Source organism: Python bivittatus, unplaced genomic scaffold, assembly GCF_059951505.1.
Source record: "Python bivittatus isolate LINGU-HERP-01145 unplaced genomic scaffold, Pbiv_v1 ctg000560_np1212, whole genome shotgun sequence".
NCBI classification, from domain to species: Eukaryota; Metazoa; Chordata; class Lepidosauria; order Squamata; family Pythonidae; genus Python; species Python bivittatus.
In genome coordinates this window covers 8,490,009-8,710,994 of record NW_028277083.1, presented here as the reverse complement: position 1 = coordinate 8,710,994, position 220,986 = coordinate 8,490,009, and the positions used below count along the sequence as shown (strand labels likewise).

The following is a 220,986-nucleotide window of genomic DNA, read 5'->3' as shown; positions in this document are numbered from 1 at the left end:
ATCTCAGCTGGTCTGGAAGAAAGACTTCACAGATCATTACTGATTGTAAAGTCTCATAAGACCTTTTGTCATCAGTGCAATGAGAATCAGCTAGAAGGACTTTTAAGTTGATAAGTTCTGGTCATAGAAACACAAAATGATCTAAATGTATTGGCCAGTGGTCTTAGATATTGGAGTCAAGATATTAATATGGAGTTGGCTACTTATCTGACAAGCATAGTAGAGAAAAGTGTAGCTCAGAGTTGAATTGTTGGATTCTTGGTGTGCTCTGAGCTTCTCTTCTTGCAGACCTTTCATTACCAGGCTAGGTAACATCATCATCGCATGGGGGAGTGGAGTCTGCTGACTGGTTATGGGTGGCAGCTTGTCAACTACCACATATAAACAGTCTGCAAACTCCATTATCTAGCTTGGTAATGAAATGCCTGTAGGACAAGAAGCTCAGAGGACACTAAGGACTCAACATTTTGACTACCTTGCAATTACCTAGATTGCTCAGAGTTGTCTTTTGAACCTGCTTTGATGTATTTCTGTCTGGTTTGAGGATGGCTGGTTTACTAAGCTTCTTTGCAAGGAAGAAACATGTCTTATGGGGCAGCTTCAGTCAAAACAACTAGCATATCTTTCTTTAATGCAAGCTTATAGATAGATATGGAGTCAGTTTATGCCACATTTTAATCAAAACTTCCAGGTCATCCAGATGACTTTTATGTCTCCTTTCTATTATTAGACAGGAACTCAAGTATTACATTCAAGGTAGCCAAATTTTGGGCCATAGGAGAGGAAGCCCAATATGGCATAATAGCAGATCTTGATAAAAGTGCTGAATTTGGTTAGATGCAATGCTGATGTAGTTCTTGTATTGCTGTGTTTGGGTTGAGTTCAGTTTTGGATGGCTTAATGTTGCTGAACTGGGGCCATAATAAAAATGTTCAGGCTCTGGAGCCTTCCTTAAAAAAAAAAAAGAAAGAAAGAAAGAAAGAAAGAGAGAAGGTCGGCCACTGACATCCTTCGGCAGAAGTTTTTTTCAAGCTGCAGAGTTTGCTTCAGGCCCTGCTGGCACATGGTCCATTTCTTCATCTATGAAATGGTCATCCTTAATAACAAGCAAGCAAGGAATACAAATCATATTTGAGCAGTAAAGAAGACCATTTCAGGATTCCTAGCTTTCTTCACTCCTTTAAATTTTTACAGTGGAGCAATGAAATCTATATTGCCTAAGATTCACTTGTAACAAATGTTGTTCCTTATTCTGAGAAGATGCTGTAGCAACTGGTGAATTGTGGAAATTATTGCATGGCAAAAAACTGAGCTGAGACCCCTGGGTTGTCTAGCTAAGCCCAGGTCTGATTTACTACGCTGAAATCCATAATTTAGTTATGGATCTGTAGCTTCCACCAAATTCTCCCTGGATGGTGGACTTTTAACAGCATCCTAAAATCATTGCTCCAGACATACATTCTACTGATTTTTGATGAGGATGACTCCCTTGTGTCTTTGCAACTGTAGCCTTACAGTGCCATGGAGAAATAGGAGGTTATTCAATGACTTCCCAAAGACTTCAGGTCTTAATGAGTGGCGCAGAATAAAAATAAGGGGATCACAGTTTATTGCAATATGGTATTGGTGGTACCACCTTTGAAATGTGTCTGGAAGTTGCAATTGATGTAAAATGCTGCAGCTGGGCTGTGAACGATTGTGTGGGCATACCACTATCACTTAAAGATCTCATTTGGTAAGAGAACTGGCTGAGGCTGGCTTCCAGAGCAGTAGTTAGTTTCAGTATATGCAAATGATTTTTCTTAGATTTAGTTAAATCAACAGCAGTTAAAAAAAAAAAAGTTTTATTAGCCTCGGGCTTTAATCCATACAAAAACAGGACACGATACTACAAGTGAGGTGCAAAAAAACCCACAACAAACACAACAGATTCCTAAAGAGCTGCAATTTTCAGGGAACGCTTCTGAAAATGTGATCTTCTGGATAAAATTTAAGCAGAGTTTTGATATTTATCTGCTGGCTGCAGGTTATGCAGGCATAGAAGATGAGTAGAAAGCAGCAATTTTCTCAGAAAGCAGAAAGTAGCTGAGGTTTTAATGATATGCAAGAAGAGAAAAAGAATGATGGGGCTGTCTTGCAAAAAATTGCAGAACGTTGCATGCCAGAAGCAAATGAGACATTTGAGAGATGGAAGTTTTGTGGAAGAGGGCAAAATGAGGGCAAATCTTCTAAAGAAGTCCTCATTGACTTGAAGCTGCTGACCTCAGATTGTGATTTTGGCCAAGTCACCACATCCCTTATGAAAGACCAGGTTATGCTAGGCACAGCAGACTCCAACCTCAAGAAAAGATATCTGCAAACAGTTGAAACATTTTGCTGGAGTCCGCACCCACAAGCGCCTTGCCTTTTAAGGAAGAGCAAGTCAACAAAACAAAGGCAATTTATCAAGATGATACAGATGTTGATCGTGCAGAGGATGTCTGCTTGGGGACTGGGTATCCTGATCTGGAGAAGAACTGAATTATTACTTATGATGCTTATAATTGCTTATCTATGGTTGCTTGTAACAAGGACACCGAAGTGTAATGTATATGTATCAGTCCTTCAAGGTAGACCTGACTAGGATACCAGAGTTATGAATGCTAATATAGGGAGTCCCCAGGTTAAGAACACCTGGGTTACAGACAACCCATAGTTAAGAATGGAGCCTTTTGTAGCAAAATTTGAGTTAAATACACAGTGCTATTTATACTATTATATAATAATACTGTTCTGACTTACAAATTTGACTTAACGACAGACCTTGGGAACGGAACTCGTTCTTATACCGGGGACTACCTGTATTACTTATATTTTACCTATGTATGTATGTATTAAATCTATATGCCACCTGTCTCTCCCAGAGGGTGACTCTGGGTGGCTCACAATTAAAATCAAACATCAAAAATAGTAAAAAATATAAATATCCCCATTAAGTTAGCTAAAAAAAAAATCATATTATATAAAAAGACTATATACATAAAAAGACTATAAAATTATAGGCTTACAGTAACAGAATCTTGCCAGTGTGAATGTGCTTCCCCCCTCCTTCCTTCATGAGAAGGAGGGAGGGTCATGTCTGAGACGCTTTCTCAAATTACGCTTCTGCCCCGGACTCAGATTTCTTTTACCTGACCATTGTCTTGGTTGCGGCTTTGGCTCCTGTTCCTCAAGGTTATTCCTCCTGTCCATTACAATATGCTTTTAGAATGCATGGTTGAGCAATCCTCTCAGTTCTGTACCGGCTTGGTGGTAAACATGCTAGATTGCCAGCTAGTAATGGTGTATTCTCACTAAAAAGGTTTACCGGATAAAAGTAACTGTTAGAAAGCAGGCAGGGATGCTTGCTCTCATGCTCTTGAGAGCTGATTACACCCAAAAGCAAGACTCTCACAAAGATGTTTAGAACCAGGTTTTTTATTTTTTTTTTGAGAAGGAAAAGAGTTGCTGGAGTTGGGAAAAATAGGAGCACATGTTGCGAACGCTGCCTTTGAACGCCTTGAGTTCCTGAAGAAAAGGTGGGCTATAAAAGAAATAAAATTCAGTGTCTAAATGCACTGCCTGGTCTAGGAATAAAAAGAAGCCTGTCTGAATTGATGGCTCATACTAGAAGCTTGGTATTCTGGAAGACAAAGACTACTTTAGAATGGTAAATTGTTTTTCTTATTACCTGGCTTTGTTAGAAAGCAATCCACTGTGCCAGTTACTTGCCTTATAAACATCTGTTCTCTTTCACCTTCTCTGTATAGTTTTTTTTTAATTAATCTTTTATTCATCGCAGAAAAGGGAAAAGACTTAAAATGCTTTAACATAAAAGTGAATATAACAACACAGTAAATATATCCTTATCACAGTACACAATTACAATTCTGTCTGTGCTTATCTAATACAAATATGATTCAAGTACGTATATATTTCTAATAGAATTATATGACTATCCTGTTTTTTTTTTTTTAACCACCTGTATTTTGCAGAAATGAGTCCCAGATTTCATTCTACTTGTCCATGCAAAGTCTACGTCTACAGACAATCTGCTCATAGGTGGCAAGTGCAATCGGGTCTTCAATCCACTGAGGGAATGGGGCCATGCAGTTATCTTTCTAATGCTGCAATATCAGTTATGGGCACAGAGAATCCATTTACGTTGTCTGGTTGTTAAATTCCATGTACGAAGTATGTAATTCAAAAGATCTTCTCGGTATTGTTGTGTTTGATGACGGTCCCCTCTTCTCTCGCTTGGGACTTCTGTCTCCTTGCTAAGCAATATGGCTGCTTCCATATAAATTCTAATCTAATCGTTTTGTAGAAAAAGGGTTAATGCATGTTAATACTCGTGGCAATAAAACTGAGCCCAGGGCATATGGGATGGCTTGAGCATTTGAACAGAGTAGTCTTTTTTTAATCATTTCAAATTTCTCCCTACCAGCATATAACTTCTGGTGGGTAACTTTCATACTGGAATTCAATTATTGAAAGGGTGCCCTTCCTTGAAAGGAAAAAAAAAAATGCAATTAAAAGACTGAAAATACCACTGTATCTTTTTTTTCTTTTCCTTACAGCGGTTTAAAAAGCTTTTAAGTGAGTTGAAACCAAATGTGCCTGCCATCATTTGGGGGGGGGGGGGAACACAAGAAGAAGAAAAGCTTGATGGAATGCCAAAAAGCAGCAGCAACCCGGAGGGAGGGGGGAATGAAATTGCATTCTTGCTTTTTAAAGACATCAACCTCTTTTAAAACGAAAAACGGCACAACAGAGGGGGAGTTATTTATTTATTAATAAATGGGATAGAATCTTTCACGTGGAAGCTGACTGGCAGTTGACAGGTAGGCTGAAGGCCTGAAGTGAAGGACAACTGGTGAGTTTCTCATTGACAGAAAACGCAGTTAAGGAATACTTAATGTATAAAGCAGTGTTTCTCAACCTTGGCAACGTTAAGATGTGTGGACTTCAACTCCCAGAATTCCCCAGCCAGCATGGCTGGCTGGGGAATTCTGGGAGTTGAAGTCCACACATCTTAACGTTGCCAAGGTTGAGAAACACTGATACAAAGCTTAATGTAGAACGTCAGTTCTGATGACCTTGCAAAGGGACGTATGCGTGTCTCATAATGGTTGAGATAATGGTGGGGGGAAAACTATTGCTAATACAGTAGGTTGACCACGCAGGCATTTCTGTTTTGCTCTTGGCTCTGCCATCTGGCGAGCGAGGAAGCTGTAATCCCCAGATATCTGAAAGGCGTTCGATTGGATGTGAAAAACAAATCATCTTAATGCAACAACAGCCAAAGTCATCCAAGCTGATCGTTGCTTGCCTTGTTACAAGGATATATCCGATTACAAGCAATTAGGTGCTTGATCATAAATTGTTTGTCAGCTTGCAGATGCATAGTGAAAGTGAGTGCCCCTCCAGGTATTAATCAACTCGTGCAATTGTCCGCAATATAAATCTGCTCTAAGCTGATGGGATTTTTTTTTTTTCCAGAAGAAGCGGGGAAGCAAAACTCATTTCACGCACGTAGATGCACACCAAGCGTAGGGAGAAAAGGATTCCATGAGATCTGCCCATTAAAAGAAAGGTCTAGTTTCTAAACTCTGTCCCTTAACTTAAGAACAGCCTCAGGAACTAAAACATGTCCTTTGTCTCTGGAGTTCCCTAGCAATCTAACATGTTCTTTGGCTGTGACTCCCCGCCAAGTTCAGACACAAAGAGACGAGAAGGTATCACTCTTTGTCTCCCACTGTGGAATCTTCTGAGCCAGAAGACTGTCTTTCTAGATTCCTTGGACTTAGAAGATCTAATGCTGATGCTTCCTCTTTACCCAATGTTAAAAGTAAATTAACTGTAATGGGCAGAAGGAATGACCCTGAGGGATGGGAGGAAGAGCCACTACCAAGACAATGGTCAGAGAAAAGAAATCTGAGTCTGGGGCAGAACTGCAGCCTGAGAAAGCATCTCAGACAGGACCCTCCCTAGTTCTCATGAAGGTAAAGGAAAGGAGGGAGGAAGGAAGCACATTCAGATTTGCAAGGTTCTGTTACAGTAGCTCTATAATAAAAGTAGTATTACCCTGCATATCTTTGGTTTCCGAGTTGGGTCTACCTTGGTGGGCTGACAGAAACAGATATCCCTCCAGATATGCTGAGAACAGAACTGTCGGGCCTAGCTCTAAAAGACCTCTGCATCTTGCTGAAATCCCAACTCTTGTTAGACTAAGAACATTGCATTCACCGGCACTCCTGTCTTGGTTCTGATGTGCTTGGGCCTCAGAGAATGCCTCAGTGTATTTGCTTCCACTGAGTTACGTTTGTTGAAAATAAACAATAGACTAGTTAATATACAGTGAAGGAGTGGAAGCACCATCAATGTTCATGGCCTCTATGTCATCTTTTTACTCTTCCCTTCCTCGTCTGTTGCTGTTATTGTTGGTCACACAGTCAGCCAGATGTTTAGATTGGATTTGGCATTTTTATCCACCTATTGAGTCCTTTCCAAGGACCTGGGATAGGCAGATGTTGTTGTTTGATGGTATGAAAGGTATCGTCACTGGGTGTAAGCTGTTCCAAGTAAAGCTGCCTTTTGCAATTGACTGATGGTCTTCAAGTGGTACTCCAGTTGCTATGGGATTCCACCCAAGGCACCTATTACTCTTGATACTACCTTTGCTTTCTTTTGCCCCAATCGTTCTATTTCTATTTGCAGGTCTTTGTATCTTGTGTTTTTCTCCAGGTCTTTATTTTCTATTCTGCTGTCTCCAGGTATTGGAATGTCCACTATCCAGACTTTTTTGTCGTTCTTATCAACAATGGTTAAGTCTGGAGTGTTGTGTGGCAGGTGCTTCCCTGTTTGAATTCTACAGTCCCACAGTACTTTAGCTTCTTCATTTTCTATTACTTTGTTGTTGTTGCTGTTATTGAAAGCTGTCCTTATGTGCTGATAGAAGCAAAAGAGTTATATTCCCCCCTCGTTGTACTTAAGATTTTATTTGAACTGGATTATTTGTACTGGATTGATCTACTAAATCAACCTTCAGATGAAAGTTTCAGCACTAAGAAACCTTGTTACTAATGTCTGCAGCCCTAGAGGGAATCCTTAAGTTGTAGATGAGACTTGGTAGACCACAGGACATCAATGGAATGGACCAGCAGTTCCACATAGCTTCCCAGAAAATGATATGAGGTCACTAGAAATCAACATCAATTTAAGGGAGACTTTGTGTTTTCATTTTTTTTTTTTTTGCAAAGTGTAAGTCAGGAAGGTACGAACGCTTTCTAACAATCCGTCCGATGGCTTAGCCAAAAGAGATTTTGACATACACAAAGTGTACACACATGCTGTCAATATATCGTTACAACATTTAATCTTCTGTCCTAGTCTATCTTCAGCCATGAAAGCTCACTGAGTGGCTTTGGACCAGTTGTGATTGCTCAGCCTGAACTATCTCAAAAAGTTATTGTGGAGGAAAAATGTGCTATGTCTGTTACTATGAGCTCCTGGAAGAAAGGAGAGATTGACTGATTGATTGATTGATTGATTGACCAATTGATTCTAATGATTTGCAGGATTCCCTGACAGCCTTGACTCAATGTTCAGACAGGGTGTAAAAATAGCAATGGTGGCTCCTTAAAGCTTGGTGAAGGTCAACCCGTAATGAACCTTCCAAACCTAGAGAAACCATCTATAGTATCTCTTGTGTGATCTACTAATCCTATATCGGGTTTAACTTTACCAATCATGTAACAGAGTTTGGGGAAATATGAAGAGGCTGAAATTTACGCATTAAGGTAGGCTGTACACTTGAAACTACTTATCTAAACCTCATTCAAACTCTTTCATTATAGTCTCATGCTAGATTACACTTTCTGCTCTGAAATAATTGAAGTGATTCTGAACTGGGTCCAAGATAACAGATTCTCATTCATTCTCTGTCTCTTTCTCTCTTTCTCTCTCATATTTTACAAAATGAAGAGCTTTGGCAGTAATTCAGCTTGGTGGATACCTTCCATCCTGATAGGTTACCTTTAATTAAAAACTAAAAGGCTGGTGGAGCAACCTTCAAAATATTAAAGAAAAGGAAAACTGCTGCATAGAAAAAAAAATAATCCTGCCTCTTGGCTAGGGTTTTTCTTCCCCTTCCCCTCACCATAATTATGTCTATCTGAATTGGCCCAGAAAGAAGCAATTATGCATATGAGCAGGTTAATTTACTTAAAAGGTATGCAAATTCAAAATTATTTACTCTAGGGCTCTGCTGGATGTTCCTCAGTTCAGTTTCTAATTCAGAAACAGTTATTTGATAAGGGCATTTTTTCCCCGGACACTGTAACTGGAAATATTACTTTCTTTAAAAAAGAAGTCATACTCAGAATTTTTTCTTCTACTGCTTTAGTGATCCCAACCTACAGCTTGAATGCTGTCAGATTTTCTTTTCTGAATTTGTCAGATGGATAGGTCCAGGCAATCAGGGAACACATAATATATAGTTTCTAATTCTGGCACAATGCAACCAGTGAGATAGTTATCTATCATGATGTCACTGAAGGCTACCTGGGCATGGGAATAATACTGACCAATCAGTGCAAATGCATGCAATGAATACCAGCATTTTTTTTTTTAAATTGCTCATTTGGAGTGGTATTCTTTAATAAAATAAAATGGCACGATAAATTGAAATTACGTTTGAAGGAGAGCAGCACAGTGCTTAATATAGATCTATTAGGTTTTCTAGAAGAAACAGCTGAGCTTTTTCGATGATAGACCCATTCCTATGGAATTTCCTGCCATATGATTTATGGTTATTGTCCATATTTCATTCCATTTCATTTCATTTCATTTCATTTCATTTCATTTCATTTCATTTCATTTCATTTCATAGCATGATTTTCCTCTAAGGAGGAAAAGGCAGCGTATCCAAGACATCATCCTTCATTTTATTCTTGCAAATGAGGTTGGAGAGAAAGTGACCACTCTAAAATCATCCAATTGAAAGTAAGTCTCCCAGTCTCAATTTAACACGCTAACCATGATGCTATCCTAGTTTGTCAAACGCTCCATTTTAAACAGACCCTGGCAATCCACACCCTGCTTTGGATTCATTTGTTGACTTGAACACTTTAACTGTTATTGTTGCCATGTTTCTTTTGTTTCACACCTTTCAAACTCCAGGTCTTATGTGTGTTGATCCATATCCTGAGATTCTTGAGCTTTGCCGGGTTTGAAAACCCTGTACTGTAAATCCTGTCATAATGAATCTTGTTGTATTCAAGCTACTAAAAAGTCTGTATAACCAAAAGTAATAACCTAAACTTTACTAGGGTAGGACAAAGCCTATATAATAACTAAACTATATACTTTATGCTATATACTGTACAGTATTGCTGATCTTTATGTAGCCAAGATGGCACCATGTTCATGTAAGAGATGGTTTCATGGCAGATATAGCAGTGGGTGAAGATGTTGGGCTAGGAGTGGGGAGACTTTCATCCACAGAAGCTCCCTGGGGGATTTTGTGCTCTCAACCCAAGAGCCAGTCTAGTGATGTAGAGAGTGAAGAGGATGACCTTGACAGACAGATCAGTTAACAAAGCCAAGAGGAGTCCAAATCAAGAAGGAATGTGTAAACATCTCAGACACACCTGAATTTGGCATGAGTATAAGGGAACAGGTAAATATTTTCCTGGAGTCTGTTTCTTGGTCTGGTTTATGTCGTGGAGCTGACAGGGTTGGTGGTGAAGGTGTTAGACTAAGAGCAGGGAAATTCAGGTTCTTGTCCTCCTTCAGCCATGGAATTTCCTGAGGAAGTTTGGGCCAGTCCTGCCCTCTCTTCCCAAGGGCCAGGGTGAGGTCATGGTGAAGGGGCTGGAGTAGGAGTGGGGGAACCCAGGTTCTACTCCACCCTCAGTCATGGAAACTCACAGGATGACTTTGGGCCAGTCACTTTCTCTCAGCCCAACCAACTTCATTGGTTATTGTGGGGAAAAATAGTGTGTGTATTATGTACCCCTCCTTTAGTGCCTGAAGGAAAGATGGGATATAAATCTAATAAATAAAGAAAAAAAAAGCCATAATGGGTTAGTAGGTTTTTGTCTTTGGATGGATGTAGCCATTGTGGTTTTCAATTCTGTTTTGTGGTTTAGGATTATATTCCAGAGGGCAGTTGAGGAACCCTAAGAAAGTTCCAGAGGGCCTTGAAGACCTGACTCTTCTCCCAGGCCTTGGGCCAGGGTGGCTGGAGCGCCTTATGGGTGTTGTTGTTGGCCAGATACACCATCTTGTTTGTGGGGGGGTTGTATATGGGGTAGTCCGCTTTCTTATCTTTTTGCTGGTTTGTTTCTGAATTGCATTGTATTGTGTTCTTTTGTTACACTGTGGGCTGCCCAGAATCGTTTGGAGTCAGGTAGCATCTCCATTGAATAAATTAAATTAAATTAAATTAACTCAGGAATATAAATAACTAAGACTAGAAAATAAATATCAAGGGAAGAAAAGCACCCTTAAAAGGGGTGAAGAGAAACCAAGTAACACTACAACATGCACAATGACTGTAGAATATTAGGGAAAAAAATACATAGTAGATTGCAACAGTTCTTTGCAGAGCATGGTTGACTTTTTTCAATGATGATGATGACGACGACGATGCTTTTATTCATCCCAAAATAACATGGTGCAAAAAACAAACAAAAAGAACCACATCCTTGGCTGATATTCTTTGGAAAATCAAGTTTCAGCCAGAAATCTAGATATTGCCCAAGTGATATTGTAACAAATAATGTGGACTCAGCAATATTTTTTTTTGGGGGGGGAGAATCCACTGGGCCCATGTTATATCTTACCATATTACTTGGATTGATTGATTGATTGACTGATTATGTGCCATCAAATCAGTGTCAATTCTTAATGACCACATACTCTACATAAACAGATCTTCTCTAGGCTGATCTCTCCCCATCCTGGTCCTTCAGGTCTTCCAATGGTGCACTCATTGCTGCTGTAACAGAGTCTATCCACTTTGCTATTTGGATTATTATTATTATTATTATTAGTAGTAGTAGTATTATTATTATTAGTATTATTATTATTATTTTAAACAATGATATTAATAGAAATCATCATCCACTTGGGTGAGGTCAAGAGAGAGAGAGAGTGGGAGCATACATGCTTTCTGAACACTGTAGTGCAGAAAGTCAGTAGGCATCTCTGGCGCTTTGAAGTTCTTGGACAACGTACGCTCTCAAATAATTCTATCCTCTTGTGTTTTTGTTTAATTTCCTGCACCCTCTTCTTTACACATCCAACTATTTCAGACTGTTAGTGCTACTCAAGATACGATCTGAATAGTCCTTTCATTATGGGATATTTCAGAAATGTCCTTAGATAATGGATAACAAGGAAAGCAATTAAGGCCCCACCTGTCGTAATAATAAAGGGCTCAGAATAACAGTATGAGATATATAAATGCATATGTTTTATCTAGTAAGTCAGTCTAAATTAATTCGCAGGCAGTGGCTCGAGTTGATTTGGGTAGAGAGGCTCACAGCATTTAGAGCATGCAAGAAATGCTCTTTTGTAGCTGCCTCAGTCTTGCCTTTTCTAGGACCATGTTAAAGACTTTGAGTGCATAAAAGCATCATAAACATGTATTGAGAGATCAGCTGGGTCTCTGTTCTGCACAAAACATTAATGTGATTTGGTTTTGGCTCAGTGGAAGGTGTTTATCCAGCCGGAAAGCTTTGTTAACCAGGCTTTGTAGCTTAGCATTATGTATAGACCAGGCCACTAGATCTTGGGCAAACCACAATGAAAGCAAAGCTCAGTTTAGGACAATGTCAGGCCCAGCCCAAGAACAACAGGGAAACAGTCCAGCCAAGTTGAGTTCTTTTATTGCTTACACCATATAGACAGAATCTTGCCAGACTAAATCTATTCTGCTCTAACCTAGTGGATATACCCTGGGAGATTCTAGGGAGTGGCTATCCTGAATCTCTTCCCACGCTCCTGCTCCGGACTGTGTTGCCTCTTGTCTCCCCTGCTTTCCTCCTGGAATGTGCTCCCTCCTTCCTGAGAACCTGCTGCTCTATTGCAGTCCCTCACATCACCTCCCCCTTCATAGATGCATTCCATCACGGTCAGTGTGTAAACTGAGTCATTGTCCTGGTGGATACCACATACCAAATCCTAGGGCGATCTGCTTGGTTTTGACTGAGCATGTTGTAAGAAACCAGGCTGCTATGTAAAATGCTTGTAAAGCATGAGCTATAGCTTAGGGTTGTGAGTGATCCCCAAGAAGCCACAGAGGGCTTATTTAATAAAGAATGCTTAAAATAAATCATAGGTTAGCATGACTGGTGAATTTAACCACTGATTCTGAGGAGGTTGTGTATTGGCCATCTAGTCCAACTTTTGCTATTAGAAGCAAATTCAAACTAATCCAGCCTTTGCCTGAAGATGTAAGAGTTTGTTCTCACACAGTCAGTGAGAAACAACATGGTAGAAAATCTGATGGAGGTAAAAATGAAGAACAGAGGGAGTCAGGTCAAGATCAAAGGAGACTGTAAGGTAGGATGGGAGGGAGAAATAGATACAAGAGTGTTTGAATGCTGTGTCTAATAGATAGGGCTTATTTTTTCAGCAGTCGCTGGAATTCCTTTCAAGGCTTCCTACGTTTTCTTCTTCTTATCAGAAGTTCTTGGATTCCTTGCGAGCTCGCTTAACTGATTCCAGTTCTGCCTGTAGAGTGAATCTGGATGGGAGACCTACCCCTCCTGAGATCAATTTTTCATTGCCTGTTGCTCTTAGGATTAAGGCATTTCTTGATGTTCAACCAGAATCAACTTCCCTGAAACTTAAGTCTGCTGAATTTGGGCCTGCTCTTTGGGGCATCAGAGAAGAAGCATTTATTAGGAGTGTGTGAATACCAAAAATCCAATTTGGACTTTCAGATCAATTTGGAGAAAAAATGAATTCATTAGATTCAGGCTTTCAAACCAATTCAGAATGATTAAGGCTGGCATTTCTATGTTGTTTGAGTTTAAACGAAATCCTTTTGGAAAAAGAAAAAAACGAATGAACTCTAAATGGGAAGAACTCAACACCTTTGGTCTCGAAATCCACAAATCTACACCCTGCAGAACACTGGAAGAACAGCCACTAATCTTGTTCTCCATTCACTTGCAAAGGGAATAACAAATCATTTTTAAGCTAGATATTTGCTTTTGGCTACTTAAAGAAGAAGCAGATACAATGGTGCTGCTGGTCCCAACCCGTTTCTCTCTTGGTTCTTCCTCTTTGCCATGGAATCTTGCACTTAAGAGTGACATCTTTTCATGAAAAAAGTCAGCCTAAACCCAGATCATAAAACCACAGGTGCACTTCTGCAAAAGAACTTGCAGAGCGTTGTCAGTTTAAATTAAGAGAGCAACCAACGCTGGAGAGAACATGTGGCTGAATGTCCCTTCTTGGGGACATTCAGCGGCCATTAAAAAATGGTGATTCTGCTCATTAAATCCTAACCTCCTTTTATGGAAGAAGGAAAAGGACATTTTACATGAAACACAGGCAGACAAGGTTCAATCTGCCCCAGTTTTTGTGCATCAAGATTCAGAAATAATCTCAGCATTTAAAAAAGGACATAACAGATTTCTTCTCCATTTCTTTGCAACCATGGCAAACCCATTATACTGTATATTGATTCCACCCCCCCTTTTTTTTAAAAAAAAAAAGATGCTTTTATTCGAAAGCAAAATATATGCGTTAGGTTTCCATTAGGCTTAGTACATTTATTTTATGGAAAAAATTGGATTCAGAATTAAAAATACAGGCCAGAAAATTTCAGCAATGCCCCCATGGGGCTATTACTAGGGATGTTGGTGGCTGAAATACCTCTTGTGTTACCAGTAGAGCTTCAAAGTTAAATAAAAGGTGTATGTGTGGAAATCATGACCTTCATGCGATTTTGAGCCATTAACTGGCTGGAGAAGAGGTGAAATTATGCAGTGGAGTGCACTTAAAATGTTTCCAAAATAATGCATTACAATATACTCCTGGCTTAAATTAGTGTTTTTGTCGTGGATCTCCCATGTGTTTTGGAAGTTCTTACATGTTGGTAAGGAACAGAGTTATTTGCGGGGGGGTGGGGGGGTCAAAAAAGTGGTCACAACTGCAGGAGTCATTGAGACTCTGGTGGCATACAAGGTTAATATATCAGTATTAGCGAAAGCCAATTTGGTGTAACGGTTAAGGCACCAGGCTAAAAACCGTGAGTTCTAGTCCCACCTTAGGCACAAAGCCAGGTAGGTGACTTTGGGCCAGTCATTCTCTCTCAGCCCTAGGAAGGAGGCAAGGGCAAACCGATTCCAAAAAACCTTGCCAGTAAAAATGCAGGGACTTGTCCAGGCAGTTGCCAGGAGTCAACACTGACTTGAAGGCAGCAAAAAAAAAAAAAAAAGGATTAGTATTAGTATTATTGAAGACCCACTCCTTTCTCACATGCGAGTTTGGATTTGGTTTTGCCCCCCTCCCCCCACTTTAAAACTGGCAGTTGGCAAGGCCTACAATAACGATGGGAAGAGGAAATAAAAGGGGCTCGTATAAATCTATTAATAGCCAGCATGGATTGATGTAGCTCTATTGATTTACTCAACCTCAGCCTAAAGCTATTATGAAGTGATCACTGAGAGGTGAAGAACGGCAAATGACATTATAGGATTTCCCTCCGCTGAAGAATCTTACCGGGTTTACCAACTGAGATACAATTATAGAACACTGGAGACTTCTTATTCCTGAGGTTGGAAGGGAGCTGTACAGCCCACTGCCACCAGCTTCAAAAGATGGCTGGGCCTGCAGAAGATAATGCTGCTTTTGTCACTTTGAGCAATGATACACAAGCTGAGAGAGAGACATGGTATAATGCCCTCAAAGAGAAGCCATCTAGAGTGACTTCCAATCTGAGTAGCATCAGAGGATTATATGTGAAAGAAGGGGTGTGAACTTTGAAAACTAACTCATTCCCATCCTTTCTAGTGTGGTACCCATGGCTGTTAAAATAAATGCTGAACCCCCTCTCTCCCATTCCAGCCTTCGGGTCAAAATGATAAAGCATCGTCGCTCTGTTGCCATGTAAGCTCTACCACTTTCGTCTTTGCATTCAGGATGACGCTGCTTTCATCATCCCCTTCCCACCTGGTGCAGGTATAAAAGATAATAGGAATAGGCAACTAGAAATCAAGACTGCCTCCTAGGCAAGCTTCCTTAAAAGTTCATCCCATAAAAGTCAACTCCAAGTAAGGAGAATAGGTCTCCCATTGGGAAGTTACAGAAAAATACAGGCTTATTTCTCCTTCTGAAAATGAAGTATGTAATCTTTTGTAGAGGGAGAAAAGATGGAGTTTTATGCTCAAAGGATGTGAGGCTGGGACAACCTAGTTTTGGCTACTTCAGGTGGTGTCAGGAACTTAATGAGATGTGATAGTCAGCAGATGCTCTACAATGCTCATCTCTGACGCCCGATCTGCCCGGGGTTGAAGTGAGGCTAAGCTTGAGTTCCAGAGGGTTTCAGACTGAGAAAATGGAACATCTGTGCCCAGCCTAAGAACAAAAAAGAAAATCTCCCATGAGTTGTGCAGCAAGGAGGGGAAATATTCCCTAGACAGCAATGTAACAACTAAATAAGCTTTTAGCATGCAAAACAACCTTATCTTTATCCCATTGTTTTCCACATCATTCTTGATTTTACAGAAGGGAAAAATTAGCTAGCTGCTGGACCGTATTGTGTCATCTGTGGGTAATTCAGAGCTTTGAGCTCATTGTTAAGGTGCTCGTGATTAAAATGGGGAAATAAAAGGAAACAAAATAAAGGCTTTGGAGAACGCTGGTCCATTCCACCCAGAGGATCTTGTCATCTGCAACCAACTAGGGAAGGACGCATTGTAGATGTACCAGCAGAAAGGGGATTAGGAATTTTGAAGATTGTTTGGGCAGGTTTTGGCTTCTTCAGGGAAATTCTTGCTAAAGTGCTTTTCTTTTTTTAAACAGGGCATAGAAGCTAAAAAGGGTGTATTTAGGAAAAAGAACCTGATTGGCAACAACTGCATAATTGTGCAGATGGAAAGGTCATCATGGTGGCCACCTCTTCTGTTTAAGTGGTGACATGATTCTTCTGCTGACCTTGGGCAGATCAATGGAGGCATGGGTGGGGGGTGGTGTCACAAGCAGGTAGACCTTGCTTTGTAGATGGGGGTGGTGGTGGTGATGGCTAAAATGATGGCTTCAGCCATAGGGAAACCATTCCTGACCAGATTTCACTGTAGGTTCCTGGTACAAACAACAGTAACAGAACATGTGTCATGATGTCTTTACACAAAATGCATAATTTATGATGTCATGAAGCACTTGATGTTACTTGTCATCCTTGTTTCCCCGGGAACACAAATGGTATGTAAGCTAGCAGTTCTGCTTGTAATAGTTCTTTAGAGCAAAGATAAGCAAGTTGGTGCCCACCAAACACCCTGTTGGACTTTTTAGATTCCTTTCACGAAAAGGAAAAAGCAAGGGTTATCCTCCAGCATCACCTTCGTTTCTAATAAAATCACCATTCAGACAAACACTTCATAGACATTCCCTGGAAAAATAACATCCTGGATTGTGGCAGCCCTGAGTGTTGTTTGAAAACATGCCCCATCTGTTCAGAAAAAGAAAATCAACTCAAGCAGTTGGGTTAATTTAGAGCACCAGGAAGGGTTAAGGCAGAGACGGTGAAGATAGCCCCACTAGTTGGCCTCCCTGTAAGTAGGTGTTCTCTGATCGGCCAGGCCCATCTTGGCCACCATTTTGAGTATCCTTGCTGTAGCGTTGCACGTTATCTGCTGTTAATTCTTTTAAGAATGAGGACTGGACAATGAACCTAGGATTGAACATTAGTACATCAAACTCCCATTACTCAGCTATAGCTTTTCCTGTCTCATACTTCCCAATCTTAAGAAGAGTCTATCCAACTAGTTTGAGGCATGTTTCTGAATGGAAGCATACATTATTCCAATATTCGCTCCAAAGCAACTAGTGCCCTTAATCTATTCTTTCTTTTCATGAACAATAAGTTCACACATCACACTTAAAACTCATCTACATTTCTACATGACTGATACAGATATATGAATGAAGGACTAAACGTACCATGAGCCTCATGTTTCACTTGACTCTGCCTTTGCTCTGTTGTCTTTTAGTAGTAGCGGAGAAGTCCTAAAACCAACATGGGACAGGGCATGGTATGCTTAGAAGAGAAGATACTATTTCCATTTTCCCAACATTGGAAAATAGATCTCTCTCATCAAGCTGTCTGCAGTTGCTCCAGTATGTCAGCACCAGTGTGATGAGAAGACAGCCCTCTTAAGGGGTGCAAATCAATGGTAACTTGTTTTGGTTGGAATTTCATCTTTCAAAGGGTTCTGTCTAAATGAAGAATGAACGCTACACGGTGTGCACTGGCAGAAATGTTTTCAAGTGAAGATACAAAGCTCGCAAGCTGTTATGAGCCTGAGAGTCTTGAAGGACAGGGTGTTAAAAACATTGCATTAGTGAAAAGCACTTTTCTGGCCTTTCTCTCTTTTGAAGGAGGAATATGTACGTATATATGTATGTATGTATTACAATGGAAGGTAAAATTCATACAACTTAAAAAAAAAAAGCTTATGTTGTGTCTGCATCTCAAAATACATGAAAAAGCGTTGCGAATTATCAGAATAAAACTGAGTTGTTCCCCCCTCTCCCCAAATGAGTTGTTAGTTTTCACACAACATGCATACCTATGGTTGATTAAGTGGCGGCTTACTCAATTAACCTAGGTTTCTGGGTTTGCACAACTCACTGAACCATAAACTAACCACACAGAAAAGCTTTTCCTAATCCAGTAGGTTAAAATGTGGTTGCCTGCCTTGCGTTCGGTGTGTTGTATGAACATAGTTTGGATATCAGCAGGAGGTTTTGCAAACTATGGCTGGGTATCACATTATACTACCTCAGATTGATATTCTGAACACCAATCTGGAAAATATTTAAAAATATGAGCAGAAACTGTGCCAGTCACAGCATTTTGTCCTTTTAACAAATGTTACAATAAATACAAATGCCACTTGACCACCTTGTGAATTACCTGCCCCCGTCCCCAATGCTGCCAACATCCTCCTGAACATTGTTGGGCTCAGCCTTAGCTAGGATTAGAGGCATATTCCCTGGTTCTTGGATCAGTTCAGGTCACTACAGGCCAGACACTCACAAACAGCCCAATTTGCAAACCTGCAAAAGTGATTTATTTTTGTTGACTTTCTCTAAGACAAAGAAGGAAATTTACCAGTTCTCCGTTCCCACTCAGATGTCACAAGACAAAGAAGGAACTTGTAACATCTGAGTGGGAATGGAGAACTGGTAAATAATTATGTCCCAGGACTATTTTTCTAAGAAGAAATACTCTAGGACTAGGCAATAATCAGAGATGAGGATTTTTTTGCCTCTCTCTAGCATCGGAGAAATCAATCGCTTTCCTGAAACAATCACCTAGAGCAAGATTCTTAATTTTTTGTGCCCTGGACCCCATGGAGAGTCTGATGAAACCTATGGGCCCTTTCAGAGGAATGGATTTAAAAGGAGCAAAATAAAATTCATAGATGCGGATGGTATTATCAAGTATTTTAAAAATAGCAGACATGTAACACGGTAATATATGTGCTTTATTAACTCATTAAATCAATAACAAGACAATTTTTTTTAAAGATAGGCAAGTTCATTTTTTTCCCCATCCAAGTTCACAGACCCCCTAAAACACCCTAGACCCCTGATCCAGAAGAATGCCTCATCCCAGCTTCAGAAGAATCCAAATGTTTCTGCTGGCCCTATTCTCTCCCTCCTCCCCGCCAACCAGACTCAGAAAGATCACCTCCAAAGTGCCAGGAAGTGGCATGCAACCGGAGACAGAATGACAAGGTCTGTACACTGTCCCCAAGTCCTACTTGCAAGCAAGAAAGCAAGTTCTGGATCATGGCCATAATCGGAAGCCAAGAAAGGAAAGGAGCGGGGAGCATGTCTACGAACCCTCTTAGTTAGAGCTTAGCTGTTGTGGAAGCATCCTTGCCTTGCTGCACTTTGAACAGGATAACTCCTCTACAGACTTGAATAAGTAGTTCTACTCTACAAACAAACTCTGCGTAAAGTTTGGGTTGACCCAGCAAGACTGAAGGGAAGAGGACCGAAACCACAGGCAACATGAGCATTTATGACCCGTTTCTTGCTTTTAAGCACATGCTTTCCTGATGCTTCAAATGGTTAGAGCTTTTTCAGGCAGAGGCTAATATGGCGTCACATTTAAAGCATGATTAAGATGTTTGCAGACCTCCCTGGAATGGGTAGGAAGAAGGAAAGGATTTATAATAGCCCTTCGCATTGCCTTCTGAAGGAACGACCTGTTCCGTGACATCCTTTATTTCGCGGGTTAATTTTCCTTAACTGGGGTTTCTCCGAGGATATAGATAATGAATTTCTCCTCAGAGCTGCTGAGTCAAATAGTCAATTATCTGGAATCATATTATTCTGCACCTCCATGTGATTGCCTATTTGTAGATTTTCAGTTCTCCCCATTCGCAGGACATGGTTAAAATTAGAACAGCTTGTGGTACATACGGCCAGGGCTACCTCCTCCTGACATTGTGAAGAAATGCTCTTTGGGTCAACCTACATGTTACATTAACTATGCAGTATGCAGCTGAACCTGACAATTCTAATTAGTACAGAAGTAACAAACATAGGGAAAGCCAGTATGGTGTAGTGGTGAAGGTGTCAGACTAGAAACCAGGAGACTGTGAGTTCTAGTCCTGCCTTAGGCACAAAGCCAGCTGGATGATCTTGGGCTGGTCCCTTCTCCCAGATTTAGGAAGAAAAAGGCAAGGGTCAACAATTTCCAACCCCCCCCCCAAAAAAGGCACTAAGAAAACTACAGGGGGCAGTCACCAGGAGTCAAAATGGACTTGAAGGTACTTTTTTTTTGAACATACATAGGATGACCATATCTGGACTACAAACATCTGGATGAGCCCTTGGCTGCAGCAAAGGAACCTTTGCTGTTATCTAGTGGTTTCCTGGATTTTTGCAGCCCTAACCACACAGAGTCCAGATCTGAGGCGAGACCATAATGTCGGGATCGTTAAACAATTTGTTCTGTTTCCAAGTTCTCTCTCCTTTTGTTGCTAAGACCACATTTTAGATCTACATTTTTTTTTATTAAGGGGGATAATAACATCCTAGCAGTGGGATAGGTTGAAATCTTGGGCATTTTATCCTTTCTTCATGATTTTCTAATATAAGGCTTTAATTTAAGGCTTCCAGAGACTTAATGCACCTATTTCATTTCCTCCTAAAGTCAGATGAGAAAATATACTGGTATTACTCAACATTTTGCCATTGAATTTGGTGAGGTGCTAGAAGCCACAAAAACAGGGGTTTTTTTGCCCATCCCTGCTCTAGAAAATATCCCAGGAAAAATAAAAACTGAGATCATAGTCAACCTTAGCAGCTGTCAAGAATCCAGCAAGGCTGTGATGAGGTGATAACCTCAAGGATGTTCTCTAAATTAGGCAACAAGTTGTCCCAACAATAATTCAAGGGAGGAAGCCCATAGAGAATCAGACCATTCCAGTTTTTATTTTCATTTGGGCGGGGAGATTAACTGAGAAGACCTGTGTCAAGGTGTCCAGGGGTAGGGTAGGAGGGTTGAGAGGATGGTGGTGGGGGATTCTCCTCCTCCTCCAAACACAATGCATCTCTCCATAGCTGGCTTCCCTGAAGTCTGCAGCTGGACAGGGAGTGGAGGTTGCTCATGTGTGTATCTCCGAAAGGCTGAGAATGATGTTTTGCAAGAAAGCCCCCTGGTCACTATAAGACAGTCCAGAGGCCTTAGAAAGAAGCGCTAGACGTTATTTAACCTGGCACTAAATGGTATTACACTTTTCCTCCAAATAACTCCAAAGAGAAAACGTAAAGCAATTCAATGCTGGCTTAAATATTAAGGTTGTGGAAATCTTCAAAAGGGTGCTTTGCTTTGATGGCTTATATGAAGCCTTCTTTTGAAGTTGTTTTATAAAGTAATAGGCCCACCCTGTTCTAAAAGCAAACTATGTTGCTTTCCTTCTGAGGCCTCTTGCAATTGTTCCAACAGTTTTAAGCTGCTTCCTGACATCTGTATCATCTCTTGGATAGCTTCTAGTCACTACTTGAAGATTTTTCTGGCTCCTAAAACTGCCAGCAGAGGCTTTGAAGCAAAAAACCTTGGTAAGAGGCATTGTATTGTCACTTTGTCTTGATGAGGACAATTACATTGCCTCTGTAAGGTGAAATGCCTTCCCCAGGCCTTCTAAAAACAGAAATGGGAGATGGGGAGGAAGGGAAAATCAAAGGGAAAGTCAAGATAAAGATAAAACTCAGTAGCATGAATGGGTGACATCAGTTAATGAGATGAACTAAGTTGAAGAAGAGGGTTTGGGAGAAAGCCCACTTTTATGGGTTTGTGAAGCAGTGAGTGGAACAGGCAGGCCTTGCTTCATTAAAATATCTTTCTATCTCAAGGTTGACAGGTAAGAATATGTGTTTGTTTTTATGGTGGCTTGGTGAATAGTTGTGTTCATTCTAAGCCAGTATTTTTCATCCTCGGCAACTTGAGGATGTGTGGACTTCAACTCCCAGAATTCCCCAGCCAGCCTGCCTGGCTGGGGAATTCTGGGAGTTGAAGTCCACACATCTTCAAGTTGTCAAGGTTGAGAAACATTGTTCTAAGCTATAGAACATGCCTTGCAGATAGTTTCCAGGTCTACCCAACATACTGAGAAGGTGTGGCTGAACCCCCTCTCTGTTCTTGTTATCTGGATCTTGTCACTCAGTCAGATGACCCCTCTTGGATTTGAGTAAAAGGAATGAAATAGGTTCTACCCCATGAAAGTTCTATCCCCAAATATATTGGCTGGGCTTGATTTTGCACACAACACGCAGTTCAGGATCCGGCAGGTGCTAAGACTGGTTAATGTCAGTCCTGGTCAAGGTATTTTTAAGCATTTTAGCATGTTCCGTGATCTGCACAGTATTTGGTTAGCTCATGGTTCAGAGTACTCCAGAAAATGGGTTAGTTTTGTAAATGAAGTTAAATGTATTATCAAAAGCCGCTCTCATGTCACATTATGATCTGGCTGGGTTTCCTTTGGAAGGATTGGAGATATCTCAATGAAAGAGCAGATGCTTTATCTTCACCAGCTCACTGTTGCACTGGGAAAGGCTCATAATTAATCTACCAGAAAGTCAGTATTAGTCAGACAACACTAGACCGGATGAGAAGCATTACTATTTTCAAAAAGGAGGTGCTCCGTATTTTTTCAGAAAAAAATTCGCTGTAGCTAGGAGAATGCAGTGAGCTCAGCCAAGGCAAATCCTAAATCAGAAGGCAACTTTTTGTGGGATTCTCTGGGGGTGCGCAATACGGCTGCATGTGGTCCTGTGGCCTTGAGTTACGACCAGTGGCATCCATAACCAGCCACAATGTTGTCCAAATGATGACAGACGGATCATGATGTCATCATGCCAACAGCGCAATTGTGTAATGACAGCCTGACATGTGACCCAAGAATGTAACTCAACTTATTTGCACGCTGATGCCAAATGTTCATGTTATCCTTTGCCCTCAGTGGCCTCTTGGGCAAAGATTTGCAGTCCTCTGTTGCAAAGAACAGAAAAGCAATCCATTCTTTCAATAAATCCAGCATCCTGGACTTGGAATCTGTCTCCCCCTTCTTGCTCCTATCTTAGAATACATACAATTTCTACGAAAAAGAACGTGTTTCCCCCAAAAGGATGTGTGTGAGTGTGAGTGCAGAATTCAAACAGCTCCAGCAAATAAAACTGAGATTTGGGCTTTTCATGAATGCTTTCAAATATGCCACTTGAATGTGGCATTGAATGCCTGTTATTGGAACAGATTAGATGTCATGGCGATAGGAGCTTTTAAAGTACCTTTAAATGGTATACAGATTAAAGAAACAATTGTGCCCAGTATAAAACAGTTTTTAGCTTTCTTTCCCATAAAACTAGGCTCTATTATAATGAATTGCTCCAGATTTTTATTTTTTTTTCCCTATTTCAGGATGGCTATTGAAAGGCACTTTGAAAGCCTGAGCCGGTCCTAAGGAAAAAAAGGGAAAAAACCCCATAAAAGTATTCCAGTCAATCCTCAATAAAATGGGAATAATAAAATGAGCGAACAAATGCTTTGGCATCTTTCAGAGAAAGGAATGCAACCTTCCAGTCCTTATGTCCTTTATTGTTCCAAGCAAGGCTGTCCTAAATTTTGTTTCCTGGGGTATTTATTTTGCTATCTTCGTCTATTGCTAGTTTGCAAAATAAAGAAAGAATCCCATTTCTACTATTAGAAAGTTTGCTATGCTGCATCTGGAATACTGCTTGAATGATAGGGAGGGGGAATTTCCTGAATAAAACCCTCTAATCGCTCCAAGGTGCATGGGAGAACGTAGATGTTCCTCTCTCCTCTGTAGCTGCCATGAAACATCAAAGTGAACTCTTCTCCCTGTTCCTTTCCTGGAAGAAGAAAGGTGCATGTACTGGAGGTGTGGGACACAATTACAAACAATTTCTGATGTTGCAGTACATGCTGGTTGTGGCACGGGCGCTTGTTAAGTGAGTCGCTTTTTTTCAAGCACCCGAGACGTGAATTAAAATTGCATAGGAAACACGCAGTTCTGTGTACTGAAGCAAGACTCAAGAGGCTTCAGACTGAGAGTTGGAGTTTGCTTGGCAAGTAAGTTCCCCGAGACTTTGCGATGTTCTGATTTAACGATTGGGAAAACCTGAGCAACGTCTCCCTGAATTCTAACACCACATTAGGGCAGCTGTGGTTTCACTCCCTGTGTTGACACATGTTTAACCTGGTTATGGGATTAGCCCATTTTGGGGGGTTGGTAGAATACGCTGAATCATACAGTAAGCAAATAATCATGATTTACACAACACATTAAGCCATGAAAGACCTCATCAAGGTTGAAGCTATGCAAGCAGGTTGTGTGAATTCAGCTGCTGGAGTTCTCTGTCTGGTTAAGTGTGGCATGTGATATGGGCTTTGTGATCTTGTATTTGCTCAGTTATGGGGTAAAGTTGTTGATTCACCCATTCTTGTAAGGGTCTGTAGAGGTCTCTTTCTAGTGGGTGAATAGCCAGCTGTTTCAAGTACAACTAATGGATTACCGGCTTGTGTCTTCTAACACAAGTGGGGCAGATGTTGAGTCAGGCAGGGCAGAATCCATGAAGCTGAAAAAAGAGAAATATTCAGAAGGAAATACTTTTGGAGGCAATGCATGGAATTTTCTGCCATCCGGCAGAACCCAGCTACAGCTTGAGGCTACTCCATCTGTCAGGACCTAGCAGTGTGCAAGGTATCCAAATATTCACTTTGTCCAGCTAATGCACCTTCATTCTTAAAATGGTCCTCATTGCTCCCCTGTCTTCAGTGGCTTGAGCTGAGCAGAAAGAAAAGGCAACAATTCAGTGGAAGGTGGTCCTCTACTGTCAAGGATGGCTTCAGAAAAGATCTTTCATATCCCTCCTGCTTGGTTGTTAACATAACGGTAAATGTTCTCCTCCAATGGTGTCCATGAACCTAAATCCTAACCCGTTTTTGGGTGCTTGAAAATCCCTGTTTGTATATAATAGGAGTGACTCTCATCTGAATTCTGGAGAATGATTAATTCCATAGCACCTTGGGAACTGCCATGTGTCTGTCTCCAGAAGCTGTAATCCTCTTTGGCTGGGTTTTCAGAGCTGTTACTTCACACTTCTTGCAATGCTCTGCTCTAGTATTATCCTATAGCTTTATGGGAAATTTATGTGGCAATTCTGCACCAGGCTGAATTCTTGCAAGGCCCTGGAGCAAAGACTCATTATGGGCACGGCGGGTCATTTAAAATGACAGCTCATAGATGCTTGCTGCTTGGGCCAGCTGAGCCTAGGAAAAAGGCCCAAAACTGTCAAAGAGAACCACCAGATGGTGTTACATTAAAGGCCCTTCAGATCCTTAATGAAGGCTGCACTGAAATCTGTTCGGCAGTTTCTCATGTTTTCTCCCCATGTGAAAATGGTGTCTCTTCTTCTTCTTCATTACTTGCAGGACCCTCAATGTTTTCTTGAGAATTTCTCTGGCTTTGGAGCTCCCTTGATGATTGGAATGTGTAGAAAGTTGTCTGCAGTTGTTTTCTGTTCCACGGTTTCCCATTGTTCTAAACTTCCTTGGCTACCTATACTTCCCCCTGTGAAAAAAAGGTCCAACTTGCTTTTTCCCTTGGGATTTAATGAAACTGTGGGAAACCTGAGGGACTGGAGACTGCTGGAGAGAGGATGGGACAATGAAAAATGGAACACTCAAATACATACTGTGGTCACCTTGCCAGTCAACTTGTGCAAAACCACAGTGTCCCCCTTTTTGGTAGAAATGTGGAAAGTAAATTCTCTTTCATTAAACTGAAGAGTACAGGTAGAATTTCCCTTCCCAGAACTTTCAAAACTTATCCTAATTCATATCTCCGGGTGACCAAAGTGATCTCTGTGTAGTTTTCGGAAATTCTCTTGTTTTTAGAAGATTCCCTTGTTTTCTTTTTTCTTTTCTGCACCTTCTACTATTTCTTTTTATTCTTTTATTTTTCAGTGTGTATTTGTTTTTACTGCTGTAATGAAAATTTTTAATAAAATTACTATAAAGGTAGTAATTTTACATACTAGAAAAATAAATGTAGTTGATGATCTTTCTCTAATCAGACAAGTTAATTTTGCCATCTCTGCTAGTTCTGTCATCTTCACCAACAATTCCTCTGTTGTGGTATTTCAGAGTCTTTCCATTTTTGCACTTATAATAGTCTTCTGGGAGTAATCATGTATAAAAATGATCTTCCATGGCTCTTTTCTATTGACTGTCCATTAATCCCAGCAAGAAAGGTTCTGGTTTCAGTTGAATGTTGATCTTTAAAATTCTTTGTATCATTATACATATTTGAACCCAGAAGTTTCTGCCTTTTTTACAAGTCCACCAGGCGTGATAAAATGACCTTCATGTTGTCCACATTTCCAACATAAATGTGAAGAACAACCTTTATACGTTCTAGACAATTTTTCTGGAGTCATATATGAATGGTACATTTTAAGTTGTGATGTTATGTAAATTTCAGTCCTTTTAACCACATATTTTCCCACTGTATATCAGCATATTGTGTCCAAAGTTCTTAGCCCATTTTTTCACTTAGCCCTGTCTTTCACTTGTTTTTCTGTTTCAAATTTCAGTAAAGGTGTATACATTTTAGCAGTTACATGTTCATCATTACATAGTTCAGCTTCACATTCTGTCTTCTGCTGCTCAATTCCAAATGACTTATTATCTACCTTAAATCTTTCTCTTAGGTGTGCATACAAAAACCATTGAAAACTAAATCCCTCTGCAGTCAATTGCTCTTTTGATTTCATCTTATATTCTCCATGTTCTTGTTCTAACAACTCTTGATAAGTTAACCATTTTTCTTTACCTTCTGTTTCCTTCCTGTAAAATGCTTCTTGTGCTGAGACCCATCAAGGCATTTTCAGGCACAGTCTGAGTTTATATCTGTTCTATATTCTCAATATGGCACTTCTAACATAATGATTCTTAAAATCTACATTAACCGTATCTTTATCGTACTATAGAAACCCATGCCAACCAAACCTCAGATCGTGCCCTTCTAATTTTTTGTTGTTGTTCAGTCGTTAAGTCATGTCCGACTCTTCGTGACCCCATGAACCATATTGCGCCAGGCCTTCCTGTCCTTCACTGCCTCCCTGAGTTTGCTCAGTTTCATGCTCATTGCTTCAGCGATGCTATCTAACCATCTCATCCTCTGCCGTCCTCTTCTCCTTTTGCCTTCAATCTTTCCCAGCATCAGGGTCTTTTCCAAAGACTCCTCTCTTCACATTAGGTGACCAAAGTATCTGAGCTTGAGCTTCATTATCAGTCCTTCCAATGAGCAATCAGGGTTGATTTCCTTTAAGATTGACTGGTTTGACCTCCTAGCAGTCCAGGGGACTCTTAAGAGTCTTCTCCAGCACCACAGTTCAAATCTAATTTTAAATAATGCCAAAATTCTTAAGAGTAAGAACAGTTTGATGGTAGAATCAGTTACCCAGAGAAGTGGTGGTCTCCACTTCACTGAATGTGTTTCAGTGAATTAAGTATTGATGATATTTTGATCTGGATTCCTTCACGGAGCAATGGGTAGGTCTCAGTGGTCTTCGTAGTTCCTCTCTACTCAATGATTCTAAGAAGAATAAATGAAAAGTTATGATTATTTTGAGCAAACACATACACAAATAATGTAGCTCACATCTAGCGACTTATATAAAGCAGATTCATAAGTCATCTGAATAATAGTTATAAATAAAGGAAGAATCTTACCAATTGCATCCAAAGGATTATATGAATAATTATATTTTGTGAAAGTAATGTTGGATTGTCCATCATCTGAGGTCAAATAATTGTTTGGAGTATTTTCGTTATCTGTTAAGTGTCAAGAACAACGTTTGTGATAAGGAGGGTGTAAATACAATAATTATATGTAGGTATCCTCAATCTACTTTAAGGTTAAGAGTTACATAATAATGATATTGCATTAATATCGATTGGGAATCTTTTTTCCTGATCACTGTACTTTTAGAGATAGTCTATTCTGGGGATTGTCAACTCTGAACATGAATTAAAATTTATGTTCATTTAGAATTCTGTAAATAAAGTAACTTTTTTCACTTTTATTTAAACTCCTGAGAATATTTAATAAACCTACATTTAAAAAGTGAGTCTAAGATATAAGAAATTAATATGAGATATGTATGGTGCTAAAGAAAATAGGTATGTTTCGGTATCTGGAAATAGCTCTATTAGAACAGAAATATTTATGTCTCAAAGTACTCTTGGTCTCCAGCTAAATTGTTAATGAAACAATAAGATTTCATAAGCTGAAACATTTCTTGCTGCTAATAAACAGAGATTCATTTTCACTGAAACGGGAAGATACATTTTGTGGAATATAGCTTATAAATAATAGAAAACAATAGATTTCATTTTTCCTCCTAATTTTTGCTAGGACATTACCCAACGCCAGAGATACTGGTATGATAATGCTGAACAATGCCAAATTAATACTGCCTTATTTCAATCTGTATTTGATTGAATTTTAACCAACTGTACTGAGGCTTTCTCTGCAGAACTTTCTTACCTGTTATTTTCATTATTTACAGATTGAACATTGACTGTTACAATCCTCAGATTAGTTTCAGCCTCGACTTGTTCTAAACTTGGTAAGGTTTCTTTCTGCCACTTAGCAAGTTGTGCAAAGATTCCTTGGGCTCTGATGTTCGAGTGCCTTGTACACCTCCAGAAATGGGTTAATTCCGTAACAAGGTTAAACATACTGTGTGAAAGCAGCCATTCTCTCACTTTATCCAAGGTTTCTCTGCTTCTCCACCTCCTCAACATATGACTGCAAAAAAAAAAAAAAAGAAAGCATGCTTGAGGTGATCTTCCGTATAATTACATCAAGATTTATCAGGGCAACATTTAGCAAGGGTACAGAAGAGCTCGCTGTGCATTGGCGGAAGAGAGAATTTCTGATGCAATTATATGGAAGAATGCATCAAGATTGAATGAAAAAGATGCGTGTGTTTCTCAGTGTGCCTGTATACATGGGGGGATACACAGTGCACAGTGGGGGATAAAGGGCAGAAAGTATCAGAAGCTGAGCTGAACAATGTGCTCCAATTGTGGTTGGAACTCCAAAAATAAGAGTGAGTCCAACTTTTCAGGAGCTCCAGGTGCAGAGTGAAGAGCAACAGCAAATCAGGATGGGAAACAAATATTCTTCCCTAAGTCTCAGTATCATATCTAGTAGTGGCAAGATGTGACAACTTGAAGGAGGACTGTCTGCATCACCAACTCTCCACAATTTAGAACTAAGCTGATTTTTCTATGATTCAGCCTTTTGCTAAATCAGTATCATAGGCTGTGAATTCAGGTAGGTTTGGGGCCTAGCAGGTGGCTGGTACGAGCCATGATGATGTCAAAACAATAATTTGTGTGATGAAGTCAACTGTTGTCCCTTGACTCCTCCTGTGGAGAACTGTGTCTGAGTCGGTTTATAGGAATGGTCTAGCCAGCAGGAAATGGCTCATCTAACATATTGCTCTGTTTTGAACTGTAGATGACAATGCCTTTTTCATTTTTGGGTGATTCCCCCAGCACTCTATTGCCCCTTGTCTTCTTGTCAAGAATAACAAATGCCTCTTCAGCAACGCGATTAGAATTAAGCAATGAAAGGAGCATAATAATGCTCAAATATGTTCAGTATTATCCTGTGATGCACCATCTTACCTGCCCTCCTGGGAAATTTTAATGGTTCACCATTCACTTTGCAGTTCTAGCACGTGCCACATATTGATAACATTGTTTCTCATGATATGTTGTTCCAGATCCAGTAGGACTGATCAACCTGCCCATTTTGGTTTATCTTAAGCCATTCTCAGATATTGGACACACTGCTGGTCTCCTCAGGCTGATCTGGGAAGTTTGAAAAGCCACAAGCTTCTTCTCTACTCTGTCCTAAGGACACCAGTGTGGTGGATGATCAAAAGTAGGTTTAACCAAATATGGTTACAACTCTCTTCAGCCTTTCTACATTGACATGACCTTAGCCATCAATACACATTTTCCAGAAGGACCTCAAATGAAAACTCCACCGCACCGTGACGGAAATTCTGCTCAGTCTTTCAGGGCAATAGTCTGCAGATCCCTTTTGTAGTTTATCTTTTCCTGAGATGAGGATTTATTACAATGTGGGATTTTCAATACAGTTCCAGCATTTGATCCACTACGTGGCGAAGCTTGTCAACATGGAGAGTTTGATTTCTTGCTCTCTCTTCACAGTGTTTTGACACTGAATACATTGAGCAGGATTACATCCTGGACTCTGAAAAAAACCCCAAAACCTAAAGTCAGTGCATGTCTACCAGAATGCGAGTAGGAAATCCTTTGTTATGTGAAGTAGAGGAATTGTGAATAGGAGGTGAGCAAACATACATCAAGATGTATTCTCTTCACCCATCTGTTAGTATCCTGAGAAATTTAGCAAACACTGAGGGGGGGAAGAAATAGTATTTTTTTTTTAATGGATGGGTCCTTCTTTTTTTAATCCATGTTAAAAAAAAAGAGAGAGAACTATAATTAGCTAAAGACATCCATATGGTGACTTTTACAATCCCAGATGGGTTTCTGTCATCTTGCGCGTGATCTTTGCTTCTCTTATGAAAGAGAAATGAGTAATCTTGGAAATATTAACCTGACTTTGTCTATATTTATCCTTGGAACAACAGCAAAGATGACACATATTTGGATTATTTTATGGCACGGGTTGACGGAAGACCTCAGTTTGACTTCATTTACAGCGGGTAGAAGAAACATTGCTAGGAGAAGCTTCACCCTTATTTAAACCCAAGTCATCCAGCATAATGGATGACTTGGGAGGACACTCAAGAGTTGAATTGCACACACATGTGTCATCACTTTATTTCTTTCTGCTCAATTGCTTTTACACTGGAGGACAACCCTCTAAAATAGTAGTCTTTAGTAGTTGATGGAAAGGCAACAATGGAGGGGGGTGATTAAAGTTTGAGGAGGAAGCTATTCCAAATTCCAGGAGCACCAGTGGAAAAACAGTGTCTGTGAGTCTCCACCCTTCTCACTTCATGGAAGTGGAGGACCATTACTAGGGTTTTTGGGGGGATGCGCAAGTCAGATATGAAAACAAGGCTCTGCAATGGCAAGCCATGCAGGGTTTTAAAAATTAAAACCAGCACTTTGTACTTGGAAGCCTAATAGAAGCCAGCATGGAGCCCAGAGTTCTAGTGGCATGTATACATGTCAGCCTACATAAGCCAACAATTGGGATGCTGTGTTCTGGACCGATTGAAGCTTCTGAGTGGTCTACAAAGGTAGCTTCAGGTACAGTGCATTGCAGGAGTCCAGATAAGTGGTGTTGAGAGCATGAGTTTCTGTTGTGAAGTCTTCTGATTCCAGATAAGGATATAATTGGTGTATTAGCAGGAGGTGGGTGAAGACTTCTGGCCATGGCCTCCACTTGTATTCCAGAAGTAGCCACAGCTCCAAAGGACCCCCAAGGGGCAGCCTGCTCTTCCAGGGACAGTGCCATCGCATTGAGAGACATCAGAGAGCCCTGATAAACCAACAGCAACTTCATCTTGGTTTGGTTCCACTTTAGCCTGTTTCATCCCATCTAGACTCTCATAAGTTATTAGAGAATATATTTCAACTGACAGAGTTTCTCTCAAACTGATTGACGGTAATCAGTCTCCCCTCCTCTTTTGCTGTCTCCAACTCCTCTTTTGAATTGTGAGATTTTTTATATCCATTCTCTAAGCAGAGATATCTTTTCTTGAGATGGACAAAAAAAAAAAATGATGCCTTGTGTTCAAGTCAAGTGCAACCCGCTATTCAGAGGCAGTTGCATTACAAAGAACCCTCCCCACTTGTGAGGGTTCTTTGCTTTCCAAGGACTGGACTCACCACAGCATAGCTGAGCTATACACAATGCTTTATTACGACACACACCTTCCCCAACAACAGGCTATTGCTCTGGGTTAACTCTACCCTTCTAGGACTTGCAAGTTGCTGTTGCACATAAATACATCTTTAATACTCAGTCCTTTAAACTCAGTCCTTCAATACTCAGTCCAAACAAAAGTCTCAAAGTCTATAAAGTAGCATACCACTTTTGCCTTCTCCCAAAAGTTCTGGTACTCGTTGAGATGAGGTGCTGTCTCAGTGTGGCTGTTCCTTTTCTAGTTGCTGCCGAGCTTCTGGCAAAGCTCCAAGCTCCAGGCAGGAATCCCACCAGGATATACTGCTCACTGTGGCTTGTGGTCCTGGCAGTTGAATAATAGTCCTCTTGCCTGCTTGTAATAGCGGTCAATCTTCAGATGTCACTTCTACTTCCTTGTCTGTAGGCCGTTTGCTGATCACCTTTCCTCCTACACACACCTCCCTACTCTGTCTTAGCATTTGCTTTTGTAAACGAAGAGCCCAGGTAGGATGAGGCTGCCTCTGAATGTTGGCACATCCTTGAAAATGCCAGGGTGTGGCTCAGTTGTCACAGGTAGCCAAAATGCTTGGATGCTTGTGAGTAAAGTGGTGAGTGAATGAATGAATGTATAGGATTTCCAAAAGAGACTTGTTAAAGCTTTGAAGAATTTGGTGAGAAGGGACAAAGAAAAAAAATGAAAAGAAATCAAGTTCTAGGATATTCTTTGAAGGGACTGAAGAGCAAGATGGTTAAAAGTGAAAGGAAGGGATATAAACTTAGTTTATCTGATCAAGGTTAAAATAGATATGTTGTTATCTCTAGTAACCTTTAATGGACTTTTGCTGATCAGGACTGAACGACGAGGCTTTAAGAATTTATAGATAAATAAATTATTATTTATTTTAAATCTATATTATTATTATTAAATCTATAAATTATAGCTTTATAGATAAGAGATGGGATATGGGAAGAGGAGATCATTTGTTGTATTTTAAGAGAAGGTGATAAGTTACTAAAATTGTTTATATTGTGATGGGGACGTCATTTCTTTATATATTTCTTTTCTTTGACTTTACTACATTCTTATTTTTTCTTTCTTTCTCTTTTTCCCTTTTCTGCACTTTCTCTTTTTTTCTTTTTATTCTTTTATTTCTTGTAGTTTGCATTCGTTTTTATCTCTTTCACGGTAATTTCTAATAAAATTACTATATATAAAAAAGAAATAATATGCAAATATATAAATCTTAAAATAGTCAAGATAGAGGCATGTGTTTTGAAGTAATAGAGCTGCTTGTGGTGAGGGTTCAAAGACCTGAAAACCCTACAGGGGTTACCATTTTTCCTTTTCACAAGGGCCGAGACAGGCTAGGAGATGTTTGACTGAGAATTGCAACTCAAAGATTTGAAAGGCAAGGTGCAATTAATGTCAGCAAGTAGCAAATTAATTATACAAAGCCTAATGCTCAATAATTTTATTGTGTCTAATTTGCTCCCATCACATTTGTGTCAGCCAAATGCATTCTGAATTAGCAGTGAAGGTGAATTTATTTTTATGGCCTCCCTGTATTCCTCTCTGTCCCTTCGTCAAGCCTGTTTTTAAAAAGGGGCAGTTTTGCACCAGAAGATCTTAAAACAACTGGAACAACCAGAAAATTGGGACTGGAATTCCCCATGGTGCTCAAGTGTGGCAAGCCTTGCTGTAGGATACTCCCTGTTGGCTCAGGGACTATGCAATTACAAGATTAGGTTTTATTCTCTTTCCTACACAATTTTCTCAGTCAAAATGAATGGTCTGGTGAAATCTACCTTGCCATTTCTCATGGTTTTCCCTGCAAAAGAAGCATCTCTTTTAATACCTTCCTGACTGCATCAGAATTTATTTTCAAGTTCTCCTGGTCTTTTTAAGATAACTTCATGGTTGGAAGTGGTGGGAGATGTTAGTGCTGAAGTTAACTGTCTGTTGGACATCTTTCCAGAACTCCCTGGCTGCTCACATTTCTTAAAATGTGAACAAGCCCTTTAGAGGGAATTCCCTTACCATGTCCTTTTTGAGGATTTATGGGTAGTGTGGGAAGCCAAATGGTCTGTAGACCATTAGAGAGTCAATTGTAGCCTGAAAAACATTCATGCATATCCCTTGACACCTCATTACTCAGTAAGTGCCAGACTCTCTCAATCCACCCAGGAGAAGTTCGCTGAAGGTTTCTTCTCTGAAAGCAAGATTGAAAGCCAATTCTTTCATCGAAACAGAAGAAACAAGAGTCAGGAGAAATTCAGAAGAATGTTTCTATCTTCAATGTGTATCTTTGATCTCAAAAATCACAGTGTCCATTTGATCCTGCGTTTTGTCCTCTAGGCTCCATAGGGCTCCTGTCTAGAACATCAAGACATCTGGATTTATCTTCTAAGAGTTCTCAGCATTTGACCTACTCTCTGGAGAAATCTGAGAGAAGAACCCCCCCCCCAAAATCTAGATCACCATCTAGGATAGGGAAGTGAGAAGCTATGAAAAATAGCGGTAGTGAATGCAACTCTGGTTTAAATCCAACATCAGGGAAAGAGATTTGAAACTTCTTACACTTCATCCTTTTCAGTGCTATTGTCAGAAAGAGGATGACAGTTGAAAATCAGTTCTTAAAGGTAACATCTGTGACTCAGTGCATTTCAATAGCTACAGCCAAATTACAGCATGCCACATGACTGACAAGTGTTGTCTCTTTCTTATCCCTCCCCCATCTTTTTTTTTTTTAAAAACCCTCTAGGTCTTAGATTTGGAGTTCGTCTTCTAGCCCAGGTCAGCCTCATTCAGCAGGTCTCTCCAATCGTTGAACCTTCAAGATGTGGAATAGAGAAGATGGCACCTGTGGTAGATCAATTGCTATGTCAAACTTCTTCAGCATTCCCTCGCTCTCCCCCAACCCCCCCATTATTCTCATTCATTAATGCTAAGGAAATTGCACTTGATTTTTTTCTTTTCTTTTTTAAGGAAAAAGAACATTTTGATGGCATTCTCTTGAGGGAAAGTTAAACTAATTTACACCCATCACTTTTCCATGATCTGTGAGCTAGTACGATGTGGGGTTAAGGTGGTAGACTAGGAGTGGAAGAACACAAGTTCTAGTCCTGCCTTAGGCATAGAAACCAGCTGGGTGACCCTGGGCCAGTTACTCCCTCTCAGTCATAATTCATCATCAAACTCTGCCATAACTAGCCAGCTTAAACAAAAACAACTCCTATTGAATTATGCATTCATAGCTTCACTATCAGAACTGCAATGAGTGCAGTGCAAAACAAGTGGACCCGACTGCTAAGTGGGACAAACAGTAGGAACAGCAATGTATCCATGATCTACTATCACAGTAATAAGAAGCAGCATTCTCCAAACTGCTTTCTAATGTGTGAGGTTTAAATCCCAGAATTGCCCAGCCATCATGGCAACTGTTAACCATGGAGGAGGCCAGGATGGGATAGGGTTTTCTGTCCTGTTTTTGTCCTGCCTCATGAGCACAAGGCTTATGCTATAGGGATTTATTAAGAGATAAGATGCCAGATTTGGGTTTTTTGGGGCGGGGTGGGGGGAGTTGAGTGCTAGTTTCTGCCCATGGGCATATGGGAAAAGTGCAGAGGAATTTCTCTTTCTTACTAGCTTGGTTCACACATGCTAAGGTGTGGCTTGTAAATCAGTGCTTTTGGCTCCATATATTCTCTGAGCCTCTTCCAGAAATGTATATATTTTTAATATGCTAGTGTGGTATAGTAGTTAAGTTGCTGGATTAGATCAGGGAGACTGAGGTTCAAGTCCAACCTAAAGAACCTATGGAAGCTCCCCGGTTGACTGGGAACCAATTGCTGTCTCTCAGCCCAACATAATTCACAGGATTGTGGTTGTGGGGATAAAATGAAGACCCCCCACAACATCTTGAAGGGCACAGACCCCCACAACATCTTGAAGGGCACAGACCCCCACAACGTCTTGAAGGGCACGGTGGGATATAAATCTAATAAAAATAATAAACTGTGTTGAAACATAGCATTGCTTTTGGTGATGTATGAATGTAACTTGCTGGTTGGGTTCACACATGTACATACGTACACATACACATAGCTATTTCTTCCCTCACTGAAAACTTGGGGAAGAGGACCTTCCAAAAATAAAAATGGCAGTTTCCAATTTTTTTCCTACCCAGTACTTCCCATCAACTGAGACATCATCTGATGGTTCTGGACAATATTATCAGTCTTCTTCTACCAACAAGGAATGGTCAGCCAGCAGAGCATGACAGTGCCAATCAATGCCTAAAATAACAGCCTTAGGAGAAAACTCCCACTCCCCATGACATCACTGTTTTCCTCAAGCATTGAAGAACATCAAGCTAAGCTCCATTCGTGGTGGAACATACACCAGCTGGCTCTCACAAAAGCCTACTTCCTGGCATGTGGGCTCCAGACTCAAGGTTGTCAAGTGCTCCCTTGTTTGCCTGCCATATGTGCTGTGGGTACATGTTCAGTGCCCACAGTCCTCCCCCTGTTTTCGGCTCATGCTCTGTTTTCATCACTTTGGAAATGTCAGAGTCTGTCATACTGCTTCTAGTTCCACGGTGGCCGAAACTCTTGTGGTCTTCCAGGGGTTCAGCAATTTTATTCAAGTAGGGGGAATGGGAGGGCTGAAGCTCTTGGGTTGTGTTCTGCACTTGATCCTGTTGTTGTTATGGGTATCTTTACTGATTTCTTGTAGACTCACAGACCCGTGCCAATGTGCTCCAGTCTACTGGCCAAGCCATTGTTTGTAATGGTGTCACCAGAGTAGGACTTGGGGCAGAAGACAAACAGTCTACTCAGCAGAGTGTGCAGAATGGCCCCTGAATACAGGAGGGCTGAAATAAATATGCATATGTCTTGAGTGTGTCCAAGGCCAGCATTCCTAGGGGTTCTTAGCCTTATTCATCCCCCTTCTTGATCTGTCGCATGACTCTGCCACAGAAGGAAGCATTCACTTTCATTTTTGGCTAACTATAACTAATCCTTATGTCTTTTCAGCATGGTGTATGAAATAAGCCAACTTCTAATTATAGTTTATGAACCTATCTTGCTTCCACTAAGGACTGCTAAGAGCAGTTTGGATTTTGTTCATTAATCTTAATTCAAACCAGGAGGCAGAATAGTTAGGTGAAAGGAGAAGAGGAGAGGGGGGAATACAAGAGTGCAAAAGCCTTTGTTGTAATGATAAGCTACTGTTAAGCATGCAGACAAATACGGTTTCTGCTGCATTTTTCAACTCTGTATGAAAATATGCATGAACATTTGTATCCATTTCCCCTAATATGATTTTTTTTTTTTACTCCATTGATGAATATAGTGTCAGTCACCTTTTCCTACTTGGAGGTCAACATTTTTTGCATTTACCCTTGGTTAATATAGACACTTCTTTAAAATAACTTTTTTTTTAAAGTGTTTAAACAGGTTCACATACTTCTACAAAGTACCTGTATCCTATCTTTTTTGGGGGTGGGGGGAGTTTGTAGTCAATCTTGGCTCCTGGCATTGGACAAGTCCCTGCAGTTTTATTCTTCCCAGAATAAACTGAAAGAGAAGGCCTCAAGTCCCCCAGCTGGCTTTGTGCCCAAGGCAGGACTAGAACTCAAATTTCTCTGTTCCTAGTCCAGCATCTTAACCTCTGCACCAAATTGGCCCTCAATAATAATAAGAATAATCCCCTGCAGATTTCTTGGGCAACATTTTTGGAAGTGGTTTGCTCTGGCTTCCTGCATCCCAGCATTGAGAGAGAGGGACTAGCTCAAGGTCATCCAGCTGGTTTCTGTGCCTAAGGCAGAACTAGAAGTCAAGGTCTAGTGTGGTACCTTTAAATGTTATACCAAACTGGCTCTCAATACTAGCTTATCCCAACACTAAATGGATTCCCAGTCCTGTCTTCTTGACAGGAAGAGGTCTTCCCAGGCTTAAACTCTGAGCCTTCTTCAGACCTGCTCCTCCCGAACTCCTGTAATTCCTTCCACCTGCCAGAATATAAACTGGGAGGAGGTACCTTGTATTGTCATCCTTTGATTGACAGTTCTCCCCCACAATTATCCCAAGGTTACACTTCAAATTTGGGCCTTAATTGGGGGAAGATCACTGGTGATGTCTCTGTAATGGAGAAGGCAGAATTTGGAGGCCTGTTTTTACTTCTGAAGGAATCAGAATGTGTGCCTTAAGGCCTTTCCCAGTTTATTTCTTCCCTTATGTTCTCTCCCACAAAAAGTGAATAAAATACATCAACTTGGAGGAAAAAAAAAAAGGATTTGCAGCAAGATGCCTCTTCTTTAGGGCTCATCAATTTCAGTGCCATAATGATAGAAAAAACAATAGATCTTCGTTCATAGCAAGTTTACCGCTCAAGGTGATGGGAAACAGGAAGATCCGGCTCATTTCATCCAAATCAGTTCATCGGAGAAATCTATCCAATGGATTTCTGAACATGATGAAATCAGCATGCTTATCTAATTGCATTAACTTCTTATTCCAGCCCAAGCAGAAAATGGTCATTAACCATTGAACTCTACTACTGATAGGTGAGAAAAGAAGGAAAGAAATATATATGGGGTCTGGGTATGGCGGAATCCTTTTGTGAGTTTCCTGAAATGCACAATTTTCAGCTGAAAAGGAAATTGCAGAATAGGAACAAGCATCCTGTGGCCTTCTGGTTGTTGTTAAACCAACTCCCAGCTTCCCCAGGAAGTTTCCCCAGGTTGAAGAATTCTGGGAATTGTAGTTCAGCACAGCTGGAAGGTTAGAGACTGCCCATCCCTAAACAGCTGAGTGGGTCGCCCCATTCAGCTTTCCACAACTTGCTCAGTTCAGCATTTTATCTGATTGGCTGGTGTGGGTCTTCCAGGCTGTGTGGCCGTGGTCTTGAAGTCTTGTTTCCTAACATTTCGCCAGCACCTGTGACCGGCATCTTCAGACGGCAGGAGCACAGACAGGAGCAGTTCTCTCTGTGCCCAGGGTGAAGTGACCCTTCTGTGGGTATTTATAGAGATCTGGGGGGTGGGGTGGGGTGGGGTTGGGTTACTGAGTGGCTGCTTGTTTTGGAGTCAGCATCTGTGTGTATTTTCCTGGGGATTAGGCAGGGTTTTTCTTCTACTGAATTGTTAACGAGGGGCTGCTGGGGGTGATTAGCAAGTTCATTGTGTGAACTGTTCACATGTCCTGGTGGTTGAGCTGAGTTCGTTGACCTTTTGCAGGCTGTATTTTTCAGGATTGGTAGCCAGGTTTTGTTGATTTTTAGACTGTCCTCTTTTTTATTGAAACTGTGCTGGTGTTTGTGAATCTCAATGGCTTCCCGGTATAGCCTGGTATAGTGGCTGTTGGTGTTGTCCAGTATCTCTGTGTTTTCAAATAGGATTTTGTGTCCAGTGTGCTTGAGAGCATGTTCAGCTACTGCAGATTTTTCTGGTTGCTGTAGTCTGCAGTGTCTTTCGTGTTCTTTTATCCTGGTATGGACGCTGCGTTTTGTGGTCCCGATGTATACTTGTCCGCAACTGCATGGTATGCGGTATACTCCTGCAGCGGTGAGGGGATCCCTTTTGTCTTTTGCTGATTTTAGCACTTCTTGTACTTTTCTGGTGGGTGGGAAGATTGTTTGGAAATTGTGTTTTTCCATCAGTTTTCCCATGCGGTCTGTGACCCCTTTGATATAGGGCAGAAATACTTTATTGGTGGGTGGCTGTTTTTCTTCTTCAGTCGCATGTTGCTTTCTTGGTTTGATGGCTCTTTTTATTTCATTCTTGCGAATTTATTCATTCATTCATTCATTCATTCATTCATTCATTCATTCATTCATTCACTCATTCATTCATCCTGGGCACAGAGAGAACTGCTCCTGTCTATGCTCCTGCACTCTGAAGATGCCGGTCACAGGTGCTGGTGAAACGTTAGGAAACAAGACTTCAAGACCACGGCCACACAGCCCGGAAGACCCACACCAGCCATCGTATGCCGGCCGTGAAAGCCTTCGACAATACATTTTATCTGATTCCTGAACTTTTTTCTTCTTCATTGGACTGTAGCTGGGATGATCCTTTCTCCTCTACGGGTCCCCTCACTAAAGATTTGTTATACTTTATCCTCCTCATGCCTACTGTTTTAATGTATGAGCAATGCCATTTCAGCTATCGGCACACTCTGATATCAGAAAGAGGAAGGATGGATCTGATCACCAAATAGGAAATGAATCATGGTGGCTCCCAGGTGCTAAAGTCTCTGAAATGAACAGCAGTTGAGTCTGTCGACTCTCTCCTTCTTTTCCCCTTCAGCTGTATTTCAAGATCTGGACAGCATTTCAAGATGATCATAACTACCAAATAAATAAGTCCAACTAGTAAAAATTGGTGAACAGTCTAATAGCTAAGGGAGCTGAATAATGCCACTCTTATTCTGAATAAACATGGCCAGATTGATTCTTTTCCTTTTGACTTTGGGAGTAAGAAAAGATGATCATTCTTCTTGTGCCCAAGCCCACCAAAAGAAGCTGGAGGGGAAAAAAATGCTGGGGCTTTGTCATCGAAGATGCAGCTATCTTACCCTGTCATTCTCCCACTTGAATTCTTCCTCCAAGTAGTATGGTGGCTCTCTACAAGTTATTTCTCTGTGCACAGCTCTTACGATGGATTAGATAAGGTCCATCCTTCTAAGCTACTCCTATGCATCCTGCTTCATCATCCCTTTGAGCCTCAGTTTTACACTTTGGTGGACCTCAGAGGAAAGGCGTTCCATCCCGTGTCTGAAGATCTACAGTACTGAATATGAATACTTAAATATTCATGCCTGCTATTTTAAGTAGAAGACTTTATTGCTTGACCCCATTTTATTACTATCATGATCCTTTCATTTCACAGAGACAGCAACATTGTATTGTTTTTAATTAGGAAGATGAATTTTAAAAAAAGAAAGAAAGAAAACAAAGAGGAAGAGGGAAAAAAACTTCCTTCCTTCAAAAAAGAAAACTCCATGGGGATTCAGATTTTATCTACAGTACTGACTAATGCGTTTTCTTGAGTTTCTCTTGTTTGGTATCTCCAATGTTATTACAAAGATAGCTATGGGAAATACCAGAAGTAGAGTGTTGGATCTAGACAGATTTGATAAATGACTGCAAAAATAAACTTTATGGCCCAACATCTATTGAAGTCAATTCTAATCAGTTAAACCTAATACATTTGCTAATCTTTAGAGTCTCAGTGATTATTGTGGCTGCAATAAATATGACTATCCCTTCAGGTTTTCTTGGAAAGCTACAAACCGGAGTAAACTTTTCATGTTGAAAAGCATCAGAGCTGGGTGCCATTTCTGACATGGAGAGATAGCCGTGTTCTGCCACCTTCTCATCCGTGATTGCTTTAGCAAATGGTAAAATAAACTCAATAGCCTGGGTGACATAACATTTGGGATTGTTATGGGTTATGTCCTTCAGGAAAAAAAGGGGTGGTGTCATCAACCCTGTTTAGCACAGGGATATGCAACATGTGGCTCTCCAAGTATTGTATCTCAACTCCTCATTGGTCTGTCCCCATGGCCAATGTCAAGGGATTATGGAAGTAAGGGCAGAGTAGAAAACCATTTACTTTGCATTTATTGATTGATTAAGTGCCATCTAGTTGGTGTCAACTCTTGGCAGCCATATAAATAGATTTTCTCCTAGAGGATCTGTTCCCAACCTGGTCCTTCAGGTCTTCCAACAGTACCTCCATCATTGCTCTGAGTCCATCACCTTGTTGCTGGTCTTCCTCTTCTTCCCTTTCCTTCCACCTTCCCCAGCATTATGGGTCTCTCAAGGGAGCTGGGTCTTTACATAATGTGTCTGAAGTAGGATAATTTCAGCCTGGTCATTTGTCCTTTGAGTGAGAACTCTGGGTTGGATTGTTCAACAATCCATTTGTTCATTTGCTTTGCTATGTATGGTATTGTCAGGAGTCTTCTCCAATGCCAAATTTCAAAAGCATCAATTTAAGGGAAACTTATATAATTTCTCACTTTTGAACCAGAACATCCCTGGAAACTTAGCCATCTTTCAAAACTCAACTTTTCTGAAAGGTGCAGCACAGAAATATATTCAGTAATGCCGGTTTTAAAAGAATACATATATTACGGAAACAACTGTAGAACAAATTATCTTGTAGAAGCTGACATCAGATAACATTCCATCCCAGTGGATGGAAGAAATTGCTTTGAAAACTGTCCAGTTGCAAAGAAATGTCTGTGGGAGAAGAAATGTACGTAAAATACAGATCAATTTGTGTGTGTGTGTGTGTTTGTGTTTTCTTAAATACAGAAAAAAAAACAAATTACAAAATAAATTTCAGAAATTGGAAAACTGAACTCAGAAAACGGAGAATGGAGGGGACATAGCGACTCGCTAGATGGGAAGCGGAATCTGATAACATCTGGGAGGGGACACAAAGTTGCATTGCCCTCCTTTAACCAGAACACAATGCAAAGGCAAACTTGATTTGATTTGGAGGAAAGAGTGGGAGGGTAAGGAAAGAGGTGGTTAATCAACAGATCCAGGCTGACATCAAAGTGGTATCTTGTCTTCACACTGTCTAATTACGGGTGCATTTATCTTGCTGGCCGGGCCGTGTAATGAGTTCAGATGAATCACTCGGGAAGTTTCAGACTCAGATAAATGGTAGCTGACATAGCTGGGCTGGAGGTGGCCAACAGGATCCAGCAATCAGGAAGGGAGAGAGGAACCCCCCACTGCTTCTCTGCCTTTCTGGTTACAGCCCTGCAGTGAAAGGAAGACGAGGGGAAGGAAGAAAATATCCGCCAAACAATCTTTGTGCTGGCAGCCAAGAATGATCCGATGCCCCTTTCATGCAAAGAATTGAGAATGGAATTAAGATCACACATTGCATCCATTCCCAATCCCTTTTATTTTATTCCAGCAGCCAATGAAGAAAAGGAAAAATGTAGGCAACTAAATTAAACATGAGAACTGCAGCTGTGCCTGCTGTCTCGTCACTCTGAGGAGGTGTCAAAATGGCTCGGCTTTTCTTTCCCTTTTTTTTTTATCCCAGGTGAGGGATCTTTCATCTGCTGGGTGCTGCCTGCCTTGTTACCAACCACTAGGAAGTCACATGCTGGTGGGTGAGGCTGGAGCTAAAGGAGAAGATGCCACCTCAACTCTCTTGCTGATGCCACCTTCTCTTCCTCCCCATTGCTCAAGAGCATGACACAAACGTCTTGTTACAGATCTGAACAGATCATTTGCCAAGAGCTTTTCCAATTAGACCAAGGGCTATGTGACCGTGCTGGCTATTTCTGTTGGGGAAGGTCTAGAGGCTTGGGGAACAGTACCTGCTTTCTGTGCAGAAAGTCCTTCATTCAGTCCTTTGTTTCTCCAACTGAAGGACTGGGTAGCAGATGGACTCCATGTGCAAATTCCTACTAGCTACTTATCGTCTACTTTTTCATTCAAATATTGAGATCCATCCTCTTTAGTTGAAAACTCTCAAGGTGGCTTTCCACGGAATACACCACTATTGAGCTGAAACAGCCACATGGATCTCACTAATGACACTGCATTTGGGATCAGACATATCTGGATTTTATATCCAACTGGGCCCACCTTGACTGTGTTTAAAAGAGTCTGGAAAATGTGGCTCTTCCACCAGGTGTAGGATTAGATTGAGTCGGGTGGTGGTGGTGGTCCTATGTTTGTATTATTATTAGACTGGATAATTTTCATTTTCCGGGTATTTGTGATTTGTTACTTGTATTGTTTTTAGTTCTTTTTTTTTTAATCATTGCATGCTACCCAGAGTTGTTATGGAGCTGGGCAGTCTTATTAATTAATTAATTAATTAATTAATTGCTAATCACAGACTCAAAGCACTGAGAACCAGGAGCATCCCAATTTATTATGGCAGCTGCAGATAGTTGGAGGAAGCCCATACAAATAGAGTGTTTTTGAACTGGTGACCGAAAGATGGATGATGGAAACAGCATCTGAGACAGGTATGGAGAAGATATTTCAACAATGCTTCCCTCCTGCCCTGTTTCTGTTAAGCATCTTGAACTGCTTAAATGTAACAATGTTCGAGAAAGGCTACCGAGCATGTCTCTACAATATTCCATTTGGAGAGTAAATGGTGACTTGATCACCTCTCTGCGTTGACTTTCAATTCAAACAGTTTGATGCCTCCAAATCAATTTGAATGCTTCTGTACGTGCCAAGATGATTTTTTTTTTCTGAATCAAATCCAAAATCCAACCTGATTTGAATTTCTGAATCAAATTAGACTGTTTTCCAAATCAGTTAAAATCCTCCCCCAAATCAAACCAGATTTGATTTGCCATATCAAGTCAATGATTCAAGTTAGTTTTTGCCTGGTTGGCATAGGCCTGTCACCTGGTTTATGTACTTATAAACCTGGAGGGCAACTTCCTTCTCTTTCAATCTTTTGAAACATGTTTGAATGTGTACCATTAAAGTCTAACCTGCGAACATGATTGAGTTTTGGGATCAGACAACCAATTGTGATGGATTGCCATATGGCTTCAGACCTATACTTTTAAATGTGTTGGTTCCGCCTGAATGTGTAAGTTGAGAGCAAAAATTATTCTGTATCTGACTCCTTGAAGGCAAACCCTGCTGCATTTCCCTGGAGAATTAAGGATCTCGGCAAGCAACACTGAACAAAGACAGTGTGATAAGTCTGCAAAGTCATGCCACGTGCATGGATTGAAAAGCAGAATTAGCACACAATAAATCGTTTTAATGGCAAAAAAGTACAGGAATGTTAGCTTAAGATCATTTGGCGTATAGGATTTACAGTGGTCAGCAGTGGAGATTCTCAACTCTGGCAAAATAATAATCACATTCAGCAAGCTCTTTGATCCGTAATGGTGGGACCCAAGCTTTGGGTTATGACCTTCAGGAAAAATAGGTCACAGACTACCAAGTAAATTGCTAGTTACAGCCACTTACTCCTGGGAGTGAATTGACTGAGATGTTTGCCTGACTCACAAAGACTCATCCTCCTGTGATATAATGTACCCATTATCCTTTGCTTCAAGCTTTGCCACAAGGCACAATTTAACAGGCAGCTTTATTCAAGCAGTTAGACTGGAATCTCTCCTCTCCCCATTGTTAAGAGAAGCTATGAACTAGAAGGAGGTTATGGAAAGGAGGTTATGGAAGGAGGTTATGGAATCATGGACTGGTAATGTTTCTAGCTGTTAAATATTCCAGGCTGACCACCTTGCCTTGTTTCCTAAGCCCTTCCCTTAGTTTTATTTCTCTCCCCCTACATAATCAGTCGTTGTTCTAGAACCAGTAAATACAAACAATCTGGACCAGCCCTATCACTAACAAAAATAAAGCAAGAAGCAGATTTTAGGAAGTAGCAGCACCGAGCTGAAGACCTGCTTGGCATATCTAAATTACCTTGTCAGCATTGAAGAAAGTGAACCTGCTTGTCTGGGTTATCGAACATAGAGTGAAAAGGGACAGACACCATTTTCTTTCTCATCTCAGGCAGCAAACTATCCTGAGCTGGCCTCATATGCAGTCCATATTTTGCATATTTTTCTCTACCTTTAGAAGTCTCCATCCCATTAGATCTGTCCCATTAGATCCATCAGGGAAGGTACGCTACGTGTTCCATCAGCCAGGGACTTGCATTTGGTGGGTCCCAGGAGGTGGGCCTTCTCTGCCGTGGCTCCCTCCTTGCAGAACATTCTCCTCCCTGAAGTGAGTCTCACCCCTTCCCTGCTGTCATTTAGGAAGTCCCTCAAGACCTGGTTGAGGTCTTGGGGTCTTTGGGAACTGGAGACATTGTTAGATGGCTCCACTGTGATAGATATTCTGCTCTCTCCATGGGCTTTGTATATTTTAAAATCTAATTTTTTAAACATTTTCAAGAATGAATCACTTTTTATCTTTTTATAATGCTTGTTTTTATCCACTTGTTATTTTATTTCATTGTTGTACGCCACCCAGAGTCACTTTGTGTGAGATGGGTGGCTATATCAATGTGCCACATAAATAAATAAAAATTCCAAATATTCTTTTGCTTACCCATGGATACTGGAGATCTGGCAATATGAACAATGCCCGTGCTATTAGTCCATCATTTTTCATCTGAATTTGAAAGAGCAACATCATGGAGAAGACTTCTTCAATTGGGGCCCTTCTAGGACAGGGGGCAATGTTTGCTTTTCAAAAGAATGTTGACCTACAACCCCCACTATCCACTGATGATGTCAGCCAGGAGTTAGAATTCAGAAAGATCTGGACATCCACATGTCAGTCATCCCTGGTCTAGATGTTTTGGAAAGTGACCAGAATTTCCTTCATATACTATTTTTAAGGGTCAAGCATTATCTAGTAGGCCCTAGGATGGAGAAAGGCCAATTTAAAGAAAGAGATGCTTTTTAAAAATACAGAGTATTCCTTAGTCCTGTGTCCATGCATTCCAGAACTGAAGCCCAGCTGAAATCATGGCCATGTGCAAATCCAGATACACGTGTCCTTAGCTCTTTTTTGACTGAGGGCTACCACTGATGAAAGCCCCTAGAGCTTACTTCAGTGAAGTTACATCTAGCATGTTCACTGCCAAAAAATCATAGAGAAAAAGCAAAATGCATATAAATATCTACTCAATTTTGTACAGTGACTGATTGCTATTAATCAAGATTTTGGTTAACTAAAATAACACAAAGGCAATCAGTACTTCCTACTGCAATTTGGGGCCACCTATGGAGGAACCCAATTTTGCTATTCCATCATTTCATCACTGGCTTTTGTGAGGTGCAAATTTGTCCTAGACAATCTGCAGATTCCATAAATTCTCTAGGTGGGGAAGAGAACCTGCTGTCTTCTATTTGCTTTGGACTTCCGTTCCTTAATTCTCAAACAGCCTTGCTAATGGCCTGGGACTGTGGAAGGTGAATACTTGCTTCCTTAATCAACTGTAACCATCAGGAAGCTACCTATGCACTTACTCTTGCACTAGCCTGTGGTGTAATTTCAGAGTTGTAGACACTGCAGAGTGATAGCCAGAATGGGAACTCTATCAACACCTGCATAAATATTTCCCCTTCCAGAAATCTGGAGGAGTGCTATTTGAATGCCCCACAGTGTGTTTGTGATCCTACACATTCAGCATTGGGCATAGTTGAAATGGCAGCTCCAAGATGCTGCTTGCTGACAGTGATGATGGTTCCCAAGACACATCAGCATACTATTGGGTCCACCAGTGAGAGTTTTTCTGAAGTTTTCAGAGTTCTCTTGTGTCCACAGATAGAAGCCTCCACAATTATGGGGTGACATCTGCTGGCATTCCTGTAAACAGAAATGCAACCTATATCTTAAGCCTTTTAGCTGAACCTGAAAGAACCACGGTTCCTCTTCATGCTTGTATGAACAGACTGAAACGATGAAGAGAGGATTTAAGTCAAGGTTTGAGCAATGCCATCAGCAAACTCGTGTGACTTATCTCTGGCTGGACCATACCATATAGTGGAAGGTGGGACGGGCATGGAATTGTTCCTTGTTTATATATGTTATATAAAAAATTCCCTAGGTGCACAGATTTCAGGAAGAAGCTTAGCATCACAACCAACTTTAATCTGCAGATGAATTATATCCCATTGTGGGGAGGGAAAATAGTTGAACCTGTAGCCTGATGCAGTTCAGCAACACTTGGTGTCAGGGGTCTACCAGTAATACCTCTGCAACTCAGGTAGTAAAAGCTGCTATTCTCCAACAAACCAATTAAGTTCTTTACTTTTTCTCATATCATAGCTGATCATGATCTCCTAGGGGTCATAAAGGTTTGCCTCCTCCCCTCCCATTTTGCAAGCACTCTAAGTTTATTGACCCACTGATTATACTTTAGTTTTGCTTCAGAAGGTGTCTTTTTAAAAAAAAATACACACACACACACGCACACACACACACACACACACACACACCAGTTTCAAACAGAGAGCTAGCTGTTAGGTTTTTTTGGTTTTTTTTAAAGAATAACATGACTGTTTTATGGAGAAGGGAATGTCAATCATGAGGTTTCTTATTCAAGCCATTCTGACAAAGCTCGCCAGAAATGAAATAACTGGAAATGTTCTAATTGGAAATACTGGGAATGGCTATGGTGACTGGGCATGACCTCCATAGCAACCATTTTGTGAATAGGCTTAGAATATACTTTCAAGTTTGTGGAAGTGCTTATCCTTCCCTGCAAAGTTCTCAGTTCTAGTCCAGAATCGGAGAGTCTGAAGGCACAGTAGCATGTTACATGTTTGACCATGTTAAAGACCTAACAGACACCAGCACCCAACATACTTCATGTAGTTACTGTTAACCTTGGATAGATGTTGTGGTTTAGGAGATTGTGTGAGCCCAGCCATTAAGTCTCCACATTCTCCCATTTTCCTGGATAGCCCTGTGGTGTCCTAGTTAAGGTGTTGGCTTAAGATTGGGTTGAAGCCCATCCTCACTGTGTCACTTCAGTCCACTTACTATTCTTCTGACCAACCTACTTTATAGATTGTTATGGGGAGAAGGCAGTGCTACCTAGACTTTCTTGAGCTCCTGGAGGGAAGGTGATGGTACTCTAATAAACAAATGAATGATACATAAATAAATGGAACCAAGTGACCTGTAGAAATCTCTTCAGATGACTTCTGCTCTGATTTATGATAGGATCCCCCATAGACAAGACAGTCTAATTAAACTCCTGGGAGACAGCAAGATCTGGCCAATATACTTCTCTTCACTTCTGCATAGATTTCTGAAAAACTGGGCTGAGTTTCTGGATAATGTTACCTTCAACTTCATCAGCAAATTATGGGTTCTTTTCAGACCATTCTTCTTTCTGTTGGGAGAAGAATCTGGGCCTTCTTCTTTTGTGTTGTAGAAATGATTATCATTTTAGCAGCTGCAATGTCTTTTTCACTGAATATTTTCTTTCATATTTCATTTGTTATCTTGAGTTCCTTAGTACTGGGAAAACAGGAGGGGTGGGGATTGAAAAGAGAAATAATCTTAAATTCATGATGGATCATAGCTCCTGATTTCAATCCTAAATCTCAGTGTATTTCTCCTTGCCTGAGATGTATCATTGCCATTTTTATGACCACGAGGTTGCCAAGTACTGTATTTGTGCTCTTTTTCCTCTCACTATAATTGTTGCTAAACGATAATTAACAGAATGTGGAAAGTGATCTTGGCTCTAAATATTTGCTGGTGGTTCAACTTGCAGGTGAGGGAGGGAGCATTTTTCCATTTGATTGGGTGGTTTTGCAAATAAGAATTGCACATCATAATGCTTAGACATAGATGGTTGAATAGATGAGCCAATTATGCCTCCATCTTTCTATTGTAGCTAGAGATTCCAGCAATTGGAGATGGGACCTTTGGGTCTTGAAATACTATCCTATTGGCTAAAAAAATAATTCAGTGAATCTTATTGGTTCATTAACCCCAGATTAGCCTCATCTTAACTAAGGCTGGATCTTTCCATTATCTCATTTTAATCCCTAAAATTTGCCAGAACCTGGAAAACAGCAGCCCTTTTTGGAAGTTTAGGGTTTAGAAGTAAAATGGTTGCCTTCCATCTCTTGAAAACCTAAAGCACCCATTTCATCTTTCAATTTCTGTTCCACCCGAAATAAGACAATTGACTCCACCCACTCTGGAGGCACTCTAATTGCTCCAAGGGTACTCCAGGGAATATAAAAGGATTGCTGGAAAGCCTGTCCATCTTTGTCCTAAGCCATGATTAGTGTTGTTTGCTTTTGGTGTAATATCTTATGTGAGTCCAGTCATGACTGAGTTATAAACCAGGGTTTATGGATTTGGTCTCTGAATGAGATCTTTAGTACTCACCTTTCCATCACTTGCTGTGTACTTCAAAGTTTCTCTACTTTTTTTTTTTTTTTTGGTTCCACACTTTGCAGCTGTAGGTCATCAAATCTGAAGCACACTTGAAGGAAACGCATTACATCTTGACATTTATTCAGCTAATTATTCACCTTCAGAAAAACCAAAGCTGGGGGGAAAGAGAGAAAGAAGCATGTCATAAATAAACAGTATAACTGGTAGAATAATTATGCCATGTCAAAGTAAAGTTTGGAGCCACCATGTTCTTTTCAAACTTTGCAGTGAAGAGTGGCCAATAGAAATCCTAAATCAAACTTTTTAACAGGCAAGACACAACGAAGGCAAAGATATAGTCTTCTTCAAGTTAAGCTCAACTCCTGGCATCTTCATGGACATGTCCATATTGTCTTCTTGGCAACAGTGTGAAAGTGGTCACCCAAAGCTTTCTTCTGGATTTTTTAAAAAAAATTTCTAGCCCAGTCCCTCCTGCCTTTTGTCAGAATAACCCTCTTCTTCCTTACATAAGAACATATGCTGTGCCCTGCTGGATCAGAGCCCTGGCCATCTAGTCCAGCAGTCTGTTCTCATAGCAGCCAGCCAACTGCCCAAGGAAGCCCACTAGCCTCCCAGCAGATGGCCTTCAGAGGCAGTCCCCCTACCCTTAAGGTATCACATCTCATGGCAGCGAATTCCAAAGTTGAATTATGTGTTGTGTAATGATTAAGCCCACTCTGTAGGAACACTGAGAGAGAGCTTGCTCAAGATCCCATCATTGTGAAACATGATGAAAGGATGGGGACCAGAAGGAAATTTTACCATGTAATATGATAATGAGAGCCACTCTGGTATACAGATAGTCCCCAGTTTAAGAACAAGTTCCGTTCCCAAGGTCTGTCCTTAAGTTGAATTTGCATGTAAGCTGGAACAGTATTATTGTATAATATTGTATAAGTAGTACTGTGTAATTAACTCAAGCCATTGTGTATTTAACTTGAATCATTGTGTATTTAACTCGAATTTTGCTACAATAGGCTCTGTTCTTAACTATGGGTCATCTGTAAACCAGGCATTCTTAACCTGGGGACCACCTGTAGTGGTTAAAGACACTGGGCTAGAAACCAGGAGACTGTGAGTTCTAGTCTTGTCTTAGGTATGACGCCAGCCAGGTGACCTTGGGCCAGTCCCTCTTTCTCTCTCAGCCCTCAGAAGAAGAAGGCAAGGGCCAACCACTTCTGCAAATCTTGCCAAGAAAACTGCAGGGACTAGTCCAGGCAGTCGCCAGGAGTCAAGGCTGACTTGAAGGCACACCCACCCACACAAACCCATAACTAGGCCTACAAGCAACTCATTCATATGACGCAAGTAACAGCAGGTCTTCAATCCTCTGAGTTGGATGTATCTTTCCGGCCTGTCTCCAAAATTACAGATAATCTCACCTCATGACCCCCCAAAAATAAATAAATAAATAAATAAATAAATAAATAAATAAATAGCTGATGTGGGTCTTCCGGGCTGCGTGGCTGTGTTCTGGAAGTTTTGGTTCCTAACGTTTCGCCAGCATCTGTGACCGGCATCTTCAGAGGACAGGAGCATGGACAGGAGCAGTTCTCTCTGTGCCCAGGATGAATGAATGAGTGAATGAATGAATGAATGAATGAATGAATGAATAAATAAATAAATAAATAAATAAATCAAACCCAATTTGGGGGTGGGGGTAGGGTTGGCCTCTTCTTTGCCTCAACGTTCAAGGCCAGCTCTTTATCTGAGAACTTTGGCACATAAAACAGGAAGATAGAATTAAACAGCAATACTTGAGCTGTGAATTGTTATTCCCCATCCAGACATCTTGCTTCTGAAAACAGAGCAGGCTGAAGCAGGAAATAGTATTCACCATTCTGCCACCAGTAATCATCCACCAGCCCATAGGAAATCTTGGCTGAATAAAAAGCAACTCTGAAATGGCACACGGCATTTTAAAGAGGCCTTTTTAAATGAACAAGAGCGATAAAGGGGGAACTAGCAAGATGAACACTGCAGATTTCTCATGCGTGATTTTTTTTTAAATGTCTATGCATTCACTTTGTTATGAAGAGTTTTGAATCCCTGTGAAGTTCTTCTGTGAAGGCAATATTTCCACTGCAGCTTTTTATTCTTTCCAACCCAGTGGGATGTTGGAAACAAGGATGTCTGTGATGGGGGTGTCAAAAGAAATCAAGATGGTGGCTGCCACCACACAGCCGAAGCTCACCCCTTCTTGCCACACCTGTAAAAAGGAGCAGGGCTTGGATGGCACAGCTGCCAACTTGACTTTGTTTACCCCTCACCCCCACAGACATCCCTGGTTGGAAAGCAGCTGTGCAAAGAAGGTTGAGACTCTTTCTGTCTGTCGCTGAGCAGGACAACCCTCCAAACAACTGAACAGGATCAAATGAGGCCGGGGGACTGGGGAGAAGCCGGTGAAAGAAACACTTGAGTTTAGAAATGGGCCAGATTGGACCACAGGTTGCAGAGAAAAACATACTTAGAGAAAACCAAATGCACCATAAGAATAGAGAGAGAAACACATGCCCACAGAGATGCAACATGTTACTGTATTTGGTTGCACAGAAGAACATGGAGACACCTCCTATGGCCCCTGCTGGAAAAGGAGTTGGAAAGAACTCCAGCAACAAAGTTCTGCATGCTTTCTGCATCTTGTTCAAATGTAAGTTTTGCAACTATTGCAAGCAACTTCCCACTGTAGTTATTGACAGCTCAGCAGCTGTCATCGTTACCTAGAATAGCTCAATTGAAATGACAGGAGAAAAGCACATCGCATCCTTCCAAAATCATTATTGAAAAAATGCACTGGTGATCCATGATGTAGCCTGTGATCATCCTTCTAGCCTGTTATCACCCTGTCCAGACCCTCCAGTAATGACCAATAGTCCTTGAATGATACTGTGGAGCATTTTAGAGCTGTGGAGCACTTTAGAGCTGTGGAGCATTTTAGAAATAATTCCCGCAAAAGGTGCTGTCTTTTCGGAACTAGCCCTTGATATGGTAAATCCTAAAGCAACAAAGTGTTCTGGATTCACACATGTAGCCCATAAAACACCCACTTGGAAGATTAACACAAAGTTTAGTATGTTTTGTGAATACTGTTTGTAACTGACCCAGGTTCACCCCAAGAACAACAGCGAGACAGTCCAGAATCAGTTCAGCTCCTTTATTAGCTAACACCTAATAAACAGAATCTCACCAGACTAATTCTAATCCCCAACAACAGCAGCTATAGCCATGATGCCCTTAGGGAGGGTCCAGTCTCCTTCTCTTGACTTTCCCACACTCCAGCTGGGGGCTGAGGAGGTGCTTTCCTGGGAATCTCTCTTCCCCCTCCCAGCAACCTTGAAGCTCCATCCCAGAATCTCCCCACTCATGCCTTCCATCACAGAACCCAGCCATTCGTGAATCCAACAGAAGAGACGACTTGTAGCTCAGGGTTGAGCTATGGAGTCCTTGGTGCTCTCTGAGCTTGGTGGTTGGCTTGCAAATGTTTCATTACCCAACTAGGTAACATCATATGAAATGTCTACTGTATGTGTTTGACCACTGAAGGAGAAAAAAATAGCTAGTTTCCCTTAGCTAATGAGATCTTGACTGTTTAAAGTGGAGGACTGAAAACTGATCTTGCTGTAAGTAGAATTTTAGGTCTTCTGAAAGAGTCCAAACAAATGAAGCACTTGCTGCAGAATGCAAAATTCCACATCCTGAGACATCTCCACTTCATCTTGTTTTCAAAGCAGGTTCCTACATCTGGCGAGGATGAGCAATGACATTAGATGCATTTTCATTTTAATAAGAACTACTTTTTTCCCCTTCCCCTATTCACAAGCTTGGAATGGATATGCATTTCCATAGTTTTCTTTGGAAAAGAAGAGAGAGATTTATGTCTAAGAGGAGGATATCGATCCATTTAATTTATGGGCAAATTGAACTGATAACCTGCAGATTGTTTAGACCAAAGCTGTATTTGTTAAGAAGTTAATTACTTCTTAGGAGCGATTCCTGCTAAGACTATTAAGTTGAGTTTGCAGGCAATCAATGCAATAGTGGCTCTCTTGTGACTCCCCCTCAGCTTTTTGTGTGTATCGGCAAGGACTCCATGCTGGGCTTTTCAGATCAGAGGTCATCTGTATTTGATTAATGGACTCCTATGTTATTTTCCCCAAGGGTTTCTATATGTTGCTCTTGCTAGGTTTTGAAGACAAGAATCTAATATCCCTTGAACTGTGTGTACTTTGGGTAAGCGTGTTAGATAGGATATGAAACGAGGAATGAAATGTTCTTCAAAAGATCCCTAAAATACTTTTTCATACTAAAATATTTAGTACGGCAACTGTTTTGCTCCGTTTGTTTTTAAGAAAAGGAGACATTTTTTTTCTTTTTTATATATATCATTTTTATTAAAGATTTTCACATCAGTAAAAGAGAAATATGAAATTATATAGAGTAAAATTAAGAAAGAAAGATAAAAGATAAAGGAAGAAGGAGAAAAGACAGTGCAGGTAGAAAAGGAAAAGAAAAGAGAGAAGAGAAGAGAGAAAAAAGAAAAAAGAAAAGAAAAGAAAAGAAAAGAAAAGAAAAGGCAAGGCATATAAAGAATTGACTTCTGATCTTCTTTATAGCAGTTACAAAACATTCATTATCTCTCCTCCCTCTTTAAAGTTACAACATGGTTCTCCTTCCTATATTCAACCATTTTAATCAGCAAATCCATAAATCACCAATTCATTGTTTTTCCCATTTTCAACAAAAAGTCCATAAGAGGTTTCCAGACTTTCATGAAAGTACCTGGTGTCTTATCCCTGATCAAACAGGTCAATTTTGACATTTCTGCAAGTTCCGCCATTTTCACAATCTACTCCTCTGTTGTGGGTATTTCAGTATTTTTCCATCTTTGTGCATATAATAGTCTTGCTGCAGTTACCATATACAAAATCAGTTTCCTATAAGTCTTATTGAATTGGCTATCCATAAGTCCCAATAAGAGAAGTTCTGGTTTCAAGAAAAGGGGATGATTTTTTTCATGCGAGTTTTATGAGCCAGCCAATCAGGGATCATGTCATAGCAGCCTCCAGCTCATTGGCTTTAGCAAAATGATGTCACAATGGCAAATCAAAGCGGAAAGACTATTTTCTGTACTCACTTTTAATCAGCAAACATTTTCTTCATTTCGTAAGTCCTCCAAGCTTTCATTGTAAAACAAAACAGGGGGTTGGTTAACAGAAATTACACTTTTCTGAAAACATTCTGGCTTTGTCATGCAAAACAGTCAACCTGACAGGTTTGATTGATTCTGGTCAAGGGTGAGGGAACACCATGTGGTGCAAACAGGAGAACAGTGTTAATTGGCCCACCCAATTAACTTTCTGGAATTAGACTGAATCACCAATATTTTAGCTCAGTCTTGTTTGGAGTTATTGTAACATCCTCTAGTGATCTGTATCATGGGAATGAATTGCTGTCCAAGGGATTAACTAGCCAGCAGGAGGGAGTGTAAAAGTCATCAGCACATGAATAATTCAGTCACTCCAAGTTGTGCAATGCTGGTGAATGAAGGTGAGTCTTCATGACTGAGCATTGCTGGCTTGTTCATGTCTGCAAGGAGAGCCGGTATTCAGCGTAGGCCAAGGGAGGGAGCAGGAACAGGCCTCTGAGTTGCAAGAGGCTAAATATTGAGAATTGGCTATAAGTGAAGAAATCACTCTTGTTGGTGTAGAGCGATTCTAGGCATCTGCAGAGGGGAGGGGGGAAGGGATGTCAAAATGATGGAACATGCATTGCAACGTCGCAATGCAAACCATGCAGCTTGTGTACTCGCATCTGATGTAGGAGGCAAGTCCAAAAAGTCAGGTTTTACGCTGTGACTTTGTTACATACATTTCATCATTTTTTCATCAAGGCCATTTGTATCAGACATCTACATCATCAATAAAAAAAGCATATTGATTCAAAACTTCCATGGTAACATAAGGTAAATAAATTAGAATAATTAAAAATCAACTTTGCAGCAGTACAATACAACAGTGAGCTACAGGTGACATCACAATATCTCAAAGCCTTCCAGAATAACTTTGATTGATTGATAGTTGAGATTTAGGGCCATCTGACTCCAAAATGACTCTGGGTGGCTTATATCAAGTAAAAAACAATTTAAAAAACAAACAAAAAAATCCCATGTGTCCAGACAAACTCACTCTTTCTAACAAAAAACCCACCACAGGGCTTCACAAATACCCCACCTCAAGGCCTGGGAGAATGGTCAGGTTTTAAGACCTTCTGGAACATCAACAGGGTGGGGGCAACATGGATCTCCAGGGAGTGAGTGGGGTGTGTGATGATATCATTCCAAAAGGCAGGTGCCACGAGAGTTTTAATTAATTTCCAGAAGGCCAGAAGAGAGCTAATCTCCATCTGTCTGTCATCCATCTGTCAGTCCATCCATTCGTCCATCTCTCCATCCGTCTGTCCATCTGTCCAGGTAGAGATTGTTCCATCCTTTCCAAAAACCTCCAGAGTGAAGCCAACTAAAGAAGAGCGCTCGTGATGGTTTCTCCATTAAGAATGTCAGTTCTGCTTTTGAAATGATGCTAAGACTGGTCCTGCAGATATTTCGTATTCTAGGTCAATGAGGTTGACATCTTCCACAGTTGCCTGAAGCCAATGCATTGTATCTCAGCACTTTGTTAGGAGAGAGATGTAAATAGAAACTAGAGATAGCAAAACGTCTTAAAACTCGTTTTGCTTCAGTTTTTCTTTCATTTGAGAAACCCATTTTGAAACACCCAGAATATTTTGGACTGCAAGATATATCTTTTGAGATACCACTTCTGCAAGCAGAAAAGCAGTGTGGGTGTGTGCTCTCTCTCGCTAACAAACTGGTGACCATCAAGTTCCAAATTGGCATCCAGAGGTCCTGTGGCTTTAAAGACTGCCCTCCTTTGGAAATAGAGCTTCCATTCTTAAATAGGGCCATCTATGCTGTGATGTTGAGATTGGGAGTTAGAACTATTTTGTAGTAAATTTTATTAACAATTTAAGGTGGCAGAGGTATCAGGCTTATAAATTTAGGATTTTACAGCTGTATAAGTGTTATTTTCATTGTGCTGGTCAATATGTCATGGTGTATATTAGTTATATTAGCTTCCTGCAGTTTTAGCTGATGTTTTATTTTGGTTAATTTTGATTGTGGTCGGACCCTGCTCCAGGACATGATTAGTAAAACTGTTTCTTTTATTAGTAGCAATGTGTTAATGGCAATAAGCGCGGGGGTGTGAGTAAGTCAACAGTTGGAAAATTGTTGGAGAATTTCTCCTCCTCTGGAGCAGTTCAGAGAAATTGCCCATCCAGGTTGACTACTGGCAATTTTGGTGGAGAGATGCTTGTGGTCAGTTATACAGGGGCACCATTTCTATTTTGGGCATCATAGTTTCGGGCAACGTAGAGTCTACATTGTGATGGTTTACAGAATAAGATGCTCCCACCATCTTTCTTCCCTGCAAATACAAGTGAACTTTCCTTTCCTGCTGAGTCGTTCAGGGATACAGTTTGAAAATGTACTCCTGAGTGATGGGGCTAAGCAAAGCAATTCAGGGACGATCAACACCGGGCTAGTTGCTAACAAAGGAGATCCATCTTTCACGATACACAAACTTGGTAGAAAAAATGAATCCCCCCCCCCAGTTGATTGGATGCTTTCAGATCTTCCGGATAATGATTATCCAATCAATGCCTTAAATAAATTCATGCCATGAGCTGCGCAGAAGGACCAAGAAGAGCCCATTGTAATGTGTTTTTTCAGGAATGCACAGAAGCGATGCTAGGGAAGAAGGACAGAAGGGCAAGAGAGATTCTGCGGCCATGGCCTCCCCATTCCAAATCTAGAATCTCTTGAAAGTCCATGAGCCAATCAGGAGGACAGATTAAGGACCAATCAGAATCCAAGGATGCTCTGTTGCCATCGGATGGCGCATTTGAAGCCCATACCCATGGCAACTGTGGAAGGCAGAAACATAGGTTCTTCTAAGCCATTTCTGGTTTTTAAAAAGCTCCTTATTTTGAAAGCCCTGTTGATGTTTCAGTAAGGATATGGTTCCCTGATACTATTTATGAATATTGCTGTACAGATTTTCAAATTTGTTGAATATATATATCCTGGCTTACTCTTTTCAATTTTTTTTTTTTTTTTTTGGCACTGATTTACACCCACTGCTGTTCAGTCTGCTATTCAAGTAACATCATTTTCTTATATAGAATATTCTTTTAGGCCATTATCCTGGCTCATCTGTAAACCCTACCCCCCCCCCTTTTTTTTGCTCTTTTCAAGTCACCCCTCAAGAAACAGACATGGAAAGTCATGAAAATGTTTGCAACGTTTGCTCACGTGATTTCAGACTAGCCCTGTTTCAATCCAACAGACCTCAGTTGGGAGCGACTCCCTTTATTCTGCAGAAATTCATTAGAAGCATGTATATATTACATGATGGTTTAATATTAATTTCATAGACATTCTGGATGTAGCCAAACCATTGTCTGGAACAACAGCAACCCAGTCACTTTTAAAATAAAAGGGAAAACACCCTGAAAATTTCTAAATAGTCTCCTCAAATACATCTATAATTTTTTTTAAATGAAAACTTCTTTTAATACACCAGCCATCCTCTACACCAGTGTTTCTCAACCTTGGCAACTTTAAGATATGTGGACTTCAACTCCCAGAATTCCCCAGCCAGCCATGCTGGCTGGGGAATTCTGGGAGTTGAAGTCCACATATCTTAAAGATGCTAAGATTGAGAAACACTGCTCTACACTCTAAGCACTATTTTTGAGTGTGGGTGTGTGTGTGCTTTGAATAATGCTTAGCTACCCAATTGTCAGCTTTTAGGATGACCAAAGATATATCCATAGCTACAGCTGTTCTACTGGTTTTTAAAAATGAGTCTGAGTCCATTTTAAAAAGAGAAAAGAAAATTAAAACGCAGCACTGAAAATGGACAGCGAGAAAAGGGCAAAAATCAGGGAGGGCATAATTCAGAAGAGGCAAGGGAACAAATGCTACAAAAGCAGTTTTGAAAAGTGCAAAGTGTAAGACAACAATGGAAGAAAGGGGCGGGGGGGGGGAGCAGGGAGCACTTCACCAGGAATGGAAGGAGAAAGTTCAAATGGAAGTAATTAATCAACTTGGCAGAAGTTAATAAAACCACATTAGAGAGATTACCCAGAGTCCTCATTTTGTCAGAAAGCCTCAGAAGCAACTCACCTTTTATGAACCTTTTTTCTAGGACACAAAAGCATTCCCATTTGCACCGGATGGGAAACCCCACTTTGCCATGAATTCAGGCGGTTATCTGATGGGTTTTTTGTCTTTAACTTTCTGCGCACTGGCTTGAAAAACCTTGACCTCCACTCAAAAAGGCACTGCGACTACAGCGACGGGGGGGGGATGGCGACGGGAGTTGTTGTTGGGAATCCGTTCATGAGCTCCAAGGAGCTGCACCTCAAAAGGAGAGAGTAGAGCTAGAGAAGGTTCGAAGGAGGGCAACTAAGAAGATCCAAGAGCAGCTTCCCTAGGGGGACACGTGGTGACATTTGGGGCTTTTTAGTGTAGAAAGGAGGCAAAGGAGAGGGGAGAGGATGGAGGTGTACAAAATTATGCATGGTGGAAATAAAATAGACAAGAAGCTATTTTCCCCTTCCCAAAATATTAGAGCCAGAGGTCACCCAATGAAATTGAATCCTGAAAGAATAGAGACAGACAGAAGGGTGGGTGGATGGATACGTGTGTGTGTGTGTGTGTGTATGTGTGTGTATGTATGTGTGTGTATATATATATATATATATATATATACTTACAGCACACAAAATCCAACTTTGGAATTCACTACCATGAGATGTAGTTCTGGCCACCAGCTTGGCTAGCTTCAAAAAAGGGTTGGATAAGTTCATGGAAGTCATGGGGATCAGAGGCTATTAGCCTTGAGGGTAGTGGGATAGCCTCTGAAGGCCATCTGCTGGGAGAAGAATGGGATTTCTTGGGCAGTTGGTTGGCCACTATGAGAACAGACTGCTGGACTAGATAGCCAGGGGTCCAATCCAGCAGGACACGGCTTATGTTTTTATGTAAGGAGGAAGAGTGTTGTTTCGACGAAAGCCAGGAGGGGACTGGATACTTCCAGACCAATGGGGGCTCTTGCATGATGTATCTTCTCATTGCTTGAATTAGAGACCAGTCCAGTGGCAAGAGGAGCTCTAGATCAAGCATTAGGTATATTTGTGTGTGTAAATATCCTGGGGCAGAAGAGATGTTGCTTTACTAGAAGAGAATATATGTAGCCCAGGGTTGAACTGTGGAGTCCTTTAATAAAGCTGTTGATAAAGCTGCTTGATAAAGATGTTGCTCTGGATATGACATAGCTGTGAAGAGAAGTCATAGAAAAATGCTGTGGCCACACAGGAGTCACTAGTGGCTAATGGCTGGAGTTTACAAATGGAGCACACCATTCTCACTCACATAGAATCAGTTTTTATTGCCCAGTAAGAAATTCATATTAATATAGTGAATACATATGTTTACAAATAAACAAATTTAAAAAACAAACATTTTTTAAGTGTAGGAAGTGATCTCAAACTCTGTTATCATTAACAAGTATTAACACATGTACTTACAGAACATACATTTACTAAAGTTGCTTCCACATAAAAATATGCTCAAGTTTACACAAAGAAAACCCTTTGAGTGCAGTTGCAGTGTGTTCCTTAAGCACATGAAGTAAACAGCGACATTCCACTTAAGGGTCAAATGTAGAGCCTTGTTTCACATCACAAGGAAGTGGTCATTGAGGATGCACAAGTGAGTTGTGCACTTCTGCCAAGGGCTATGTGCAAATGGCCTCTCAAACTTCTCCGTTCTCTTTGCAGCTGGAGAAGATGGAAGACAGTCATTGCACTGACAATTTCTCCAAGAATTTCACAGGAGGAAGATCAAGGGTTTAAACTGAACTCTCTGGGTCCCGAGACAAAGTTCTCAGGTGGAACCCCCATCCAAAACATTTGGATGACCACTGGATGGCAGGGAAAAGAGGAGGTGGGTCTGCCATCTGGTGGTCACTCTAGAAAGTATGAACTTCTCCTCTGTGCCCCATTGGTTTGCCCTTGATAAATGCCTAGATTCCTTTTTGGCCACACACCAGCCATGCAGCAGAACACAACCTGGTTTGTTTTTGTTTTTTTCTAAAAACTGAAGGTCTGGCTGGGGTCTTCTGTGTTGACAAGCCCCAAAGCAGCTCCTAACTCTTCCTTGACTGTATTTATGTTGGAGAAGATAATTCAACAGTTTTCCCAGCTGTTTTTCTAGGAGTAAAAGCAATTCTCTAAGAATTTTTCCTCACAAATGTTCCAAGGGATTCAATATTATTTAACAGTTTCTCCAGAGAACTGCTGGGATGAGAGGCAATTCAGAAATGATCTCTCAAGGCAGAGAGGAGATCTTGGAGAAATTCTCCAAGACTATCTCTATGGGAAGAATTTATCCATTTATTTTTTAAATGAGGAGAAATTCCCGAGAATTTCTTCAGGTAAAGTGAAAGGGTGGACAAATTCTCCAAAAGTTTTAGAGTAATAATGACCAAAGAACAATTATTTTGGGGGAAAGATGTTACAAGTAGAAGAGGCAGAAGCATCAATGGCTACCATTTTGCATAATGACCCTTTGCCCTGAATTTAGCATTATTCTGGGTCTTTGTTCCCCATGCTGGCTGGGGAATTCTGGGAGTTGAAGTCCACACATCTTAAAGTGGCCAAGTTTGAAAAACACTGATGTAAAGTGTCCTTGGAACGTGGGGAAGGAAGAAAGAAGAACATCTGAAAATGCACTCTGAGAAACTTTGGTTCAGATCTATGTTTCCAGATGTTGAGGTCCCCAGTTTCCTTTTGAAGAGCAACCAAGAAGTAGAGGTGGGGGGAAGGGACAATTGAGAATGGGATCATTTTCCTTTGATCATGGCTTTCCCACAATGTTGCTTTTTTAGCATTACATTGGAACTAACACCGAGGCAGCCCCTAACATTGTAAGAAGCGGCTGAGTTGGAAATGGTTTAAAAGGAGAGAGGTGAAAGAATCAGCAGGAGCACCAATACGTGGAGCCATGTCATTCCTCATGGCAGGATGACCTAATCTGAGCTTTCAGGGTTGTCCTTTCAAACCTTAGATGTCCTGGGATGCCTCAGGCTCCCCTTGAGGCGTTTCCACCCATTTTCACGTGACTGAAGTGGCACATTATGAAATACGCACAAATGAATTCAGATTGGATTTTATTCAGGTTCTTCCTGTTTCTTTGTTCACTTTTGGGCTAAGGCTCCTGGTGTGTTGTTCAAAATGGCCAAAGAATTATTACCATGAACTTCTGGATTTCATAGGTCACCATACAGCCAAATCAGTAACCCCACCACCTTTTGAGGAAACATTCCCTATTAGCTTTGAAGTAAACAAAATGCCATATTTATTTTCCAAAGATGTGTTTGCAAATCACATGAAAGAGCAAATGAAAGAGCATTTCTCTCATCTATATCAGCCCACTTCAACTTTTATTTCTCTCATTAATAAATTTCAGGTAGTAAGACCAACATGCGTTTTCTCTCTCTCATTGACTCTCCTGCAAATATAGGCGTGCAGTAGAAGCCATGATACTATCTTATCTGCCATGATGTACATCTGTGGCAAAATTGCCTATGACATCATAACATTCAGTACACCATTCTCATATTCGCTTTATGATATCATAATGGAGGTGATATTACTTGCCCTACTGTGGACACCCATGCTTGGAAATCTGGGGTTATTTTTAATCAGACAGTATAATTGATGCTCGGCCAACGAACTGACTGTAATAAAAGCATGACATGTTCATAAATTGCTTAAAGTGACCACCAATTGTTCAGAGATGCAGATTAAAAAGGGGGAAATCTATCTTAATCATTGAGAGATGCCCGATACCTAATTTAAGCTGAGTTCAGACTACATGCTTTACCCAGTCAACCCCGTGGTTAAATAAATTAGGTCTTCTTAATTTTGAACTGAAAAGTACACAATCATCTTAAAACTAAGCCACTCACTCCAGTCCTGTCTGTTTCTCCTTGACTCTTCATCCCATTGTGCCAAGAGATTATAGGAAACTCTTCCTCATCTGACTGGTTTTTCCAGCTTGGCCACTACCCCACCATTGATTTGAGGACTTATAAATCAAAGTGGAGTAGGCATGAATATTTTGACTCACAACTGGTTCTGTAACCCACTCAGAGTTCTTTGAGAATGGCTGAATTTAAAACTGCTATCTGGGTTTAAAGGGGCATCTATAGCTGTGGCAGTAGCATCTGATTAAATAACAAGAGTTTGGTCATCTCTTCGTTTGGGTAGCAGAAAGTATGACATTCTTTTCATTCCTTTTCACCATCCATGTAACAGGCTACTCTGTGTTAGCTGCAAACTGTTCCCATCTTTTTCTCTTCAGGTTGCTTCCTTGTGATGTGTAATTCCAAAGTGGCTTTTTGGAGAAAAACAGTGATCATGTTACTAGAATTTCAAAAGCAAGTTACTGTGAAATTAATTGCAAAAGCATCTGGAGATTATCCCACTCCCAAATTGCTTTCCCAAGCAGTTTTCCAAAATTTATTGAAAATGTGCTGCGTGTGGCCCAAACTGACTTTAGCCAGCTGAAATTGGTGTTAAGTGAGATATGCTCTACAGGCATGATTGCTTGTGATGTGAAAAGAAATTCCAAACCAAACAGATTTTCTTGACATCACTTGAGAAATGATGTTTGTTTTCTTTACAGAAGGTAAGGTTATATAATCCAATCTTACAAAAAAGGAGAACAAGGTATCTCACATTTATGAGCTAGGAGGGTGTAGTGGATAGAGTTGTAACTGTGCCATTTCGCTGGGGCAGTGAGCACCAGTGAGATCAGTGGGGCTTACTTCTGAGCAGATATGTATAAAATCACACTGTTAAGACATTGAGAAATGAGTTAGAAAGTCCCTGATTTCTGTTTGGTCTTCACCTGAAAAGAGGGACTATAGCTCAGCAGGAGAAAACATGTGCAGAAGATCCCAAATTCAGGTCCTGAGCATCTACTTCCAAAATAAGCAGGAAGCAAGTGACGAGAAATACAATTCTCTGATATAGAAAGCCACTAACAACAAAAAGACCCAATGTAAGATGCTCTTTAGATGCTTTGGATCTTGGTTTCCATCAGTTTAGCCTTGATGACTAGAGCTAACAGATGTTGTAGTCCAAAACTTCAGATAGGCACCAGGTTGGGAAAGGTTGAAGCAGCCTGTTATGAATGAGACTCATGTACAGACTGATCTGGTGCAAGGCAAATTTCTATATTCTGTCTTTGAACTCCCCACTTGCTTTTAGGGCCCATCAGTTTATCTCTGCCTCGTTCCATTCTTTTCCGCCGTCCAGAGTATAACCCCACTGACCTACCAGGTGGAGCTTTTTACAAGAGCAATGAGATAATGGGAGTGAAGCACTCAAAAAGCACTATATCAAGCAAAATGTTAGCCATTATATTTGGAAGAGATGTAGATGCCTTTGATATGCTGGTGATTTGAAAAACCAATAGAAACCCTACATTTGTCAACTCCACCTATGTCCAAAACAGGGCAGAAACAGCATAGGAAAAGCCTACTTCACAGATCTAGGAGAGGATTGCCACTGAGTGCCTTGTCCTGAAGGAGTTCCCTCCAACCAGGATCCTTTGATGGATTGCATTTTTATGATAGGTTGACCAATGCCTCTTTCACACAGACTTTACTGTTTAAGATGCAAGCTTAAAAGTTGGGATCTTGTTACTTACTCTCATGAATAAGGCTCAGAAATGAACTCCACAGGCTTCAGATCAGAATTAAGCTTAAAAAGCTCCAAAATTCTTCTCTGGCTAGGATTAAGCTCAGGGTTGGTCAACTATCAAACAAGATTAATCTTTATTATAGACATAGACCAGCATATTGTCAACCGTTTTCATCTCCCCCTCAATCTTCCCTGGTCCCTTGATTCACGTTCTCCACCAGCCCTCTACTGCCATAAACACCCTTCTGTCCTTCCACTTCTCTCATGGTTTTCTCAAGGTACCTATGTGCTGAGAACTGGTGGAATGAGAATAAAATTGTCTTTAACTCTCTCCCTGTATCCCATCTTGATAAGGATGTAAAACAGTGGATAGAGATAACTAGCAAGGATCGCTTTAATTTCAGCAAATAAAACTCTTTGGCAACCAACCAATGAAGACCTCTACTTCTCCTGGCCATCTACTGGGGAGGGGCAGGAAGAGGAATTAAGAGTCAGAAAGAAGATGGCAGAAAGAATGACTAGCCCTACTTAGGAAGGCTTAGGAGTTGTCCATCGGTGGCATTAGCTCCACTCCTGCTAGCAAGCACTATCTAGTAGGGAAGATGCCCTTCAGTTGGGGGGGGAAAGTTCCTCATTCTTAGGCATACCAGATCTGGGCTGGAGACATCGAGATGACCATTATTTGGCAAGAAGGAGGAGGAGAAGGAGAAGGAGAAGGAGAAGGAGAAGGAGAAGGAGAAGGAGAAGGAGAAGGAGAAGGAGAAGGAGAAGGAGAAGGAGAAGGAGAAGGAGAAGGAGAAAGGTCCCACCTAGTGATCACAAGGATTTTTGCAGCTCAGATCTGGTACAACTTCTAGAGAGAGAAAGGAAACAGGGCTTGAAATAAGAGGCACATGCACCATGTTCTGTCCATGTTCCAGTGTGACTGTGTTATGTTCTTTCTGAAGGAGACCAGAGAGAAGTTTGGTGGTCAAGACATCGTAAATGCACAGTGATTGTAGAAATATGAGACCACTGAAATCGGGGGTCTAAAGACACCCTAAAGACCCCCTTGCCATTTTCATTGGTTTGTTCAACTTTGGTGTCACCCATCCAAGCATTTCCTTAACATCCCCAGCTGTTTCTGTGGGTTTATTTACATGAACAAACACATTGAAATAACTATATTTTTAAACAAAGGTTTTTTTGTTTTTGTTTTTTACATACAGCCTTCTTTTATGGGAAGTGGTCACAGGTCATATTCTCCAACCTGCGTGTCCCTTTCTTCCCATAGAGACCTGCAAATAACAATCAGCAAAGAGAGAGAGGAAGGAAGGAAGAAAAAGAGAAATATCAAAACCAGACTTAAACAAGTTTTAAGGGAACATAAACAGCAACAACAGAATACTCTGGAAATCTGAGACAGGGAAAGCCAGTTTTCAACAGGAGAAAAGACAGGGAAGGAGTGACAACTCCAGGCTTTGCAAACCATATAGTAAAATGTGACGTTGGTTTGTTCTCAGCAGGAAAAAAAAGGGGGGGGGAGTAAAGAATGAAGGGCATCTGAGAACAGGAGCCTTGGAGATGAGGAAAGAATCTGAAATCGATACAGATTTCACTTAAAAACAAGATGGTCGTCAAACATTAATAATACAGTAAAGGCACCACCCACGCTTAGTTATTGTCAGTCCCAAAGTAATTGAAAACCAGAAATAATGAACTAGGTTAAGAAAAAACACCAAGCAGGCTGCAGAGCAACTAACTTGAGTGCACGGCTGTGAGATGGAGGGTTCAGGCAGGATAGAGGGATTCCTGACCAAGCCACTTTCTTCCCTCCTTCTGTACGAATCTGAAAAACATATAAGACTGAAAAAAACGCCAAGCTTTTCCATCGATGAGAAAGTCTTTGTAACTCATTTCACGATAACAGTCTTGTCGACGTCGCACAAGAGTCTTTGCTCTTTCTTAGGTTAAATGTGTTATTTTTATATATTTTTTGCTTGCTTGCTTGTTTTGCTAGCGATGGGACCAAAAAAAAAGGGACACGCATCATGATGCCGACCTTCGGTCTTTGTTCTTTATTTCAGCCTTTTGTTGTTCACGGATTGAGTGAAGAGAGAACATTCTTAAAAGTGGTAGCAAAAAATAATCATCGTAATAAGATTAATAATCCTGATTGTATCAAAGTCTCCCCCTCCCATCCTTGAAGATGGAAAGAGTTCTCAAGCCAATGGATGGTGTCTCTAAATTGTGCTACTTCTCATCATGGATTTCTTGGAGAAGGAAGGAAATTCAGTTTTAAGGGGTCAGTTTCCCATGTGAAATACAAAAGTTTGAGCAAACTTCGGAATATTGCTATATAGCGTTGACCCAATCTTTGACAGGTGCTTTTCTTGATCCGATACCCCACCTCTCTTCAATCAGGGACATTTCACTTTCCTTGCTTCAAGTTAAACCTGGGTTTTTCATGGTTCTTCTCCAACAGATCTCTGTGTTTGTTTTATTTTTTTATTAAAAAAAAAAAAAGGAACCAAAGGAAATTGCTCTCAAACAGTCACTTCTGTCTTGCTGTTAGTGATGAAGTATGGCTGTGTGGGTAAATAATGCTGACTCCGCGTGGTCAATGGGTCTCTCACAGCAGGATCTCCAACAAGGTTCCTCCCTTTGGTTGCGTAGGCCTGCCGCCGAAGGGACTGATCACTAGGATCCCAGGTTTTGTAAGCCAAGGGGTGCATATGTGGTTTGGTGGCTTTGGACTTCTGTCCATTTTGTTTCATGGTCCCCCCTTCAAGGATGTATGGCCGATCTTCCTCCACGTGCACCGGGTGCAAAGGCAAACTTCCTTTCGCAGCCAGCTCTGCCAGATGACGCCGTTTTGAGTAGAAATCATCATTGCCCTTGTCTGCTAGTTTTGAAAGGAGAAAAAAAGGTAGTATTAGCTCAGAGGTAGGAAAAAAAAATGTTTTAAAATAAAACATACCATTGCCAGACCGCAACATATAAATAGATCGTGGTGTGGGCTAAAATTAAGATCTCCTTCCAGATGGAGATAACAGTCGGATCATAAATAGGATTTGTAAGAAATTACAAGCCTTCTTCCCTATAGAGAAACCAGCGGAATCTTAGCAGTAGAGAGTATTGTAAACTCCTGGCAGCTAGTCAAGAATTCATATAGCTATTGGAGACATACCATCCCCCAGATTGTTCTCAGTGGCTCTGCTCTCTCATTTATCTGTGCAAATGAGCACCTGGGTAGCCCAGCCACAGCACTTCTTATAGGTGGCCCTATACCTCTGGAGCTTCCCTTTTGGAGAAGTCCAATAAATAGCCTCCTTCATTAGGCTAGCTCTAGACAGTCTTAACATTTCCCAAAATGTCCCAGGAGCAATGCTACTTCACCATATGGTAGGGAATTAAAAATAAAAGCAAGACCCAGTTGCCTTGCGCATCACTGCAGGCAACATCTGCAGCAAAGAAGTCATAGACGAACAAAGTAGGCCATCAGAGGATTCGACGCCCAGGGCCTGTATCCTCTGTCCAGGATCAAACCTGGAAGCAACCTGACTGTTTTTCATATGCTATATTCCTGCCCATCAGTGTCTACTGAAGGGTCTTGCAGTTAACTGGGAACCCACTTTCTAATGATTGTATTTAAGAGGAGAGGAGATGAGATGAGATGAGATGAGATGAGATGAGACGAGATGAGATGAGATGAGATGAGATGTTACTTGGGCTTTTGTGAAGCATGGAATACACTAGAACTTTTCAATGCTTCCAGTTATCTGGACAGGGGCTGTAAATCCTCTGTATAATAGTTTTAATGCTGAAAATGACCTTTGGGTGCTCAAAGGCTCCTCATATGGATAACTGGAAGGAGTTAACAAGTTCCAGGTCTAACAGCCAGGCCTTGGGCCCGGTGCAAATTTCATCTGAAGCTCCGGCATGTTAGTCTTTACTAGGCAGGGAATAAGGGCATGTAGTTGTTTAACAGCCTCCTACTTGGGGATTCTTTTTGGAGCCATAATCCATTTCTTCTTCAGAGAGATGCTTCCCCCCCCCCCTCCAGGTGAATTTAAATTGCTTCTGAAAGAGCCCATGTTGTCAAATTACACTCTACATGCTTTACCTGCCTCCATCTGTCTCCCTGTTAATTGGCATCTTAGTGCTTTTATATAACACGCAGGTGCAGTTAAAAAGATGTCTTCCTTTTTAATTAAAACATGGAATGCAGCTAATGGCTTGTTCCCATTTCAAAATAGGATCTGAGATCAGAAGAAAGCACCCTTCAATGCCTCCTCTCTTTATAGATCAGGAACTGATTAACCAGACACATTGTGTGGGCTAATCTCATTTCACTTCACCATGTTTGCCGGTAGGACGCAGCGGTGGTGTGCTCCTTATTTACAGTCATTCCACATGCAGATGGAAAACCTTGTGATCATACTGTAGAAACTACCATGGCCAGCCTGAATCTCCCCCATTGTGATGGAATGGTGTTATGAAGGCCAGGTTCAGGGAGATAAGCGTTTCCTTAGCCTCCAGCAGGAGCGTGGGAAGTTCAAGAAGATGAGGCTGGCACCTCCCTAAGGAATTCATGGTGTTGTGGCTGGCTGGCTGGCTTGGGAACTTGGGAACTTGGGTTCAGTCTGGAGAGATTTCTGTCTTGAGGTGGAAGCTAATAAACGCAACAGAACTGTGTTTGCATTGTCTCTTGGAGTTCTTTGGGCTGAACCTGACAGCCATCAAAACAATGCCACGTCCAGTCAAAATGCTGCCATAGATCCAATATTTTGCTGAAAAAACAGTTGTCAGTAGTAGCTCCCAGGCATGTGTTATATCATTTTACAACACAGTCTACTTCTGTGTGAGAAATCACAAATGGCCTGGCAGATGAGCATTCTAGAAAAGCTGATAAACCAGACACCAGTTCCAAACTGAGTTGAAGACAACCTATCCTGCCATCAGGCTTGGTACTGGAGCCAGAAAAACTAAGTTAGATTTCCAAGAATGGGTATCTCAGCAAGTGAAAGAAGTTGTTTGATCTGAGCTGAGCCCATATCTTAGCCTAAAACTTCTGATTCCATTTCCAAATCAGACAGCCCTTCAAGATAGCCCAGACAAGAAAACAAGAGCAGGAGTGCTAACACTGTATTTATTGCAAGGTTTCAGTAACAGAATCTTGCAAGTCTGAAAGCACTTCCCTTCTCCTTTGCCTTTGTGTGTGTGTGCCCCTTTGAGTCTGTCTTGACTCCTAGTGACTGCCTGGAGAAGTCCCTGCAGTTTTCTTGGCAAGATTTTGGAAGTGGTTTGCCACTGCCTTCTTCCTAGGGCTGAGAGAGAGGGACTGGCCCAAGGTCACCCAGCTGGCTTTGTGCCTAAGGCGGGACTAGAACTCAAGGTCTTCTGGTTTCTAGCCCAGTGCCTTGACCACTACACCAAACTGGCTCTATCCCTTGCCTTTACTTTCCAGAGAATTAGGGAGGGGTCCTTTCTGAGATGCTTTCCGTGTCCCCATTCCTTGTGTGGACTGAGATACCTCTTATCAGACCATAGTCTAGGCTGTGGCTCTTCCTCCTCCTGTCTCCCAAGGTTATTCTCACCACCCATTACAAAATCTTAGTGTCCAGTAACTTATGCGTAACTGTATCAAAGGGGTAGGTGTTTTGTGTGAACAACACAACCCATTTGGCAGTGAGAGTAAAAGGATTACTTTGACCTCCAAACCACCACAACATTGTTTGGTGATAAACCACTCGCCATGTCATGCACATACGAATGAAACACAAACAGAAGGTAGACCCTTTCTTCCTACTGTTGACACTGTAGAATGCTTTGGATATACTCAGAGTGTGGTTTAGGAACTTTCTCTTGCTATTTGTTTCAATTTTCACTTTCTCAGCCGTATGGGGGAGAGATTGAAGAGGGGCAGAAAGGGGTAGGAAGTGGGTAAGCTGCCATGATAGTGCCAACTCTGATTAATCCACCATAGGTCCCCCACTTTATTTTTTGTAATAATAATAATAATTTTTAAAGGAGCAAAACATCAAAGCTTCCAAGCCATCTTTAGGGTAGTCAGAAATCCATCAAAGATGGATTTGACCAAGATATCTTTGTGCATTTCTGGTGGGCAAGGATAAGTATCTTCCCTAGACTGGCAGCTAGTTATGGAATCAGTTGTGTCACATAAACATACAGTAACCAGGGTGTCAACATCGTTGGAGAAAGGATGCAAAATTAGCCCAATGCAAATTTTTATTAGAGTAGACTTGCAAGGTCCCAAAAACAGACTCTTCCACAGCATTGATGGAAACCTTGAATAAAATCTATTATTGTCCATCTTTTTCTGATCAACCCCCTCCCCTCTTTAGCTCTTTGTGATAAATGTATCATTGAAGACTGTCTGGGTGGCATACAAGTTTAACAAATAATTAGGTGGCATGCAAGTTTAATAAATAACAACAACTTTATTTTTGATCCTCTGCAGCTCCATAGGAACTGGGTAAGGCCCCTAACACCAACCCTGATTGAATGACACTGGATGGATGTTTTGGGTAACTTCAGAAACAAAACAAAGCAAAAATCAAACCACAACCCCACAAACAATCTTCATTTTCCCAGGGTCTTGATGATTATGTACTATTCTTATTCAGGGGCACCTGTTTTCCCTACATCGGCTGTGGCGCAAATACAGTCTTTGTGATTCAGAATAATGAGAAAAAAACAATATATGCCTCTCTCTCTCTAACTTTCTTGGCAAAGAAACAGGAGCAGAAGCCAAGATGGAATAATGGTCAATCCCAACGGAACATTTCATTAACAAACTTAGAGCGTGCTACAGTATAATGGTTATAACCATGTCTACAGTGTGCATTTGAAGGAAAGGCCACTTAGAAAGGACAGAGATACAGCTCCCATCATTCCCACTGAATATTTATCTGGGGTCTGTGTGTGTGTGTGTGTAATCTAACACATCTGAACAGACTGAATTGGTTGCCCCATAAACATGATTCGGAACACCCAGTTTGCCTTTCTCTCCCTCTCAAGATGGCAAAAATGGGAAGTGTCGAGATTGGTGGCTTAAGAGAAGACTTAATTACAATGAATTCAGGGGTTCTTAAATTCTTTTAAAGGCATTTCATGCCTTCATGCATTACTGTAACAATATTAGCTTGATCCTATGTTAATCCTGGTGATTTCCTCTTTGTTTGTTCATTTGCCTGAATACTTTGGGAGACACCACTTTATGATCCCTTTTCTTATCATGAATTGATATCCTTGCAGTATTCTGGGAGCATGAATTAATTAGCGTGTGCACCCATCAGTAGCTGACCTATAGCTGCGAATGAAACATTGACTGACTTCATTTAGCTTTATTTGGATTAGGAGCAGGGGGAAATAAGCATATTGTTCAATTAATCCTGAGGGGTTTTAGTCCCAAACAGAGATGAGCTTGTTTGGAGGTGAATTAACACCTCCCTCTGTCAACTCACACCTCCATTTCATGTAAACATTGATTTAAAGGTTAGCTGTCTCTTTTGGCATCTATCATAAAGTCAAAAGTCCTAGAGGGCCCCCATAAAGTAGACCTCTCTGAACATGCAGTCTCTGTAGCTTTTTTTGGGTTTCATACTTTACACCATATGCATGTGAAGAAGAGGCAGAAATGGGTGATAGCCTCCTATTGTCCCAAACCATTTTTTTTTTAATCATTGAGAAGGAAAGATGAATTACAAGGACTGGATGTGGATAGGGAAACAACAGCTTCCTTTGTGGGGGCTATCAGACTTGAAGATGTGGCCATGGCTGATCAATCTACTTATCCAAGATTGTATGGTAAACCTTTCTTATGGTCTTTGACCAAGATGGAGATTGCATGGAGTAAACTGATTAGGGAATGACATTTCATGCCCCTCTTTTTCTCAGTTAAATTAGAAAGATCTCTCTTTGTCCCTCCAAGTCAGTTCCATTCATTCATCCTGTGTAGTGCTGAGATAGTTTTTCTTAGGCTGTGGTTTGGAAGAACGTCCCAATCATCATAGAATTTCTTACATTTCCCCCTCCAAAAAGAGGGCATCAACTCAGGGGAGCACTGTGAGAGTAACAATCCTTTTCCATCAACCTTGATGGCTGACTTTTTCCACTATTAGGAAACTGCTCAGAAAGGCTCAGAGGTGTCACGGGATGGGCTGCTAGAACTGATTTATCTCTGAAACCTTGTCACTATTTCTCACCCACCAGAATCTATTACTTGCTTCACTCAGCATCCCCACCTTCTAGACTTTGGGCTGGAAAACAAGTCACCAACTAGGGCCTATATCTTTTTTTAACAAAACAAGCTAGGTTCTACTGGTGGATCAGTGGAGAAAGGTAAGGTCTTCCAAAGGCTGGGATCATTTCTCAGTTTGTCTAAAGTAGTTCTGCTGTGACAAAATGTTGAGAACTACACCCATTTCTCCCCCTGCTGAAGATTTCTGGGTATTTCAGACATGTCCAACAGCCCTTGGATAAAACATAGGAAGGAGAAAACCCCAGAGTTTAAAGTAATTCAAAGAATTTCCATTCAAGACGTACTAAACATTACTAACATTTATGCCAGCATAATGTTCTCCATATTGTGCCAAGCAATTTCTTTTCATTACTAAATGTTCTTTCTGTTTCTATCAAAGTGGTAAAAAGTGGAATATGCAACTCACTGGGATTGAAAAGCCTGTTGTCTCTCTGACAGCCAAAATGTCTTCTTAATGGATCTTAGTAGCAGAAAGACAACCTTTTAATGTGCAGTTTTGTCATATCAGCACGAACATCTCACTAAGTGCTTGGTGTGACTTCAGGCTTCCTTTCTGGAGACAATGGCCTATGAAACTATTGTGCCTATTGGATTCTCCCCCCCCCCGCCCCCCACCTTAACCAGTTAGTAACTCCAAAACTAGCTGGTGAAAAATGCGATTAGCTTTCTACAAGCAAAAGAATGGAGGCCAAGTTCACCACAAACCTAGGATTCATTCAGAATGAAATGGTAGACATGCATCTTGCCCAGATCCTTTCTGATTCTTGATGGGAGCTCTTATGCTCCTCCAGATGAACACGCAAAATACCAATGGATGAAATGAATGCTGAACCTCAGGACCAGGCCAACAGGCCTAGACCTTTGAAAATAACATGCAACGACACTGTAAATAAGACGCACTGCTTGCACATATGTGCGCGCGCGTGCATGTGTCTGTGAGCATGGCGAAATTGGGTAGAGTTGTGTATGTTAGGAGAAACACCCAAATATATACACATTTATGGACAGATGAAACATATAAACACACAGTCACACAGAGGCTGGACAAACCAAGAAACTTTGTTCTTTTCTAATATTTGTATTGTTTTTATCTCGTTAAAATATTCTTCAATAAAAATTATATTAAAAAAAGAAACTTAAATGGACTGCCATGTATTTCCTTGAGATACTGAGTGTTCATTTGTTTCCAGATCATTTACGTTTTCCTCCTTTTCTAGGGGTGTATATTTGTTTTCAGACAAATGAACCATTGGATTGAATGAGACTCAGTGGGTTCAGTTTCCATTTGTTTTGAAATGAACAAATCTGGCTGAGAAAAAAATAACATGGAATTCCTATTTATACCCATTCATTATATTCTGGCTGGTAATGATTGCGCAGATTTCCAGGGGCGCTCTTGGCATTCTTTTCCACTAACTGTGGGGTCTGATGACACAATGGACACATTCATACAACCTGCTTAAGCAAGTCAGGTCAGGACTAGGAGATATGAGCTTGGTTACCACTGATCTTGATTTTCTTCTTCTTTTTTATGGCCTAGTGTGGTGTCGTTTTGTATAGCTTTGGTTAGTCTAGGCTTCTGTATTATTATTATTAGAAAACATGAAAATTCGGTAACCAGGTTATTATGGATGTTTCTTACAATGTTTACAACCATCCATCAACAACCCCCCCCCCCAACCATCAAGCATTCATGTTCAATTCCAGCAATATGGTTTCTGGGGTTTTATGGATGGTTGTTAACTGCTAGGAGTCCCTACGGGGATGGTGTTTTATAAACATTTTAAGTGACAACCATAATAAATAAACCTGAGAAATGTGGCTTTCTTTCCCTTGACCTCCTCCCTGAATTTCACATTCCAGTTTGGGATGGATGTCTTTGATAGATTGGTCAAGCACGTTGGGGAGATGGACCTTATCAATATGCAAGGAATTACAGATAAGCAATAGGGTTGCTCCGGGAACAAGTTTTGAAAACAGCTCTGCCTTTGAGTTATTAGAAGCAGCAACAGTGTCATGAAGAGCAAATACTAATGAGGCAAATATTGTTGACCTTGTGGCCTTCCGGAAGACCTTGAAGACATGGCTTTGCCATCTGGCCTGGGGATCTGGTAACGTGGGGATGGAGTCTATAAGGTGGTTGTATTGTTAGCAGAGCGGGTTTTTTTTTTAAATGGTTTTATTGTTTTTCATGTTTTGAAAGCATTTTTGCTGCTGTGTTTTTTGTTATTCATCGTACTGTTTTTGTGTGTGTGTTTTTAACTCTGTACGTTGCCCAGAGTGACATATGTGAGATGGGCGGCTATATACATTGATTAAATAAATAAATGTCGAAAGCTCTAGAAACCAATGAATTTCAATCAAAACAGAAAAAAGAGAGCAGAAATAGAAGAAGCTGCCCACCTTTCTCAGATTTTCTTTTTTTACGCTTCCTTCTTCTCCTCACAACAAAAGGAAGCATAAAGTCCTTTTCATAATCTAATTGGCAGGTCCTGATCTATCAGTTGAAGATTTTCTCTCCTGGTGACTCATCTGGTACCCCAATAAGATGATGACAACAATTTCTGGGCAAACATATGGGCTAGTCCACATCCTTGAGACAGATTTGCCACCCTTTCTGCTGTTTGATGTCACTGAAAAGCCTTGCGTGAAATGGCTGCTCCCTTGAGGCTTTTGGTTTGATTGTCCTTGTGCCTTGAAATGAGTTCTTAAAGTCTACTCAGAATGGTTTCCTTTGATCTGATGGCTCCCAGAGGTATTTTCACACCACATTTCAGGCAAGGATGCTCTGAAGTGTAAATGTCCAGTGTGAAACTGTTGAATTTCTCACCCCCATTCCCAATCCTCCCCAAATGACTCATGCTGTAAAATCAGTTAACCATACTTTATTCTGAACAGAAAGCATAAATTTACTTGCTGTCAAATTGAGGTCTTCCTTTCGCCACTCCCTTGGCATAGGGGACTCCATATGTTATTTTAAATCAGAGCTAGGCAAAACAATGCTGCTTGACATTAATGTGTCCCCTGAAATTCTCTAGGTATCCACCAATCTTCTTGCCCCATTTGCTTTTTAAAGATTCTTTTAATTAAAAAATAAGTGAATCAGAAGCCAAGGAGGACTTGTAGCTTTGTACTTCACAGCAAGAATAATTTGGGGCCTACAATGGACCCCAAATTCCTGTTTACCAGGAAAGGCTTTCAGGGCATATATGGGTCTCCCCGTTCAAGAGGTGGTGGATCTCTTCTGGTAAACAAGGGTTTCACAGCTGGCCATGTCCCTCAAAACTACAACTCTGCCCACCACATATTTTGAAATTCCACACATACTCCAGATCGAAACATTTGGCTATCCTTATTAATATTCATCTCAGATGCTCATAATCAAAGCAGATTTATCCTGCTATTTCCTTTTTCATAAAAGGAAAGGGTAGGGACATAGAGAAATTTGTTGATGGATTAAGAAGTAAAAGGTGTAGATGCAACCCGAAAGATGGACTGATGCTTCAAAAATTGAGGTTATCATTCTGACCAAGACTTTTCAATAAAATTACCTTCCGTAAAAGGTGAAATTATTTCTCCTCATGCTGGAAATGATCCCCTCGTTTCTGCTCTGTATCTGTACATTTGAATCCCAGAAGGTACCTAAACTTGCTTTATTCATTTTTTTAAGTGCAAAAGTCCACATTTCTTTCTGTATGACATATTCTCTAGTATACATCTGTGGCGTGATTTTTTTTTCGCCCTTAATTACTTAATTTTATAGACAACTTGCCCTAATGCACATATTTTGATATGCAACGTTTCCTGATGTATTTATTTGTATAGGCAAGTTTTGAGTTGGGAGCTGCGTTGGAAAAAACAGACAGTGTAAAAAATATATATATATACAACAGTAAATGGGTTTTCCTGTATGTATTAGGCCAAAGGAAAAAATATTTTAAAAAAACAACTGCTTCATTTAAAAAATGCAGACCTCAACAAGCCAAGCCAGATACATATTCCCTATTTGTGGTTTGAGCCAAAAAACCCAAAAACCTCAAGAGCAGAGACAATCCTCTTGAGAACTATGTCAATTCTACTAAAATATTTCCATCATGTAAGTAAAGATAGCTGTCAGATTTGTGGGCTATATATCTGACAAGCAGATTACCTTTAACCTTTACATCTTCTTCTAGTTTAAAACTGTCAGTTAACCTTTGGTTTATCTTGGCACATGATTTAACCAGATTTACATCCTTGTTCAGTCCTTTTAAGATCTGTTCGTATTATTTCTTTGCTCATCTAAGTAGCTTGAACTTTCATTATCCAGCGGGTGCATCTCTGATTATTCTCGGTCCTTTTTAAAACTCTGCCTCTCAGTTTATACCCAACACTTTATTATTAGCTGTCACACAGACACTATAAAATTCGTTATTGAGTTTTCATCATGGGACGGCTATGGTTGAATCAGCAGGGCTGAATCTGGACACCCGAGGAGAAGAAATCTACATAAGGACAGGACAATCTAAGATAGTGTTTTTCAAACTTGGCAACTTTAAGATGTGTGAACTTCAACTCCCAGAATTCCTCAGCCAGCCTGCTGGATGAGGAATTCTGGGAGTTGAAGTGCACACATCTTAAAGTTGCCAAGGTTGAAAAAACACTGGGCTAAGAGAATGCTGTGCAAATACATTTCTCTTGTGCCTAGGTTTGCCCATTAAAGATCCTGAAAACAAGCTACTGTACATATTGGCTGTGTCTGGATGTGATGGCTAACCCTGTTAGCTGTTCTCCAGGTTAATGGCTTCACCTCTGTACCAGCATTATAAAATTTCGGAGATCCAATCACCTGGGGAGATGGCATTTTCTGAGTTCTTCCAGCCATTAATGGGAGGTGAGGAATCAGTCAGACTGTCAAATTCTGCTCCCTCCTTGTCAAATTAAAATAATAATAATAATGTATTTTAATGGATCAATTGGGGTTGGTGCAGTTACAGTCAAAATCCTCCACTTTTTTCAAACAGACACGGGGAATTCTTTTACATGTATTTAGAATCTTAATTTGGCCAAGAGAATCTGACTCTGGGGTCAGCTCATTGGGGTCAAATACTCTCAGGAGTTAGATAGACAACCAGCAATCTTGGGGAGAAACCACTGGGTTTTACTGTCTATGACCATCAACACAGTAAATATAGTAGTTGAGATAGAATCCTTTAAATTTGCAGTACCTATTAACTTTTCCCCTCTCCTGATGAACATTCAGCTGTATTAAAACAGCCTGAATAAATGAAACAGCAGACACTCAGCCCTTGCTATTTATAAGACAGAAGGAAGGGTTGAAACGATTATTTGCTTAATTACTCCATGCCAGTTATAAAGCACACATATCTGACGTCTACATTTCTCAACGTATGTCAAGATCTGGGGAGCTATTAAAAGAAGCCTCTGGATTTGGATTGTTTTCTATCATGTGAAGAACAAAAGAACAGAGATCTGCACAACTTCCAGGGCTTTCAACTACATTGTAGACAAGCAATTCTCGTTACATGCTGATGAGATCATGAAAATAGCTTAGGACCTTTTTTTTTATTTAAGTTTTACCCATCCCAAATATATCTCTTCTTAGAAGAGGAGCCTGTGGCTGCATTCATGCAAAAGTATCAAGCTGGCTACTGAATTAAACCATGTTCTGGCTTCACACAACACACTAAACCATAAACTACCCAATGTACCTATTTCATAACACTCTCAGCTAGAAGATACCACTTTAGGTGGTGTAATTTGCTGCGAAGCCTGCTTTAGTGAGGGCAAAAACTCTAAGTGAAGATGCTTACTAATATCACCTTTGCATTACATCTGGTAAAACCAATCTTGTACAGTAATTTTGAAAATTGTTCTAATTTGTTATTGTAAGATTGATTTTTGCAAAGCACAAGTATTGTAATTCTCTAGTTAGGAGTTGTGTTTTGGACAATTTATGCAAAAGAGAAGATCTAATGCTGGAGAAGGATCTAATGCTGGGAAAGATGGAAGGAAAGAGAAAAAGATGATCACCAGCAGCAAGGGGAATGGACTGTTAGAGTGGTGATGGGCACACTGTTGGAAGACCTGAAGGACCAGGTTGGAGAAAATGTGTCTACGTGATTGCTAAGAGTCAACAATGGATTGATGGAACATAATGAATTGCTCAGTCAGTCAAACAGTGGAAAGGCCCAGCTCCCTTGAGAGGTCCATAATGTTGGGAAAGGTGGAAGGTAAGAGAAGAGAATGACCAGCAGCAAGGTGGATGGACTTAATTACAGCAGCATGGGTGCACTGTTGGAAGACCTGAAGGAACACATTGGAGACAGATCATCATGGAGAAAATCATTCAGTGTGTTTGCTGTCAACACCAACTTGATGGCACATAATCAATCAATCAATCAATCAATCAATCAATCAATCAATTAAGTTAGGAATGTGGACGTGTTTTTAATGTCCAATGATAGCTAGGTCTGGATGATGAAAGTGCCGGGGCACCCTTTTTCCCTCTTGTGGACATACTTATGTGCCTTTTTCCTACTTTCTATTTTCCTCTTCCACCTTTCTTTATTTCTTCTTCCCCAGACTGTAGGAAGGAGAGTGGAAACTTCTTGTGAAAGATCTAAACTGATAGCTTGCAAGCTTTTGAAATCAGGCTGAAGACAGTGAGGGCCCCCGAGAACCACCAATTGCCTATATCTTTCTGCGCTGAGCTACCAAAGATTTTGATGTCCCTCTGGTCTTCTATTCCAACAATTCACTCAGAACAGCAGAGAAAAAAATAAAATCAGAAAAAGGGCTCTCTAATTTTTTCCTCTGGGGAAGGTACTTTCATTGATAATCCTCATTTTTGAGCTTGGTCTTTTTAACACATGTCTCCATGCTCGGAAGGCTGTCAGGTTGTCTGAACTCTCTGAACTGAAAGATCAAGTCAAACCCAGCTTGGGTTGACACTACTGTGTTTGTGTCTTCCTGCTTCAAATGGTGAGAAGGACCTGAAATTCACTAGTGCTGTTGGAGGTTGCTCCAGGGACACAGAATAGAAACATAAGAGTTGAATGTGACCCCGAAGCTATGGTTTGCTCTTTTCTGCTCTAAGGTTCATTCTCACTTGATTAAATTTCCTTTTATTTCCTACAGGCACTTCTAGAAGCTGCAAGTTCAAGAATTTACTGCTGGCTGAAATAAAGGAGGAGAGGGAATTGATGCTCTGCTATTTAGTCTGCAGCCCCTGCTGGAGGTCACCTTTTTACAAGTCCAGCATCATCGATGATAACACAGTGGGAATATGTTAGCCTGCAATACCTCAATTCCCCCATGTCCCCAACCTTCAGGTCTTCCAACGGTGCACCCATCACTGCTGTAACGGTCCATTCCCCTTGCTGCTGGTGATCATCTTTTTCTCTTTCCTTTCAACTTTCCCAGCATTAGATCATCTCTCATGCATAAATTGTCTAAATCACAACTCCTAACTAGGGAATTACAATACTCGTGCTTTGCAAAAATCAATCTGATGACAACAGATTAGAAAGCCGTGCAGTTTCTCAGAGGGGAAATGTCTTCTGTTCCTCTATTGCTAAGGCTGGTTTTGTGAGCGCATGCAACTCAGCAAAGGATGGGAAGGGAGGCATTCTTACTCTGTATTCTAGAAGTGTTGCCAAAGAAAAAAATTGCAGCACAGTTTCAATGCATTTCATGGGGCAATACGCATAAAAGGAAAGCCTGCACCAAAATCCTGTCCCAAACATTTACATTTCATCTTCAGGGTGAGTGGCCTCTGCTAAATCAGCACATTCCAAACAAACAAACCAATTTAGAATTGGGACCATAATTGAGGCACTAGATCTGGAAACAGATTCACTTTCTGTGGGCTTGTTAATGAAGGACAACCCTGAACTCTTACTGACCAGGGACCATCCATACCTCCATCTTTTAACGCTGTGGAAAATTTTAAGGAAGGCCCATGTCTTAAGAGAAACAAGATCCATCATTTAGTAGACATCAAGCATATACATAAAGATAGGTTCTTAATATTGATTCTTGGCATCTTACAGCCTGGAGCCCCAAGTGTGTGAAGGCTAACTTACTTGTGGCTATGCTTTTTCTTGGCTGCTGTGTATTTAATTTTTTTTCCTGTTTTTACTTTGCTGTTTATATCGTTAGCCACTCCGAGTCCTTAGGTGAGATGGGCAAACATAAAAATTGACTGAGTAAAATAAATAAATAAAGGGGAAATTCTGTGTTAGAAGAACTGCTGCCAGTCAAAAGATTACGGGGATCAATAGTTTGACTTCAAGTGAGTTCTTTTACACACCCGTCCTATTTTTTTCACCCATGGGAGAATGATGATCTCAGGGTCCTTCAGATATTCCAATTTCCCAACGAGAAGAATAATTAAAGCAAGCAATGGTTTGATTTTTGAACTTACTCTCCTTTGCTTATAGTCAATCTCTGCTGTACTGCAAGCATTTAGATATCAGTCATTTGAAGTAGACCAAGTCAATAAACAGCCGTGGTAGGAATTCCAGGAATGCCCCTTTATTGTTGTAGGGTATATTAAGAGAATCTTGGAAGCCCATCTTTGACTACTCCTTTTTAGGAACAACAAGGACAAAGCAGGGCTGATCTGAGTCTCTTTCTCATGCTTTCTGTTTTCCTAGGGCTGAGTAGCTGCTTTTCCTCTCCCACCCCCTTCTCAAGGACAGAGCTAAATCTCTCTGGAAAGAGGGGAAGGGGAGAACAGAAATGATGACTTCCTGTTTGGTGGTGGTGATGGTGGTGGTTTTCACACTGCTTCATTCCTCTACTCGTAATTTGATTGGTGCATTTATTTTGTAAAACAGTGATTTGGGGATATAGCCAATCAGGGATCCTCTTGCCAGCCCAGTATTGCTATGCCATAATAGCTTATCAGATTTATTTATCTGAAGGCGTTACAACATTTCATCCCTAAAAGCAATGTTTCCTGCCCTTATGAATGGGGAAAATATTCATCCCCTTCTTGCAGCAACTCAGATTAGAAAGAATATCTTTGCAAGGGGTAAACATTTTTGTGAAAGCAGCCCCCCCCTCCACCCAGATCAGAGTTATTTGAATGGGTCATGGCAAGTCAGGCTGGAGTTGTTTATGCACTCTGGAGATCAGAATTATGAGCGCTGAACCTCTTTCTCTAGCCAGCTGTGATGAACAAGTTCAGGTTTGTTCTGTACACATCATGGGCACATGAATGAGCAGTGACCGTTTAAATATGAGAGTGAAAAACCAGCCTCCCTAAGTTTGATTAATCAGAGAAAAAGGAGAATAGGCCACATTCAGCACTTTTTCTACCTGAATAGTAAAGTGCTGCAGAAATCCCCAAGAGGCCACTATGAAGACAAGTCTGAAAGCAGAGTTTTGACTTCTTATTTTCTTCTAACAACCTCACTGGGAGAACTGTAGTGGAGTTAGTTATTAGTCTTCCATCTGTGCTGGAGAAGTCAGGGGTTGCAAGACCTGCTGTTTGCTTGTGGTAAGAGAAAAAAGCACCCTCTATTTCAATAGGCTGCTTTTTGAGAGCACACAGATTTTCCCTAATTAACGATCCATCATCACAGGTAGCATCTTCGCAACAGCCACAAACATTATACAGTAATACCTCGGTTCACGAATGCTTCTGTTCACAAACAATTCGGTTTGCGAACAGCCGCGTTCGCAAATTTTGCTTCCGTTTGCGAACGCCGCATCGGGTGACGAACACGACCCGTGGTCTTTTTCCCTGCTCTGACACGTGGTCGTGGCTTCCTCTAGGTGAGATCGTGGTCACAGACAGACACTTGCTGTGAAGCTTTTTGGTGTCGCCTCAAGCAAGGTTAGTGTTCTCTCCCTTCATACTGTACTGTACTGTACTTTGTTTCATATTTTTGTAGTTACAAAAAAATACATATGGTTCAGAATGGATTAACCTTTACATTGAACCTTATGGGGAAATTTGATTTGGTTCGCGACCAATTCAGTTCGTGACCAGAATCGTGGAACGAATTGAGTTCGTGAACTGAGGTACCACTGTATTGTTCATAAGAGTATTCACTTATCCAGCTTCAGTCATATTTACAACCACCAGAAAGTAGCATAATCTTTGGATGGTATTTGTGGAACACATTCTGAAGTGGGAGAATATGGAGTTGTTGGCATCTTTGGCAAGTGAGAAATTTAGGATACACACAGCAGGACTACTGGGTTGGTCTGCCACTCCCCTGGATGATGGATCCACTAAATTAAAGGTCAGCAACTTCAAAGAGAAAAATCTTCTCTTAGTGCTAAGGAATATTGTCCCCAGATGGTGCTCCTTGACACTGATTCTTCACTTCTCAGCTGAACAGAACTAGGAAGCATGGAAAATAAGGTTCTCCCCAGGCTTTCCCGTAGAAAAGACCTGTCTACGTGCTTCCAGGTCTTCAAGGCAAGGTCTCTGTCTTCACATTCACCCACCCCTTGCTGTTTCACCAAATGAAAAGTTGTGAAGCTGAGGTTTTGTTAGACAGAGCAAAAGTGAATGTGTCCTGTGGAGAAGGTTACTTAGCCTTTCTGGAAGACCTTGAGTTTTTCGCATGAATTCTCAGAGACAGCTAATTACAAGGTGAAGTTACAGGCACAGGGAGCGAAAGAGGTCTGTTTTTGCTCTTTGGAATGCATCCATATAAAAATCTCATGGTATTTAAATCTGAGACACATAATAGCCTTTTCAGTTCAGCTACTGGCCTCCCTCTGTGAGCTGAAACAGGTGCTCTATGTGCTTTTAGCATCATCATTAATTAACAACAATCTCTCCCTTTTTGGTAGCTCCTCTACCTCTGAGATTCTCTCTAGCACAATACTTTCTATTGGCATACTCCTGGATTCCAGGCTATGCCAGCCCTGAGGAATGGAGTTGGTTAATTTGTTTAAAGGTGAAGGATCCTCCCCTTTCCAAATTAAGTGGACAAGCACTGTGAAAGTCAAGGGTGGAGATGCTTGATCCTCCAGATGTGGTTGGACTACAACTTGCCTCCCAATTTTCATTCTTTTCTCTTCTCTTGCTTTTTATCCTCCAATGGCTCATTTAAATATATGCGCATGTCAGTATCAAACTGGAGGTGGGCCTAAAACAAAATGCAGGGCATCCTCACTGGTTTGAGCCCCATATTCTACTCAGTTCAGCACCTTCATGGCCTGAAGGTATAGTCCAGTCTTCAATTCTGGAATCACTCTCAAGATAATTTTATCATAGCTTGTTTTGTTGCTCATCTTTGCCGAAGTCTCAAATTATAGAAATTAGAAGAATTCTTTGAGAACCAAAGCCAACATTCAGAAAGGGTGGAGTTACATGAATAGCAAACCCTGTCAGCTTTCTTAATTATTATTTAGATTTTTATCCTGCTCTCTCTCTCTCTCTCTCTTTCTTTCTCTCTCTCTCTCTTCATCTATCTATCTATCTCAAGAGAGAGGGACTGGCCCAAAGTCACCCAGCTGGCTTTCATGCCTAAGGGAGGTCTAGAATTCATGGTCTCCTGGTTTCTAGGCCAGTGCCTTAACCACTACACCAAACTGTCTCTCTTAATGCCTTAGTAGTTTTAAAATCTTTGCTGGAATAATGGCTCTACTTGTATATCGTGGACAATGATATCCTGGGCAACGTCCATATGCAGAAGGGGTAGATTTATTAGAATATTAAATCCTTCCAGTTTTCTTAGGCTCTCTTTGCATTACACAGCCAGCTCCAGCCTCCCCTAGTCAAGACACCTTCATATACTGGCAAGACATAATCCAGGATAACTGGGGGTTTTGGCCAACAACTGTATTTTTAGTACTCATAGCTACTGGTATTGTGGGGAATATAGGGCTTCACTCCCCACTTTTAAAACATGTTTTCCTTCCAAAAGGGGAAAAATAGTTTAAAAATGCTACTTCAATTAGTGTTGGAGCCACTATGGAGGATAGGATAAGGGCACCTACCCACCAATGTCCATTTTTGTCACTTTTTCACCTTCATGGGGCACAACACAGGAAGAATTATTCATTGGAGACAGACTGGCACAGTTAGTTGGGTTTGGGGCTTCACAAAACGTATTGATATCTCTTGATGTTCAAGTCAAACATGTTGCGCAAATAAAATCTTAAATCTCTCATTTCCAGACCTTTGTTGGAATAACATCTCTGCTAGGGAGCACAAACCCTAGCCAATCAACCCCTATCAGCACTGTCCAAGGTCCTGAAGTTCCTTAACTGGTCAACTGCACAATGCTTGACACTGGTAGTCCTCATCTAGTGACTACCTCGTTTAGCAACCATTTGCAGGTCTGTAAAGCAAAGGAAAGCTGAAGTAAATCATAAGCACTGTCAGGGTTTCACCTAGTGACCGCTTTGCTTAACAACCACGTTGCCAGTTCCAGTTGTGGTCGCTAAATGAGGACTACCTGTCATGCATCACTCCTATAAATATTTGAACCACAAAGTTGCTCCATCTGAGATTCCTTTTAGGAAAGAATGAATATTAAAAATCACTGAGATGTTGAAACTGCCAATGGGATGCACAAAGTCAAGAGGAAAGTGCACTTTTTTTGGCTTACCTACTGCCTTCAGAGACGCATACTTATTAAGCTCCTTTCCTGGAGGCTGCTGTTCATATGGATTTGTAATCTGCCCCATGCTTGGGAAGGAATGTGGATGAGCCAGTTGTGGGAGGAGAGGTGATGTCGGCACCACATTATTCATCTGGGTTGCATCTGCATAAAAGAAATAGGAGGGGAGTCATCGTATTGAACGCAAATAGGATGCTGGAGTTCAGCCAGAGTCCAACCACGATTAACATTGCAGGCCAGTTTATTAACTTGGCCATGCCAAATTGTCATTCGTATTTCCATGCTTAATTGTTTAATCAGGGAGAGATAAACACCAAACAATCCAATCCTTGAATTTACTTCAACCTGTTCGTTACTATTATTATAAGCCAGAATGTGTCCCTGGGTTTCAAACTCAACATGAAGGGTACTTGACCGTTCCTTTTACCGCCACCCTCTAGCCACTATGCCATTCTCCTTTTCTTCGGATCCCTCTGCATTCCACCCTCTCGCTAGAAGCCCGCGAAGAAAGGAGCAAAGATGAAATGACTGCTGGGGGCGTGCCTGAGTTGGGCTGTGTTTTTCTCTGTCTCAATGGAGTCTCAAGAGCTTCTACCACCAAAAGGGGAATTGTCAACAAGACAAGGAGAGAGCCTTGTGTGCAGAGCAAGGCGAGACAGAGAAAAGGAGCAGGAGACAGAATCTATTACTAAATAAGCAGTTGCAAAGAAAGAAGAAAATGAAAGGAGACAAGGAACGGAAGAAAACAAGTCGGGGTGTTAAGAGAGGGTGGAGAAGGAAAGTTAAATATTTTTTCCCTTTTCCATCCAGAAAACCAGCTCTACAATTTCACCCCTGTAATATTTAAATTGATGGCGGAAGAGAAGAGGGAATAGTTCAACGGTTTGTGTCTGTGTCAGAACGGTACTACAAAGTAGAACCTGTCTACATAAGGGGGGAAAAAACTTGAATGTATAGGTACACATTCTTAAAGATATAATTAAAACTTATAAGAATCGTTTTAAAAATGGCTGAAGTCTCATTCAAATGTCAAACCTTGCCGAATCTTGAATTTAATTTGAGGCGCTTGTAAATGCTACAGCATATCAGATGCCACACTGTCAACCCTTGATACGAGAGGACGCTGGCGTCCGCAGGAGTTTGCTACTTTCATCAGAATGAAGCAACACGTCTACAAAAAGGCCAGGGCTTGCATTGTGATGCTGCTGCACTGTTTTCATCATCCTTTCCCCACCCTTGACCATCCCCAGACGCTGCTGAAAAGTGGTGCATTATAATGCCTGGGTATGCTGTAGTTCTGCCCACTTATTGACAACAGTCTCTGGGTTCTAGCTCCCCATCAATCAAGGCATCTCATTTTGCTTTGCCATCTTGCTAATGACAGTTGCTGCAACTAGTCTGGGAAATCAATGAAAACATCCCAGAAGATGACAATAGCAAACCATTTTCATATTCCTGCCAAGAAATTACATGGACATGTCTATGAAATCATCTAGAGTTGAGCTACTATAAAGGAGACTTGACATTTACACCATAAAATAGGCTAAAGATTTTTTTTTAAGGCTCCCTCCCCAAATTCTGAAAATCCAAAAGGCTTTAATTCCATCTAGGTGTGGGATATGGTCCTGCCCGCTTTGCAGCACCATCTCACCCATGGTGATCCTCAGCCCCTGTCCCTCAAGACTGTATACAATCTATATCATAGACTGTATATCTTAAATACCAACTACTAGAGGACCATAGTGGGAAAAGATGACCTCTTTCTTGCCCATGCTTGTGAGGTTCGTGGATCCATTTGGTTGGCCACTATGGGGCCTAGAAGACTGAACGAGATGGGATCTTAATAGGTTCTTCTTGTGCTCTTTGGCTCATTCTGGGCAAGATGCATAAGTGCTTTAAGAGTCAGCATCTGAACTTTTTCTTGCAGAAGGCCCAGGTTTTAAGAATGGCAAATATTTACAAGTATTGTCAACAGAAGAGAAGGTCTACACAGTCTTGTCTTGCTGTGCCTATTCTCTATTAGGAAAGGAATCCCCTTGTTCATCGTCAACAGCTGGGATTGTGTTAGAATTCAGGATGTGAAAAAGGCGCTCGCTCGTACAGCCTCTAATTATTTGTCATGTTCCAATGCCGCTCAGGTCATTGTACACCAAGGAAAAAAAAGAAGCAGCTACACAAGATATTTGAGATCATCTTTTTCTTCCTTTCTAAATCCCAGAGGTTTAAAATAAGCTGTAACACACCAAAGAGGGAGAAGGCAAGAAAGAGAACACGTATATAGGCAGAAGAAAAACATGTTGTATTCAACAACAATAGATTTCATAAATCCAGGTTTGCATTTACTTTGTAGCCCAGCCTAACATAAAGGACTGGAACAGCAGAGATGAAGAATTGTGGGCAATTGATCTACCGTCTTCTGAAATCCACTGTTCAGTGGCCTTCTTCTGGATACATTTAATCAGGCAGTGGTGATTAATGGAGGGTTGGGATGTCCAATAGGAGTCTAAGGGGGTTAGATGGAGTCCAAAGCAGACTGAATCTTCCATAGTGTTAAACTGCTCCACCCAGTCAGCTCTTTCCCCCTTCCCTTGTTATGTGAAAAAAGAACCTGAGAATGTTGTGGTGAGAATAAGGCCACACACAGAAGGAAACACTGGCTGATTAAATCCCCCAAAATTGTGTGCTACTGTATGCAAAGGAGATAGTTGATTACCATCTATTAAGCCTTTCATGGCATGGGACTAGGTTATCTGTGGGGCTGTCTTTCTCCAATTGTTCTGCCCATCCCACCAGATCCATCCAGGTTGGCATGCTCTGGGTCCCACTTATTAAGCAGTGCCATCTGGCAGGAACTGGGTTTTTCTACCTGGCCCCAGCCAACATTACTGCCATTTGCTGCCCAGACTTGCATACATTAACATCCTTCTTTAATATGACTTTATTGTGCTGAACTAATTAGCAAAGGAAAGTATATGTGCATACAGCTGTGTTAATGAATAATATAACTTCGATAACTGTAATAATGATAGAAAAGGGAGAAGAAAAGGGGAAGAAAAAAATAAAAACAATGGTTATAAACAGAACAAAACTTAACTAAATTGCTTGGCAATCTTCTCGATGCCTTTGTCAAAGGGAAAACAAAAACTAATTCAAATGTTGACAGTCAACACACATCAACAATCCACTGTTGCAAATTAGATGTTGGTTCTCCTTCCCATGTGGTATGATCATTCCTTAACCAACCCTCATGCTTTCCAAATCCACAATTCTTGAGACTCTGATAGATTCCAGACACTGAGGCTGAAGCCAAGAAATATACACTACCATCTGGGGGGGGGGGGGGCACAAGCTTCACCCTTGTTGTACATAAGGACCATCCAAAAGACTCACATATGCCTATGTTGAATCCTCTCTCTCTCTCTCTCTCTCTCACTCTGTAAGAGCAGCAGAAAAGACTATTTGGGATTTTAAGAGTTTGCATGGCGGCAAGAAATAGATTATTTTGTGGACTTCTGAACTGAGAGGTATTCATTCATCAATTTCTTAATCATCCCAATTTTTGACAGGCCGTTCTTGAATAACCCCTTCAATTATACTACCATAACTTCTTTGGGTAGCCTGAACTTCCAAATTATGAGGAATTGACCTTTGAGGATGTTTCATCCTTAAATAAGAAGGACATGGACTTCATCAAAGTCCTTTTCCTCATCAGCCAAATGCCATCATTCCAACACATTTCTCTTTGGGGTGTACATTCAGGAAAGGGAAAGTAAGGGACCAACTTTCTTTTGTAGAAAAACATTACTCAGAGCAAAAATGGAGGAAACGACGGTATCCATGAGCCTATGTCCCAGAATTCTTGCAAAATTAATAATACAGGTTTGATGAACAGATCTAAATAATAATAAATAATAATTTCCCCAACTGCTAAGTATCCTATATTTGGAAAGATACAAATTTGAGACGAGAATGCAATGAAGAAGAAAACCTTAGTCCCACTTCTTCCACACTACCACAGGTTGCAGCCTGCTTTTAAGGGGTTGAAAGATCACTCAAAGAAATCAGTTTCTGTTCGATTGACTGTAATTCCTGAAGACAGGAATCTGAACAATAAAGAAAGAAGGACACCTCTAATTTAAATCTAGTGTCATTTTAATTAACAAGTAAAATGAGGTGTATTTGCCATATATATAACAATAAGTCTGTCTGTTTCTGCATTAGGAAACCCCACCTTACCCAAATATTAGGATTTTAAAATATTGAAACACTCCAAACACAAAATTAGCCACGTTTGTCATTCTTGCGTTGACTGTTTCTACAGCCTTCAGTACCATTGTAATTCAAGCTGAGACTGACTGCGCATCCCTTTATATTTTTTGATCGTGCACATTATCACTAAGTATTGAAATTCCATCTTCTTGCTCATGGACAGGTATTGATTGCTAAAAGCAAGGGCTGTGCAAAAATAGCCAAAGATCCATAAAATCATGTTCTGCAGGGAGAACACCATGCTATACACTTTCCTAAAATCAGTCTGGATAGAAGCAGTTAATCTACTGGATAAATTGCCTAGAGTTCTGATTAGTAATATTTATTAGCGGGAAGGATACAACACCAGAATTCCAGCAAGTAGCTAAGATCCTTATATATAAATAATGTATGGAAGCAAATCTGTAATCCATTTTCTTGCACTCTTACGATGAAGGGGGCTGGAAACTTGTCTTTTTTGCGACAGTGGTTTTTGTAACTGCTAGTTTGTCTGTCTATCTATTGCATTTTATCAGTGTGAAAAGTAGCACTCACACAAAACACATTCCCATTGAAGAATTTGGCTGATGCTCCTCTGCAGCTTCTTGAAAAAAAAAAAATATTTCTGACCTGGTTAATTACCAGGTTTTTTTTTTAATCTAACAAATAATATTTGAGGAACAAACTGGAATGTATGAGTCCCTAATTTAAAGCTGTCTCTTTAAATGCATTTGCTTTCCATTCTACCTGAGTTTTCTCTTAAAACATTTCTTTTTAATTGTATTTTAATAGAGCTGAAACCTGCTGGCATGTTCAGAATGGACAATCATGGATCATTTCATTCCAGTCAGGCTATTAGGCTAGGTCAGCACATACCGGAATACACAAATATCAAATACCAACTTATGCCTTATTTTAATATTCCTCCCTGCTTCTTTCTCAACTCCCTTGCAGCGATCATTTAGTGGAAAAAGTGCTCAGTTGGCAAGGTGAGGGAGCTGCTCCTAGTTTTTAAAAAGTCATTTCTGAAGCATTAAACTTCATTAGTCCTTGTGTTTTCGTTTCTGTGTTACTGCACAGAGCTTTCAACTGCAGGCCCTCAATAATGATATTCAAGAATATTTGCTGGTAGAATAGCAAATGATCCAACAAGAGATTAGGAGATGCATTATTAAGCTTCAGAGAAGTAATTATATCACAAATGGGGGGCGGGGGGTAGACTTACCAAACAATTCCAACTATTCTGAATATCTGAAGATTAAGTTGTTGTGATTTTAAGTCAGAGACCAAGGATTTATTTCTTTTAATTTTTTTATTTACAAGGCTTATGGCATGCTCCAATGAACTGACTCTGAGAAGCATACAACTTCCCAACATTGTAATTTGAGTTAAAATAAATGCCTAACAGCCAAAAATTAAAAATTGAAAACATCCAGTAGAAACAGTTATGTTCCGGGGAGGACATGGTGAGCTAGACATCCCTGAAGGAGTGGGGACAGCATTACAGTGGAGATCGGTGGCCAGAGGGTAGATCCTGCCTAGTGAAATTTCTCAGGAGCAAGGAGAAATCATGAGATCGTCCACATGTACTTTGGACAGCTGCTCCTTGAGAGTAGACTGCAGGAACCAAGGTGTTTACAGGTGGCTGGTGAGCTGAGTGGCTGGGAGTTGAGGGATTCCAACTAAGCTCACAGTCGTAATGTAGCCTATGTGGACATAAAGCTCAGCCATGCCTCATTTCTTAATCACTTTTGGAATTACTTTTTTTTTAACTGCTTTTTAAATATTAAGAACCTTTGGAATGGCAAGTTTTATGGCATTCACTGGGTGAGTTTCCTTCAATCCTTCGTGAAAGAAGTTTTAAGTATGAGTTTAAGGACTTAGAAAAAATTTGGGGAGGGGGTGAATAAACAGCAAAAGAGTGTTGTTTTTGGAAAGTTATAAATGGACTAAGGGTCCAGATGGATTTGAAATAAGATTTTGAAATTAGTTATTAGAATCCTTCCTGTGGGAAACAGCTGTTATTTTGAATTCTGGAAAAAAAACACATGATAGGTTAGGACTTTGAAAGTTGGATACTAGAGGGAACTAGAAGGAACTAAAGATTACAATTAAAGGAGAAATACACTTAAATTCGACTTTCTATCATAGAATGCAGCAAAATACTTTAACATTGGACGTATTGAAGGATATTTGTGAACAGTGGACCCAGAAGTTAATTTTAAGAATGCCTGTGTGTAGATGATGTTATGGAAAAGGAACAAGTTCTGTTGGACAAGACTAAAATTGATTTGAACATGGATTTAAAAATGACAAGCTACAAGAATTATTTGGAAGGAGATGATATACTGGATATACAAATGAAACTTATCTATCTATCTATCTATCTATCTATCTATCTATCTATCTATCAAAAGTGTAAAAAAAAAAACCCTGTGTATATAATTAAAAGGGAGATACAAATAACAAACCAGAAGAGTGACTTGGATAACTTTCCTATATTGGTTTTACGAAAGAGACCTGTTAACGTTTTGAAAGATTTTGTGAGAAGAAGCAAAGAAAAAAGGAAAAGAAATCAAGTTCTAGGACATTATTTGAAGGGATTTAAGACCCCTTATTAAAAGTAAAGGGAAAGAATATAAAGTTGGTTTATTTGATCAAGGTTAACATAGATATGTTGCTATTTCTGATAACTCTTAATGGACTTTAGCTGACTAGGACTGAATGACAAGGCTTTAAAGTGTTGTTTATAGATAAGAGATGGGATATGGGAAGAAGAGATCATTTGTTGTATTTTAGAAGGTGATAAGTTACTAAAATTGTTTATACTTGTGATAATGGGGGAAGCCACAATAAGTATATATGTTTCTTTTCTTTTTCTTATTTTTTTTTCTCTTTTCTTCTCTGCACTTTCCATTTTTTCTTTCTACCCTTTTTTTTTTTTAGCTTGTATTAGCTTTTATCTTTTTAATTGTAACGATTACTAAAATTATTGGAAAAAATAGAAACAGTTATGTGTCCTGGGAATCAAACATTTCACTCCCTTCAAAACACTCTTAAAATGTTGCCCATCCAAAGCGGAAGTCATAACAGCTCTGCCCCAAGGCTTGGTGAAATAATTCACTGATTTTCTGAAGATCAGGAGGGAAGGGCAACTGACATGTCTTTATCCAAGTTGACATTATGGAGATAGCAATGACAGCATCCTAGGTTCTTTCAGCTTTGCTCTGAAGTTTTTATAGGGCCTTGAATGACTTGCACTTCATTTCATGTAATCGTCTTGTAGTGGGTTATCAATGTTTCAGATTCTACTTCTAAAGCGATGGTTTCTGAAATGGCAGGTTGGGTGCTGCAGGACACGTTAGTGCACATGTATTTACATGCATGAACATTAAAGCCAAGATGTATTCAGCCTCTAAGCAAACATTTAACTTTCGGAGGGGGGGGCGGAATAAAACTTGGAGAATAAGAAGGCTAAAAATAATAACTGCCACTAATGGTGCTTCAGGACGATTTCCCAAAACTAAGGACAACTTTTCCTAAAGTAGGTGCCCTCAAAATATGGTTTCCCCATGCAAATCAAGTTATTTGAAGTATACTATGATCACAAATAGGATCACCCTGAGACAGGTGACCAATTCCCATCCTCCCGGGTCCCTCCCCCAATTTTAGGAAAACATGGGAGTTAAGATAGATCTCAGATCCCAAGTAGGTATGATGAGAACAATGCTACAATTAAGTCTGCACTTTGCAGTTTCAAGAGGAGAACATGGACACTGACTGAAATCTGCTCTTTTTAGAATTCTGTGATACAGCTCACAACTCAGAAGGAAACAAAAGAAGCTATTTAAAAAATGCCCCTAAAGATCAAGTATTGGGGGGAAAGTAAACCCAAAATGCTTTAGGAAAAAAATCACTTGCAAACAGTACTCTTATGGGAGCACGGTATACAGTGGAACCTCGGGTTACGAACGCTTCTGTTAACGAACTTTTTTTAACGAGCAGCTCCGACCGCAAAATTTTGCTTTGGTTTGCGAACTCCACCTCGGGGTACGAACAGGATATGCGGCCATTTTCCCTCCTGTGACATGGTCCGTGGCCATTTTTCTGCCCCTGACACGTGGTCTGCGGCCATTTTCTGGCCCTGACACGTGGTCCGTGGCCATTTTTCTGCCCGACGTGGTCCGCGGTCATTTTCCGCCCCTGACACGTGGTCATAGGGAGGGGGACTATCCCTCCAAGCAATAGCCGCCTCCCTGTCCTCCACGCCAGAACGGATTAACGGTAATTACATTGAATCTTATGGGGAAATTTGCTTCGGGTTGCGACCAATTCGGGTTGCGGCCAGAGTCACGGAACAAATTAAGTTCGTAAACGAGGTTCCACTGTACTTTCTTCACAAAAAAGGATTCAGTAGAAATGTTCAATCATATTCTTAAAATAGTGTGAAACAGAATTGATTGAAAAGATGGTTTAGTGTAGTAGTTAAGTATTGCTTCTAAAATACTCTTCCAGATCTTCCCTGGGTGAGTGAAGACCATCCCTCTACTTCAGACCAACACAGCATTTTTTGAGGGGGGGGGGAATTAGGCAAGTCTCCACATGGACCACTGTTGGATACGAATACACTAAATAAATAAAATAACTAAGATGAGAAATGTGGCAAACTCGGAACTGATAGAATTGCCCATTCTTAATTTAAAGGAAGTGATCTAAAGATCTCTATGTGGGTACAACAAAACCTTTGTTTAACAGACCATTCCAGAAAGGGCATACCCAGAATGTCCGTAAAATCCAAAAGTACATCCTTTGCTTCATTGTACATCGCTTTTACACCAATGATGTAGATGGCCCAAATAAAACCTAATTTCACATAAATTATTCTGACTACTTCAGGGCAGTGGATTTGCCCACTCTTTCAGGGAGATGTCTGGATGGAAACTTCACCCATTGCATTCAAAGTGTGCTAAATGGGAGTTCATTAAACGTAGGTTTTACTGTGTGGTGATTGACGAAAAGATCACAAGATCCTGGGATAACCAAACCAGTGTTGCTTGATCTAATATAGGACAACTTCCTGCATTCATGTCTATAATTTTTGCGATTAAACAGTGGCCTTGTTGGGACACTACAGTGTCGAGACCAAAATGGTTGATTTACTTTTCACTGTTCATCTCCTTTCTTCTCCCACCAGGCCTTTAACATTCTTGTTCTTCGCAATCCAAACAGCAAACATCCCAAATTATTTATGAAAATGACCCCTTCGTCAGGAAAACATAAAAGCTTTATGATCGTAAAGCAAAACTTCCCTAATTAATACCACTGGGATCTTTCCCACACACACCCTCCTTCCACCAAAAGTAATGGTTTCTTCATGCTAAACTGTTTTTAATATTATGGTAAAATATGTTAACTACTGCAAGGGCCTGACCTGATAGATGAAAAGATGAGAAAAGTCATCTTTCACCTGCCGCTCTCATTGCCACCTAGAATGATGCTGTTTTCTGTATTTACATAATGTGAGGACATTTAGCTTGGTTACTAATTGCACTGACATCGGAAAGTTATTCATCTTCACCTAGCTTATTAGCACTGAGTTCACTGTAGGAGAAGAAACCACCACTAGAATTGAGAAGGATAGGATTATACTGAGAAGGGATGGTGGAGAACATCCAGTCAAGCTCCTTCCATAATGTAGAAGCAGAACTGCAGTGGTGCAAAGCTAATCTAAAGACTTTGATCTAATCTAAAGACCATTAAAATGGATGACTCAGATTGCCTGGGTGAATGAAAAGGGGATGCTTCGCAGACAATCAGATCAACCTCATTCAAGCATTGGCCACAAAGGGGCAAAGCAAAACAGCTTCATTTTCCAAAAGTGGACAAGTTTGGGACAAGGAGTTTGGGAATAATATCCCAAAAAGTGCCAGTGGCCAACTGTGACCATATTGTTGCCAAGAATAATACATGGAAATATTCCTGAAATCACCAGGAATAGGCCTCAACTCAAAGAAATTTTGAGCCCCACAAGAAGGTGGATGTACTTAGCAAAACTTGGAATGATCCCCTAAGACTAAACAAGGTCTAACCTAGTTAATCCTTGGATGGGAAATCACAAGAAAATCTCAGGGCTGTAAGGCTTGGGAGGGGGAGTCAACACAACTTCCCCCCAAGCAAAAGCAAACTAGTTCTCCACTGTTGTCTGCAGCCTCCCATGTCTCCCCAGATTCAGTTGCCCACCAGAAGCAAACCTTCATCCCCTTGCCTTCTCAGTATATGAGTCTCAATTTGGGAAAAAGCCCGTACTGCTTCTTGAAGCCTTTAACATAGGTGCCCAATTTCATGCCACATGCTATGAGTTCCCAAAGTGGCAGTAGGACCAATTTGGGGGTGAGGGGGGAGAGCTTTCAAGGAGCCAAATGCATGGCTGAAGCCTACTCAAGTGCCATTTGGACTCTGAAAAATTTCCCCCCATTTTCAAAATGCCCCCTTCCAAACCCTCTTGGGGAAAATGTGGGCCTTCTCATTCTTGGGGAGCCCTGCGGGGGGAGCAGAAAAGAGGTGTTGCTTTCTGCTTTAAGTTTTTAAAGTTCGTTTTTCTACCCCTGCTTTAAGACTTCACTTCATGGAGACAACATTGTATTTCTTTTTCAAATTAACTGCAAAGGTTTTATTTCTTTATTTTTTTAAATTCAAGCCTGAGTATGAAATTAGTTATGGCTAGGCATGAGGTATTAAATATTAAATCCAACCTTTGGAAAGCAAGGGTCCCTCCAAGCAGAATTTGATGAGAACTTTGTATTTTCCTTTTCCTTTGAAGGAACTGAAGCTGTGCAGTGACAGGATGGTTGAGAAGTGATATTAAAGTTTCAAAGAGGAACGTAAAAAAAGAACCTGAAGGCACAGAGATCCTGGCTGCACCTTAGTCTGGTGGGTACACTTGTCTCTCCAAAAGGGGAACCTCCCGATGCATGTTTGAAGAGATGAAAATGAAGACTGACAACTTAGTACGCAAATTTGTCCACAGGGTTGATTTGCGGGCGTGCTCTCCTTCTACCTCAGTGCCTGATGAGAAATAATTCATTCCCAGAAATCACCTCCCCAAACCCTATACTGTCAGGGGCGAGGTGGGGGTTGAAAATAAAAAACCAAAATAGAACACTCACCATTCTTATTTATCATATGGGTAAAAGAACGTTCTGATAGAAAAAGCTCATTTTCAGCCATTTTAGCTAAATGCTGCGGTCAAATGAAGGAGGTTAAGCTCCAAAGATAGGAAGAGAAGGAGGAAGCCAATAGTGGTGCAGCTTCTCAACTATGAACACATGTTCTGTGAGTTGGGGCTATTTAAAGGCCTTAGAAGATCATCTATGTTCTTCTGACAAATTGATCTAGGTATTCAAAATCAAGAGACAGATCTCACTTGGGTCCTTAAATCTGAGAGTTTATGTAAGGATAGAGCAAATTATAATCCAGGCCCACTTTGGTGCAGCTCTTAGAGCTGTAGGCTAGATTGGGAAACTGGAATAACATCCCAGAAGGTACCAGTGGCCAACTATGACCATATTGTTGCCAAGAATAATACATGGAAATATTCCTGAAATCACCAGGAATTGGCCTCAACTCAGAGGAATGTTGAGCCCACAATGAGATGGATGTACTTAGCAAAACTTGGAATGATCCCCCAAGACTAAACAGGGACTAACCTGGTTAATCATTGGATGGGAGATCACAAGAAAATCTCAGGGCTGTAAGGCTTGGGAGGGGGAGTCAACACAACTTCCCCGCCAAGCAAAAGCAAACTAGTTCTCCACTGTTGCCAAGAAAACAATATCTACATCTCCATGAAGTCACCAAGGGTCCAGCTGGGAAGTATAGTCCCTACACTGGAATTCATAGCTGAAAAAAATAAAAATCCCCCCCCCCCCCATCTCTTGCCAGCAACTGGGGGAAAATAGAAAATTGTAGTCCCACCATTAACCAGACATAGCCCCACCCATGCCTTCACTGCCTTATCCACCGCAACTGTCCAAAAGTAATGTGGGTGAGATGTCTCCCTGATGGTTTCTCCTTCTCCATCTGACTCGTTTTTGAAAAAAATTAAATAAATAAAAACCTTTTAATGCAGAAACATCCTGTAAGATAAAGCTCAGCCTCCAGTTCTATCTTGATTTCCAGGAAGAATTCTATGTCCAAAGGCATTCCGGGAAATTGAAAATGAGGGATGGATCCCAGCGGGACAAAAAGACAAAGGTGGGCTAGGAGGGTTGAGAGGCCACTGGGTTTCTGGGTTGCTTCTCTGATAAATAGGCATTTTGTGACTTGCCACCATGAATAAAAAAAGATGGCTGACAATGCTTCCACTGAAAACCCCAGAGATCTGTTGGTAGTCAGGTGGGACAAAAGTGAGGACCAATTAGTGGAAACTCATTTGATTGGACATAAGGTAACTTCCTATGTCCAACATATGCTTCATCTACCTTTTGCGCCTGTAGAGAGATGATACCCAAGTTAAACAGGTGATATAAGGAGCATCAGTGGAGAGAAATGTTTTTTCTAGATCTATGCTGTACTGTATCTAATTTCCTTTGCTAGGGAATTGTTATGGGATGGCTGAATTATGTCTGAAGCTGAAGAGACTTTGCTATTCCAGCACAACCATAGTTACAAGTTGTTCTCCAAAGGCTTCTGGTGGCTGATATGTACTTCCTTAGAGGTAAGCTATGGTGAATTTAGTGGGGCTTAGTTTTTAGTAAGCGTACCTAAGATCACATTACATGGCTTTCGTTTCTGAGAGATCCAGAGGGAAGTGGGATCTCTCACTATATCCACAGGCGTCCAGTACAAGCCATGATGAAGTCCCCTACATCATGTCATCATGGTGAAAATGATGTCATTCATGCCAGAGTCACTTGGATTGAGATGGGCAACTATAGAAATTGCATAAATAAATAAATGATGTCACATGGCCCCTTCGCCTACTGTGGGGAAACCCCTGATTATCTCCTTGAAGCCAAAACTCTTCTAAAAAAGAGTAAAATAGGGCTCTTTTTACAAGGCTATAGTTTCCCATATTCATCTCTCTCTCTCTCTCTCTCTCTCTCTCTCTCTCTCTCTATATATATATATATATATATATATATATATCCTAATTATACAATTAAGAATTTAGTAACCAAGAATAAATTAGGAAAATGATTCTCTTAATAGGATAAGCATCTCTCTGGGGGTAGAGGGTGATGATGTTTAGACCTGCAAAGGCTGGTGGTGGTGAACTTGGCTGATCCATCAAGGGACAGGTTGTTAGTTGCTAAGGAAGGATCCTGATGATCAGGTGCTAAGGTCTTGTCAAGAGGCACATCAGAAGCCATTAATTCTAGGGCACAAATTACACTCTCCGGTCTGAGCAGTGTGTGACAAAGCACTCATGGAATGTGCCACAATTATCCTCTAAATTTAGTTATCTAATTATAGGAATAGCATCAAGAGGAAGAATCTTAAGCATGACTTACTGGAGATCAGCACTTCTTTTATTGCATCCGGAAAGAGGAAGACGCCTTGCCACATTTCTCAAGCTGCCCAGATGCAGTGGAGGGGGTGTGTGTCAGAACACCCTCCCTCAATTATTATGATGACACCCTTTCCCAACCCATATACAAGGACAGTGAGACTGGCAGATGAATCATCTTTCAACATGGCCAGTGTTCTCCACTGCATTTGAGATGGAGCAACTTGGAGAGCGGTGGGAAATTTCAGTTCAGAAATTATATTAGCAGGTGATTCAGTCGGATCTCTGAACTGAACTGTCGTTCTAAAAAAATTCCTCCAAATCCATACAGGATGGTGATTCAGAAGGTCTTCTGCCTATGCGCAAGGACCCTTTCAATGCATTAAATCAAGCTGACATGATTTTCCAAATCTATTCCTATTTTTAAATCAAACTGAATCAAGAGTCTAAACTGAATTAATGATCCATGCACCCCTACAGACTTGCTTAATGGGAGTAGAGCAGACTGTGTCGCTTTCTCTTCCAAGACAGTCAGACAAAAGAAATTTGAGTCTGGGGCAGAAATGTAACTTGAGAATGCATCTCGGGCTTGACCCTTCCTAGTTCTCTCGAAGATAAAGGGAGGGAGGAGGGAGAAGCACATTCAGATTTGCAAGATTCTGTTACTGTAACCTTATAATAAAAGTAGTTTTAGTATTCATAACTTTGGTTTCCTAATCTGGTTTACTTCAAAGTGCTGACACCAGAGGACCCAATTTTAATTCATTTTAATTCATTTAAAAACAAATGACAGTTCCTATCCACAGAAGAGGATATCCCTAAGTTATACCTGATCCAGACCATATGCCATTAATTCAGTTTAATGGAGAAATGCATAGAAAATTAAGAGATCTTGACTACTGTCATCTTAAAATGTTTTCCTGCATTTCCCCCCTATCTTTTATGACAGTGAATTCACTTTCAATGCTTTCAACAAAGGAGAAGAGAACTTCACTAACAGGTGTAATGATGTACTTTTGAGGTGGCCAAAGGGTGTGAGCGAACATCCTGCCTTTCATTGTACAATCCTCTCTCCAGTGGATTTGCAGTCTGCCTGGCATTCCAAACTTCCATAAAATCCCAAAGAAAGATATCAGGAAGGAACTCCTTCCATTGGGCTTTTTTTCAAATTAGAAATGTGGGCTACCAAGGAGCTTCAGAAAGATAAAAACATGTGTAATGGAAGATAACCCCATCAACAATGGAGCAGACTCCATTATCTCCTACAGTAAATTCAGCTTCCAAAAACCACAAAGAGAATCAGAGTCATAAAATCATAGAATCATAGGGTTGGAAGGGACCTTGGAGGTCTTCTAGTCCAACCCCTTGCCCAAGGCAGGAGTCCTCATACCATCTCGGACAAATGATTATCCAATCTTTTCTTGAAAACCTCCAGCGATGGAGCACCCACAACTCTGGGAGGCAAGTTGTTCTACTGCTTAATAGTTCTCACTGTCAGGAAACTGCATTTCCAGGTTGGATCTCCCTCTGACAAGCTTCCACCCATTGCTTTTTGTCCTACCCTCAGGTGCTATGGAGAATGAATCAACGCCCTCTTCCCTGTGGCAGCCCTTCAAATATTGGTAGACTGCTATCCCCTCAGTCTTCTCTTCGTTAAGCTAAACATACCTAATTCCTTTAGCCGTTCTTCATAGGATTTAGCCTCCAGACCCCTTATCATCTTTGTTGCTCTCCTCTGAAATTTGAAAGAAATCCTCAAGCGCTCTGAGAACATGGTAGAAAAACCAAGGCTGCTTTTTCAGGAGGAGGATAACCCCGGAGAACACGCAAAGCCAATCTTGGCACACTTCGGGAGCAGACCTCTTTGATTTCTCTGTGAAAGTGATACAGTGGCATCAGAATGCTGAAGATGCTATTTTGAAGGTGCCTTGGGCTATGATATCAGATGCCAAAGTGATGGCTTTTGAAATGTCATAACATTGATACAGATAACACTGCCAGCGAAACACTGCCATGGGAAGATTATTCATCCCCAAGCACTGTGTAGTTATCACAAACTGCAGCGGCAACACATTTCTAGAATCAGGCTGAGCGATCAAGCTGTTTCATTAGTTCTTGTGATTGCATAACCCAACAACGGTTGGCAAAAAGCCAAAACCATGGCTGTAGGATACATAATGTATCCGCCGTGAAGCCCAAGAGAGTCCACTATGGGTCGGAGAGGAGATGGTAATATGCAAACTAAGGATGCAAATGAGCTTGATTGGATCACCAGTTGATTGTCCATCTTTCAGATGGGGGAACTTAGCAAGACTCGCTTTTGAAAAAGCAAGCTCAGACTCTAATCCAGCTAGGTCAAGAAGTACAAGTCAGATGCCTTAAGAAGCGTAGAAAATTGCTCACAAAAATTCCAATCCACTGTCAGCCCATGAAGAACATATTGGATTTTTGCTTGTTTGTTCTGGAGTTGCCTCAAAAATCTGGCAGTTTAAGTGGACTATCAATCATATTTATATATGTAGACACACACATAAATGCACGAACGAAATGAATTTGCACCTCAGTCCAAACTCCTTTCCTAGCAGGAATCAGAGAGATGGAGAAAAATAAATATTTAGCACCCTCTTGGTTAGATTACCTGCCTTCTAAAGCAACATCATTTTAAAAGTGAGTTCGGCTGGGTAATGTATGTTCTTCCCATTGCTGCTTCCACAAAGGAGCTGATCTAATGCTTCTGGGGAGTGAAAAACAAAGAAGTCCACTAATTCTTGCCATTTGAGCTTGTTCTGGCCTCTGAGGCTTGGCATTTGGAGGTTTATAAAGAACAAATCATAAGACTGTAATCCATTGGCAAGCAATCTGTTCAGGCTGGGGACACAATTAGATTGCTGAGAATGGGTGGGGAGGGGCCATTCACTGGTCAAGACCCATCACTGCCCTGGAAGACGGGGGAGGGGGGGCAGTGATGGGTCTTGACCAGTCACCCGTTTATCAGAAGGTGAGTTAGACCTCTCTCATGGGTGTTTCTACCATCCTGGGGCACCAATGTGAGGGTGACAAGACTTTTTTGTTTTTCGTTGTGGTGCCTTCGAGTCAGTGTTGACTCCTGGCATTGGCCTGGACAAGTCCCTGCAGTTTTCTTGGCAAGGTTTCGGAAGGGGTTTGCCATTGCCTGCTTCCTAGGGCTGAGAGAGAGGGACTGGCCCAAGGTCCCCCAGCTGGTTTTCGTGCCTCAGGTGGGACTAGAGCTCTCGGTCTCCTGGTTTCTAGCCTAGTGCCTTAATCAATACACTAAAATGGCTCTCCTATTCCTGCCAATACATATTTGAATCTGGGATTTTACTTTGTAGTAGATCAGCTTTCTCTATTCTTCTTCTTCTTTTTTAATTAAAAGAATGAATGAATTGGTATGCAAATTTGTCCATGGGGCTGTTGAATGAATGAATGAATGAATGAATGAATGAATGAATGAATGAATGAATGAATGAAGAGAGAGAGAGAGAGAGAAAGAGAGATAGGCAGACAGACAGACAGAGATAAAACTCAGGTAGGCAGAATCAAATGATGCAATGCAGCAGATGGTGGACAGCAAGAGAAGTCTTGAGGAACATTTTTCATTGTGATACATTTGTCTGGTCATTTCCATCATTTGTGATTAAGGAAGAATTTTTTTTTTTTTTGGTGGTATTGCTGCCCTCCAGGCAATTTCCCTATTATGTTTCAGAAGTGAGCTTTATCTACCTAGGCTTTTGATCCATAGCAGTGCTGATTTATCCCTTCTTTGAAAGTTTTACTGTTGACTTTTATTGTCTACCCTTTGATGTGGTGCTCAGCAATTCCATGTTATGTATTTTTTATTGGATTTTATGTGCATCTTGGGGAGGAACCACCCTGTAAATTTCTTTGATGCCCAAGAAGAGCCATCAACATGCTAAATGAATGTTTGTAAAAAGACCCACTTTCCAAGGACAGTTCTATTCATCCTTTAATCTGTTCCCCAATATTTCTATGAACAATCTGAATTCCCATAAGACCAGAAACAGTTCCTTGGTCATTTATTTTCATGAAAACCTATGTATTTAACATCTGAAAACTTTCTGTATTGGAATTAGATGAGAAACAGCCCTAAATATTTGTGATGGGAAAAGTCTCACCTGATCAGCCTCAAGAACTGGGATGAAGTGGAAACATGACCTGTCTCCCAAGAAATTTAACAAGTGAGGGTTGTGATAAAATGTTGTAGTGTGAAATAGTTAGGGTCAAGACTTCAGCCAGCCAATGAATTTCTACTGGATGTTCAGTTGTCAGATGATGTCCAATGGGCTACCTAAAGATCCATCTGGAGGAAGAGTCTGCTATTCCTTCCTAGACTTCTGAACTGAGTTCAGGTTTATGAAAGCAAAGGCTAACACAGATGCACGCAGACTGAGAGTACACAACTGCAATGGAGGCTGTTTGGATCAGAGGGAAGATGAGATCTGTTACTATTGATGGTTAATAGTTAATAGTTTATCCTTGGGTGCTGTGGGTGAGTCAGATAGGTTTGGGAATGTGTTTATTTTTCATTTTTAAGCTGCCCAGCGTCACGTGTGGGAGACGGGGTGTTATATAAATAATGCAAATAAAAAATAAAGTTTGGCATGCTTTGCAAATTTAATATGTTCAATAGCTTTGCTAGATTTTTGACTAGGGACAAACAGAGCCGAGGAAACACGGTCTGGGTTAATCCTACACGGACTCACAAAGTCCTGCATCTCATCTACTTTTCCACCAAAAAATTCCCACACCACCTCACCAAATACCCAGAAAGCCATTGTTGTTATACACGTGTTCTATTTTCCTGCAATTGACATATTTTAGGCAACATATATGTCCACCCCATCACACACTTTCTTTGATACAGTTACCCCATGATGTATGTTTTTTCCCAAACACATTCTTTTTTTTCCAACGTTGACTTTTTTCTCCACGCTTTCCCTTCTCTATACTACTGTACAGTCAAACGATGTAAGGACACATGGATTTTTTCATGCAACCTTTCCCAGCCTACGCTGATTTTTGCACACGTTTCTAACCACAAACAAGGTTGGCAGATTTCTCCAGATTTATTGTTGCCACGCTGGGCTGCAGTTGAGTCTACTTCAGTAGATACAGCATTAGGTACTATAAATCCACAATACATTTCTTTTACTGTACATCCTTAGCTGTAGCTTCTGTAGTTCACGTTTCCACTTTGGTTTTGAAGTTATTGTGTCTGCTTTGAATTACTACATCACTTCAAGAGCCCCTTTCTTGAGCAACAGCTGATGAATTAATTTATGGACTTAATAAACCAGCAAAATAAATAAATACAGATAGCCCTCAATGCTGGAATTGCCACTGATATAGATGCATGAAATCAGCAATATAACTTGCCGTGGTTTAAACACAGAAATGTGATTTAGCCTAATGAGAAATTAGCTGTATTTTAATAGTTAGATCTTCTGCTGTATTTTTTTTTCTTAATCAAATGTATTTGCATACACTTTCTCCTAACAAACACGCTTTTGAAAAACTCTGCGGAAGGAATTCCCTTGTGAAGGGAGCGTGGGAAGTCAGGGAGGGTGCAGACCTCGAGAGAGAGATTGTACAAGAAAAGATAGGATAATCATACCTACTTCACTTATGTTATTATTAAATCAGTGCAAGGAGATCACATTCCCCTAGGAGAATTTCACCCACATTTTCTTTTCCTTGGAGAGCAATTTCAAAAGCAACTTCCCTTTCACCCAAATTGAAGGAGAACTTTGGGGAGGGAAAAGGGTGAATTTCTCTGCTGAGCATTACCCCTGCCTCCTGCGATGAGTTCTCTCTACAGGCACCCTCTATGACTCCTCCCACCACAAAAGTGGTTTCAGGTTCTAACTGGTGGCCCATGCAGATTGCTACACATGGTGAAGGACATAGCAACTTTTTCAGTATTGGGAGATGGTCCCTACCATCTTAGTTGGGGAGATGGTACCAACCTTTAGATGTCCCAACTGTTTTCTTTTCACTTGAAGGTGAAGGTGGTTAAGAAGAACAGCCCTGCTGAGTTTGGCTAAGACCCATCTTAATTTCTCACAATGCCTAATCTGGGGTGCTGCTATAACTAATGGATCTAGTTGTAATAAAGTCTTTAAAAAATGAGGATCAGAAAATAGAAATTGAATCTTTGGACAAACCCAACAAGGTTCAGCAGGTAAGGCAAAGAAGATTACAGGCTATGTGAGATGGTCATGCGAAGCCTTAGGAACAATGGTGTTTTCTTACAGCCTAAAAAAAGAAGAAATTCATACTGGTGCTTTCCTTCCAAATTTTACTAAAATTATCTTCATGTGCAACCCATCCCATAATGCAGATTATATATTTTTTTAAAAATCTGCTGTAGAAAAAGGATGTGCAGATCTCTCAGATATGATTAAAAGACATAACATAGCTGACCTGTCTCCCAGTCAAGTTTTTTTTTCCTCCAGCGCTGGGGGAAATGAAGATCTGACCTTGCATACAGAGTTAGACCTTTTTGTCCCCCAACTTCCCAAGGCGGAAGGGAGGGTGAGAACCAAAATGGCCACGGAGCTGGAATGCACAGACAGACCATCTTTTTGAAGGGCTACCCTTGAGAACTCAGTCTTGATCAATGATCTTGGGAGGGACTGTTGACTCTTAGGAAACCAGTCTGCAGAGACCTAGTATGGTGTGATGGTTAAAGGTCTTAGACTAGGAGCCGGGAGACTGGGAGTGCAGCTGACTGACCCTGGGCCAGTCCCTCTCTCTCATCTCCAGGAAGAAGAAGCTGACAAACCACTTCTGAAATGTTGCTAAGAAAACTGCACGGACCTGTCCACGTAGTCACAGGAATCAAAATTGACTCAAAGGATCAAAATTGACAAGAAGAAATAGTTTGCATTTCACAAATGAGAATGACTGAAGGCAGTTAATTTAGGCTAGGATGAGACCAGGTCTGTTTCAGGTTCCATCCAGCCCAGTGATTCCCAATGTGGACAATTGGAAGGACTATGCTGGCCAGGAATTCTGGGATTTGTAGCCCACACATCTGCAGGTTGCTCAGGTTGGAAAGCATTGAGGTAACCCCTTCTGGATGAACTGGCTGGATTAATCTGCTGAGTTTTGGAGTTCACATGGCACACTCACCAATACAACATGACCCAGTTAAGCATGTCATGCCAACAGGGCTCAGATGCATTAAGCCACAGCAGGCACGCCAATCAATTTCATGCATCTGTACCCAGCCTACAAACAATTTTTCAGTTGCCACTGTATGATTTCTAAGTGTTCCTAATGTCATTAAAAAGAGGGAGATTTTTTTCCCCCAGAGTTCATTTTCATTCCAATCAAAGTGTCTCATTTAATTTATAAACACAGGAAATCTGAGCACTATTCTTAGCATCTATTTTGAAGACACCCTTGTGTGCACTTGGGAATGACTACAATACACACTTCCCAGAGGCTCATTTCAATATGATGGCAGAGTGGGTTTTAAAATGCTGTCTTTTTTGGAGGGGGTATTTCTTTTAAGTGCCTGATGCATTTTCTTATTCTCCGGTGGATGTATGTGGTCTTCAACAATGGATGCATCCAGCCCCATCTGCAAGGGGCAATGAGGGCAGAAAGATTGCCCTCATGCCATTGTGCCATCATTGTATGAAGCTGCACATGCTGTATGTCTAAAGTGATATGTGGTGCACCAGTGTGGCATTGCTCTGATCATTTGGGTAAAAACAGGAAAATCCCATGGAGATCAGAAGATACATTACTAACCTGACAGACAATGCCCAAATAGCCTTCTGATGTACCTAGTTAGTCATTTTAACAACATCTGCCTTCTCAGATTTTTTTTTTTTTTTATGCTTCAGAAGAGGCATCTGATTTTCTGCTGGATTCTTAGCTTGTTGGAGAATTTCTTTCCAATTCCTCTTGGTCATCTTTCTGAAGGTGTTTCCCTTGGGACTGAGGGCAAGGCGGGCAGCAAGAGAGGCTTCTCCATGCTAGAGGGAAGAATTTAGAGTAAAAGATGACCTTACATATCACATGGACACCTCATTACTCTAAGTGACTTCCTTGCAGGTTTACAAAAGTAGCAGATGATGAGATCCCTTAAACAGAAGGAAAGACTGTCTCCAGCTGAACTCATCTGCTGGTGACTCTGTAGACCAGTGTTTCTCAACCTTGGCAACTTTAAGACTTGTGGACTTTAACTCCCAGAATTCCCCAGCCAGCAAGGGAATTCTGGGAGATGAAATCCACCAGTCCTAAAGTTGCCAAGGTTGAGAAACACTGCCATAGACACAACCATTTCTTGGCAGTTATGCAGAAGTGGGTTGGCATTGTCATCCAGGATGGGATATTTTCTCCCCAACGTGAGATTTCTTGGTAAGTCTCCATCCACCATCCAAGCATTAAACATCCTGCATAATGATTTCCAAAACTATGCATAGCTAGGAAGTTCAACCTCAGCTGTTTCCTACTGGGTCAAGGAAAATTGACGGGAACGCATTCATGGCATGGATATTCCCTAGTTTGGTCTGCTCCTCCACCTCTGTGAAAGATCTTTCCTCCTTCAGCTTTCAGTATATTTGCCTTCTAAGCTCACCTCATGATGGCTTCTTCCTTCATCAAAGCAATATTGCATTAAACAAAAAAGGAGGGGGAGTCACAATCTTAACACTGTCAACTTGTTTATTCTTCAGTGACTCTCCACATGATCCAGTTTCCCTTAATATCCTTGCTTTGCCAACTTATCTCTGGAAATATGGTTCAGTTTTCCAATCTAACCACTGATTGTAGTTGAAGAGAGAAGATGCTAAGAAACCATGGATAGTGTTGTTGTTCCAGATGAGGACTAAGATTATTTCCATTCCAGAATGTAGGCTGAAAGTTGAAGAGTTATTACTACAGATTTTTGTTGGAATATAGAGCGATGTTTCTATTCACAGATAAGACAGAAGAGCAAACAATGATTCCATTTGAGGGAAGATTTTCTGAGAATAGTGAGGGGAGGGACTTTTTGAATTAATTTTTTAAAAAGAATATAACAATCTGAATCAATTGTAGTGCTGTGGTTTGATATTATTATTTAAAGGGACGCAATATCTCACCTTTCTCATTTCTGCCTTGCTATTTGCAAAGACACACACCACTTAACAATCAAGCTTTCCTAGAACATGGAAGTATAAGATGTGGACTTCCAGATGTTTTGAACCATAACTCTCAGCATCCTTCACTGATTTCTCTGCTGACTGAAGCTGCTGGGAGTTGTGACTCAGTACCATCTGGAGAAATCCATGTTGTCTTCCTACACTGTAGAGCAGAAGGGGGCAATATTTGGGGGCTAATGGATTGCAACTCAGCCTCTTAATGTTCTGTCAGAGTCCATTAGATGATCTAATGTCACTAAATTCCAAGTCCCAGGTATTGAAATGCGTATAAGGGTGAAGAGAAATATGAATGTCAATGCCATCAGCAATGCCTCAGTGGTATCAGCAAGGGGGGCAAAAGAGTCAAGCTGGCAGTCATAGTAGCCCAATCAAAGCCTGCCTCTTTGTATAGGTGTGCAATTCTGACACATGTACAAAAGGGGTGGGGCTTCAATCCACACTGCTCCAACTGCCAGCTTGACTTTTTTTGACCTCCCCGTGGAAGCTGCTGATGAACAACCATGAGAAGAAGACAGCCATCAGCCCAGCTTGATTTAAAGGGGTCTTTATGTTAGGGTTATGACAGAGAGTTCCTCTGTTTTGCACAAGGAATAAAAATATTGTGCTACCAACATTTGGCCATTGAGGAGAAGATGTGTGCAGCTCATGGGCTGTCATCATAAAGAGGCATACCTTGGGACAGCCAGGAAATTAGAAGATAGGTCTAGTTCTGGAGAACTTTCAAAGCAAGGATGATCAATTTGTGCTTGAATGTTTGTGATCAGTCTATTTTGGGACTGAAAAATGCTAGAGATAGGGGTATGGTGTGTGTTTAACAAAACAAATCAGACATTTTGGTGAGGCTTCATTTTCCTCACACTTACAATTCAGATGGTTCCCATTTCATGTTAAGCTGAAATGTAAATTGTTTGGCTTTAGCTTCATATCGGATGTGAACGCAAGCCATTATCATTTGCAAACAGTGGTTTTAGGAGTTGGATCAGCCTCGCTGATTTATAGAAAATCTGGCTTTGTGGGATGGGTTAACCCCACCACGGCGTGCTAAAAGGATATTACAAGGAGTTTTAATGAATGTGGCATTCCTTTGGCCCAGAATGAAGTCAGCAGCTTTTCTTTAAGAACCCAAAATAAAGTAGAGGGAGCGGAAGAGATCTCTCAGGTCCGAAAACGTTTCCCCAAGAAACAGAGTGCTGTGAAGCACGCTGCAAATCGTTTCTCTTTGAAAAAAGGGTTTGCATCATTTTTACATCTGTTTGGTGCATGTGTGTGAGAGGAGACAGAGAGGATACATACACACACACACACAAAATAACACCCCTCATAAGTAGGGCAAGGAGAACTTTCACTGTTACTATGGTGATGCTGCACAACTCTTGAGATAGACGGATCTGCAGAACAAAAGCCTTTCACGAAGACATCAGAGATTTCAAGGGGTTACCTAGGCAGATACCGAGGAGGAAAGTACTGAGAAATGCACACTGTAGAAAATAATGTTCTAACTCATCGTACGGCTTGCATGATGGCATTCCCTCTGCATGGGAAATGTTCAGATCATTGGGCGGGCGGGGGAAGCGTTGCAGGGGGATAGAAAAGCCTGCTCAGATGCTCCAGGGAGATAACATCTTGTTCCAACAGTGTATTAACATATATACGGGCTTTTTGTGTATATGTGTGTGTGTGTGTGTGCGCGCCTGATGCTTTACACAACAGTTTCCGTAAAGGATGACTGTATTTCACTGTACATCATCTACATCTGTAAGCAACGTCAATTGCATGTAACATCAGGTTTTCCATCGACTCAGTAGCTGGAGCCACACATTTATTTTCCAAGGTGGAAAGACCAAGCTCTTTAAAATAAGGGCATGGAGAATCCATTTCTGCTGTCCACTTTTCAGATACGAGGCATATAGTTAAAAAAAATATGGAAATCCCCCCCAAATTAAACCTTCTCTCAAAGTCAAATCACTATATAGAATTACTTCTTCCCAGAAATACATTATGAATCAAGTGTTATTCTCTGGGCATCTACAACTACATAGTTTAGGTATTCCTTTCCGATATAACACAACAGGGTCCAAGAAGTCTGATGTATTATTTTTTGGTTCAATAATGCTTGAATGAACCCAGGGAAGTGCATTGCCTGAACACTGTCATGGTTGTGTAGGACATTAACATGTCATAGACTGTATTTGATTTGATGACCAGGGCGTGATGTCTATTTGATAATGTTAGTTATTTATTAGATTTATATTATGCCTTGCAACTCAAAGCAGCATATACATAGTTCCCTTCTCCTATGTTTCTCCATAACAATGCCCTTGTGAGGTGGATTGGGCTGAGACAAACTGGGCCAAAGTAACCCAAGGAGTCTTCCTAGCTCAGGATGAACTAGAACTTGGACCTCCCTGCTCCCAGTCCAGTACCTTCCACACTATACCACCCTGGCCCTTGGCCTAAGAGGGAGGGAGTGACCCAAAGTCCCCCAGGGATCTTCTGTAACTGTGGGGGACTAGAACCTGGGTGTCTCCACTCTTAATTCAGCACCTTCAAGGCTACTGTCAGCCTTACCAGGTAGACCAGACAAGAAACACGACCAGATAAGCTAATTCTACTGTATTGTAAAGCTACATTGATAGGATCTGGCAAGTCTCTAAGTACAATTCTCCTTCTTGTCTCCTCTACAGCCTGAGAAACTAGGGAGGGCCTCTTCACTATCCAACTGCGGGCTATGCTGTCTCTTCTCTGACTGTTCCCCTGGCAGCATCTCTTGGCCCAGTCTCCCAAGGCCTTTCTCACATACCGTTACAGCGACACATCATTGCTTCTGGGCTGAGAGAGAACAATCGGCCCCAAGTCCCTCAGGGACTTTTTGTGACTGAAAACGAACTAGAACCTGGGTCTCCTCACTCCTAGTCCCATAACACAACCTGTATGTCACACTGGCTTAGAGGCAAAGTATAGTCCACGTAAACAAATAAAGAAAATCCATTATTGAATGCAAAATCTTGCATTCTTTTTTTTTTTTTAATTATAACAATTTGTTAGATACTAGTCTCTTGGAATGATCTTCCCTGTTTCTTTGCCTTTGGAACCTCAAGAACCACTTTGTTTCTAAGAAACTCCCAGATCTCTTTAAAAAAGAAGTTTGTGATGATGCAGCAAAGCAGCTGTTTGCTCATGGGGGATGTTTTGTAGTAGTTTGTCATCCTTTGTGCCCCATCTGTGGCTGTTCCCCGAGCTCCAATTGCTTAGTCTTCCTAACAGCGCATCTTCCTTGACAAGGGTTGCTTCGGCTGCGGCTCGGGCTGATACGCTTCACCAGCTCTCTACCATTCAAGTTCTTCCTTTTTTTTTTTTATTAAAACATAATCTTTCTCCTTTGGAAGACCAGAAAAAAAGAGCTTTGTGACTTTTCAGTGGTGAAATCAGCTCTGGTGGCAAATGCAGACAGGTTAATGGGCAAGCCCTTGAAATTATGGTTTGTTTTTGATATCCGGAAGGAAGTCATGGCCAGATCAGATTCATAAAAGATAAACAGAGTTTCCTTTGCATAAGTTTTTCTTGGACACAGGTACTGACAACGTTCCCTTCAATTCCACCCATCAATGTCTCAGAGCATTCTCATAGAAATGTCTCAAAATTTCTTCCGGCAATCCTGTACTTCATTCCCAAACATTTCATTATTTTTCTTCTTAATTCCATTCTCTCTGCTGAGACACCTGGTTTAGTCCTTTTCACCTACTTTAAAAACATCTTTATTTCTAATACAATTTCTAATCCCATTGCTCTGCATTTTCTCTTCCTTTTTAAATCTTAACTATTCCTGGGTCTGTTGGACAACATTCTTTGCAACTAACTTTTTTTTTCTATATACACTGTAGAATACCACTTTCTAATCCTCATTCTTTTGCAGCCATCTTTCTCTTATGCACATTTTTTCCATCCATAGCTGCTTCCACTTCATCATTCCACTTTTCTGTTCTGCTCTGGAACAGAATTCTTTTCTTCCATGCTGTTTTTATTTAGATCCACTTTCCATTCATTTTATTTGGAGAATAATACATTTTTAATTCTTTTTCCTACAGGACTCACATTTTCTCTTCTTGCGGTCACGTAACTTTTATTCTTTTTCTTTTTTTTAACCTCTTTGCTGAGTCATGTTCTGGGAAAAAGAAATTCTTTCAATCCAAATATCTTTCAGATGCTAATACTTCAGTCAGAATTAGATATTATTGCTCTTTAGGTCATTAATTCTGGCTCATGGAAGCATTAAGGGGCAGCTACCCTGAAAAAGTGAAAGTCTTGAAAAATGCTTCCATAATTTATACACTGGAAACTGTTTCAGCCCAGCACTGATCTCTTCAGGGCTATTTTACAATAGTGTAAATCAGTGCTTTTCAAACTTGGAACTTTAAGATGTGTGGACTTCAACTCCCAGAATTCCCCAGCCAGCCATCACACACACACACACACACACACACACACACACACACATCTTCAGTCTCTAATCCTTAGCTCAATAACAGATAAATAAGTTTGATCTTGGCTTAAGATCAAGATTCATCATGGTTCTTAAGCAGTAGAGAAACTCCAAAAAGGAAAAATGGGAAAATTCTGATTCTTCCTTCATAAGATTACCAGCATCAAAGCCTATAGTCCATCTCAAAGATCCTGAGGAATCTACCACCAGATTCTAATAAGTGGATTCCAGATTCCAGAAAAGGTTGGGAATTGTTCTAAAGCAGCTGTTCTAAAGAAGTCCTTACCCACCTCAAACCTCGTTGCCTAGGAGATGCCAGAAACAGCAGTTAAAGTAGAGATGTAAACAACATCTGTCAAAAGTTTTTAGTCATTTTGGTTCACAACTTTCCTTAACGTATAGAGCTGTGGTGTGAAATTCCCTGGTGTCCATAGATGTTAACATAAATTGCACAGTCCTTGATGTCATTCTTTGTTATCCACACTTCCCAGACACCAACTTTTTAAACTCTAATTTCCACTAGCAAAACCATGTTTTAGAAATTATACTTCTTCCTTCTTCTGTGCTCCATCCGGAAAGGTATACATTTGATGCATCTCTCACAAGCACAATTTTTTTCCCGTTTGGAATTTGTGACCAGGAAAAAAGAGAGAGGGATTCTGTTCGATGATGCCATTCACACCACAGTGGGCTCTCTGATTATAGGAATCTGATGTCAGGTTCAGCCCAAAGAACTCCACAAGACAATGCAAATACAGTTCTGTTGCGTTTATTAGCTTCCACCTGAAGACAGAATCTCACCACACTGAACCCTAATTCCCAAGCCAACCAGCCACAACACCATGAATTCCTTAGGGAGGTGCCAGCCTCATCTTCTTGAACTTCCCACGCTCCTGCTGTGGGCTAAGAACATGCTTATCTCCCTGAACCTGGCCTTCATAAGTCCATTCCATCACATCTGATACTGTAGATGTAGGCTGACTATAGAAATCCACAGAAGACTCTACTGCTGAATAAAGAAAATGGCACTTGGGCAGATTTATCTGGGGGGTAAAACTGTGATGACATAACTTGGGTTTACAACTACAGTGTGATTATGAGAAGGGAGGGCTCGCCTTTATTGGATACCCAGATGCTGCCAAAATGAGGAGGAGCTTTCAGCTCCTGCTACCTTTTGAAAATCTTTTTGAACAAAGAAATGACAATTAAAATTAAATTCTAACTCATCCCAGACAATTATCTTTTGGTTTTAAGGCATTGCATAGGAGGAAAAAATGGCAATTCTTAATGGCCTTTCAAACCATACAATGACCTTTCTTCAAACTTCAGAGGACCTTGCCAGTTCAGTATGTCCAGATTCAACCCAACAAACACCAAAGACAATCTGCATTTCCTGGTCCCCTTCTTACTTAATCATATTTGACCCATTTACAAAGCACATTTATAGCACAATTCTAGAAGGCCCACTCAGAAAACAAATAAATCTCATTGAGCTCAACAAGACTTCAAGTTTACCTGCTTGGGAGCAATACTTCAAGATAATCAATCCCACCAGGTCGAGTGTGCTGACATGAACAGAGTCAAATGAGGCCACTGAGGATAAGGGGAGAAATCAGTGTGCGGCTTTGCAAAAATGCACACTAAGTCTTTAAAAAGGAAAACTTGATGGGCCTCTTCCTCCACCATTGTCCATCTGCAGCATGCTAAGCAGCCTAAGCATGCACAGTTGCTATGTCACCTTGGCATTTTTTTGGAAAGTGGAAGAGAAAATGGGGGGCTTTGCTTGAAAACCTAACCAAGAGCACAGTGGTTAGGAAGAACAGACAGAAGGCAACCATATGTGGTTTGGTTTTGACATGGCCTATTGGCCTGAAGACCTAACTAAAAGTTCTGCATCACCACCTCTCTCCTGAAATACAGGGAGAGAGTTTTGGCACTGCATTTACAGTATGTTGGAAGAATTTGCTTGCACCTTATGACATGCATCTCAACCTCAGGATGAGGATTCAAGTCAGTGGGAGCAGAGCAGTTTTGTGGTCTCTGCTGAGAGGTCAACTAACTCCAGCACTCCACCAACTTTCTTCTAGCTCCCATTCTTCCCATCGTGCAACTTGAAGTGTTTTGACCCTAGCTGGTCTCAATGAGAACTGGCATTCTGGAGGACAGGTGCCACTTCTGAATTCTTTCTTTTTCCTTTTCATTATGGGAAGACCCAGCTCTCTGGAGAAGGCTCTAATGCTGGGAAAGGTGGAAGGCAAGAGAAGAAGAGGATGTCCAGCAGTGAGGAAGATGGATTCAGTTACAGGGGCGATGAGTGCACCATTGGAAGACCTGAAATACTCAGGTTAGGGACTGTTATGGAGAAAATCTATCTATGTGGTCACTAAGAGTCAACAACGATTTGATGGCACATAATCAGTCAAATGCAGGAACAATCTTTAATTCTCCCCCACCAATGTTTTCTTTCACTCGAGTTGGATTCCTCCACTTTGTTTAGGCCAGGGCTGCACGTTGCCATGAAAGTTTAGGTTCAATTCCAGAACCCTTCTCCCATTTGTCTTTGTATCAGAGTTTTTAATATGATTGAAAGAGAAACTGCTTAAATATATGGTCGGTGTATGTATGAATTGCATTTCATAGTCTAATTAAACATTCCCAGGTCTGGGGGTAATGTGCCTGTGGAACCCCTGTTGTGCTTTTATTGGTAGAGTTGTTTTTAGTCTGGGTGGCCATGTCTGGTTTTCATGTTTTTTAACTGTTTTCATTTGTATATTTGGATTCTGTAAGCTGCCCAGAATCTTCTGCAGTTGGTAGCTGTAATAAATTTAATATAATAAATAAACCATTTTGATTGTCCAGCCCAACCTATCTCTCTGCCTTGATCCCAATTATGTTTGAAAGGTAGCCTCTGGCATTCCCCCAAAAGACCAAGGGTGGCTCTTACTTGAAAAAAAAACACTACCCCGTCTACTGCCAAATCGTAGACAAATCTATGGTTACATTTTCCAGCACAATCCTGCTTTGTAGAAATCCAGAATATGAAAACATGCAGACTTAGTTAAGAGAAACATGGGGACTGTATTCAACAACACCTGAATGAATGAATGAATGAATGAATGCATGCATGAATGAACACTAAAACAGCATAGAAATGGGGAAGGAATGAAACTAATGAAGCCTGTCCAGTTTTCAGTTAGCCAAAAGCCTACCAGCTTGAAACCAATTACTTTGATAACAACGCAAACTTTGTATGACTGTGGCTGACTTAGGACAGGTGAACCATCTCCCGTTTTCGGTCTTTTCAAAATGGCAAGATATCACTTTAAAGATCTTCAAATGGCAAGAAACCAGATGAACAAGCGCTTCCGTGAAATTCAATCCAGGTGCACTAACTGCTTTACAACAGAGAGAAACAGCAGGTGGCATGATGGCTCTATTTCGTCCCCCAGAGTTCTCTGGACCCCCTGGAGTTGGCAGAGTCAACATTTTCACTCTGACTGGAGGGCTAGGTGGGTTTTCAACTCATTTCTTCCCTTGCAAATCAAAACCCTCTATCACCAGGTGAATCTTTTGGCCTGGTCTGCCCTAAGGATATCATAACTTCCACGGTGACGTTAACTGTAGTCCTTGGAGACCAAAAACACAGTTTAAAAAAAAAAGGACTCCAAACTAAGAAAGCTGCTTCACCCCTTCCTTAGGAGGATGCAGATGCAAAAGGGTCTCCAGTATTGTGTTCTGAGGGATTCTTTCAGTCCTGAAGTGAGGATAGGGATTCATATCCATGGACAAGCATCCTCCACGTGAATTCCAAAAACCTTTTGCAGTTGGTCCAATCAGACCTCTGGGAAAGGTGGCCTGTTGGTCCACTAGAAAATGGACAAGGAGAGAAAACAAGAATAACCCTATCCACTTTTGGCTTTGACCCTGCCTTACCATGTACTTTATCCCAACTGTCATGGCTTCTGACAGGTACCCTCAAAGGAATCCAACCTTCGTGGCTCCTATCATAGGACATTAAGTTGATGTTGAAGGTTTTAATTGCTTTAAATCTAAGGCATGCAAGCTTACTCTGCTGAGCACTCCATTCAATCTTGGGTTATCTGTTGGGGGCTGCATAAAGGGTGGAGCAGAAGCAAGCACCTCTTCTTTCCTTGATGAACCCTTTTCTTTCTTTCTGACCACCTTCTTTTCCTTCTTCTGAGGGGGAAGGGACGAGTCTTAAGCCAACGTGTCTTCACACAGGACTAGGAAGCAGAAGGTGATGCCAGGAGAAACAGAGGTAATGTATGATTCTGAATATGCTGTGGAGAAAGACTACGGTTCAAATATCCACAGCTTGGTTTCCCATTATTCCTCCACTATTGCCAAAGATTATTGGGGAATCAGGTATGTTTTGAAAAGAGTTTTTAAAAAATGAAATGAAAGCTTGGAGCAATTGAATTGCATATGCAAACTTCCTGCTGTGTAACTTTTCAAGGCTGCATTCTTTCCCTTCTTCTCTCTTTCCCTGGATGATTTCCAAAAGACCAAAAGCTATGAATATATATCGATATTTAGGTGGCTGCAAATAATCTTTGGGAACATAGCAGAATTGTAATTCCAAGAACCTTTGAACTTAAGTGCTCAAGAGACTTATTCAGCTGTAGCCTACTGAGACTTTCCAGAGTTTTTTTTTTTTTGCTCATTGTTTATTTATTTACCATCCACAGGAGCAAAAGAAGTCAAGATGGTGGCCACCACCCTGTGGGTGAAGCCTTGCCCCTTTGTACATACAACACACATTAAAAAGGGGCAGAATTTCACGGTCACCATCTTGACTTTTGTGTTCCCCTTCTCCCATGGACCTCCATGGTTCCCATCAGATTTGCACCATTGCAAAACAAGTTTAATTCACCGAATGTGGAAAACATTTGTGGGGACACATTGGCTGTCAGACTTACTCTGTTAATCAGCATTTCTCTCACATCTCTTGCCTTTATAAAATACATGGGAAGAAGCATAGATCTGGTTTTAGGACTAAGGAAGGCGTGTGAACCATGAAAGGGTTGGGGGACTGGCAAAAGTGATTGCATGGTTCTGAGAAAGAAGAAAGGGTGAGAAAGAAACTCAGAGTAACACCAGCTTGATTCTTTTGGCATAAGATGGGGCAGAGAGAAACCTGAACGGCCTTTCAAGATTCTGTTATTCTACCCTACAACAATAGAGCATTTCTGGAATCCCTACAATGCCTGTTTCTTGGCCTGGCCTAACTTAAAGGGCTGCCAATATGTAATTGTCCCACATGTGACTTGTTTTTAACACTAGGCATATAAGAAACCATTTGCATTCTTCATTACTCTACTCTAGGTCTCCCAGATTTGGAAACGTCTAGATGAGAGGACTTGAACTCCCAGAATTCCCCTATCTGCATACCATTGCTGAGAATTCTGGCCACACATCTAGAAGTTGCTACAGGTGGGAAACATGGCTGTTCATTATCCAAAGTTTAGTTGGTGAGCAAAGGGCACATTGCCTCAAATAAAGGTGGCATTTGGGATATGAAAATCTCTCCCTTGAGGCAACTTATTTAATCCCTTCCCCAGAAGACTATTATGTCTAGACATACTTCTCCTGCTGTCCGATTACTGTCTGATTCCCACAGCACCTTTTATGCCGTTGCTATTTTTAACATGGTAATGACTAATTTTGACTAATAGAACTGCCAAAGAAGGACTTGGAGGCTTGGAGTGGTCCTAAGCCTTTTGGTCCTAAGCCTTTTGACACAAAAACAGCTCTGTTTTCTTTACAGAAAGCACTCATTGGGTTGAAATATAGTCATAAGATTACTGCTGAGGACTGCTTGCAACCCTGGATCCTCAAACTTTGCTCTTTGACTGAATATATTGCCCAGATCCAGTCAACAGTGGTTTGTTCAAGAACCCATCATTGATCATAATTATATCTCAACTCGTTTTCTTCCTATTTTGCAGATATGATTTCTAGGTATGATTCTCCCATATCTGGTAATAGAATTGGAAAATATTCCTGCAGGAAACCCTGAAGATATGCTGCTAGTTGAGAATTATATATACCAACTAGCATTTCTTCATTGAATTGATTTAACTGGATTCCTTTCTAAATAATATTTATATGACATATTTTTGTGATCACAGCCAGTTGTTTCTTCACAGTTGCCTAATCCATACCGCAAATGAAGTAGGGCAAGAAATCATACATGGTCTCCTGAGCCTAATAAACAGCTTTAATTAGAAGTAAATTAGCTTCAACCCAAAGTCTCGGATTCAACCCAGCTTATGAGAGAAAGGGCACATTCGTTCTTTTTTTGAGAACTATAAGCCAGGATCAATTTAGATGGATCCTGGATTGTCCTCATAAAACTGCTAACATGACCTCCCATGTGGAGGTCCTTGCTATAATCAAAGCAGAGGGGGAAAATCAATGCTTGGTTTAAAAAAAAAATCCCACACCCTGTTTTTATCTTCAGTTTTGTAAATCTTTGGCTCAAGGAGCAAAACATGGCAGAGATATAGCAAAACAAAATCCTTCTGCCAAGATGTCAGGCCAAACTATGTCTTTAAGTTCACATGAATCCGGAGAAGGTTGGTTCAGTGGGATTTGGCCAACATCTGTCTTTTAAAAGCAAATTGCTCAGAATAATCTACCTTGACTGACTTCATGAATGGTCAGAGACTTTAATTCATTGAATTAAGAGCTCACACACATGTAGGGCATGCCTAATTTAAGTACATAATAGCTATAATCACAGGCATTTTAAAGGTCACTGGACGCAGCATTATGCCTAATCCATTTCCCCTCATTTTCGTTTCTTTCCAATGGCTAGGTCGCCACTTCTAAAGTTTGCACATGCTTCTTTGGAAACTGTTTCCTTTCCACCTGTATTTTTTATGGCACCAAGGGAAACAGGGCTCATCCTTCTTAAGCCTGTTCTCCTAAGCAGATGCCTTTCAATCCTGTATTGGCAGACACACAGAGGGGGTTTATTTGCTGACAGCACAGATGTAATCCAGAGCAAATAACAGCAAGCTGTGTTCTATTTCAATTACCCATACTGCCCTGCCAAGCAATGGTTTGATAGCCATGGTTTATTAAAGAAACTATAATCAATGGTCCATAAACCATGCCAAATTTTGCATCCCGTTCCCCCACACCATTCAAGGAGCCAGGTTCATCACGAAAGATGGAAGTGAACACCATCACCTTTTCCAAAAATACAGTTAAAATGGTATCTCTCCATCTGCATCTCTCCCAGTTGCTCAGAAAGACATGGTGGGTCTTTTTTCTCATACAACCTGACGGGCCAGCCCTGAGGCTGCTTAGCCCTAGACATAGAACCATACTGGGCATCTTTGGACCTTTCTCTGGCATTATAAATTAGAACCATTCTGGCAGCAATGGGCTTTTTGTCTGAAAATCCCCACAGCGGATTGACCCAGCAGGCAATTAGGCAAAGGTGTCGAGCCATTTCATCAGAGGCCCAAAGGAGACGCTGCACGTTGCAGCCCAGCGGGCAAATTCTGTGAATGCAAGTTTGTAAGCTCAAGAGAAAAAGGCAGCTCGTGGAGAAATCGATGATACAACCAACCTTGCTTGTTGATTTCTTTCACAGAAGAAGGCCACGCCATTCCCTTGATTGACACTGACAAGTAGGAGTGCCACTGAATTTTGCCCCAAGCAAAACTTCAAAATGTATTTGAAAATCCCAACTCAGATGGAACATTGGAAGAGTGTTTGGGAGGAAGTACTAAAAGGAACAGAGCAGAAGATCTTCATATCTTGGCCCAGGATCCACAGAAAGAAGGTCCATCCTTCTAAAAGGAAGGGGGGGGACTTGTTAATGTGCATTCTTGTCTTTCACTGGCATTAACAAGCAATAATTGCAGTATTTAGTACACCATTTCTTTTTTAAAAGCAGATAGATACTTTTTTTCAGAACCCTTAAGGGACTTCCCACCACCATTTATAGTAGGAAAAACATGTAACTGGCTGACAAGAATTCTAGAAAAATTCTCATGACTGAGAGGTGGATTCTTGCATTTATTTAGTGATGAAGTAGCCAAGACAGCAGGTGTGAATGTCCTGTCTTCATTGTAACGCCCTCTCTTCATTGGTCAGCAGCCTCTCTGGCTTCCTACACTTCTAGCCAATCTCAGAAGACAATTGGAGAAAACTAACCCACCAATGGATCTTCTCCATCAGTACTGCTGCTGTCCTAAGGTCAGATAACCCCAGCTTTGCAAATTTGCCTTTTTGGCAACTATCAGAGCTTACTAAGTAGTAAGTACAAGTAGTATGGAATGAATGGATGGGTAGATAGATGAGTGCATAGATAGACAGATGAATCAATAGATAGATTTGTTATGGTTATAGACCAGCACAAAAACAGTATATAATAAAATTTACAATCAGTCCAATAAAGACAGTCTTAACCATGACTCAACAAAAGTTGCGTGGAGTACAATAACAATTCAATAGTACAGAACGCTTTCAACTGGGAAACCGTTGACATTCTAGACCAAGCCAAATCCAGGGAAGTCCTGGAAGCTTGGCGTTCAGACAAACCAGCCATCAACAGGCCCATAGAGATAAACCCCCTCTACAAACCATGTTTAAAAAAGAAACAACCAAAAGCAAGGAAGGAAACAAACAGTCCAGAGCACATCTCTTCCAGCGGCCAACATTCACATAAGCAGCTAAACAATCAAGGAAAAAATGATATCCTAGTCAAGGAACTATCAAGGAAGGAACCACACCCCAACCAGAGCAATTTATATATAAGCAGCCAGAAAACTGCACTCCCCATGTACTGATGATGTTACCTAGTCTGGTAATCAAACATTGCATGAAAACAAGCTCAGAAAACACAAGAACCCAAAAGAATAGCAATTTGTTAAAATGTTTTGTCATCATTGAATATTTTCCTTGATATAATCGATTAATGATACCTATTTATCAGGGAAATGGTGAGATTCCTGGGTTTAAAAAGATGAAAAAAACTTATATGCATCTATTTCAATGTATTATCTTGGCTATTCTTGTCACTGAAGCAGGATATCAAAGTGCTGCAAATAAAAATACATATCTTGACATCCAAAGTGAGCAAGTTTAATTTTTTTTTTTCTTGGCAGTTCCGTGAAATTTAACTGCTCCTAGAAACCAAACAAGTTAAAGATGTTATGATTAAATGGATGCAAAATTTACAACAGAACATGCAAGAATGGGAATTTCAATGGAAGAGAAAGATTAAATTTGCAATGAATACCACGCCTAAAGAAAACTGATAATTAGATGTTTTGCCAAAAGTATATCATTCCAGTACTGATTGCTAAAATTGATGACTCATTTTTTAAAACTTGATGGAAATATAACAACTTCAGGACAGATCATTCTTCCATATTTTTATAAATTGTTTTAAAGCCCACCACTTTTTATAATAGAATGAAACAAACCCTAGAAGTTGAATTCCCTTTCCAACCTGTCATTGTGCTATTAAATATTACTAAATCTCATATTTCTACATAGTATACTGAACTAGCTTTAGACATGCTAACAGCTGCTTGAACACTCTACACTTCTCATTGGAAAATATATACAATTCCTTCAGCAGAAGCATCACAAATTAAGTTGTGGGAATATGCTTCAATGTCTCAAATAACCTTGAAAAATAAGTTTTGAAAAATAAATTTGATACAGAATTTAATTTAATGTGAAAACTACTTTTGGACTGTAGTTCTATCGATGCATTTGACATATAGGTTTCTCTTAATATAGAGTTCTAACATTTAAGTCATTTAACATTTCTTTAAAAAGGATAAATTTCCTATTGAATAGACAAGACTGTAATTTTTCACTTTAACCTATATTTCTACTGATTACTATCACTGCTACTCTTATTAACTTGATTTTAATAATGATCTATAGTTAAATGACATAATGTATTCAAATATGTAAAACTTAAATTAATGTTATTCTGAAAATGTGTAATTTACTTATCTTACGATGCTTGTAAATCTCTTGTCTAATCTGTGCTTTTTTTCATTTTTTTCTTTTTTTGATTCTGCTTCTTTTTTTATGTTCAATAAAAAATAAATTTGTTTAAAGGCACTAGGCTAGAAACCAAGAGGCTGTGAGTTCTAGTCCTGCCTTAGGCATGAAGCCAGCTGGGTGGCCTTGTGCCAGTCACTCTCTCTCAGCTCTCAGAAGGAGGCAATGGCACACGACATCTGAAAATGTTGCCAAGAAAACTGCAGGGCTCATCCAGGCAGTTGCTAGGAATCATGACTGACCCAAAGGCCTTCACACAAACAAAGTTTCTGTCTACACTTTTCTCCAAAGAGACAATTTTGTACATTTTTAAGAACGATCACAGTCTCTCTATGACCATCTAAAGTTCTGAGAAACAGATGCTTTTAAAATTATTGACACCAACATTACCCCTAATTTTAAAGTTCTAAAGAACTTCATTTCAGGAGTAATTGAGGCTTGTGATAGAATGGATTCAGATGTTTCCTCATCTTTTCCCTTCGTTTAGGATTTTTTATGAATGGATCAAAGAGAGGAAGTTCTTTCCTGGCTCAAATGCAATAGGACATATTCCATAAAGTCAGAACACACAACTTTTTCTCAACTCCCAGACAACTTGATCTTCAAGTTGTATGCTGTGACCTGTACTCCTAAAAGAAGGGTCTGCCTAAGAGAACAACTAAATCTGGTTTTGCTTCTTTTATCTTTCAGCAAACATGAAGTATCACTGACATGGCTGCTCTCCAGGCTTTTATTAAATCATTTCTCCTTAAAAAATGACAGCTTGGTAACAATGTTTGGAAAACTCTGCGGGGGCAGGTTGTCTCCAAATCTTACACCAACTGCATAACTGCTTTAGAACCTCAAGAGACATAACACTGATTTATCCTAACATTAGCTATTTTTATTTGGCAAACAATTAACACATGTCTCTTGGGTTGACTTTTTATTAAAGAAAGCTATAAAACATCTCCTTCTCCAGAGTCATTTTAGCATAGATACTAAACCCCCTGGTCTCTGCACCTCCTTTGCATCTCAATATTTTATCGTTTTGGAGGGGGGGGGGAGTAGTGAAGCAAGGACTTCAGAAGGGAGAATTCCTAGGTGTGCTTGGGTCAGCTCCGATCCACCTCAAATTGTAGATTGGATTTGGTTCTCCTAGTGCAGTGTTGTCCAAACTTGGCCACTTTAAGATGAGTGGACTTCAACTCCCAGAATTCCCCAGCCTGGCTGGCTGGGGAATTCTGGGAGTTGAAGTCCACTCATCTTAAAGTGGCCAAGTTTGGACAACACTGTCCTAGTCTGTTTAGAAAAAGACATTGGATCCATTAAGAAGGGGCATCTGATTCAGCTTGACTAAGTGATCCAAATTGCTGACTCGATCCAGAGATTCAAATCAGTGGCATTCTAAATTAATCTTCAAACTGAATCCTTGGATCACCTTAATCTGTCCCTCCAGTGCTTTTTCCTAAAAATGTGCTTTTCCAAACCACGGTCCTGGGTGGGCTTCTTAGATTGACCTCTGCCCTAACTTCCTCTGCGCACCTGTGTCCTGTCGACCAGGATGCCATTGTGCAAATTTGCCTGTCTCCTCTTGAAATTGTTGCTGGCAACTAATCTGCCAGCTGAACTCCCATTAGTTGATGCCAAGTTGTTAGCTGGTACATCTGCCGCAGCTGTTGCCTAGGGTGGCACTGTGTTCTTGTAAATAAATGCCTTTCTTGGAAACCTTTTTTCATCAGAGTGTAAGGCTTAGCACTTTGCATTCCCCTGAAATAGGCCCTTTCAAAGTCAGCTGGCAAGAAAAGGGGGGGGAACGAGGGGGGATGAAGAAGAGAAGCAAGCAATGTCCCATCCCAAACAGTCCCAGGCCTGCAAAAATGATGAAATGGCTGGAGCTTCCATGGTTATAGATCTCTTTCCAGTCGTTCCATCATCAGCCATGAATCTCTCAAAAAGTGTGATGGTTTTGTCTGGGCAGAAATCAGAAATATTTTTAAATGTGGATGAAAAGATCATTTTGGTTTTGGAAGAAGAGCGGTTAGCTCTTTCCAAATTCTAGGTTGGATAACTGTTAATTTGTGTGTGTATCCCTTTGAGTCAAGTGTTGATTGTGGGCTACTGCATGGACTTCAGTTATTTTTGCAAGATTTTGGAACTGATTTGCTTGTGCCTCTTTCCTAGGACAAAGAGAGAGGGACTGGCTCAAAGTCACCCAGTTGGGTTCTAAGTCCTGTCTAAGGCAGGACAAGAACTCATTAGGTTTATAGGACTAGGTCTCCTGGTTTATAGCCTGGTGCCTTAACCACTACACCAAGCTGGCTCTCTAACCATTAACCAAGGATGCCCTACCTCATAATCTGGCTCCTAATGGGCAAACAATCCTTACGTTCAAGCAGTAAAAAGGGGGATATGCAAAACACATGGGAAGCAATAATGCTAACTGTATTTAATTTTAAGTTAATTGAAATCAAATGCAATTTATTGTCCAGGATCTGACCCTGTTTTTCTCTGACTTTTTGGAGTGTGGCCCCCAGCTGAGCAGTCCCAAAATTGCAGTGCGGTACTCAGTTGAGAAAGACCCGTACCTGTTTGCTCTTGGGCTACACCTTCTGCATACGTCAAGCTAATTGGAATGGATAAGGTGATCACCAAGCCCCACTCAGACATTAGGGTTCTGCAGGCAAGTTCACAGCAAGAGGCAGGACCAAACTAGTGTTGCCTGAATAGACAAACATTTAACATCTTTTATTTATGAAATGATGCACCGTTTTTGTTTTTCACCAACCTGACACAGTGTCTTTTTAAGATAGGTAGGTAGGTAGGTAGGTAATGGATGGATGGATGGATGGATGGATGGATAGATGATAGATAGATAGATAGATAGATAGATAGATAGATAGATAGATAGATAATGAGGGAGGAAGGAAGGAAGGAAGGAAGGAAGGAAGGAAGGAAGGAAGGAAGGAAATGGATAGATAGATAATGAGGAAGGAAGGAAGGAAGGAAGGAAGGAAGGAAGGAAGGAAGGAAGGAAGGAAGGAAATGGATAGATAGATAATGAGGAAGGAAGGAAGGAAGGAAGGAAGGAAGGAAGGAAGGAAGGAAGGAAGGAAGGAAGGAAGGAAGGAAGGAAATGGATAGATAGATAATGAGGAAGGAAGGAAGGAAGGAAGGAAATGGATAGATAGATAGATAGATAGATAGATAGATAGATGATGGAAAGAAAGAAAGAAAGAAAGAAAGAAAGAAAGAAAGAAAGAAAGAAAGAAAGAAAGAAAGAAAGAAAGAAAGAGATGATTGATAGATAGAGTTCATTCTGGGTCAGGGATCTGGCAGCTGTACAAATCTGCAAAAACAGATTCATGAACATTTGGAGGGCAGCAATTTCCTGCAGCATTCCTCTTCCTCCCATGCAAGGTAACACTTTGCAAATTATTGACAACAATTGGGCACTGACTGGAAAACTGCACAGTTGATTTTTCCCCCTGATTCATGTCCACTAGAAGATATGGAACTAGTTCTGCTGAAGTCAATTCTGTAAGTACCTGGCCACAAAAAATAAACGTTGAATCTCTTGGAAAGGTACATGTCTGTGTGTGAATACAAGCTTGGGACTACTTAATACATTTCACTTTTTCTTTCTAAAAGGGGGGACATACACAATAGCCTCCAAACCCGGGTTCATCTCAGCAGGTGGCCTCCCTGCTCTGAGCACCATCGGAGACATTTTCACTTTCTTTGTAAGGAATCCTGCCAAGCTGCTTTTCAATTTGGGGGATGTAAATTCTGGCCAGATCCAATTTGGAATGTGGTGCTGTGAGGCTGGCTGAGATAGCTTCAAGACAGTAGAACTCCCTTGCGTTCTGATCAAAGAAAACTCCAAGGAGAGAAATATCCTTGAGTGCTTCCAGACAAAATCCAGACAGAGCAAAAGCTGTTTTCATGGCAGCTGGGGAATTTGAAGCAGTGGGATGAATCGGTTAGAGCAGGATGCTTTAACTTAGCGTCTCACGGTCCAGCCAAAATCTACCACCGTGACCACTTTATGTGTCAACTGTCATTCCCCCAGAATTCCCCAGAAGGTTGCAACAGATGGGCTGTTGTGAAGGAACAGTCTGTTAAAAATGGATTCACCACCTTCATGGAGCTGCAGCTGAAAAACCAGGCACTACACACACACACAAATATATATATATGGAGAGAGAGAGAGAGAGATCAAATCAAATCTTTATTACGGTCATAGACTGGCATAAGAGAGCATGAATACTGCCACTGTTGCTGCTACCATAATCAAACTTAGTCCCCAGAAACTGAAATAATTTCAGGTGTGCTGAAGAGAGCAAAATTTCTTGCAGTGATGAAATGGGGTTGCCCGTTTCTGCTTAACTTTAATAAAAAGACGGCGATGATGATGATGATGATGATGATGTAAATTTATATCCCTATCTTGTAACAAAGACACCTAGTGACATACTGTGCACTCTCTGCCTCTCACGCAGACCTAATACCAAGAAAATTCCAAGGACCGGGGGCAATCAATCAATATGTAAGTTCTATTCCCTAATAACACCACGAAGCCTAATTTGGTGGAGAAGGCATCTTCCTGGGCCAGCTACCTAACAAGGCTATTATAAGAATGTCACTGGAAATAACTATGCACATAAAGGGTGCTACAGCAGTGGAAAATCCCAGCTAATAAGTGCAGCAGAGACAGGTGATGAATTTCATATTTTTTCATTTTGAATGAATTGGTTTATCCCATTAAGAAGTCAACTGCTAAATATGGGAAGGGAGGGGGAAGGGGAGAAAAGCTGAATGGTAGATGGTAGAAGACACCCCTTTCTTCATTCTTCTCTGCTAGGTCTCTTAATTGCCATAACTTGGTTGCTACGTTATTAAGAAAAAGAGGAAGGGGAGGAACGTTCTGCTGTACAGAGTTTTATAATTATAATCTATCCTGGTTTATGCATGTGAAAAGTTGTAGTCATGTCACAATAAGGAGCTGTGGATTTGGGGGCAGGGGACTCACTGAAGCATCAATACTTCAATAAGGCATGATGTGAGAGTGTGTGTGTGCACACTTGAGTGTGTGCACGTTCTGAAATAGGTCTGCCTCAGAGCATAAATCCTTTTTCAAATGGCTTACACCTGAAGAGACTTTGGAACTATCCTTTGAAGTTTTGGAAAGCCCTTTTGATGTGGTTAAATATGCAAATATTTTACTCAATTAAGCTCTTTTGTAAGAGAGAGGACTACAGTGCTTGACTGTATTTCAACAAGGATTGGGTACCTCTTAGGATCACAAAGTCATCTGAAAAGATGCCCCTAAAGAACATGATGTGGGTACAGCTGAATACTCAATCCTCTCTCCCCAAACCTTTGCCAAAGCATTAAGATGAAATTAGAGTTCTCCCCATGGCATAAGCATGATGGAATGGATTGGGGCCACAGAGAATCCAGTAGATCCCATAGCTGACCACAACATCTCTAAGAAACATGATCAAATGATTCCAGGAGAAGGTACCAGAGCAATGAAGGATCCTGAAAACTGAGCCCTGCAAAGAACTGTTTAGCCTAAAAATGAGAAGATTAAGAGGAGATACAAGGGCTATCTTCTGAATGGCTGTCAGAGAGGATCTGGAGGGTTCTCTGTTGCTCTGAGAAAAGGATGGCAGGGGGAGCATTGCAGATTACAACTAAACACGAGGAGATGTGGCTCATTGGAAGAACTTCAGCTTTGCATGGAGGATGTTTGACCCCTGGGATGGACATCTGCAAGGAATGGGCAAGGGTGGGAAGTGATACCATGTACATCATGATGTCATTGAACAAATGCTACAAATTACATCATTTGCATGATGTCATCACACACATGATATCATTGTGCCTTGTGCTGGATTCCTAGGATTCTTGGCATCTCCAAACAGACTTGGGAGAAAGGCTACCTGAAACCCCAAGTCATGCCAATTTCTATGACCAGTGGATAAGATTACAAAGGGACACTGTATGCTGTCCAGTCTAAAAAGTAGACACTGAGGTTTGGCTTAGTGCAGTGTGTGAACCCAGTCTTGTGGTTCATGGTTTACAGTTCATTGAGCGTGAGCCAGGACACCCTGGCTTGTACAACAAACCATGCTAAAAATCAACCATTGTTTAGGGTGATACCCAAAGGCAACCAATGTATCTATCTAACTCAGTATTGAATTGCCTAATATGTGAAACCAGGCATTGCCATTTCTAAATAATCATTTATGCCTCAGTGTCTTTTATGAATCTAACATTTTTTATCTAAATGGCAAATCAGGGTTAAAATAAGCCATGACTTTACAAGAAGTGTGACCCAACCACTCACTGATGCTGATTTTCAGACAGACCATCTTGACGATGAAGCTAATTAACCTATATGCCAGATCCATGAGGAATACCTCTGCTACTTGCTTTCTAACCTAGCAAAAAAGTGAAATTAATGCCCCTCTTTTTCTGCAAGAAATAATAAAAGATTTTTGTGTCCCATAAATGGCTGTTATGTCATGTCAAGCCATCTTCACTTTATCTTCCTGATGGCATGAGGCTTCCAAATTTTTGGCTGAGAATTAAAAAAAACAACAACATTGATCCAAAATTTAAGAGCAGAACCAGGACCAGTTTCAATCCACTCCAGATTCAATCAGCTTATTATAAGAAGGATCTCTCCTTACCTCTTGTTTCCATCACTGCCTCAAACCTGTCTTCTGTATATATATATATATTTAAAACAAATACTTAAGATGTTCTCTGGTCAAACTGAGGCTATTATTCACCCACAGTCAGAGTGACTTTCTCTCCTCCAAGAAGCAGTCTCATAAATAATTTCTCTCGAAGAACTATAAATCATTCCAGGACCTACCAAGCAACAATGTCATTAACTAGATTTCAGTTTCCTGTTCCTTATGGGGGGAAAAACAAGATTGATGCATGTAGTAATGATAAACAACCAGTTCTGTCACCTGTAATTAAGCGCTGAAAAACACTGTCAGTATGCACACTGGAGAAGGGTGAAGGAACCCATGAAATATTATATCAGGGTCTTGCTGAATGTTATAAGTTTATCATGGGTTTAAGAACTTGTACATGTAACCCAGAGCTGCGTCTTCTTCTGAAAACCTTGCCGAATTGCAGAGACAAGACCATTCCTGTGGCTGGCTGTTTAGGTCAGAATCCACAAGTCTTCTGATAAGCAACTGCAGGAGATGAATGATCTACTAGGAGACTAGTTGTAAAGATGTTCCAAGTGGAAATTACAAAGGTAGACTTGGATTATCATCTTAGATCAGTGTTTCACAACCTTGGCCGCTTTCAGATGTGTGGACCTCAAGGCTGGCTGGGGAATTCTGGGAGTTGAAGTCCACACATCTGAAACCGGCCAAGGTTGAGAAACCCTGTCCTAGATATTTCCAACAGTGGTGACATTTTTAACATCCCTGTATTGTCTTTTTTTAAATAAGAACTTTATTAAGTTATAAAAAACATAAGGATAAAAGCAAACAAAAACTAATAATCAAAGAGAGAAGTAGAGAACAAGAGAGTTAGAAATAAAGAGAGAATACAAAAGTGATGGAAAATAGAGAAAAGGAAAGAAAGGAAAAATTACAACTTCTGATTTCTTATACGGCAGATATAGATAAATCATATAGTAACCTCTTACTCTAAAACTACAACTTAACATACTTATTTTGTATAACCTATTATTTTAACTAATCATCAAATCCATATATCATAATTTCATTTTTTTCTGTCTTCTGCAAAAAGTCCAAAAGGGACTTCCAATTGGCATTAAAGTTAGTCCATGTTTTTTCTCTAAGCAAAGCTGTCAATCTTGCCATCTCAGCGAACTCCATCATCTTTACCATCCATTCTTCCATTGTGGGAAATGTCAAGTCTTTCCAAACATCCCTGTATTGTCAATAAGGCTGGGTAGCTCTTAACTAAATCTGCTCACCAGTTACTGTGGTGAGGCCGGTGGCATGTTGCTAGTGAGGTTGAAGGGAACTCGTAAGCTTGGGTAAATGGTCCAAAATCAGAATACAACTGCCAGATTTGATGATCCAATGTGGACTTCTGAATCAGTTCCAAAAACGCCTTTTCTGTGCAAACGCCAAAGCATTTGAGGTTGTTTAAATCAAGACTGAGGTATCTGACCATTCAACCTGACCACTTTAAGATGAGTGGACTTCAACTCCCAGAATTCCCCAGCCAGCATGGCTGGCTGGGGAATTCTGGGAGTTGAAGTCCACTCATCTTAAAGTGGCCAAGTTTGGACAACATTGCTCTAAATGGAATGTTTGTAAGGATGGCAAGGAAGCTAGTAATCAGGAATGATCACTTCAGCACTGTGGAGCGAAGGAATACTCTCGGTGTGGTTCTGTATTCTCTGCACCCACTGAGGACATTATAGCACTCCTCAATAGTGGACATTTATTAGTTTGGTCTGATCTAAGGGTCCATCATCTGGGAGGGCCAGAGACACATTTAGACTGTATGAGGTTGTACAATTCCTGTTTCAAACCCCACAAACCATGGGTCAGAAACACATGACCGTCTGACCCCCAGGTATTTTTAGCATTCTCAATGGATTCATTTGCTTTTTGAAGTAGGGCAGCAGTGATACAGCCTCTCCAGAGAGGCTGTTGGCAGTTGACTGTTTTTTACACCTGGGTTGGGCGATTAGAGAAGTACCACTTCATGGCAATAAGCATAGAAGAGCAATACATGCAATGAACAGACGTTTGTTGTCCATGCATGGCATTTCCAAAGCAGCCACTTTCTTTTATCCCATGGTAGGATCGGATTTACATTACCATCAGATGCAGTTGCAGCAGCAGTTGTATGTTTTGTTGTTATGCTTTTAACTTTTAATTGTATATTTTGATATGTAAGCCAACCGGAGTCTTGAGGAGGGGGGGAGAGGAAGAGGAAGAGGAAGGTGGAGGAGAAGGAGAAGGAGAAGGAGAAGGAGAAGGAGAAGGAGAAGGAGAAGGAGAAGGAGAAGGAGAAGGAGAAGGAGAAGGAGAAGGAGAAGGAGAAGGAGAAGGAGAAACAGTAACTCAAATGCCATCTTGCTTGCTCTAACTCAATCTTGTGGCAATGAGTTCTATTTCTTAATTTCTATCCTGGTGAATCTTTCACTAGTTCCATCTTGAAAGTCTCTGTTGTGTATTTACTTTCTTTCTTCTTTTTTTTTCTTTCCCTCCCTCTGCCCTCTGATCATATTTAGCATTTCCAAACATGCTAAACCATCTCACACCTAAAAAGATGGTCCAGATAAAAGAACAAATCTTTACAGAACGAATCCTTCTGAGGCTGTGAAAATAATTGCTTGCAGCATCAAGGGATACCAAATTAAAAAAAAAAAAAGGAACAAGGGCAGAATTTCCCTTTGACATTAACAAAAGGTCTTGTCTTTGTTAAAGGTTAGGGCAAATTCCCTTTCCTAGCTGGACCTCCTTGAAGAGATTAGAAATTGCAGTTGTTTTCAGCTTTAGAGATGTTAATTCAAGAACCAACTACATGAACCAGAAGTTTCTTTTAAAAAAAAAAACAGAACAAAAACAGAACTGGCATAACCCAAAATTCTACATTTTTAAAACGATCCTATGCCCAATGTCTAACCGTATTCACTTATCTTCAGTTTGGTGGACAGGGTTTTATTTTCTTTTAAGCATCCTTCATAGTTGTTCAGGATAAAGGTGAAACAATGTGAACTTCGCTAAACAAACTCCCTCCCCCTAACCCCAACATCAGTTTGCATTCAATGTGATGAAAGAGATTTTTTTCCCTGAAATCTCTTCCAAAGGAGAAGAGAATTTTGGAGAGATGCTAAACATTTGGAGATGGTCTTTCCCAATTCATCACTCAACCGGTCCAGAGAAACGTGGTGATGATGGGAGGTGGAATCAGTTCACCCCAATCTTCCATGAATTTCTCGGGGTTGCTCATTGTACCATTCATTCACTCATGCATGCATAAATGCTATGGAATACAGATCAATAACAGTAGCAGTTAAATGAGTTGGCAGCTTGGCCAACATTTTGCATCCTTCATGATGTTCTAAAGATGATGTCATTCTAAGACCTTATGACACAAAACAGCAGCCTACCCACCCACAGACAGAATCTGGATCAATCTATAATGCATACATGGTGGAATTGGTGTGTTATGTCACGTGAACCCACCCACTTGTGCCTTACCAACCACACATTATTCAACAAACCATAGTTTGCCTCAAGGAGTGAACCCAGCAACACACAGTCATAGAGAATATTTTGAGAAAATTCTGCTCCAGGTCCTTTTTTGTAGGTTTACTAATAGTATTAGAAAAGAAGAAAAATCTCAGAAATTCTCTCAGAGAAAAATGAATGTCTTTGGAGGAACACTGTCTCTGCCCTAGCCCTGACTTTGGCTTTAGGGAGGGATTAAAACAATGATTTCAACCAGCCACAGCTAATCAGTTCACCAGTATGTATATCAGTGATAAACAAGAACTGATTGCAGTTCAAACCCATCATAACACACTAGATTTATAGGGTCACCTGGACTACCAGAAATATCACAGGGCTACCAGGAACTGTCTACCACCCAGGAAGACGGTTTAATACAACTTGCCAATTCATGCTGGGCCTATTTATTTCCGTATTCAAGCTGATAAGTAGGTTTACTTTTACCACCTGGCTAGAAGCAGTTGTAAAAGACTTAAATAATGATGTGTAAGCTCTTTTTCTTTGCAAGAACATTAACACAGTTTGAAAAAAAAGCACACACACATACAGTATGCACACAGATTCTGCTTTGACTCAGGGGAACTTTTCCAGGTCCATTTCCAACAAGAATTTCTTCCCAGCTCTTTTCTGTTCCCTATTGTTCTGATTGAATATTTTGAGTTAAGTCAACAGGCAGTGAGTAACTCCAAGCTGCTGCTAATAGTGATAATGGTAGAGGAGGAGGAGGAAGAGAGAAAAAGCCTGTCAGTCTTTATGTGTGTTTAATTTGTCCTGCAAAGACCTCTTATACTTCAGCTCATATTTCAGATGCAATAACTAACAACTAATTTAAGTAGTGTGCATCAGGGACCAATTGGGTTTAGTATGGTTCTTCTTCTCCCCTCCGACGTTGTATGTTGAATATGCAAGATCCACATTCTTCCCCCCTCACTAATCACTATCAGACTTCAGAAGGACAGCACCAGCATTGTTCTGAAGCTGTAGATAGTTTAGCTGTACAGGTAGTCCTTGACTTATGATCATTCATTTAGTGATCATTTGAAGTTATGACAGTGCTGGAGAAAGTGATTCATGACCAGTCCTCGCACTTACAACCATTACAGTGTCCCCACGGTCATGCGATCAAAATTCAGGCGTTTGGCAACTGGCATGTATTTACAATGGTTGCAGTGTCCCAGGGTCATGTGATTGTCAAGCAAAGTCAGTGGGGAAGCCAGATTTGCTTAATGACCACCTGATTTGCTTAATGACTGCAGCAAATCGCTTAACAACCAGGGCAAAAAAGGTTGTAAAATCAGATGTGACTCACTTAATGACCACATTGCTTAGCAATGGAAGTCCCAGTCCCAGTTGTGGTCGTAAGTTGAGGACTACCCATATTCCCTTTTTGATGGTTCTGGCGATCTTCTAGGAGATTAAATCTAATTTCTTTGCATTGCTTTGATTTTTCTAGAGCAGATTTCCTCAAGTTAGTGCCTCCTCCCAGTTATAATGGCACTCCTATTCTCTGACTTCTCAACTAAATGTACAGCACATAGAAGCAAAGAAAAACATCATTTGCCAACCCCAGTTCCCTTCCTTCCCTCTATTCCTATCCCACTGCGATCAAAAAGACTCTTGGTGGCTTACACAGAATACACACTTGCACACACACACACACACACACACAATTAAAGCATCCACAGTACAAGCTTCACAATAAAAACAACACTAACCAAACCAAAATAATGAAAACAACAAAAACAGAAGTTAAAGATGACATGATGGAACCAGGAGAAGTCTCTCTGAGACAACTCCATCTTTAGTAGTGTCTGAAACACTAACAAGGAAAGGAAGGAAATACTGACCTTGTTCACCTAAGTCGTGGTTTGAATAAATCATATTTGGCTGGGTTCCACACTCCCCCCACTTTCATTTGGGACTTAGTAGTCACTGCCTGACAATGCTGTAGGTCCCTTCAATCTCTTTCTACATCTATCACTTTGAATTTAAAATGGCTTGATTTGTTGTTAGTCTTCTATCTTTCTTTACTTGGGTTGTAACCTACCATGTGATCTTCTAACAGCATGCTTGCTATACCCCTTTTCAATAAAAAGGTAAAATATTACCTTATTAGCATATTATGTGAAAGCATCTGCTATCTCTGGGCTGGGTAAGGTATGACCCATCATCAAAACCGAACACCCCACCCCCCAGCACCCTATCTGCCACTTCCAGCACTCTAAGTGCCACATCACTGAAATTCAATGACATAACTGTGTTGTTTTTCATTTATTATATTTTTATCCCACTTTTTCTCCAAGATACCACACTGCATCTTGGGCTGAGAAAGAGAGACTGGGCCATAGTCCTCCAGGGAGTATCTATGGCTGAACGTAGGTCTCCCCACTCCTGGTCTAGCACTTCCACTACTACACCACACTGCCATTTGGGCAGAGAGAAAATGACTGGCCTAGAGCCCCCAGGGAGCTTTCAAAGCTAAAGATGGATGTGAACCTGAACCTCCTTGGTCTCCATTCAATACCTTCACCACTGCACCATACAACCACCCCTGGGGGTGGGTGGCTCCTTGAAGACACTTCCTGAGTTTATTAACACCTAATTAACATCAGTCTCTTGGAAGTACTACATAGGAATCTTGTTGCAGTGTATTTTAATTAATTAATTAATATTTATTTTATTTTAATTAATATTTAGTCTCTTTTTACTGTAAACTGCCCAGAGTCACTCTGCAGTGAAATGGGTGGTGACCACTTTGAAATATAAATAAATAAAATACCCGCTCTGTTCTAAATTAAGAGTGGGAATGGGAAAGGGAAGCCCCAGGGAGACAAACCACTTCATCCACACCCTTAATATGCGGAGAAACAGAAACAAGGATAAAAACAACTGGGCCTCATCTCTCTAAGTGATGAGCCAGTCTTCCAGTAACAGCATCTACAGCTGAAATGTAACTCCTGACTTCTCCAAGGACGTCTGGAGATCGGAGGAAGGCTCCTGTGGTTCTAATACGGGCCCAAATGTCCATTTTGAAGACCTTAAAGGATATTTAAAAGGGGGAGGGAGCGCCTCGTGGCTATAAATAGTCATGGAAATGGATAACGCAACAGTCGGGATGCACAATGTCAGCTGGAATGAAGGAAGGAGAAGAAGCCCTTTCCTTTTTGAAATTTCAAAATATCACATTAGAGTAATTGAACATGTGCTGCTAACATATTGTGATTATGCTCAATTAAGGTTTTCCATACTCTGCAGGCCATCATATGGTAAAACGTCTATTTTTGTTGCCATTACAGCCTAAATTATAGAATACAGATTGTCTATGTCTATATATAGAATATATATATATATATATATATATTCTAATACACACACACACACACACATGAATACATACATGCACACACACATATATGCATGCACGCATGCATGCACACTTGTGGCTGAGCATATCAATTCTGCCTAGTCATCCATAATGCCATGTAATACAAATGATGAGAAAATATGTTCTGTTTTGTAATCTCATCTAACGCTTGAGACACTCAAAAGGAGATGGCACCTCGGATTAAATGGCTTTCCTGGCATCTTTGTGTAGCTATCATGGGTGTCGCTCTTTTTTGCAATTAGGCAAAAAACAGAGATGAAGACAAACATCCAGCCTGCAAGTCATGTAAATCTGACTTCACAAGTGAAAATCCAGCAATGGTTTCCTCCTTCTGGTGCCCGCGTGGAGATATCCTGGACCCTTTGGAGGTCTAAAGGATTGGATCTCAGTTCTGAAGAATCAGAGTGGATCACCTAGTTTCAATAGAAGAGAACCAGTAGAAGAGAATAGCAAGCACCAAGGACTCCACATTCTAGTTTATACATGGCTAAACCTCTCTGCTGGATGCAAAAGCTGGACTTTGAAGAAGCAGGCTAGAAAGTGTATTGACATTTTTGAACTTTGGGTTGGAGAAGACTTTTGAGAATACCATGGATAGCTAAGAAAGCAGACAAATTATCTATCTATCTATCTATCTATCTATCTATCTATCTATCTATCTATCTATCTATCATCTCTCAACTCTAGCTTTCTTGCACAAAATCCCATCAGTGTAATACTTACTGAGTGTGTGTATGTGTGAAATTGCTTTTTTTTTTTTTTGCTGCAATGTTTAAGTAGAGCCAGAAACCAAGCGCCTATGTCTTTAAAGCCCTGGGAAGCCAAGATTAATAATTGGAGGGAGTCTTTGAAGATTGCAGCATCTGCCCTCTGGAATGATCTCATCCCCTCCCACCCCAATGTACAATTGGTCCTGACCCTGGTGGCCTTTAGAAAGGCACTAAAAACCTCCTTCTTTCTTTGGGTGTTGGGCCAAGTTGATCAGAGTTCCCACCTGGAAGAATGTAATATAAATTTGGGCTCTGATTGCCCATTAATCTTTGCTGTTGGCTTTGACTATACTGGTTTGTTCCTGTTGACTGGTTTGTCAGCTGTACAATGACCGGAGCTGAGTGATCATATAAATTAGAAGAAAAAGGAGGAGGAAGGGAGGGAGATTTAAAAAAAAAATCAGAGATCATTCTGTTTCTGGATGCAAACAAGCCCACGTGTCCGCTGAGATGTAGTGTCAATGGAGTGACAATTTCATCCATTTAACACTCAATGGAAAACACTCCACTCCCCCATCCCTCAAAAGTCTAACTTTGTGAGATGGCATTAATGCTATACAATGTAACTCATGCACAAATATTTTCAGAAAAACAATGCTTTCATTCCAACCCATTGGAATATTCAAATGGTAACCATTGAGTGAAGACCATTTGTCCACTACCAAGGTGTTCCAGATACTACATTTGATCTTAGCCAAAAGATCATACATTTAAATAAGTAAAATAAGTAAATCCAAAGTTTTCCATTGACTCTTCTCTGCTTTAATTGTCCCAGTATGAGAAGCTAAGATCTGGCTAAACCAGATCTGCCTAATCCAAGATTTCAGGGCTCATACAAACTTTGAAACTTTTGTTCCACAAGGGGGAGGTATGGAATACTTAACTGGAGAATAATCACATCAAAGACATTTCATTATTATTAGATGTAAATGTTAGGGGAATGAAATCCATTTTCATTTTTGTTCTAGAAGAGAAACCCTGAAGCACAGTTTTTCACATAGGCAAGATGCTAGTGGAGTGAGATGACTAATTCAAGACTCCTGATTAACATATTTAATCAATTACAGACCTAGTAGCTGCGATTACCCAACATGTGATGCTTCCTTGAGTGTTAACCTCAATTCAGCCTTTTTGTAACTTCGTCTGTTGTGCAAATCCAACTCATTATGCTGTACATACCCAGAAATAAAGTTCATTCAGTAACCAGATGAAGCATGTTACAGACCTGCTTTACCCAATGCAGCCAGTTATCCATTTCTAAACTGGGGCTGAATTTAAGTTGCGTCCAGATTGATAAGTGTCTGAAAGTGGTGCCCAAAGACCTCAATCCCAGTGACAATGTGTATTTCTTCTTCAGTAGCAAAGCCATACATTTTAAAATGCACTGGGTGAACATGATGCATATATGCATTCTCTAGATATGGCATATCCTGATTGTCTATTATTTATATTCCAAAAAGTTATCACACTGTATACATTTTTTCTTCTACAGATATTCCAAGCCACTCAACCAAATCATCATCTCATCATCATCACTACCTTGATGTGGTTATGGGGCTTGCGTGCTCCGAGGAAGATGAGGGCTATGCCAGAGGTTCAACCATACTGGACAGGTCTCATCAGAGGGGCCAGATGAAGAGTGCCTCTCCTATAAACAGTATGGCAAGATGTAATTTATGGAAACCTGTACCAGTTCAGTCGTTGCCCAGGTCAACAAGGCCCACACTAGGTTAAGTCTGTGGAGCTCAACAGAGTATCCTACACATATTAATCAGGGAGTAAGGTCCATGAGACTCAATGGTCTATATTTTTGAATCCCTGAGTTCAACTAAAACATAATGAGCTTTATCAAACTAAGATACTGTGAGATTCAGCTGTAATTAAACTTGGATGACATCTTGCAAAGGTTTTCATTTTCCCTTCCTATCCATTTTCTTTTCTGTGTCATTACTTTTTCAATCGTAAGCTTACTGACAGGAAATCTCTTGGGGTTTTTTTATTAATCTTGAGACCAGTTTTTGAGAGCTTCTCTGGTTGGAGAACAGGATCTAAATTCTTGCAAGCAAGCAATCTTGATTTTCAGCAGGTAGTGCAAAATAAAATCTAGGTTAGCTAGCTATTGTAATTTGTAAATGATGGTTTATCCCATAACATTATAAGGGAACCAAGATATCATGACCAATGAACTACATTTAGAACAACGTGTGAGTCCAGACAAGAAGAACATCTGCCAGTCCAATTGAGACCTGAGTCTCTTTAACAATAGCCTTCACTTCACTTCGCTTCACTCCATGTTCACTGCCAGTTCTTGAGTCTCCAGAGGATCATCTGTGGACAACTGAAAATAGTAACATTCTAAACTTGGCTGGTCAGACTTCCAAAAGTCCACTTTTTCCTCCCAACTCATAAAAGATTGATTTATTCCTGAGACCAACTGACATGCCACCCCCAAATATGAAGGAAGAAGCAACATTTTTTCTTTGGCTAAGTTTAATATCTCAGCTCTCAGTGCTATGGTGCTTGGCTCATACCTAAGTCACTGGGATGTGAGGTTTTGAGTAAAGCATCTCTGAACGGAACCAGGAAAATGGAACAAGCCTGCAGGAAGGTTGTCCAGGAACTACTGGTGGGGATCAGAAGGATCTCTCAGGACAAAAAGAAATCATGCTTGTTGGTTATTTCTCCTCTGTCCCCATTGCAGCATCAGTAGATAGAGATCACACTTGACACTTGTCCTAATTTCAAGCCATTCTAAAGAGTGGCACACAAAAGACTGCTTGTGTGGGTGGTGGTGTGGGGTGGAGGAAGAAAAGAATCCAGCTCTCTGAAGCTGAAGCTTGCTGATTTGTTTGCTGTTACAGCCCAGCCACAAAAGAGAGCCTGCTAGACTCAACACATAGACGATTCCACTTAATTTCTCATGAAAGTTCCATTAAACCTAATTGCTATTCCCTGCCCTGCAAAAGACAACTCTACTGCTTGCATCACCTGAGCACATCTGTCTCTGGGATCAACGAATGCTGGTCCTCCTTTTCCAGTTTGAAAAGGCAGCCAGTCCCATCCTCTTTGATGGCTGTTTCCTAGGTAACCAGTACATACTGTATCTATGAGAACTTAACTGCAATGCATTGAGTTTGAAAAATATGGAGGAAATGTTTGCAGGTTACACATACAGGCAGACACACACACACACATAACCACACTACACACACATCACATTCTCTGGAAAGAACTTGATAGTGGTGAAACCCTAGGCAGGGTTAGCTTTGCTTGAAGGACTCTGCATTATAGAGGACAATCTGCTTGGTGTCAGTTTGAAGCCTCATCCAGCAGTCTCTATAGCGGGTGGAAAGTTTGCAGCTGAAGCTTTTCGGGACCTGTAGATGCCTCTTCCATCTATTGGAAGTACTGGAGAAGGTCTTCTGCAAGGCCACATGGCTTGGCAAGGGGGGGGGGGGTCCCTCCAACCTTGGCTGAGCCAAGCAATCTTTAACAACTTTGCATAGCCCTGTGCAACAGGTAGTTAATAGGTCACCTATAATGTCCCTAAGTCAGTGTTTCTCAACTTTGGCAACTTTAAGATGAGTGGACTTCAACTTCCAGAATTCCTCAGCCAGCCATGCTGGCTGGGGAATTCTGGGAGTTGAAGTCCACTCATCTTAAAGTTGTCAAGGTTGAGAAATATTGCCCTATGTTTTGCCACTTAGCTTCAAGAATCTGACAGAAAACCCTTCCTACAGATCACATTCCACCCATATAAACCTTGCTTCTTTTTGTATTTCTCTGTATGTTTGTCTGTTTTCCTGGCTTCTGGCCATAATAATGTTTTACTCATCTAGCTAAACCAGCATGTTCTTCAGATGTCTTATCCTAAAATTCCCAGAGTCCTCTGCTTTTTTCCCACAATGTAAACTATCCGCAATGCACTTTGGGGCCCTACCTAGCACCAGGGTGGCACCCGTTCCAGGTGGTATCTAGAACAAGAACAAGAGGAAAGTAGAACTGGTTCCTGCATGGAAAAGCAAGGATTTGACATTTTCAGTCTGACAGCAAAGGGTTGTAGGTCAACTGAACCAACTGATGAACTGGCAAATGAAAGATTACTTCAGGGGGTTACATAGCTACAACTGAAACCTGTTACATAATATGAAGAGAGATCTTAAAATGTCTAAATACATAACCTTGAGAGCATCTGAGGACAAGCGAGTAGGAGATCCATAGTCTGAGCAGAGAAGGGAAGGGAAGCACATCAAATTCCAAAGCAGCTATAAACCACAAGAATTTGTCTTAAAAAAAAAAGCCATTATTTTTCAGTTTGGCTAGACATGTGCTTAGCGTTCACATCGTAACAAACGGGTACTCTTGCAGAATAAAAAGCAAAAGAGGCTGATGGGAGAAAGTATATTGGCTAGGTTCATGCAGCATACAAAACCTGAAACCAGATAAACCAGTTCCTAGGTTCATGTAACACTGGTGCCCAAACTAAACAGATTATGGTTTCACACAATGGTATGATCATCTCCTAAGACAACAGCTGAGTTCTTAACTTTGTTGAACCTGAATTGCATTTCAGCTTAGTTCAGTTTGTTGTGTGAGCTCTACAAGATAGTTGGATGAGCGATTAAGACCATCATCTCCTACTCAGTGAAGGACTCCAAATCCAGGTTCTTAAAAGGTTGTCCAATTCCGACTGAACACTTCCAGCAAAGGGAAGTTCACTACCTCCTCTCTATTCCACTGCTGAATTGGATAATTTTTCATAAGGGTTGTCCACCATTGCCTTACTGTTACCCAATATTTGTAACACAAAATTTTCCATGGCATCAACCTTATTTTAAGATCAAAGGAGACCAATTCCACACTACAACCTTCTACTGATTTACAAGAAGAGGACGTTCCAAAGGCACCATCAATAATTCATATCAAATGCATCCAATTTCTTCAATTTCTCATAAAAATAAATTATCAGCTTTGGAACTTTGTGTGATTCCTGCAAAATTTCTAACACTGAAACTTTTGCTCAGCTAAGGATGCAGAGTAATGGTATGTAAATGCTTGCTGAAGGAACTCAAGTTATTAGAACCGGGGTGGACAATCCAAGATCTTAGACTCTTTGTAGTCCTCAGTATTATTTTACAAAGCCCCCTCCAGGATTGCCTTTGGTGACAGTTGCCAAAAGTTGGTGGCATATTCTCCTCCTGTTCTGAAATGAAAATGGAAAATTAAACTAACAATAAAGTTCAAATCGTTTTCAACAAAACAAAGGAAGGTCCTTCTCACCAAAAACATGGGCAAAAAAAAAAAACCACAGGAAATTCTGACCACATCCATTGAGTGAACAAATGTCGTATTAAGAAGGGAAATAACACTATTCAACTTGAAATGCTCCTTCTTTTACATTTCTGCACTTTGCAGTGTTGCTTCAAATTGGCATGAGACTTGTAATGATGTGATGGATGGATGGATGGATGAATTGATTGATTGATTGATTAAAAATACACTTATGCAAACAGTGGGAATCTTGCCCATCCTGCTGACATCTCCCTTTAGTGGGCAGAGGAGAGTAAGAACAGAGGGAGAGATGCTGCCCAGAGTCACAGGCAAGTGAGGTGGGAAGCCATATAAACTTAATAAATAAATAAATATAAATACATGAACTCCCACAGTCCAAGAAAGACAGGTTCAGCTACTTTTACTATGTCGTTAAGTTCCATTCTGAATGAGCCCTGTCAGAAAGCTTGTTTAAAGTTATCTAGGATATATATAAGGAGATTACAGTCATAACGCAGATCCTGGGCACACAGCAATAAACAAATTGTACAAGGAAGCTAGGCTAATCAGATAAAAACCTCAACACGCCGACCAAACTCATAACCTTTTATTTTCTATGTGGTTTGGTTTTGATTACCTTTCCCCTCTGATACTGATGTGGCTTTTTTGAAAATATATTGTGGCAATTCAAAGCACACAGACACACACAGACACACACACTGTTCAGATTAATGGCTGGGGAGGGGATAATTACAGAGTGATGGGCCGGTGGAAGAACACACAGAGTCCAGCATCTAGGCTGTAAGTAGGGAAGAGGCTGTTCAGAGAACCTATTCACTCAGGTGCTCAATAAATGCACAACCAAATTAGAAAGCAGTTGAGACAATCTCAGATCAAGCCCTGAGTAGAACCATTATAACAAACAAGGGCAGGCTCAGAAATTAAATATAACCCTTGTAAAATTGAGGTCATGCACATCCCATTGTATACAACTGGAGCCCACTTCTCTCGCTATCTTCATCTATATATTCTAACCAGGCCATAATTAGCATAGTTTAGTCTGTCCACTTTTGGGACAAAAGCTATGGATTATTGTCTCACAATGTTCATTTAGAATGTTGCAACTGTTGGGTTCTTTGGAGAAGACGTACCTAGCTCCTTGTTCCCAATGAGTCTGGTAGCACCTTTCCCAACTAATACATTTTATTAAAAAGCATAAGCTTTTGTGAACTACTGCTTGCTTCTTCAGAGAATGGAGCAGCTAGATCTGTGGAATACCTCTGATGAAGGGAGCTGTAGCTTATGAAAGCTAATGCCTTTGAATAACATGTGTTAATTGGAAAAGGTGCAACCCAACTCCTTCTGATTTTTGGCTACCATAGACCGGTATGGCTCTCCTCCTACAATTACTCTCATGAGTCCTGCCTCCTCTTCTTGAAATTTCCAATGTTCTGGAGAAGGTCTTCCCTTCAGAGATTTTCTCTGACCATTCCATGATTGTTCAGCCAAAGGAGAAATCCAGATAGAATGAGAGAGAGAGTGTATCCACAAGTATCCAAAGCATGTGCAAACATGCATATAAACTAAGATATGTGGATATATGTGGACATTTGTTCACATACTGGTTGCAACTAGTTCCGTGGGGATGTCAAACTCATAACTGATATCCAATCCCACACTTGTGGTATCCATTTATTTTATTTTTATTTATTTTATTTACCAGACTTATCCCCACCCATCTGGGCGGTTTACTACAAATTAAAACAAATAAATACATAATTAAAATTTATAAAAAAGAAAAACACATTTACACAAAATGGAAGGAAGAGAAAAAATCCAAGAGGCCGATGGAGGCCACACCAGGCCACTAAGGGGCTAGCCAACCCCATTTCTGACAACCTCCCTCCCCGCCCCAGGCCAGATGGCAGAGCCAGGTCTTCAAGTCCCTCCGAAAGGCCAGGAGTGAGAGGGCCTGTCTCACCTCCGGGGGCAAGATGTTCCAAAGGGCGGGGGCTACAGCAGAGAAGGCCCGCCTTCTGGACCCCACTAGTCGGAATTCTTTTGCTGAGGGGGTCCAGAGCATGCCCTCTCAGTGAGATCAGGTGGGACGGGTTGAAATCGTGGGGGCAAGGCGGAACATTTGCAAGTTCCAAGGATTATACCATGGAAGTTTATATTTTACACTTGATCAGAGAGATCAATTTCCAGGGTTATGATTTCTGCAGGAAATTCTTCCTTGTCCCTTAAACTAGAGCATCTTAAATTTCTCTCAGTTTGCCTACAAACAAGCATGAAGATTTGCTTTTAAACATGTTATTTTTTGGAGGACTTTGAAATAAACTGTCTAATCTGAAGAGACTTGAAGTATCATCTAGTTAAATATTTTTGGGATTTTTTTTTCTGCCTCGCTTAATATTAATTTAATAACATCAAGACACAACAAGGGCAAAGGATGCCTTCTGGAATTCAGCCTTTGAGAAGTTCAAAGAAAAAGGGGGAAAGGAAAAAGGAAAAAGGAAAAGAGAAAATCCAGCAATGAATGTGATCAGTGTTATTTTCAGTTCTTACTTTCCTCTTCTAGCCTATTCCATCACTACCTCCACTATCCTTGAAATTCACCATTTAAATGAAGATGGTGTGTTGCTACATAACTGTAATCAGTACCTTTAAGAACATTATCAAATCTCACCATGGCAACATTGTGCAGCTAATCTTATTTATAGTAAGAGAAAGAAAATAAGAGAAAGGGGAAAAAAACAGGCTGAAAATAACAATAACAATAATGACGATGATGTTGATATTGGATCCAGATTATTCAGAATATACCCACGACGAAACTCACATGGATTCCAATGGTATTACTTGAAGTATGATTAAATCTGGATCCCATCCAATAGTAGCAGTGATTGCCAAAGATAGCATTTTCACATGACCATTTATAAAACAGCATTATTCTGTGAGTCTTACAGAGTTCAAGTAGTGTTCTATGTTTCTTTCCCTTATGACAGTGTTGTCCAAACTTGGCCACTTTAAGATGAGTGGACTTCAACTCCCAGAATTCTCCAGCCAGCCATGAGTGGGATGTTCACTCATCTTAAAGTGGCCAAGTTTGGAAAACACTGCCTTATGAGATGAGGGTCTTTTTGAAGAGGAGTGTTCCTGTCACCATTAAGGGAGAGTCCTACCCTTGAGAAAACTTTGGAGGACTTCTTCAGATGGAATTTGGAGAATTTCTTTGGAAGAAACCTGGAGACATCGCCTCTCCAACTTCTTTGCCTATTCAGTGAATAGAGTTGGGGAAGAGCTGATTGTGATGTCCTTCAAAGTACTTTTACAACTTGGTTTTGAAAAATGGTGTGTGGGTATTCATATTTTCCTGGAACTACACATTGCCATTCACTTTTTCTTTTCTTTTTTCGCATCATTGTTCCTTTCTCATGTAACTTCAATACAAGAATAGCTGTTGCTGTCCTTACCATTAAACCAGGAAGAAGTCTGGGCAAAGGTTCTTCTTTTTACTATCAACCTCACTCTGATTTGATTTGCAGACATGACTCAAAACCTCAATCGGACAGAAACAAATGAACATATTTTACAACAGGATAACCTTTCCTGAATCTTCACCCACTCCTAACTGCATATCTTGCAGGCTGATCTGTTTTGTAACTTCTTATTTGGATAATTAGCATCCATGGAAAAAAGTATTGCAGATTTGGCTAATCCTCCATATCACATTGCTGTTTCTTTTTTAATTAAATTACTCATTTATTATGGATTTCCATTATGGCTGTTATTTTTTTTTATTTATGTTTTCTCATTTTATGTTAATGGATTAGGTGATTTGTCATTTACAATGGCATCAGAGTGCTGGGTAGGATATGACCATCCAATAATTCTTGGGATCTCTGACAGCTGTGAATAACATTTCCATTAAAAACAACAACACAGACATTTATTTCAGCACTTTCCAAAGTCTTCCCAGGAGGAAAATACTTCTGCCTATCCATTCACTCACCCAACTTGTTTAAACAAAGCATTTCCTTATTTTCAGTAAATGGGGAAGACAGTGAATGAGGAATAACCCTTACTTTAAAAAAAAATTAAGCAAAAGAGAGAACTCCAGCTATTTTTACCCTTTCATGAATCTTTCATTATTTCTTCCCACAAGTCACCTCCTGTGGTTTTCCAACTGTTCCCTAAATTTGCTCCTATTTTTGATAGGAAAAGCAGCAATAAAGGAAAAGAGTAGAAAGTCTTCTTCAATCAACAGGTAACACGAAGGGTATTCTCACTCTCTTGCAAACAAATCAGAGATATAAAATTACCCAATTTCTCACTTTCAAGTGAACATGTGAGTCAAAACATAAGTATCCTTCAAAATTCACACTTCTCCAAATTTAACAAGGTGGTTTTCCTATTTTATTTTTTTTTTAAGTGCATACAGATACATCCATTAGGAAAAGGTTCACGAGAAATGCATTTCAGTACAAACAGTATATAAAGGCATTTATATTAGCAAAATATTGCCTTCACTATCTTAGTTTGAAGAGCAAGAAGTGATAGTTTGATTGGCTTTGTGATCAGTCCTTGGATATTTGAACATCACTATCACATCTCCCCTTAAGGTCCTAATAATAATATTCATTATTTTTTCTCAGCAGCCTTTGCTTTCAACCTCCTCACCCACCTTGGAACCATGTTTTAGACACATTGCAGTTTGTCAAAAGTCTCCTGAAAGTATGGCTTCCGATACAAGTCAGTGGCCATGTGCGCACAAAACACTTAACATGTTTATTAATGTGCTCCATTTTCCAGCTTTGCACAATACACCAAACTATAAACTAACCAAAAGGGCTGAGTTTGCAGAATACATTAAACCAGAAAACACAAGCCAAGGTCACACTTACCAAGCTTATCTGCCTGCCTGTCTATCAATCTATCTGCAGTTTTTCTATACTGCTATACTTCAAGCTCAAAAACTCCGGGCGGTTTACAATAGACATAAAATAATGCATAAAAACGTAGAACAACAACAACAAAAAGAAATTCAATTCAGGCATCTATAATTAATGGCTAACAGCTCTTGCGTATCAAAGGCTCTGCAAAGTAATTCCATTTTGACAGCCTTCTTATATGTAAGTAGGGAGACGCCAGGTGAATCTTCTGAAAGAATGGAGTAGCCATAGAAATACACTGTCTCTCCCACTCCATTGACCTCAAGTATAGAGGGTATCTTAAGCCTTTCCACCTTGGTTGAGTGGACTAATTGGGCTTGTTCTGCCCAAAGGAGATACTTCTTCTTTTAGTAGATAACTGAGAGCCAAGCCATAGCTTTATAAAGCAAAACTAGCACTTCTGAGCTGTACTCAGAAGCCTACCAGAAGCCAACGCAGCACCACCAAAACAGTGTTATGAGGCTGAAGTGGTCTCACCTGCCAGCAGGCAACTCCTGCATTTTGCACCAACTGCAGTTTTTGAATTATCTTCAAAACTGGGCAAATGCTTCCCTGGTCAACTAACATAACCTATTGTGTAAATGTGGCTTCTAGGGTTGTAGCTGAGAAACAATAGAAATGTTTTTGTGAACATAGCCAGTGTGAAAAGCTTCTGCTTTACTAGCTCCCTCACTGGATCAACTGGGAGCTTAGCAGGGTTCTGAATCCCAAATTTTAGCCTGTCCCTATTGCCAAGCATCATGAGCACCCCAAGGGACACCCAGTCTGGAATGATGTGCTTGTCTACATTGCCAGGCACATACTTGCCTAGATGTATTGTAGCCAGATGCACACACCAATGCAGGCATGCATTTGTTCATTCAAGTTATATAGCTGCCCAACTTGCAGTGTGACCCTGCACAGCTACCATCTCATTCAAAGCAACCATCAAAAAACATTCAAAGGAAAACGAACAATCCATCAAGTTTGAGGCCACAACGAAGCCCCTTAAAAATGGGCTTTAATGACTTGGCCCAGTGCCAAGGGAAAAACCAGATCTTCAACATCTTACTAAAAGCCGGCAGTGTTGGGGTATGGTGTTCCACAGGGCAGGCCCAGCAACAGAGAAGGGGCCCAGCAAGTGGCAAAGGGATCCAGAGTATGCCCACCTTATGGGATGGGCAGAAATAAAGGGAGGGAGGGAGGGGATCCAACAACCTCAGCTTTGTACCATGATCAGCTTTGTAGATTAGGGCAAGAGGAGGACAGGGCAAAAGTTGTTCAATAGTTGGGCCTAGTCATGGCTACTTGAGGTGGATTCTTTGCCAAAAAGCAGACGTAGCTTCAATGCAGTGGAATGCTGAGAGGGGTTTCAATGTTAGAGCAAAGCAGCTCCAACAGACTTGTTCAAGTTTTGCTCCTTTAATTTAGAAAGTAAATAGTTAGCATTAAGAGTTTCTTTGGAGAACCAAAGAGACACAACAACAGTACTGATTTTTGGAATCCACTAGAATGAAGCCGAGATCTATCAATAAGAGGATTATTCTTTTGTTAGGTATGAGAATGAAAGAGAATGAAATAGAGATACACACAAACACACAGCCTAGAAAGAAGTCTCCCTTAGGGTTCTGAAAAACTCAAGCTGGCTTATGATGGCATTTTAATATGTCACTATTAGATGATCCACAGTTTGAACGTCAACCACAAAAAGATTTTGAGGGTTATTAATCCCAAATAAATAATCAATGAATTTAAGGACCATCTGGGATGCTTTTAAAGCTTTTATACTGAGTCGGATGATAGCACACGCTTCATGGAAGAAGAACAAGCTTATCACTGGAAAACAATCTTATCACTGAAACTTGGAAAGGAAGGTTAAGGAAGCAATGAAATCTTATCCCCAAAATGATACCTTGGAATTTTACAATGCCTTCAGGTTTGCTTAGCTAAAGTTTGATCATTTGTATGCTTCTGAAATAGAAAACTCATTAAAGAGTATTAAGCTGACTTATTGGAAAAGAGAGAAGAAACCAGGGAAATTGTTGATTCTCAACTGAAGCAATTGAAACAACATGATATAATATCTACAAAAAAGGATTCCAGACATGACTCGTGATGACTCAGGGGCTATTAATTTTCAATTATTAGGGTTGAAAAACTTGATCTGCTTCCCAAATTCTTCTCAACTGAACTTCTACCCAAGCTTGGGATTTCTGAATGAACTTTTTTGGATTCCATAATGGAACCCATTCCAATTTAAAAGATCTTTCAGTCATCTGCCTGAATGCATTTCTCTCAAAATATCACTTAAAAGATTATTATATATTGTTTTTTAAAGAAACTTTGTGTTTGAAAAGTAGCAACAATTGTCTTTTTCAAAAAGCTATCCATGTTTCAGTAAGATCTTGTGTACAATCAGTGAAATAAGGCAGTGGACCCCAGTTGTTTACAAGGAAGATGGGACTTCAGAGTGTTTTTTTTAATGTAAAATAACATTAAAAGGGTATATGTGTATCTCCTTTTGGATGAAATTCCCAAGAAAGCAGGTTATTACTGAGAAAGCTCAACTCTAATACTCATCCCTGGTTTTGTGTTATAAACACTAATTTTAATGCTTGACTTTGATCATATTAGTGTATTCCACAGATGAGATATCACAGATACCACCAAACTACCATTCTTACTATCCATTATTCCTGGCCACTCTAATAGAAGAGCCCCACTCTTCTCCCATCCAATCCATGGCTCCCCACAGGGAGCAAATGGCAACATTTATTTGACAATGCCATCATGCGAATGCTACAACTTACTAATTTGTGTCAGACTTTAAGATGGGCGGCTATATAAACGTGACATAACTAAATAAAATAAACAGAGATGCAAATACTGCATCATCACATTTGCACGATGATGTCACAGTGCCCATGTCATCATTTTGGGGCCATCCCAGTTTGCCACAGATGCTGATGCTTCTATCTGCTTTGACAATGAGTGTTTGGAATATCAATGGGAAAAAATGTCATTAATGGCTGGCATGGGAGGACAATAGGAGTAAGATGGCCACCTTGAAATCTTTGAAGGAATGTGGAACATCCCTATTTGGAAATAAAAATGACCTGGGTTATCTTCAGATAATATTTCCAGTCATGGCTTGGAATGGCATGATGCATTTCTCAAGCTCAAGAAAATGTGGGCTGCAGTGAGAATTTTAGAGGGAATGCACACTACAAAAATGCATTGTTGGGTCTGCAACTAGAGTTTTTCACTCTATATTGGGGTGGGCTTACAACTGAACACCTGTGGGAAGAATACAAGCTAGAGCTACAACAATCTGTACCAACTGTCACCGGGGAACAGTTGAGTGAAGAATGTAGAGCTAAGCAACGTAAGTGTCAGGCCCAACCCAAGAACAATGGTGAAACAGTCCAGTCGAGTAAAATTCCTTTATTTGCTTACACATTATAGACAGAATCTTGTCAGACTAAATCTATACTACTGCAACAAGTGGATATAGTCTGGGAGATTCTAGGGAGTGGCTATCCTGAATCTCTTTCACTTCCCACGCTCCTGCTCTGGACTGTGTCGTCTTTTATCTCCTTGCCGTTCCTTGAATGTGCTCCCTCCTTCCTGAGAACCTGGATCTCTGTTGCTACCCACCACATCACCCTCCTCTTCACAGATACATTCCATCACAGTAAGGCTCTCTCTCTGGCTTTTCCTTGTGTTCTGTTGGTCTCTCCTAAAGCACATCCTCAATAATTAATGACAATAAGAAACTGTAAACATGTGAAAATTTCATGCCTTCCCCAGGTTCCACAGCATTGAAAGGGGCAAATCGCAAGGTGACAGATGAAGCCCGCAAATGAACTGCAATCCTGGGAGGGTGGGTGTGTTATTGTCAGCCCTCCCAGGTAAACCAGACAGGAAACATGACCAGATGAGCTAATTCTACTTTATTGTAAGGCTACATTAACAGTATCTTACAAGTCTGAAAGTACAAATTTCCCACCATTATGTTTAACAGCCTGATCAGTTAGGGCAGATCCTTTTTACTTTTTTACCCATTATACAGCTGCAGGCTCCTCCCCCTTTTATCTGATGTTCCCTTGGCAGTATCTCTTCCCCTTGTCCCTCAAAGTCATTCATGTACCATTACAGTTATTGAATAAAAATCATCTTACTTGACAATTTACCTTTCAAGCAGTTTGATAAGAGTCTGTTAACACCAAGGAAGTGGTATTCCTTATCATGTGAAAATGATAACTTTCTATCGCAGAATAGCACATACAATCATGGCAGATCCTTTAGAAAACTAACCTGTTTTTTTAAAGCTCTTGTGTGGACTTATTCCAGTTTTACCCATGCCAGAAAGCTATGATTAATTTAAGCTATGATTTAATTTCTTGAATAAGCCCTCATGGTTGGGTTCATACACCCCACAATAATCTATAAATCACATTTTATAAACTGCAAGGGCTGTCTTTACATAGCTTGTTAAACCAGTACTAAACTGACCACATTATGGATCAGTGACGTACTGAAATCTCGTTGAGCCTTGCACAAGGCAGCTTATGAAAATATGAGCTGCTTCCTAACTGGAATGCTAGGTTTGTTAAATAAATAGAGGTGGTTTCTGAAGATGGCAACCAAGATTGGTAGCAGTATAGAAAACAAGACCTCAGAAGAAAAAATTGGCCTAGAGAGAGACAGTGGACCTGCTTGGGGTCAGACTGATCATTAGAGGAAGTTTATTTATTTATTTATTTATTAAATTGATATGGCCACCCATCTCATATGCATGACTCTGGATGGCTGACAGTTAAAACAGAATAAAAATGAAATCAATAATTATAAACATATATAACATAAAAAGTAGCAACTGAGAAACTCACAGGGTTCCACAATCCATATAACCAAGAAACGGGCTCACCCATGTTATCAGGGCCCCAGGCTTGATGTCAGAGCTAAGTTTTTAACATCTTGGGAAAGGCCAGTAGGGTCAGGGCAAGTCTGATCTCAGGGGGGATGATGTTCCAAACAGCAGCCACCATGGCAGAAAAGGCCCTCTTTCTGGGTCCCACCAGATGGCACATTCTCATGGACAGGACCTGGATCATACTTCTGCTGGATCTAACAGGATGGGTTGACACCACTGGGGAGAGATGGTCCCATAAGTAACCTGGTTCCAAGCCATAAAGGGCTTTAAAGGTGACCACCAGCACTTTGGATTACACCCAGAAGCATACCAGCAACCAACACAGCTCGTGAGACAGACATGTCCCGTGTGCCAAACGACCGGTACCCGTAACTACCCATGTTGCCACATTTTTGCTGATATTCTTCAAGGGCAGTCCCATGTAGATTTAGTTTAACTGCTTTAGGTAGAGGCACCACCAGAATCAGATGCTTTCATCAAAATAATAAAAGTAGTGTGGTGCCTTTGCAATGCAAACTCCACCCTTTTCATATGGGTGTATGATGTCATGGCACATATACAAAAGGGGTAGAGCGTTCATCATGATGGTATGACACTGCTTTCGTCATCTGCCTCTCTTGTCCCCATCTCCAGTGACACCTCTGGCCTTAGGTATCAGATGCTAGAGGATGGAAAGAAGATGCTGAGCTGATCCAGGAAAGGGACTAGGCTAACAAGTTCATACAACTAGAGCGCAGACTTGGGCTGAACTAGAAGGAACATTTGGGGAGCAACAACAATTTAACCTTGGAATTATTGACTGTTTATCCAGTGAGACAAAACAAAGGGAAACTGAGGACTGATATTGAAAAAAGGAATTCTTTATATGACGCGAGTTGAACTATACAATTTGCCAATCATCAGGTGTGGTAATGTTCCCTCATTTAGATTCCTTTAAAAAAGGATGAGACAAAATTCATGGAAGATCAGACTGTCAATGGCTACTAGCCTTGATCACTGTCTCTGATTTCCTGAATCCCAGGAAGAATCCTTAAATCTGCTGGAGAGCCACAATGGAACAGACAGTTACCTTCCTATCCATGCCTGTGAGCTTCAAAATATGGTATGGCCACAGTGATTCAGGATGCTAGATTAGATGAACTCTTGGCCTGAAGTCTTATATTCTTATTACTTTGATGAGGTTGTCTATTGCTGGAAGTCTTCAAGCAGAAAGTAAAGACTGGATAGCCATGTGTTGAGAGTATGTGAATTCTAGATCTCCTGCACTGGCAGAGAGTCAGACTGAAGATTTTTTTTTTTTCCACAACATGTAATTCAACTTTGGAATTCACTACCATGAGATGTAGTGCTGACTACTAGCTTGGCTGGCTTCAAAAAAGGGTTGGATCAATTCATGGAAGTTGTGGAGATCAAAGGCTTTTAGCCTTGAGGGCAGTAGGATTGCTTCTGAAGGCCATTTGCTGGGAGAAGAATGGGCTTCCTTGGGCAGTTGGTGGGCCACCAGGAGGCTGCTGGACTAGATGGGCCAGGACTCCAATCCAAAGGGCACTGCTTATATTCTTACGTAAAGGAACCTTGAGTTACCTACCAATTCCATGCTTCTGTGAAGCTTTCTTAATTAAACCAAATTAAGAAGAATTGGAGCTACAGAGCAAAGCAAAGAACCTAAGAAAGAAAGGAAATCACTCTTTCTCCTATACTTACCTCCCTGGACTATAAATTTCTCCATCAGGTGCTACTCAGAGGATAAATAAAAGATTTTTCTCATCACAGACCCCCATGTAGTCTTATTTTTTTCCCCTCCATTTAATTCAGAAAGTATTCAGTGCCCCATGATGAATGCAGCCAGTAAGATTAAAAGAATTGATGTGATTATATACAGTACATATGCTTGGAGGGAGAGGGGAAAAAAATAAATAAAAGAGGTGAGCAGGTCATTAAACATGTTCTAAATAAGTACAAGGCTCTTCTCGAGATTAATGTGCTGTTTCTAATGAGATTGTTACTTATATAAGCAACCATAGGCAGAAGCCTCGCTTCAGAGAATCAATTTCACAGGTTGGACACCGTCCCAACCTGAGGTCCTCCAGATACATTGGAACTACACATCCAAGGAAAACAGCTGAAAAGAAAGAATGATAGAAGTCTCCGCATTATGTACATATGTCACTGTCAAGGCTTGCCAGCATTTAAAACACCTCCCAAACACTGATTGGCTGTAGAGGCCAAGCCATAAATACTATTACCTGCCTGACCAATGGGAAGAGAGCTAATATCCTAATGCCTTCCCAGTACTTTCCCTGGTACAAGAGTTCGTGAGATATTTGCCACGCCTGCAGAAAGTGGTCAAAACCTCTGTATTCTGCAAAGTATGATTATTGACCCAATTAATTTGTTTGTGGGCTACCAAGTTCATTGGAAGAGACATCTGACTGCCAGTGGCTAAGTGGGTTAAGTAAACTGAGAGAACAGGACCACAACTTGGCTTCCACTAGGCAAGAGATAGTCAAAATGTAGGCTACCACCTATGGAAAAATTATGTTGATCCTGTATACATTCTTTTCAGTAGCACTGAGATCTGTGCTGTGGAAGAACCAATTTTGATAGACTTGGCAAACTTTGAAAGGCTATCTTCAAGTCTTCTCTATTTTAGATAGTCAGAGATTCAAATAAAGATTTATTGTGATGGAATGACCAAGAATTGATTCATTGGGTTTCTTACCCTCAGAGATTTCTACTGAATCCTGGATGGCAAACAACCATGTTCAAATATCAACTGTAATGTTAGCCCAGTTTTCCTCGGAGACATTTGAGAATGTCAAGTTCAAGGTATGAAGGTTTCCTATCAACCCCTTGGAATTTTGAAACAATCAGTCCTTGGAATTTCTTGCTTTTTTCTTTTTTAAATAATGTAGGTATACATAGGAAACATTTCCTGAAAGAAAACAAAATTCACCAACAATGGGCACTTGTTCACATAACCACAGACTCTGATCTGGCACAAAAATGTGAACAGCTTCTGTGAGAAAACAGACATGTGGCGTGTCTGCAGGAAGGAATCATTGGGCAAATGGTCAGCATTCCCTTCCAAAAGAAAGGGGTACTCTAGCTAAGGCTTCTAAGAGATCCATCATGACTCCTTTGGATAACTCCTCATCCTAGGAGAAAGGGGCACCTCAGATGATCTCATTGCTCTGATCTAACCTGGAAACTTTGGCAACAGACAATGGAGAAATAGGAAGGCACTGGGAAATGTTTACTCCATCTCATAGCAGACAGCCTTGCACTCATCCCAGAAGACAAGACTAAGGTCCCACCAAGGCTCTCAGATCACCTTCTAGAATGATATTTATTTATTTATTTATTTATTTATTTATTTATTTATTTAATGAATATAGATATAGATATAGATATAGATATAGATATAGATATAGATATAGATATAGATATAGATATAGATATAGATAGATATAGATATAGATATAGATATAGATATAGATATAGATATAGATATAGATATAGCCTCCAGACATTCTCCCAGTGATCTGTTTAGCCCCCACCCTGATTATGGCTGTTATTCCAGGCCTTATGCGTAGGACAGTGTTTCTCAACCTTGGCAACTTTAAGCTGTGTGGACTAAGTTGCCAAGGTTGAGAAACAGTGGAGTAGGGTTTTGTGGAACCCTGATTGGTTGGTTAATGTGTGGTTTGTCCAGATGCATAGGTTCTTCTTTTGATTGTTTTTAAGAGTAAGCTGCCCAGAGTCATTCCAGAGTCAGTCAGTGTTGACAACTAGTCCCTGCAGTTTTCTTGGCAAAATTTTGGAAATGGGTTGCCATTGCTTCCTTCCTAGGGCTGAGAGAGAGGGACTGGCCCAAGATCATCCAGATAGTTTTGTGCCTAAGGCAGGATTAGAACCCATGGTCTCTGGTTTCTAGCCTGGTGCCTTAACCACTATACCAAACTGGCTCTCCAAGCAAATAATAGAAGTGATTTTTCCTGATGTACATATCCTTGACCCCAGGGGCATGTGCAGGGGGAAGGGGAGGTCAAAGAAAGGGGTGATTGTGGCTCCACTGCAAATTCTCCACCCTGATCCCTAATATTCTAACCTCTATACTGAACAAGCCCACTTTGTAGAGGGCACACCCAGCTTCAGAGTTCCTCCTCCTCCTCCTCCTCCTCCTCCTCCTCCTCCTCCTCCTCCTCCTCCTCCTTCTTCTTCTTCTTCTTTTTTCTGTGCCTTCAAGTCAGTGTTGACTCCTGGCAACTGCCTGGACAAGTCCCTGCAGTTTTCTTGGCAAGATTTCGGATGGAGTTTGCCATTGCCTGCCTCCTAGGGCTGTGAGACAGTGACTGGCCCCAAGTCCCCCAGGTGGCTCTGTGCCTAAGGCAGGACTAGGACTCACAGTTTCCCGAGTTCTAGCCCTAGTTCAGAGTCAGGCAGCCTCTAAATCTAATAAACTAAATTAAACTAAACTAAACTAAACTAAACTAAACTAAACTAAACTAAACTAAACTAAACTAAACTAAACTAATGCAGGTGTTTTCACATGCAGGCTTAATGCTGGCCACTGCATCTCAAATTTGCTCTTCTCAACTATAAAAGTCTGCTTTGGAGTAAGACCTTGTCTCAAGCAGGGACAGCTGAGTCATTCTCAAGCACTGAGAATCAGTTCTGCCCTCTTCTGTCATTTTTTTCCTCCTAGTTCTCATTCAGAAAGACATCTGGCTTTAGAAATTTCTTTCCGAGAAGGTAATTGTGATGAAATTCTCCTGGGTAGAGCATACAGTAATATTATTGTAGATACTTATTTACATGGCCAAGAGATATGCATGAATATGCTGGCTCTCATTAGTACAATCTTCTCTCCTGCAGTCCACAGCTTTCCTGACTTCCTATCCTACTGTGATATTCCAAGGAAGAAGCCCTCCTACAAGACTTTCTTTTTCTTTTTCCTTTAGTTTTTCCAGTAGTGGTGCTCCTGCTGCTACTAAGTGGAATGGTGCCCTTGAGAAATAGCTAGAAAACTTCCCCAGGATACATTTAGAGAAATTATCCACCCAATTTGTCTGCCCACCAGTTGGAGGAGAATTTCTAAAGGCTATTTGTACCCACTACTGGCTGGAGCTCTGCCATTTGAGTTGCAAAATTGCTTTGAACAATGTTGTTATTTTGCCCCAGCATCATCTCATTTTGCTCCCTGGATTCTTGGCTTTGGATCAGGAGACTGACCTGGATCTTTGACTTTGTTGGCTCTGTATTGCTGGAATGTGGCTGTCTGAACTCCAGTCTGCTTAATTGAGTTTGCTTTTGGCTACTGATTTCACTCTCATATAAACATTGGAACTAGGAAGCTTTGACACCTCTGAGAGTTTTATTTTCTCTCATGACTCCCGTGGACAAATCTACAGCCGAAGAAGAGAGGGAGGAAGAGTCGTATGGGGAACGCCTGAAGGTTGTGGAGGTCTCAGATCTGTCACCCCGAGAATGGTGTTGTTGCTGTGGAACACAGCAAGATAATGGCACAGCATTACAAGGCTACAAAGCTAGGTTTCCTAGGATAATGGTTTATTTGGGAATCAGGACTTTCTCTTGGGAAAGTTATGCTCTGTTCAGGGCTGAATTCGGGTTGAGTCCTGAGTGGCTTTTACATAAAAGGTTTGGGCAAAAAGCAGTCAAAACAATGCCTAATGTGAGTCTCCTTGTACTTGCATAGTGAGGACTTCTTAATATTACACTCTTCTAGATTGATAAGAAATCTTCTAAATTTCTACCTCTACTCTTTTCAACCCTGTAACACCGTTTAGTTATCATTACTATCTGCTGTCCTCTGTAAGGATTTTGGGTGTCCTTAATCACAACTTGTCAGCATGTACTCTTTCACTTGCACACCCATGGACAAGACATTGACTTTGCCAAGTAGGAGAGCAGCAGATCTCATGGGGAGTCATCCACGGTCCTCACCAGACAAATGCTAGAAGATCCTTAAAATGAAGGCATGGCATAGGAAGGACATGTATCAAACATTTGGTTTTATTTAGTCTCCTCCCATCCATCCATCCATCCATCCATCCATCCATCCATCCATCCATCCATCCCAGCCCTCAGGTTTTCTAGTCATCACCACCCAAGGGATGGGGTGGGGGATGAGGGATGAAGTTTGCAAAGCTTTTTAAAGTCTCAGGAAAAACAGCTCATAAATATTGCAAGTTTCTGAGAGTCTGTCAGACAGGAGACTTTGAACAGATGGTCAATATAAATTACAGCAGCTTTTTGGGGAAAAAAAATGGGGGGAATGAAAGCCTCCTGTAGGTCTTGAAAAGGTACCTTGCAATTTCAAAGACCAGGAGATGCAAACGAAAGGGGTGTTTGCACAACCTGTTGATACCCTCGCACTCCTCTGAAGTTTATTGTGGTGGAAGATATCTAGTATCAAGGAGGTTCAGATGCCCTTTGCTAAATTTGACAATATCCCATTACATAATGGATGTAAAATCCTGTTTCATATGTTCAGTTTGCCATCTGGAGGCTTGGAGATGCAAAGTTTGATGGATGGAGTTTCCTCTAAATATATGTTGCTTCTTTGAAATACTTATCAATCTCTGCCTGGAACTAGCAAATATCTTCCTTTACAAAGCAAAGAAGGGAGCAGAAAACTGATCAGGAGATCCTGGTAATTTTTCTGGGAGAGCTTTTGTTGATCAAGAAAGAAACAGGCTTGCAAGCTCCATTCTAATTATGAAAACAAAGTTTGGGGCTTAGCCAGGTCTCCTTGTTCTGATAGATATACTCCCAAAATTCCTTATCAACATGGCCAATGAGAATGCTGAGATTTGTAGTCCAGCTTATCTGGTGGGCATCAGGTTGGGAAGGCTGGTTTGAGCCTAATGATGAAATGTATTTCTTAATTCTGGGTTGACTGCAGATTGCACCTTCTTCCCACAGATGGACTATGAGATTCTAGTAAAATACATCAAAGAAGCTTAAAATCTGCCAGCTCTAGGCTATATGCTAAGTACTCCACAAATCAAACCAAGATAAAACTAAGCAAGATTAGTATGTTGCTATGAAGGAACTAGGTCTTTCACTGACCTGATTAATTTTAATGTAGGCCACTACCCTCCAACACCCGTGATTGTTTTGCTTTATCTTGGGTTTAATTTGGGTTTATCTTTCTGTTGGTAATTATTTTGGATGGTTGCCATTGTTCTGAGTTACTTGTGATTTTGGGGGGGGGGGTTCTTTTTATTATTGTTGGATGTTATCCAAAGTCCTTTGGGATTAGGGTAGGTTAGGAGTATTGTGAAAGAAAGCCACCAACCAGTGCACCTCCCTTCCTTTCCCACCCATTTACCTGCCTTCATTTTTATTAATAAATCTCTGCTCTCCATATATGTTAGACTTCAATTCCCATCCTTCTGAGTCAGCACACCCAATGAGAATTTGTTGGCTGTTGATTGAAATCAAAATAGAATCCAAATTCCAGAGATGAATGAGAAGGGGGGTGCCTTCAGAGGGCTACAACTCTGCAATGTGATTGAAGGTGGGGAGGGAGGACAAAAATTAAAAACCACTTTGACTCATAACAGCTGGGTTACAACAACATGCCAAGTAGGGGTTTGTACCTGGTAATCCAGCGGTTGTATTCTCTCGAGAATTTAACCAGCTTCCTGGACTAAAACATTTTTTTTGGCTTACCCAATACATTGAACCATAAACTAACTAAACAAGGTGGGTCACACAGCACCCTAAGCCACCCCCCTCCAAAATCAGACCAAGATTAAGCCTATCCAAGGTCAGAGTGTGGTTCACATGTAATCACAGGGTCTTCACTTTGCTGACATGGTTGAGTCAGTGGTGTGCACAAGCCAGTGTGTGGTGCAGACCCATTTCCTGAACGTTCAGCTATGTGCGAACATTGTCAATGAGTCAGTTGCGTTGAGACTTCTATCATAGCATTGCTTCCATCAACCCATAGGACCGCCTCTCTGTTATTCTCTGGATGATTCAATTAGATTTGAATTATCCCTCTATTTTAAAATAACAAGTCCGTTGAAAGCATACATCTGTCTTGCGCTGGGGAGCTCTCAAGAGAAAAATGGCATTTTTTTCTTTGCCTCTTCTGAGCCTTACAGCATCTTGAATAGTTCCATCCAGCAAGAGTAATTAGGCATATTGCACCATTTATCTCAATGAAATAAGGACCATCTTTGACAGCCACTGTGTCTTGTGTGGAAGCTTAAATCCACTTTATCACAGAAAAAGCTTTAAGCAAGCAGACTGCTCAACAGCTAAATGTCCTGAAAGTAGGCTGATATATTTACCGGGCTCTGGCCTCTTGACAAAAAAACAACGTAACTTCTTTTGTCTCCCTTATTACATTAGCTTAATTTATCCGCTAGACATAGATTTCTCCTTACCTGTCATCCGGTCTTGCACAACGTGCATACATTGATAGCTAATGCATTTCAGAATAAGATCAAACTAAGAACAGGATGTTTTTCCCCTTTATTTTAGGAACAAAAAAACAATTAAAAAAAAACCCACAGACCATAAAATATATTTGAACAAGGAAGTCAGATGGGCTCCTTCAACCTTAACAGAATTTCCTCCCCTCCGTATCCAAGTTGCAACATCTGGATACAACAAAAAAAGACAGACTGTGGATCCCAACACCTTGAGTGAGACCCCCAAGGAGCACCAGATATGACTGCCATTTTGACCAGATAAAAATCATGAAATGCACAGGCGGAGAGGAATTATATTCATTAGATTTCATCTTCCATTTAAATGCAAAGGAAATTTGTCATGGTTCCATCCTTGGGATTTCAAATTTTGGGAAAATGTGGGTCCCCTCAAAAGCTATGCGTTTCTCACTGAGAAACCTGTGTTGTGATGTTCTACGCACATCTAAAAGAGAGCAGATCTTCCAGTGCAACGGTCTGATATTCTTTTTTACCATTTTGACTAAAGCAGCAGAAACTCATGCAGATGGTTTCTGGAACAACACCATTATTTTTTTTTAATATATAATTTTCATTAAAACTTCTAAACAAAAAGATAAAAACAAACCCCAACTCATATAAAGTAAGGAAGAAAAAAGGAAAAGGAAGAAATCAAAGGAAAACCAAAAAAGAAAGAAAGAAAGAAAGAAAGAAAGAAAGAAAGAAAGAAAGAAAGAAAGAAAGAAAGAAAGAAAGAAAGAAAGAAAGAAAAAGCTGGAATAACACCATTATAATGATGCCATTCTTCTTTAGGGATGAGAATCTCCCAATTTAGTGAGGCAACCTTTTAAAGCCAGGAGACAGGAGATATGGTCACTGATTCTCTCGTGCAGTGGTCCCCAAACTCTTCAGCTCATCGACCCCTTCGTGAATGTTCAATTTGTTCATCGACCCCCAAACATTTATTATATGAAAATAATTTAATACATAACACTTGAACTAATAGTACTACGAATAACAGCAACAACTCAAGGCCACTCTCACTGGTGGCTGACCATCCAACCCTAGGTAACACTGTCTTGCCACTAGCCACCTCACCTTCAGGACTAGGGACTGGTGTGGAGTTCTACACAGAGCCCCAAAGCTTCATAGACCCTCATTGACCTTCCATCATTTATCAGCTTTCCCAAAGCAACATCTTATTTCTCAAACAACTTTCTCAAACATACACACCACAATTCTTTATTTATCTTGTTGCTGTTGAGAGAATAGGAAAATAAAGGCCCAATCCATCCGGTGGGTATCTAAAGGATGATCTGAACCACTATGCAAATCCAATTGTTAGCTCCATACTGGTCTTTACCTGACCCCTGTCTGACTAAAAGCAAAGAAAGTAGGGCAGAATGTGCAAATCCAGCCTTCATCTTCCCCAGGTTTGTGGATTGCTCAAAAGGCTTTTGCATTCTTAACTGGGAGATGCAGAAAAGATTTATCACTATTTACCTGAACCTGCTTATTGAGAAGCAAGGGACGGGGTTACAAGGATTTCCTTCAACAGACTTCTCAGAACCAGGAGAAGAGCATGATGGTTTGGAAAACACGACAAGCTGAGAATTCTCTTTTATTAGGAATACAGGTAGCCACTTCCCCACTGCATGAACAGACAGTTAGCAAGAAGATCAAGGAAAGTTTGCCCTAATGAACTCAAAGATAAATGGGATACTAACATAAATGCATCCAGTTGCCAAGATTTCTGTAAATCCCACCCCCACCCCCCCTTTCTCCTTTTTCAATAAATCTGACTTTCTTGGTTGTGCTAGGAACTTGATATCTGTAATGGTATGTGGGAATGATCTTGGGAGGCAGAAGGGAAAACTGCAGACTGGACAACCAGCATGTAAAAGATATCTCAGCCCACAGAAGGAGAGAGGACATGGGAAATGTTTCAGAAGGGACCCTCCCTAGTTTTCCAGAGAGTAAGAGGAAAGGACAGGAGAAAAATATTTTCAGTCCTGCAAGATTCTGTTCATGTAACCTTATAATAAAGAGAGAGTGAGGACTCCTGGCTCTGGATTACTTCAAAGGACTAACAATATCTGGCAACTGAATACTTCCAAAACAACTATGTCCCCACTAAGGTGGATACCTCCTTATGTTCTTTCTAACCAGCTTCCTGTGAACCAACAAAGGGGCCGATCTTTTCACTGATAAAAGAGGAACAGTGCAGTGATTGCACAACCGTTCCCTGAATCTTAGATCAGAGCTAAGCCCTGCATCTAAAATCCAATACTGCAAGCATTCAAACTCTTTAATATACTCCTTCAAGCTTTCCTTCTCAAAAACCGTACTGCCATCTCATAATCCCCGCTCATTGTCTCCAGTCACACAGACTCTCTGAACATTTGTGTTTTCTGAAGTCCTCATATATTTCTCGGAGCCAGACGGGAGCTTGATTCAAGCCTTGCCCACAATTACAGCTTGCATTTGAAACCCAAACCAAAGAGCAGGATTATTTGATCATGTGAAAATGCACAGCATCCCTGGATTGAAAAGGAAATGAAGAATCCCTCTTTGTCATTATTATTAGTCAAATGCAAGGACAAAGGGGTGATTAAAGCAGTCTCTGATCCTGTTTAGCTCTGGAAGTCTAATTTGAGGAAAAAAAGAAAACAGATAAAATGAGGGGTTGCTGAAATCCAGCTATTGATTTTCAAGGCATCAGTTGTGTGTAAGTCTCACTTGTGACTTGGAACTTTGGGGGTTTTCTCAAACCTTGATTTCATAGAACTATAGGATGGAAGTGTTGGAAGGATCATCTAGTTCAGTGTTTCTCAACCTTGCTGAGTTTAAGATGGGTGGACTTCAACTCCCAGAATTCCCCAGCCAGCATGGGGGAGTTGGTCCACCCATCTTAAACTCAGCAAGGTTGAGAAACACTGAACTAGTTCAAGCTTCTCCATCTCTACAGCATCCCAGCAGATGGAGGAGAGGCCACCAGCCAGAGAGCATTTTCCAATGTTGAACAGCTCTTACCATTAGGAATTTTTTCTTGCTATCCAACCAACAATACTTCCTTGTAATTTAGACCTAACCTATTGTTTCTTGTCCAGTCTTCTGGAACAACTCCAAACAGTTCTGCCCTATATTCTAAATGATAGCCCTTCAGACACATGAAGAAGCTATCATGTCTCCCTGCAGATTTTTTTTCCTCCTCCAGCTTACTCATACCCCATGCCTCCAACTATGCCTCGAGTTATTCTTTCCACACCCCTTATCATCTTATGGGTCCAGAGTGGATCCAATATTCTAGGTGTGGTCTGACCAATGCAAAGTAATGCAGAATGATGATTTCTCTGGATCTTCTCTTGATGCAGCCTGGAATTGCATCTGCTTTTTTCCCTTTTCTTTTTCAGCTGCATCACACTGCTGTTCACATTCATCTTGTGACCAACCCACATTCATTTTGCACACTGTGGCTCCTCCTCTTCCATCCTATATTCGTGCTTTTGATTATTCTTACTGAATGCCAGAATCTGGCTGACCTTGTGGGTAAACCAGAAGCAGGCCACCACCCTGGGCTATCATATACTTTATTTGGCTCTTGTGTGTTATATGAGCCCAAAACTGGAGTTTGTTCACCAACGTTTACTCACAGTAATTAATTTGCAGCCTCTCACTCCTTACAAGTCTTCTGAAGTTCAATAACAAGCTGGTCAATTTGCTTTTTTTTATTAGGGCCAATTTGGACCTATCCGGGGAGAGGCTTGAACAACGTGAATAAATGTTCCAATCCTTCAACCCTCCTAAGTAAAAAACAAACTTTAAAAGGAGCTTAGCTGGTTGAGATTCAGATGATCTTGCAGAGATGTGCTAAAAAAGCTTGATTTCCTAGACGACCTCATCTGTTGCAGCTTTATTGGTCTGAAGCAATAAAAACTGACCAGCGTAACTGAAAAAAATTCTTCTCTCTGAAGTACAAAAGAACCACAGCAAGGGGGCATATCCAAGACATAAAAAGAACTCTAGATTGTCCTGCAGTGACTATCTGTCAGGAATTTTATCCCAAGCAATTTTATCTCATTTTGACACACCAACATTTTATTTTTCAACCAAGACACTGCGGTTTCTTCCACCAGCAGAGACAGAAACACTGCAGAAAAATCCTTCAGCTCACTTTGCTTGCAGTCACAATGGGAAGAGCTCTATGCATATCAGGGAAGGGAAGGGAAGGGGAGGGGAGGGGAGGGGAGAAGAGAAGAGAAGAGAAGAGAAGAGAAGAGAAGAGAAGAGAAGAGAAGAGAAGAGAAGAGAAGAGAAGAGAAGAGAAGAGAAGAGAAGAGAGCCTCAATGCAGCTTCTGTATCAGTAGAATTAATAGTGGGACAACATCTACTTTGCAATTTTTCCAAAGTTACCCCTCAGTGCATGCTCAGAGTGCTTGAGAATTGCTTTCCAATTTTTCACAGAAGGATTTTGGAGCAGGCAATTGTTGGAGGAGGCAAAGAGGGCTATTGTTGGGGCAGTTTCCAATTCCCAATTTTTCCATCCCTTGCCCATTCATATCTCCCCATCTGAAAAAGCCCTCCCAGGAAACACTTCCCTCCTGATAATACAGCCCTCTTTTCAGTGACTACCCAGGGAGATCAGACCCATTTTAATTCACTCTCCTTTTCTCTGATTCAAATCCAGACATCACTTTTTCACATATTTAATTTTTCTTAAAGAGATTTTATACAATAGTAAAAGCAAACAGACAATATAAATGTAAAGAAAAGAAAAAGAATAAAGAAATAAAGCAGAGCAGTGGATAAGTAGAAAAAGTAAATAGAGGAAAGAAAAAGAAGAAAAAAGAAAATATATAAAGGATCGGCTTCCGACCTTCTTTACAGCAGTTACAAATAAATTTATCATCTATCCTCTTCATAATTATACATCATAATTCCCTTCTTCCCATATTTTTCCCTTTCTAATCATCAAATCCATAAATCACCAGTTCACTTTTTCCATTTTCAGCAAAAAGTCCATAAAGGGTTTCTAGTCACTAAGAAATGTACTTATTGTCTGCTCCCTATTCAAACAAGTCAATTTTGCCATTTTTGCAAGTTCTGTCATCTTCACCAACCATTCCTCCATTGTGGAGGAATTTCAGAATCCAATCACATATTCCAGACATTACTTAGAGGATGGTGACATGTACTTCTGGGGACATGTTTAGCAAAAGGTTTATAAATCTGATAAACTTTATATCACAGATGATATCAAGGTGGATCCTAGGAGCATCTGAAGTGGAGCAAGGAAGGTCGGAGTGATGTAGGCAAGCCCCACCCTTTTTCTACATGCATGCACACCCAAAAGGAATGAAGCTTGGGGCACAATAGCACCACACTGCTGTCATTATTCAACTTTTTTTTTTTTGGTGCCTTCAAGTCAGTGTTGACTCCTGGTGACTCCTGGGACAAGTCCCTGCAGTTTTCTTGGCAAGATTTCAGAAGTGGTTGGCCCTTGCCTTCTTCCTAGGGCTGAGAGAAAAGGTCACCCAGCTGGCTTCATGCCTAAGGCGGGACTAGAATTCATGGCCTCCTAGATTCCAGCCTGGTGCCTTAATTACTACCTCAAACTGGCTCTCTTCATTGTGATAGTAGCCTCATCTATATCCAGAGAGAGGGACTGGCCCAAGGTCACCCAGCTGGCTTCATGCCTAATGCAGGACTAGAACTCACAGTCTCCCAGTTTCTAGCCTGGTGCCTTAACTACTACCGCAAACTGGTTTTCCATTATTCAACATGCGTTTATCAAAATGAAAGTGGAGCAAGTCAGCAGATGTTGCTGGTTGATCCCTAGAGTTAAGTCCAATGGTGCTGCTGTATTTTACATTTTATAAACCTTTTATGCATTTGGTTTTCTTTGTAATGTTTTATTTTTGCACCTCTGATCTGGACCCCACAAAGTATCCGTCATGAATTTGCTCTGGAGGTCTTGGAACTTAATGGCAGTATGCGAAATGAGAGAGGACCACCTAAGTGAGGAGTGAACAAGGATAGCAGAACATGAACATACCCCTGGGTCAGCAGAAAGTGCCTGTTATTGTGTGGGTAAGTGGGTAAGCTTTTAACAGTTCACAGTGTTGCACTTTGAGAGCAGGTAGGAATGCTAGCAAGCTTAAAGAACGACTCGATGAAGCCACCAGCCAATCTGAATGGCCTCGCTGACACATTCATTGACACAACATTTCCTTTCCAATGATCTACTGTCAGAATTCTCTGCTCTTCTCCAATTCCTTACTGACTTTTGGAAGAACTCCAAAAGTAACAGAATTGGAATAATCATATGAGAAATGTGTCAGGTTTGCATAGCCAGAGGCAGTGTCTGAGAATCTTTCTTTCCCACCCGATCCCTGGCATGCCAGGGTTTTTTTCCCACCCAATTCCAAAGAAGCTTTTATTCCCAACAAATGTTTGTTCATTTATTTATTTTACAGATGGGGTAGAAAGATGGTGCTTAAAGGCAGCTGAGTATGAAAAGGGGTTAGTAGTAATTAAAATACAGAATAGAATCATTGAATTGTAAACTTGGAAGGACCACAAGGATAATCTTCCATTTCTCTGCAGTGTGCAGAAAAACCAATTAACTCACCCTCAAGAGCTGTCCATCCAGCCCCTTCTTAAGAAATTCCAGAGATGGAGAATCACAGTTTCCATAAGTAGATTATTCCACTGTTGTACAGATCTTACCATTAGGAAGTTTTTCCTTATATTTAAACAAAACCTAGGTAGCTACAGCTTGTAGCCATTATTTCTGGTCCTAGTCTCTGCAGCCATGGAAAATAGTTCTTGACCACCTTCCTTGTACATGTGTACCTATAGTTTTTTTTAAAACTAAAAGCAGTACAAACATTAATAACTTGAATGTTTGTTAAAATAAAAAGAGAGATGTTGGCTAATTTTCTAAGGACAAAGAAAGAGGGGAAATGCATTCTAAGGCTCAGGAGAAGACCTCTTCTGCATCCTGGATCAATGGCCCATGGTGAAGAGGGCATTTTACGAAGGACCAATTCTTGCAAATCTTTGGATTGTGAAGGACTTTTCTACTCCCTTCAGACTTCATTTAAGTCCTTCTTGGAGATGTCACAATATATTGGCTCAGTTAAAGATGTTATGGTTGCTAGGTTGCTGTTTGTTAGGATTGTAGAGAACATCTACAATTACCCAACTTTGTGCAGACTCAGAAGCTAAACAGGATTGGGCTAACTTAAGACCTGGATGAAAGACGGCGAGGCTGTTGTCTATATTAGGAAGTCAAAAGGATATTCACTTCTATTATCTTGCCAAAAGTAAGATGAAACCCCAAGTGGGTGCATCCATGAAGTACCAGAAGCCAGCTCAACTCAAAGAAAATGTCCCTTCCCTGAATTTTCACTCTCCAAATGGGTCATGAGAACTGAACTCTATTTGCTTGCCAACTCTGATCTCTGCAGGTATTTGTGGTGTGGTTCATCATTCAAAAGCTGCCTCTAAAATGCATTTCACCCCCATCCCATCAACCTGTCCCACCCAGTCAGGCAGAGAGGGCATGTTGTGGGCCCCGTCGGAGAGAGAATGTCAGCTGGCAGGGCTCAGGAGGGGAGCCTTCTCTGCCATTGCCCCTGCCCTTTGGAATATTCTCCCCTGAGAGGTGTGGTGCCCCCCCCCCGGCTTTCTGGAAGGAATTGAAGACCGGGCTCTGCCAGTTTGTGTGGGGCGATAAGAACTCTAATCAATCCTGGGGGTGGCTGGCACCCTGATGACACTCCCTGAGCTACTTGCCAATTCCATCAATTCTTGGAATTTATTTATTATTGATTTAAGACTGCTTTTCTATTGTATTTTAATTGCTTTTATCTTTTCAGTAAACCACCCAGAGTTGCTTTTTAATGAGATGGGTGGTGATGAATTTTTATACATGTATATATTTTATATATAAATTTCATATTCAACATATTTTATTTTATATTTTATACATGTATATATTTATATGTAATTTTATTTATTTATAAATCAATACATTGATCTATCAATAAATAAAAATAAAAGACACCCCCAAAAGGCACACACAAGGGGAAAGTGTGCACTCGTGATGCAAAACAGGTAAGATTGGGATATTTGTTTTGGCCGTCTCCTCTGAAGAATTCAGAATGCGCTAGGACTGATTTGTTCTAATGACAAATCATTTGAGCACCTCCTTCATCAAAACAGAGGAAAACTGTACTAAGGTCAGTTGTCAGTCACAGAGATGAGGGGGCTTTGGGGAAAAGAGCAGAAAAAAAGGAACGTCATCAGCCACCATAGGGCAACCACTTGTCCCTTATTCCAGTATCAATTGATAACCATTCCAGTACCAAGCATACATACCATTTCTGCCCAAAATCTAATATATAACCCAAGGGGCAGAAGCAAACAAAGGAAGAGAAGGAAATCCTTGTGTCTTGTTTTAGAAGGCTCAGAGAAGGGTTGAGCCACATGACATCCCACAGCTTAAGCTACAAGCGACTCCAATTTGCAAAAAAACATGAACACAGATAGTTCACTGATCAGATACCATGATTTGCCTTTGATCAACAGCAAAGAGGATTTAAAAAAAAAAGAAAGAAAGGCATTTTCATTTGAAGATATGCCAAAGTTCAAAGGAGCTATCAATCAGCCATTCAATAAAATCTTTGATCTCAGGAAGAGGACTTCAGAGCAATTCACAGAACAGTCCTAGGGAACTTTTATCATACCCTGGGTAGCCATTGCAGAAATGATTTTTGCAGGCAGGCAGGCAGGAAGGAAGGAAAGAATCTAGCTATATGAATACAGAGAACAAGGAAGGAAGGAAGGAAGGAAGGAAGGAAGGAAGGAAGGAAGGAAGGAAGGAAGGAAGGAAGGAAGGAAGGAAGGAAGGAAGGAAGGAAGGAAGGAAGGAAGGAATCTAGCTATATGAATACAAAGAACAAGGGAGGGAGGGAGGGAGGGAGGGAGGGAGGGAGGGAGGAAGGAAGGAAGGAAGGAAGGAAGGAAGGAAGGAAGGAAGGAAGGAAGGAAGGAAGGGAGGGAGGGAGGGAGGGGAAGATTTATTTATTTATTTATTTATTTAATTTATTGGATTTCTCTCCCGCCCATCTCCCCTACAAGATGAAGATGAAGGTGAAGATGAAGATGAAGAATGCAAGGCAACAAACAGCTGGCAATTTAATTTTCACCTTCACATTAAACTGCAGGCAAGGGTTATAATTAAAACCTATACATCTGGTCACAGCATTTCACTCAAAAATGGGGAAGCTAACTAGTTTTGTGGGGGAGCAAAATACCCTTGCCAAAAGCAGCTCAAAATGGTTAAGAAAATTTGCCTCTGGTTACCTTCCCTCTAATACATTTTCTATGCATGTCCATCAAAACAAGCTGTGAATGTAGGTTAGGAAGAATACATAGGCATTTAAAAAGGGGTAGATTTCACGGGTTGCAATTTGCCGGTAGTTTAAAAGCTACTTACTTTATGAACGGGGGCATCGGTAGGAGAAGGTCAAAAAATCAAGATGGCAGTGGTGACCAGACAGTTGTGCATAAGATGCATGTACAAGGCAGGGCTTTGATCACATGGTAGCCACAGCCATCTTGACTTTTTTAACTTCCCTCCCTCCACAGACACCCTTTTTCAGTTGTACTTCATTGTAAATCACTATTCCGTTATATTTTTTTCTGATTGTATTATCACTGTTGCATTCCTTATTTTGTTTATTATATTTCATCAATATTTGTTTTTAAATGAAGTCCCACTGAAATTAATGGGACTTAAATTAGTCATGATGGCTAATTGTCTCATTGATTTCCATGGCACTTCTTGTAAATAGCTTTGCTTGAATAATCTCCCCTAAAACAGAGAGAGAACGATTTTGAAATGCACCATTTATCCTAAATACTTTTGCTGTGTAATGTCACCATTTCAAATAATGCTTATAGATGCCAGATTAACCTAAAATTAGTCTTTGTGCTTATGGTCCACATTTCCTAAGGCCAGAATTGTTTCTTAGTAGCTTGAAAATCTGAACCTAGTAAAACATTTAAATCTTACGTCAAGAGTTTTTCCTTGAAATGCAGAAGAGGTGGCAAACCTAGTATAATCCCTCAGTTCCCATGTTCCACAGCAACATCTGCCAACCTTGTGATCTCCAGGTGGGCCAGTTTGCCACCCAGTTTGGAAAAAGTCTCTCCTGCCTCTAGATTCATATCTATTTCATTCTTCATGCAGATTCTCAACGAAGGAGAAATGCCAAGCCTGTTCAAAAAGAAGAGGCATAACGCTCTTTAATGTGACAAAAGGGTCACCCATGTGACAAAAGGTCAAATATACCCCTTTTCTGGAAAAAGTTGGGCATCCTGGCTGTAAGACTGGAGGCTATCCCCAAAGCTTAGCCCAGCCAGGTTGCTGGCACTTGTCCTCGAAGCAACTGAAAAACTATTGCTTTGCATCTCAACACTAGAGAATTTCAACTCTGTCAGTTGCAACACTTCATCTGACACATTTCTACGTGTGAGTGTTAGTCAATCAGGTGAATTAATGACAGGCAAAACGGAGAGCTGAAATCCCAACCCAGTTTCATCCTATATTCTAGATGCATAGAAAGCATCTGGCTTAACACTTCCTTGGGAAATTCCTTTTTTTTTTTTTTTTTTGAAGACTAGAGCTTTCAAAGAAAATGGAAATCCTTGCTAGTGGAACAGAAGCAGACATCATGGAGGGCCTTGGATTAAAACCTCCCCCAAACACACTGAAATGTTAACCCTTCCGGCAAGTTAAACAGACCATTTCCTTTCTATTCCATAACAAATCTTTGCCTTTCTTAGAATTTGCCGGTCTGCCTAAAACTTCAACCCAGCAGGTGTTTTGGAACTACAACTCAGTCAGCTTCATCACAAGAAAGAACAGTGAACTTGATGGTCTCCAAAGTCTCCTTCGACCAGGTTATTCTGCTTAGGAGTTTAAGGACACCATACTAGGGAAGGCTGGTCTAAAAGATGTCAATACATGAACTATTATTTTTACTGCTGCACATTAGACTAGACCTTCTAGTTTGGTGTTTATATTGGACACCAGTTGCTGGAAGATACAAGGAAAGACTATTGCCCTTACCTACTTCTTATGAATTTCCCAGAGACATTTGCCAGGATGCTAACCTTTGATCTGATCCACTGAGACTCATTTTATCTTCTTATAGGAACAAGCTTAACCAGACCGCAAAGATTGTCTTTTCAGTACATAATCGTTTAGCTGAGATCAGTTATTATGGAAACAAGACACAGCAAAATTGTTCCGTCAAGTGGTTTGTGCAATGCGGACTTAATAAAAATGATCATAAATCATTTTCTGGCAGCAGGACAAAGTAGGCACAAGATCTGGGAAAACCTCATCAGCATCCATTAGTGTTCTTCCACAAAGCCCAGGTGTTTGTTAAGTCCCACATCCTCCCTGCATGTATGGCAGGTTGCATGCATCTTTTTCCATGTAACTGCTGTTCTGTGAATATTTTGAGTCAAACGTCCACTTACTTTAAGCACTATGACCCACATTCTCTAGAACCCACAAGATCTGCTCTTATCAGGTGGGGGGGGAGGAGGATAGAGAGTGTGCTTGGATTCTCACAATATGCAAAACTCAAAACACAGTTGATGTGTTCGCAAACATACTCACTAACCAAATTAGGGCATAAAATGACCTGATCTACACAGCATTCAAGAGAATGGCTGGGCACCCACAACATACTGATCTATAAACTGCCCAGGCCCCATTTGACCTAGCTTAACATGCGTGAACCAGTTCAGTCTTTCTCCCCCAAGAACTAATCTTAGGTGGTCCAAAATTCATGGTATTTCATCTTAGCATTGGATTCTCCTCTGACATCAATCTTTTTACTGATAGTTTTAGAAAAGCTTGTATCTCCAGAAAGCAACTGCTCTGATAAGATCTGCAGTTAGGATCTGCATGGCTGTTTTCACACAGTACATTGACCTGGGTTAGGAGAGGCTAGTGTGTCCTGTGAACACTGGTCAGCACAGGGGTTAGAGAGGGTTAGTCTGGGTTCAGAACAGTCCTGGGGTTGTTTTGGCTAAATTAACCTGCCCTCTCAAGTCAGCTCCTTCACAAGAAGAGTAGGTTCCTGCAGAAATTGAACTAGCTGTTCTCCAAGGTCCCTCCCCACCCTTACTGGCTGAACTCTGTCTTCCTGCAGCCGGGACAGCAATGAATGTCTAGAGTGGGCCCCACAAAAAATGAACTTTTTCTCACCACCCTTTCCATAGACACATGGTGGTGAAAGAGGGGCAGAGAGGGTTGGACAAGCCTCCCCATCTCTCTCCATGACCTGTATTGAAAAAAGAAACAAGAGAAGAGACAGTCTCTCAGCCACCTCTGAGACTGGGAACCACGACTGTATGTTCCTAGACCGACCAGTGGAGTGCTACGCCTAGATGAATGGCCAAGCAGATTGTGTGGTATGAATACAACTACTAAGTGATCATCTTTCCAACCTTGGAGAGGGGAATCTGACTGGGTGCTACTCTTAAGAATTAGATCCTTCAAGAATTGGATCCTTCCAAGAATTGAATTCCCTTCAAGAATTGAATTCTTCAATTCCATTCAAAAATTGGATCCTTCCAAGGTCAGACAGTCTGGGAAAACTGGGAGAACAAACAGTAGCATCCTAAATAACCTTGAAACATTGTAGGAGAAAAAAAAGATGATTGAAATGCATTCAAGCAAGATTATCCAATCAGCCTTGAACATTGCTATTATGTTTAAAAAACAGGCATTCAAGCAAACCATGCTAAAATCAGATCTAACCGGAACTTAGTCCTTTAAAAGTAGCCCCAGATGCCTTGCAAAGATAGAACAGGAGTCTCTTGGTTAAATACTCGTCTCTCTTCTGAAAATACATCTATCTAGGCAAGAGACCAGAAGGTCATTATATTTGCCAGAATGCCTAAAGTCTCCAATTTTCATGAATGAGAATCAAAGTGCTGATTAGGTGATGCCTGAGAAATGCAGAAGCTATTAACTTTCTTCTTCTTTTTTTTTAAAGGTCTTGGTTGGTAATTACAGGTACAACATCACTGGTATCTAAATCAGGAAAGAGACATAGGGGAAGGTTTGTTTTGATTTAAAATTGAATTTACTCTAGTTGAGAGAACAAGCCTGCAAAATCCTCACTAATGCTAAGACCTGGACTATTCTAGATATGCAAAAAGTAAAAAAAACCCTGAGAACTGAGATGGAGACACAAAAGCTTTCAACTCTCGACTAATCAAAACTAATCTGAAATAATTAGCATGACATGAATAGATGCACAGACCCACATAACTGTACAACATTTCAGTTTACAACAAGGAAAAAGGGGAAATTAAGCTTATAAACAGAAGACACACATACCCATCAAATTATTCCTTTGGGGGTAAGCAATAATATCCAAAGTGCAGGAAAGGAGAAAGAAGTAGTAAGACCAAAAAATGAAAAGGACAAGGTAAGAGAAAAGGAAAGGAAAATAACTAAATCTTGTTTAACTCAACATAATTCATTGTACATCTCCATAATTTTCTTTCCTTGCTACCACAATAGGCATATACTGATCAGTACATTAATCTTCTTGCCTGTCTCTTTTTGAGTATCTCATCATCTTCAAATAACCATGACTATCTCAGTCTTCCCCTTGCTCACTATTCCTTCCAACTTAGAAAGCGACCTCTTAGTGGTAAAATGTTGGTTCAAATATGTTTCATTTCTGCTCCAGTTACCTCCAGGACACCACAATCAATAAAGAGAGGAAGGCTAGTGACTAGAGTAGTGCTTCTCAACCTTGGGAACTTTAAGATGTGTGACTTCAACTTCCAGAATTCCCCAGCCAGCATGGCTGGCTGGGGAATACTGGGAGTTGAAGTCCACACATCTTAAAGTTCCCAAGGTTGAGAAACACTGGACTAGAGAAAGATTTCTTCAATTGCCTTGTGATACAAGTAGAGTTTGCCCTGACTTAGTCATGAATTCTGGCAAATTCTAGGAGCTCTGGCAAAGCTGATGGGTCCTCTGGCAAACGCATCTTTTTCATGATGTCTAGATCTATCCTAAATCGTATGTAGAAAGAAGCTTCCATTTATAGTGTTGGCTTTTCCAGAGCAAAGGCTAAATTTCCAACCGTTTGCAGAAGTGAAACACGAGTAACCAGACAGAGGAGAGTGGAATAATATAACAGCCACAAGGTCTGAAGTAGCAGGAATAACTAATCTATCACACCCGATAAAAACGTACTAAGTTTTGTTTTAACAGCAATGCTAGAAATGTAAATATTCCATTGCGACTACCTGGATGAGATGAAAAACGACAGGAATGTATTTGTGTCAAACAGATTGTCTGAGGTGGAAAATAACTTTATGTGGTTGTTTAAAACTTAAACAAAATGTTGTGTGACAGAAATGGCTGGTGGAAGATAGATTAAAGGTGACATCTTTCTGAGGGAAAGTAGAAATATTTGTATTTGGTAACAAGTAAAACTGAGCACGTCGAAATCAATTCATGAGGAAATGCTCCCTCTTGAAGAGTTGTATGTCCTTAGTGACTGATAAAAAAAGTGTAAGTGATTTCTGAACTTGCACTACCTCTGAAGCATCATGTGACATGCTGAACACATTTGTGGTATTGTGAGAACAACACAGTAGGTCCTTTCCCTTTGCTCTAGTCCAACCCCCTGCCCAGAACAGGAATCCTCAGAACATCCCAAATCTTCGAAGGCCTCCAGTGATGGAGCACATACAGATCCAGGATGCAGATTTTTCCACCACTTAATAGTTCCCAAGCCAGGAAATTCTTCCTTATTTTGATGTTGGATCTTCCTCCGTAAAGCTCCCATCCATAGGTTCTTGCCCTACTTTCAGGATCTATGAAAAACAAATCTACACCCGCTTCTCTGGGACAGTCATTCAAGTATTTGAAGATTGCTCTCATGTCGCCCCTCAGCCTTCTCTTCTTTAGGCTAAACATCCCTCATTCCTTTAACTGTTTCTCACAGAGTTTAGCCTCCAAGGCTATACTCGCTATCTTCAGTATATAATTTTGCACGCAGTTTATCAGATAATTACTTTTATTGAGAAATGAGCAGACTCTTGGAATCATACATACCTCTGAGTTGTAATCTCTTTTACAGATTGTGCCACTTTGCCTGGAAGGAAACCTGTAGTAGGTTTTCTTTCACATCCTTAATGTGCATACCTGTGACACTCCCATGAGTATGTAAAGCCTCCAGTTCCCCAAACCTTCCCATTTTGAAAGAATTCTAAGACGCAATTCATTTCTTTGTCTTCGATCCCCTTTTCCTGAGATCTCCAAAGTCCGTAAGGAGACAAGGGGACAATAGCAGAGTCAATCCTCTCCTTGTGGGGGAGTTGGGCGGTGATATAAATTTGACATATAAATCAATCAATCAATCAATCAATCCGGTGATCAAATATTAGTTCGACAAACTACAACAGCTTCAAAGGATGCTCCGGGGAGGTGCAGAAGGAGTCTGATAGCACCTTTTCCAACTCACCCATTTTAATAAAAGGCATAAATTTTGTAAGCTGCAGCTGATTTCATCAGTCTACACCAGTCTGCATCACCTACATCAGTCTAGCCATTCTATGCATCCGATGACTGAACTCCAAACAGGGAATAGAACTTTATTACCTAAATACCCTTTTCCCAGACTAAGATTGTATAATTTTATGGTTCTCCCCCCCTCCCCATTCAGATGTACATTCTTAAATGAGTGAAACATGTGAAACATCATTGCTCAGGCTGACAGAGAAATTGATGCCTCGTGCTGTGTGATTTCTTACACCTACAGCACTTTTTGGCTGTGAAATACTAACAAGCAATAGCTTACGTGATCCTGAATTCCCTGATTTGGAAAAGTTTTAAATGTTGCTGTGGTGAGTGGTTTTGATTCAGGCACATAGTTTTTACTGCACCACTCCAGCCATAAAGGGCCACCGAAGAACCCTTTCAGACATCACGCTTAATCCTCCAATTTAATTAACTCTTTTTCTGGCTTGGCAAAATGCATTGAACCATACGCTATCCAAAGTTTCTCAACCTTGGCAGCTTGAAGATGGGTGGACGTCGACTCCTAGAATTAATCTAACTCCTCGATTAGGCCCAAGAACTCCGATTCCCATCAACCCCAATCACAGATTGGAGTTGCAGCTGCTGGTCAAAGGTTCTCCATCCTGCCATAGATGGGTGGGTACCAGTCTTTCAAGGATACCAGTTCTCCTGAAAGAGCCCCAGTGAAACCAGATGCCATTATACCTCTCCTTGATCCATCCTGCACTAAATTGCCCCATTTCAATATCTAGGGGTGACATTGATAAAACATGCTGGCTGGGGAATTCTGGGAGTTGAAGTCCACCCATCTTAAAGTGGCCAAGTTGAAAAACACTGATCTAGTTCTTTTCAATGCCCCCTGTTCTATTAGCAAAGCATCAATGACTACATAGACTTCCATACTTTGACCAAGAACATTACATGGATGTATTTGCAACATCTTTTGCATCCAAAAGGTGTGTGCTACCAAATACATTTTCATAGCAAAATCATTTATTCTAAAGCAAATAAATGGGAATCTATTAAATAAATATGAGTATTATTACTCATTTCCACGCTAAGCTACATTGATGAATCCTCCATTGGAGGAGCTAATTAATTGACAGATTGCTCTGCAACAGAAAATGTCACCAGAAGAAGTCCTCCTCCAACATCAATCAGGATTAAAACAACCACAACAACAGCCAAAGCAATTTAGAGGAAATCCTCAAGCAACCTGAGGATAAGGTGGGGGGGGGGAAGATCTCTATATATCTGCCCCCCCAAAGGATTGTCTTGCTTAGACAGTTCTACTGTAGCGTTGTTCTCTGTTGCTTCTGGAGCACCCTAAGAGTTCCTTCCATTGTTATTTTCCAGGAGAGGAGAAAGCCTGGTTTAACTTTAGATTAAAGCAAAAGAACAACATTTCTGACAGCCATGTCGTAACAGTGCAGATATCTGCCAGGTTGGATAAACTTGCTAGCATTTTACCCTTGAGCACAACAATTCTAGGAGACCATGCTAGTTGAACTGTTCAGTGAGGGAGTTCTATTCTATTATGCTCTGCAATTAATGATCACAATAACAGCTCAATGCTGCTAATCATAACCTCAGTCCAAACAACAAGGGAGCCAGGATTCTTCCCAGGGCAGAGATTGCAATAGTTCAAGACAGTACTAAAACACTGAAACCATACCCTAATGGAGGCAAAAAGAAGAAAGAAAGAAAGAAAGAAAGAAAGAAAGAAAGAAAGAAAGAAAGAAAGAAAGAAAGAAAGAAAGAAGGAAAGAAGGAAGGAAGGAAGGAAGGAAGGAAGGAAGGAAGGAAGGAAGGAAGGAAAGAAAGAAAGAAAGAAAGAAAGAAAGAAAGAAAGAAAGAAAGAAAGAAAGAACGAACTATGGGAGCAAAAAGTCCTAGTCTTATTTTTATTGCTGAGCTGAAATTTCTCACTCGAGGGGGGAATGCTGGTCTTACTCATAGACGTACCCCCGTTCTACCTATTTTATCTCATTATTCTGCAGTTTATAGCTCCCTCAAAGTTACACGGTGCCTCCTGCCACTGAGTGTAGAAAGCTACACACGGCTGTGAAATATTGGAAGAATCATGAGCTGACACATCTGGAGGATGGCCGGTTGAGGAAGACTGCTGGGGTAACTCTGAATCACCATCACACCAACCCAAGAGATTTCTTACATTTTGGGAGGAGTTTGAGTAGATGTCAGCTATGGAAGACAACTGGGCAGATCCAGCAGAATCATTGGAATTGTCAAAGCTTTGGTCAATATCTCATGGAAGCAGATTGCCAAATCCAATGCATAAGTTGGATTTTCCAGATCAAAGCAATGGTTTTAATTGGAGTACAGACCTCCTAATGATGTTCTGGGTGAGGAAGAGTGGTTCTCCTTTGAAAACCTGTTGCTTGAGCTTTGCAAAGCAGTGCTTTGCCTGATTACTCCTAAACTCTTTAAAAGGGCAGAAGATCAAATCCCATTTGTGTTGGGAATCAGAAAAAAGGCATTAAACACCTCATCCTATAGACCGAAGGTAAGACAGATACAGCCTTCAAGGGGATAGCAAAAGCAAACAGACAATCATCAACATTCTTTTTCACCATTGACTTAATCTAAACTTTATAGTTTGCTGTCTGAGTGGTGCCCAGACTGCCATTCAAACGATGCCACACTCCGGATTTGGCCTGTAGGGATACCAGATCATTTCTCCATATTTGGTCACTAGTTGGCTCAACCAGCAAGCCCCAAAACCTGAACAGGGTGCTTTGAACCCCTCCTCTAGCCTAGGTGAGAGAGACTGTGCTGGGGCCAAGGCAAAAAGGAGGAATACATCTGGACACAATCAGTCAACGGATGGGAGAGTTTGTTATCAACTGGTCAAAGAAAGGGATTCTGAACCTGTCCTGCAAACAGTCTATGAAAAAGAAATTCAAAAGCTTCAAAGAGACTTCATCTTAATGAAAACACTCCTAAAACAGGGCTGGCGGTGGGGGGAGGGGGGGCGTTAGTTTCCTAGCATAGTTCTCAAGATGCCACATTCTAACCTTTCATTCTTGGCATTAAACCTCATTAATGAAAGTCCTTATGAGTCTTGCTTTCTGGATTGTGCTATGCAGTTAAGAGGTTGATGTTGGGCTTATATTGATCATGGCTAGGAAACTCTTCAGCAAAATCCCCAGACACACCCATTCTTCCAGTGCCATTACTGCTTCAGTCCTACTTTGGCTTGTAATACATCTTCTGACACAGAAAAACAATTAACAATTGGTTTTAAGTCCTTGTTTTACCTCCCTGTCCTCCACTGAGTACCAGGAAGCATAGAAGGGGTTTTGCAAACATGTACTGCTTCATCTTCATAACAACTCTGAAAGGCAGCTTAAGCTGAGAGAGAAATGTCTGGTTCACCCATCTTCCTCCATAGTTGGTTTAATCATGGTATAAACCATAAACAATCCCAGCTGTCTGAGCACCCAATGCCTGAAGCCAAACCCAAGGAAATCTAGTCTTGATCTTTGTGGAAACCCCTCACCAGAGGTCTATAACGTCCTCTGATCTTCACTACTTGCTTAGAACTAAAAGGAACCTCCAAGCAGCTTAGGTACAACTGCTGTTGTAATCTGTAATTCTGTTTAATCCCACAGAATTAACAAGCATACAAAGATACAAAAGGAGAAAAGAATGGGAAACAAAGAAGAAAAGTAAACTCATCTACCAGTTTTGGCATTTAGCAGATTTTTCATCTATAATGACCCATAGGAGACAGTTGAGAAAAGCAGCTGATAGGGTTGGTCTCTCAACAGGAACAACAGACGGCATTCTCCTTCCTGGAGCTGACGAACTGCTGAAGCCGTGTGAAGCTTTCATGAACTGCTGAAAGCACGCTGCATGTTGAAAACATGTGGTTTCAGCCATTCATGAAAACATTGCGTGGCTTCAGTGGTTTGTTGGCTCCAGGAAGGAGAACGCCGTCTGCCATTTTTAGTAACAGGCAGCCCATTCGTAAGTATGAGTTGTCTGTAACTCAGACGTTCTTAACCCGGGGACTGCCTGTATAGGCCATCACTTCAAGCTAACCCTCTCTGTGGTCACCTGGTGTAATGGCTGCTACCTGATGACAGCGGAGGAATGGCCTTTGAAAGTTCATGAGTTGCTGCCCGATCTTGTTCTCTTTAAAATAATCTCAGTACAAGAGAGACAAGTTGCAAACGATGACAGATAATATGACCTATTCAAGCATCAGTCTTGGGTTTCTTCTGCCCAAGCCTGTCCAATCTCATTTACTTCCACGTTGTCTCTTTTCATCCTGACAATTCAGCAACAATGCTGTCTGCCATTTTGAAACAAAAACTCAATCTGTAATTGTCAAGACCGCCTCCGAATGAAGAATGACCAGACGGCCTCAAAATTTCAATAATGAACTGATGAACCTTCCAGAACTTATTTTTGTAATTAAGTCTGTTTCACACTTGCTCATTAATAGCTGAATATCACAGCAACCTGTTGTAGTTTTCTCTTTTGCGTGATTGATTAGATTTAAATTGCTCCAATGATAAACACTCTGGTGCTATAAGATGCTAGCTAGAAATGCTCTTTTTTTAATATTACAAGTAGCACTCATAACGTACTAGCAACGCAGTGCTACAGCTCTTTCACAATACACAGATTTAGACTGTAATTTTTTTCTGTGACCATCAAGATTACTTATGTACAAATTTAGGAGGAGAACTGTGTGGCACCTGATGCAGTGAGCTTCAACTCACAAAAGCTTTTGCCTTTTGATATATTAGTCAGAAAAGGTGCTACCAGACTCCTCCTGGTTTTATGTAGAAATCGTCATGTAATGTTTCCAGATCTATGATCAGAATCAAAGATTTTGATTTTGATTCATGTAATGCTTTTGAAAGTCAGGGGAAAAAACTGTTTGTCTCTTCCTTGCAAATTTCAAAGGTGGGAAAGGTGACCCTACGGTGTCATCTGTCATAAGGTTCAGCACAGACCGGAGACATCTTCATGCACAAACATCAGACAAAAGAGTGGATTGAGTTTCTGCGGTGTTTTGGGTTTAGCAGCCTGAATCCTTAATATCTCATCTCAGAAGTTGACAACTGCTGTGTCATTGCAATGCGAAAGAGAAAGCTACACATTGGACCAACCAATATCTACTACACACCCATTTGTTTAGAGAGGGGTACTGGACAATACAAGTATTCAGTCAACTCTATATTTGAATGAAAGTAAGTTCTGAAGGAGCAATATTGAATATTTATTTGGGGAGGGGGGTGAGACTCTTATGAAGGATAAGAGGTCTTCCTTTCTTCTTCTTGGGCAAAAGGAAGACAAAAATTGTTCTCAGTCGTTCTCAGCTTACCAAATTTTGTAAGCAACATAACCAAACCTTACTTGCATAAATGCAATGTGAATTTAATTAGCTTGGGTGCTTATTCTGCATGTGTAAATATTTAATGAGTCTCATTCAAATCATTACATATTCCCAACTTGCTTTTTGGCTTTTTCCCACATAAATCCATTCCAGGGGGTTAGCAGGGAGGAGGAAACTGTGTTAAAGTCCCTAAAAAGATTTTTACACTTAGCCTTAACTCGTATAGAAATTAGAAAGTAACTAATACAGGGTGGGGCACCTCCTAGCTACAGCCTTGTCATCTCAAGGTTCAGGTTTTCAAAATGCTCCTATTCATCCCTATTCATCTTATTCGTCTTTCTTCTTATAGGAGAACCTATAAGAATCTGAATGCTTTCACTCAAGTGAGTAGTGGGAATGGGAAAACCACCAGTAGTCCCACCCATGGGCTTGTAGAGTGTAGAGGGAAGAGGGAAGAGCCTTGAAGGACAGAAGGAAGAACTGCGACCAAGACAATGGTCAGTTAAAAGAGGACTGAGTCTAAGGCAGGCATGTAACCTGAGTAAACATCTCAGATAAGCCCCTCTCTAGTTTCCACGAAGATAAAGGGAGGGAGGGGAAGCACATTCAGACTTGGAAGATTCTGTACTGTAACTTTACAATAAGAGTAGTACTGATATACATGACATAGGATTCCTAGTCTGATCCACCTTGAAACTCTGCAGTGTTGATGTTCCCGTTGGTTGTGACAGACTAGCCAGTAAGTAAGTGCACATAATGCAGTGGTTCTTAAACTGGAGGTAATTACTCCCAAGGGGATAATTTGGGCATATCCTGGGGATAATGGAGCAATTTGTAGTTGCTTGTTTGTGAGTCAAGGATCCAGTCTGGGACTGCTGCTGCTGAGACAGAGCCTGGATTTTTGTGGGGTTAATGACATTATTCAAGGCCAGGAAAGAGGTAATTGGGTCAAACAGTTTAAAAACCACTGACGTAAATGAAAGAGATCAGTTTGACTAAGATAGCAACAGACAATATTGCTGGAATGGCGAGCACATTTTTAATTTTGCAAGCAGTCCAGTGGGACTTGGAAGTGGGCACACCTCTCCCAAAAATCCCACCAAGGGAAACTAGGCTGGTAAGAAACGTCTTATAGGCTATAGGGAGCAGCAAGGAGCAACTGTACCTTTTTGCCTTCTGGTCCAATGGTGGATCCATTTTGGAAATGTACCTGTAACAATCCAAATGTCCCCATAAGCCCGAAATGGTTGCCCTGTTTCTGGATGAGCTCATTCCTAGGCTAGAATTTAATGGGCCTACATTAATTCTAAGAAGATTGGGGACTGTAGCATGGCGTAGGTGGTAGAAATTCTCTGTTCACAAGTATCTTCTACTTTCTCTCCTTGAGTCACTGAAATTCAATGCCTAGAACTTTCAGAGGAGAAGCCGCATATTTAAGGCAGACTAAGACTCAGATCACATATCACACAACCCCGTAATTGATTTTTTTCCTGAGCATAATGCATGAACCCAGCTACTGTAGGCTGTAAACCGTAGCCCATGGCTTAGTAAGTTGTTCCACTTAAGCGTGGGTTGTTCAATAAACATGGTTAAACAAGGATACAATGTGTAAACTATGGTTGATATCTTAGTTATGTCCCCAAATCCTTCCACTCCATACTATTCTAATATGGATTAATAGTAATTATGAATACATGGTGCATAAAGGTCTTTTCCACATCTTACAGCCCAAATCCTTATGTATCCCACAAAGCTTTTCCAGAAAATGCCAGATTTTTTAATACAATAAATCAGGAAAACAATTAAATGCATAGACAGCAATCATATTAAGGACCTGTTTATATGACACTCCACATCAGCAAGTCTAAGGAAGCTAGATTTTGAGATTAAATTGATTTTCTTTAATCACCATGGCATCTGAATGATTGACCAGAGAATTAACTAACCCTTCCTCCAGCAAATGCAGAGAAAATATCCCAGAAAGCCCCTGCAAAAAACAGGGCCTATCTAGGCATTGCATCTCAGTGGCTGTGTGGACTTTTACTTTCTCCCTATGGCAGAAGTGAATCAAAGGTAAATAGCAATGGTACTAACTTGACTGCATCACAACAGGCTTTTTAAAAAATCCGCTCTGATTTTTTTAAAAAAGGGAGGAGGGAATGCAGCTACAAGGACTAAAATAAATGTCCAAGGGGTGAAGGATCCCATCATCCTGGTTGTATGCTGACAGTTCATTGGGGTGAGTCTTTCCTTAAGTGGACATTTCTCATGTCTGCCCTCAAGGATTGCTGATGGGAGAATATCAAAGCAAGCAAGAGTGAAAACTATGGGATATTTGGAGAGCGAGTTGTTTTAAGAAACTTAGTTGCTTGTGGGATATACACTAAGTGACTGGCTACCATGCTTGCAGAAATTCTTCTTTGATCTTCTGCCTGACCATATTGAGTAGTCTCCACTGCAAGATATGTCTTGCATAATTATGTTGTACAAACCTGACCAACTGTAAGAAAACTAGTCAATTTCAATTAAATCATTGTTGGTCCTACTTACTTCTTTGCCCTGGATCCACCTGTTTTGAGAAGCCCAGGCCACCAGCTTGCAGCCAAGAGAGCTAACATGGCTCTTAGCCTGAAGAAACATCGCATGTCCTTGTTCCAGACAACTTTGGGAAAGCCATATCAAGGACACAAAGAGCTGTGGTTGGATTTGTAATGCAGTTTGTTGGGATTGGGTCCAGCCGCCTGCAACAGCCCACTTCTCCCCCCTGACTTGAGACGGGTGAATTTGTCCACCACCTCAATATCAGGGCAGAGAGACTGACTTTGCATAAGGCAAGTCAATTCCAGACTGAAGGATGCTGAGATATAAACAGTTGGAAAAAGATGGAGAAGCAGGCCTATAAACAAATGATTGAGCGTTTCTCCCCACCCTCTCACCCCCATTATTCTGAATCCACACTGTTTTAATTGCATCATCCCTAAGGCAAGCAGGTGAGCTGCTGAGCAAAGTATGAAGAGAAACTGACCATTAAGTCTTCAAGCTTAGAAATATTAATCAAGCTCAGTGCCTCATTGAACCAGCCGTTGCTTTGCTCTTTGAGAAGACCGTGAGAGACTTAGGAAAGAGTTCATCATTGCCGTCACTAAGCGGCGTGGTCATGTGGTTTTTCGACTTACGACTGCATCACTTAACGATGGAGTTTCGGGTCCCAATTAGCGTTGTTAAGCCAGGACTACCTGTATATGCACACTGAACAAATGGGTTACTTCAAGAACCAGGTTAACCATGTTGTGCAAATCCCACCAGGAAGTGGGTGAACAGAGGGCTCTGGAATCCAATGAGTCAATTACTTACTTCACTAAAACCCTTTGAATTTGGTTCACCTCTACCAGTTGGACTGGAGGTTATTTTAATACTACAGCCCATGGCCACTACACTAGTGGCAGAATTACCCATTTTCTTTCCCCACTGGGCCCCCAATCCAAAGCCCTGCTAAGACATTATGGAAGACAGCATTAGTTGTCAAGTATTAGTTGTCAAAACAGTGGAGAACATTCCCTAATTTGGAATTCTTTCTGTGAAGTTAGCAAAAAGAAAAATCTCAGACATTTTCTTTGAGAAAAGGTAGGGAGACACGTTCTTAGAAATATCAGCTCAGCTCTGAAAAGAACGGTAGAAACATTTAATTTTCCTGGCCCAGGAATCGATGCTGAATACTAACAGCGTCTTTATTTAAAATGAATGCTGATTGCAACCGGAGTTAACTTGAAGGAGTTGTGCTAAATGACCATTTTTTGGGTAGCCGTTCTCAGTAGCATCCCTTAGTTCACTAAATACAGTCTGATTTGTCTCCATTTCTATGGTAGCAAAGGCTCATTGGCTCAAATTGGGTCAATTCTAACACAATCAGCTCTTGGTTTAGAAATTCATCTGGCAAATGAACTGGAACAGCTAGTAGGAGTCATAAAGCACAAAGTTGTGAGTTGGCACATAACCTGGGACAGAAAGAAAATACTTTTTCTTCGGGTATGTCCTTTCATTTTGCAGTTCTGGCACTATGCTCCAAAGCTCTAAGCAGAAACAGTCTAAAATGCATTTAGAAAAAGACAGATTCTTCTTTACTGTTATTTATTTGGTGGCTGCTGCCATTTTTCTCCCATAACACCCTGGGACAACCAAACAAGGAGGCAGCGGAAGCAAACTGGGGGCCAGGGAAACCAATGGTGGTTTCTCCCACCACTTCCATCAGCAGCAAGGCAAAATTAAACAGTCCGCTGAAATCCACTATCCAAACTTCGAATCACTGATGAAAGGATCTTCCCTTTTGAGAATCAGTGCTTTCTCATTTCTTTTAGAGCTCCTTTAGAGTTTGCCTTTATTGTTGGAAAGATGGTGAAAAATACGGTTGAGATATTTTTATTTTCCATGACATCTCTCTCCACCATTCCATAAGCTTTCTTCCACCATGGGAAGAATAGCCTCCTGGGGTCTTTCTTGGGGATTTTAATCCAACTGTGTGAAGTCAAGAAGACTGCTGACCACAGAAGCACAAAGAGGCAATGAAAGAAAGGGTATTTTCACATTTTCACACACCCCTTGGCAGGTTCATAACCAAGAACATGGACTAAGAGTTTTGCATCTCATCCAAGAGAACATCACTAAAGTGTTCTTCTCCACCAAGAGGGGAGAAAAGCAACTTAGGGACGGTCAACTAAAAAAGGCTAATGGAGGATGGGTTTTACATATGGTAACTGCAGCAAGGCTGTTATGTGCGCAAAGATGGAAGAACACAGAAATACTCATAATGGAGGAATGGATTGTGAAAATGGCTGAGTTTGAAGAAATGGCTCAGCTGACTTGTTTGATTAAGGAGGGAACTACAACTACTTTTATAAAAGACTGGAAACCCTTTATGGACTTTTTGCTGAAACGGATAAAAATGAACTGGAGATTTCAGGATTTGGGGATTAAAGAGGTTTGTCTTTGGGAAGAAGGGAATGAAGATATGGAATCTGGGAAGATGGAGAGGGTAATTGCTATATTTGTAACTGCTGCAAAGAAGATTGGAAGTTGCTTCTTTAGATATCTTTCTTTCCTTTTTCTTATCCTTCCCTTTTTCTTTTACCCTTTTACAGTTTCGTTCTTTTTCTACTTCTTCTTTTATGTTTCTGTGCTTTTTAAAAAATCTTTCTACAATCTTCTTTTAATAAAATTATTCTAAAAAGTGGGGGGGGGGAGCAATTTCCTTTCCATTTCCTCAGAATGATACTTTGAGTATAGACAGAGTGGAGAATTTAGACAGGACCTTTGCTGACCGTGGTACTTGTCTCTCTTTCACACACACAAACACACACAGAGAGAAATTCCCATGAAGACATTGCAAGCAAAGTGATAGCCTATATCTTTAACTGATTTTGCTGGGCGTGTGTGGTGTAGTTATTCCAACAGCCCTCCTAATATTTGAGGGCAATACAAATAAATGCATTTAAAGCCGTTGCTAGAACGCTAAATCCCACCAGAGAATAAAACCAACCCCGATATCAGGAGTGACTTTTTACAGTTTCTAATCTTAATGCAAAGTGGCTGAAAATGTTAGGAGTTGGGATCCTAGACTAGGACTGGGGAGAACCAGATTCAAATCTTCTACAGTCCCCTTGGATTACTCTGGGCCAGTTCCTCCAAATGTCCGGATAACATTTGGAAGTGGGTCAGACAGACACCACTCTGATTCACTGAAGTATAAGGAGGAGGAGGAAGCGCAGCATGATCAGACTTGCAAGTTCCTGTTATTCTAGCCAATTTCAATAAAAGTAGATTTAGCCTTCCTCTGGAGTTGATTTCATGGTCTGGTCTACCTCATGGGGCTGACATAAAGAGGAGACAACAGCAACAATACTATATGATATGACATAGCATTATTATCCATGCTGTTTTCCTTTCTCCAAATATTTCTGGGAACAACGCCATGTCAGATTATGTTCCTATCTTCAGGAATACCGTTTGAACAGATGGTGAAGCTTTATAAAAAGAAAAAGGAAAGGAAGGAAAAAAGAAACAACAAATACTCACTGTATTTTAAAGCGAGTAAAGGCAGAATTTCTTTGCTCTCCATATTCAACCTCCTTTCCACTGTGAAGTAATGATCCCGTCTAAATAGCTCTGATTGTCAAATATTTCAAATTGCTCTGGGAACACTTAGTTTTGAAGAACACACAACTGTCTTTCAACTCAACGGCTGGGTTCGCATAGGATTGGATGCACACACTGACAACAAGAACAATACTATAGTGGCTTTTATCAAGGTGTGGCACCAAATGAAATGACAAAGACAACACCACTGAACAATCCTATAACATTAGCTCAGAACCCAGTAAGCGAGTAGTAACGCTAGAACAACCAACACAGCAGGAGGTCCAGCAGTCAGACTTGCATGATTTTGTTGTTATAGACAATCTCAATAAAGGTAGTCTTAGACTTCATGTGGAGTTGATTCCTGGTCTGGTCTACCTAATGGGTAGTGCAGCTGTCAAAAGTGTACACCAATAAAAAAGCTAGTTTCTTCCATCAGAAATCTCCTCCCAAGATCTTGTGAATATTCCTCAAGTGAAAATTGGCAGGCCTCTCTGCAGAGTCAATAAATCTGTCAAGACCTCAAGGCTGAGACAAAGGAAACTGGAGGAATTTGGGAGTCCTGAAGAAGATAACCTAGTAGACGATGGGAAGTATGATCAACCCCAAAATATGACATTCTCAGTTTTAACTGCATTCGGTTTAAGGCAGCATGAGGATATGTTAGTAAGTCATTCCATCATAGCTGACAATGTATCAAGGTCAGTTGACCAATAGATTTGAGTCTCATCAGCATAATAATTATACCAGGAGCCCTGATCATTAATCAGGGCACCCAAGAGAAGAGTATTAAGGGAAACAAAACAGGACCTAAGACTGATTTCTGCAGTTACCTGCTTCAGGAAGGAATTCCCAGGACTGAAATCCATCCTGCAAAACTGCCAGAATGAATGAATGAATGAATGAATGAATGAATGAATGAATGAATGAATGAATGAATGAATGCAGAGACAAAAAAGCAGCAAACCAATCTGGCGCACTGTTAATGATGCTTAAAAATTGGAACCTAGACAATATCCAACAGTCAAATGCTTCTGTCAGATCTAAAAGGATCAACACTGATGTGAGGTGCTGGGACTTAACCATCAGAATGTCATTCAGAATTTGAGAAGTGTCTCAGTTGAGTGGTCTGCCTGAAATGATGATTGAGATCAATCAAGAAGACTACTAGAGGACAAATGAAGACTCGGTGGTGAGATGGCAACTCTGTCAAAAACATAAATAACAAAGGAAGCAGAGACAGAGACTGGTAATTTGAGCACAAAGAAGGATCCAAGGAGAGTGTCTTCAGTCAGAGACAAAAAAGCATGCTTAACAGAATCTAGAAAACTACCAGTAGTAGAACAACAATTCACCAGGCAAGCAATTTAGGACAGGAAACCAGGTCAAAGAACAGGATAAAGAAAGGAGGGGAAAGAATCATCAGGGAAAGTCGTATAAGGAAAGCCCTCCACAATTTTTCAAATATAAACGTTCAGAACTGGAATAAATTCAGAAGCAGGAAGAATAGAAGAAGGTAGAGGAGATGATGAAGAAGAGTTTAGTAGGAGGAGAAATTTGAGCAATATTCATCCACTATTAAAGAATGATTCTCCCAAGCATCTTATAATTTAACAGGGTTAGGTTTACCCAGTATTCTGAACCACAAACTGCTCAAAGCGTATTAGGTTCCTATGGCTTCTCCAGACACCCTCACCAATTCCTTGTACATCCATTTGCCAGTGCTCAGTGAGAAAAAAAAAATAATAATACCTTCATACCAATGCTGTGAACTCAACTCCAGCACACGTCTCGCTGACATTTTGCCCTTGGTACATGTAATTCTTTTTGTAGAAAAGCTCTGATTACTTCCCCAGCAGTTTGTCATTCCAGTAAGAAAAAAAGAAGAAGAAGTCATAGCTGTGCTATTTCTAAAAATGAGACCGGGCAGGTGAGACTGAGCAAAACAGCGACTACGAGAAGACAGTGTTTTTGGGTCACTAGATGAGACGGAAAATAAATCATGTTGCATGGGAGGAGATATCACATCAGACAAATCTAACTAGAGAATCCTCACCAGCCTGAACTAAGAGAAGCAAATATATGAAAAGAGGGGATATTCTGTGGACTTGGAACAGAGCCACAGTAATGTAAGCATACGCTAAGCCACAATGCCCAAGAGCGATTGTCTTTGACACCTGCCCCAGGAAGACCTTCTTTTATAAAAAAACAAAACCAAAACTCTTTCTAGTTTCCTTTGGCTCTCATTTTAATCTCCTTGAGCAATAAGAAAATATTCCTTGAGCAATTGACAATATTCCTTGTCAATCTTGAGAATCAGTTAGGCTAAGCCAAGATCCTGGGATGAGTTCCTTAAGGGTCTTGAAAAATTGCACCAAGGAAGCAATATTTTCAAGACCCTTAAGGAACTCATCCCAGGATCTTGGCTTAGCCTAACTGATTCTCAAGACTGACAAAGGTCCCAAAAAAACTACCTATCCTAAAGCTGATCTGAGTTTATTTTGGTTCATCGTCCCTTCTCTGCTTTATTTCTGTCACAAAGGAACCCAGTTCTTCCATCCCTTGAAACTCTCTTCCCAAATTTGAATATGGCCAGTGCTGGAGAGATCTCTCCCTAGTTCCCTCTTTCTGAACCAAGAAGATCCTAAACCCAATCCCCAATATTGAAAGATAGAGTTGGGAGAGATTCCTGACATATTGGACTGCCATTCCAAGTGATGGTGGAACTCTCTCTCCCAACCACCTCAGCTTGCTAATGGTGAGGAATGCTGGGAAATGTAGTTCAGCAACATCTGGAAGGTCATAGGTGTTCTGCTCCTAATGTAGACACTACTGCACCACTCAGGCAATGAACATCTAGGTCATTATAAGGCTTGCAAATCCAATCCACCTACTTGCCATCGGAGTCCAGGGTTAGTTTAAGGCCCCAGGATAAGTTTCTCAACCTCAGCAACTTTAAGATGTGTGGACTTCGATTCCCAGAATTCCCCCAGCCAGCATGTTGGGACAGCCATTTCAATATTACTATGAATGTTACTTTCATATCGGTATTGGAGAAGATTTATACCAAATGAAGCCTTTACTAAAAAGGTTTAATAATATACTTGGCAATACACATATTGTGATAATCTGTGAGTGATTATTAATAACATTTGGCACCCCATCACTAGAGATTTGCAGTTGTATTTTGCATTATCCCCCATCAACAATGTAGCAATTTCATAAATATTAAATATATTCCACTCCCTTCTTGGTATTATTTTGTAATAATGGAACTAGCAGCATGATGCATTTCAAAGTAAATCCTATTATAAACTAGCAAACATGGATTAAAAGGATTAAGAGGTACAGAAGCATCATACAAAGACACGTGCAGGGGAAAAAATACTGCATTCATATTTCACAATTACTACACTGTGTAATTGTGTAACAGTTACTACACTGTGCATTCGTCTTATGCAGTTAGCCCTTTCAGTTTATTTTGGATGCACTAAAATCAAATGTGGGGTTGTAAATCTGGTGTGGACAGATTAAAAGACAAGAGGACTAAAAGAAGGGGATCAGAGGACATTTATCAAAGGGTTTTCAACTTGTAGGTACTGTATTTAGTTATACAGTTCGGAAAAGCGACTAGTCTGATTTCTATAGTCTGGCCAGTTTGAACCTGGCACCAATTCAGTTCTGTTCATTTATTTTTGTAGGAATTTGCATGGTCACCCAACGCATATCGGGCCTGTGAGATGGATGTCTGTTTATAGAGCTTGTTGTTGTTTTCTGCTGCCATTATATGTACATTATATGCATATATTTTTTAATGTTTTATTTTGTGCTGTGTCTTTGAGTCAGCTTTTGGCAGCTGCCTGGATAAGTCTCTGCAGTTTTCTTGGCAAAGTTTTTTCAGAAGCGGTTTGCCCTTTCCTCTTCCTTCCCAGGGCTGAGGGAAAGGGACTGGCCCAAGGTCACCCAGCTGGCTTCGTGCCTAAAGCAGGACTAGAACTCACAGTCTCATGGTTTCTAGCTTGGTGCCTTAACCCCTGTACCAAACTGGCTCTGGTATATTGATTATTAACAAATTATCATCATTATTTTTGGCTGTATGGAGTTCTAATCCTATGTTATCTGCCCAGAGTTGTTTCTGCAAGATGGCCAGTGCTATCAGTTGAAACACAGTAATACCTCGGTTCACAAATGCGTCTGTTCACGAGCAATTTGGTCCGCGAACAGCAGCATTTCCAAATGGTTGCTTCCGTTCACGAACACCGCATCGGGTGACGTACATGACCCATGGCCATCTTCTCTGCTCTGACACGTGGTTGCGGCTTCCTCTAGGCGAGATCGCGGTCACAGACAGACACTTGCTGTGAAGCTTTTTAGGGTCGCCTCAAGCAAGGTTAGTGTTCTCTCTCTTTGTATTGTACTGTACTTCGTTTCATATTTTTGTGGTTTAAAAAAAAATACATATGGTTCAGAACAGATTAACCTTATTTACATTGAACCTTATGGGGAAATTTGATTTGGTTCACGACCGATTCGGTTCACGACCAGAACTGTGGAATGAATTAAGTTTGTGAACCAAGGTACCACTGTAAATAAATTAACAGTCTACGGCTCATCGTTTTCCAAAAATGGTTAAAATTGAGCACAGACATACATACATATATATGTACACCCAACCACAATCACACCCATAACAGAGGCTGGGTGTTCTCCCAGCAGAATGGGGTCAGTTATCATCTTGCATGGGAGCAAAACCAGGTTTTCATAGCACTAGGAGAGGCTAATAGGGTTTGGGGCCCCCAAACCTTGGGTGGAGGGGTGTTTGTTCTAAAGAGCAGGTACAGCATTCCATTAGATGACAGGGGCATTTCTCCAGTTCCATTGCAATCCGTTTTTGGAATGAGTTAGATCACTGTTTTTCAAACTTGGCCACTTTAAGATGGGTGGATGTCAACTCCCAGAATTCCCCAGCCAGCCATGCTGGCTAGGGAATTCTGGGAGTTCACGTCCACCCATCTTAAAGTGGCCAAGTTGAAAAACACTGATCTAGTTCTTTTCAATGCCCCCTTTTCTATTAGCAAAGCATCAATGACTATGTAGACTTCCATACTTTGACCAAGAACATTACATGGGTGTATTTGCAACATCTTTTGCATCCAAAAGATGTGTGCTACCAAATACAACATTTCCATAGCAATATCATTTATTCTAAAGAAAATAAATGGGAATCTATTAAATAAATATGAGTATTATTACTCATTTCCACGCTAAGCTACATTGAGGAATCCTCCATTGGAGGAGCTAATTGACTGACAAATTGCTCTGTAACAGAAAATGTCACCAGAAGAAGTCCTCCTCCAACATCAATCAGGATTAAAACAACCACTACAACAGCCAAAGCAATTTGAAGGGAATCCTCAAGCAACCTGAGGATAAGGGGGGGGGGGGGAAGATCTCTATATATGTGCCTCCCCCCAAAGGATTGTCTTGCTTAGACAGTTCTACTGTAGCGTTGTTCTCTGTTGCTTCTGGAGCACCCTAAGAGTTCCTTCCATTGTTATTTTCCAGGAGAGGAGAAAGCCTGGTTTAACTTTAGATTAAAGCAAAAGAACAACATGCTGGCTGGGGAATTCTGGGAGTTGAAGTTCACCCATCTTAAAGTTGCCAAGTCTGAAAAACACTGAGTTAGCTTAAGGATGATTGAGTTCCCAATACTGCACTCCTTCCTTGTTTCTCTTAACTCTCTGCAACCCACTCTGATCCTTCTGAATTCCAACTGAAGGAGCACTGAAGAATCAATGCATGTTTTGCATCGGCTTTCACTTCTTACAAATTCACATGTTGTCCATGTCCATGTTGCCTAAACAACATTGCACCCCTCATTCTCCAAAAGGCAGTTTTTGGCTGCATTCATGCAACTAATGCTGCAACTAACTAACTAAGTTACGCTGCAACTAACTGAATAACCCCCAATGGGCTGGGTTCACCCATGGATTAGGGGTGACTTCATGAATTTTAAACCGTAACTAACCAGCTCCTGAATCATACCTGGTTTCTCATTTAGGAAACGAACGTCATCTTAAAGTCTGCACTAAAAGACAACTGAAAAACGATATATTAGGGGAAGAATTTAGGGCACATTTTTCCCCTTCTCCTCCTCCACTACTATGCCTGGAGTCAGAAGACAACAGGTGTGAAATATGACTGTCATCATGTCTCTGGAAGAAAAAGAAGCTTTTAATAGCACCCAAAACAGTGGTCCTTTGCTTACAAAGAAAAATGTGGATGAATAAAATTGTTTATGTTGCTCCTAGCCAGAAGTTTGACTTCTGGAGACTTCTTAGAAATATCTACGCAGGTTGCTTGGCATGAAATAGAAAATCCAAGCAAATGATCCAAAACGGAACACAGACTATAGAAGTCATAGAATGTAGAATGCAAAAAAACAAAAAACCCAAAGCATTATACAGACACCCACACAACACATTAATTATGTGAAGGCGATTCCATTTTTTAAACACGGAATTCAACTTTGCCCATGTGGAATTATATTGACGTATTGATCAGGGTTGTCATTATGCTGATCGTCTGTTCAAGAGCTGTAAGTGAACACATTGCTTCGGTCACCAGATGTTGGGCAACTTTGTGTAGAGCGGAGCCAGTCATCTGGACTTTGTATCTGAGCACAGGCATTGAACCAAATGTACTGTTCAGTTACCCATATGCTGAACGCTACAGAGATCTTGTCACATGCGCACCCCCACAACTCAGTGCAATACACACACTGCTGTTCAGAGGAACAGGAACGTTCCTCAACAACAATAGCCAGTTTCTAAGGCAGGCCCAGCTCATCATATTCTAGCAGAATCCCCAGCATCCACGTTTTATGAAATGTAAATTAATTATATTTTACATTAAGGAGCTTGCAGAAAGTGGTTAAATACAAACTCAGGACTAATTAATCAACAACATGGGGAGGTTAATGAGGCTGAGTAAATCACGAAGGAAATCAAGGAGATAAGTAGTCATCCTCCCAGGAAACTTGTGGCGTCTTTCTAGAGTTCCAAACTCTAGGTATTAAAGGCATAACCCGGGGGTTCTTGAATACTGGGTTCCAACCCCAGGGGAGTCATGAGTAAATTTAAAAGGGGGGGTCACACTCACTCCGACTCTGCTTGGACATAAACACCCTCCAATGAACTGCTGGCATGCAATGCAAAGGATCCAGGTCCTGGTGCTCTCCTTCAACAGCCTTTGTGCTTGAGGCAACAGCCCCTGCAAGAGTCCTAACCTACTCCCATCCTGATCCAAAGTGATCCAGCCAGAATCATGTTTCTGCAGAGTCTCTACTTTCCTGATCTTCCTGGGTTTCTTTCTTGGGGGGGGCATCACACTGGGTCTTTGACCCACTGTGCACCTGCTCCAAGAACTCCAAGCACTTGAGTCTCTTCTACATCTTCCAGGAGGGTGTCTTGCAACAGAAGGCCAGCACACTTGGAGACCTGGAGCGAGGGCTGAGGATCATCACCAGAACCCAGCATAAGGTCCCCCCCATAAGAAACTCTCTTGGGAAAGAGGAAAGGGGAGTCTACGCACCAGCTTCTCACCTTGGATTGTTCTCAGGAGCAGGTTGGAACTCCTGCAGAAGCTGTTGCTGCAAACACAAAGGCCATCAAAGAACAGAACAACCCTTGGGGTGAGATCTGACAGCAATCCAGTTTTGCGTGCCCAAGCCTGCTTTGCACACACACACCTCGATGGTTGCCAGGCTGTGGTTTTGCTCTGCCCAGACAAGCTCAGCGCACTGAGATCAGGAGCCCTGTTAGAGTAAGGTCTGATTGTTCTATTCCTTGGGGTGTACAAATCCATGTATTATTTTAAGGGGACATAGCACCACAAAGTTTAAGATTCCTTGCCTTAGACACAACTGATCAGGAAGCAGGATTTGAGATCCAAAGATTGGATGCTCAAATGGTAAGAGACTTAAGGAGACCATCCAATCCTCTTGACTCAAAGGAGAAATTTCAAGGCAGGAGGTAGCTATGACATCTGAGAGACGGCTCAGCTCTCAGCTCCCCAGCTAAATACATTTAATGCAATTCTCTTATTGACCATATCCTTCTATTTTTTAAAAAAATACAGTTTGAGGGCAAATTTTTAAAGGCCTTGGCCACCCCCAAGTGTATAATAGTATGTGGGAAAGATCTTGGGAGATGGGGCCAAGAGTTGCTGCCTAGGGAATGGTCAGATAAGAGACAGCACAGCCTGCAGCTGGATAATGGATGGGGCAAGAGGCTCAGAAGGGACCCTCCCTAAGTTCTCAGGCTGTAAAGGAGATTTGTACTTTCAGACTTGCAAGATTCTGTTAATGTAGCCTTACAATAAAGTAGAATTAGCTCATCTGGTTGTGATTTTTATTTTTATTTTATTTATTATTAAATTTATAAGCCTATTAAACCAGATTACTATCTGGTTTACCCTGCGAGGCTGACATCATTTATTGTAAAGCTACATTGACAGAAACTTGCAAGTCTGAAAGTATATCTCCCCACCACCACCACCCGCCTTTGGTCTCCTTTACAGCCCGAGAAACTAGGGAGGATCTCTTCCAGGGGTCACTCTCCAAAAATTAGGGGATGAGCCCAGAACTAAAACTGAAATTGACGTTATTTGATTAACAGCAAACAGCAGAACTATTTAGATCGTGGTGGAGATGTCCTGAGGAGGTGCTTAGTCTTGCAAAGGTGTGGCCTTCATGTCATGAAATGTCTGCAAAATGTTGAGACAGGGCCTGCCTGCCTCTAGGGACTGCTTCACTTTGACAAAAGTGGTTCCTGCACATTTTTGAAAAACCACATGGAGATTTGTGGCAATCCTCACAAATTCTAACTTGGATTGTTATTTTCCATTCATGAACTTCTGCTCCTTCTATCTGACTAACAAGTTATAATTTGGAAACAACAACTTTTGGAGATTCCTAGGAAGACTTTGAGGAGCCACCTACAGGCATGGGGGAGGGGGGTCAGTTAGGCACCTCTGATGGAGAAGGACAGGTGGAAAAGAGAAACAGAAACAGAAAACCAGAGTGGAGGATGAGGAAGAAGAATGAATAATATGTCTTGCTTGAAGGGAATCGTACGTCAGCCAACTTGAACAGCATTATTTCTCTTAGGAGAAAGGATGTAGTACATTTTGTGGTAGGTCATGCCTGTTTTTCCTTAATGATAGCTGCTTTGGAAGCCTGTTGTCAGGCAGAAGGGTGGATATAAATATTCCCGGTAAATAATGTATAGCAATATCAATCTTCACAGAAACACTCAAGCCAACTAATACAAGACTGAAACAGAAATTCCTTCAGGCACATGCAGGCTGGTGCAATACAAATATTTCACAAGGTTTGAAATGCAAGCAGTGGGATGGGAAAATGTCAAGCTTCTGCCAACACCAAAAGAACCATTGTTGCTTCCTCTCCACCCACATTCCTTCACTGAACACTCAAACTTCTGCCACACCTATCAGGCCTCTTCAACTTTCAAGAACTCTCCAAGCAAACTTTCTCTTTCCAAAATAGGTGAAAGAACTATTTTCCATGACCACAGAAACTAGGATCAGAAATAATAGATATACACTGCAGCTACCTAGATTATATTAATTACAAGGAAAAGAACTTCCCTAATTCTCTCAGTAAGGTCTATACAACAGTAGAACAATCTACCTATAAAGGTTCTGGGTTCTCCATCTTTGGAGGTTTTTAAGAAAACAGGAGATAAACCTTTCGTGGATGGTTTAATTAGTTTTCTTGTATATTGCAGAGGATTGAACTAGATAATCTTTGTGGTCCTTTCCAGTTCTACAATTCACATCATCGTTTGTACAGAAGCAACCTGTCAAACTTCCCACATGCCAAAATCCATGGATTTACCTCATTGTTCTTGGCAATTTTTAAAGGACAATTAACTTTCCTCCACCCAATATGTCCAGGATGTATTGGAGAACAATGCTGATCATCTCAGACAGCATCAGATATATTGGATAGGAAAGATGCTACACGTGGTCCAGCACATCGGGGGGGGGGGGGGCGGGGGGAACTGCTGCAGTTTTTTCCTTCTAGCTGAGCTTATACAGATACCTAAGACTTAATATGGTTTGATTTTGCTCAGCTTGTTCTATAGATCAAGCCACTGGTCCTTGGAAACATGGTTTATGTTCTCAGTGCATGAACTGAGCCAGTTAAAACTCAAGGTAGGCTAAATCACCCATTAGTGCAGTGGTGGAAAACAGGGTGTAGAACCACAGAGATCTTTTGGAATTCTTCAGAAGGAGTTGAGCCCAAAATTTGGGCTTCTGCATTTGAGGGGGATTTAAGCAACAACATGAGTGTCTGGGATTCTCTCTCAGAATGGGCCTGAGCCCCATATGATTTCACTGACATTCTCAGCAAGGCAAACAAAGCCTCAAACTGACCCAATTTTCATTCCCCTGGCTTATTATGATGCATTATAATCAGAGGCATTTCCACACAAAGTCAGAGTCCTATAGGGATGGACTGGATACAGTGCAAAATGGTCCAGCCCTGACCAAACTAGAACTGTGGAGTCCTTGATGTTCTCTGAGCTTGGTCATTTTCTTGCAGACGTTTCATTACCTGACTAGGTAACTAGTTGGGTAATGAAATGTCTACAAGAAAACTACCAAGCCCAGAGAACATCACAGTTCAATCCTGAGCGACAGACCTTCTCTTCTATCAAGCTAGAAGTGCTCACTTGAGCACCCACATTTGCTCTCATATACTTCAATAAAGCTTCAAGGAAACACCCCTCCACGAATGGCATCCAACCAGTGTACATGTTTATTGATTTACTGAAACTGTTCGTGCAAGTTTAATATCAACTCTGCCTTTTGTTTTCTCATTGAACCTGCTTTCCCTACCTGCATTAGCTAATCATTGCCACAAAATTGGAGAATGACATGGCCATCTCCAGAGAAAGTGCAGTCGGCCTGGCGCAAAGAGCATCTGGTGAGGCACCAGTGTTCGCTGTGTTAACCACACATAGATGAAGATGTAAAACAAGATTCCTCCATCTTGGCAGGTTGTCATAGAGTTATGGGGTTGGAAGGTACCACTAGGACCACTTAGTCCAACCCTCTGCAACGGTGTAGAAAAACCATGGGGGTTGTCCAGCCTCTAAAGATTGCAAACCCACAACTCCACAGTCAGCTGTTCCAAGGTGTATTGCACTTCCCTTTAAAAAGTGCATTTTCAGGCTTTGTTAACATCTGTCATTTGAGAAGAATGCTTGGGGCTAATCTCCAGAAAGTGAATATAGGCCAGAATGAAAACTAAATTTAATTCAGGGGTTTTTTTTCCATTTAAAATTAAATATTAAATTCCATCTATCTCATTTGATGGCAGCACCTGGCAGATCTGAATAGGGTTGGAAGCTAAGCAGATTTAGGCTTGGTTGTACTTGGATGAGATACACTGGGGGATCCTAGAGCTTTAAGCTAGACTGAGGAAGAAAACAATAAATATGATAAATAAATAAATAAATAAATAAGTAAATAAATACAACTCAACCTCCTGAAAGAAAGAAATGACAAGTCAGTCATGTTATTGTCACCAAGAAAAGTACATTGTTGTGTCCTTGAAATAACCAGGAGTAAAGTTGGACTCAAAGGAATCTGCTTAATAAAAGACAACCAGACACAGTTTCCCCCACTGGACATGGTTTTTCCTCTGTATATCTATCCTATGTATTTTTTATTTTTGACACCTTGAACATAACTATTCATCAGAAGCTTTTGGAAGAGTTCCAGGGACAAAACTTTGGAGGCACCATGAACTATATCTCCCCCCACCTTTGTACAATCAGCAGTAGACAAATGAAAAGGGATTAAAAGTGTCAGTCATACGAACATCTTATGGAATTGATGGAGCTGAATGACAGACACTCTCCAAAGGCAGAATGTTCCATTATGAGGGTGCCACAACTGAAGTAGTTTTGGCGTTGGCTTAGATAACTGGTCCCTGGGCATTGTCCATTGACAGCACCATATCCTGGTGGACAGCTCCCTTGCCATGTGCTTGCTGCTAGTCTTTAAGGTCAGTGCCTCAGCTTGCTCATAAAATGAGAAACCTTCCCTCAGCTTGCTCATAAAATGAGAAACCCTCCCCAAATTGGTGACAAGAACAGCACACCACTTGAATTCTGTTGGCCTCAAGGTCCACTTTCCAACCATGCTAAGCAGGCAGCTTAAAACCTCATTCCTCCATTTGCTGCAAGTGCACTGAAAAAGGTCCCCAAGTGGATCCAAAAGGGCGAGTCACCAGTTGGGGACATGCAAAAAGAAAAGAAAAGAAAAAGATGCCCAGTCATTAAAGCAACAGTGTGAAGCTATCAGTCAACATATGTATCCTAAGAGCTGTTTCTTGTCACAAAACCCGGGAGGTAGTGATGAAGTATGTTTCATTAAGAAGAAGGAGAGTCTAAAATGCACCCTACTATTTAATGCTGTTCCCCTACTGATTTACTTACATCTTTAGGCATAAACTAAATTTGGAGTATTGCTCAAAAGTGGAGGGAGGAGATTTTTTAAAAAGCTTGGTTTAGTAAATTGCAAAGGTGGAATTCTGAGATGGAGCTCACAGATTGGAACCCACTCTTCTAAATCAGAAGAAAAGGCCTGTTCATTTTCATTCTTTTTAAAACATTTTTTTAAAACTATTCCGTTTGTTTTCTGGTTCAGCTTGCTGCAGGGATAAAAAATGGAAACAGGAAATCATGGTAAAGCTACATTTATCTTTACCTGTAGCAAGAATAAACAATGCTGGATACATTCAGAAACAAATATAAGAACATATCTGGGAGAAGTAAGTATTGCCATATCAGCTTCCTTTAGGCTGAGATAAAAGTTGCAGAGAGGCCCCAAAAAAAAAAAAAAATAGGACAGGAGGAAGTTGGTATGGGAGGAAGAACACTTTTTATTTTTAACAGACTTAAAAATTAGTGGAGGGCCTATGAGAATGGCATAAATATTCCATCCAGAATCTATGTTCATAGACTTATATGGACATGGGTCAAGATCAAAAACAATTACATGCTTGTAGCACAGTATTTATTTATTTGTTAGGTTTCTATCTGGCCTTTCAATCAGGAACTCCAGGCAGCATACATAATGTTTCTTCCTCCCATATTCTCCAACAACATCTCTGAGAGGTAGAATGGGTTAAGAGTGAGTGAGTGCCCAAAGTCCCCCATGGAGCTTTGAAGGCTGAGGGTCAACTTGAACCTGAGTCTCCCTACTCCTAGTCTGGCACCTTCACCACTATTCTACACTACCTCTCAGCCTGAGGGACAGTGACTAGCCTAAAGTCATCCAGGGAACTCTCTGGCTGAAGATGGACTTGAACCTGGGTCTCCCCAGTTCACAATCATAGGACCATATATTTTCAGTGATTAGGCCAGAGGTATAGTCCACACCTTTCCCACGTATGCAATACCCCTTTGAATGAGTAATTCCCAGAGGAAAAATTGAGAGTGGTATTAAAAGTTGAGCTGACTATATTGATTTGTTGACTTCAAACTTGACGATGTCTGGATGCATGGAGTTCCACTCCCAGAGCTTTCAACAACGGCCATGCTGATGGGGAGGCCTGGAAATTGAAGTCCATAAATCTGGAAGCAACCAAGGTTGGGAAACCCTGATTCAGTTATTATCTGAAGCACTCCACTTGCCCCTTCAGCTGAGAAGTGGTACCTGGATCTTAAAAAGATCAGTTCTTATTCCCATTCTCTTCTAACCAAAAGTCATCGCATGAAAAGAAAAAGCATTCGGAGGAAGACGTCCCCTCAAGTTCTTAACTATAAACTGGCAGAGTTGCCACTGAACAAACTAATACTGTGAGGTGTAGTTGAAGTAGGGTGGGAGGGAAAGCCAGCTGAAACTAAGTCATCAATGCTTGGATTCAAACAAAACACATCCCTGAAGATCCTTTTCTCCCCTCTCTGCTCCCATGCATAGCTAGGGAGAACTTCAGCCAGCATCTTTCTCTCCTTTTAAAAAGACAATTAAGGCAAAAGCAGAAAGGAAAGGTCAGTGCCATAAAAATGCCATCTGCCTGGATAAAGATGTTCATGGAATATCTTGCTGCCCTTTGCTAGACCCATCATCACTGGCATTCAAAGAGGAAAGGGCAACAGAAAAAGCAAATCTGAATCTCCTTCTGTTTCCAGACCGAGTGAGAACACTTTTATGTTTAAGCAGCCCACAGCCCCTAGGTCTGTACCTTAGGCATTTTGTATCTGTGAAGAGCAAGAGTCACCAGAGGTGCTTTGGCAGATATCTGCTAAGGCACATCCTTAAACATGATGTCCATCAAAATCCATGTACCTCTTTGCAATCAGTCCCTGTTGAAATATCAGCTAGAAATATTCTCCTGCACTTTGGGGTTTTATGTCTTATTCAACTAGAGGACAGAGAATTGACTTTTGCTCTTTGCTTCAAAGGAGAAAAGAACTTTGGACAGAAGCATAGGGAGCCAGGAAAAGGAAGACCACAGAAAAGAGGACAGTACAGTGGAAGAAAGGACATTCACGAACACCCCACACCTGTTTTGTGACTAGTTAAGTGAAAGAGCCCAATATTTTACCCACTGAGAATGTCACTCAACTTTTCTCCATCAAAAGAAATTGCAGAAGCCAATTCTCTTTTCATCAAATGAAGGATTGTAGGTTGAATCGGAGAAGACACTACCCTAGACCATACAAATGCTTATACATTCATGTGAATCTATGTAGGGGGTTCATCTGGAATGAAACCACAGTACAAAACTGTACAAATGACCATACTGAACTTTTCTATACTGTTCTGTCTGTGCTATGCACACATAGGCATATACCTGAACGTTTAGAAGATCCATAAGACTGGTTTTATGGTAAACCGTCCAGAGCCTTTAAATTCTACAATACGTAAAGCCACAAATCATGTGAATATTTTGATGAACTTGCTCTGTCTTCTGTCTCTGTGCATATCCAAAGTTTCATTTTAGATCTCCCTTGCTGATGTCTTCTATGGATAGAGGTTTTTTATTTATTTATTTATTTTTTAGAAAGTTTATGCCTACAAATTCCTGGCATGGTGTAACCCATCTGCTGTCTTTACTGATATTTGGATCAAAACTTTTGTGGCCTTTACTGTTCTTCAGATGAAGGATGGTGTCCCAATCTCTGAAAACATGTCAAAACATGGGATTTAAAAGGAATGCAAAGATGAAAAAAGTCCATCTCTCTGAAATATTGTGTTTTGTTCAATGCAAGAACATACAGGAGAAAACATTACAACACAAGGCACCTCCATTTCATCTGAATGTATCCATTAGACAGAGCAGATTAATCCTGTCATTAAAGTATTGAGCTTTTTGAAAATAATATAGACTTCCAAAGAAAAAGTACTGTATACAGTGGAACCTCGGGTTACGAATGCCTCTGTTAACGAACTTTTCGGGTTACGACCAGCTCCGGCCGCAAAAATTTACCTTGATTTGCGAACTCCGAGCAGGATACCCAGCCATTTTCCCTCCCGTGACACGGTCCGCGGCCATTTTCCGCCCCTGACACGTGGTCCGCGGCCATTTTTCCGCCCCTGACACATGGTCCGCGGCCATTTTTCCGCCCCTGACACGTGGTCCGCGGCCATTTTCCGCCCCTGACACATGGTCCGCAGCCATTTTTCCGCCCCTGACACGTGGTCCGCGGCCATTTTTCCGCCCCGACACGTGGTCCATGGCCATTTTCCGCCCCTGACACATGGTCGTAGGGAGGGGGACTCTCCCTCCAAGCAATAGCCGCCTCCCTGCCCTCCACGCCAGAATGGATTAACGGTAATTACATTGAACCTTATGGGGAAATTTCCTTCGGGTTGCGACCAATTCGGGGTGCAACCAGAGTCACGGAACGAATTAAATTCGTAACCCGAGGTTCCACTATAGTTTCTTTGACAATATAAAGAATACAAAAATTACCATAGAATTTGGGAGTATAGGCTAAACAATTAGGGAACCATCTTAATTTTAAAGAAGAATCCAACTAAATATATGAGTTATGGAGGAAAAGAATACAGATAGAAAAGTGGGAAGGAGAAAATCAGTGCCATCCAACGTAGTAGTATAGCAAAAGAATGCAAGGAACCCAAGATTCTGCTTAGTAAGGGCAATGAGAAAACACTAGCTGTGTAAGTGTGTCTGAAGCAATTTGCAGATTAGGGCTAAAGGGTAATATAATGGAGAGATAGATGAAGAACTTGGAGCAGAGGGCAACAGGTTGATGCTTCTTCACAGGCAAATTATAGCCATGTCACAGCCATTTTGGTTTTATGAAACTGCAGCATTCAAACAAAATCAGGTCAGGATCCAGACCTAGCAAATGGATTTATCCAATATGATAGGCTTGGTGAGTTTCCAGTGTGGTGACATTGCTTTGCAGTTAAGCTTGATATGCCAAGCCAATGTGTTTGGTAGTGGATGATTGAATATAGTGTGTGATCCCAAAAATGGGTTAATTTCATAAGCACGTTGAACAGATTCCATAAATAGTCTCTATGCACTTTTTCAACCAATATCAGCAGTAGCATTAGTCCAGTATTGGTTCTCACAGCTTAAATGTGTATTTCCTGTCATTCATATTTTAATCAACACAGTTATTTTAGGCTTCTAAAACTCAAGTTGGATTAATCTAATTCACACATCTTGGATCCATTCATGTCACCCCATTTTCTTGTTCAACACCTCTAACAGCAACAGCCAGAACACAACTACAAACACCGAACTATTAAAAGTGACTGTCTTAAAACACTCCACTTTTCAAAGACTGGCAACATTCTTCATGTAATATTCTGGAGGAACGAAATTCATTTAAAAACTTCTTCAGACAATGAGGCAGTATGAATAAAAAGATGATAGAGAAACAATGCCTACTAAAAACTCCTTTTCGGGAGGTCATCAGGGAGTGGTGAATAATTGCTCAAAGAAGATTTTTGCCATAATAAGATCAATGTACAGTTTCCAATTTTGAAACCTGCACTGAAAATATAAACATGCAGCGATAACGTTTTGCTCTGCTGAGTTGCATTTTCATAGTCAATGGAGGAACCCTTGATAGCTACAGATTTTTAAAAAAAAGACCCAGAGTATCAAAACTTCCTGCTTCGTTGATTTTTTTTAGTTATCTTTACTGACTTAAGTTTCATATCTAACTGTTGACAATAATCCAGCACTGAGATTTCACTCAGAGCAGTAGCTTTTATCTAAATATTTATCATTATCTCCCAGTAGATTTTGGTCTGGGTTTAGCAATAGAATATATTGCTAATGAAGTGAAACTACAGTTCTGCCAAAGCTTGAATGTTCTTCCAAATGCCATCACCCTCTATTCTCCCTTGCGGGAAACATTTTCCAAAATAATTCATTAATATGTCGGAGGGTCTGCATATAAACAAATTGGAGATATATATTTATATCAGCTGTGACACCAAACCACTTGGTTGAAATACAATACATAATTGATACACCACAGATATATTGCAGATCTACAATGAGTTATCAAGTTTACTGCTGTCACCAAGAGCTCATTAGAGTATTTCAGATTTGGGCCACTAGAAAATTCCTGAACTGTTTTGATGAAAACCCATAGCATTCTTTACAGCAAATCCAGCACATTGAAAATTCAGTTCCACTGAGATCTATAGACCTGAACATCCAAGAAAATATGCATTGGCTTAGATTCCTTAATGGTTTTTCCCCTTCTTGGTCTTCAGGTGAGCTATGACTGAAATACTTGAAAGACAACTCAACTACCTTTTTAACACATTTAGCAAAAAGATGCTAATGTGAAACCACCAGCAATAAAACTGAAGGTCAGAACATGACCAATTACTGATGGGTTCAACAAGGCAAGACAAAATCTGTCTCACCACAGGCCTAAGGAACTCCAAAGTCACCAAGCAAAAACCAAAGCAGTAACACTTACGTAAGTTATTGGTGGGTGGTCTCGTTTCCATGTTCTCATAATGCTGCATGTGAACCACGATATTGAGATCTGTTTCCATATGATCTGCCGTGCAGGGACCTTCCGGTCGCATCACGTCGGCAAGCGCTCTGAGGAGTTGTGAAAAGAGAAGAGAATTAAGTTCACACACCTCACAAATCCAGATCAGGAACACACACAGCCTAAATCTGGGCCCCGAAGGGCCATCCTATGCTCTTCCCCCAATTTGTGGACTGTGAAATAGGGTGGATGGGTTCTCTGAGTTTTTCCAGGAAAGAAATGATCCCAGCCTGTGGGGTGACTAGAGCAACCCTACTGCAGAAGCTCAACAAGATCTGTTCTCTCTTGAAGTTTTCCTTTGGGACTGAAGGGATGTGTAGTAAATCAAAGAAACATCAAACCATCACAAAAAGAATTGTATCATGAAGGAAGCGACCATCCTCAGGAACCTTGTAACTGAAGAAGTGAGCCAACACTGCATTCTGCTTTTGAAAAATAATCAGGTGTTCTCTTCGCTTTTAAAAGAGCTATCAGAAGCAAATCTTGTGGCATCAGATTGAAAGAGAAATAGGAATGGGGGGAAAAGGTCTCTCTCTGCCTGGCCCTAGCATAAATGCTGGTGAGGGAATCTAGATTTTTTTTTTCCATTTCTTTACAGCAAATTCCTTCCTCTAATAGGGGCTTCTGTGCTGACAGCATTGGAATGCCAGAGTTCCAGAACTGAACTTCTGGAAAAAGAAGAGGAGCGAAATAGGCTGCTCTGGAGGAATACGGATTCCTTGGGTTTTTCTGGAGGATGCAAAAGTACTCCCCCCCCCAAAAAAATAGAGAACACGGCTAACAGTAGCAAGGCTCTAATCAGCATCAGGCAGAGGAGGATGTCCCTATAAATTTCCCACAATGCCCCTCAATAAAACTTCAGCAGGTGCATCATGGGATATTAAAATGGCAGTCCCTCTCCCACGTCGCTAGTTCCTCTCTTGTTCCCAGGGCTGTGCTCCAAAAGTGGATACATCCAGGACTGAAATGAAACCAGTTCAATACCTCACTGGGACATGAAAAATGGCAGTTTGTTGTTGATTTTTGGAGGACAATGTGTGTAGAGATATACACTTGTAATAAAAAACTTTCAGAGACATAACAAGGCTAAACCCCACTAAATTAAATCTCAGGGTAAAACAGACCAACTGTCTGCCAGCATTCAAATGCTCACAAAGCCATGATTGAGCAAAGGAACAGGGAAGATCCCATAAACTATAAGGCTCTGCTCCTAGTTGTCATGTGTCTCATAAGATGGGGGGCTTCTGAGTTCTCAGTAACCCCCTGATTAACAGTGTAAGAAGTACAAATTCTGTGTAGCCTGCTCTCCAACCTGACACCTACAAGTTGCACTGGACTCCAACTCCCATCAGCCCTAACACAATGGGAACTGTAGTCCAACCCATGTAAAGCCTGGGAAAAACTTTTTTCTAGTGTTCCTATTAATGATGCATGGTGTAGTTCTATTTTACTGCTTTTCCTACTTTTTTTAGCTATACGTATAACTCAAATTGCCTGAAGAATCCTTCTGGTCCAAAGGCTGTAATAAAACATTTCCAGTAAGAACACTGTGTATACCTTAATTGTCTAAGAAGCAGCAACATAGAAAGGTATACACATTCTCCAAGTACCAGCCTCCAAATGGTCATTCTTATTCCATCCCTCCATGTAACAAGGTCACCTAGTAAGCTAATAGAGAGAGGAGTTGAAATGAAGCTAACTGATTCATTGGTGAATCTTCTGAACCCTTTATACCAGCCCTGTGGTCAATTTTACTCCCTGCTTTATCATTCACTTCTTCTGTTCCATGGCTAGAAGCCTTAGTGATCCTCTACATCCACCAAATTCTGAAAAAAAGCCAATTTTCCCCATCTTACTCTGGGGAAAAGCCAACCCATTCAATCCAAGTAGAGTTTAGAGTGGTCATGCTCTTGCCTCTGTAGCAGTTTCTGGCCAATGTTACAGACAGAAAATGTGGTGGAAGAGGGGTGTAGAAGGAAGAGGGAATGGCCTTGAAGGACAGGAGGAAGTGCTGCTACCAAGGCAACAGTCAGATAAGCGGGGCTTGAGCCCAGGCCATGAAAGTAATTTGAGAAAACCTCTCAGACAAACCCTCCCTAGTTCACATGAAAAGAAAGGGAGGGAGGGGGAAACACATTCAGACTTGCAAGATTCTGCTCCTATGGCAGTTCTAATAAGAGTGGTCCTGACCTATAGGGCATTGGATTCTCAGTCTGGTTTGCCTTGTAGGACTGACAAGGGAAAAAGAAAAGTTAACACCAGATTTTACTGACAGAAGAGACAATCAGAAGAGACTTGAACCCTTTCTTCTCCCTGTCTAGCATGTTACACTTGACATTTGGCCATTCTTGACCATGACAAGTCAGTTGGAGTGGGTAGTGTCTAAATCAATTAAATCAAAAATTAAATCAAAAATCAAATCAAACATTAAATCAAAAATGAAATGAAATGAAATGAAATGAAAGACATAATACTTGCCCACGGTCAAGAATGGCTGAGTATCAAGGATACTTTCGGGTTGAATAGGTTCCGGAAATTCAGATTCCTTAAGAAAAATGGGAAAAGGACAAGCTTGCCTGATCCAAGAAGAAAAAAAAAGGGAGGAAAGAAAGGGAAATCAGGGGAAATACTCAGAATAAGTTTAAGATCTGAAAAAGTTGAAGCAGCAGCAACAAAAAAACACAGAACTGGCCCCAGATTCAAAAAGGCGAGTAAAAAAAGCTGCTCAGAGGGAAATATTATTATAGTATATTGCAATCCGCAGTTCTGGGCAGAGCCTAAATCATGAAAAAGAAAAATCAAACACAAACACTTGCCTACAAAGAAGCAGCCAATTACGGCAGACTTTTTGGACACAGGAAGAAAAAAAAAAGGTTGACAAAGCTAGTTATAAATACGTTAAAATGCTGGAGACAGCAACATGTTTAGGAGGAGAACGTGAAGTGCAAGAAATAGCAACATCTTATTTTCAAATGGGAGCGGAATAAATCAAGGACACCCTTCAAGAGAGGAAATGTCTGCAGAGCTTCTAAAAGCCGGGCTGGGGACATCAAGAACATCCAGCTGTGAGATAGACAAAGCAAGACTTCCAATCGTTTTGGACCACAATTCCCAGAGTCCTTTACTATGGGGAGGTCAGCTAAGCCTGATGGGAATTATACGTTCAAAACCATCCCAGCATCTGCCTTGAAATTTCTCAGCAGTTTTTCCCTCCCTTACAGAAGAGGGTTCTGTTTCATTGGCTTAACCTCACGTTGGTTGAGAATGTCTCATTCCTCCTGGTTGTCACTTCTAAGCTAACTTTATTGTTGGGGTGGTGTTTCCTGTGATGCATCTTTCCTCCCTCTGAAGCCTCCTTGCCTGTCAACATTTCCTAGTTTGGAAAAGATCCCTCCTGATGGCTTTCCGTGGGATTTAATAGTTGCCAAGAAAGCTGCAGTGTGCTGCAGCAACCGTGATACAATGAAAGACCGGGCACACTCACATATACCCCCCCCCCCTTGGCTCTCTGGTCCTTCAATAAGCACAAGAACTCATACCCCACCCAGAAGATTTTTCCCAAATTCTCTTTCCCGGTGAAAGAGTTTTCCAAAGCCACCTCTCTTTAGTTAGAGGGCAAGGAAGACTTGATGGGGAAAAAAGCAAGGGGATTTTTCTGAGCAGCTCCAGCCAAAACATTGGGAAGGTGCCAGATCATCAACTCCAACCTAACACATCCTGAGCAATCTCCTTTCACACCCAGGCTCCTGCCTCCATTAATAAGCATGAAGAATTTAGATGAAAGCATTAAATAGCCCGGACTGCGAAGTGAACGCATCAGCTCGCCAATGTTCACAAGAGAGGTCAGGCAACAACCGTCAAAATACCTAGCCCTTATTTTCTTCCCCATTACAGATAGAGTCTGGACAGATTGTTTTAAAAAGATAGGTTAGTCCCTATGACTGTGAGATTAAATGTGAACAGGCAGTGCTTACACTAACAAAGGCATTCTTGGCACTCTACGTGTAATTGTTGTTTTAAAATGCAACCTGTGCAGAATGCATTTGTTATGGGAAAGGTCTTAAGAAGCAAACAGGAGCCAGGTGTCTCTCTGTGGTTGACTTCCATTTCGTACAAGATTGACCTGCCAAGCAAGCAGTTAGCTCTATCAGTGCAATCTGAGATTCCCAGGATTGGGAATTTCTACTTGGGCCCCTCCCAAATCATAGGGAAATGAGCAGCTCTCCAGAAAGAGAAGCTGAACTAAATAGATGTCAGAAAAAGCAGGCAGTGTTCATGGCATGAATTATAACTGAACTCCTCCAGTTTTCTCTGCCTTTTTGGATGGGAAAGCCTCAGTTGGCAGATCTCCCATGTTGGTGGAGATATTCCCACATGGATAATGAGTAACACCAAATTCTTCCATCAGCAAAGTATTTTGAGTGTATCACATTTTTCCCCTAGGATATGTTTTAATCATGCTTTAAAGCAGAAATGGCAATCATCAGACTTGTAAGATCTAGGCCAGTTCACATTCTAAGTCAAGATGGTTGGTCCAACCATGGTTTAATAAATAAACCACAACAGGCTGAGTTCGGGCCCCAAGCTAAGCCACAAGGAAGCAAACCATATTTTGGTTTAGTATGACGCTGGGTTCTTGGTGGTCTCTGAACTTGTTTTTCTTCTTGCAGATGTTCTTGCAGGTGTTTCATTACCAGGGTTGGTGATGAAATGTCTACAAGAAGGAAAGCCAGTCCAGAGAACACCAAGAACCCAACAATATATAACACTGAGCTACGTATATATTCTCCATTATTGTGACGTATCAGCCCAACTTTTCAGCTGGGACTCAAATCCTTAAGAGCGATTATCTCGAGGTGCACAATATAGTCTGGGAGAAAAGTTAAGGAGGAAAATGAGGCTGGGCAGATAGCCAATTTAGGCACAAGAGAATGGCATCAAAACAAAGCTGACAAACAGACACACCAAAATCGTCTCTGACTTCTTCCCTCCAGCAATTCAGCTCACAGCTTTTTTTTTTTTTAAAGTTTGATTCTTGCAATTATTAGGCCTTTAGGAGTATGACATTTTTGCTGAACTGTGGCAAATCATGGAGAGATCTACTGGTGGATTGAAACTCCTTTTCCTTGGTTTGGATTCCTCACCTATTGGGCTGGTGTACTCTGTACACGAAAGCCTACCCCAGTTGCTGTGCTCACACAACATGTTATGCCTATAGAAATAAACTCATTAGGGTCTGCTCTTGTCCAACCTGCTAACAAATGATCTATTAGCTTAGCTAGCCTTGCAAGGATGCTGCAAGGGAGATCAATAGGATCATCCCTGACAAAGCTGCAACACTCTCTTGCAGCTTGGAGTGCTCTTCTTCATTACTTTCCACCGCATCATCGACACCCTACTTAACAAATACTTTGTTCCCTTCTCTCTTTTTTCATTTACATCTAACACTCAGTCAATGTCATATGGCTTTCAAATATCTTAATTTTCCACCTAGCTGTCTTACATTCTTCTGAAAACCCTTGAACACTGCCCTCATCTAGAAGACAGCTGAGATCTTCCCTCGTGTACATGGAAGATACAGTTTTGGCTAACTAATCAAAGGCAGTATACCCATGGAACAATATTGCAGGAAAGTGGAGAATGAGAAATTATGGCTTTCTCCAGACCCTTTGAAGTAACCTCACTCAACAGTCTCTGCAGGAAACTCCAAATGCATGGACATTCAAGAGCTCTGTTCATGACACAATTAAGTATTAACTGGGTTCACACGCTATACTATAAATCTCAAATTATAAACCAACCTGTCACCAGTTAGCAAACCATGTTAAGACTTAGCACAGCCTTCCCAGTTGGGACATCTGCTCATATCTACCCCAGCTAGCCTTGATATTGTTGAGAAATCTGAAATTCAAGGATAGTCAGGTAGGGAAACCCAGCACAATGCCTTTAACTAGGTTCTTCTTGCCTTGAGTGCCGGAAACTCCCTTGAGATAGACAAAAGTTGCATTCACACATGCTTAGCCAGGTTACTGAATCAGCCTTCTTTCTTAGTTTATAGCTTAGCTTAGTTTAGCTTCCAAAACACTGAAATTGGTACAACATGTCAGCACAAAAAAGGAACCAAGCGTATCATTATCCAAGCTAAGCCTGTGGCACAAATGTTATCTACTAGGGCTTTACCTGACCTGGTTAAGGGCACTGTACTGACATAGGCAAAGAAAGGCAGTGTATAACTCATAGCCCCTCTTCATTCAAATTCCAGCAAGGCAGCATCAGGAATAAGAGAACAGGGGTGCTCCACAGCACGTATGATCACTGACAGAAATGCTCCCCTCTCCAAAGAAAAAGAAGCATTTGAGCACATTAAAAAAACCCACCCCAGAATACATCTCCATGCATCACGGCATGAACAGATGCACCCCAACCCTTACTGCCAGCTGGCTGCTTGGAAACAGTACATAGAATCACAACAGGCAAGAGAGATGCCGGAGGCTTACCCAAGGTCAGTTGTGGTTGCAGCCTTTCACAAAAGCACAATCCAAACACAGCCTGAGAGTTCACCCACAGCATCCACCAGTCTCTGAAATAAACAAAACCCTCTTCCAGCAAGCAGCTGTGTGCAAGAGAGGGCTTTGAAAACTGAATTCTCAGGAGCCCTACCCACAGCTCAGCTTCAGACTATGACAGATTTTTACCCACAAGTAGAGTTTCACTTGTGGGGAATTACACCTTTGATTTCTTAGTCGGATGTGGTTTCTCTTGGACGCAGACTGAGCCTGTAGTTTCTCCTGCTTCTGCTGGGGGCCAGCTTGGCTGCTTTTCCAGAGCAGACTCTCTCTATGCTGTATTTATGCACACTTGCCTGTGATCCACCAAATCTTGGCTCTATCAATGGCCAGTGTTTGTACAGGCACTCAACCCTAAGCGATCAACTACCTAGGTTTGGGTTTGCACAAGATGCTGGCTAAAAAATGGTTGGCTATTTTATGTTTGATTGGTCACGTGAATTCCACCCAAAGGTGAGAGATTAAGACGCCTTTCTATCTCTCTGTTGTATTTTGATTTAGGACTGGAATTAGTCATAGGCAGAGAGACACACCTGCTTCTCCTTTCTGGTGGCTAAACCTTTGATGGCTTTGTTCTCTAATTCTTATTTTCTATTTTAACTTCTCTATTTTCTGTCTATCTTATTTTCTCTTGCCTATATATCTATATATGCCTATACTGCATTTTCAATGCAGTAAAATAAATGGACAGAAATATAGAAAGAAAGAAAGAAAGAAAGAAAGAAAGAAAGAAAGAAAGAAAGAAAGAAAGAAAGAAAGAAAGAAAGAAAGAAAGAAAGAAAGAAAACAAAAAAGAATTAAAAAGAGAGAGAAAACACTAGAATTAGGTCTTCTGCCCATCTCTCTATTGAGTAATTATCATCTTAACCTTTTCTCCATTCTCTTCGTATTTCTTGCCTATATTTTCTATTACTCACCTACAATTCTATAGACTGGAAGTCTGTTTTCAGATTTGTGCACCAGTGTTCTATTGCATGCTTTGCTCAAACTTTCCCTTAGTTTCTGCATCTTCTCCTTGGGGCTGCTGTTTGCCTTTCCATCATTCTAGCCTTTCCCAGACTTTTCACTCTCAAGAAGGCCTGGGATACAGAGGAGAAAATTCCACTTTCCTTTTTCCAACCTTCAAGCCTCAAAACATAAAAAAAGCCAAAGAAGAATCAAAAGAAAGATGCATGGCAGGAAAAGAGAATTAGCCTAGCCAGAAGCACAAGATTTCTTTTGTTTCTTCAGAATTGAAAGAGAGTAATTCCCTCGCTTTTCTTTAATGCAATAAATAACAGGTGGGCGTCCTGCTATTATTTATCACTGGAAGATTTTCAGAAATTTAGAAAGTGTTAAATGCAGGACATGTTCTCTGTAGAGATACTGAGTTGTGGTCTGCTTCTTCCTCTCCTCAGTTCCCAATTCTATCACACCACTATAAAATTCAGATTCCTTTTCTGGAACTGTGGCTTTCATTCAAAAGATGCATTTAACCAGATCCTTACATTAACTCATGTGCTGACTTCACCCAATATGTTGGATCACAAATAGGTGGGCTTCATACATTCTACAAAGCCAGGAGTGCGGGGGAAACTAACCTATGGTGAATAATGCTCTCCACCTTAGCTTGTGATGTGAATGCATCTGCCAGGTCTTTATCTGATCTGGTTGAATGTGTCATGTGAAGCCATCTGAAGAGCTATGCAGACAGCATGCCAGGGAGTTCAAATAGCATGCACTCAATGCAAGACCCAATGGCCCTCTGATTGATTGATTGATTGATTGCACAGGCTTCTATGTCACTCTAATTTGTCAACTCTGAGCATCTTGGGGGGGGGGGTTGTTGTGGTTCTGTTTTGTGCCTTCGAGTCAGTGTTGACTCCTGTTGATTGCCTGGACTAGAGTCTGCAGTTTTCCTGGCAAGGTTTTTCAGAAGGGGTTTGCCATTGTCTGCTTCCCAGGGTTGAGAGAGAGGGATTGGCCCAAGGTCACCCAGCTGGCTTTGTGCCTAAGGCAGGACTAGAACTCAGAGTCTCCCGGTTTCTAGCCTGATGCCTAACCACTACGCCAGACGAAGCATCTTACAAAACCCCAACACGGTAATTAACGTTGAAAATAAGCAATATAGCACAAAACAAGAAGAAAAAATTGCCAGCAATCTCAACCACTCATTCATGATGCCCCTTGTCCAGAGAATAATTCATCTTCCATTCCTTCTCCAGAGGTTCTCCTAAAGATCTAGTTTTCAGACTCTTCAGGTCTAGAAAGTTAATTTGGACCAATGCAGGCCTGAAGTGGGATCAAACACCTAATTTCTTACCATTTGCAGCAATTTTTAATTTTTTAAACATTATCCCAGCATCAAATAAGCAAACCGATGGAAATGTTTTATTTCAAGTAAACGCCATGCAACATCTCTGCTACAATGTGTTTAATGCTACCGAGGCATTTAAGTTTGGATCAATGCAAAAGCTGTTAAGTATCTTCAATAAATAAAAAGGGAGATAGGGTTGTATATTGCCCTTTCCCCCAAAATGATTATCTTTCAGCTATGTTCACATAATGGCTTAACCAGGTCAGGTAAAGCCTTAACATCTGCTTCTCCATGCAAAACTTGGTTTGTGCTAACCTTGATTAGAGGATGGAGGGAGACAGACAAGCACATGGCCACACCCGCACATACATATATCACATAGACATTTACAGAGAGAAGGAGACTTAACATGTGTGAACCCGTTCCATTTGGTGAAGTTATGATTAGCTAATTCTATATTTTGTACATCTGTGGGGCCAACCCAGAAAAAAGATTAATTCACTAAGCAGGTAAAATAGGTTAGGTGAATGACGCAGGCTTGGAATAGTTTTGGTCACTGCAAGCATGTGAAACTGTCAGGGAAAGATGTCTGGCTGTTAGAGAGGCCCAGGGACTGCAGGATGGTTTAAACAAGTTCTGCCTTGGTTGCCTAGCAAGGCACCCAACAACTGCTTTGTCCCTTTCGTGAAATAGCATCTTCTTGTCATCTCAACCTATGATCTCTTTAACTGGACATTGCTCAGATGGAATGTGGGTTGCACAGTCTAGACTCTCCCGCTATTCTGCCCTTCAGTCTGAAGGGATGCCCCCATTCACCAGTTCCCTTTTGCACCCTTAGGAACTACTCCAGAAGTCAGAGGTGAAACTGTCTCCATTAAAGCTGGCCAATCTGCTGGATAAGAAGGAATTTGGGGGCAGGGGTGAGTCAAAGAATGACCAGGAGCTGTTGGCAGATCTCTGGCAACTTGTAGTAGATCAGCAAGAATCTTGGATTCCAATAAAGAACAGCAAAATCAGACAAATCTCCCCTCCTTGCACATGTGAAGGAAGTGAGCTTGGAATAACCAGGAGAGATTTGACTGGGAAAAACTAGGAGCAAAATACATTCTGGAGCATCTAAAGAAATTCCTGACTTCATTACGTTCTCACAGGTATTCTGTTCAGAATCAGTTCTCTGTCGTCTATAATGTACTCTCCTTGATTGATCTCAAGACTGTAGTAAACACAAAATAGACTCCACCAAGCTTGGCATTGCTTTTCTCTGGTTTAAGGTGTCCTGTTTGGGCAATCATAGCTTCTGCTCATTCCTTTAGTCATCATTCAGGATTGTACTGGTGCATACAGAAGCATATAAACCAAGTCCACTAACCTCCAAGGAAATTATTTTCTAAAAGTTTGCTTTTGGAAACAATAAGCTGTGGATATAGGCAAATGCCTTACAGTGATGGAGGAAAAATTGAAGATTGTTCAGTTTGGTCCTCATGGAGAAGTTGGATTTTGAGGAAAGGTTTGATAGGAGAGAGAATAAGCTCCATTCTGGGAGGGAGCAGTGAGAAAGAAACACGGTGGAATCAAAATTGGGGCCCTGTTTAACTGCACAGAATCTCAGATTCTGCAGGATGAGTGTAAATACATCAATTCCAATTCTTTCAGCAATAGAATGCTATGGTGACCAGCGTACCTTACTCGGTAAGTAAGTCTCTTGGTGCAGAGACGACAGAAACATATTCAGATCTGTATAAGGAGAAGGAGGAGCAAAAGTCTTTTCCAATCTTTTCAAAAAGCAGACAACAGAAAGGCATCCTTGAACTTTCTTGGCCTGAATTTAGTGGATTAGACCCCTCCAATAGGACAAGAGGGTATTCTCTCACTGTCTCCCTCCCCCCCCCCCCCAGCCCCATTAGCAAATCTTCCTTCTTACAGAAGATCATCTGCACAGGAGGTTCAGTTCCCTACAAATTCCTGCACTAGGCTTTCTTCTTGGTAGTAAAAAATGATTGCCCATCAGCCAGTTTATAAATAGCAAATAATTGCTAGTGAAAGGAATGGGTGATGCATTCTTAGAACTATTTTGGGTGCCTGGATGCAGGGGGAAGCTGTTAATCACAAAGCAAATCGCAAGATTTTGGACTAGAAAGGTACTCCAGGTGTTTAGTCAGTCCATCCTGGGTGTTGGGGGTGGAGGAAGAAGAGAGAGACAATGGGAAGGGAGATAGAAGATGAAAAACCTGGCTGACTTTGGCCACCACCTCAGCTGCGCCCATTACAAAGCATTTACTTGTGATATCATTGCTCGTCTTGAGAACTTCTCCCAAATGCCAATATCCATCTGATGGAGCAGGGAAAAGCCACCTGATTTTGGACTATAGTTCTCACCTCCACCACCCAGCCCAATAGTCAGATACAGGAGGAGCTGCACCGCAAAGCACCTGGGTTCTTGGTTTCTTGCCCCTGTAATAAAGCTATTTGCTTTGCTTCTCTTCCCCTCCCCCCTTTTTTACTTTTAATTGTTTTTATTTGATCTGCAAAATGTCTCTCCCCATCTGTTTTGCTTTCATGTGTTGGGGATTAGCATAATGAATCAGACAGACCAAATAACTTGACAAATGAATTGTGACTTTGATTCCCTCCTGTTGCCATAATGGTGGGTAGCAGGGAAATTTGGTGGGGGAGGTGATGGGTAGAATTTCAAGGAGAGGCAACAGGCCAAAATAGAGCTGGTCCCACCTGCCTAGTCCTCAGCCTCTGAGGCGGTTGGAGTTGCAAACAGCTCAAACCCAACAGCATTGTTTGGCAAAGAGAAGGGGGCGTAGATTTGAACTAAACCAACCACAGCTCACTGGATACAGCTCTGAAACAAATCTGTGCACCACAGACGCATCTATACACTGCTTTTCACCCAACGCGTGCTCTCACCACACAGCAGAATCTGTGTGTGTGTGATGTTATCATGATATTAAGCATCTCTATCTCTATGGCAGAGACCAAGCTTTTTTGAGTTTATGCCTCCCAGGATGGGTTTACGTGAGTTGCAGTTGGACCCACCTGGAACTGCATGTTCAGTGTATCGACTGGGTTCCATGTTAGGGTCTATCTCTGCTTTTCGTGGATGCATGCAGCTCCAGGTTGGGAGGAGAGGTGATTGGGAAGTGAAGGAAAGACCCCCACTTTTTTGAGCCAAAGTAGCATGCTGACAAAGGGGTGTGTGCATGCAGACAGTGTGAGTGTGTGTGTGTGTGTGTGTTTGTGAGTGGGAGGGTGGGCATATTGGCGTGTGTGCATGCTGATCTGCCTCTGCAGAGGATTTTGCCCCACACACCAGAGTTGCAACAGATGGGATGGGGAAAATCTTTCTGCAGTTCTAGCCACAATGACCCAACATCCTTAATGGTTTCTCTTGCTGCTCTGCTTCTCCAACATCTGCGAGTGCATGTATACTTCTTTCCTGCCCTTCTCACTGTTGGGGGGCTCTTTGGCCACCACTGCACAAGAGATGTGGGTTTAATGCCCCTGCAAAGCATCCCCCTCTCTTTCCCAGGGCTCTATGGAAGGCTTCCAAGATTGAAGGAGGGGGCATGTCCCTTGCAGCACCTACCCCCCCCCCCCCCCGCTCCAAGAAGAGAAGATACTCACCACAACGTGGCTGGGAGTTTTTTCCAATGCTGAAACAGCACAACAGGCCTGCGGCAGGTGGCATATGGCATCGGGATGGGAGGGGGAGTGGGTTGGGGAGGATCCCAGAAAGGGAGGGGGAAGAGGCTCAGCTTACCTGGACATGTGCTCCCGCTGGGGCCGGTGTGCTTTCTCCAGCCCCAGTTTGGTGAAGATGCCCACCAACACCATGACGGCAACCACCCCGCAGATGATGTAGACGATGAGGTTCGTCTTGTCACGGGTGGGGTCATGGGATGGGTCCATGGGTCGGTTGGTCATCTTGCGCCCGTTAAGCCAGGGAGGCTTGATGTAGTTGGTGCAGATGTCCTGGTCCAAACGTCTCTTCTGATCCTGGCAGCAGAAACGGAAGCCACACGTGCCACAGCAAAAAGGGTAGCCGCGGACACTGCAATTGAAAGCCTCGTCCCACTGGCCCATCACATCGAAGTAGCCCCGGCATGCCTCCGGGCTGGGGGGCGGCTCCGAGGCGTCGGCGGGTGGTGGCTCACCAGCTCGGCTGTGGTTCCCGCCGGAGTCAAACAGCATCACGATGCTGCCCAGGTGTTGCCCGACTTTCTCCTGTGCCCGACACAGGAGAGGGGGGAGAAGGTCTGCTGCCAAGTAGCCCAAAACCAAACGGAGGAAGCCCTTCATCCTTCGCAGCGCACCACCAGGACACCTGAGGCTGCCTTCCCTGCTGCCGCCGCCGCAATTCAAGCTTCCCGACGCTCCGGCGCTGCGCCAAGGATTGTACATAAAGGGGGTCTCTCTGGGGCAGACACCGCTGGTGCGCTCTCCCGCTCTTCTCCCCGCAGTTAGTAGCTAGGGCTGGATTTCAGCACCGCGGACAGCTCCAGGATTTCAGGACCGCGGGCAGCTCCGAGCGGCCGCGCAGCCTTGCAGGGCCGCCTCTGCCGAGCATGCGGGGTTGGGGGGCGGGGTACCCCTCCTCCTCCTCCTCCTCCTCCTCCTCCTCCTCCTCTTCCTCCTCCTCCTCCCCCCCCCGCCAGACCCCCTCCTCGTCTCTTCCCACCTTCCCACAGCTTCTAAGGCTGGGGAGGGAAGTGTGTGCGGCGGCACTTGTAGAGTGCGGAGAGGCACCCAGAGAGTGAATGAGTGGCCAAAAGAGGGGAGGAGGGGGAGGAGCAGAAGCAGCAAGAGTGCGGGGGAGGGGGCAACTGGGGTGGGGGACTCAAGCCGTTGGGGAGGCTAGGGGTGGGCGATCAACGGATCCACGCGAGATGGGGGGGGGAGGGAAGAAGGGAGAGGGAGGTTAGAGACAGAACGAAATGTTTTTTGCAGAGGAAAAGCGGATGGGGGGAGGAGAAAAAGAGTCAAGTCCCTTCTCTCTTCATTCTCCATTCGGTGTCCCCACTCCTCCTCCACCGCCGGCGCCACCATTACCGCCCCCCCTCCGCGCCAGAGCGCTGGCCAAGTTCTCCAGTGGGGAAAACTCTCTTGCTAGGAGACGCGTCCCCCTCCCTGCCAGGAGGAGGGGCGGAGATTTGGGCTGCTGCAGCTTCGCTGAAGAGACCTGCATGGGAGTCGGGAGCAGAGCGTGGGTCTCTTCTGCTTCCCTCTCCAACTAATGCGCACGCACACACACACACACAGACACACACACACGTGCGCACACAGGCACTGCTGATGGAGAAGGAAACGAGCAGGGAACTAAGCAGGACCCAGGAGCAACCTGATGGGGGGCCACCTTTAACCTCTTTCCCAGGGACTTTCTTTCATCTCCAAACCTTCCAAGGTCCTGGGGAAGGGGCAGCGGCGGTGGATCAATGAGAAAATCTGGAAGAAGAAGCAGGAGCAGGACAGGGATCAATTAAGACTGGGGAAGGCCAGAATTCAAACCTTCGCTTGGCCATGAAGTGACCCCAGGCCAGTCAAAGACAGTGTTCAGACAACACGCTTAACCAGATAAAAAGCAAGCAAATGTAGTCATACAGCAAAGCAAGTTTGATAGGAGTTAACCTTGGTTAATCTAGCCCGACAAGCAAATGCTGCCTGTTTGTTTCCTGCATGGGTCAATGTATGCCGCACAGCCAGAAATGGGTTCATTCTGAATCTGGGTTGAGCACGCTGGGTGAATATAGCATTTCTGTCTCACAAATCTCATAGTGTTACCGTGTGGCTAAAAGGGGCAGGGGAGAGAATATATTAAGGTTCACACAACACTTTAAATTCAGGTTTTGAAAACATAGTTCTTGTGTTCACAACCAAACAAATGACTTCATGTATTGGCCTGGTTCATACAACATGCCAAGACGATGGCCAGCTTCCCAGGAAACGCCAAAACATAAGCTAACCACTCCATTTTAGCCTGATCTAGCATGCTTTGCAACCCAGTTTGTATGTAATCCTGCATATCTTGGAATAAA

At 41.1% G+C, this 220,986-nt stretch overlaps 1 protein-coding gene across 1 annotated transcript; it reads right to left on the bottom strand.

Annotated features, from left to right (window-relative positions):
• Positions 1-67,031: 67,031 nt before the first annotated feature.
• Positions 67,032-219,253, bottom strand: SHISA9 (shisa family member 9). Its single transcript, XM_007421985.2, has 4 exons — positions 218,715-219,253; positions 206,006-206,133; positions 85,357-85,512; positions 67,032-67,390 (listed from the first exon to the last, which is right to left on the bottom strand). Exons 1-4 carry the CDS (start codon positions 219,251-219,253, stop codon positions 67,032-67,034), a joined length of 1,182 nt encoding a protein of 393 aa, XP_007422047.2.
• Positions 219,254-220,986: the final 1,733 nt, after the last annotated feature.

Excerpts from the sequence above, each read along its gene's own strand:
- SHISA9 (XM_007421985.2), bottom strand. The coding sequence starts at position 219,253 with ATGAAGGGCTTCCTCCGTTTGGTTTTGGGCTACTTGGCAGCAGACCTT. Across the intron at positions 85,513-206,005 it reads ACCACCCACCAATAACTTAC|ATGCAACCCAGATGAATAAT; the intron begins GTAAGTGTTACT and ends TCTTTTATGCAG. Across the intron at positions 67,391-85,356 it reads TGCGTCTCTGAAGGCAGTAG|CAGACAAGGGCAATGATGAT; the intron begins GTAAGCCAAAAA and ends TTTCAAAACTAG.